Source organism: Gopherus evgoodei, chromosome 13, assembly GCF_007399415.2.
Source record: "Gopherus evgoodei ecotype Sinaloan lineage chromosome 13, rGopEvg1_v1.p, whole genome shotgun sequence".
In the NCBI taxonomy this organism is placed as follows: Eukaryota; Metazoa; Chordata; order Testudines; family Testudinidae; genus Gopherus; species Gopherus evgoodei.
Window position 1 is genome coordinate 31,680,507 of NC_044334.1, and position 237,480 is coordinate 31,917,986.

General features: G+C 46.0%; 1 protein-coding gene and 1 long non-coding RNA gene across 15 annotated transcripts; one reads left to right on the top strand and one right to left on the bottom strand.

Annotated features, from left to right (window-relative positions):
• The first annotated feature begins 22,199 nt into the window (after positions 1-22,199).
• MTMR3 (myotubularin related protein 3) lies at positions 22,200-225,927 on the top strand. Of its 14 annotated transcripts, XM_030582839.1 has the most exons (23): positions 22,222-22,322; positions 85,518-85,599; positions 89,933-90,013; positions 109,624-109,704; positions 114,353-114,442; positions 135,089-135,205; positions 153,481-153,513; positions 159,536-159,618; positions 164,292-164,458; positions 182,611-182,707; positions 185,078-185,191; positions 192,165-192,370; positions 192,589-192,720; positions 202,129-202,240; positions 203,046-203,241; positions 203,600-203,785; positions 205,924-206,094; positions 207,359-207,504; positions 208,263-209,661; positions 214,779-214,889; positions 215,428-215,516; positions 220,393-220,419; positions 223,312-225,927. In XM_030582839.1, the coding sequence occupies exons 4-23, from the start codon at positions 109,702-109,704 to the stop codon at positions 223,481-223,483; spliced, it is 3,651 nt and encodes a 1,216-aa protein (XP_030438699.1). In that variant the 5' UTR covers positions 22,222-22,322; positions 85,518-85,599; positions 89,933-90,013; positions 109,624-109,701; the 3' UTR covers positions 223,484-225,927. The 14 variants fall into 14 exon arrangements, 13 of the variants coding, with proteins under 13 accessions (XP_030438695.1, XP_030438707.1, XP_030438696.1 ...); XM_030582841.1 differs by lacking the exon at positions 89,933-90,013; XM_030582840.1 differs by lacking the exon at positions 85,518-85,599 and having other exon boundaries at positions 22,230-22,322.
• LOC115660921 lies at positions 116,201-132,235 on the bottom strand. The gene is made up of 3 exons (XR_004002980.1): positions 132,139-132,235; positions 120,802-120,807; positions 116,201-116,211 (listed from the first exon to the last, which is right to left on the bottom strand). It is a non-coding gene; the product is annotated as an uncharacterized LOC115660921 (long non-coding RNA).
• Positions 225,928-237,480: the final 11,553 nt, after the last annotated feature.

The following is a 237,480-nucleotide window of genomic DNA, read 5'->3' on the forward strand; positions in this document are numbered from 1 at the left end:
GATGTCTCTCTAGAATGACATGATTAGCTGGGCTTTCAATAGCCAGTAAATCATTAAGGGGCTTGATTTGCTGCCAAGGAAAGTCAATGGGAGGCTTGTGCTTTTTCCTTGTGCACCAGGGTGGTAGCACTTTCCCAGAGCTGTACCACCTCGCTGAATGAAACAAAGTCTCCAGCACCATACTAGCTTCATGAATAATGCTACCTAACTTCAAAGGCTTAACTGCTTCACTCCTGCTGAATATGCCTGGTATGTGAGCAAAACCCATGGCTACAATTGTCCTATTGTACTAAATGCTTCATGATGTTGTGGTGTGTTTTCAGTCCCAGGTTAGAACAACAGCAAAATGTTGCAACAGGGATGTAGGAATGGAGCATCAGCTGCAAAGTAGATAAGATGTTACGTAATATAATAAAAGTAGATTTTTACAAAAAAGGATGGTAAGATTTTTTTTTTTCCTGTGGACGATGACAACGCAGCTTGTAACTTATCCTTCTGAGTCTTTTCCAGTTCACTGGCAATGGGAGGGCTCTGAGTATAGCAATAATTTGTACATGTATAGTGCGTTCCACATGAAGACCTCAAAAGTACTTTGCAAACTTGAGTAAGTTAAACTTCCCAGCCCACATGTAGTGGGAGAGGCAAGTATCACAATATGTAGAGAGAATAAATGAGGCCCAGAAAATATGTGATTTGTCTAAGTTCACACAAAAGTCCATGCCAGAGTAGGGAATACAGCCTAGAACTTCCATGTGATCTTTGTGTGTAAGAGCTTGTGTACATGGGAATGTTATACCAGTGTAAGGTAAGATGTGAATATAAACCAGTTTAGTTATACTGCTATAACCCCTTTTGTTTAATATCAGAGGGCTGCCTTTCCTTTAGCTTTTGTTGGCCAAGAAGGATTTTAAACTAAACCAAATCAAGCCACTCTTACTGTGGAATATCTGGGCATATAGGAGTGGATACTGGTATAACTATATTGGCTTAATTATGCCAGTGTAAGTATTCTGGTGTAACTGGCAAAACTTTTCTCTGTCTACAAGCCCAAAGGCAGAGAGAAACATCCAAAAGTTACTTAGCTTTCAGTTTCAGCTGTGCAGTTCTTTTGGGTGCAAAAAGCACAAGGACAATTCTGGCTGTAGCAGTGATCTGTAAAGATCTGATCCAATGCCCAATCTGAGAAATCATTTAAAAATAAAACTCCTTTCAGTTTGGCAGACAATTGGAATATGACTTTTTCTCCAAAGTCTTTGTATCGTGCAGATCAAAAGCCTGTGGCTGTGCTTAGTACATAGCAGACTTCATTTTCAAAGCACTTTTACAAACAATTAATGAAACCTTCCAACCCTATTGTGAGGGAGGTATTATTAACCCCATTTTATAGATGAATAAATAGGAACAGAGAAGTAAGTGTGGGAGCCATGAAAGTACTTTGGTGCCCAAATCCTGTTTTTAGGCATAACTGTTATGCAGAAAAGTCCCACATGACTGCCGTTTAACCCTGTGGGCTACTAAAGTTACTTTGCACCGAAGTTTTTGCAGTAAAAGTTTCCTAGGTGCCTACATTTCTACCTCTAAGCAACTACACTTGCTGCATCATTCTAGGCACCTGGGTGCTTAGCCCCTGCCTAAGCCCCAGCATGATCCAGGCACCAGGGAACGATAGGTGTTTGGTCACGTAAGTTGCATGGAGGGCCTGATCCAGTAGGTGCACTTGGAGGCCACCTAGCTCCACACAAAGAGCTGGAAAGAGGAGGTCATTCTAGCTCTTTCTCTGTCCCATTCATATTAAATTAAAGTGGAACAGTTTCAATAAGAGATTGAGGGATGCCTCCGATATCAGCATCTTCCATAGCCTAGTGGTGGCAAATCCCTTCAAATCTTTTCTCCCACTCTGGCAGAGGAGGGACTTGAAGTGGTGTCTTCTATAGCCTGAGTGAGTACCCTAACTCCCGGACTAAAGGTTACAAAGGGGGGCTACCTCTTTCCCCCCACTCATGGCTATTTCATGTGGAGTTAAGCAGCTGCTGATGGACACACACACAACTTGGTTGAGTGGCAGAATGCTTCTCTTCTCCAGGTTCATGAGTCACAAGCAGGGCCAGCTTTAGGCCGATTCCTGTGAATCGGGCCCCACAGTGTCCGGAAGGGGGCCCTGCAAGGTAAGGCCCCGGAAGACAACTGCTGCCGAGGAAGGACTCTCCGCTGAAATGCCATGGGAAACAGCGGCAACCAATTGAGCTGCCGCCGAATTGCTGCCGCTATCTTCGGCGGCAGCTCAATCGCTGCTGCTGTCTTTGGTGGCATTTTGGCAGCAGCTCTTTCAAATCAGGCCCCGCAAGTCCTAAAGCGAGGTTCCTCTTTGAAACCTGGATTTAGATGCCCAACTCAGAGAGGGGTGGGACTTTGGGGGTGGGAGAAAGAACTCTGGAGCTCCCAGCCACTATGGGTAGCAGGAGGAACCCCACAGCTCCTCGCCACTGTGGGCGCCAGAGGGCTCTGACCAGCCAGGAGCAACGGGAACTCCACAGCTCCTTGCTGGTGGCTGCTGTTCCTGGCCTCTGGCAGTGAAGGACCCCACAGCCCAGGGCTGTGAGGGAGCGGGAATCTGGAGCTCCCAGCCAGGCACCAGCGGCTCCCCTTTTGTGATGGATCTCTTTGTCACAGGCAGGTCATGGGCAATAAAGAAAAATTCACCCAAGCTGGTGACCTGTCCGTGACTTTTACTAAAAAGATCCGTGAAAAAATCTTAGCCTTAAGTATGACCCGTGTTTATAAAAATTATAAATATGGAAACAATAAACATACAGAATTGCATATTAAATACAATAACAGTGTTTCATTCATGTTACAAAACATGTAGCACACAGTGCTTGGTGGCTAATGCTGTGGCTATCACAGGTTGGTATAGTCATGGTTCTCTTTGTTTTCCCCTGGCATGGAGGGGTAGGGAGCAATGACCTAGGAGTCTTCTATGGATTGGAAAGGCTGCTATGTCCAGAATCTTTGGGCATGTTGCTCAGTAATGTCCCTGATCTGATCCAGATTGAACTTTGGGGTGGTAAACAAGGTCGTTCCAGCAGATTTCATGTGCCTTAGTAAGTGACACGAGGCAAAAGACAGATACAGAGAAGTTAAGTGACATGCCCAAAATCACTCAGCCAGTCAGTGGCAGGGTGAGACTAGAACTGAAAGGTTCTGGCTTCCAGGCCCTAATTCCAGACCACTAGACAATACTACCCATGAGAGTTGAGAAACACACTGACTGCCTTCTACCCTTAAGTAAATTAAGACCCTGAGGTCACTAGACTACTGGTCTCAAATTTGTTTTCCTCAGTGTACAGTGTACACGTTCTGTGTGCCTCCATTGTGTCAGCATAGGAAGGAGAGGATGGTGTATGATTAAATATCTTCATGATTTGTGTTACCACATTAGGAAAAGCTGATAGTTTTATTAGCATTTGTAATGTTTCCATATTCAATATTTAATTATTAACATGCCAACATTTTCTTCCTGGAAAGTGTGGCTAGAGTAAACTCTTGGAAGGTTCAGTCGACTTCCCCTTGAAATAATGTGATAGGTTGTTTGGAAAGCTGCAATCTTAGCAGCACTTCTGTCATGTCCGTTAAATTATGAATTTTAAGACATGAATTATTAATGTTTAATTTTATTTGGCAAACACCACGTACACAAGCAAAAAATAAGTTCAGGCCATCTCAGGCTCGGCTTCCTCCGCTACCGTAACTTAAGAGGGTTGTCATATCTGGAGTCTAGTGAATTAATATGCAGGAATCAAAATGTGGTTAAGATTTTGAAGATTAAGCTAATATCTGGCAACTGCAATATGATTCTTTGCAGCAACTTCTGTTTGTCAGAGCCTGTTCCAGACCCCACTGAAGTCAATGGAATGTCTGCTGTTAACTCTGGGTTTTAGAGGAGGCCCAGAAGGCATGTCCACACTGCAATTAAAAACCGATGTCTGGCCTGTGTTGTTTAACTGCGGTGTAGAAATTTGTGCTCGGGCTGGGCCCAGAATCTAGGACATTGAATGGTGGGAAGGTCCCAGAGCTTGCAAGCTCAAATGTCTACACCACAATTAAACAGCCCTTTAGCCTGAGCCCTGTGAGCCTGAGTCAGTTGGCACGGGCCAGCTGGAGGTGTCCAGTTGCACTGTAGACATACCCTTAGTGTCCATTTTGATTCAATATGCTTTTTTTTCTTATCTGGTCATCTCTGTGTTACGTGTTTGTCTTTTGATGGTGTTATGAATGATGAAGCTTTCCTTCAAAGGCATATGAATATTATAAGTAAATATATAAATGTACGAGTTCTGCTAAATTAATTTAATTTTACAAATGAATAGAATTCAAGCAATTCTACAAAAAGAAACATTTATTTTCTTTGGTTTTTAATGCCTGATAATGTTGAAGCCATAGATCAAATCTAAGACATTATTGCCTATCTAGGGAAAAATCACCTTTCCAGTGATATAAGACAACCCTTAAATCCTGACAGTTCAGGGTGAATCTATGTGCAATCTGGCCCCAGTTTGTCTGTCTGTCTATCTATGATAAAACATTAAAAACAGTTAACGGACTGCTGAGGTCCACAGAAAAATTCCTTTTTAAGGGACTGACCCAAAGCCCGCTGAAGTCATTGGGAACAGTGGAGTTTGGCTCAGACCCTAAGCGGAGAACTTCGAATTATTGAACTTTGGAAAAAAAGGTTTTTATCAAAAGGGATCTTTCTTCTGAGATGATTCATAGGTGGATGGAAATTATTCAGGACTGAATGTAATCATTGAGATTATCAAGATGTCACAAGTCAAAGCCTGGGAAGAGTGCCCTGGTTTCAGTAGCACAGTTAGGTTTTTGACAGATATATACCACTAATCTCCTAGACTCCAACTGAGCATTAGAAACACTCCTGGCTTGGCTGGTGATAAGGCACAAAAGCAGCATTTTCATTCCAAGAAATGTGACAAGGTCCAAGAAGAGGCTTGAAATGTGGACCTTCCCCAGGAATGCAACTACTTGAGGTCAGTCTCTTTCTGTCTCTGGCTTGTCTACATCACAAAGTTGCAGCGCTGGTGAGGGGGTTACAGCGCTGCAACTTAGGAGGTGTACACATCTGCAGGGCATCACCAGCTGCAACTCCCTGTTTGCAGCGCTGGCCGTACTCCCGTTTTGTTTCGGGTGTAGAGGATCCAGCGCTGGTGATCCAGCGCTGGTAATCAAGTGTAGACACTTACCAGCGCTTTTCTTGACCTCCGTGGAATAAGCAGGTATCCCAGCAAACCTGAGGATACCTCTCTGGTAATCAAGCAGGTCTCCTTCCCCGCGGTTTGCTCTCGCGTTCCCCGAACCCCCCTGCAAGCAGGTCTCCTTCCCCGCGGTTTGCTCTCGCGTTCCCCGAACCCCCGTGCAAGCAGGTCTCCTTCCCCGCGGTGTGCTCTCGCGTTCCCCGAACCCCCGTGCAAGCAAATCTCCTTCCCCGCGGTTTGCTCTCGCGTTCCCCAAACCCCCGTGCAAGCAGGTCTCCTTCCCCGCGGTTTGCTCTCGCGTTCCCCGAACCCTCGTGCAAGCAGGTCTCCTTCCCCGCGGTTTGCAGGGGGGTTCGGGGAATGCGAGAGCACACCGCGGGGAAGGAGACCTGCTTGCACGGGGGTTCGGGGAACACTGGAGCAACCCGGGGAAGGAGACCTGCTTCTCCGCGGTTTGCTCTCGCGTTCCCCGAACCCCCCTTGAAGCCGCCCAACAGCGCTGCAGTGTGGCCACATCTAACACCACTCTCTCTCATGCGAGTCACAGTATGATGTTCCCTTTCTTGAAAGGAATTAAGATTTCCAAAGTTTCTGCTCTATCTCAAAGTCCTTCTGAAGCCCCTAAATGACAACACTGGTGCTGTTTAAAAGACAAGCCTCATTTACTGTAGGTTCCCTGAAGAGATCTGCTAAATGTGCTTTTCCTTAACTCACACTATCTTTAGTTGTGGGCCATGTGACCTTCCTCCTTGCATGTAAACAAGGCAACTGTGTACTTGTCATCCCCTCATTTTCAAAGGGAAACAATGGAATGTTTGCAGAACTCTGCTGGACTTGCGCTGGTTATGGCTAGGTCAGAGAACCTAGGGAGTAGGAGACAGTTGTTAGGTATAAACAAACTGAAAATGTAGCATATAAATGAGTAAAACTCAAGAGTTATAAAATGACTAAAGGAAAATTGTAGTGTAATCTCAAAAAAGATTCTAACCCTGACATTAAATTACAAAGTAGTGAGAACTGGTCATCAAATTTTTTAAGCAGATGAAACATAATGATAATAATTATAACAAATCATTGCAACCCAAGGGCTCACAATTTTTAACCTCCGCCCTACTTTTTCCTTTTTGGTCTTTATGTTAATGGGACATTTCTAAATTGTTTATAAAGGGTTAATAGATATTACAAGATGGTACAGTTTTGAGTACAGTAATATGTTATTGATTGTTATAAGCACATTGGTAGAAGGTGGTGTAACTGGGTGCCTGGGTGGGCTACACTAAGGGTATGTCTACACTACGGGATTATTCCGATTTTACAGAAACCGGTTTTGTAAAAGAGATTGTATAAAGTCAAGTGCACGCGGCCACACTAAGGGTATGTCTACACTATGGGATTATTCCGATTTCACATAAACCTGTTTTGTAAAACAGATTGTATAAAGTCGAGTGCACGCAGCCACACTAAGCACATTAATTCGATGGTGTGCGTCCATGTACCAAGGCTGACGTCGATTTCCGGAGCGTTGCACTGTGGGTAGCTATCCCGTAGCTATCCCATAGTTCCAGCAGTCTCCCCCGCCCCTTGGAATTCTGGGTTGAGATCCCAGTGCCTGATGGGGCAAAAAACATTGTCGCAGGTGGTTCTGGGTATAGCCTCACCCCTTCCTCCGTGAAAGCAGCAGACAACCGTTTTTCACCTTTTTTCCTATGTGAACTGTGCAAATGCCATAGCACAGCAAGCATGGACCCTGCTGAGCTCAAAACTGCAATCATGGACGTTGTAAACACCTTGCGCATTCTCATGCAGTCTGTGCTGAACCAGGACCTGCAATACCAGGCAAGGAAGAGGCGGCTACGGCAGAGTGGCGATGAGACATGGACACAGAATTCTCTCAAACCGCGGGCCCCTGCGCTTTGGAGATCCTGCTGGTAATGGGGCAGATTCTAGCCATTGAACGCTGATTTTGGGCCCGGGAAACAAGCACAGACTGGTGGGACCGCATAGTTTTGTAGGTTTGGGACGATTCGCAAAGTGGCTGTGAAACTTTCACATGCATAAGGGCACTTTCATGGAACTTTCTGACTTGCTTTCCCCTGCCCTGAAACACCAGAATACCAAGATGAGAGCAGCCCTCACAGTTGAGAAGCGAGTGGCAATAGCCCTCTGGAAGCTTGGAACGACAGACAGCTACTAGTCAGTCGGGAATCAATTTGGAATGGGAAAATCTACTGTGGGGACTGCTGTGATGCAAGTAGCCAAAGCAATCATTAAGCTGCTGCTACGAAAGGTTGTGACTCTGGGAAACGTGCAGGTCATAGTGGATGGCTTTGCTGCAATGGGATTCCCTAACTGTGGTGGGGTGATAGATGGAACCCATATCCCTATCTTGGCACTGGAGCACCAGGGTACCCAGTAGTAAATCGCAAGGGGTACTTTTCAATGGTGCTGCAAGCACTGGTGGATCACAAGGGACGTTCCACGAACATCCACGTGGGATGGCCAGGAAGGGTTCATGACGCTCACGTCTTCAGGAACACTACTCTGTTTAAATGGCTGCAGCAAGGGAATTTCTTCCCAGACCAGAAAATAACAGTTGGGGATGTTGAAATGCCTGTAGTTATCCTGGGTGACCCAGTCTACCCCTTGATGCCATGGCTCATGAAGCCATACACAGGCAGTCTGGACAGTAGTCCGGAGTTGTTCAACTACAGGCTGAGCGAGTGCAGAATGGTGGTAGAATCTGCATTTGGCCGTTTAAAGGTGCGCTGGCGCACATTACTGACTCGCACAGACCTCAGCCAAACCAATGTCCCCATTGTTATTGCTGCTTGCTGTGTGCTCCACAATCTCTGTGAGAGTAAGGAGGAGACCTTTATGGTGGGGTGGGAGGCTGAGGCATATCACCTGGCCACTGATTACGCACAGCCAGATACCAGGGCGATTAGAAGAGCACACTACGAAGCGGTGCGCATCAGAGAAGCTTTGAAAATGAGATTCATCATGGGCCAGGGTAAGGTGTGACTGTTGTGTTTGTTTCCCCTTGATGAACCCCCAACTTTGATTGACTCATTCCCTGTAAGCAACCCACCCTCCCCCTTCGATTACAGCTGGCCTAAGGAAATAAGGTCACTATCATTTAAAAATCATGTATTCTTCATTAAAAAGTCATTATAAAAAGAGGGAGAGAACTGACAAGGTAGCCCGGGTGTGGCTTGGGAGGAGGATAGGAGGGAAGGAAAAGGCCACTAAAAAAATTTCAAAGTAATGACAGCCTTTTGGTTGGGCTGTCCACGGGGGTGGAGTGGGCGGGTGCACGAAGCCTTCCCCCACGCGTTCTTACACGTCTGGGTGAGGAAGACATGGAACATGGTGAATGGTGAGGGTGGTTACACAGGGGCTGCAGCGGCACTCTGTGACCCTGCTGCTCTTCCTGAAGCTCCACCAGATGTCGGAGGATATCAGTTTGATCACGCAGCAGCCCCAGGGTTGCATCCCGCTACCGCTGATCTTCCTGCCTATACCTCTGATCTTTCTGCCGTCACCTCTCATCTTGAGCGTCTCTCCTCTCCTCACGTTTGTCCCTCCTGTCCTCACAGTCACTGGCATCTTTCCTGTAATTTGATACCACGTCCTTCCACTCATCCAGATGAGCTCTTTCATTGTGGGTCACTTCCATGATTTCCGAGAACATTTCATCTCACATTCTTTTTTTCCGCTGCCTTATTTGAGATAGCCTTCGGGATGGAGTACGGAGGCTTGAAAAATGTGCAGCTGCATGAGGGAGGGAAAAAAGGAAGAGAAGTATTTTAAAAGATACATTTTACAGGACAATGCTTATACTCTTTCACGGTGAACAACACTATTCACCTTACATAGCACATGTGATTTCACTACAAGGTCGCATTTTGCATCTTAATATTGAGTGCCTGCGGCTCTGGTGTTAGAGATCTCACAGACGCAGGTCCGGACAGCAGAATTCAGCTTGCTTGCGGCCATGGTAAGCCATTGTCTTTCGGCTTCTGCAGCCTTCATATACACAGTGCCCTCCTTTCCCAAATACCAAGCAAATCCCGTTCAGTGCTGCTTCTTTCCTGTTAACATGCAGCAGCAGAAACCATCCAATTCTCTGGAATGATCGCTTTACCCCTCCTCCCACCGTGTGGCTGGTATCATGGAAGATCACTTCTAAACACCCCCCTTCCCACCCCCACCTCATGGCTGGTAGCAGGGAAGAACCCTGCTACCTAAACGTGAGAAAGCTCAGTGCCATTCCACCCCCCTCCCCTCCCCTCCCCTCCCCTCCCCTCCTCTCCCCCTGCTTGGTTACCTGCAAGGAAGGATTTCTTTTAAGCAACAGGCAAACAGCCCAGTAGGAATGGCCATCTTTGTCCCCTTAATTAAATTCCTGAATTTCAACCACGTTACAATGAACGATATCACTCTCCTGAGGATAACACAGCGAGATAAAGAAAGGATGTTGCTTGAATGCCAGCAATCACTGGGACCATACACAGCTAGGCTTTGTCATACAATGATACCAGATTACTTGCTACATGCATGGCATGGTCAAGTGTCCTACCATGGTGGACAGAATAAGGCTGCCCTGCCCAGAAACCTTCTGCAAAGGCTTTTGGAGTACCTCCAGGAGAGCTTCATGGAGATGTCCCTGGAGGATTTCCGCTCCATCCCCAGACATGTTAACAGACTTTTCCAATAACTGTACTGGCCGCGAATGCATCCCAAGTCCTCAGGGCAAATCAATCATTAAAAAACGCTTGCTTTTAAACCATGTTTTATATTTACAAAGGTACACTCACCAGAGGTCGCTTCCATGGCTTCATGGTCTGGGCTAGTGGCTTGGGAGGGCTGGGAGATAATTCCGTCTGGGTGAGAAAAAAGCTCCTGGCTGTTGAGGAGAACGGAGTGCTGTGTGCTCTCTGCAAGCTCGTCCTCCTCTTCCTCCTCCTCATCTTCCCCATCCGCAGAATCCTCAGCCATGGCTGAGATTACCACTCCCACCTCGGAATCCACAGACGGGGTGGGGAACTGGTGGTGGACCTCGAGAGAATTGCATGCAGCTCAGCATAGAAGCGGCATGTTTTTGGCCCTGCCCCAGACCTTCCGTTTGCTTCTTTGGTTTTCTGGTAGGCTTGTCTCAGCTCCATAACTCTCACGTGGCACTGTACTGAGTCCCTGGTGTGGCCTTTCTCCATCATAGCCTTGGAAATTTTTTAAAATGTTTTTTCATTTCGTCGTTTGGAAAGGAGTTCTGTTAGCACAGAACCCTCTCCCCATACAGTGATCAGATCCAGTACCTCCTGTGCGGTCCATGCTGGAGCTCTTTTTCGATTTTCAGGAGACTGCATTGTTACCTGTCCTGATGAGCTCTGCATGGTCACCTGTGCTGGTGAGCTCTCCTCGCTGGCCAAACAGGAAATGAAATTCAAAAGTTCGTGGGGCTTTTCCTGTCTACCTGGCCAGTACATCCGAGTTCAGATTGCTTTCCAGAGCGGTCACAGTGGTGCACTGTGGGATACCGCCCAGAGGCCAATACTGTCGATTTGCAGCCACACTAACCCTAATCCGACATGGAAATACTGATTTCAGCGCTACTCCTCTCGTCGGGGAGGAGTAGAGAAACCGGTTTAAAGAGCCCTTTATATCGATATAAAGGGCCTCGTTGTGTGAACGGGTGCAGGGTTAAATCGGTTTAACGTGGCTAAAGTCAGTTTAAACGCGTAGTGTAGACCAGGCCTAAGAATGCCACACTCAGATCAGACAGCAAAAAACAAGGCAGGCAATCTCCCAAAACTGGTGGTTTATTCTGTAATTACAGTCACCAAACTAGTGTCAAAAGAGCTTCTGTACTACCACATCAGTTAAAAAGTAGACACACACAGTCCCCTTTAGGCATTCCAATCCTTAGCTCCTATATAGGCAAAAAGGCCTAATATAGTCAGAGGTTATTGAAAAACAAATTCACCACATGAGAGGTTCATTCATCCCAAAGGATCACACACTTATCCCCAGGTCTGTATGTGTCACAGTTCTTATCCAAATATCACATTGGTATATAGCACTGACCCACCACTTGGTAAGGCAACTCCCATCTTTTCATGTGCTGTGTATTTATACCTGCCTCTGTATTTTCCACTCCATGCATCTGATAAAGTGGGTTTTAGCCCATAAAATCTTATGCCCAAATTAATTTGTTAGTCTCTAAGGTGCCAGGAGGACTCCTCATTGTTTTTGTTGATACAGACTAACACAGCTACCACTATTGAATGGTTACAAGATTATATACCTTGCAAGGTCCTTATATCAGATTTGTAGCAGTGATGGATCAGTCTGCAAGCTTGCAAAAGTCTCTCTGCAATCATCCCAAAAGGTTAGAATCCAAATGCAGTTTAGATATAAAGCCTTATGGAGTCTTTCCATGTGTTTTCCAGGGTATTCCAAATTAATAACTACTTGGAAGATCTCAGTGCCACAGCTTAAGCTTTCCCTATTTAAACGGAATAATAAATAGAGATACACCTATCTCCTAGAACTTGAAGGGACCTTGGGTCAATGAAGTCCAGTCCCCTGCCTTCACTAGCAGGAACATGTACTGATTTTTGCCCCAGATCCCTAAGTGGCCCCATCAAGGACTGAGTTTACAACCTTGGGTTTAGCAGGCCAGTTACACAAAGCACTGAGCTATCCCTCCCAGACTAGAGCTGTAGGATCAGGCCTGAGGTTTCACTTTTACAGGCTGTTAAAGAGTTTTAAGAACAGCCTGTAACTCAGGATTCTCCTTTGTTGAGTGCACACTGACTCCCCACTTTGAAGTTAACATTCAATTTCCTACGAATACACAGGTAATCTAGTTATACTGTAAAACAACAGCCAGGTATTCATTATAATAGAGACAGATAAGATGAAGACAATGTAGATAATAATATTAGTTTCCTGGAGTATCTCACACTTTTTATCTTAAGGTTAACTGTACACAGGCACATACATAATATAAGACAATTAAGACATGAAAATAATTGAGCACGTAAAAGGTCATTTGGTTATATTAGTAAACTTCTAACAGGATACAGGTACACAACCAAACACATTTAGCATCTATCCTTACCTTCTATTACTACAAATTAATGAGTTAATGATTGCTGCTCTAATACATCTCTTTGAAGTCCACATACAAGTTAATTGTCCGGATACAATTGTAATGCCTCTGGTTAAGTTGTTCTGGGTCATACACAGGTTGGCTGATCTGCTACTGTCACAGGTGTTATAGGTGATAACATTTTCATCATTTTGTTATGAGGTATGGGGGTGCATATATGCCTACAGCACTTTGGGATTCTCAAGCAGAAGGTTCTATAGAAGGTCTAAAGAAGTATAATTGAACCTCAGTTTTACAAACTTTAGTCTTATGAATGACAGGTTATATGAACCAACGGGAAAAAATAAATCACATAACAAAACATAACACTTCACAGTGATTTCAAAGACACATAGAAAGTGATACAATGCAACTTATACAGCACGCTGACTGTAATTTTGAGATATTAAATTTTACCAACTTTTTTTTTTGTGACTTCCTTAATCCTCAATTAGTTCATAAAATAGGGTTCTATTGTGTTATTAAAGCAAATAAGTTGGTTTATTTTTCTTATTATTATTACATTAATTTGTCAAATGGTCAGCTGATCTGGGACTCTAGAAGCCCTGGGATCCCCAACTTGGGGCAGTGTGCATGGCAGAGCTGCAGATTCTGGGAGCCAGTCCTAGGACTTACAGGCGCCAAACTCTATGGCAGGGACCCTGGAAATCTTTCAGGTTCTGTCTTGAGTGGAGAGCCTAACAGCCTGGAGAAGCCCCGCTTTAGCCATGGCTCAGCTTCTCTGGACTGGGGAACCTAACAGTTCAGAGAGACCTAAGAGAGACCTGGCTCCAGCTGGGACTCCTCAGGCTGACAGGAACCCTTCCACAGAGGGGAAGACCTGGAACCCCACTAGATTTCCAATTAAACTTGCCTGTGTTTTTGCAAAAGTTTTGTCAAATCTGTAACAAAGTCAGCAAAACATTTTGCTTCAACTAGTTGGAATTTTCTGACATAATTTAATTTAGTCACAGGGTCCTGAAGAGATGAACTGCAGCCACGTGGACCTGTTGGGGTAACAGTATTTCCAACCTCAAATGTTAAAAAATCATGAGTCAGGCTCACCAAAAATCATGAGATAGGCTTTCCAATCATGAGATCACATAAAAATAATAGATTTGGTGTTCTTTTTATTTGTCGTCTACTTTTTGAGTCTTTAGAATGCACTGGGGTCACATTTTGAAGCTTTCTCCACAGCCATGAGGGCTAGAAACTTACTTTTTCTTTAAGAATGAAGGCTTAAATCATCACATACCCATTTGATTCCAGGAGCTGGGGCTTTAGGGAAAACAAAAATGATCATGAGAGTTGACAACACTGGGATAAGCACAGTTGGTGCACAGGATACTGTAACTCAGGTCCCTGTCTACGAGTGGGAGAATCATGGGGATTCCATCCCAGAGAGGGAAGAGAAAGAGGCCCAATACTTGTAGGGGAGCACTCGGAGAGACCAGGGAAGGGGTCAGAGATGCAGTTACCCCTGTAACCATGACACTCATGGCTTTTAATTATGCCTTTATTGATCTGGGTGGCATTTCATAGGGTATGTCTACACAGCCAATGTTAAAGCGCTGCTGTGGCAGCACTGCCACGGCAGCGCTCTAAGATGTCTGTGTAGTCACGGCTCCAACACTGGGAGAGAACTCTCCCAGCACGGTAATAAAACCACCTCCGCAAGGGAAATAGCTATCAGCACTGGGAGCACTGCTCCCAGCACCGTAGCACTCGATCTTAGCCACGAGGCCGTCTACACTGCCACTTTACAGCACTGAAACTTGCATCACTTGCGGGGGTGTTTTCAGGGCTGCCCAGAGGATTCAGGGGGTCTGGGGGCACTGCGGTGGGGGGTCCTTCCACCCCGCCACCGCAGGTCTTCAGGGCACTTTGGTGGTGGGTTCTGGAGCAGAAGGACCCCCCGCCACTGAATTGCTATGGAAGATGCTCCAGGGGCCCGGGGCCCGTGAGAGTTTTCCAGGGCCTTCGGAGTGAGTGAAGGACCCCAGGGCAAATTGCCCCTCTTGCCCCCTCCCCCTGGGCGGCTCTGGGTGTTTTTTCACACCTTCAGCGAAGAAAGTTTCAGCGTTCTAAGTGACAGTGTAGACAAGGCCTAAGGTCGCAGCCTCAACCAAGTCCTCCAGAATAGGTATTTCATTCAAGGATAAACTCAGTGATTTTACCTAGAACAACTCAAGACTTTAAAGCGCTAGTATAAACAGTGCTCCCAGCGCTCAGAGCTAATCCCCTCATGGAGGTGGATTACCAGGAGCGTTGGGAAAGCTCTCTCCCAGTGCTCGCATGGGACCACACTCGCACTTCAAAGCGTTGCCATGGGAGCGTTCCTGCACAGCGAAGTTTCCAGTGTAGCCATGCCCAAATGCATTTAATCTTGTCAACAATTAAGCTAGATAGAGACAATCTGTGCTATCACCTCTCTCCCCCAGTGTCACACTGCCACAGCTGCAGTCAGAAGAGATGCCTTGGCTGGTTCCCCTTCGATATAAAAGAGAGGTGGCAGCTGTAATGCTCTGGAAGACCCTACACTCTCATGTTCATCCTTATAATATGATTGTGTGGTATCCAATGCAAAGTTTGTCATGTTGGGTGTCTTCAGAAGGCTCATGATGCACTGACCATGGTTGTTATAGTGATGTTATAGTAATTGTTACAGTAATACTATAGTTTACAATTTCATTTATATAGTTATGAGGCTGAAAATGTATCCTCATGGCTTAAAGCAAGCCCAGGCAAAAACTCTCCAAAGACAGAGAGGCAGTTCACACCTCATCAGGGCAGGGATGGGACAAACCCACACCAGCCTCACAAGAACAAAGGACGCTGGCCTAGGCAATAACAAAGGAGCTGTTAGACTCTGAGTGAGTCACCCCACTTTCTTTGGTCATCTTGGGATTGCAATGAGGTAATGCTCACCTCACTCTGAAGGGGTGGGGGGACAAAGCCAAGAGGTAAGAAAGGACACGATAAAAGGGAGAGATGTTTGATATGCTCTTCATCTCTTTTCCACCTACATCTACAGACACCACACCAAGCGCCTGACACGCTGATCAAAGGGGAGAGCCTGGCTGAAGAGCAACCAGCCAGCCTGTGGCGAGAAGCATCTAAGTTTGTAAGGATGTTGAAAGTCTTAAAATCAGCTTAGAATGTGTTTTGCCTTTATTTCCTTTGACCAAATCTGACTTGTTATGTTTTGACTTATAACCACTTAAAATCTATCTTTATAGTTAATAAATCTGTTTGTTCATTCTACCTGAAGCAGTGCGTTTGGTTGGAAGCATATCAGAGACTCCCCTTGGGATAACAAGCCTGGTACATATCAATTCTTTGTTAAATTGACAAACTCATATAAGCTTGCAGAGTCCAGAGGGCATAACTGGACACTGCAAGACAGATGTTCCTAGGGTTGTATCTGGGCCTGGAGATATTGGCTAGTGTCATTCGGTTGCACAAACCAAAGAGCAGCTTACATGCCAGAGGCTGTGTGTGAACAGTGGGGGTTCTCACAGCAGAGCTGGGTAAGGCTGGCTCACAGAGTCAAGGACTCGAGTGAACTAGCAGATCAGTGGTCCAGATAACACCAGAGGAGAACATCACAGTGGTGGACAGGGTGATCTCTGCAAAGGCTCTAGCACTTGCTCCCCTCCTTGGTCTGACATAGCCCAAATTTGGTGGTCTTCCAACCACACATCAAAAGATACCTGTTTGATGGGGTTTTTGGAGACAGTTTGAGGTTTCAAGTATCAGAGGGGTAGCGGTGTTAGTCTGGATCTGTAAAAAGCGACAAAGAGTCCTGTGGCACCTTATAGACTAACAGATGTATTGGAGCATAAGCTTTCATGGAACTTATGCTCCAATACTTCTGTTAGTCTATAAAGTGCCACAGGACTCTTTGTAGCTTAGGGTTTTTAATTTTCACTCCATGCATCTGAATAAGTGTTTTTTTTTTACCCACAAAAGCTTATGCCCAAATAAATCTGTTAGTCTTTAAGGTGCCACTGGACTCCTTGTTTATTTTAGTTTAGGGTATGCCTCCCAAAATGATGAAATGGGAGAAGGAATTTTTTAATAGGTGGCCTACTGGCTGAATTCTTGTTTGAGCAATCATTTTCATGCTGTTGGGATTATGTAGTTTTACTAATTATGTGATAGGGTGCCTAAAGTATTTAAATATAAATACTTCCTGGGTAGCCTATGAATGAGACAGCCTTGTCCCAGCAGGTACCTGTCACCTTTCTTCCTCTCTCATCCTCCCTCCCAGCCCTGTTCTCATTTTCACGTTTCTTTGATGCAGCTGACTTATTATCATTCCAAACTCCTTCCCCACTCCCACACAGAGTGATGCATACAGGTATCTCTGCAGCAGAGGATATTATAATTTTCCTTTTCATGCCCTGTCCATTGCTATTTTTTTTAAGTCACTCACTTGGGATTGCAATGAGGTAATGCTCAGGTTTAAGAGGCTGTTTTTTCCACCGGCTACCTGTGTTCCTTTGAAAGTATATGGCTGACTTACAAATAACATTTGCATTCCCCACTCTCTAGACAATGGTTTGTTGTTGGAAGAATCCCTTTAAAGATGCTAATTAACCTCCTTTCCAATCTTTACTATGCCTGAGCAAAGGCCCTAACCTAGAAAACCACTCACTGCATGCCCTGCATCCCAGTTCATAGATTCCAAGGCCAGAAAGGACCATTGTGATTGAGGTTCTCAAACTTCATTGCACTGCATACCCCCTCTGACAACAAAAAATTACTACATGACCTGCAGAAGGGGCGCTGGAGCTTGAGCCCTGTTGCCCCAGGCTGAAGTCCTCAGGCTTTGGCTTTAGCACAGGCGTGTGCAGCACATTTCATTAGGGTGTGCACCCAGGGAATTTTATTATTATTTTTTAAAGGCGAACATCATGAAGGTTGGGGTGTGGGAGGGAGTGCGGGCTGTGGGAGGGGGTGCGGTGTGCAGGAAGGGGCTCAGGGCAAGGGATTGGGGCAGAGGAGAGGTATGGAGTGTATGACGGGGCTCAGGGCAGGGGGTTGGGGTGCAGAAGGGATGCAGAGTGCAGGAGGGAGCTCAGGGCAGGGGGTTAGGGTGCAAGGGGGTACAGGGTGTGGCAGGGGGCTCTGGGCAGGGAGTTGGGGGAAGGGGTGCAGGAGGGGGCTCAGGGCAGGGGGTTGAGGTGTGATGTGCAGGCAGGGGGCTCAGGGCAGGGAGTTGGGGTGCAGAAGGGGTGCAGGGTGCAGGCAGGGGGCTCAGGGCTCAGAGTTGGGGTGCAGGAGGGGTGTGGGGTGCATCAAGGGGTTCAGGGCAGGGAGTTGGGGGGTGCAGGAGGGGGCTCAGGGCAGGGGGTTGGGGTGCAAGATGCAGGCAGGGGGCTCAGGGCAGGGGGTTGGAGTGCAGGAGGAGTGTGGGGTGCAGGCAGGCAGCTTAGGGCAGGGAGTTGGGGTTCAGGAGGGATGCAGCAGAGGGCACAAGACAGGGAGTTGGGGTGCAACAGGGGGCTCAGGACAGGAAGTTGGGGTGCAGGAGGGGTGCAGCAGGGGGCTCAGGGCAGAGAGTTGGGGGGCAGGCAGGCAGCTTAGGGCAGGGTGTTGGGGTTCAGGAGGGATGCAGCCGGGAGCTCAGGGCAGGGAGTTGTGGTGCAGGATGGGTGCAGCAGGGGGTTCAGAGCAGAGAGTTGGGGGGCCTGGTGCAGGAGGGGTTTGGGCTCCAGCCCAGCGCTGATTACCTGCGTCAGTTCGGGGTGGCAGTGGTGTGCTCCCTATCTGCCTGCCCTGGCCCCACACCACACTGCTCACCACATCCCTGTGCGGCCCCTTGGGGCCACGGGGCTCCACGCGCTGGCCTTGCCTTGCCTCCAGGTACCTCCCCCATAGCTCCCATTGGCCACGGTTCCCTGTTCTCAGCCAATGGGAGCTGCGGGGGGCAGTGTCTGGAGCAACTCACGGAGCCCTCTCCTTCCCACCCCCGGGGCCCCAGGCTGCTTCTGACAGCGGCGTGGGGCCTGCGGCACCATGGAGGGGCAAGTCCCACGGGCCGGATCCAAAGCCCTGAGGCACACCCGGCACACCCCGTGCACACGTCTATGGGCTTTAGCCTCTGGCCCCAGCAAGTCTAACACTGGCCCTGGCGACCCCATGAAAAGGGAGTCCCAACCCACAGTTTGAGAACTGCTGTTCTTCTGACCTCCTGTATCACATAGGCTGTAACATTTCTCCAAAATAATTCTTAGAACCAGATCTTTTAGAAAAACATCCAATCTTGTTTTTAAAATTGTCAGTGATGGAGAATCCACCAGGACCCTCGGTAAGTTGTTCCAATGGTTAATTATCATCACGGTTAAAAATTTACATCTTATTTCCTGTCTGAATTTGTCCAGCTTTAACTTCCATCCATTAGCTCTTCTCTGCTACATTAAAGGATCCATAGTGACCCAGATTTTTGGAAAGGGTCTCCTGTCCTTTGCAAACAACTCTCATCTCAGACCTGACAAACTCACTACACCAAACACGTCTTACATGACATTTATCTGTAAAGAGTAATATGTAAGGTATCTACAGAAAGCTCATAATTTGTCAAGATTCATAATCATTGTGATATGTATATATGGGTAGTATTTAAGGAATAATGTATTTATATTGAAAGTAGGCTTAGAGACTGTCTGGGAGTAAAAACTAGTGACCAGGGGATAATGTGTCTCGATGATGGCCCATTCAGGCAGGATTGAATTGTCACCTGGCCCTATTTACCAAGTAATGCAATGCAAGCCTCAGTTTTTAAACCTTTCTCAATCCCCAGATTTTCAATGGAAAACCAGAGACAACTGCAAACAGTTGAAACCCCTTGAAGGTACCAAAGAAGCTTTATAACAAGGTGGGGGTTCACTTTGTCTACGAATAGAAACAAAAATCTGTTTCAGTGTAAGAGAGGAGGGAGAAAGATCCTCTCCATGGAATGAGGTGTTAAAAATTGCATCCTGGTTAAGTACAGTGCTGCAGCGCTTCTGATGAAGACGTTCTATGCTGACAGGAGAGAAGCTCTCCTGCCAACATAGTGTGCACATGTGCACTTATGTCAGAGTAACTTATGTCGCTCAGGGGGGTGGTTTATTCACACCCTTGGGTGACATAAATTGTGTCGACATAGGCTGTAGTGTAGAGATAGCCTAACTGAGCTTTTGGGAGGAAATCTACTTTATTTGTCAGGAAAGGGAATGATTGATAAGTATAGATCCAGGTTTGCATTTGATCATTTTGTTTTGCATTGTAGCCATTTATTTCCATTACTCTCTCTTGTTTCTAGTACTTCTTTCTTAAATAAACCTACTTTTGTTTTATTATAAGTGCTCACAGGTGCTGTGTTATTTACAGAAGTGCTGGTTTAAGGGAAAACTGGTACCTTAGCCTGACTCTGACATCTACACAGAAATCAAACAGTCCCCTAGCCTGAGTCCTGTGAGCCTGAGTCAGCTGATATGGGCCAGCTTTGGGTGTTTAATTGCAGTGTAGATGTACCCTTAGTGTCACCTCATAGATCAGAAAATACTGCATTAAAACCATCTTCTGGAAAGAGTTCTGTGACAGGATACCTTACTTATCTGTAACCTAGTAGCAGCAGATCCTGTGTACACAAATAAATTGGCCAGCATAGCTATTCCAAAATAAGACATTCAGGAGTAGCTATTCTATTCTGGGAATAGAGTGTTCACATGGGGAGCTATTGGAGTAATTTATTCTGGAAGATTTATGCTGGTCAATTTCCCCATGTAGACAAGGCCTGTGATTCTGTTCTGGGAGGCAAGGATTAATAAGCAAAGATCAAAATCAGCTGGAGTCCATTAACCTTCCAGGAGACCAGCCTGGTGGTTATAAAAGGAGGAAGAGCAAATTAATTGCTTGGCTAGTGAATGACTGGAGAGTCAAACAGCTACTGTGATGGGGAAAGAGTCTCTAAAGCAACTGCATCATTTGTTCATTTTAATCCCAGAGGAAAGGGACTCTGGAATTTTGGAGCGTTAATCCTGAAGAAAGGATGAATACAAGTCTTCCCTGCCCCAAGGAAAGGGGGGAGGGTGTTAGGATTTGCTTTGTTTAGTTTGCCTGAACCACTTTCATAGAGGAAAAGTGATTTTGAAATTGCTTGTCTGATCCTGGAAGAGGGAATGTTAGAAGTGTTTCCCACCATCCTAAGAAGAACCTGTTTATTTTAGTTCCAGAGGTTGCCTGGGATTCATTTTGGTTGAAGGACTTTTTGCAAACAGGCTCAGAAGATGACTATATGGTATGTGTGGTATAAGAACCTTTGTTGGGGACTTAATGGCTTGGGGATCAATACTAGCCTCAGTCTGGAGTTTTAACAGAGTGCTAATTCAAATCTGGTTTAATTGTCTGAAGGCCATTATGTTAATTATTTATCATCATCTGTGAAAGGTGGGTCTCAGTTTATATCTTGGATAGGTGTCCATATTACAAAACCACAAACACAAATAACCTTTTGAGAATTCTGTAGAGAAGGAAAGGCTTGGACTAAACTGTGGAAACAGGACCCCTCTTTCTACCTTGGAGGGGTGAGGACTAAATAGGGCAAGTTGAGGGAAGGCCATGCTTTGCAGACCACTGTCTATTGCATAGACAGGCTCCAAAGCTCTTGGTCCAGCACCTTCCACTAGCAAGCAGTTAACTTTGTATTTAGAAATATATAGTTAACTTTATTTTATTTGCATCCATATCTTACAGATTGTTCAGAGGCAAGGATTTTGTTTAATATGTAGGGGAAATTGATAAACTCCCTAGCCTGTTCTCATAAGGGCTATCGCTTATTTGTAAAGCCCATTGTCCTAGGCACTTATACAAACATAAGACACTCTGTCTACCCTGAACCACTTGTGTAAAATAGCAGGCAGCGACCAGAAAGCACTGAGCTAATACTGGTCAGCATGATGAGTAGTAGTTAGCCAACTGGTGTGCTGTAACCATTAGTTATTGAGGAGTTTTTAACTAGTTTGTAATTGTGTGTCCTGTGATGGTGGAAAGTTATGGAGACAGAATGATAGGACTGTTGCTTTATGGAATACGTTAAAGTTTGGAGAAGAGACCACTGACTTGTCTTGCACAATTATAGTGGCTCTTGGTTTCTCCCATTCACAGATGTAACACCTCAAGGATTTGGGGTCACATATAACCAGGACAATAGATGTCACTTGTGATACCATTTGGATGAGGGACTACAGCTATCCCTTTGCATTCAATTCCCTTTGGGGTTGCTGTGTAATTTCTTATGCAGGAAGAATGTCTGTGGCCAACCACAGACCTAGACATTTAAATCTCTCTGGCAGACTGAAATTGCTCTGACAAATGGATCATTGTTTCTCCAAAGCTGGGGCTGTGGATTTAGTTACAGTGATTTTTAAGCTTAGAGAAGGGCTGAAACCCACTCAGGAAGCTTTGCTGGTGCAGGAAGCGGCGGTTCCCAGGCTTCAGGAGTGCAAACGGAAGGCTGTTCCCTGCTCCAGGGGCCTGCCGGGCTATGGGGGAGACTGGCCTTTGTCCCCCGAGGCTGCCTAACACGTGCCTTCCCCTCCGCTCACACAGCTTAAGAATCCCAAAGCTCCAGCTGGGCCTATGGCCCCGGCGAGGCGGGGGGCTCCGGAAGGAGCGCTGCCGGGGCCGGCGGGCAGGGAAGGCAGAGGGAAGCGCGCGGCGAACCAACAGGCACGGGGCCGCGCGCCGCCGCCGCCGGGCCCGCCCCTCTGCCTGGCGCCCGTGCCCGCGCGCTGAGCGGCCGCCATGTTGTTGTGGTGGTGAGGAGGCGGTGGCAGCGGAGAGCGGCCTGGCGACCCCGACCCAGGCAGGAGGCCGTGCCCGGGGCGCTCCGCGCCATGCCCCGCCGCACGGTAAGGAGACACTCGGCTGGGACCGCAGCGCGGCCTCCGCCGCCTGGCGCCCGTCGGGCCCAGGCCCGGCAGGGGAGGGAGCTGCTCGGGCTGTCAGCGGCGGCGGCCGGGAGCTGCAGACCAGGCACGGGGCCGTCCGCGCTCTCGTCCGCCCCCCCCCCCCCGCGGGGACCTAGGCTCCCTCCCTCCTCCCTCTCGGGCCCGGAGCCCGCTGTGCGGGCCAGGCTGCCGCCCGCCCTGGGACGGGCACGCCCCTCCCCACGTCTCAGCTCTGCAAGGGGCTTGGGCTTCCTCTCCGCGCCCCGGGGGGCACGGGGCTGCATCTCCCCTGCCGCTCCCCGCCCCGCCCCGCCCCGGGCGGGGGAGAGATTCTGCCTGGGGCCCCCGAGAGCCCCATGTAAAGGGAGGCTGGCTGCGCTCTCGCGTGGGGTACTGAGGCAGGGGCTGCCCGCCCGCCGGCTACATCCCTTCCTGCAGCAGCGACCCTGGCGTCCATCCGCCGGGGTTCTCAGCACCTGGCTTTCCCCTCGCTCCTGCAAGTTGCTCCATCGTGTGTCTGCGCGTGCGCTGGGGTCATAGGGCTTCTCCTTCCCCCTAGGTGCAGAGGTGGGTGGTGTCCAGGCTTCCTTCCCTCCCTCCCTCCCCTGTGGCAGAGACGCTCCCATGCCTCCTCTACAGCAGTCTCTCTCAACCTTTCCAGAGTACTCTACCTGGAGTCTGATTTGTCTTGCCTACCCCTAAGTTTCACCTCACTGAAAAAACCTACTTGCTTACAAAATCAGACCTAAAAACACAGAAGTGTCACGGCACACTGTTACTGAACATTTGCTTGCTTCCTTATTTAATCATATAATTATAAAATAAATTGAATGCTCATATTGTAGCTACAATTCAGTGTATAGTATAATATAGAGCAGTATAAACACATTATTGTATGAGATTTTAGTTTGTACTGACTTTGCTAGTGTTTTTTTACGCAGCCTGTTGTAAAACTATGCAAATATCTAGATGAGTTGATGTACCCCCAGAAAACCTTTGCATAGCCCCAGGGGTACATGTATCCCTGGCTGAAAACCACTGCTGTAGAGGGAGACTGGCGTGTGCCTCTTTGTGTTGGGCCTGCATTGTCCCCCCTCTACCTTCTTTGCTTCCCCACCATACCAAAGATCCTGGCTCAAGTGGGAGTCGCTCAGGATTTTATTGCTTACTGTGTGTGGAGCCTTGACTGCCTCTCCCACTCCCCTGAACAAAGGTAACTGTCCTCATGTGTCAGGGGAATCTAAGCAGGCACTCCCTGCACTCTGGGGAGCCTGGTTGAGCTGTGGAGTCTGAGCTTCTCTTGTATAAGAGAGCTCTTCTCCCATCCTCTTCCTAGAGGGAGCCAGGGCTTGGCTTCTTCTCTCTCCCCCTCCCCTCCCATACTTTTCCATCAAATGTCCAAGTACACCACATGGTAGATACCACTCCAGTGAGAGGAGAAGTCAGATTCCTCAACCCTTTCCCTTAAGGCAGAGACATCATCTTTGTGTCTATTTGCCACTTAAAAATTAAAAAAAACAACAAAAAAAAACTTCCAGACAAGACACACTTTCCCTTCATTCCTTCCACTCCACCTGTGCAGAAATCCCTCTTTTCCCCTTGTGCATGGATCACAGGTTTACCACACGTGGTAGGGATGCTGGTTTTGGTTCAGAAGCAAGAATGGGGCCCCTGCCTTCCTGAATCAGATCAAGGAGTGTTGATGTGAAGGGCCGTGTGGCACAGCTTGGCTCTGATGGTGTAGATGAGGGAATGTGTAGAAGTGGCTGGGAAAGACTATTAGCAGAGTACAGGAATGTGAGTGCAGAATTATGCTATTTTATGGGGTGCTATTGTGAGGGGCCCCTTGGGGTGGAAAGGGGAGAATGCTTCTAGAATTTGATATGTGGCACAGGATTGTGCCCCACTGATTGTTCCTGAGGCAAGTACTAGATTACTGTGGTTTTTGGAATGGCAGTGTTGTGCTTTCGAGAGAGGTTGGGTTTGAAAGGGAACACTTCAAGATTGAGGGCTTGTCTACATCAGAAAGTTGCAGCGCTGGTGAGGGAGTTACAGCGCTGCAACTTTGAGAGTGTCCACATCTGCAGGGCATCACCAGCGCTGCAACTCCCTGTTTGCAGCGCTGGCCGTACTCCCGTTTTGTCTCGGGTGTAGAGGATCCAGCGCTGGTGATCCAGCGCTGGTAATGCAATGTAGACACTCACCAGCGCTTTTCTTGACCTCCGTGGAAGGAGGAAGCCTCTGGTAATCAAGCTGGTTTCCTTTCCCGGTTTGCTCTCTCGGTCCCGGAGCCAGCCAGCAAACCGCGGGGAAGGAGACCTGCTTGCTCGGGTTCCGGGACCGAGAGAGCAAACCGGGAACGCCGCGGTTTGCTCTCTCGGTCCCGGAGCCAGCCAGCAAACCGCGGGGAAGGAGACCTGCTTGCTCGGGGTTCCGGGACCGAGAGAGCAAACCGGGAACGCCGCGGTTTGCTCTCTCGGTCCCGGAGCCAGCCAGCAAACCGCGGGGAAGGAGACCTGCTTGCTCGGGGTTCCGGGACCGAGAGAGCAAACCGCGGCGAAGCTGGTTTCCTTTCCCGGTTTGCTCTCTCGGTCCCGGAACCCCCCTTGAAGCCGCCCAACAGCGCTGCAGTGTGGCCACATCTAACACCACTTGCAGCGCTGGTTGCTGTAAGTGTGGCCACTCTGCAGCGCTGGCCCTATACAGCTGTACTAATACAGCTGTAACAACCAGCGCTGCAAAATTTTAGATGTAGACATGGCCTGAGTCTTGAGAGGTAACTGTGGCATCTCAGTGGTGAGAGTATCATCTGATCCACATGGATTTTGGGAGAGGCAGTAAGGGAGAGGTTGGCTTCAAATTATAAACATTGGGGCCTCCTGAAGATTATTCTTAGTCCAGGTAATAGAGAAGATGGGGGGTGGGGAGGAAGTCTCTCTAAAATAGCTCATGTCATATATTACAATATGTGTCATGTTGGTTTAGCATTTTAACATAATGCTCTAGTATTTCTGTATGTTTAGGAGTTTCTCTAGGATTTAGCTATGCAGGTCCCCCTTCCTAAATTCTCTAAAGGGATTTAGATCTTGAGCTTGCTTATTGTTCCTGAAAACATAAGCCTGGATATTTTTTTTTCTCTCTCTCAAGTGTTGTATGATCCTACCCTGGAGCTCCATCAGAACTACCCATCTTCATTGTTGCACTGCTTTAAAGATTCAAAGACCAGTGTTTAAGTGGTTTCTCCTTATGCAGGGAATTATGTTGTGCAGACTAGGAATGATGTGTAGTATAACTCATGGATTGTATTTTCTATATGGACAACCAACCTAATCCTCAAATTACTGAGGGACAATCTCCACTCGATTAATATACACCTCTACCCCGATATAACGTGACCCGATATAACATGAATTCGGATATAATGTGCTTGGTGGGGGGCGGCTGCACACTCCAGTGGATCAAAGCAAGTTCAATATGACCTGGTTTCACCTATAACGCGGTAAGATTTTTTTGGCTCCTGAGGACAGCATTATAGCGAGGTTGAGGTGTATTTTGCTTTGCACAAACAAATCTCTGGACAACTTTTCATGAGTCATGTACCTGAGTATTTGGATTCTAACTTCTAAATTGTATTGTTAAATCTGTTCACCTAAATTTGGGTTATTGCTGATTATGTACTCTGTGTAACGTATGATATTTAAAAAACTTTGTGGATAATCTAAGCACTGTATCCAGATGTACAGACACTCTTCTCCCAACCTACATGCTATATAATTTTTGTAAACATTAGCTTTAATATTTTTAAATTTGTTGATGGTGGTTGCAGCTTGAGAGAAGTTGCCCATTTATATGGGTTTGAAAATGGCAGTATCTCATAGCAGAAGATATAGGGGAGAGGTAGCTCCAAGTTGCTGAAAGTAGAGGTAAAATGCCAGATTATCACAGTATCAAAAGATGTCATCCACTTACATGTCATTGAGGGTGGTGGAGAGGCACTTCTCCAAGAGTCTAAGGAGCCTGGAAGGAACAGTTCTGTGTGGTGTTTTGCGAAGGGGGAAGTGAAATGTCATGGTGCTCCTATTGCTGTGTTACCAGAGTTAGAGAAGATCGGTAAGTGCTGTGCCATTTCATGTGGTGATAAACAAGGTATTTTCTGTTACTAGAGGGATGGAAAGGATGGAGCATTTTTAAAAAGTTTTACTGGCTGTATAGGGAAGGATGCAAAGTTGAGGAGGAACTCAAAACTGGTACTATTGTGTTTTCAGAGCAAAATTATGGTTAGGCTTATGGGATCACCTTATTAGGTATGAAGAAGAGACATGACGCCTCTTGCTAATTTAAATTGCAGAACTATATTCCAGTGCATGTAAGTCCAATTGGTACAGTATTGCTGATTATATCAGAAGAGGTGGTATTTTAAGCTAGAGCTAAAGGTTCTTATAAGTCCTTGTAGATATGCACTGATTCCTTCTTAATTTTGTCTGTAGTTAGCTTAGTTAATAGTGTTACTTTGGTTCAGAAACAAACTTTGATTTAAGTATCCATGTTTATATCGCCCAGATGTTCTTTACTATACTTGTGTACACTTATTAAAAACAAGTTATAAAAATTCAGCATTTGAATTTTATTTTGTGCCAAACATTTATACTTTGCTAGCTTCTTTGTTTAGATGGTGTGAAGAGTTGGAGGCTGACAAGTATTTATTTCAGAAAGCAGTTTTTTGTTTGAGAGTCAGCTGTAGCTTTACCCCTTTAGAAAATAGCCTGACCAGTGATCCCCAGAAAACTGTGAATATAACTTTGTATTACTCTGGAAATGGCACTAGGGAGGTATGCATTGCACTGAGGAAATATGCTTCTATCTCTAATTCCCTGTGTAGTGAAATCAAGTACTATTAGTTACTGAGATCTTTAGTGTGATGCCACAAAATTGCTGGTAGGTTGAGGGTAATTGCCAATAGACACAAGGGTGGTTTTGTGCCAAGTTAATTTTTCAAGTGTTCGAATTAGCAGTGAAAGGCTTTTAATGGCAGGTATGGGTCTGAAGGTATCAGAATTCAAGCTTTAACTTCTTTGGGGTGAGGTGGGAAATTTCCTGCTCTTATGCTGGCAAAATATCCCTTCCAAATGCAAACTGAATGTAGAGTGACACTGTGATCTTTCTGAGACTGCAGAAAGCCTCTGCTTGTAGTTCTGGCAAAGAACAGTAAAGCAAGACTAGACTTCTATTCATACTGGTGTGGGTAGCAGCTGGGAAACTGTCAAGAATATATTTTTTTGTGCGCTCCAGCTGCTCAGGAAAGCTATGAGTAGCACAGCCCTTGGCAATGGAGGAAGTGTAGAGTAGCAAAGATTTTTCCTTTTACTGTTGATGGGGGTGTAGGTGTAGAGTAGTGGAGACTCATGTAGCAGTCAGGGAATTTCTGCAAGTAAATAACTCATTTTCCTTTCCAGCTGCTGAGCTAGGGATGTGGAGGCCTTAAAATGTCCCGTGGCCAGCTGAGATGAAAAGCAAAGCCACCTAACTAGTATCCAGGGACAGTAACTTGATTGGAATCCCTCCTCATCCTTCACCTTAGTCTCTGGGAGAAATCTGCACTCTTTTCTTGCCATTTCTCGGCAAGCTGCTTTTGTGCTGGGACCTGGAATCATCATTTTGGAAGCTATGGTGTTGGGGAGAGCAGGGCTAGACCTTAGTTAGCCCTTTTGAGTCTTAATTAGTTTTTGTTGCTCGGTTTCCTTAGTTGGCTCTTTTAGAAGGCTAACATTTCACTGTTCCAAGAACAGAGCTGTTCCTTTCATTTTTATTTCTGTTCTATTAAAAGCATAATTTGTCTGTAACTAAATGTAATCCAGTATACAAAATCTAATGTATAGATGTCACATCAGTTCTGGGAAAAAGGTACTTCAAAATCTGTGACCTACAGAATTTGAGGTTGGCACGCAGGTCTAGCAACAGTGGGTCAGGTTGTTGACTGGAACCATATACATCCTGCTTCAGTGTTCTCTCAAAATTAATATTTATTTGGATAACAATACAATATCTCATTTAATGAGCAATATCTCATTTAAACAAATCCTGTTTTATCAAACATGCACAAGTTAACAAAGTTAGCACAGAACCCGGCTTTGGCACTCTGATAGTCTCTAAAGATTCAGTGAACATGTATATGTACTTTAATGAGACTCAAACTATGCTATCACTAACCTCATATTTATAATAGATAATATAGCATTCAGTTTGTGGATTAATTCAAACTGTTTGACAAGAGATTCTTTGAACATGATTTAGTTTTATAGAACTTCTTGGAAGAGGGTGGGCAGGCAGAACCAGACCACAAATGACTATTAACGAATTGCCTCTGTTTAAAGCTGTACAGTTGAGTTTTTGAATTTAAATTTGATACAGTCTGGGATTGATGAGTATAATAACAGGATACTTCAAACTGAAAAAAGTTGACATGGTGGTTGTCGGAGTTTGTCAAAGTATTAGTCATTAATGGAACTGAGAATAGAGAAATTTGTGTGCAGTATGTGTTTAGGGTTGGCCTTTTTACACAGGAGTAGGGGAGTAAAATATAGAAGGAAAAATATAGTTGTAAAACACTCTGAGTTCAGAGGCAAAGGACGGTACCTCAGACTACTCAACTAATCTTTTATTTACATTGATATGTCCTTAAGTGGTAATGAAACATGCCTCTGAAATCAGAGGGGTAGCCGTGTTAGTCTGGGTCTGTAAAAGCAGCAAAGAGTTCTGTTGCACCTTATAGACTAACAAATGTATTGGAGCATGAGCTTTCATGGGTGAATGCGTGCATCCGACGAAGTGGGTATTCACCCACGAAAGCTCATGTTCCAATATGTTTGTTAGTATATAAGGTGCCACAGAATTCCATGCCTCTGAAAAGAGATTTCACTGTGACACTTTGTACCTCAGGGGAGCACCCTGCACCCCCATGTTCATCCTTATAATATGATTGTATGGTATCCAATGAAAAATTTGTCATGTTGTATGTCTTTGGAGTGCTCCTGAAGCACTGAGCATTGTTACAGTAATGTTATAGGTTGTAATTTCATGTATATAGTTAGAAGGCTGAAAATGTGTCCTTATGGCTTAAAACAAGCGCAGGCAAAAACTCTCCAGGAGCAGAGAGGCAGGTCACACCTCATCAGGGCATGTATGGGACAAAGCCAGCCCAGCTTCACAGGAACAAAGGATGCTGGCCTAGGCAACAACAAAAGGATCTGTTAGGGCTTGGCTACATTGGAGAGTTGCAACGCTAGTGGTGGCTTTACAGCGCTGCAACTCACTCACCGTCCACACTTGCAAGGCACATCCAGTGCTGTATCTCCCTGGCTACAGCGTTGCATATACTCCACCTCAGCCTGGGGAATAACGACTGCAGCGCTGGTGATGCAGTGCTGCTCCGTCCGTGTGGCCACCAAAAGTGCTGTTGTTGGCCTCCAGAGGTATTCGGAGGTATCCTAGAATGCCTGTTCAGCCACTCTGATGCCCTGGCTTCAGGTGACCCCACCTTTTAAATGCCCCGGGAATTTTAAAAATCCCCTTCCTGTTTGCTCAGCCAGGTGTGGAGTGCAATCAGTGAATCTTTCCAGGTGACCATGCCTCCATGCACCAAACGAGCCCCAGGATGGAGTAATGGCGAGTTGCTGGACCTCATCAGTGTTTGCAGGGCGGAAGCTCTGCAGTCCCAGCTGCACTTCAGCTGTAGGAATTACAGTACCTTTGGGCAGGTATCAAAGGCCATGCTGGAAAGGGGCCATGACTGGGATGCGCTGCAGTGCAGGGTTAAAGTGAAGGAGCTGCGGAGTGCCTGTTGCAAAGCCCGCGAGGGAAACAGCCTCTCCAGTGCTGCCCCACCACCTGCCGTTTTTAAAAAGAGCTGGACAAGAAACTTGGGGGGTGACCCCACTGCCAATCCGAGGACCACGATGGACATACGGGGGGGGAGGGGAAAGGAAACCAAGAGTGAGGGTACCGGGGTAGGGGGGAGACACCTCAGAGTCCCTGGAGGCATGCAGCCAGGAGCTCTTCTGAAGCCAGGAGGAAGGTAGCCAGTCGCAGCAGCTGGTACTTGCTGGAGGACAAACAGAGGAGCAGGTTCCTGGTAAGCAGTTTTTATTTTCAGGATGGAAATTTTTCGGGAGAGGAGGGAGGGTTCTGCATACATGCATGCCTAGATGTGGAATAGTGCATTGATGTGGTCTATCACATCGCGGTATTCAGCCTCGGTAATCTCTTCAAAAGTTTCAGCCAGAGCATGGGCAATGCACTTGCGCAAGTTTATTGGGAGATCCACCGTGGTCCTTGTCCTAGTCAGGCTAATGCGTCCGTACTACTTTGCTGTGAGGGGAAGGGGGAGGAGAACCATTGCTGCACACAGGCAAGCTGCATAGGGGTCAGGGCAGAATCAGCATTGCTGTAGAAGACCCTCCTGCTCTTCCCAGGTGACTCGCAGCAGCGAGATATCTTCCAGGATCAACTCCTGTGGAAAATGTTGGGAGAGTGTTCAGTGTAGGTGCCCCCTACAGCTATTTGCTTTCTCTAATGCACAGAAACTCCAGTACAGCCCTGAAGCAATCAGTCCCCTTTACTCACCATTTCGAGGCTCCTGTGGGTTATGTGCACTCTCTTTGGTATGGGAAAATTATGCTATTGTTAGGATGTTACTCCTTCACTGTTTGTTTATCTCAGACAGTTATTTCCAATGCTGCCTCTGTTAAGTGTTGCCTTTTTTGCCTTTCCACAAGCAACCTTGAGTTCTTGGCTGCCCGTGTTATCAACAGCTCAAAGACTCCAAAACCTCTGAAAGAAGCCACGAAAAAAGCAAAGAAGACCTGCTGCAAGCACTTATGGATCACTCTGCCACAGAGATTCAAAACGTGCAGGACTGGAGGGAAAGGGAAAGCAGGATCCGCCAGAGAAATGCAGCAGCCATGAAGAAAAGCACAAAGCAGCTGATGAGAATCCTGGCGCACCAAGTGGACTCTATCCAGACGCTCGTAGCCATGCAGGCAGAGCACTACTGCACCGGCCACCACCCCATCCCAAAGCTCTTCCCCTTGTGCCCCAATGTCAGCTCCAAACCTCCTTCCCCAGCATCCAGGTTCTTACCACCACCAGCTGCCTCTAACACCTGTACGTTCACCAACCAGCCCTGAGAACTACGACCCTTACCCTCTGCGCTCAACCCCCATCACCATGCAGTATAGGCATCCTGAAGTGCAGCAGTCATTGCACAGCACTCTAAACAGGACATATTCAAACCTGTGACTGTAAAATTCCCCACCCCACCTCCCTGCCCTTTTAGGTTCCCAGAATGTTGTGTCTGTGTCAATAAAGTTATTTTCTTTTCAATAAATGAATTCTTGCTTTGTAAACAGTCTTCATTATTGGAGAAAGTCGAAGATACCTTAGCCCAGGAAAGAAACAGGCACTGCAAATCAGCTTAGGAAAAACAGATTCCTATTAATATTGTAACCACTGCACTTCATTCCCGTGCAAGGCACCAAACATTACTGCTGGTTTTCAGCCTCAAATTCCTCCCTCAAGGCATCCCTAATCCTTGAAGCCCTGTGCTGGGCTTCTCTAGTAGCCCTGCTCTCTGGCTGTGCAAATTCAGCCTCCAGGCATTGAACCTCAGAGGTCCATGCCTGACTGAATCTTTCACCCTTTCCTTCACAAATATTATGGAGAGTACAGCATGTGCATATAACCGCAGGGATGCTGCTTTCCCCAAGTCTAGCTTCCCATACAGAGATCGCCAGCACCCCTTTAAATGGCCAAAAGCACACTCCAGTCATTAGGCACCGGCTCAGCCTGTAGTTGAACCAGTCCTTGCTCCTGTCAAGCTTCCCTGTATATGGTTTCATGAGTCAAGGCATTAACGGGTAAGCAGGGTCTCCAAGGATAACAATGGGCATTTCAACGTCCCCTACTGTGATCTTCCCGTCTGGGAAAAAGGTCCCTGCCTGCAGCTTTCTGAACAGGCCAGTGTTCCGAAAGATGCATGCATCATGCACCTTTCCAGGCCAGCCTGTGTTAATGTCAATGAAACGCCCATGGTGATCCACAAGCGCTGGGAGAACCATAGAGAAATACCCCTTCCGATTTATGTATTTGGATGCTAGGTGGGATGGTGCCAGAATAGGAATATGCGTCCCATCTATCACCCCTCCACAGTTAGGGAAGCCTATTTGTGCAAGGCATTGTGGATGGCTTTGCACATTCCCCAGAGTCACGGTTCTTCTTAGCAGGATGCGATTAATGGTCCTGCAAACTTGCATCAACACAATTCCAACGGTCGACTTTCCCACTCCAAACTGGTTCCCAACCGATCGGTAGCTGTCTGGAGTTGCCAGCTTCCAGATGGGGCAATAGCCACCTGCTTCTCTACTGTCAGGGCAGCTCTCAATCTCGTGTCCTTGCGCCGCAGGGTGGGGGCGAGCTCAGCACACAGTCCCATGAAAGTTGCTTTTCTCATCCGAAAGTTCTGCAGCCACTGCTCGTCATCCCAGACTTCCATGACGATGTGATCCCACCACTCAGTGCTTGTTTCCCGAGCCCAAAAGCGGCTTTCCACAGTGCTGAGCATTTAAGTGAATGCCAGAAGCAATTTATTGTCATATGCGTCAGGTGACTCGCTATCAGCGTCAGACTCCTCATCACTTTAGATCTTAAGAAATAGCTCAACTGCCAAACGTGATGTGCTGGTGAGATTCGTCAGTATACTCCTCAGCAGTTCGGGCTCCATTTCGCACAGAAATCACGCTGCACAGAAACCGTTGAGAGAGTCAAGATGGCACCAAACATGGATGGAAAAACAGGGATTGCTGCGATGTGAAGTGATGCATCATGGGGTGTTGGGACAGGAAGCAGAATGACCTGCCCCCTTCCCACAGTGCCAAAATGGGATATGGTGCTCTGTGGATAGCTGCTCGTAATTCACCACTCCCAACACTGCTGCAAATGTGGCCACACTGCAGTGCTGTTAGCTGTCATTGTGGCCACACTCCAGCGCTTTCCCCACACAGCTGTACGAAGACAGCTGTAACTCCCAGTACTGCACACCTGCAAGTGTAGCCAAACCCTTAGTCTCTGAGTGAGTCACCCCTCCTCCCCCTTCCTTTGGTCAGTTTGGGATTGCAATGAGGTAACTAAACTTGTAAGGACACTGAAAGTGTTAAGATCAGCGTTGAATACATTTTGCTTTTATTTCTTTTGACCAAATCTGACTTCTTGTACTTTGACTTAGATTAAGTGATTTGTAGTTAATTTGTTTGTTCTATCTGAAGCTATGTGTTTGGTTGGAAGCATGTCAGAGACTTCCCTTGGGATAACAAGCCTGATACATATCAATTTCTTTGTTAAATTGGCAGACTCATAAGCTTGCAGTGTCCAGCGGGCATAACTGGACACTGCAAAATGGAGGTTCTTAAGGTTGTGTCTGGGATTGGCGATATTGGTTAGTGTCATTCAGTTGCACAATCCAAGCAGTGGCTGGCCAAAAGTGCTCACTCATATAGTTGGGAGCAGCTTACATGCCAGAGGCTGTGCATGAATAGCCCAGGAGATGGGGTTCTCACAGCAGAGCAGGGTAAGGCTGGCTCGCAGAGTCGAGGACTGGAGTGACCTAGCAGATCTTCGGTCCGTATAACACCAGGGGAACATCACAATCACTGAGCAATAAAAAGAAACGTATAGTGTTGTCTTGACTCAAAATCAAATGAAATTGTTATAGGGTAAAATAGACTTCTGGTTTCAATTTCTACTTTAAAATGTAAACATCAATTAAACTGTTTTGTGAGCTTGCTTTTATGATGCCAATTGAAATCTTCACAGGTACCCAAAAATACCTGTAAAATTATAACTAGAAAGCAGTAAGGAAACATGAGGTCAGGGGACCTAGATCTAAAGTAGACTTGCAGGCTCTAGTACAGAAACAATCAGCTGGTAAATTTGGAAGAAAATATCTAATTTGGCTTTCTTGCTTGTACATCATGTCTTGCTGTGGTTTTCAGTGTTCTCTCCCACCTTTTTAAAAAAAAATAATTTCACTGTCATTACTAACTTCTGTAACTCTGCAGACTGCCTTGTGCTATCTTTATCTTTAAAACTGTGTGAGTAGTCATGAACTTCCTTACTGGTGATGCTGGCTTAGTCTTCCTGTTTCTTCTGTGATATTTTCTTCAGATTGTCTTCCGATGTATATGAATAGTGCGATAGTGGCTTGTTGGGGATGTGTATCAAATTCTGTTTAGAGGGTTTAGGAGACTAGTCTCAAAACACAAGCTTTAGTGTAACTTTTTGTCAAGTAAAAGTAGTTCTAGCAGCACTTTGCCTCTAAACTGAAGTAGGAACGGAGATCCATGTTCATATAGTTCTAGATTGTTTTGGACCATCACTGGGGACAGAACTGGAAAATTAGTTTGTATTTTTTGATTTGGGGAACTGGTATGAAGAATTAAGTAAACATCTGAAATTATTCACACGGATGTGTGAATGCTACTTTGAGATCAGAAAATAATCCCCGATTTTGTAGAAGCAGATTCTAGTTTGGGGGCTTACTGTACTTCTGCCCTTGTTCCTCTGTTCTGTTGCCACAACTTTATTGTTGACTAAATGATTAACATATAAGAAATGAAGCTATTCACTGATTTGTCTGAATTCAGTCTTCTCTACTTCTCCTTAAACAAATCCTTAACTTTTTTCATACACATCCATTTTTTGTAGTGGCTTGGACTTTTTATTCATTTAGAAATGAATAAAAATACATAAAGAAACCTGTTTCTAACCTTTCTCTCCAAATGTTTGAGAAACCATTACGCCAGAAATCAGATGTATCTTAGAATTTTAATTAGCCATCCAGTGAATCAGCGTACATATTAACTGCTACAGGAAAATGCTTGTCTCAAAGAAATATCATTAATGAGCTGTGTACAACAGCTTCTGAATTTGTAAGCAGACTATGTACCAGAATACTCATGCTTTGTTGCAGCAAAGTTTTCTTGGTGAAGCTTTGTGAGTAATCTGTACATCATACAGTGCCATCAGCAGGGCTTGAAATTTTTTTACCCAGTACTTACTGGATAGAGGGTACAAACTGTCCTCCTGTTTACAATTTTATTATTTTAAATTGCATACATTCAGATTTTAAGTTCTCATTTCTTGCTGTGGATCATTACCAAAATCCCCCCCCTTTTCTCGCTCCCTGCTGCATAACTTTGTCCATGCTGTCTCTAGCTTTATTTCTATTGAAGTAGCACCTAGGGACCCCAATGACACCAGGGTCCTACTGTGCTAAGCACTTTACAAACGAAAGATTGTCAGATCCTCTGAACATGAACTATCTAAGCTTAAATGCCACTACGAGACTTCTCGCTCCCTCCTCCAGATTTTTTCCATCCCATCAATCTGTATCCTTCCAAAAGCTTCTAGCATCCATTGAGTTAAGTTCAAGTTCCTGGTCTTCCCCTCCAAGGTCCTACATAATGTTGACCATGTGTACGTATGACCTCTTCTCTCCCATATTTTTGCCTTTGCCTCTTGTATTGTACAATCACATTCACCTTGAACAGCGTCTTCTGTTGAAATCCTTCTGCCCTGATCTTGTTTATGACTGTTCCACGTTCTCCCCCTACCTCAGTGCTATCTTTCTCTGTCTCAAAGAATTATTTGAAGACCTTTTCTCCTTTGTAAGGCTTGCATAACTTACACTATAATAGGAAAAAACTGATTTTTCAGTTTATGTATAGATATATTATTTTGGTTTGGGGATTCCAACTATCTTCCAAGCCTATTTGTAACTTAGCTAATAACAGACAGTGTAGCGTTTGGCCCTTTTTGTGGGCTGTGTACCCTGGGAGTGAGAGAGCCTAGTGTCAGACTAATTAATACTCAAGATTCCTTTGTGAATGTAGTGAAAAGCTTGAATCTTTCCGTCTTTTGTACATTGGTGAAGTAATCGCAATTCATAATGGTGAGGGAAAACTAATGAACCCCTGTCTTGAAATAATGGAGAATAATAATAATTAATAACCTAGGCCAGAAGAGATTGATGTAAAAAGGCTAACAAAATCATTTGTCACAATGGAAGGCCTGCTAGGCATCTCTTCTTATCCAGCTGATTCTGAGATGAAACCTGGAGTTGTGTACACGCATTTGGGCATGTTAGAGAGGATATCAAAGTGGAACAGTAACAGAAAAGGGCAATGAGTATAATAGCTGCAGCAACTCTAACTGGGAGGTTGGAAAATCAGATGTATGTTAGTGGCATTAATTTTATACTTAAGTGGGATTGCAACATTTTAGGAAGGAATAAAAATATTCCCTCTTCTGTGTCTATCAAGGAAGATTGGACCCTTGGCCTCTAAATGCTTTTCCTTTCCCCAGTTGGTATTCAACAGCTCCCTCTACCACTGTTTATGATCTTAGTCATAGAAGTGCTTCATGCCAGCCACATAGGGAGGACAGAACTGTCTTGCAGAGAAGTGGGGGGCAGAACTTAAAACTAAAGACTCTGTAATATTGAGTTATGGAGGGGAATGAGGTAAGCAATAGTTTTCTAAGCTATCCTTGTAGAGTGGAAGGGAGGGATGAAGGTCACCATGCAGCACACTGGAGTCCCTCTTATGTGACCCTAGTACCTAAGCTGCGTGAGGCTGTGTCTTAAATTCCTCCTCAGAGTTCCAGGCAGCAGAGAGTTCACGAGCTGAGTAGTGGTAGAGCTCAGCTCCCAGCAAAAACTGTCTGCTGGTTTAGCCTTGTCTGCCCTGCCCTCCAAACTGAGATTCTTTCCTGGGGCTTCTGCACAACTGCACGCAGAGCTCCAAAATGTCACTTTCCTCACAATCATGCACTCACTTAAAAACCACAATAGGAAAAGAGGAGATCAAAACCTTAATGACTGAGGTGTTCATCAAGTGGCTGTTATGAAATTATTCAAAAGGGTAATATGAACAAAACTAAGAGCATGAACTGACAATAGAGTAACAAAGGACAGGGCATGAAGGGAGTTTAAGAGCAGTTTACTTGCACAGAAGGTAATTGTGTATGTGATGGGGCAAAGCCAGATGGCTACAGTAAAGTAGCAAGGAACAGGTATGGTAGCCCCAGGCTAAACAAATCCCTGGTACCATGGTAACCAAATGGCAGTTGCTCCAGGTTAATCAAGACACCTGGGACCAATTAAGATAGCTTCATTGATTGGAACACTTGAAGCCAATCAAGGGCTGGCTGGAACTAGTTAAAAGCCTTCCAGTTAGTCAGTGAGGTGTGCATGTGAGGGGCTGGGAGCAAGAGGCGCGAGGAGCTGAGAATGAGCTGCTGGAGGATTGAGGACACCAGGAGGAAGGTCCTGTGGTGAGGATAAAGAAGGAGGAGGCCATGGGGAAGTAGCCCAGGGAGTTGTAGCTGTCATGCAGCTGTTACAGGAGGCACTATAGACAGCTGCAATCCACAGGGCCCTGGACTGGAACCCGGAGTAGAGGGCAGGCCCGGGTTCCCCCCAGACCTCCCAACTCCTGATCAGACACAGGAGGAATTGACCTGGACTATGGCTTCTACCAGAGGGGAAGGTCTCTGGGCTGTTTCCTGACCCACAGGGTAAATCTGTGAGGCGAGCAAATCCACCAATAAGCGCAGGACCCACCAAGGTAGAGGAGGAACTTTGTCACAACTAGTGTAAGGGGTGGGATTTTGGTGTGCACAGCGTGGTGGAAAGAGGGTGATGTGTGTTTAAAAAAAAAAAAAAAAAAAAAAGCGGGGGAGAGGGTTTTTTTTTTTTTTTTTAACCAGAATGGATGACGTAGTGCGGGCACTGGTACAAGCTACTGTGGCCCAGCAGAAGGCTACCGATGTCCAGGCGGCCACCCAACAGGAAGCAGTGCGGCTGCAGCAAGAGATTATTCACCTGCTGATGGACCAGGCTGCTCAAGACCGATCTATGTTGCGGGAACTGGTAAGCCAGGTAAAGACCCTTACAGAGCTGAACCGTGGCCATGATGGGACGCCACTCATACGGGCCAGCCATTGGCTGCAGAAAATGACGCGGGAGGATGATGTAGAGGCATACCTTCTGGCCTTTGAGAGGACAGCCCTACGGGAGACCTGGCCTCGAGATCAGTGTTCTGGCATCCTTGCCCCATTCCTGTGTGGGGAGGCGCAGAAGGCCTACCATGATCTGCCTGAAGAGGTCGCAGCAGACTACCCCCAGCTGATAGCAGAGTTCTTGGCCAGATCTGGGGTAGTGACCTCAGTGCAGGCCCAGCTGTATCACGAGTGGCGGTAACAGGAAGACAGAACCTCGCGGTCCCAATTGTATGACCTCATCCATCTTGCATGCAAGTAGTCACAAACAGAGTCCCTCCCGGAGTCCGGAAGAGATACTGGAGGTTCTGGTCATTGACTGATACGTGAGGACACTGCTACCAGATCTCCGCAAATGGGTAGGCCAGAACGATCCGTCCACCTATGATGAGATGATCATGCTGGTAGAAAGACGCATGACAGCCAGGGAATTGACCCGACTACCCAAGGAAAGCCCCTTTCGTAGCAAACACCCAACCCCAACCCTGGAAGGTGGGACAGCCAAACCCCTGGGGAGTCCTCGGTGGAGGAAGAGGGGGACTGAAAACCAGCAGAGACCCCAGAAGGAAGGGATTGGCCTGAGTGGGGGGAACCCTGGGATTAAACCCGCTAACCCACATGATAGGGGAATGATTAGAAACAATTATAGATGTTATGCATGTGGGGAGTGGGGACACATAGCAGCACAGTGTCCCAGCACCTAGGAACCTGTGCAATGCAGCTTGGGGGATTGGGAGGTCCTGTGCTCCCTTATCCACCTTGCGGGCATCACATTAGCCCCACATAACTACACCAGGCTGGTGAACATAAATGGAGCAGAGACTACAGCGCTTGTGGACTTGGGGAGTTCTGTCACCTTTATATTGGGTAAACTGGTAAAAAGTAGCCAGCTGCTGCAAGCCAAACGCGTAGCAGTGACGTATGTGCATGGGGCCGTGAGCCATTACCCCACCATCCCAGTGGAGATAGAGGTTCAAGGTAACCCCATTGAGGTGACAGTGGGCGTAGTTCCTAAACTCCCATATCCTGTAGTCATTGGGAGGGACCCAGTTTGCCAGGGTTTAATAATTTATTCCCCCCGGAGAGGCTGGAGGGAGGTGGGGACCCTGTCGGCAACGACTCATCTTTGGGGGAATGTCAACCCCCAGTGTTTCCTGAGTTTTCTCAGGATCTATTCACAGCCCCCTAAAAGGCCCGGAAGACAAAAAAAGAAAGAGAGGCCGCGAAGGCCTTGGGAACCCGGATCCTGACCCAGGGACAGAAGACCACACTAGTAGGTAGGTGGACACGAGCAGCCATCAGAGAAACTACCAACATGGAAGGTGAGCCTGAGGCTGGCCCCAGCCATGATGGTGACAAGCTGTTGGAAGAAGCAGAAGCCGGCCCCTGGGAGCTCAGGCAGGTTAGTGCTGGGAGAGAGACTTTCGGGCAGGACCAGGCAGAGGACCTTAGTTACGATAACGTCAGGAAAGAGGTGGCTGAGATAGATGGGAAGGTCCAGGGTCCAGGACCCTACTTTATAGTGAAGAAAGATCTCCTGTACTGTTTGGTGCAAATGCAGGAGCAGGAGATGCATCAACTTATGGCTTTTTGATTTTTTCGTGGCACCAGATTGAGCCTCGCCCACAGTCACCTGTTTGGAGGACACCTTGGGGTAGAGAAAACCCAGGCCAGGATACTGCGGGGGTTCTTCTGGCCAAGAGTACATAAAGATGTCTGGCGATACTGCACCTCTTGTCCTGAGTGTCAGCTATGTAGCCCTCGCTCACGCTTCCGGGCCCCTTTGATATCTCTTCCAAGAATAGAGGTACCATTTGAACACATAGCCATGGGTCTGATTGGGCCCCTAGAAAAGACAGCTCAGGGCCACCAACATGTGATGGTTGTACTAGACTATGCAACCCAATACCCGGAAGCCATCCCCCTACACAACACAGTTTCCAAGACAATAGCTAAGGAGCTAGTACAGATCTTTTCCCGAGTTGGGCTCCCAAGGAGATACTGACTGAACAAGGGACACCCTTTGTGTCCAAGTTGATGAAAGATCTCTGTTCATTGCTCCATGTACAAGCCCTGCGGCCCTCTGTATCCCACCCACAAACAGACAGCCTTGTGGAAAGTTTCAGTAGGACCCTCAAGGCCATAATCAGGAAAGTGGTGAGCTGGGATGGGAAAGACTGGGATACCCCATTGCCTTACCTCATGTTCGCCATCCGGGAAGTCCCACAAGCCTCCACAGGTTTCTCTCCATTCGAACTACTATATGGGCGCCACCCCCGGGGCATATTGGATATAGCCAGAGAAGCCTGGGAAGAGGAGCCAAATCTCAGAAGGAACATAGTTGAGCATGTACTACAGATGAGGGATCGGATAGCCCGAGTTACACCCATTGTATGGAACACTTGGAGAAAGCACAAGAGACCTAACAAACCCATTGTAACCACCACGCAAAGCTTCGACGGTTCCAACCAGAGAATTGAGTAATGGTCCTGGTGCCCACAGCAGAGAGCAAGCTGTTGGCCCACTGGCAGGGACCCTATGAAGTGAATGAAGCCATGGGAGAGGTAAACTATAAGGTGTGGCAGCCAGGCCACAGGATACTGGAGCAAATTTACCGCATCAATCTTCTAAAATCTTGGCATGATCGAGAGGCATGCTTAGTCACCCAGGAGACCCTTCCCCAGGAGGATAACTTACATGAGCAAGTGAGGATATCACCCGACTTGGCCCCAATCCAAAAGATCGAGGCAGCCGACATGATTTATCGCAACCGAGATGTGTTCTCTACAAAACCAGGGTGGACGACTGAGACCTATCACCATATCTGCACGACCCCTGGAGCCAAGGTAACGCTGAGACCCTACCGAATCCCAGCAGCCAAAAGAGAAGAAATCAAGGTCGAAGTAAAGAAAATGTTAGAATTAGGCATTATTGAAGAATCCTACAGTCAGTGGTGCAGTCTAATTGTTCTAGTGCCTAAAGCTGACGGTACCACGAGATTCTGTATTGACTTTTGCCGACTGAATGAAGTGTCTCAATTTGATGCATACCCCATACCATGCATCGACGAACTGGTTGACTGACTGGGTAGTGCCCGATTCTTGACTACACTGGATCTGACAAAAGGGTTTTGTCAGATTCCCCTAACCAAAGAAGCTAAAGAAAAGACAGCGTTCTCCACCCTGGACGGGCTATTCCAGTACACTGTCCTCCCTTTTGGGCTACATGGGGCCCCAACCACATTCCAGTGCTTCATGGATAAGCTTCTGCGCCCCCATACTAGTTATGCAGCTGCATACCTAGATGTCATCATCCATACACCAGACTGGGGAACCCACCTGGAGAAAGTTGAGGCAGTACTACGCACCTTAAGGCGGGCTGGCCTCACCTCTAATCCTGCTAAATGTGCCATAGGACTAGCAGAGGCTAGGTACCCGGGATATGTTGTAGGAAGGGGTATAGTGAAGCCCCAAATTAATAAGCTAGAGGCTATTCAAAACTGGCCCTGGCCGACCTGAAAGAAGCAGGTCCATGCGTTCCTAGGCATGGTAGGCTACTACCGATTTTTTTTTTTTATTCCCCACTTTGCCAGTAGGGCAAGTCCTCTAACGGACCTGGTGAAAGCCCGAGGTCCAGACATGGTGAAGTAGACCGACGCAGCAGAGGGGACGACCCCATGCTCATAGCCCCGGACTTTTCCAAGAAATTTATTTTACAAACAGATGCTTCTGAGGTGGTATTGGGGGCGGTTCTGTTGCAAATGATTGGAGAAGTGGAACACTCGGTGCTCTACCTAAGCAGAAAGCTGCTCCCAAGAGAACAGAAGTATGCAGTAGTCAAGAGAGAATGCTTTGCTGTCAAATGGGCCATGGAGACACTGCGTTATTACCTCTTAGGCCGGCGATTTACTCTTGTGACAGACCATGCGCCCCTCCAGTGGATGCAGAGAAGTAAGGAAAAGAATGTAAGAGTCACCAGGTGGTTCTTATCCCTCCAACCATTCCAGTTCTGCATATGGCACAGGGCTGGATCCCACCGCGGCAACGCTGATGGTCTATCACGAGCACACTGCCTGGCGTCCCAAGTTGCCCAACCCTATGGTGTTGAGCAGGGGCCGGGATATGTGATGGGGCAAGGCCAGATGGCTACAGTAAAGTAGTGAGGAACAGGTATGTTAGCCCCAGGCTAAACAATTCCTTGGTACCATGGTAACCAAATGGCAGTTGCTCCAGGTTAATCAAGACACCTGGGGCCAATTAAGATCTTTCTAGAAGGTAGTGGAGATAGCTACATTGATTGGGACACCTGAAGCCAATCAAGGGCTGGCTGGAACTAGTTAAAAGCCTTCCAGTTAGTCAGTGAGGTGCACGTGTGAGGAGCTGGGAGCAAGAGGCACAAGGAGCTGAGAGTGAGCCACCGGAGAATTGAGGAGTACAAGCATTATCAGACACCAGGAGGAAGGTCCTGTGGTGAGAATAAAGAAGGTGTTTGGAGGAGGCCATGGGGAAGTAGCCCAGGGAGTTGTAGCTGTCATGCATCTGTTACAGGAGGCACTATAGACAGCTGTGATCCACAGGGCCCTGGACTGGAACCTGGAGTAGAGGGCGGGCCCTTGTTCCCTCCAAACTTCCCAACTCCTGATCAGACACAGGAGGAATTGACCTGGACTGTGTCTTCTACCAGAGGGGAAGGTCTCTGGGCTGTTTCCTGACCCACAGGGTAAATCTGTGAGGCGAGCAAATCCACCAATAAGCGCAGGACCCACCAAGGTAGAGGAGGAACCTTGTCACATGCGGAACAAACTATTCATGATTGCAGTTCCTATTGTGGCCATTAATATATTTAAAAAACAGACAAATATAGGTTCATCTGCACAGTACATAGATGGGCTGATAGTTCCATTTTTATCCTCAGATACTGATATTAAATTAACAGTAACTTTTTTCAGATTTTGGTTTTGGATGCCCAGAGGGAGAAAGCAACTGCCTTCACCAATTGATCCGTTGTCCAAATGACTTAATTTGATGGGTAACAGTTGCTTTTTAGCACTTTAACTTGAGCGTTGAACTGGGGCCCAGTTGTGGCACCCTCCAGCTTTGGTAGCAAAGCCTGTAGAAGACTCCAAGTAGTTGTTTTTTCTCTAGGGTATGCTTGTGGGTGGGGACCAGGAGCCACACTTCCAGCAGTCTTCCTCATGCTCTCAGAAGTGGTTGCTGGAAGGAGAGGCCCATAGCAGCTTGATCACTTCCTTCAATTCCTTGTGGCAGCACTGGATCTAGGAGTGTGTGCCATTGAATTTGAATTGGCAAATATGTTGCTACTCATTGAAACTTATACCAGAAATAGATGTGGGATGCCACATATCTTTGCCAGCCTGGTTATAAAAAAATATTTAGGGCATTTATCTAGTAAAGCATATGATGATTGAAACCTCTGCATCCACATATAGTTAACACTGATTTGTTATAACTAATAACATTAGCTACAGTGTAGTATATCTAGCGCACATGCTGTTCTTTTGAATACTTTCAATGCCATTACATGTTTAATCTGAGAATCTTCAAAATAGCCTATTTAAAGTTTATAAGGAGGACTAGAAGTGACTTTCATGAAAATCCATTGCTCCAAAAGTGGAGACTACTGGGTTCAGCTGCACCCACTGGGTCCCAAAGGCAGCTTTGCTGAAAAGTTCTTCCTTGACCTGTATCAGAAGCAATAGCAGGGTTTCTTGGCTGAGCAATAGAGCTAAAACAGAGCAGGACTGTTATACTACTTGAAACCTTGTCTCTCTAGTACTTAGGGCTTGTCTACATCACAAAGTTGCAGCGCTGGTGAGGGGGTTACAGTGCTGCAACTTAGGAGGTGTACACATCTGCAGGGCATCGCCAGCGCTGCAACTCCCTGTTTGCAGCGCTGGCCGTACTCCCGTTTTGTGTCGGGTGTAGAGGATCTAGCGCTGGTGATCCAGCGCTGGTAATCAAGTGTAGACACTTACCAGCACTTTTCTTGACCTCCGTGGAATAAGCAGGTATCCCAGCATACCTGAGGAAGCCTCTCTGGTAATCAAGCAGGTCTCCTTCCCCGGTTTGCTCTCGCGTTCCCCGAACCGCCGTGCAAGCAGGTCTCCTTCCCTGCGGTTTGCAGGGGGGTTCGGGGAACGCGAGAGCAAACCGCGGGGAAGCTGGTCTCCTTCCCCGGTTTGCTCTCGCGTTCCCCGAACCCCAGTGCAAGCAGGTCTCCTTCCCTGCGGTTTGCTCTCGCGTTCCCCGAACCCCCTAGCAAGCAGGTCTCCTTCCCTGCGGTTTGCAGGGGGGTTCGGGGAATGCGAGAGCAAACCGCGGGGAAGCTGGTCTCCTTCCCCGGTTTGCTCTCGCGTTCCCCAAACCCCCTAGCAAGCAGGTCTCCTTCCCTGCGGTTTGCAGGGGGGTTGGGGGAACGCGAGAGCAAACCGCGGGGAAGCTGGTCTCCTTCCCCGGTTTGCTCTCGCGTTCCCCGAACCCCCGAGCAAGCAGGTCTCCTTCCCTGTGGTTTGCAGGAGGGTTGGGGGAACGCGAGAACAAACCGCGGGGAAGCTGGTCTCCTTCCCTGGTTTGCTCTCGCGTTCCCCGAACCCCCCTTGAAGCCGCCCAACATCGCTGCAGTGTGGCCACATCTAACACCACTTGCAGCGCTGGTTGCTGTAAGTGTGGCCACTCTGCAGCGCTGGCCCTATACAGCTGTACTAATAAAGCTGTAACAACCAGCGCTGCAAAATTGTAGATGTAGACATACCCTTAGACAAGTAATTTAACTCTATTAAACTGGCTGAACCTGTTGTATTTAAAATGTTTTGATTTACATCCCCACCACATGTGAAGGTAAACAATCATGTGCCCTTGTTGGATGTTAAGTGAAGGTATTGATCTGTAGCTGCAGCATTTTTGGCTTTTTTTCATTGTTCCCATGTAAATATTAAACAGCCTTTTTGCATTTCCTTAAGAATGGATGAATCTAACTACGCTATATGAATGAGTATTCCATATAATAATCAGGAAGGCAAACTTTCTGAAATCTGAGCATATAGAGTTTTTGTTTTTCAATTATATGGTGAAATGTGGACCTGTTAGTTGTGAGTCTAAGCAAATAGCATATTTGGGGACAGTTAAAGTACTGAATTTTCTCAGACACCACTGCTGTTCATACTGCTGGTGACAGCAAATTCCAGTCAATAGGTCATTACATTCTGGTTGGATACCCATTATAATTAAATCATCCTCTTTGTCTATATTCAGTGAACCTTCTTTATTAGACTAACTCTCACAGGAAGATAATGTACGTTTTCATTTTGGAGAGAGTCCTAGTGGTGTTTCTTTGGAAGGGGCAAGGTAAACATTTTAATGTCTGTGTTCTGGCCACTGACATTGCTTGTAGGTTTTGGTTTGTCGATTATTGTTTGGGTACATGGTACTGCATTGTAGAGTACAGTAGTTTTTGTGAGAGGGTGTGGTGGTTTTTTGCTTTGGACTGGCATTTTGATTAATCCCTTCGTATTCCAGTGAGAGCATCGTATGATTTGGAGGTGTTTAGTTCACACAGTGCTGCAGAACTTCTCCTTTTCTTCCAGGTTTGATCTACTGTGTTGGAAAAAACTCAAAATCTGGGAATCTTCTGTCATGGAAATATACACATCTGTTGAATTCTTAATAAGTTGCTTTGGGTTTTCCCTCATGTTTGATATCTCTCTGGTTTGTAAAAACCTGCATTTTATACAATTGTTTGTGATACTAACTTTCTTAGCACTGCAGAACTAGTCTCCTCAGTAAAAAACATCTAAACTGAATTTAGAGTGGAAATCTAATTGAAGTCTGGCTCCATTCATGTGTCACAAATTTGTAATTTTTTACTGTTCAAAAAAATTTCCCTTTTCCAGAAAAAGCAGCAGATCTTCCAGGTGAAAGGAACCTTTTTAAAAAAAATGTAGTCAAGACGTGTGATAAATATTATGTTGTCCTCAGTGACACTTTTAAAATCCTATTGCAATGAGTAGGTTTTCACAGATGTAACTGAGTGAAACTTCGTAAACAAGTATGATGCATAACAGAATACAATCCAGCTCTTCTGTTGGCTCTGGAGTTCTAACAGGATAAGGCCATGTAGCGAGCTTACACAGCTGTATGCTGTAAGATCGCTTGTGTAGCCACTCTGTGCTGATGGGGGAGAGGAGAGAGCTCTCCTGTCAATATAATAAAACCACCTCAATGAGCAGCAGTAGCGATGTCAGTGGAAGAAGCTCTCCCACCAACAACGCTGTGCACACTACCACTTATGCTGGTAAAACTTGTGTTGCTCGGGGTATGTGTCTTTTCACACCTCTGGGTGACATAAGTTTTGCCAACATAAGTGGTAGTGTAGACATAGCCTTACTTTGCTTGGAGTACCTTCAATAATGGGCTCCATTCCTAGGACATCTCTGAACACTGAGGCTGCTTTTTTCCTGTTTTCATGTGTGTTTAAAGTGTAATTAGAGTATGACTCTTAAACTGAAGTAAATGCAGATCTTGGTGGGTGACTCCAGTCAGTAACATGCTTTGTACCTTGCTTGCTATGCCAACTGGAGAATCTCTTGCCTTTCCAACCAATGTTTCATTACAGGGCAGTTTGAATTGTTTAGCTTTCAACAACTGCCATTCTGAGTGCCCTCCATTGTTCGCGTTATTGTATGGGTAATTTTTGTATGAGCAGTTGGGAAGGTTTACAATAGAGAACTGTTCTCTGCAGTCCATGCATTGGTCATGAGCTGGGGTTACTTTCTTCCATCCATTCACCCACAACCCCCAAAAAGGCACCATTCCAAAACTCTGAGCTTTGCTTACTCTGTCATAATGGTATTTGTAGTAACAGGCTGATCCTGAAACTCCTGTTAGCCTGGTTAATTATGTTGCTGTCTGTCTTCTCTCTGAGCCTTGCATTAAGGAAATGCCTAAGTTGATATTTTAAACTGAATAAAATTTTTCTATAGACTCCTGAATCTCTCTTTAAATAGTTCATATTCTACAACTAGAAATCTTGTTTTGCTGAAGACTTTTGGCTCTGCTCAACATGTTTATCCTTCTTTTTTCTATATCTTTAATGACGGCATGATTTTCTGACACGGACTCTAGTGTTTTCTGCACTTCGTTTTCAATGTGGGTTTAACCCTCTTTTTGTGTCTCTTGGTTTAATATGTATTATTGTTGAGGTACAGATGGAAATTCATGTATTGGTGGTGTGACAGAGTTCCTCCTACCTTGGTGGATCCTGCACTTATTGGCAGATTTGCTCACCTCAGTGATCTTCCCCACAGTCTGGGTCAAGTCCTCCTGTGTCTGATCAAGAGTTGAGAGGTTTAGGGGGAACCCGGGCCCCTCCACTCCGGGTTCCAGCCCAGGGCCCTGTGGATTGCAGCTGTCTATAGTGCCTCCTGTAACAGCTGCATGACAGCTACAACTCCCTGAGCTCCTTCCCCATGGCCTCCTCCAAATACCTTCTTTATCCTCACCATAGGACCTTCCTCCTGGTGTCTGATAATGCTTGTACTCCTTAGTCCTCCAGCAGCACAGCCTCTCAGTCTCAGCTCCTTGTGCCTCTTGCTCCCAGCTCCTCATATGCACTTCCTCTCCTCTGGCTCCCCCATCCCTAACTCTGAAGTGAGCTCCTTTTTAAACCCAGGTGCTGTGATTAGCCTGCCTTGATGGCTGCAAGTGTTCTAATCAGCCTGTCTGCCTTAACTGGTCTAGCAGGTTCCTGATTACTCTAGTGCAGCCCCTGTTCTGGTCACTCAGGGAACAGAAAACTACTTATCCAGTGGCCAGTATATTTGCCCTCTACCAGACTCCTGTACCCCACTGGCCTGGGTCTGTCACCGTGGGCATAATAGTAGTGTTCTTCCACCAGCTTCTGACACTGCCAAGATGTGGTCTACACACCAATTTTGTGGTGATGCAACTATTTCTATTGGTGGTCTTGTTTTTATATTTATATGTATGTATGGCAATATAACTACAGTCCTTAGTGTGCGGTTATGCTGGTGTAAAGATACCTTAAATCATTATAGTGTGTTCCCCTTTTTTGTACAATAATAGCCATACTGGTATAAAGCACCTTTTAAAATGATATAACTGCATCCACACTGGGAGGATGATTGTGTTGTGCTATACTGGTATAATTAAAATTGTGCAAATTGTGCATCAAGAGACCTAAAATTAGAGTAGTCATGTAGAACAAAGAACAAATTAGTTGCCTGGGACTGAAAATACTAGAAATATGCGAAGTGAAGTAGGTGACAAAATACATCAGCTGCAGAAGTTGATGGGACAGCAAAGAATACATAATTACTGTGTCAGTTCACTTACAACATTCAGATGTCCAAAAATGCTGGTATGTTAGCAGCAAATTTGAACAAAAATCAACTTGTTTTGACATGTAAATGTGTCTAACAGCATTCCAAATGCCTTTTGCTTCACATGCTTATGTGAAAACTGCTCTCATGAGAGGCAGATAAGGAACTAAATAGCCTAGTAGAGTTAAGTCTCTCTTGATTTTGGGCTTCATGGTGTGTTATCTGCTTTTTGGACAACTCATTTGAAGGCATTTGTCCTCTAGTGTCATAGCCTCTAACCACAGTGATTTCGGTGTCTAAACAGCTCTGAATCCAAATGAATACATGTTTCTGAATGAGAGAGGTTTTACTCCCTGGTAATGTCCTTGGCATCATGTGAAACAAAGTCTAAAGGTAAAGATGCATGCTCTTTAGGGATGTATACACTTATATCAGTTGTAAAGTGCAAGTTGACAAACATAGTCATGGAGAAAAGTATTTTCAGATCTTATGAGAGTGCGAGTTTTGCAGAGTTGTGACTACTAACATCTCCTTTTTTAAATAGAAGAGATTGGGATTCATTGCATGGGTTACAGTCTGAATTGCATTGAAACCTCTATAGTAAATGAGTATACTTTAGTATGTACATGTTTGGAGTCATGGTCTGAGGGGCACCCCCCCTCCAAAAAAAAAAAAAAAGCCCGATCACTTACTTTTTTGACAAGTTTGGCTAATGCTGCCATATGAGAACAATGGAAGCATATTTCTCACTTTGTTTCAGGATAGCTTTTTAATAAGTTGTTGGTATATCTTGCAAAACTTAATCTGTGTTCCTCCCTAATTGCTTGGGGTGATACTTGGGATGGGATCACCTGAGAGCTTTCACTCAAAACTGAATAATGGTCTTGCGTCCTTCCTCAGATTGTTGCTGTTCTCATTTAGTACTCAGTCATTGTGAAAAATTTACCTGATGCCTACTAGTCTGAGAACTACATTTACTAGTTATGATTAAGGCTACAATTTAGTCACGGGAATTTTTAGTAAAAGTCATGAACAGGTCACAGGCAGTAAACAGGCCTGTTTACTATCTATGACATACTATATATACCCCTGACTAAATGGGGGAGGTGGCACCCCAGGGGGCTGTTGCTGTGGGGGAAAGTGCAGCTGCTGCTCTGGCTGCGATGGGGATGGCTGCTGGAGCAGCGGCTGCTTGGGTGGTCTCTGGGGCCAGCCGCAAGAGCCACTGCTTGAGTGGTGCTGGGGCCAACAACCCTGGCAGCTGCAGAAGTCACGGAGGTCAGGGAAAGTCATGGCTTCTGAGACCTCCATGACAAGACACGGAGGCCTAGTTATGATGGGAGAGGAAATGAAATAACTTGTTATCAGGCCACCTAAATACACACCACGTGCAGTCTAAAGGAATAAGTTGTGTACTGTTGTGCCCTGTATTTAACTGTAACACATTTCCTAGCTTTCTAATATCTTAAAAATGCTATGCTATTCTAGCCTATCCCAGCAGCTTGTACGTGTGACTTTGCCACTAGATTCATGGTACCCCGTGCTGTTAACAGGTGCTTCCCCAGACCCAACACCTCCTAATAATCACGATAGTCTCCTTCCTTGAGGTAAAGCTATTGGACAAAGCAGAAGTTGAAGCTACAGATAGCGGTCCCAGTCTCAAAACACAATTCAATTCCTACTATAAAAGCAGGCATTCCTTTCAAAACTACCTTCCTTCCACTTTGAGATATCCACTGTAACAGAGAGCAAAGCAACAGATCTAGGGGCATTGGATAGCTACAGTGTAGCCCAGAGGTCCTGGCCAGCGATAGAGCATCCACCGAAATGCCGCTAAATTTTGGTGGCATTTCGGCAGTGATGCCTCTGGATGACGCAGCTTGCTGCCGACAAGTGACGTCATCCAGAGGCGGCAGCTGCATTTCGGCGGATACTCAACCGCCACCACAGTCCTTCGTCTGGCACCTCCATTTTATCCAAATAAATAGCAGTCATGGCTTTGCTGGGCCTTGTGTACCTGAACATGTCAGGATCCCAAAAGTTAAGATGACAGTCCTGAAGTTCACTTGTTTAACTTTCTTCAGGTCTGTCTCAGTCTTTCACGAGGTTGATCAGTTTTCACTCTTGCTTTGGTACACTCAAGAAATTCCTCATGTTTTCCCATGGTCAAAATTACTCCCAGTATGCAGCTCCAGCTTTCAGCCTCATTAAATCAAACAATAAATAAAATTTTAGCTGCTGTATTTGTTGCTCTCAGAGAGGGATCCATGTTCACCCATTATTTAGTGATTTTTTTTCTTAAGATTACTTTTGTGGATACAGATAATCTCAGACTTTTTTCCTATTTCCTCCCCCCCCCCCCCCACTATGGATTCTTGATCAGTTTTCAAGTTATCTTACTTGTTTTCAAATAATTTAGCACCCTAGTTATCAGACATTAGGTTGCATAGGATGCTTATCTTGGGGAGACGTCTCAAGATACTGTCAACAATTCATCAGCTATGCTTCCAACAATGATCCACAGTAAAATCCTAGAATCTCCTTTCCCCAGCTTTTTGGGCTCAGCTCTCCTTCAGACTGTCAACTGCTTCCTGCCCTTAGCTCATGTAACACAAAATAATTTTTGTGGCCAGCTGCCCCATCAAGCCTTTGAAAACCTCACTGTTGTGGATGAAAGTCTGAGGACATATGTCCGTGTAGTCCAGAAACCATTGTCACCCTAGAGAAGACTTCAGGAATCTCAGTTGCTAATGTGCTGAGCAAGGAGATTCTGTGTGCAGAGGTACCACCACACTAATCATGGTGAATACTATGATGGCATTGTGGATCACCAGATATGACTGCCTTATATAAGATAAGAAGCAACTCCTTTTTAGTTGAAGAGAAGCCACTCCTATGGCTGATCAGCCAGCCAGCTCTGGTGGACGAAGAGTGTATGGAGCATTTTTTGATTTATGAAAGCAAGCAAGACTAAGAAATTTTGATATCTAAAATTTGTTCCTGTCCCTCCTTACACAAGAGCTAGGTATATTGGCTCAGCAGTTGACTGAATTCATTTTCTCTTGTCGCATTCTGGGAGGGGGAGGAGGAGGAGGATGGGTGTCTGGGCAAGTTTCTAGCATGAAAGTTCACAAAATCAAGCCCTTTCCAAAACATTAATGTAAACAGAAGATGGTTGCTTGAATGTTTGTTCATGTGGGGCAAAATTTACACTAGTATAAAATGTTCAGATGGAATTGCAATTCAGGCGTAACTAACCAGCTCATGAATAAACTTTTCACTATTTTTCCATCTCCACTTTAGAGGCTGGGCTACGTTTTATATAACAGCCTAGTAAAAACAACCTTGAGTAGAAAAAGAGGTAGTTTGGGACAGTAGTATGCTCATTTATATTATTTTTACTGCACTTGAAACCACTCTTTTGAGGCTTACTTTAGTAAAATATAATGTTTAGATTCTGTCATGCTTATTGAAAATATGCTATCTGAACATTTTGTCTATTTGTCAATGTTAAATGTGAAATGGACAAGCCGTGCTTGCATTTTTTAGTTACTGCTTACACAAATGAAGAGTAAAACTTAATGTCCACAGACCCTATATTAACGGTATAAGTGAATGTTTATTGATGGACAACATGCAGGGACTTTTGTGATTGCATTCACACTCTTACAGTTTGAGGTGAAACCCTGTCCCACAACTAGGAAATGTAACTAAGGATCACCATCTAATATCTGGGCATAATAGGGTACCAAAATAAGGTTACCCTGCCCTATCTGTTCTGTTAAGGGTTCCAAGTCCTATTTATAACAGCTGTGAATCTCTATGCTAATGGTTTCTGTATAAATTATTTTTTATTCTGTTTGAGGCCATTTAGCAGTACTTATAGATTTGGCCTGCTAAGAGAGAAGGCTATCACACTGTTCTCTTGATATCTTGGAAGGGACTTGAGTATGCTTTTTGGCCTCTCTTCAGAAACATGCTACAGAGCATAGGCAATGAATGCTAAGTATTGATAATCCAAACTTGTTTCCTTAAGCAGTGGCGAAAGTCACCAGGCCTAAGAAAATCCGGTCTGAGCCAGTCTTGTGAGACTCTTAACACAGTTTCTTTTTCTTCTGGTGTTTATAGTAACAGTTCTGCTACTGTCAGTCCTATTTTGTAAGAGAGAGCATGCAGTAGAAATGTCACGCCAAGCCACTGCCTTCCTATTGTACTACTCTTTGTGGTTCCTCAGGCCTAGTCTACACTATGCGTTTAAATTGATTTTAGCAGCGTTAAACCGATTTAACGCTGTACCCGTCCACACAATGAGGCCCTTTATATCAATATAAAGGGCTCTTTAAATGGGTTTCTGTACTCCTCCCCAACGAGAGGAGTAGCGCTAAAATCGGTATTACCATATCAGATTAGGGTTAGTGTGGCTGCAAATCGACAGTATTGGCCTCTGGGCGGTATTCCACAGTGCTCCACTGTGACCGCTCTGGACAGCAAACTGAACTCGGATGCAGTGGCCAGGTATACAAGAAAAGTCCTGCAAACTTTTTAATTTCATTTCCTGTTTGTCCAGCATGGAGCTCTGATCAGCACGGGTGGCGATGCAGTCCCAAATCCAAAAAGAGCTCCAGCATGGACTATACGGGAGATACTGGATCTGATCACTGTATGGGGAGACAAATCTGTTCTATCACAGCTCCGTTCCAGAAGACGAAATGCCGAAGCATTTGAAAAAAATCTCCAGGCTATGATACAGAGTCCATAGCACAGTGCTGTGTGACATGCGTAACGGACAGCCAGAGAATCAAATGGATGCTCATGGAGGGAGGGACGGGGTACCGAGGACTCCAGCTATCCCACAGTCCCCGCAGTTTCCGAAAAGTATTTGCATTCTTGGCTGAGCTCCCAATGCCTGTAGGGTCAAACACATTGTCCGGGGTGATTCAGGGTCTGTCTTGTCAGTTTAAACCTCCCCCCCCCCCGTGATAGAAAAGGGGAAAAAATCATTTCTTGACTTTTTTTATGTCAACCTATGTATACTTCATGCTGCTGGACATGGTGCTGCACCAGTAAACGGTAGCATCCTCTGTCCTCCCCTCCCCGGTGGCAGACGGTACAGTGCAGTAGGACTGATAGCTCATGACAGTCCTCATCATGAGCCTGTGAGTGCTCCTGGCTGGCCTCAAGTGAGGCCGGCCGGGGGCCCCTGAGTAAAAATAGGAATGATTCCCAGTACATGGTACAGAACGGCTGGTAACTGTCCTCATCATAGCAACTGGGGGCTGAGCTCCATCAGCCCCCTCCCTTTCATGTGTAAAGAAAAGATTCTGTACTGCCTGGACTATCATAGCAGTAGAATGCTGGGCTCCTCTCCCCCACACTGCTTAATGTCCTGCCTGGACTATCATAGCACCAGGAGGCTGCCTCCCCCTCATTTTATCTCACGAACAAATCAGTGTTTCTTATTCCTGCATTCTTTATTACTTCATCACACAAATGTGGGGGACACTGCCACGGTAGCCCAGGAAGTTTGGGGGAGGAGGGAAGCAATGGGTGGGGTTGTTACAGGGGCACCCCCCATGAATGGCATGCAGCTCATCATTTCTACGGGATCTGACACAGAGCTGCTCTGTGGTTCTCTGGTACACTGGTTCTTTAGTACACTTGCCCCATATTCTAGGCAGGACTGACTCTATTTTTAGATTCCATAAAGAAGGGATTGACTCAGGGAGTCATTCCCATTTTTGTCTTTGTGCCCCGGCTAGCGTCAGTCAGGGGCACCCATGACGGCAGCAGACGGTACAGAACAACAGATAACCGTCTCTGCTATCATGCAAAGGCAAATGAATGCTGCTGTGTAGCGCTGCAGTATCGCTTCTGTCAGCGGCATCCAGTACACATATGGTGACAGTGACAAAAGGCAAAACAGGCTCCATGGTTGCCATGCTATGGCATCTGCCAGGGCAATCCAGGAGAAAAGAGTGCGAAATGATTGTCTGCCGTTGCTTTCCCGGAGGAAGGAATGACTGACGACATTTACCCAGAACACCCGCGACAATGATTTTTGGCCCATCAGGCACTGGGATCTCAACCCAGAATTCCAAGGGGCAGGGGAGACTGCGGGAACTATGGGATAGCTACCCACAGTGCAACGCTCCAGAAATCGACGCTAGCCTCGGACCATGGATGCACACCGCAAAATTAATGTGCTTAGTATGGCCGCGTGCACTCGACTTTATACAATTTGTTTTACAAAACCAGTTTCTGTAAAATCGGAATAATCCTGTAGTGTAGACGTACCCTTAGTCTCTAAGGAGTTTTGCTGTGTTGTCCAGTACAATGCTGTGAAAAGAGATCCTGTCCAGTTTAAGTCTGTCTTATCTATCTTCATTTTTTGTAGGCAACAGTGAAAATGGATTAGTTAGTTCTAAGGTCAGTCAAGATATAATTAAATCCCAGTCTTTTCCTCTTATTGCTATTGGCATAATCATCTTCAAGGTTTTAAAAACCACCAACAAAAAAACCATCTGATGGTAGCCAGAGGTAGACCTGAAAGACGGGATAGGGCAGGTGCACTCAGCTGCACAACAGGATCACTCTACATTCAGTTCACATTTGGAAGGCTTCTTTCATAACCCAAAGAGATGGAAACCTAAACTTAAAAAAACCCAAACCAAAACAAACAAACAAAAAAAACCCCAAGCGAGTCTTAATTCTTAAAATTATAGATCAGAGTTAGAAGGGACCTCAGGAGGTTATCTAGTCCAACTCCCTGCTCAATGGCTCCCCCATGGTTTGGGCTCACAACCCTGGCTTTAGCAGACCAATGTTCAAACCACTGAGCTATCCCTATTCATCTGGGAACTGATAGTTTAGCACCCAGTATGGAATGTTTCCCTCTGACTGCTGGTGAGTGTCTTTTTTTTTTTTTTTTTTTTTTTCCCCCAAACCTAGTTCTTTACATGTGATTTCTTTTTGTTTATATGTAACTTGGATGCTGGCAGGCTTTTTCCAGTAAATATCTTCCACAGAAAAAGCAGCAAAGAGTCCTGTGGCACCTTATAGACTAACAGATGTATTGGAGCATGAGCATTCGTGGGTGAATGCCCACTTTGTCAGATGCATGTGGGTATTCACCCACGAAGGTCATGCTCCAATATGTCTGTTAGTCTATAAGGTGCCACAGGACTCTGCCGCTTTTACAGATCCAGACTGATATGGCTACCCCTCTGATACTTTCCACAGAAAAGGCTGCATCAGAAAAAACATTGCTGTTAATACTCAGCTTCTGTTTGGACTAGCTTTGCAAAAGGTATATCTTCAGAATTGAAACAGATATAAAAGCAAGAATATACGGTAGCTGTAAAACACTTTACAATTTAATATAAAAGAATGTTTAGCAAGAATGTCATAACCCAGTCCGACAAATAGGAAGAGTCAACTTCAAGAACAAAGTATGGTAGACCGAAGCTTCACACCAGGAACAGGAATTGCCTTCTATGAGGAGATAACTGGTTCTGTGGATGAGGGGAAAGCAGTGGATGTGTTATTCCTCGACTTTAGCAAAGCTTTTGATACGGTCTCCCCCAGTATTCTTGCCGGCAAGTTAAAGTAGTATGGGCTCGATGACTGCACTATAAGGTGGATAGAAAGCTGGCTAGATCATCAGGCTCAATGGGTAGTGATCAATGGCTCCATGTCTAGTTGGCAGCCGATATCAAGCGGAGTGCCCCAGGGGTCAGTCTTGGGGCCGGTTTTGTTCAATATCTTAATTAATGATCTGGAGGATGGCATGACCTGCACTCTTCGCAAGTTTGCATATGACACTAAACGGGGAGGAGTGGTAGATACGCTGGAGGGCAGGGATAGGATACAGGGGGACCTAGACAACTTAGAGGATTGGGCCAAAAGAAATTTGATGAGGTTCAACGAGGGCAAGTGCAGAGTCCTGCATTTAGGACGGAAGAATCTCATGCACTGCTAGACTGAGTGGCTAGGCAGCAGTTCTGCAGAAAAGGACCTAGGGATTACAGTGGATAAGAAGCTAGATATGAGTCAACAGTGTGCCCTTGTTGCCAAGGAGGCCAATGGCATTTTGGGCTGTATAAGTAGGGGCATTGCCAGCAGATCGAGGGACGTGATCATTCCCCTCTATTTGACATTGATGAGGCCTCATGTGGAGTTCTGTGTCCATTTTTGGACCCCACACTACAAGAAGGATGTGGACAAACTGGAGAGAGTCCAGCGGAGGGCAACAAAAATGATTAGGGGGCTGGAGCACATGACTTATGAGGAGAGGGTGAGGGAACTGGGCTTATTTAGTCTGCAGAAGAGAAGAATGAGGGGGGATTTGATAGCTGCTTTCAGCTGCCTGAAAGGGGGTTCCAAAGAGGATGGATCTAGACTGTTCTCGGTGGTAGCAGATGAGAGAACAAGGAGTAATGGTCTCAAGTTGCAGTAGGGGAGGTTTAGGTTGGATATTAGGAAAAACTTTTTCATTAAGAGGGAAGGGATAGCTCAGTGGTTTGAGCATTGGCCTGCTAAACACAGCGTTGTGAGTTCAATCCTTGAGGGAGCCACTTAAGGATATATACCAAAAATCTGTTTGGGGACTGGTCCTGCTTTGAGCAGCAGGTTGGACTAGATGACCTTCTGAGGTCTCTTCCATCCCTGATATTCTATTTTTTTTCTATGGTAAAGCACTGGAATGGGTTACCTAGGGAGGTGGTGGGATATCCTTCCTTAGAGGTTTTTAAGGTCAGGCTTGACAAAGCCTTGGCTGGGATGATTTAGTTGGGAATTGGTCCTGCTTTGAGCAGAGGGTTGGACTAGATGACCTCCTGAGGTCCCTTTCAACCCTGGTATTCTATGATTCAACGAACACAAGTTAAGGGAATTCTTTCAGGTAACTTAAGTCCCCCAGATTTAGCTTTTGGAAACAAACTTACAAAACTTAAACTATTTATTTAAAAATAGTGAATTAAATGTTTACATTCTAAACACTGCAGCAGAGTTTTATGTCACATGAGCATCCGAAAGTGAAATTTACTAGTCTTTTCATCCAAGCTCAGGGGGAATACAAAAAATATAAAGAGCATAATCAGCAAAATAAGTTAAAAGTTTAAAGCTTTCAGTTTTAACTGGGAATTGTGAACATCTGTGGCTTAATGGGAACGTTTTGCTTCACACTGTCCTTTTAAATGTTTATCTTTTAAAATACTTTTACAACTCATAATACACACAATAAATTCTGATCAGTTTCTCAAAACCTGTAACTGTTTAAAAAGTTAGCTTTTTTTGCTCTTCTGTTTGTGGATCTCAAAGCACTGCAGCTCTGGTGAGGTAGGTAAGCACTGATACTCTGTCCAAAATCTGTCAGTCTGTGGCAGATCTGGGAATAAGAACCAAATCTCTCAGCTTTAATCGTGATCCATCCTTCCTTCCTTCCTCTTCACTACTTGCATTTTGTTCCTGCTTGCTATTTCACTTTTTTCTCACCCCTCTCAATTTTGTCCATTTATGTTTTTGAGACCTGTTCAGGTATCTATGGTATGGTTTGGTGGTCATTCTTTCTTCAGATGGGTTGATAACTGTGAACAATCCAGGATATTCCTTCAATGTCTCCTAGGGTGGCCAGATGACAAAGATTAAATATTGGGGGGTGGGCAGAGGGAAAAAAAGAATACCGGCAGCGGAGGAAGAGAGAGAGAAGGTGGGGAAAAAAAAAAGCTGCTGAAGTTCCTCTCTTCCCCTGCTGCCGCCAGGCGGCACAGCCCCATCTCCACCCGACTCTATAGTGTCCGCAATAGCTGAGTGCGCCCCGTCCCAGAGCTGCCAAGTCCACGTGCTGCTCACCGCTAGATCCCTGGGGCAACTGGGCTGCTTCCCAGCCACCCTCCTCGCTCGGGCTGGGCCAGGCTGCTCCGTGAGCCATGGGCGCAGTGTAGGAGGCCTAGGCCTGCCTCGCCTTCTATCGGGGGCTCGGGTGGAGGGAGCCACTGCGGGATCTCTGCCTGGCCAGGCTTACCTTCCTGGAGAAGCTGGACTGGAGCAGTTCACAGGGTGAGTGCTGGGGGCCACCCCTTCCCTCCAGGCTTGCGCCACCATACAGCTGCGTGCATGCTTGGGGAAGAGGCGGGGGGATTTGGGGAGGGATCCAATGGGGCAATGAGGGGGTGGGGCTGGGGGTGGGGCCAGGGCAGAGCTTGGGGAGGGAACCAATGGGGGGAGAAGGGGGCGGTGCTGGGGGGGCCAGAGCCCCTCCGGGCTCTGCCTGTGCTGGAGTGGAGGGCAGAATTGCTTGTTTGTCCAGTGTCCTGACCGAACATCAGTCGGAACACTGGATAAACAAGCAAATATTGGGACAGTCCCGATAAAATCGAGACGTCTGGTCATCCTAATGTCTCCAACAAGTTAGACGGACAGAGTGCCACTTCTCATCTTCTCTGCTTAAACATCTGTTTAAATTCCAAGCTGTATTTCTGACTTCAATTTGTTGAGCAGTTTTGCTTCCACCTAGGGTTACCTGTGAAACTTCCTTGTCCAACTGAAAAATAGTGGATTTTTTTTGGTATGAAGTGGGAACAACTGGAAAAAGGTTTTTAAAGGTGAATCACATTTGATTGAACTTTGAATATATTTTTTCAGACATAAAGATACACTCAGTCCAAAATGAAAACCTTGCAATTCTGAAACAAGAGAATACCCATGGTTAGTCTCCCATAAGCAATATAGGCCTACTTATCTTTTCCCCACTTTAGATAAGTATGCATTTTAGCAACTTGCTTGATTTCCCCCCATGGCTATTACAAAATCTTGTCTGGAGTAAACTTTTTTGGAAAAGTGACTTAAGTCACTTTTGAACATGGGACATACTAACCTAAGTTAAGCATGATCCGCACTACAAATTTAGGTCAATGGGAGCTGCCTTATGTGAACCTAATAATGTATGCATCTATACTACCAGGGTCCTTCCGCCAACCTAACTTGCCGTAACGTCAACTTAATTACTCCACCTCCGTGAAAGGTGTAGCACTTAATTCAATGTTGGTGAGTCGACAAGCAGTGTAGACGCAGTGTTGTGTAAGTAATCTAAATTGGCCACCAGGAGGTGTCTCACAATGCTCTGCTGTGACCACTCTGGAGATTTTTTTCAACTCTGTTGCACCATAGCCAGGTACATGGGGAAACAGCCCCTTCCCTATTAAAGCCCAGGGAACTTTTGAATTCCCATATCCTGGTCGATCAGTGTAGAGAGCTTGCTGCCCCGCTTGATCCTGGCAACTCGACACCCCAAATGTGCTCCATTCTAGAGTACACAAGAGATGATGGGCCTTCTTGGCCTGGGGGGATAAGAATCTGTGCAGACACAACTCTGATCCAGCAGAAGAAACGTAGACATCTAAGAAAAGGTTGAGCAGGGCATAGGGGAGAAGGGCTACAGCAGGGACATGCAGTAGGGCTGTGTGAAAATCAAAACACCAGCAAGAGTACCAGAAGACAAGCAAGGCGAGCAGTCAATCTGGTTCTGTACTACAGACCTGCCGCTTCTACAATGAGCTGCATGCAATTCTCAAGAATGAGCCCACCACTATCCCCAAATGCAGCATGGATACATCCCAGGAGTCTGAGTCCCAGGCCGCCTCATGCAACAATGATGAGGACATTCTGGAGGAGGAGGAGAATGGGGGACAGGCAAGCAGTGGATCTATTCTGCCCAAGAGCCAGGAGCTATTTTTAACCCCGCACATCAGCAGGTCGCAGGACAGCGTGGTGACTGAGCATGATTCTGGGGAAGGCACCTCTGATGAGCATGCCATTTCAATTAAACTGTAGGGATTATGTGCATTTATATTTTGTTTAATCTTAATAATAAGTGAAGTGCAGTGGGTATCTGCTTCCCAGTGGCTCCAACTATGCATAGGGTGCCCCCTGGAAAAGGTTGTTTATCTGCACAGGGATGGCCATGGAATCATCCATGGAGATCTCTAGGAAACTTTCATGGAGGTACTCTGCAATCCCTTGTAGAAGGTTTCTGGGGAGGGCTGCCTTTTTTCTTCCACCACGGTAGGACACTTTCCCATGCTACTCCAGTATTAACTCTGCTGGCATCATTGTGTTGCACAGCATAGCGGCATAAAGACCAGATCATATACAGAGGCATGCAGCATCTACTCCCTTGGTGCCTCTGTTACCCTCAGGAGGTCGATATCACATAGGGTCACCTAGGAGAAATGGAGGAAACTTTCATTACAAGTGCTTGTACTGCAAACAATAGAGCATGTGATTCACTGCCCATGGTGAGTTTCAGGACCTGCAGCCACACTTTCCCTAACATGCTGGTGATTTGGTTGGCAGGGATCGGCGTTTACCTCAGATTCTGCAAGTCCAGGGTGACTACTACCAGCAGCATTAATGAGTTAGGGGATGTGCTTCCTGTGTTCTCTTGTGGCCGCAGTCCTCCTGGAGTTGCTCTGACAAAGACAGCAGCTTGGGAGGCTTAATGCTGGTCCCTGGTCTCAAAGCAACATCCATGTTGCTAGGCGGAGGGAGCACTGTCCGCCTGTAGTCCTGACATGGGTTTGCTACAAGTTGCAGCACAAGGTCCGTCGCCCATGTCGCAGGGCCATAGTCACAATGGCTGGAACAGCAAACCTGTTTACTGAATAGCTAGAGATTCTGCAAATGTTCAGTTTGCACTTCAGTGTAATAAGAGGTGTGGTGTGGTTTGATTTATTTATTTATTTTAAATGACTAGCAACCTTGGGCTAGACTTGGCCTTTAGTGCATCCTCCACACTGGTGGATAGGCTTTTGCAGATTAGAAGGTGGAAAAAGAGCACATCTGGTGAATTGTTCAGCGAGATAATGAATGCCTCTGGGACAGCTGAGACAGAGCTCAGAGCCTGGAGGATTTCATTGTCTGAAAACTGGATGTCGAGAGCATCCTAGGAGCAGGAGCATGCCACGCACGATGAGATGCTGTGAATTATGAAGGACCAATCAGACCTATTGAGGCATCTGGCTGAGCTTCAAGAAAAGTAGCTTAAGGCTAGACTCTGTCTGCAGCCCCTGCAGAACTGCTTGCAAGCATCACCCTGTTCCCAATCCCACTCCCCCAAATTTTCTGGGAGGAGCGTTCAGTGTCCCTTTCACTCAGTACTGTGAGAGGATACCGAGAACAAAGGGCGGACATTCAATGATGTTTGATGGTAAAGACAGTAGTACTTTCACAGGCAAGCTGCCTTGGTTTCTCCTCTCCTAATTTTATTACACTCTTTTCCCAAGATTAAATTATTTTCCTGTTTTCAGTTTGTGTGGGTGTGTGTGTGTGTGCGCAATAGAAGTAAATGTTTTGAGAATTAAATGCTCTTTATTCCAATCATGGGACTTAGTGGGAGGTACAGGGAAACTGATGCAATGGAAGAGATGGTATGGGAAGGCAGATCCCCAGTGCACATTACTGTGGTTCATTACTGAAACAGGTTTTCATTTTCTTCCAGAGATGCAGAGCTCCTTGCTGGGCTCTTCTTATTGCCCTGGTATCAGGTTGGCAGCTAATTTTGAGCAGCCAATCTGCCTCTGCACCCCACCCTTGTGGAAGCTTCTCTCCCTTTGCCTCACAGATAGTACGGAATGTGCAGAGATAACAATGGGAATATTGCTTTCACTGAGGTCTAACCTAATAAGAAACTCTGCCAGTGACCCTTTAAACATCCAAAAACATTTTCTATCGCCATTCTGCACTTACTCAGCCTGTTGAACCGCTCCTTACTGCTGTCCAGGTGGCCAATTTACGGCTTCATGAGCCATGGGAGCAAGGGCTATCCTGAGCCTCCCAGGATCACTGCAGGCATTTCAACATCATCAATGGTTATTTTGCGATCTGGAAAGAAAGTCCATGATTGCCGCTTTCTTAACAGATGTGTGGTTCTAAAGATACACATGCACCTTTCCTGGCTATTCCATGGTGATGCTGAAACTCACCCTGTGATCCACCAGCACTTGCAAAAGCATTGAAAAGTATCCCTTATGGTTTGCATACTCTTTTGCCAGATGGTCTGGTGCCAAGATAGGGATATTACATGCCTTCTATCGCCCCAATGCAGTTAGGGAACCCCATTGTGGCAAAACCTTCCACTGTCCTGCATGTTGCCCAAAGTTGCTACCCTTTTAAGCAGAAGTTGATTAATGGTCCTGCATACTTGGATCACAACAGCTCCCACTGTGGATTTACCAACTCTGAATTGATTTTCCACTGACCAGTACCAGTCTGGTGTTGTACGCTTCCACAGAGTGATTTGCCACTTGTTTCTCTACTGTCAGAGCAGCTCTCACTTTAGTGTTGCTGTTCTTCAGGGCTGGAGAAAACTCTGCACAACGTTCCTGGAAAGTGGCCTGCATTCAAAAGTTCTGCAGTCTGGTTTCAGTGTATATATCCTGAAATACATTTTTAGGAAGGATGGATTTTCAAAATCAGTATGAAATTATCAGTGACTGTTCTTTTAGAAAACTTTTAAAATTCTGATCTAGTTGAAAAACCTTGCTTGTCTCCCAAGACAAAACTGTTTCTGAGTATCTGCATACCAAGCTCAATCCTGGAAGTGAATGTTGTGCCTAAATCAAAACCCCCATGACATCCAGAGGTAGCTGTTAGGGGCCTTATTCCTTCGCCTCACTTCCCTGGTCCTTCTCGCATGAACAGAGCAACAATACCCAAAGTCCAAAGGTGCAAACAATTGGATGTTTATTGGGGTGAACTTCCAGCAAGCATGATTCCAGTTTCCTTCCTCAGTGTCCCCCTTCCCAGCTTTGACACCACGGAGTCTTGACTGTGTCCCTGTTTCTGTTCCCATCATCTGTTCCCATTTCCCCCTTTAGCAAAACATTATCCCAATTCCCCCATCCCCAGTCCCTGTTCCCAATTCCCCCCCCCCACTTCCTGATTGACTGCAGACTATATAGTAAAACTTGAATTCTGTTTAGCTATACCATAACCAATTATGTTACTGAAATTTAATTAACCAATCCTAACATATTGTAACATGGTTATTTAACCAATTATATCCCACCACCTTAATTAGTTTACACCCAGCAAAGTTAATTATACAGCAGACAGAAACCGTTACAGAACCAGAGACCATGCAAATAAACATACAAAATAATACAGAAGTGAGGATTTTACAATTACATCTATTCAGACATAAGGGTTTTCCAGCTGTGTCTGTTGATAAGTGAGTCCTTACCAGACAGGATGCTATCAAACTAAGTTTCCTTTTATATCTTCTAGGCTTTTTCCTTTCTCTGGAGGTGATAGATCGGATCATCTTTCTAACAGCCCCAGATTGCCTAATTTCAATATGACTAAACAGGGCTCAGACTGTCACAGTAAGAGAAGGCCATTACAAAGACAGACAGTGATTTCTGATTTTCTTTTATATCTCTATAATTAGCTAAGTGATAAGAATACACCTAAATTCTTAAAGTATAGGCCTTAACAGTAGCTATGAAACAAGATCTAGACATGATTATCCATCAGTAGATGAATGGGTTATATCTCAAATACTCACGTGTTTCCATGCTGCCTGTCTGTTTTTTTCTTGTTTTCTAATTAACCTTTAAAAAAAAAAGAAAACAAACAAAAAAACCCTCTGCTTTCTCAGCTAGGTGGGTCTGAGACACAAGTCAGTAGTTCATGGTGGTATCCTGGTTACTAGTCCTTTGCTGAAAGCATGAGTACTTAGCCTAAAGTAGCTATCAGGTAGCCGCCACAATTGTTTTAACTGTTACTCTGAAAGTCTTTCACCAAAGTGAGATGAACTGAAAAGTCATAATACTACGGTCATGCTTTTTAAAAAAGAAAAAGTTCTTGGTACAATAGTTAGGGTTTTTTTCCTGAAAGTTCACCAGCTGGAAAGGAACAGTATTTCATTCTGCAGGTCCAACAACCTGACAGTGAGAGATGGAACTTGCATGTGGATATTTGTGTCAGTATCATTTTTAAGGGAAAAGTAGCAGTTCATGTATCCAGAATAAATGATCCCATTTGTTCTAAGTTTATTTTTACATAAACCGAATGGTATTACACTGAATAAATACAACATGAAATTTACACATTTAGCCAAAAGACATCACTAGTTAGTGGGAGTCAGATCACCCACCCTCTTGCAAGGACTGGATCAGAGTTTTGCAACAGATACTTCGTATACATAAAACTACCTACAGATTGGGAGGGCAGATTAGAAGAATTCAATTTACTCTGGGATCTCTTCATTGTATTAATAACTATTGTTAAAAGGTAAACCTGACTCTCTCATGACTGACCTGCAACTTTGAAGAAAAACTGGCTAGTTTCATTCTTTTGAACTTAAAGCATTGGAATTTCATACTTAGTGTGCCCGCTGTGGAATTGCTATGTATTAATTTATGAATTCTGATATAATTTTGTGAACATTGTATGTGACCTGGTCAGTGAGGTACAATTACTGTATAACTGTGGTGGATTATTGGAATTTCCTACATGAATGTATTGATCTGTCTTAATTGGGGTCTGTGCGAAGAGGAAGGGAACACAGTAGATCTAGATAAGGACACCCCAGCACACACTTGAAAAACAATGGGGCAAACTGTTAGCTTCAAGGTGCCAGTGTCCATCAAGATGCATGCCTCGTTTGCTGAAGCTGGGAGCCTGGAGATCAAAAGAAAACACTTATAAAGTCCTTCACAGAGCAGAGAGGGTGGCATTTGCCAGAAGCTGTCTAGGGAGATAAGCTGCGAGAGTGAGAGAGAAAGCGAGAGACTCTGCGGAGGGAGTCTAAGGGAGTCTAAAGCAATTGGGCCTTCCTGGATCCAGGGAATGGTAACCCTTAGGGCAGGGGGGTGAGCAAACTTTTTGGCCTGAGGGCTGCATCGGGTTTCTGAAATTGTATGGAGGGCCGGTTAGGGGAGGCTGTCCCTCCCCAAACAGCCAGGCATGGCCTGGCCCCCATGTCCCGCTTCTCGCCCCCGATGACCCCCCTAGGGCTCCTGCCCCATCCACTCCCCCCTGTCCCCTGACTGCCCTGGGACCCCTCTGTTTTACGCCCTCTCACTGCCCCAATCCCTATCCACACCCCCGCCCCCTGACCACCTCCCCAAACTCCCCTCTATCCACACCCCTCCCCCCTGCGCTGCCTGGAGCACCGGTGGCTGGTGGCGCTACAGCCATGCTGCCCGGAGCACTGGGTCAGGCTGCAGCTGTGCTGCCCCTGGAGCTTGCAGTCCTGCTGCCCAGAGCATTGCGCCAGCGGCATAGTGAGCTGAGGCTGCAGGGGAGGGAGCAAGCCTCCCGGGCCAGGAGCTCAAGGGCTGGGCAGGAGCGTTCTATGGGCTGGATGTGGCCTACAGGCCGTAGTTTGCCCACTTCTGCCTTAGGGGAAAGCTAGATATGTTTTATTGTTTTGAGTTCTTTTTCTCTGAACTGTTTTTGTTCTAAACAAATACTGTACTTTAAGGTGGCTGCCTGGTCACTGTATAAACCACTGACAAGAATTTCAGGGTATCAGCTTGTTAGGCGTGCTAAAGAGATTACAGATTAGCAGGACCGGCGCTAGTGTTTTTAGCGCCCTAGGCGCACGGCCATTTCGCCACACCCGCGCTGGTCCGCGGCTCTGGTGCAGCTGCCGCAGACATTCCTGTGGAGGGTCCACTGGTCCGTGGCTCCAGTGGAGCTGCCGCAGCCGTGCCTGCGGGAGGTCCACCGGAGCCGCGGGAGCAGCGGACCATCCGCAGGAATGTCTGTGGCAGCTCCACTGGAGCCGCGGGAGCAGGGGACCCTCCGCAGGCACAACTGTGGCAGGTCCACTGGAGCCACCTGTCGCCCCCCACCGACAAAATGCTGCCCCCCAATAATCCTGGCGCCCTAGGCGATTGCCTAGGCCGCCTAAATGGAAGTGCCAGCCCTGCAGATTAGTACCAGGGTGGGCAGCCACCTTAAAGTACAGCCACAAGTACTCCTGTTCTTTTTGCAGATACAGACTAACACGGCTGTTACTCTGAAAGAAATCCTGCAACTCTTGTTTTGTTTTTGAAATAAAGGAGTGTAATGCTGCATTCAAGTGAACAATAACTTTGTGTGTATGTGTTTGTGAGAGAGGAGGGGAAGTCAATAAGAAAACAAGTTATTTAAAAAAGATTACTTGGTGTTAGGACTACAGTGGGTGCTTTTATAAAATAAAACATTAACATGCTTCAGTGGACTGCTTTGTAAACCCTTTAAGCTTTCATAAATACCAAGTAATTGGGCTACATGCAGAAAAGAGGGTGGTTTGAGATCATTCACATTCCGCCACAAGAGTATAAGATATGCGTGTTAAGATTGGTTTAGTGATTACAGACAGTGTGTGATCTAGTTAGATGAAGATTCCTGTGCCTGCCCCCAGACTCTTCACACTAGCCTATGTGGGTATACAGCCACACCCCTTTTTCGTAGCCATGCAATCTGCTGCTCCCCCATACATCCCCAGTCCAGGCTTTAAGCAGTACGAAGGGCCTTCACCTAGTCTTTTGCACCACAAGTGAATTTTAGGGTATGACCAGACTACCCGCCAGATCAGTGGGTAGCGATCGATCTGTTGGGGATTGATGTATCGTGTCTCGTCTAGAAGCAATATATCGATCCCTGAACATGCTCCCATCGACCCCAAAACTACACCAGAGTGAGCGGCGGAAGCGGAGTTGACGGGGGAGCCATGGCCGTTGATCCCGTGCCGTGAGGACGAGAGCTAAGTCGAAATAAGATATATCGACTTCAGCTACACTATTCCTGTAGCTGAAATTGCGTATCTTACATCGACACCCCCTGCCCCCAGTGTAGACCTGGCCTTAGCTGTGGAGAAATTTAAAATACCTTAATAGTATCTGTATTAAAAAAACTAGTTTTTAATCCAGTAAATGTTTGTCATTGAAATGTAGTATATGATTTAATACCTGTACTGTTCTTGAGACATGTGAGTAATAAGAATGTAGTTTGCCATAGTTGTCCTGGATGTTAATCCTTGTTTATTTTAGAGCTTGTGTATGTGGTGTGGCAATGTGCACTAAAAATTCCGCCCTGTGTTAATGTAGCAATAGACAAGCTGTCATTAAATGACTGTCAAAAATCTTATGTATGTTCATCCCCCTAAAGTGTCATTCATGGTCTTCTTAGAAGCCACTGAATGAAATGCAAGTTAATGAATAACACAGTAGAAATTGTTTCATTATACCCATGATGGAAAAGAGCCATCTAATTCTTGGATGTGATGTCAGACTTGAGAGTCAGCCAATTAGAAACTTACTCATGCTTCCTCTGCTCAAACAGCTGCCACTCTGGTGGCATTCCCAGGGCAAGCTGCTCAGGCTGCCAGAGTTTTAGCACAAAGCTGCTCTGGTGTCAGTTTTAAGAAGAATTAAGAGGAATACACAGAAGTATTGTTCAGAAGCTTGAAGGAAGTTGGCATCAAAGAGAGAAGGGAGCCGTCTGTAGTGCAACAGGGAGGGTTGTATAAGCAGGTCATGTCTGTCAAAGTTTTAACATGGATCAAGCAAGAATAATGCCACTTTTTTCAATTATTAGTTATTCCATCATGATTTTTATAGTGTTAGGAGGCAAAGATAAAAAGCTATCCCCCAAATCCACCCTCAAAATGTCCTATCTTTTTCATAATAGTACGACCTGTCTACAGTCTTTTTTCACCAGTCGTCGAAGATAGACATTTTTATCTCAAATTAGTTTTTAAAAAGGTGAGAAGCTTGAAGTATGCACATCTTTTTCTCAGCAGACTCTGACTTGAAACAGATATTATAGGTGGATTCAGTAACAGTATATATTGTTAAGGCTGGCTGACATTTTCCATTAAAAGACTTTGTTTTCACTTGCTTACAACTTGTCAGAAATTGAGTTGTTCAGGCTGCAATTTTCAAAGTAGGGTGACTGCCTCAGGTGGATTATATAAAAAATAAGGGTTGAACAAATGTGGTCTAGCCATTCTGAGAATGAAGTGAGGAAAAAATGTTACAAAATTGTTACAATTGTGTTGAGACACTCTAGTCTAGTGCCCCTGTGCTTGGGAGCAGAGATTCAGAATTTGGCAGAGAAACACCTTTTGTCATTCCTGAGAAAATCCACCCAAATTTGTCTGAATTGTTAGCCTCTGAAAATTTTCATTTGCATGTGCTCAGTATAAGTTTTAGAGACTAGCAGCAAAACTATCCAAATATTCCCTCTTCACTGAGCATGTTTCACCCCCAAAGAGGTTACTGGACATGCCCCAGCCTGGGCTGAGCAGAACATTTTCTGCAAATGCTCAACCTAGATGAGGGGGTACACTGTACTGCCAGGCACCAGAACTGAGAGCAAGGAGACTGTATCTCCTGTCCTGTCAGTACTTCCTTAGCTAGTGCTCGTGCAATATTTGAGGAGAAGAAGGATGCTGCCTGATTGTCGTGCAGGAGTGGAGAGGGGACAGATTGGTCGTGGGAATAAAGATGGGGACAGGAGCAGAAACAGAACAAATCTGGCTGGAGAAATAGAAGCAAAGGAGGATAGACACAAGGGAGAGGGAGGTAGGAACAGACGGGACATGAAGGGGCGAGAGGGTTTATATAAACACTCTTCTCCAGAATCTGGAATAGAACTCAGGATTTTTGAGTCTCAGTATTCCTCTGCTGTTAGCAAATATTTGTGAAACCCACTGTCAGTGTATGTCTCATCTTCCTTTAGTGGCTGACCCACAAGAAGGATATCAACCTCTTCCTTCTCCTATGGCTTATGTGTTAGTGGCCTGTGGTGTAAATCTGAAGGTTTTTACCATACTGATGACTTGTGTGGGGTCATTGTGGTTCCATATGATATGGTTTTGTTTAAAAAAAAAAAGAAAAGAAAAAAAATAAATTCATTTTTAAAAACTACATTAAAAGAATATTAAAATTGCAAAATCGAGCATTCAAAAATTAGGAATGCCAGAATTGTAGTTGCTCTACAGATTTAATTTCAGCCCTCTTATGTGTTTGCATTGTAATACAGCCATTAATTACATGATTGATTTTCCACAGGACCTTTGCCTTTTTGAGTGCATAGGATGGGTTGTCTTCAGGGATTGAATCCGGGTCATGTAGTGAATGAGACTGTCGTCTGTAGGACCACTGCCGTATTTGTTGTGGAAACAGGAAATTATGAAGTGATGGGGAGAGGGTTGGTCTTGGCTCATGGCTGAAGCATGTGATTGTCATCCTGGAGAACTGGAATCTATCCTTGCCTCTGCCATAAAGTTCCTGTATGATGCTGGCCTAGTCATTTACATAAAAATTTTCCACAGATGACCACTGTGTGTTCCTCATTTTCTGGGTGCCCAGCTAGAGACACCTGAGCATGATTTGCAGAAGTACTGAGCATTCAGATCTCTGGGAGCTGTGCTTTTAACAGTAAAGTGTTGCAAAAATGTTAAGTACTCTGAAAAAGCTAAATAGGTTGATTTGGGCACCCAAAATTAGTGGACAGTTGAGACAATTATTCTCTATATCTTAATTTCCTATCTTTAAAATGGGGATAATACTATCATTTTACCTCACAGAGATGTTGCAAAGATAAATTCATTAACATTTTTGAAGCACAATGGGGCTAAGGTGGTGATTATCTATGAAGCCCATGAGGAAATATCTGTATTCAGTGCAGAGTTTGAATAGTGTGAAGTAATTAAGACATGGGTTCACACATTGAATGATGAAGATAGAAAGAAATAGCTTCCGGTTCAGTTGAGCACTGTGCATCCAGTGCAGTGAGTGAGGCAGGGGTCCTGTGGGAAAAATGGTATGAGATCATTAAATATTTTAGGCATACATACAAGATGGCTGAATTAAAAGTTGTATAGGCAACCTTAATTTCTGGCATTCCTAACTTTTTGAGAGCTTGACTTCATAACTTTAGTATTCTTTAAATTTTTTTTAACGTACATAAAACAGAAATTGAATTAATCTGGAGATGTGTATTATGGTGAGTCGTTTCAGTCTCATTAATATACAGATCTCATAGACTTCTCATGCAGTCAGCTTTGTGCCTCCCTCCATGTATATTTGCTTCTATTGTGATAGTACCCATAACAACACCAATTTGCTGTCCAAAAATGCATCACAAAATCATGTCCACCCAACTCCGGATCCTTTCTTGTGCAGCAGGTTCTACATGTTAGTGTTCAGATTTGTTGAGCCTGCTGTCTATCAGGAAGTGAAATCTGGAAGCAGTGAGTAGGCCTCTGTGTCATATCTTTCCCAGTAGATCTGATATCCTTGGTGCTGAAATGGTAGCTGGAAGAAATGAATACATTGTTTACTAATTGTAATGCTATATTGAGATTGAACATAAAAATTGCTGGTAGCAGAAGTGCTAATCTATGATTTAAACCAGGGGTCTCAAACTCAGTTTACCTTAGGGCCAGTGCCAGTGCTGAAAGCCTCTCAATGGGCCAATAATGTCACTGAAGATGGTGTTCATGCCACCTCCCGGCCCATTTCCCACCCTTTTCCCTTGCTCCCTTGGCCTCATACCACCCCTGCTGACTCTGCCTGGCGACTAGTGACGCTGCCTCCATGGCTGCCTCTCCCCAGCAACTAGTGATTGTATCTTTGTCTCTCGCCCCCAGCCAATGGGAGCTGTAGGGGGCCGTGCATGGCTGCATGGGTCTCTCCTCCGCAGCTCCGCCAGCAGCAGCAGGGATAGAGAACCGCCTGCAGAGAGCCAAGCTGCGCAAGGTTAATGACTCGTGCCAAGTGCAACCCCTGGGAGGGTTCCAGGAGCAGCAGGATGGAGCAACGTTAGGAGGAGGGCCATGTGAATCTCTCCTGCCTGCCCCTCCCCCCCCCCTTCGCCAGCTTCCGTGACGATGAAAGAACTTTTTAGAAAGTTTCTGCGGGCTACAGTGGGGAGGTTCTTGAGCTGCAGATGGCCCACGGGCCAGGACTTTGAGACCCCTGATTTAAACAAATATACTAATGGAGGTTGTGTTTTGAGAGAAAATGACAAGATTGTGGAAAAATGCAGTTGCACAGGTATCACAATTTCAGATCCAGTTGACACAAGTGTACTTCTAGGTGAATGGAAAAGAGATACAGTCCATAATGGAAAAGACAAGCAGTCCATGTGGTATTTTAGGGAGCTAATCTGTTCATTGATTCTAATTTAGTTTACCATCTACTTAGAAGATTTTTCATCCAGGACCATTCTTTGGCATGCTTTAGAACAGCGGTTCTCAGACTGTGGGTTGGGATCCCAGAGTGCGTCTCGAGTCCATTTTAATGGGGTCACCAGGGCCAGGGTTAGACTCACTAGAACCTGGGACTGAACCTGAAGCCTCATTTCTTTAGCCCAGGGCAGTGAGGCTTGGGCTTGGGCTCTACCTGCGCCACCTCCCTGCAGTAAGTAATTGTTGTTGTCAGAGGTTTGAGAACTGGTACTTTAGAATAGATTTGGGTGGTAGATTGTTCCCAGGGCAATACTGTACAAGCATTTTTGGTTTCTGATGTAGATCCAGAAACAAGTGTAATAAATTTATATAGAAAAATGTAAAACCAGGGCTAAGTAATTAAGTAATCCTTTTAGTGTATTATTGGATGTGTGATGATGTTTCTGCAGTGCTGTTTTGCTTATGTATAATAGAATTTTAAGAAACATTGCTTCTGATAATACTATATGTTTCAGAGGGTAGCCGTGTTAGTCTGTGTCAGTACACCCTAATTGAATTGGCCCTGTTAGCACGGACCCACCACTTGGTAAGGCAACTCCCATCTTTTCATGTGCTATATATTTATTCCTGCTTACTGAATTTTCCACTCAATGCATTTGATGAAGTGGGTTATATCCCACGAAAGCTTATGCCCAAATAAATTTGTTAGTCTCTAAGGTGCCACAAGGACTTCCTATTGTTTTTACTGATATACTGTACTTCCTCTGGAACCCGCTGGATTAATTTCACTTAGAGATGGGTCTGCAAGTTCTTATGCCAATCAAAATAAAAGGCTGTTGGAGTATGCAGTCTGAGTTCCTATTCTTATTTATTCTTCATTTGTGTCAATGGAATTTGAAGGATTCCTTGTAAGTCAGATAAGATCCTAACAAGTTACTTAGAAAACCCTAGTTCTGTGTCTTTCTTTTCTGCTTTTTGTCTGTGGATTTACAGGAGAGGAGGTTGATGGTTTTAATAACTGGTTGCTGCAATGTAATCCTACAATCTGCCATAGGCAAAATAATAGAGTCTGGTTTTCAGTTTAAACCAGTTTTCACCAGAAAATATATACCATACACTTGGAAGTAAAGGCAGCCATTTTGTAAATAAAAACCTTTCTCAAAACAGTGCAGGATGCCCTTTTTTAATGTGGAGTGGCCTGTGTCATCTCCTAATGCTGATCTCCTAATGCAGGGGTTTGGCAGCCTTTCAGAAGCAGTGTGCCGAGTCTTCATTTATTCACTCTAATGTAAGGTTTTGTGTGCCAGTAACACATTTTAACGCTTTTAGAAGGTCTCTTTCTATAAGTCTATAATAAACTATTGTTTTATGTAAAGTAAATAAGGTTTTAAAAATGCTTAAGAAACTTCATTTAAAATTAAATTATAATGCAGAGCCCCCCCCCTCCCCCGGACCAGTGGCCAGGACCCGGGCAGTGTGAGTGCCACTGAAAATCAGCTCGCGTGCCGCCTTCGGCACATGTGCCATAGGTTGCCTACCCCTATCTTAATGCAAAGTTGTGGCAATGTCTCACTGTATGATCTTCAAACAGGGACTTTTTGTCCTCATTATTTCATATAAACAGAGTCTGAATTTGGTTTCCAGTGCCATGTCCATATCATTCAATAGCCAGGATGAAATACAACAAGATGTCACATTGCAAATGCATATAAAACATAAGACCAAATGCTGCTGACTGAGGGTCTTATGCTGCCACCAGTGAAGTCAGTAGTTTGCTGTAGTCTTCACCAGCAGCAAACCATTAATTGTATTACCATTTTTTGTCAGTTTTACCCAAAAATGGAATAAAATTGATGAACATTGGTAGGATGGCTGTAAATGTTTAATCTGTAGCTTTAATATATAGAAAATTCTCATTTTGAGTTCTCTTATGATGAAATCCAGAAGCATGATGAGTGCCTGCCAGAAACGAGGTAGAGGCTATGTATTCTGCCCTAAAGAGTGGTCTCTGTTGGACTAGTGAGGGAATTTGATTCCATAGTTGAGGATCTTCCACTTACAAAGCTTTGCCTTGATTCTCAGATTCTTAAATCTAAGCATTTTAAAGTTATCCTAGACTAATTTTAGCTGCCATGATAATACATGGTGGGGTGAAGTGGAGAGGTCATTTCTCAGATAGTTGTGACTTAAATCATAGTTCTGCAGATAAAAAACAGAGCCTTGATTGCACCCTAAGTGAATAAGAATCCACTTATTAAGAATAAGAATCCAGTCTTAGGAGCTGGAGGATTCATGTAATACGCTGTACATAACAAGCAGCCACATTCTGCACTTTAAATTAATGTTTTATGAGAAAAATAAACCTTACTGTTTCTTGATCCATGTTAATCTTTAAAATGTACACAGTCAATTTAAATTTGTATCAGAATTTCTTTGGTTTAATAAAAAAATCCAATAGAAATATTTTCAATTAAAAAAATAGACATATTTTCTTGCAATGTTGGTAACAAACATTGAAGCACTAACAACCTGAGAGTTAAATTCACTGTGAACAATGAAACTGACTTTATTGATTTTCATTGTCCAAAGTGAGTGGCAAAAGTACACAAAGAACATAAATAGGGAAAAGTAAATGGGATTTTAAAAATTTGTTCACTTTTAATTATCTGATGTGTTGCATAGGCAAATAAATTGTTTTACAATATATGATGTTTAAATTGACAGTGCCCCTTTAAAGTGACCTTCAGTATAAGCTTGGCATTTTTGCCAGACGTGCACTATTTTGCTGGTATTCTGTTCCATCTAGCTAATACTGGTTTCCACAGCTTCGTTCTAAAATAATATACACATTAATTAAAATACTACTAGCCACGGGTCAAGAGGCATATGAAGGGTGAATCCCTACCAGTGAGGACCAGAGACTGTCCTCATGAGATGTCGTGGTGGGCGTGTGCTATGTATAGACCACCGGATCAGAAGGATGAGGTGACAAAGCTTTCTTCAGTCAACTAACTGAAGTTTCCAGATCACAGGCTCTGGTTCTAATGAGGGACTTCAGTCACCCTGACATCTGCTGGGAGAGCAATACAGCAGTGCACTGACAATCCAGGAAATTTCTGGAGAGTGTTGGGGACAACTTCCTGGTACAAGTGCTGGAGGAACTGACTAGGGGCCTTGCTCCTCTTGACCTGCTGCTTACAAACAAGGAAGAATTGGTAGAGAAAGTAGAAGTGGGTGGAGACCTAGGCAGCAGTGACCATGAGATGGTTGAGTTCGGGATCCTGACAAAAGGAAGAAAGGAGAGTAGCAAAATACAGGCCCTGGACTTCAGAAAAGCAGACTTTGACTCCCTTGGGGAACTGATGGGCAGGATCCCCTGGGAGGCTAATACAAGGGGGAAAGGAGTCCAGGAGAGCTGGCTGTATTTTAAAAAAGCCTTATTGAGGGTGCAGGAACAAACCATCCTGATGTCCAGAAAGAATAGCAAATATGGCAGGTGACCAGCTTGGCTTAAGAGTGAAATCTTCAGTAAGCTTAAACTCAAAAAGGAAGCTTACAAGAGGTGGAAATTTGGACAGATGACTAAGGAGGAATATAAAAATATTGCTAGAGCTTGCAGGGGTGTAATCAGGAAGGCCAAGGCACAATTGGAGTTGCAGCTAGCAAGGGATGTGAAGAGAAACAAGAAGGATTTCTACAGGTATGTTAGCAACAAGAAGGTCAGGGAAAGTGTGGGACCCTTACTGAATGGAGGAGGCAGATGATGTGGAAAAAGCTGAAGTACTTAATGCTTTTTTTGCCTCGATCTTCACAGACAAAGTCAGCTCCCAGATTGCTGCACTAGGCAACACAGTATGGGTAGGAGGTGACCACCCTCAGCGGTGAAAGAACAGGCTAAGGACTATTTAGAAAAGCTGGACATGCGCAAGTCCATGGGCCTAGATCTAATTCATCCAAGGGTGCTGAGCGAGTTGTCTGATATGATTGCTGAGCCATTGACCATTATCTTTGAAAACTAGTGGCGATCGGGGGAGGTCCCAGATGAATGGAAAAAGGCAAATATAGTGCCCATATTTAAAAAGGGAAGAAATAGAACCCAGGGAAATACAGACTGGTCAGCCTCACTTCAGTCCCCAGCAAAATCCTGGAGCAAGTCCTCATGGAATCAATTTTGAAGCACTTGGAGGAGAGGAAAGTGATCAGGACCAGTCAGCATAGATTCACCAAGGGCAAGACATGCCTGACCAACCTGATTGCCTTCTATGATGAGATAACTGGCTCTATGGATATTGGGAAAATGGTGAATGTGATATATCTTGACTTTAGCAAAGCTTTTGATATGGTCTCCCACAGTATTCTTGCCAGCAAGTTAAAAAAGTATGGATTGGGTGAATGGACTATAAGGTGGATAGAAAGCTGGCTAGATTGTTGGGCTCAACAGGCAATGATCAACAGCTTGATGTCTAGTTGGCAGCCGGTATCAAGCGGGGTACCCAGGGGGTTGGTCCTGGGGCTGGTTTTGTTCAACATCTTCATTAATGATCTGGATGATGGGATGAATTGCACCCTCAGCAATTTTGCAGATGACACAAAGCTGCGGGGAGAGGTAGATACGCTGGAGGATAGGGATAGGGTCCAGAGTGACTTAGACAAATTGGAGGATAGGGCCAAAGGAAATCTGATGAGGTTCAACAAGGAGAAGTGCAAAGTCCTACACTTAAAAAGGAAGAATCCCATGCACCACTACAGGCTGGGGACCGACTCGCTAAGCAGCAGTTCTGCAGAAAAGGACCTGGGGATTACAGTGGACGAGAATCATAGAATATCAGGGTTGGAAGGGACCTCAGGAGATCATCTAGACCAACCCTCTGCCCAAAGCAGGATCAATTCCCAACTAAGAGAAGCTGGATATGAATCAGAAGTGTGCCCTTGTTGCCATGAAGGCCAGCTGCATATTGGGCTGTATTAGTAGGAGCATTGCCAACAGATCGAGGGAAGTGATTATTCCTCTTTATTTGGCACTGGTGAGGGCACACCTGAGTATTGTGTCCAGTTTTGGTCCCCCCACGACAGAAGGGATGTGGACAAATTGGAGAGAATCCACTGGAGGGCAATGAAAATGATTAGGGGGCTGGGGCACATGACTTATGAGGAGAGGCTGAGGGAACTGGGATTATTTACTCTGCAGAAGGGAAGTGTGAGGAGGGATTTGATAGTAGCCTTCAACAACGTGAAAGGGGGGTTCCATAGAGGATGGATCTTGGCTGTTCTTACTGGTGGCAGATGACATCACAAGAAACAGTGGTCTCAAGTTGCAATGGGGGAGGTCTAGGTTGGGCATTAGGAAATACTATTTCACTAGTATTGTGGTGAAGCACTGGAATGAGTTACCTAGGGAGGTGGAATCTGCTTCCTTAGAGGTTTTTAAGGCCCGGCTTGATAAAGCCTTGGCTGGGATGATTTAGTTGGTGTTGGTCTTGCTTTGAGCAGGGGATTGGACTAGATGACCTCCTGAGGTCTCTTCTATGATTCTCTGAGAAGCCACCTCCACAGACTCAGCTGCTGTGGTGAGCAGTGGGATTCTTACCAGAAGGGCTTGTAAAATTTATCAGATACTTACAAACTGAGAGATACAAAATACAAAAATGGGGATGGATGCAGTGCTTCAGTAACAAGATTCAGCATTTGACCCTGTAGTGAATATCCCAGTTACCCTGCCACCATCTACTGGGAAATGGGAAAGGGGCTAGGATTTCTACTGTGATTCTGTCCCTGGACCCTAACTGTGGACTCTTTCATATAACCCCTTGGCTGGTAAACATCATAGATCTAAGTCTTCCCTCCCTCCTCACTTTCCTTTTTTCTGCCAACTCAGGTAGACAAGATGGCATTGGCCACATTCAACTCATATTTGTGAAGTGTTCTTCACAACCCTCAGGGTTAGAAGCTTCATTTTTGTTTTGAATGAAGTGATAAATTCTAAACAAATAGATAACAAGGTATTGGTCGTAGACTTGGAATTTCCATACCAGCCTTTTGCTGGTAGGTGTCTGAAATTTGAGGTCCTCTTTCCACCCAACTCCTCCTGGCTGATGGAATAGAGAATGTATTTTTTTTTCTTAAACTCCCTCCTCCTTCCCACACACTCCAGAGTTTCCTGACGTATAGGGGAGAGGGTCTTCTGCTAGTCTAGCTCTTCATTTTTGAATTGTCCTCAACAGGAAAATACTGAAAAACATGCTGTACCTAAATAGGCTGGCCTGAATATGCATTATATGTCCATTATTGGCCAGCCAACCATATTTACTCAAAGTTATAGCTCCATCAAGGGTAGCATCCTTACCTAGTCAACCCCAATGAAGTGCTAAGGTCATTTATATTAAGAAACCAGAAACATAGAGGTGAATTATTCAACTTCTTTTTGCCTCTATATCAAAAATGGTTTTGACTCATTTTTTTAGTTAAACATATGCAGTTATGTAGGGAAAGTAAAAATGGACAAATGTTTCCTTAGCTATCATTTGCTGGACTTCTGCAATTCATATTTCCTGTAAATTTCATAGTAACGTTTAAGTACACATGTAGCACATTCCCTAAATTCAGAATTGCATGTTAGACTAAATCATGGTTCTTAACCAGTGGGTTGAGACACCAAGGATGACTATGAGTAGATTTCGGGGTGTCACGACCACCCTTCCTTTCTTTATTCCTAGGTGAGAGGGGAGTCCCAAAACATATGGAAGGGAGGGAGGTTCCAGATCTTTTCTGTTGTAACATGAGGGTCACAAAATGGGTAAAGTTGGGACCCACTGGACTTAATGTTCCTCAAAAAGCTAATTTGATTTATTGCATAGGGCTGTAAGAGCACTTGAGAATATTTAATTGATAAATATTACAGTTTATCAAAGTTAAATAATCCAGTTAGCACCTTTTAAAAAAAGTCTCTAAATACGTATTTACTTAGCCCTAATTGCTTAAGTAAATAATGAGTCTTCAAGAATCACTTAAACTGAATCCACATATGTAAATTTGAGTACATAAATAGCATTTTACAAAGGTGTCCTAAACACACTTTTTAAAAGTACCATTGGAAGGTTTGGAAATTTACCTTAATTCCATTCCCACAGAAATGGAACACATACACAAACTGTTTAAATATTAAAGGTTTGATTATTAAGATTTCTGAATCCAGAAAATTTAGATTATACACTGATACTCTGTTCAGTCTAAATTCCTGACTTGGTTAATTTAGCTCAGTTTACAGATGTTTGTATATTGTTATAGGTACAAATGTTTTCCCCTTTCTGCCTACTGTTGTCATTTATAGGGTCCCTTGTATGTTTAAATTGTTGACTGCTGATAACTATTTTGTTTTTTACCTGCAGTACCTACTGAATGTGTATTTTGGTTGAAGAATTCTACATCCAGAATTGTTGTTTAAAAATGATATAGTCAGTTTGTGATGCTTGCATCTGAAAATGTTGTAGTTTTTCCTATTGCAAGTAAACTCTAAGATTACTGTAAATAAAAGAGATGGGAAAGAAAAAAACCCCACTTATTTTTCCTTTTTCAGTTTCCTTCCATTGTGCATTTTGTGTGTAGTAAGTTTAACTAGTGATGGAGCATGCCTTTCTTTCAGCCTGCAAGAGGGAGTGTTTACTAGTGATAGCAGCAGCAGAGTTTAAACTGAAGCTGTAGTGACAAGTAAGCAGCAGGCAGCTTTGTGCACAGAGAGAAAAGAAAACTGGTTAGCCCTAGCACAATTAACCTGAGCTGATGTTGCTCTCAGGTCTGCCTCAAAGATCTTTCAAACACAAGCAGAGGAGCAGAAAAACTCCTGTGTGTGTGTATGTGTGTGTGTATGTGTAACAGGGTTAGAAAATAATCAGGACAATGTTTAAAGAGTGTTATATCAGAAAAGAAAAACAGAAGTTGACAGTGTCTTAATGAAAAACTTTTCCTTGTATGCTTATATATGACAAGGTCACATGCATACATTTCTGTTTAAAGGAGATCAGATACTTCTCGTTAAAAGAAACGTTCCTGCAGGGCATTTAAAAATTGGAGCAGGTCAAGCAACTGATGGTGGGCTCTTGGCCTTTTTATCGTAAGGGTGGATGACACTATGGAACAGGTATTTGGACTGATTTCTAGCAAATAGAATGGTTTAGGGATCGTAATAGAACCAGCCTGTTGCTTGGTTAATTTCCAAAATGCAAAATTTAACTACTAAGTTAATCAGAATGGTAGATGCTCATGTGATTTCACACTTACTGGCTGTTTGTACTAACTTTTTCCCTGTGAAAGTGACTCTTAACTAATGCAAGGGAAGAGAGAATTTTAGTTTTAAAATTTTATTAAAAGAGAATCCAAATTTTTTTTTTTAATTTGTTAGCTTTTGAGTGCTTTTCATCCAGCTTTCTTGTCTGTGTATTGTGATTGTGACTAAAACAGTGTAAATGCACAGTACTGTGTAAATACTTCGTAGTGGCTTTGGCCAGGCCAAGCCTACTTTTTCATCTATGCTTACATACAGTGACAACCTTTTTCTTTCTGTTATGGTCCTTGCTCCAGTCAGATGATGCCTTTGTCATCTCCAAGTTGCATCACTGAAATGTGCTGTTGATGGGACTGGCTATACCTGAAGACAACTTAGAAGATTTTGCTGGTGCAAAAGACAGCTCTGTACTTTCTTAACAGTTCCATGCAGGGAGCAGGAGGTGTATGGATTGTACTGGCATCCTGTTTGTTTCCGAGTGTAATTCAGGATGTTGATTTTGAACTATAAATCCTGCTATGATTTGGGTATTGAGATGCAGATCCTCTGCTGGTATAAGTGGATTTACACCAGCTGAGTATCTGCACCGGGTACCTGAAACACTACCCTTGTTTTATCTTGACATTTTATAGCAGTTGTCATACTCAAACTACCTGTCCCCAGATTTGTACTGCAGAGTGATAGGGCAGGACATTCTCCGTAGTGGACCTTCAATTGTGGAACTTCTTTCACTAAGCAGCACCACAGTCTGATACAGCCAGCTCAGTTTTCAGGTCATGCTCATCTGTTTGTTCAAGCTTGTTCAGAGAAGTGTTGAGAAAGTATTCTTTAATTTGATTTATGGTACAGGTTTTCACAGAAGTCCAATGAGAAAATTAATTAGAAAAATAGTAAGGAAAATACTACACTAGGAAAGTGCAGTAATGAATTTCATTATCCTAAAAAATATTTTTACAATATTTCTTCGCATGTCTGAATATTTAAAGACTAGCTGTATTAGCTCCCACTTTAAAAAGAGATCAGAATATATGCAGCTCATCATAGAGGTAGCATGTCTGGGGCTCTGCCCTGGAGCGGCCATTTGCCTCTCTGGTTTTTTGGTAGGCTTGCCTCAGGTCCTTTGGTTTCATGCGGCACTGCTGCGGGTCCCTGTTATGGCCTCTGTCCTTCATGCCCTTTGAGATTTTTTTCAAATATTCCAGCAGTTCGTCTTTTGGAACGGAGTTCTGATAGCATGGATTCGTCTCCCTATACAGTGATCAGATCCAGTACCTCCCATTCGGTCCATGTTGGAGCTCTTTTGCGATTCTGGGACTGCATGGTCACCTGTGTTGATGAGCTCTGCATGGTCACCTGTGCTGATCAGCTCTCCACATTGGGCAAACAGAAAATGAAATTCAAAAGTTTGCGGGGCTTTTCCTGTCTGCCTGGCCAGTGCATTGGAGTTGAGAGTGCTGTCCAGAGTGGTCACAGTGGAACACTCTGGGATAGCTCCCGGAGGCCAATACTGTCGAATTGCGTCCACACTACCCCAAATTTGACCCAGCAAAGTCGATTTCAGCGCTAATCCCCTTGTCGGGTAGGAGTACCAAAATCAATTTTTAAGAGCCCTTTAAGTCAGCAGAAATTACTGCATTGTGTGGATGGGTGCAGAGTAAAATTGATCTAACGCTGCTAAATTAGACCTAAACTCATAATGTAGACCAGGGCTTTGTCTCTTAATTGTTTCTGTCAGTCCTCCCTGCCCCCTACTGATTGCCAATTGACTTAATTTGCCGCAACTAACCCATCCTGTCCTTTTCCCAAACCCCTTCAGTTCCCTCCAACCTAATCACCATCTGCTTAAAAACATCCCCCAATATATATACCTATACGCTAAGATCAGATCCCCTCTTCTCCTGTCTACAGCTCAGAGCTACCCATGCAGCTCTGAACCTTTTCCTACCTGACATCCCCAGGCTCAGAATGCCAACACAGTGTGAAGGAAGCAGAGAGGGAGAACACAGAATAGAGGACGAGAGAAAAGGAGAAACAACAGAATAGATTAATAAAGAGTAAATTAGACCTCCAGTGCCCAGTGGATCTGCAGTGCGTGTCAGGGAAATTTTATCCCACTTTGTACACAGCTGCTCACATTTACAATACAATATTCTGTTGGCTTCTAAAGTATTGAATGAATGAAAACAACAAGTCAGAAGAGAGGACGTGAAATTTCACAGGGGAAGTGAAAGATTCTTCCATTTTTCTGCCGTAATGGAAGCTTGAAGCTGTTGGAGTGTTTTCCCCGGTGCTGAGGCGGATGCAGGAGAATCCTGGTACACGGGGTCTTAACTCCAAATAGAGATTTTCTCTAATAAAGTATCAAAGAAAAGAGGATTTTAGTGTAATCCCATTTAAGGTTGAAATAATTGTTTAACATATGATTATTTGCAGCAGATTATAAATCTGGAAAAAATATAGATACTTTATAATGAAGGATTCTGCCTTTGCTCTCCCTTTCCATTGCAATGATAAATTTCAAACTGCTTCTGGCTGTTAGATAATATGACAGTAGTGGTCTGGGCCGTGCTTTTATCTGACTCTTCTCTCATTTGAATCTTTGCTTGCTGCCTGAAACTTCAGAATTTTCTACTTTGGCAGTTACTTCTGAGTTCCATTTCTTATGGAGATGTGAGAGGTAATCTCAAATTTCAACCAGAGTGCAAAGATAAATCAAGATAAGCATATTAATCAAATGACATTTTTTAAAATGTGGATTAATGCCCAACCCTAACTAGGGATTGTGGAGAGTGAAGAAAACTATCATATCCCCATTTTCACAGAGTTCTACAGAGAGCCAAATCAGTCACCACTTATGCTCTGAGATTAGCAATGCCTGGATTTAATCTTGAGTAGCTGTTTAGAGAGGCTTCACCAAAACAAAACCTTGTAAAAGTTCTTGAATTTGTAGACATAAAATATATTTTTTTCTTGATGAAGCTGGTCATCTAGGAAATTGTGTAGACAGACAGGAATCCAAGTGAAGTAAAAGGCTCATTAGGTAGCATCTGAGTTACAGAAATTGCCTAAAACTTGAGTTTGGAGGAAGGAAATTCAGTGTGGCTGAATGCTCTTTGTTCATTCTCTGTCACCCCATTTGTTCAAGTGTATATGTCTAGCTACTGGCCCATTCTAAATTCTATATATTCTAAACTGGGAAACCAACTCCCTAACTAATCCAGGGAGGTATATCACAGAGAAGAACAGTGCTGGAATAAAACAGTAACTATTTCCTGGAAAGTCTCCTGCTTTCCCTCCCTATTTATGTGTTTTAGGATTTTCTTTAGATATCAGCCTCAATATATCCAGTTGCAGGAGACACTCTTGGGTATAGGCCTGCAGATTCAAGGGTCTCTTATCTGCTGCTGTGGTTTTCAGCTCAGTCACAAGACCACATGGTGCCCAATTCCACAGTTTTCACCATTCCAATGAATATGTAACCTTCTGATGTTTTGAGAACTTGGAATAAGAAGCTGTGAGGGGAATAGGAGTAAAAGGAAACAAGAGCAGGGGAGAAATAAACAGAAAAGAAGTAAAGTTGAGAGTAAGGAAAACAAAGTGGACAAACAAAGGAGAGAAAGTGACAGGTGTGCCATTATGTGGTCAAAAAATAAAGTGGAGAGGTGTCCATTTACCAAACTGCCAAGGGGTATGTGTGTGAGCCACTCCATTAAAGTATTTAAAAATAAGAACAAAATAAGGAACTTCTTATATGAAACCATATTTACATAACATTAGGTTGCGACATAACATGGCACAATCAAAGCAGAAATGCTATACTTGAGCAAGCAAAAAAAAACCCAAACCCTTTTTAAAAGGTGATTGTCAAAGAAAGAAACAAAATTGTGCATCTTCTTTTCTGCTTCTTCATGATGAAGGCTAAACAAGATTTGGGTGGTTTTTTTTTTCTTTCCAAAAGCTCTTCCCCTCACTTTGTCTTGCCTTGTAAATATTAGGAATGGAAAATCTTGCCTTTCAAGTTTTTGCTGGAAGTTTCTTTGGAGGTTCAGAGAAGTGGATTGGGAGCTTCCCAGGGCATAAATTGACAGGGCAGATGTAGGGTTACCAGATAGAAACTGTGAAAAACGGGACAGGGGAGGGGAGTAATAGGCACTGTGACAAAGTTCCTCCTCTACCTTGGTGGGTCCTGCACTTATTGGCAGATTTGCTCACCTCAGTGATCTTCCCCACAGTCTGGGTCAACTCCTCCTGTGTCTGATCAGGAGTTGGGAGGTTTGGGGGGAACTCAGGCCTGCCCTCTACTCCGGGTTCGAGCCCAGGGCCCTGTGGATTGCAGCTGTCTATAGTGCCTCCTGTAACAGCTGCATGACAGCTACAACTCCCTGGGCTACTTCCTCATGGCCTCCTCCAAACAGCTTCTTTATCCTCACCACAGGACCTTCCTCCTGGTGTCTGATAACGCTTGTACTCCTTAGTCCTCCAGCAGCACAGCCTCTCACTCTCAGCTCCTTGTGCCTCTTGCTCCCAGCTCCTCACACGCACTTCCTCTCCTCTGGCTCCTCCTCATCTGACTGAAGTGAGCTCCTTTTTAAACCCAGGTGCTGTGATTAGCCTGCCTTGATGGCTGCAGGTGTTCTAATCAGCCTGTCTGCCTTAATTGGTTCTAGCAGGTTCCTGATTACTCTAGTGCAGCCCCTGCTCTGGTCACTTAGGGAACAGAAAACTACTCGTCCAGTGACCAGTATATTTGCCCTCTACCAGACTCCTGTATCCCACTGGCCTGGGTCTATCACAGCACCTATATAAGAAAAAAATCCCCCAAAATGGGACTGTCTCTTTCAAAACAGTACATCTGGTCACCCTAGGCAGATGGGTTAAATTTTTAACTAAGATAGCTTTTCTCCCAACAGTTTGCCAGAATTTGAATTAAATAGATGTTAACAAAGGAAAGATTAACTAAAAATACCATCTGTTCATAGTTCACTGCCATGGTATTTGTGATGTCATAACGCTACTATTTCTTCAGTTCTCCATAGAGTCTTCTAGGAAAAACGAGATAAACAAGACCTAAATTCCTAAATGTAATAAACAACTAGAATAAAACAGTTTGGTGGGTGGGTGAGGGTGAGTCTTTTATAACTTCTTTATATATTTGAAAAGAAGAAAAACAAAGAGAGAGACACAAACTTACTTACTTTCCTTTACATGTCATCTTTAACTTCTTAGGACTCAATCCTACAGACTCTTACTCATATGAAGAATCCCACTGAAGCTAAAGACAGTACTTGTTGAAGTTGGACTTCTGCAGGTGAATAAGGTTTTGTACAGTCATGCCCGTTTTTATGCACTTAATTGTGCCTGTGTTTTGCAGATACTATCTCTGAAGTTTTAGACTCATGATAATTAAATTAATCGTATTTTAAGTACGTCATCACCTGACCACAGCGTGTGTGTGGGAAATTAACACATCCCCATTGTTAACATTGTTAAGCCATGTCAGTGCATACCAGTGTTATAGACTAGAGTATCAAATGAGATGTGGCTTTCTTTATGCTACTCAGGTGGGGCAAAAAGGCCAGAATCTGAACACAAATGGCCAGCAGGAAATTCTCTTGGTGGCATGAAGCAGACCCAGATGGCTCCTGTGCCATCAGCCCTCTGTCCCACCGTAGGGGCATATCATAGATATGATCAGCATCAGGGGAGGGTAAGTAGTGGACTTATGCCTATTCTCCACTGCTGTAGTGTCCTTAAAGGTATAACTTAAAGCAGCCATGTAGATGCTCTGACTCTCGTCGGGGTGGGACCAGCACAGACTGGCCTTTGGAATTTGGGAGCTGTAACTAGTTTTCTGGCCCTTTCATCTCTTGGGTCAAATGCAGTCTGTCAGTACACGTCTACCCCAATATAACATGGCCTGATATAACGCAGTAAAGCAGCGCTCCGGGGATGTGGGGCTGCACACTGGCGGATCAAAGCGGTTTCACCTATAATGCAGTAAGATTTTTGGCTCCCAGGGACAGTATTATATCGGGGTAGAGGTGTATTAATTTCAAATGTGACATTATTTAAATTTTATTATGTTAAAAATAAATCACCAGCTGTAAGAATACTGGATAGCCAATCACTCTCCTACATCAGAAACTGAGACTGTTATCCTCTCTGCTGGTTGGTACTTGTAAGATGATAGCTTAATTCAGCGTGGTGTTTCTTGGTATAGCCCAGAGGTGGGCCACATCTGGGCTGCGGGACCCTCTTGCCTGGCCCCTGAGCTCCTGGCCCTGGAGGCTAGCCCCCGGCCCCTCACCCACTGTTCTTCCTCCCCTGCAGCCTCAGCTCACTGCGCTGCTGGTGCAATGCTCTGGATGGCGGGGCTGTGAGCTCCTGGGGTAGTGCAGCTGCAGAACCCGGCCTGACCTGGTGCTCTGTGCTGTGCCGTGGCGTGGCTGGCTCCCACCGGGCGGCATGGCTGCCTGTCCTGGTGCTCTGGGTAGCACGCCTGTAGCACTGCCAGCCACCGGTGTGACGGGTTGGATCACAGAACCCCTCCTAGGAGCTGCCACCCGATGTGCCAAGACTGCTTCTGTTCCTGACTTCCCTGCCAGTTTGGAGCCCCAGCGCCCTGTCCTGCTGAGCCAGACACTCTCGTCTGCTCCAACACAGACCCAGGGTCTGAATTACTTGCCCCAAAGCTGCAGGTGTACCTGAAAGCAGCTCACAGAAGTGTTTCTGTCTTTAACACTCAGATGCCCAACTCCCAGTGGAGTCTAAACCCAAATAAATCAGTTTTCCCCTGTATAGAGTATGACAAAGTTCCTCCTCTACCTTGGTGGGTCCTGCAATTATTGGCAGATTTGCTGACCTCAGTGATCTCCCCCACAGTCTGGATCAGCTCCTCCTGTTTCTGATCAGGAGTTGAGAGGTTTGGGGGGAACCCAGGCCTGCCCTCTACTCCGGGTTCCAGCCCGGGGCCCTATGGATTTGTAGCTGTCTGTAGTGCCTCTTGTAACAGCTGTGTGACAGCTACACCTCCCTGGGCTACTTCCCCATGGCCTCCTCCAAACACCTTCTTTATCCTCACCACCTTCTTCCTGGTGTCTGATAACGCTTGTACTCCTTAGTCCTCCAGCAGCACACCCTCTCAGTCTCAGCTCCTTGTGTCTCTTGCTCCCAGCTCCTCACACGCACTTCCTCTCCTCTGGCTCCTCCCCATCTAACTGGAGAGAGCTCCTTTTAAAACCCAGGTGCCCTGATTAGCCTGCCTTGATTGGCTGCAGGTGTTCTAATCAGCCTGTCTGCCTTAATTGGTTCTAGCAAGTTCCTGACTACTCTAGTGCAGCCCCTGCTCTGGTCACTCAGGGAACAGAAAACTACTCGTCCAGTGACCAGTATATTTGCCTTCTACCAGACTCCTGTACCCCACTGGCCTGGGTCTGTCACAAGAGCTTATACAGGGTAAACTCGTAAATTGTTTGCCCTCTATAACACAGGAAGGGGGGTTGGATGGAGCAGCAGGGGGCAGTCAGGGGACAGGGAACAGGGTGGTGGTGGATGGGGCAGGAGTCCCAGAGGGGCTGTCGGGGCGAGAAGCGCGGGGGAGGGTGTCAGATAGGGGCGGGGACCGGGCCACGCCTGGTTGTTTGGGGAAGCAGAGCCTCCCCTAACCGGCCCTCCATACAATTTCGGAAACCAGATGTAGCCTTCAGGCCAAAAAGTTTCCCCACCCCTGGCATAGCTTGTTGTTTTTTGGCCCAAGTTTCTGACTTAGGAAGTGATAACATTTTAGCTGCTTATCTATGACCAGCAGCTTTACAGAGGAATGCTAATGAATCTGTCCTGAAGTAGTTTCCAAATACTGCCAGAAATAAACTTCTGTAATGTCTTGCTTGTTCTCCATGTCAAACCAAGTTTTGTGCAACTGAGCAACTGTAAAACGGAGCTTTGTGCAGTAAGCTTGGTTTGAGATTAAGATTGAGACTGTAAATTTAAGATTACTTAATAATCAGGCCGTGTTCTTTCTGCTTCATATGTCACTGCTAACCATCATCAATCATAAAGACTCTGGAATTGGAAATTAACCTGCAGTTTTGCTCAATTGTGCAAGGCATAATAAAATACAGTTTCTCTGTATCCTACTTTTTTAGCCTCTTTGTTTTAGTAATTGTGATTATTGTGGCACATTTATACTTTCTTGTATCTATCAAGATAAAACATTGATAGTGCAAATTTTTTTATTGTAGCTGAAAGTTAATGTGAGTCTGTGTTCTTCTCTAAAGTGTATTGTTTTACTGTTTTGAGTACTGTTTTAAAACTCCTTGTGCTTGATAGACTTTGCTCCTATGTTTGTGTTTTTATTTTTCAGTTCTCTCCTCCAAGCACCTCAGACCTAAAATTAGATATCCCTGTTTTTTGTGTATTGGAAGTATTATTTTCTTTTTTTAGTCTTTCCTGTTGTAAAGCGCTAACTAATTTAGACAATGCATATGTAAGAAAATAGAGATTTTTAACTAGAATCTGATTAAGGGGTATATCTCCATTGATAGATGTCACATTAGTAGACTATTACCATTGGTAGAATGGTATTTCTGTTTAATTTAGATTTTCCTGGCTCATATGCCTCTGGCATGCCATTAGGGTGGTTTAAAAGTTATTGTAAAGAACAACACAAGTAGTTTACTGGGTGTGTGGAAGTGGTATTCCATCTGTTTGGTTACTTGCATACTTCTAGAAATGGCTGGTTTCAGACAGGAGTTTTAATTTTGGGGTTCTGGTATTCGATTTAGCATACAGTTTTTTAGCCTCGTGATTTCATTTGTCAGAGTAATCATAAATGTGATGAAAGATGCCTGTGGATCCTAGGTGAAGTCATTGCATAGGAACGAGGCAGATTAGACATTTCACCCCATAGAGGCTGGGCTTTTGCATAGTTGGGGCAAAAATATTTTACATTAATATTTTCAAAGGTATCTGTTTGCATAATTTTAGGTAACTTAAAAAAATTGGGATTAGGAAGAAATTTTTTATGTGGAGATAATTGTCCACTTGGGTTTTTTTACACTCTCTGTAATGCATCTGGTACTAAGGATGGTCAAAGAGAAGATAACAGATTAGATGGCCACTGATCTGATGCAGTACGTCTGCTCCCATTAATGGTTTTGTTTGTTCAATTTGACTTTTTTTGCAGGGGGCGGGGGGAATAAAAAGCCAAATCTATTGCAAGTCTGGTGTAGATACTAGCTTTCTCAAACTCTGTTGCTGAATAATATCTTCTAATACTTCCCTGTTGGGAAGAGGGTTGAAAACCAGTTGCGATACCTTATGGGCAACTTTTCTGACCCATTCCCTTCTAAGAGTCAGACTTTAACTGGAACCCTATGTGCTTCATAAATCTGTATGACCCCTTCAAAGCCTGTTGCTTTCACCAATAGAAGTTGGTCCAGTAAAAGATATTACCTCACCCACCTTCAGGTATACTGAGATGTGGCTAATTATGAGGTCTCATGCCGTAGCCAGCAGTTGTTGACTTTTCGTTTTTAAACTGGGAAGAGTTGTGTGGCAATTGAGTTTAATATCCTGTTTTTGAAAAAAAAGAAATGCTTTTCTGATTGAAGACTTTTAAAGTACAGTCTTTGATTTTGCAGCTCTCAATGTGAGGTGTCAGAAAAGCAACATCTGAAACTTGCTGGGACAAAGAAGACTCATTTGTTACCTATCACTATTTGGTAAGTTTATAGATTTTATCTAGACAAGTTTTGCTGCTGGTTTCCAGAGCTATGATTGATTAGCCTGTTCATGAAGTAAGAGGCAAACTAAGGTCAACACCCTCTCAAAAATACTTTCAAGTCATCTCTACCCTCATGGTGGAGGGTAAAAGATTTATCCTCTACCCAGTGTCAGCTGTCTCACCTGACTCTCAGGCCGTGTCTACACTACCACTTATGTCGGCAAAATGTATGTCGATCATCGGCATGGAAAACTCCCCCATCCCCCTGAGTGACATAAGTTTCGCTGGCATAAGGGGTAGTGTGCACAGCGCTATGTCGGCAGGAGAGATTTTCACTGATACAGCTGTGCCATTGTAAGCTTGCTAGTGTAGACATGACATTAGATAAAAAAAACCCAAACCATCTCCTGGAGTGCTTAATGCCCCCATCTTGCCACCTTTTTTAATCGAAACCTTCCATTTCCTACCTGCAACTTCTACAGTGCACTTAAGGGTTGTTAGAACAAAAATCTGTATCACACTGGACATTTTGGGGGCAGTACAAAATCTATGTTAATACCAAAATAAGGAAATTCAAGTGCTGGGAAAGGAAGGAAGGGAAAGAGTATTAAATACTGGGGTCTCTCTCTCTCTCTCTTTCCCTTTTTCTTTCTCTCCTACTTTACTTTGTTCTCAGCACTAAGCAGATATCTTTACATATCTTTAAATGTGAGATTATAAACTTTACTAGGCATCTTGCTCTTTCAGCCAGGACATGTGGATGGAGAGGGTAACAGGAGAAACATAAACACCTTAGTTCGTCAGAAATTAACAGAAATAGAGTGACAATAGAAAGGATAGCCCCATACTTTGAAAACTTTATAGCAGAACTGGTAAGCCACAGAATGAAGTTTTATTTTTAAGAACAAAGATTACTAGCAACCAGCTGTCTAGGAATACAGATTTGAACTTGAGAGTCAGGTTTTCTTGAACAGTCAGGACCTAAACTGTATTTCAGAATTTTCATTTGATTTGGGGAAAATGTTATTAACCCGCAGTAAACCACTGGAGATTTGCTAGCTGTAGTTAAACCAGATTGGATCTTTTACTCCATTCAGCTACTGATCAGGGAAGATTAACTCCGGTCCTATTTGAGAGGTGGTCTTGAGAATGGATTTCTTTGGATAGTTTGTGCTAATCTCATTTTGTACTGAATTGCCTTGGAATGTGGTATGATGTGTGGATTGACATCAGTGAAATCGAACAAAGCTGTTTGTTAAGAAAAAACTGAAGTTCACAGAAACAAGGTTTCATTTTCAGAGTATTGCTGATAATGTTTGCAGCCAGATCTTTGTCAGCTATTTATTTTACAGTTCAGGATCCTACTTCTAGTCTATAAGAAATATGTTGCTTGTTTCCAGGCATATGACACCTTATTTGAAAACCTGCTCACTCTTTAATTCATCTGAGCTTTAGCAGTGAGAACTGCTAAATCAATTCTGATCATAGTGATTTTCTGATCTTAGTGATTGAACACCGAAATGGGTTTCTGTAGCCCAGATCTGTAAACAAGTTGTGTTCAGATTCTTCAGCCAAGTTTTTTCTGGTGATTCACCTAATGTGAAGGCATTCCCAGAGGGTTTTATGCCCGCATATTTGTTTCCCTCTTTGTCTCTTGGGGACTGTCGCAGGGCAGATGTGCCCCATCTTCTTTTGGGATAGGGTAAGAGTTGTTGCCCCGCAGCTAAGTCTGCGTGATCACTCTGGGTCTCGGGGTAGTGTGACCTAATGACCAAAGTGAATATGGTTGCCCTCTTCTTCCGGGCAGTGTGATCCAATGGCCAAAGTCTTAGATGGTTGCCGTGAGGTGCGGGCTGCGTGGCCTAATGGCCAGAGTCTATATATAAGGCTACAGTTTAGTCATGGGTATTTTTAGTAAAAGTCATGGACAGGTCATGGGCAATAAACAAAAGTTCACAGCCCGTGACCTGTCCATGACTTATACAAGGAATACCTGTGATTAAATCTTGGGCCTGGGTTACCTGGGGCCAGTGGCACCAGCTTCTGGGGATTGTGGACAACAGTTGCTCCAGCCACCCGGGAACCACTGCCGAGGCCAGCCTCCCTACTGGGATAGGGTGGCGTTCTCACTGGAGTCAACATCTCTTTGTGGCCTAGCAGCCAAAGTCAATATGGCTGCCCACTTCAGCAGGGTTGAGTGGCCTAGTGCCCTGTTAGGGGAGTGGGCCACCACTTGGGGGGTGGTGGTGGCTAGGGTAGGGGGATCTGGGCCCTCTCTGCTCCACTGGGTCCAAGCTCAGGGCCATGGCAGCGGGGAATATGACCAAAGCATGCTGACGCCACCTGGCACAATGACTAGTCCCCCTGAGCTACTTCCTACCTTGTCCCTGGTGCAGTGATCCAGATGTTGCCAGGGTCTGTGGGCTCCTCAGCCTGTGCAGCTCTCAGCAACTCTGACACTCTTTGGGCATCCGCCTGGGTTTTGGCACCTCTGGCATCTGCGGCCAGGAGCCTCGGCAGTTTTTGTGTTGTAGCCTGCAATGTGCATCCTCTATTCTCAGCAGTCCACCTGGAATAAGCTGGACAGCTCCCTTTTATGCCTAGTCTCCAGCTGGAGCATGCCCAGCATGGCCACCTTGTCCCAAATGGAGGAGTTAACCCCTGCAGTACCAGTGAGGGGCAGGCATGCTCTGTCACAGGGACCATAGCCAGCTGTTATAAATTAGACCCCAGGCTGCTCTGACGTGCCAGAACTGAGGCAAAAAGTCAGGATGTTTGTCAGTGTCTCTTCTTCTCTTTCCGTGTGCTGCCATGCTAACTGTAGTTTGTGTTGGGAAGGCAGAACCATCCTTTGCTAGTAGCTCCCATAGGATGAGTCAGAACTATCCTGCTCTCTCTGGGACACTCACAGATTGGCAAGAATTAGGCAATGGAACGCCAGACCTACTCTCCTGCAGTGCAGCTGGTGGCCTTCAGGGAAGCTGATGAGCAGCTGCTGCAGGGCAGGAACAACAGTCTCCAGTGCTTTCAACTCACATGCACCAGAGCTGCTGTTGGGGTTATATGGGAAGCAGTGAGAGGCAGTTAAGGAGATAGTGCCATCATCCTCTCCGTAGAGGCTGATTCAAACACTGTAGTTCAAAAATCACAGGACACAGCTCAGTTGCTTTCAAATACATATTTTTCTTCTGAACTTCTTCTGGGTAACAATTTAGAGTTGCGAGGGCCACATGTAGGACACCACTACTGTTGACTACATGATGACTAATTGCCTTCTGAGAAGAGATAACTGGCTCTGTGAATGAGGGGAAAGCACTGGACATGTTATTCCTTGTCTTTAGCAAAGCTTTTGATACCGCCTTCCACAGTATTCTTGCCAGCAAGTTAAAAATGAATGGACTATAAGGTGGATAGAACGCTGGCTAGATCATTGGCCTCAGTGGGTAGTGATCAATGCCTCCATGTCTAGCTGGCAGCCGGTATCAAGCGGAGTGCCCGAAGGGTCGGTCCTGGGGCCGGTTTTGTTCGATATCTTCATTAATGATCTGGAGGATGGTGTGGATTGCACCCTCAGCAAGTTTGCAGATGACACTAAACTGGTAGGAGTGGTAGATACGCCAGAGGGTAGGGATAAGATACAAAATAACCTAGACAAATTGGAGGATTGGGCCAAAAGAAAACTGATGAGGTTCAACAAGGACAAGTGCAGAATCCTGCGCTTAGGATGGAAGAATCCCATGCACTGCTACAGACTGGGGACCGAATGGCTAGGCAGCAGTTCTGCAGAAAAGGACCTAGGGGTTACAGTAGACGAGAAGCTGGATATGAGTCAACAGTGTGCCCTTGTTGCCAAGAAGGCTAATGGGATTTTGGGCTGTATAAATAGGAGCATTGCCAACAGATCGAGGGACGTGATCATTCCCCTCTATTTGAAATTGGCGAGGCCTCATGTGGAGTACTGTGTCCAGTTTTGGGCCCCACACTACATGGATGTGGAAAAATTGGAAAGAGTCCAGCGAAGGGCAACAAAAATGATTAGGGGGCTGGAGCACATGACTTATGAAGAGAGGCTGAGAGAACTGGGATTGTTTAGTCTGCAGAAGAGAAGAGTGAGGTCTGTGGATTTGATAGCTGCTTTCAGCTAACTGAAACGGGGTTCCAAAGAGGATGGATCTTGACTGTTCTCAATAGTAGCAGATGAGAGAACAAGGAGTAATTAATGGTCTCAAGTTGCAGTGAGAGAGGTTTAGGTTGGATATTAGGAAACACTATTTCAGTAGGAGGATGGTGAATCATTGGAATGAGTTACCTAGGGCGGTGGTGGAACCTCCTTCCTTAGAGGTTTTTAAGGTCAGGCTTGACAAAGGCCTGGCTGGGATGATTTAGATGGGAATTTGTCCTGCTTTGAGCAGGGGCTTGGACTAGATCGCCTCCTGAGGTTCCTTCCAAGCCTGATATTCTATTATTCTATACCAAGGCTCAGCAGCCCTCTAGGTGTATAATTTTGAAAAACCATCTTAGATTAGCCAAGAGGATCAGCATCCCTTCCACTTAATGCAACGGTTAAAGGAAATCTCAAAAGAAGAATAAATTCCTTAGCCAGCGACAATTCTTTAAGGGAATAAAACAGGCACACTGTTTTTGAAGTAAATAAATATACAAGATCAGGACAGGACCACTACAGAAATGTTAACCATTCATTAATACATTAACAAATCTACTCTTACAGCCCCTGTGTGAGGAAAGTAAATATTAGCACTGTTTAAGATTTTCAGAGTGCTGAGCATGGGCTGAGCTCTACTCCCATTGAAATATTTGGGGGTTTTACTATTGGCTTTAATGGTAGTAGGGTTAGAGCAGTGCTGAGTGCTTTTGAAAATTCACTCGGAGAGCTTAAGTGCCTGCTCTAGAGGCTTCGGGGTGTAAGGGACTAGGCATGGGTCTGTAGATGTACACTCTTCAGGGCAGGGATCATCTTTGTGTTCTCTGTTTGGACAGTGCCTACGACAATGGGGGCCGGGGTGGCCTTTGAGCAAGTCACTTAGCATGTATGAGCCTCTTTTTCCTCATGTGTAAGATAGAGGTAATGCTGTTTGCCTGTTCCTTAGGATTGTTGGGCTTGGCACTTGCAGGTGTGCAGCGCTGGGAGTTACAGCTGTCTTCGTACAGCTGTGTAGGGAAAGCGCTGGAGTGTGGTCACACTGACAGCTACCAGCGCTGCCGTGTGGCCACATTTGCAGCATTTGCAGCACTGTTGGGAGTGGTGCATTATGGGCAGCTATCCCACAGAGCACCTCGTCCCATTTTGGTGCCGTGGGTTGTGGGAAGGGGGCGGAGGGTGCGGGTCATTCTGCTTCCTATCGCAACGCCCCGTGATGCATTGCTTCACATCCCAGCAATCCCTGTTTTTCCGTCCACGTTTGGCGCCATCTTGACTCTCTCAACGGTTTCTATGCAGCGCGATTTCGGTGGGAAATGGAGCCCGAACTGCTGAGGAATATGCTGATGAGTCTCGCGAGCACATCATGTTTGGCAATTGAGCTATTCCTTAAGATCCAAAGTGATGAGGAGTCCGACGATGATAGCGAGTCGCCTGACGCGTACGACACGAAATTGCTTCTGGCATTCACTGAAATGCTCAGCACCATGAAACGCCGCTTTTGGGCTCGGGAAACAAGCACTCAGTGGTGGGATCACATCGTCATGGAAGTCTGGGATGACGAGCAGTGGCTGCAGAACTTTCGGATGAGAAAAGCCACTTTCATGGGACTGTGTGCTGAGCTCGCCCCCCCCCCCCCTGCGGCGCAAGGACACGAGATTGAGAGCTGCCCTGCCAGTGGAGAAGCGGGTGGCTATTGCAATCTGGAAGCTGGCAACTCCAGACAGCTACCGATCGGTTGGGAACCAGTTTGGAGTGGGAAAGTCGACCGTTTGAATTGTGTTGATGCAAGTTTGCAGGGCCATTAATCGCATCCTGCTAAGAAGAACCGTGACTGTGGGGAACGTGCAGGACATTGTGGATGGCTTTGCACAAATGGGTTTCGCTAACTGTGGAGGGGCGATAGGTGGGCACATATTCCTATTCTGGCACCACCCCACCTAGCATCCGAGTACGTTAATCGGAAGGGGTATTTCTCTATGGTTCTCCAGGTGCTTGTGGATCACCGTGGGCGTTTCATTGACATTAACACAGGCTGGCCTGGAAAGGTGCATGATGCACGCATCTTTCGGAACACTGGCCTGTTCAGGAAGCTGCAGGCAGGGACTTTTTTCCGAGAGCGGAAGATCACAGTCGGGGACGTTGAAATGCCCATTGTGATCCTTGGAGACCCCGCTTACCTGCTAATGCCTTGGCTCATGAAACCGTATACAGGGAAGCTTGACAGGAGCAAGGACTGGTTCAACTACAGGCTGAGCCGGTGCCTAATGACTGTGGAGTGTGCTTTTGGCCGTTTAAAGGGGTGCTGGCGATCTCTGTATGGGAAGTTAGACTTGGGGGAAAGCAGCATCCCTGCGGTTATATCCACATGCTGTACTCTCCATAATATTTGTGAAGGGAAGGGTGAAAGATTCAGTCAGGCATGGACCTCCGAGGTTCAATGCCTGGAGGCTGAATTTGCACAGCCAGGGAGCAGGGCTACTAGAGAGGCCCAGTACAGGGCTTCAAGGATTAGGGATGCCTTGAGGGAGGAATTTGAGGCTGAAAACCAACAGTAATGTTTGGTGCCTTGCACGGGAGTGAAGTACAGTGGTTACAATGTTAGTAGGAATCTGTTTTTCCCAAGCTGATTTGCAGTGCCTGTTTCTTTCCTGGGCTAAGGTATCTTTGACTTTCTGCAATAATAAAGACTGTTTTCAAAGCAAGAATTCATTTATTGAAAAGAAAATAACTTTATTGACAGACACACAACATTTTGGGAACCTAAAAGGGCAGGGAGGTGGGGTGGGAAATTGTACAGTCACAGGTTTGAATATGTCCTGTCTGGAGTGCTGTGCAATGACTGCTGCACTTCAGGATGCCTATACTGCATGGTGATGGGGGTTGAGCGCAGAGGGTAAGGGTCGTAGTTCTCAGGGCTGGTTGGTGAACGTACAGGTGTTGGAGGCAGCTGGTGGTGGTAAGAACCTGGATGCTGGGGAAGGGGGTTTGGAGCTGACATTGGGGCACAAGGGGAAGAGCTTTGGGACGGGGGGAGCCGGCGTGGTAGTGCTCTGCCTGCATGGCTAAGAGCGCCTGGATCGAGTCCCCTTGGTGTGCCAGGATGCTCATCAGCTGCTTTGTGCTTTTCTTCCTGGCCGTTGCATTTCTCTGGCGGATCCTGCTTTCCCTTTCCCTCCAGTCCTGCACGTTTTGATTCTCTGTGGCAGAGTGATCCATAAGTGCTTGCAGCAGGTCGTCTTTGCTTTTTCGCAGCTTCTTCCAGAGGTTTTGGAGTCTTTGAGCTGTTCGTAACTCGGACAGCCGAGAACTCAAGGTTGCTTGTGGAAAGGCAAAAAAGGCAACACTTAACAGAGGCAGAATTGTTTATATCTCAGACAGTTATTCCCACACAGTGAAGGAATGTACAGTCTTCACTTTAGTATAATTTTCCCATACCAAAGAGAGCGCACATAACCCACAGGAGCCTCGAAATAGTGAGTAAGGGGGACTGATTGCTTCAGGGCTGTACTGGGGTTTCTGTGCGTTGGGGAAAGCAAACAGCTGCAGGGGGCATCTACACTGAACACTCTCCCAACATTTTCCACAGGAGTTGATCCTGGAAGATATCTCGCTTCTGCAGGTCACCTGGGAAGGGGGAATGATTGCTTCAGGACTGTACTGGGGTTTCTGTGCATTGGGGAAAGCAAACAGCTGCAGGGGGCACCTACACTGAACACTCTCCCAACATTTTCCACAGGAGTTGATCCTGGAAGATCTCTCGCTGCTGCGAGTCACCTGGGAAGAGCGGGAGGGTCTTCTACAGCAATGCGATTTCCGCCCTGGCCCCTATGCAGCTTGCCTGTGTCCAGCAATGTTCCCCCCACCCCTCGCGGCACAATGGCATGGACGCATTAGCCTGACTGGGACAAGGACCACAGTGGCTCTCCCTATAAACTTGCGCAAGCGCATTGCCCACGCTCTGGCTGAAACTTTTGAAGGGATTACCGAGGCCGATTACCGTGATGTGATTAACCACATCAATGGGCTATTCCACATCTAGGCGTGCCTGCATGCAGCCCTAACCCTCTCCTTTCCTGAAACATTTCCACCCTGAAAATAAAAGCCGCTTACCGGGAACCCGCTCCTCTGCTTGCCCCTCACCAAGTACCGGCTGCTGCGACTGGCTGCCTTCCTCCTGGCTTGAGAAGAGCTCCTGGCTGCATGCCTCCTGGGACTCCAGGATATCTCCCCCCAACCCCAGTACCCTCACTCTCAGTTTCCTCCTCCCCCCCTCCTCTTCATCCCTGCCCCCTCCCCCCGCTCTGAAGTGTCCATCGTGGTCCTCAGATTGGTGGTGGGGTCACCCCCAAGTATCGCATCCAGCTCTTTTTAAAAACTGCAGGTCGTGGGAGCAGCGCCGGAGCGGCAGTTTCCCTTGCGGGCTTTGCAATAGGCCCTCCGCAGCTCCTTCACTTTAACCCTGCACTGCAGTGCGTCCCGATCATGGCTCCTTTCCAGCATGGCCCTTGATATCTGCCCATAGGTATCCTAATTCCTACGGCTGGAGCGCAGCTGGGACTGCACAGCTTCCTCCCCCCAAACACTGATGAGGTCCAGCAACTCACCATTGCTCCATGCTGGGGCTCGTGTGCTGCATGGAGGCATGGTCACCTGGATAGATTCACTGATTGCACTCCACGCCTGGGTGAGCAAACAGAAAGGGGATTTTTAAAATTCCTGGGGCATTTAAAGGGCGGGTCACCTGAGGCCAGGGCAGTAGAGTTTGAACTGATGAGCAGAGTGTTTGACCAGGCATTCTGGGATACCTCCGAATACCTCTGGAGGCCAATAACAGCGCTTTTGGTGGCCACACTGTCGGAGCAGCTCTGCATCACCAGCACTGCAGTCGTTATTCCCCAGGCCGAGATGGAGTATATGCAACGCTGTAGCCAAGGAGATACAGCGCTGTATGTGCCTTGCAAGTGTGGACGGTGAGTGAGTTGCAGCGCTGTAAAGCCACCACCAGCACCGCAACTCTCCAGTGTAGCCAAGGCCGTTGTGAAGTGTAACTAAACAGTGCTCATGTTCTACATAAATGCAAAGTGTTAAGGCCAGTTAGTGGCATGGGGGGAGTACAGTTCGGCTACTGGCCTCTAAAAGATGCATTCTTTCTCAAAATGAGTGTCAACTCTGAGGAGGTTTGTAAACAGGTATCAGGCAGTCACAACCACCCTGTGATTTTCAGATTACAAAATGGAAGAGTGGTCCCAGGTACAGCGTTGAAGGGAGGAAGAGAAGTTGATATGGAGAAGATTGAGAACCACTTTTTCAAGTTTTCAAACTTTTTCCCTGGCGACTCAGCTGAAGAAAATTATTGATGCCCATGACCCAACAGAGCTGGGGATGAGGGGCTTGGGGTGCAGGAAGGGGCTCTGGGTTGGGGAAGGGGGCTCAGGGCTGGGCAGGGGATTGGAGTGTGAGCTTACCTCAGGCGGCTCCTGGTCAGTGGTGGGGCTAAGGCAGGCTGTGCCCTGGAAGCAGCCAGCAGCAGGTCCGGCTCCTAGGCGGAGGCATGCAAGCAGCTCTGTACACACTCTCCTGCAGGCACTGCCCCCACCCAGCTCCCAATGGCCGGGGTCGTTTGAGGACCACTGCTCTAAGGCCATTTCTACACTTAACAAGCTTACAGTGGCATAGCTGTACCAGTGCAGCTGTGCTGCTGTAAGAGCGCATGTGACAAGGTTGGGACTCACCACCACAGTGCCTCCTACTGGTTACCTCTGGGAATTAGCTCAGTCCACTGGAGCACCCTCTCCTGGTGGTGTCCCACACGTTGTCTCACCCTTGGTTTGCGTCTGAGCCCGCGTTGCTCCCCAGCTCGCTGCGTCCTCTTCCTGACCACTGCCCTGCAGCAGTGCCCCTTAGTCCATCCACACCCCCTTCCTGTGGAGTGGGGTGGGGGAACAGCAGTCTCTCTATGCCCCAGCCACCATGTCCAACCACACCCCCAAAGTCTAATCCCTCGTGTCAGGGATCTGGCGTAGTCTGTGATGGCTGCTCCCCATGTCCGATGGCTGGGTGTACTGCAAGGGGGGAAGGAGGGACCCAGGCCCGCCCTCTACTCTGGGTCCCGGCCCAGGGATCCTCTGGCGGCAGCCTCGCTGTCCTCCCTCTCTTCCGTTGTCTGTCCACTTCCCTCGGCCACTTCCCCTATGGCCCCTTGCACCCGCTAGGCCCTTCCCTTCAGGGCCTGCAGCCTGCCAGACTGTGGGCTAGAGCTCCCTTCTGCTCCCTGAGCCTGGCCAGAACTGCGCTGTCTGTGGTGCTAGTCTACCAGCTCTGGAGACTGACCTTCCCCTGTCAATGGCCTGGGACAGACTGACTCTCCTCTCCCTGAGCAGCCTTTTTATAGGGCTGAGCCTGGCCCTGAGATCGGCTATCTGATTGGCCCTGGTTGGATTTGGAGGCCAAGATGGGTGAGCGGCTGTGGAGATGGACAGGACTGCTCTGGTGTCTCTCCCTGCGAGGGAGGGCACTGGTGCTGAACCAGCTAGTCCTGTCCATGCTCTGACACCATCTCAACACCCTGAGCCCTGCCCCAGGGATCCTGGCCAGGCTCCAGAGGATGTCCCTGGAGTTCTTCTGGCTGGGGCTGCACTGGGTCCCTGCAGGAGTTTTGAGTCTTATCCTGGAGGAGGGAGGGCAGGACCTGGTCTGCCTTCGCAGCCAGGTCCATGTCTTCCACCTCCAGGCCCTGCAGAGACTCCTTTACGGTGCGAGTAGTCCGGCGTGGAGTACGTTGGCGCACACCTTCCTCCGCCGCCTCCGAGGGCTCCGATATGACCGGCAGCTGTTTTTTCCCCACCTGAGGGGTCTTCTGCGAGACCTCTCAGAGCTGCTGGTCTTCTGCCAGGACCTCCAGACCTGGAAGCTCTTTTCGGCGACCAGGTCTTTTGTGGCCACCGAGGTGGCGGACCTCCTCGCGGAGCCCCTGCTACTCAACCCCTATCTGTGTGTGCAGATGGCGGAGTCTCCCTTGGTGTGCCGGAGGTTGGTCCTGGCAGAAACCACTAGGGTGGGAGACCTCCTGGACTACGACAGCGGGGAGTGGATGGATCCCCATATGCTCGGTCTGCGCATGGGGCTCTCCACCCTTCCGACCCCCCTGTGCGTACTCCAGGAGATGAAGGCCGCCGTGTCACCCGTTTCTCTTGTCTTCCTGCAACGGACCCTGCGAGAGGGTGCTGTCTGCGCATCCTTCACGCCAGGCCCTCTGGACATTTTTATTCGGCCCCTGTTCTGCGAGCACCCCTGGCCTCCCTGTTCCCACACTTTGAGCCAGCTGCACACCCTGCAGCCAGTCTGGTTCCAAACCACATCTAGAGACCAACTGTACACGTGCTCCACACACTGCATTTCCTCGCCCTTGTGTGTGTCTCTCCACCGGCCCCCAACACCAAATGGCGGGACTATCTTCCGCCTAAAGAGGGTGAGAAGCCCCGGTGGGCTAGCCTTCATTCCACCTTGTCCCACAGCCCGCCAGGGACATCGGTTGGCGGCTCCTTCACGGAGCCATGAGCATGGGCATGTACCTGGCGCGGTTCACACCCATGCCCAAGGCCTTTCCCTTTTGCGGCATGAGGGAGAACCTGGCGCACGCCTATCTTGAATGGGCCAGATTGCAGCCCCTATTCCGGCTCCTTCAGAACCTCTTGTTGCGGTTCTGGCTGCACTTTTCCTCACACCTGGTCCTTTCTGCACACGCCATCCGTGGCCCCACGAAGTTGTGAGACCTCCTGGTCAACCTCCTCTTGGCCCTGGCCAAACTCTTCATCTACACTACCAGGAGGAGTGCACTGCGACCGTGGGGCCTATTTCCTTTCCTCCCTAGTTTCACGCTTCTGGGCAGAGTTCCACTGGGCAGCGTCCGCTGGCTCCCTTGACACCTTTGAGGAGCAGTGGGCGCTGTCCTGGGCAGTCTGCTAGGTGTCTCCATCCGGTATCCTCATTTTGAACCTATGATCTTCACCTCAATCCTTGTTTTTTTAATTTGTTGTCCCCTGTGTTCATTTGGTCCCTGGGTCCAGTGGTCCCTCTTACTAGGCTGGGGGAGGGGCCTTTAGAAGTGGGCAGGCTTGTGCCCACCCACACCCCAGGTTTCCAGTAAGACTACGGTGCTCCTGTAGCTGCATTATATTGACAGGAATCAGAGAATATCAGGGTCGGAAGGGACCTCAGGAGATCATCTAGTCCAACCGCCACTTAAATCATCCAACAGATTTTTGTCCCATATTCCTAAATGGCCCCCTCAAGGATTGAACTCACAACCCTGGGTTTAGCAGGCCACTGAGCTATTTAAGGTCTCCCATTGACATAATAAAACAAGCTCAATGAGTGGTGGTAGGTATGTCCATGGAAGAGCATCTCCCATTGACATAGTGCTGTACACATGAGTGCTTATGCCGGCAAAATTTACGTTGCTCAGGGGTGGTTTTTTTCACACCCCTAAGCAACAAAATGTTGCCGACATAAGTGCCAGTGTAGACATGGCCTAAGTACCTTTCCCAAACCTGAGGAAGAGCTCTGTGTAGCTCAAAAGCTTCTCTCTCTCACTGACACAGTTTGATCCAATAAAAGATATAACTTCACCCACAGGGATGTAATAATGGTAGTTGTTTTGTAGCCTATAGCAGTTGCTAAATTCAGCTAGTATAATTGCTACAGTCAGGCTGTGAGGGAATTTGCTTTTAATAATAGCTGAAGTAATGTCATACTAATCGCTCGCTCTTTATTTTAGGACCATAGTAGTTAAGAGATGAAAAAGAGTTATTAGATCACATTTTTCTTCATATAAATCATTTAATTTGGTAGGGTTTTAAAAATAAATATGTACTACTGATATAGAGTGCAAGAGTACAATTTTGTTACATGGTGTTTCCGAGAATTTTAGACCACATTAGCAAAATGCGTTGTTGATGAAATTTAGCATGCTTTATTCTTTGCTTTCAGTAAAGCTCTTATCTTTCTTATCTACTAGTTGGATTTGAACGCTTTCAGGTGCGGGAGACATAGAAATGTGTAAATCTGACCATTGAATGTTTTTGTTCAACTGTTTATTAGTGATCTGGATGGTGGGATGAATTGCACCCTCAGCAAATTTGCAGATGACACCAAGCTAGGGGGAGAGGTAGATACGCTGGAGTGTAGGGATAGGGTCCAGAGTGACCTAGACAAATTGGAGGATTGGGCCAAAAGAAATCTGATGAGGTTCAACGAGGACAAGTGCAAGTCCTACACTTAGGAAGAAAGAATCCCATGCACTGCTACAGGCTGGGGACCGACTGGCTAAGCCGCAGTTCTGCAGAAAAGGACCTAGGGATTACAGTGGATGAGAAGCTGGATAGGAGTCAGCAGTGTGCCCTCGTTGCCAAGAAGTCCAACGACATATTGGGCTGTATTAGTAGGAGCACTGCCAGCGGATCAAGGGAAGTGATTATTCCCCTCTATTCGACAACACCGGTGAGGCCACACCTGGAGTATTGTGTCCGGTTCTTGGTCAAGGTCCAGACTCCAGAGAAACATTTTCACACCGCAATAACAATAATGATAACAATAAGTGAATAAAAAGATTTTGCAGTCCATTCAAGAGCATCTGGCCATCCAGATTTGTACCCTGGTCTGCTTATTGAATACCTCTGGTGATGCAGAGGTGATTGAACAAGCAAGTCATTATTTAGCTAAGTGGTATTTTAGATTCAGTTGAATAAGATTTTCACTTTTGGATCTTTTATCCTTGATTTTATGTATTTAGTTAATTGTTAGCTACGTAGAGCTATTGGGATAGGCACTTACTAAATAAATAAAAATAAAGAAGTGAAGAAATAAAGGTTTTATCTTCACCTGTACTCCAAAAATGGATCTGTTGTCCAGGACCTGGAAAGATCTTGATAAAGTGGATGCTGCCAAGAAAGGCATAACAAGAACCAGTATCTGGAATGTGAAGACAGACAAATTCAAATAAGAAATAAGGTACAATTTTTTTTTAACAGTGAAGGTAAATGCCATTGGAAACTACCAAGGGAAATGGTGGATTCTCCATCTCTTGATGTCTTCAGATCAACACTGGATGCCTTTCTGAAGAAGATATGCTTTAGCCAAACACAAGTTATTAGGTTCAATACAGGCGTAACTGTGTGAAATTTAAAATCTGTAATATACAAGAGGTCAGACTAGATCGGAGTAGGCAACGTATGGCACGTGTGCCGAAGCAGCACGCAAGCTGATTTTCAGTGGTACTCACACTGCCCGGGTCCTGGCCACCGGTCAGGGGAGCTCTGCATTTTAATTTAATTTTAAATGAAGTTTCTTAAACGTTTTAAAAACCTTATTTACCTTACATACAACAATAGTTTCTTTCTATATTATAGACTTATAGAAAGAGACCTTCTAAAAACGTTAAAATGTATGACCGGCATGCGAAGCCTTGAATTAGAGTGAATAAATGAAGACTTGGCACACTACTTCTGAAAGGTTGCTGACCCCTGGTTTAGTTTATCAGTTTGTTCCAAAACATTCTCTAATGACATCTTAATCTGGGACAGTACCTCAGAATTGTCACCTAAAAAGAATGGAGACCGATGGAAATAATTCATTTAGTTTCTCTGCAATGGCCTTATCGTCCTTGAGTGCTCCTTTAGCATCTTGATTGTCCAGTAGCCCCACTAGTTGTTTAGCAGACTTCCTGCTTCTGATGTACTTAAAATGTATTTTTGCTATTACTTTTTGAATCTTTGGCTAGCTGCTCCTCAAATTCCTTTTTGGCCTTCCTAATTATATTTTTACACTTCACTTGTCAGAGTTTATGCTTCTTTCTATTTTCATCACTAGGATTTAACTTCCACATTTTAAAGGATGCCTTTTTGCCTCTCACTCCTTCTTTTACTTTTTTATTTAGCCATCGTGGCACTTTTTTGATTCTCTCACTATGTTGTTTAATTTGCGGTATACATTTAAGTTGAGCCTCTGTTATGATGTCTTTAAAAAATTTCCATGCAGCTTGCAGGGATTTCACTTTTTGCGCTGTACCTTTTAATTTCTGTTTAACCAACTTCCTCATTTTTGTGTAGTTCCTCGTTCTGAAATTAAATGCTACAGTGTTAGGCTGCTGTGGTGTTTTCCCTGCCACAGGGAAGTTAAATTTAATTATATTATGGTCACTATTACCAAGCGGTCCAGCTATATTCATCTCTTGGACCCGATCCTGCACTCCACTTAGGACTAAATCAATAATTGTCTATCCTCTTGTGGGTTCCAGGACTGGCTGCTCCAAGAAGCAGTCATTTAAGGTGTCAAGAAACTTTATCTCTGCATCCCGTCCTGAGGTGACATGTACCCAGTCAATATGTGGTTAGTTGAAATCCCCCATTATTATTGAGTTTTTTATTTTAATAGCCTCTCTAATCTCCCTGAGCATTTCACAGTCACTATGACCTTCCTGGTCAGGTGGTCAGTAATATATCCCTACTGCTATATTCTTATTCTTAGAGCATGAAATTACTATCCATGGAGATTCTGTGGTACAGTTTGGTTCATTTAAGATTTTTACTTCATTTGATTCTATGTTTTCTTTCACACATAATGCCACTCCTCCACCAGCACGACCTGTTCTGTCTTTCCGGTATATTTTGTACCCTGGTATTACTGTGTCCCATTGATTATCTTCATTCCACCAAGTTTCTGTGATGCCTATTTTATCAATATCCTTATTTAATATGAGGCACTGTAGTTCAGCCATATTATTTAGACTTTTAGCATTGGTATATAAGCACTTTAAAAACATGTCACTTTTCAGCTGTCCGCCATTACCTGATGTAATTGAATGGGACTTTTTTCATTTGACTATTTTTATCAGTTTCTACCTATATTTTATCGTCTTCCATCCTCTTCTCCCTACTAGGACATACAGAATCTCCATTAATAGATCCTCCTCCTAAGGAATGTCTCTGTCCGAACCACATGCTTATCCACACTGGGAGAGGGATAGCTCAGTGGTTTGAGCACTGGCCTGCTAAACCCAGGGTTGTGACCTCAATCCTTGAGGGGGCCATTTAGGAATCTGGGGCAAAAATCTGTCTGGGGATTGATCCCACTTTGAGCAGGGAGTTGGACTAGATAACTTCCTGAGGTCTCTTCCAACCCTGATATTCTTAAAAAAAAAAAAAAAACTTGTTAGCTTTCCTCCAGCCCTTAATTTAGAAACTGCTCTACAACCTTTCTGATTTTAAGTGCCAGCAACAGGGTGGATTTATGATTTAAATCACTAGTCAGGAAGACTCAATTTAATCATGGTTTTCTAGATAAAAGTGCATTCTTGTTGGTTGTTATATCCTTAATACATATTCTTCGAGTGATTACTCATGTGTATTCCACAGTAGATGTGCATGTTCACCACATGCACTGGTGCCGGAAGCTTTCCCCCTAGCAGTACCCGTGGGGAGTGTGCGCCCCTGGAGTTGCACATGCCTGGCACGGTGTAAGGGGAGCTGTGCACTCCCCCGACCCTCAGTTCCTTCTTCTCGCCAGCGAAGGTGCATTGGGACTGCTCTGCTCCAGCTTCGATGTAGCTCGGCCCAGAACTGTTCGTACTTTTAGTATCTGTAGTTAGTTAGCTGTTTAGTCAGTCAGTGAGCCTGGGCTGGGGCATGCCTCAAGCCCCGGGATTTAAGGTGTGCGGTTCTTGTCAGTGTCCTTTGCCAAGTAGTGACCCGCACACAGACTTTGCACTGTTTGGGAGAGACCCACATTAGTGAAAGGTGCAAAATATGCAAATTATTTAGGCCCTGGACCAAAAGGGAAAGAGACATTAGGCTCTGGGCCAGTCTGATGGAGTTGGCCCTGACCCCAACCCCAGGACGCTGCTCTGGGCTGGTACCAGGGACTGCAGTGTCGGTATGCGGTGATCAGCCGTTGCCTTCGACCCTGGAAAAGTCATGGAGCAGGTCCTCAAGGAATCAATTCTGAAGCACTTAGAGGAGAGGAAAGTGATCAGGAACAGTCAGCATGGATTCACCAATGCAAGTCATGCCTGAGTAACCTAATTGGCTTCTATGAGGAGATAACTGGGTCTGCAGATGAGGGGAAAGCAGTGGACATGTTATTCCTTGACTTTAGCAAAGCTTTTGATATGGTCTCCCACAGTATTCTTGCCAGCAAGTTAAAGAAGTATGGGCTGGATGAATGGAGTATAAGGTGGATAGAAAGCTGGCTAGATCATCGGGCTCAGTGGGTAGTGATCAACGGCTCCATGTCTAGTTGGCAGTCGGTATCAAGCGGAGAGTGCCAAGGATTGGTCCTGGGGCCGGTTTTGTTCAATATCTTCATTAATGATCTGGAGGATGGCGTGGACTGCACCCTCAGCGAGTTTGCAGATGACACTAAACTGGGAGGAGTGGTAGATACGCTGAAGGGTAGGGATAGGATACAGAGGAACCTAGACAAATTAGAGGATTGGGCCAAACGAAGTCTGATGAGGTTCAGCAAGGACAAGTGCAGCGTCCTGCACTTAGGACAGAAGAATCCCATGCACTGCTACAGACTAGGGACCGAATGGCTAGGCAGGAGTTCCGCAGAAAAGGACCTAGGGGTTACAGTAGACGAGAAGCTGGATATGAGTCGACAGTGTGCCCTTGTTGCCAAGAAGGCTAATGACATTTTGGGCTGTATAAGTAGGAGCATTGCCAGCAGATCGGGGGACGTGATCATTTCCTTCTATTTGACATTGATGAGGCCTCATGTGGAGTATTGTGTCCAGTTTTGGGCCCCACACTACAAGAAGGATGTGGAAAAATTGGAAAGAGTCCAGTGAAGGGCAACAAAAATGATTAGGGGGCTGGAGCACATGACTTATGAGGAGAGGCTGAGGGAACTGGGATTATTTAGTCTGCAGAAGAGAAGAATGAGGGAGGATTAGCAGATGAAAGAAAAGGGAGTAATGGTCTCAAGTTGCAGTGGGGGGGGTTAGATTGGATATTACAAAAAACTTTTTAACTAGGAGAGTGGTGAATCACCTAGGGAGGTGATGGAATCTCCTTCCTTAGAGCTTTTTAAGGTCAGGCTTGACAAAGGCCTGGCTGGGATGATTTAGTTGGGGATTGGACCTGCTTTGAGCAGTGGATTGAACTAGATGACCTCCTGAGGTCCCTTGCAACCCTGATGTTCTGATTCTATGTTGCAAGGGTCCAGGCTGAGTTTCATGGTGGGGTTGAAATTGTTGAAATCCTGGTGGAATTTGTCAAGGGCCTCCTTCCCATGAGTCCAGATAACGATGATGTCCTCAAGGTAGCGCAAATAGAGTAGGGGCGTTAGGGGACGAGAGCTGAGGAAGTGTTGTTCTAGGTCAGCCATAAAAATGTTGGCATACTGTGGGGCCATGCGGGTACCCATAGCAGTCTTGCTGATGGTGTAGATTGCATTGGCCTCATTAGTACTACTAAAGCGATTTCCTCCCCTTCTTGTCAACTGTTGAGAATAGCCCACTTTCACATTAATTGAATTGACTTGTTAGCACTGACGCCCCACACTTTGTCGGGCTCTCCCACCTTTTCATATGCTGTGTATTTATATCTCCGTACTGTATTTTCCACTCCATGCATCTGATGAAGTGGGTTTTAGCCCACAAAAGCTTATGCACAAACAAATTTGTTAGTCTCTGAGGACTCCTTGTTGTTTTTACTGATATTAATGGGACTATTTAGGTCCAACAGAGGTAGTAGATCTGGATTTTCCTTTGTCTTTGGGCATTTTTGAATACTGCTGTTTTGTTGTGTCCCGCCCCCCAGCCCCCCGGCCAATAAATATTCTGTACAATATACGGTGTGCAGTTAGTGATATTACAATGTCATTGTGTCTGTGGGCTGGTGAATTCAATATGGCTCCTTCATCACCCACAGTGCTGAAACTTCCAAATATAAATGTAAGGGCAGGTGAGCTTCAGCACTGTAGAACACTGCACATATTTTCAATGTATTTTACTTGTATCCTTTTGTGTGATTTGGGAGGAAGATCCATACTATATTTATATAAAAAATAAGAAACAGAGTCTGGGAAGAGTCTGCATCTATAAATGACTTGGGAATGTTATCAGGGCAGCCTGGAAAGCCATATGTTTAATTTAAATGATACAAACAGATTAGTATAATTGTTACGTTCAACTATTCTTCTCCTGACAGTCTGTTCACTGGTGATTATTGAGAATGCATTAAAGCAACCAGGCATGTTTCGTAATGATGTGTGCTTGTAAGGCAAATTAGTTTGTATTGACTTCATCTGTTCATTGATGTATAATTGGGGTTTTCTCCTAGCTAGAGTCTTGGTCTTTAAAATTAGCTTGCATTTAAAATAATTTATTTGTCACCAGAAGATAAAATGAATTTGTCTTCACATTTACACTTTGCCATTTTGTTTTCCAGCTTCTACTGTTACGGAAAGAAGAGCCTCAAAGTGCTGTGAGCAAAGACGAGGATTTCTCCTCCCAGCTTGGGCCTGTCATGGTAAGAACATGGGTTTTGTCAGGACTCACCAAAACAAAGCAGGCTGTAGCACAAGAAGGATGAGAGAGTTGGTACTGTATGATAATAAGAGATACTGTTCTCAGTACCTGACATACATGTCACTCCAGGCTTCTGGTTGAACTGAAAAGATAGTTTTCATTGCCTTTTTATTTATCTTTGAGCAATTTGTGTTTTAATTTTCTGATGATAATCGTCATTATTGCATGTGTACCATCTTCCAGCAGTCAGGCATATAAACTAAGGCAGTATTCTTCCATCCAAGTTCAGATTAATTAGCCATGTACTGTTTATGGCAGTGGTCCTGCCCGCAGGGGCATCTTAATGTGCCTGTGTCCTGGCCCCCGGGAGAGCACCCGCTGAAATGCCGCCGAATTTCAGCAGCATTTCGGCGGGGACACCTCTCAATGATGCCACTTGCCATCGACAAGTGACGTCATCGAGAGGCGTCACTCCCGAATTTTGGCGGGGACACCTCTCGACGGCGCTTGCCGTCGACAAGTGATGTCATCGAGAGGTGTCGCCCTCAGATTTCACCGGGGACGCCTCTCGATGACCCTGCTTGACATCGACAAGTGACGTCATCGAGAGGCATCGCTCCCGAATTTTGGCGGGGACGCCTCTCGATGACGTCGCTTGTCGACGGCAAGCGGCGTCATCGAGAGGCGTCGCCGCCGAAATGCCGCTGAAATTCAGCGGCATTTCGGCATGTGCTCCACTGTTTCATTGGTCCTTCATCTGGCACCTGTCAGACAAAAAGGTTGGGGACCACTGGTTCATGGCATTTAAGTCAGATTTATTGCAAGACTGTTTGAAATTAATTTGCTAGTGCAATTTTTCTGATACACTGTGTAGAGCAAAACTGTTTAAATTGTGCAGGAAAGGTGCAGATTTGTGTAGTATAAGGACTGAGTTAATTTCTGTAAGGCGATCATGGTTCTCTGCCTGCCTATCAGGAAGGGAGACCAAGCCCCCTTGCTGCAATGCTTCTAGAGTGACTCCGTTCAGGGGGAATTAGCCAGCAGTTAATAGGCCCTAGCCTTCAGTCCAGGCTGGGTATCAGTTGGGTCTAGTAGCCCCGACACTCAGTCGGAGTGAGGCTGCACACATATAATGGGTCTGGCCTGTAGTCGAGCCGGGTGGCAGCAAGTCTATAGCGCAGAGCCCTCACTCAGGGTGGGGCAGCAGCCAGGTAAGGGGGCTCAGACAAAGCAGCCCAACAGTCTCAGGGGAGATTAGCTGTCTGAAGGGAGAGCCAGCTAAACCATCAGCGTCCTAGTTCAGGTGGGCATCAGTCCAATGCAGGCGTCCAGGACTAAATGTGGGGCGGCTGCCACCCCTCATGGTAGGGTGGCAGGGGGTAGGGGAACGCAGGCCCACCCACTTCAGTGCATCCCAGTCCAGGGCCCTAACAGTAGCAGAGTGGTCCATTATTGGGTCAGCGGGGAAATCCAGACGCAACATAGAATTATAGAAGATTAATGTTGGAAGAGACCTCAGGAGGTCATCTAGTCCAATTCCCTGCTCAAAGCAGGGCCAACCTCAAATAAATCATCCCTGCCAGGGTTTTGTTAAGCCAGGCCTTAAAAACTTTTAAGGAAGGAGATTCCACCACCTCCCTAGGTAACCCATTCCAGTGCTTCACCACCCTCCTAGTGAAATAGTTTCCTAATATCCAACCTAGACCTCCCCTACTGCAACTAGAGACCATTGCTGTTGCTTCTGTCATTTGCCACCAATGAGAACAGCCTAGCTCCTTCCTCTTTGAACCCCCCTTCAGGTAGTTGAAAGCTGCTATCAAATCCCCCCACACTCTTCTCTTCTGCAGACTAAATAACCCTGGTTCCGTCAGCCTCTCCTCATAAGTCATGTGCCCCAGCCCCCTAATAATTTTCGTTGCCCTCTTCTGGACTCCCTTCAATTTGTCCACATCCCTTCTGTAGCGGGGGGACCAAAACTCTGGATGTGGCCTCACTGGTGCCGAATAGAGGGGAATAATCACTTCCCTCGATCTGCTGGCTGTGCTCCTACTAATACAGCCCAATATACCGTTGACCTTCTTGGCAACAAGGGCACACTGTTGCTAACCAGCTTCTCGTCCACAGTAGTCCCCAGGTCCTTTTCTACAGAACTGCTGCTTAGCGAGTCGATCCCCAGCCTGTAGCAGTGCATTGGATTCTTCTGTCCTAAGTGTTAGGACTCCGCACTTCTCCTTGTTGAACCTCATCAGATTTCTTTTGGCCCTATCCTCCAATTTGTCTAGGTCACTCTGTACACTGTCCCTACCCTCCAGCATATCTACCTCCCATCATCCAGATCATTGATAAAGATGTTGAACAAAACTGGCCCCAGGTCCACCCCCTGGGGCACTCCGCTTGATACTGGCTGCCGACTAGACATGGAGCCATTGATCACTACCCTTTGACCCTGATGATCTAGCCAGCTTTCTGTCCACCTTATAGTCCATTCATCCAATCCATTCTTTTTGAACTTGCTGGCAAGAATACTGTGGGAGACGGTATCAAAAGCTTTGCTAAAGTCAAGGTATATCACATCCACTGCTTTCCCCATAACCACAGAGCCAGTTATCTCATCATAGAAGGCAATCAGGTTGGTCAGGCATGACTTGTCCTTGGTGAATCCATGTTGACTGTTCCTGATCACCTTCCTCTCTTCCAAGTTCTTCAAAATGAATTCATTGAGGACCTGCTCCATGATTTTGCCAAGGACTGAAGCGAGGCTGGCTGGTCTGTAGTTCCCCGGGTTCTCTTTCTTCCTTTTTTTAAATGTAGGAACCATATTTGCCTTTTTCCAATCGTATGGGACCTCCGCTGATCGCCACGAATTTTCAAAGATAATAGCTACTGGCTCTGCAATCACATCAGCCAACTCCCTCAGCACCCTCAGATGCATTAGATCTGGACCCATGGACTTGCACCTGTCCAGCTTTTCTAAGTAGTCCTTAACCTGTTCTTTCACCACTGAGGGCTGCTCACCTCCTCCCCATACTGTATTGCCCCGTGCAGCAGTCTGGAGCTAAGTACTTCAGCTTTTTCCACATCATCTGCCTCCTCCATTCCGTAAGGGTCCCACACTTACCCTGATTACCTTCTTGTTGCTAACATATCTGTAGAAATGCTTCTTGTTAACCTTCACATCCCTTGCTAGCTGCAACTCCAATTGTGCCTTGGTCTTCCTAATTACACCTCTGCATGCCTAAGCAATATTTTCATATGCCTCCCTAGTGATATGTCCAGATTTCCATTTCTTGTAAGCTTCCTTTCTGAGTTTAAGTTCACTGAAGATTGCACTGTTAAGCCAAACTGGTTGCCTGCCATATTTGCTATTCTTTCTGCACTTCGGGATGGTTTGTTCCTGCGCCCTCAATAAGGCTTTTTTAAAATACAGCCAGCTTCTCCTGGACTCCTTTCCCCCTTGTATTAGCCTCCCAGGGGATCCTGCCCATCAGTTCTCTGAGGGAGTCCAAGTCTGCTTTTCTGAAGTCCAGGGCCTGTATTTTGCTACTCTCCTTTTTTCCTTTTGTGAGGATCCTGAACTCAGCCGTCTCATGGTCACTGCTGCCTATGTTTCCACCTACTTCTACTTCCCCTACCAATTCTTTCCTGTTTGTAAGCAGCAGGTCAAAAGAAGCATGGTCCCTAGTTGGTTACTCCAGCACTTGTACCAGGAAGTTGTCCCCAACACTCTCCAAAAACTACCTGGATTGTCTGTGCATTGCTGTATTGCTCTCCCAGCAGATGTCAGGGTGACTGAAGTCTCCCATTAGTACCAGGGTGAGTGATGTGGAAACTTCAGTGAGTTTTCCGAAGAAAGCCTCGTCTACCTCATGCTTCTGATCTGGTGGTCTATAGCACATGCTCACCACGACATCAGCCCTGTTGCTCTCACCCCTAAACTTAACCCAAAGACTCTCAATAGGCTTTTTGAGTTTCAAACACGCTGGCTTGCTTGCAATCAGTAACAGAGCCGAACCCTATTCGGCTTTCCTGGGCTCCTTCCTACGTTCCCAGGTTGAGGGTACCTGGGTCCTGGAGTTGTCATTGATCTTACTGGGATAAATGACGAGGTCTCTGGCACTGTAGCAGCCTCCATCAGGTCCAGGCTCCAGGGGGTACCTGCGGGGGAGAAGAGACGTCCTGCTCCTCTGGCAGCTCTGCCCCAACTGAGCTAGAGGGCCAGTCTGTTATCGTTCCGGTTCCTGTCCCACCCTCTGCTTCCAGTGGGGTGGCTGCTGATATCCCGGTTCTGCACACCAGGGAGTGGTCCTGGTTCTCTCCCCACCTGTCAGGGAGGGAGACCATGCCCCCTTGTTACAGTTTCCTAAAATTGCATTTAAAATTGAAAGGGAAATACTTTGCTTCATGTTTTTGTGTTTAACAATGGAAAGAGGTCCCAAATCTGTGTTTTACATTGCAAAGTTGTGGGCCACTAGTAATGTAAAATTGCAACTATTATGTCACTTCTGTGGGTCACTGGTAGCTGAATTCTCATAATAGTTCATCGTTCCTAAACCTTTCATTGGGGGGAACCCTTCATGCCTTCTGTCAATGGAGAGGTCTGCTGTGAATGGGTAATAGTGTTAAAATTAACTGTAGAGTTTTGTTTCTAGGATGAAGAGACTCAGCACAGCCTTGAATGCATCCAGGCTAATCAGATCTTTCCCAGGAAGCAGCTGATCCGAGAGGATGAGAATCTTCAGGTAGTCACTGGACCACTCTTTGCCTTTACTGCACTGAAAGATGTGTAGATCTGTTATTGTTCAATCTAATCAAGATCACACAGTAGAGCAGCTGAGCTGTTTGAGTTGGCCTCTGGCATAAAAGTTTCACCCAAAGTTCCATACAGTGATAGGGAAGATGATCGTTTAAGAATATAAATCTTTTCTTTTGAAGCATATCACTTTGCCAGGCAGAGAGATCATGCATTGTGATGTCCAAAGGGTTTCCTTAGAGTTCCTCAAAATTATAGCTAGTGCTGACTAAGCTTACACAAGGACTTTTCAATTATTTAGAAATTGCATTTTCTTTTCTTCCACCCAAATCTAGTAAAGGGTTTATTTCTTAATAGGAACTGTTCATGTGAAATGCTGGAATTATTTCTTTATCCATTTTTGTTATTGGTAAGACAAAAAGTCATACAATGTGTAAAGTATATTTTTCAATTCCTAAAAACTCTCAAGTGTTGTAAGGAGTTTTCATTATCAGGCTTTTAAACTGATTTAGTTAAACTGGTGGCAAGCCCCATGTAGACACTCTTATTTATTTCAGTTTAACTTAAACCTATTCCTAATATCTTTACTCTAAACTGATACAAACCATGTGTTCACACAGCCTTTTGCCCTGGCTTAACTAAGTAGATTTTATATTCATAGATTCACAGATTCCAAGGCCAGAAGGGACCATTGTTATCATCTAGTCTGACCTCCTGTATAACAAAGGCCATAGAATGTCCCCAAATTAATTCCTAGAACAGATCTTTTGGGAAAACATCTAAACTTAATTTAAAAATTATTAGTAATGGAAAATCCATCATGACCCTTGGTAATTTGTTCCAGTGGTTAACTACGCTCACCGTTAACATTTTTTGCTTTATTTTCCAGTCTGAATTTGTCTAGCTTCAACTTCCAGTCATTAGATTGTGTTATACTTTTCTCTGCTCGATTGAAAAGCCCATTATTAAATATTTGTTACCTGTACTTGTAGGCTGTAATCAAGTCACCCCTTAACTTTCTCTTTGATAAGCTAAATTGATTGAGCTCCTTGAGTCTGTCACTATAAGGCATGTTTTCTAATCCTTTAATCGTTCTTGTGACTCTTCTCTGAACCCGCTGCAATTTATCAAAATCCTCTGGAATTGTGTCTACCAGAACTGGACACAGTATTCCAGCAGCAGTCACATCGGTGCCAATTATAGAGGTAAAATAACCTCTCTACTCCTACTTGAGATTCCCCCGTTTATGCATCTAAGGATTGCATTAGCTCTTTTGGCGACAATGTCGCACTGGGACTCATGTTCAGGTGACTATCTACTACAACCCCCAAATCACACCTTTAGTTAAATGGGTTTTTTGTTATAAACCCATAAGTATAATTTTCACCAAGGCTAGGTAAAAGGAGCAAGAGCACTTGATTTTACAAGTTTACGGTGAAAAAAGGCAGACGCTTAATTTTTAAAATGAAAGTTTAGAATTTGAAGAATCTCAGGAAGTCCTGAAACCACAGGATTTGTAGTTTTATTTTTCTTACTTCCAATTTTCTGCTGTGCTTGTTAATAAGATCGTTTCTTCTTCAAGTGCTGTCCCTGTGGGTGCTCCGCTCCAGGTGATGGTGCATCCCGGTGCCGTTGATCGGAGATCTTTGGTAGCGGTGCCTGGTCGGGATGCACATGCTCAGCTGCTGTCTCATGGCTGCTTTAGGGTCTGCCTGAGCGTGCGCGTCCCACACACCCCTTAGTTCCTTCTCAACCGTCCTTGGCTGAAGATGGGACTCAGGGCAGTGCTGAACCTCTTCTCTGGTCACTGAAGGAAATAAGTAAAAAGAAATAGAAATAGTTAGATAGAAATATTCCAGTTCTCTCCCTTCCTATAGAATAGTTTGTTAGTTTAAGAAAAAACAACCAACCAAACAAAAAAACTTTTTCTCCCACCTTTGTCTCCTGTTGAGACTCCCCCCAGGTAATAATAGTTTAATGATGCCTGAGTCCCTGGGCTTTAAGAAATGCAGTTTGATGGACACTCACAGTGTATGAAATGCCTCAGCAAGACACATGTCCCTGCTAAGTGTCTCCATTGTACCAGCCTGAAAACCAGGGCTTGTCATGACAGGGACTTGCGGCTAAAAATGCTCCTGATGGAAAAATCTCTGCAGCCGCCCATGGAGAAAGACACTAGTAAACCCTCTCGCTCATTCTCGCCTGCTAGATCGGAGCCGATTAGGAGCGTGGCTTACCCTCTCAAGCAAAGAGGCAGGAAGCCCCAAGGTCTCTGCACAGAGACTTTCAAAAGGGTAAAGGGTCTCCTGCGAGATCTTTACCCTGAGTGCTGACAGCGCCAAAAGCAAGTACCTCCGACCACCACAGCACCTCAGCCATGGATCATGTGGGGCACAAAAGCAGGGACCCGACTTCCCACAGTGGGAAGCTCTCCTCAGCACCGGTCCTGTCAGCGCCGAAGATAGACCCAGTACCAGCAGTGTGTTCCACCCCGATGCCGACAAGAACGTCGGCACCAAGCCTGCCCGTCATCCCCACAGCAGACGCAGACCACCTGCAGGGTGCCAGTAAGCCACCCGTGGCACCCGTGAAAGCTGAATAGAAGTCACTGCGAGCTTCTGCTCACCCTTTGTGCCCTGCAGGACCACAGCCCATGGAGTAGCAACAATTTTTGCATCAAGTTTATATCTCCGTGGCTCCTATGCCTGACTCTCCACTCCTTGACACACAAGGCTCACTGTTTGAACAGCTGCTCTCGCCACCTGACTTGGCTACCCTCACTGACGGCGAGAACGACATGCAGCAGCAGGCAGAGTTCTCCCTGCCCGCTTCTCCTCCTCTACCAGAGCCATATATCTCTCAAGGCATGGCACCTCAAAAGAACCAGCCTCAGTTTCCCTATTTTGTCCCCCCCGTGGGCAGGACCTCACTTTTCACACCCTATGCCTTGGCCTCAGTGGTACCCTTAGTTGGCTTCTGCTGCCACTCCTTGTGGCCCTTCTACCAGCCCGCAAGCCCATTCTGCACGTCTGTCTCTAGCTCCATCTACATCTGGAGCTCCTGAACCCCCTCATGAGCAGGTGGGCTATGAACCCTTCCCTGATTCACTGCCTCCATCAGCTTCAGATGGAGCCCTCACGCCACCACCTTCACAAAATGTGGACGACTTTAAGCAATTCCAGAAACTGTTCAAGAGGGTGGCACTCAGACAGGACATCCCTTTTGGAGGAAGTCCAGGAGACACAACACTCCTCAAAATCCTCCAACCCTCTGTGCTCTCAAGGATTGCGCTACTCATAAACGAAGTCCTCCTAGAACCAGCAGATACTCTTTGGCAGACCCCTGCCTCCATCCCACCAACATGCAAAAAGGCTGAACGTAAATATTATGTTCCTGCTAAAGATATAGATTTCTTATTTTCCTACCCACAACCGAACTGATGCAGTGACACACAGGACAAAACAGCCACAATACCGGCCCACCCCACAAGACAAGGACCTCAAACAGCTTGACCTCCTGGGCTGCAAGGTTTATACCTCCTCCACTTTGCAATTTAGAATTGCAAATTACTCCACCCTCCTCACAACCTATGATTACAACTACAACAAGTGCTTTGATTTTACCTCTCATATCCCAGAGGACAGGAGAGTGGACCCTTGTTGAAGGTAAGTTGCTACAGTGCTACAAGCATCCTTGGACATGGTGGGCACAGCAGCCCACACTACTGCAACTGCGGTGGTGATGCGCAGGTCTTCCTGGCTGTCTGCACCCGCTATCCCCAAAGATCTGCAGGACAAAGTGGAGTACCTTCCCTTTGACAACGAAACTTTTTTCTTAAAAAAACAACAAAGTCCTTCACACTATGAAAGACTCTAGAGTCACTCTGCACCACTGGGCATATACCTGTCCCTCCTCAGGAGACAACAGTATTAAAATTATCAGAGGCCTTGTGCACAGAAATATCACTGGCCCCAGCCCAGGCCGTATGATATTGGGAGGAACCGCAACAGACCTTCTAGGCGCAGACAAAACCATGCGCAACCAGCTATCTTCCACCCATTGGGAAACAAACAGCAATTTTGAAGTGTTGGTTGGGGGTCTGCACAATCACCTCTTGACTCCGCCACCTATTTGGCCACTGTCTCCAAGTTTTCCACCGTGTCTGGCAACAGGTCACACAGGACCGCTGGGTCCTGGAAATAGTTCAGTCAGTTTACTCCATCACTTTCATATCCTGCCTGCTCACCCTTCCCCTTTCCCCATCCCTCTTCAGGGACTCCTCTAACGAGCACCCACTTCACGTAGAGTTGGCTCATCTTCTACAGCTAGGTGCAGTGGAACCTGTACCAATGCAACATCGGGGAAAAGGGTTCTACTCCCACTACTTTCTGATCCAAAAGAAAGGCGGGGATGGAGACCTATACTAGACCTACGCTGAGTGATGAAATTTGTACGTGTACAGAAATTGAAAATGGTTGCATTGGGCACAATATTATCCGTGCTGGAACAAGGGGACTGGTTCACAGCCCTTGACCTACAAGATGCCTGTTTTCACATATCCATTCATCCAGCATACAGATGCTTCCTGCAATTCACACTGGGACACAACCACTTTTTATACAGAGTGCTTCCATTCGGACTCTGCATAGCACCGAGAGTATTCTCCAAGACCTTAGTCATAGTCATGGCCCACCTCCGCAAACATGGGCTTATACTTTCCCCCTACCTAGGCAACTGCCTTGTCAAAGGCACCTCATATGATGAGACATTAAAAGCAATGAGTTTTACCATCACCCTCTTCCATAGTCTAGGCCTGCAAATAAAATTCCAAAAATTCACCTTTATATGCACACAGAAGATCGAGTTCATCGGAGCTTACCTGGACTCAATTAAACCAGAGCCTTGCTCCCACACAACAGATTCCTCGCTATTACACATCTTATATGCATGCTCTCCGTTAGCCCCAGAATACAGGCACAAACCTGCTTACAGCTTCTTGGTCACATGGCAGCCACCACCTTCATGGTCAAATATGCCAGACTGCACATGAGATGTCTTCAGGGGTGGCTCAACTCCAACTACATAGAAACATAGAATAATAGGGTTGATAGGGACCTCGGGAGGTCATTTAGTCCAACCCCCTGCTCAAAACAGGACCAGTTCCCAACTAAATCATCCCAGCCAGGGCTTTGTCAAGCCTGACCTTAAAAACCTCTAAGGAAGGAGATTCCACCACCTCCCTAGGTAACCCATTCCAGTGTTTCACCACCCTCCTAGTGAAGTTTTTCCTAATATCCAACCTAAACCTCCCCCACTGCAACTTGAGACCATTACTCCTTGTTCTGTCATTTGCTACCACTGAGAACAGTCTAGCTCCATCCTCTTTGGAACCCCCATTCAGGTAGTTGAAAGCAGCTATCAAATGCCCCCTCATTCTTCTCTTCTGCAGACTAAACAATCCCAGTTCCCTCAGCCACTCCTCATAAGTCATGTGCTCCAGCCCCCTAATCATTTTTGTTGCCCTCCGCTGGACTCTTTCCAATTTTTCCACATCCTTCTTGTAGTGTGGGGCCCAAAACTGGACACAGTACCCCAGATGAGACCTCACCAATGTCGAATAGAGGGGAATGATCACATCCGTCAATCTGCTGGCAATGCCCCTACTTATACAGCCCAAAATGCCATTAGCCTTCTTGGCAACAAAGGCACACTGTTGACTCATATCCAGCTTCTCGTCCACTGTAACCCCAAGGTCCTTTTCTGCAGAATTGCTTCCTAGCCATTTGGTCCTTAGTCTGTAGCAGTGAATGGGATCCTTCCATCCTAACTGCAGGACTCTGCACTTGTCCTTGTTGAACCTCATCAGGTTTCTTTTGGCCCAGTCCTCTAATTTGTCTAGGTCCATCTGTATCCTATCCCTACCCTCCAGCGTATCTACCACTCCTCCCAGTTTAGTGTCATCTGCAAACTTGCTGAGATTGTAGTCCATGCCATCCTCCAGATCATTAATGAAGATATTGAACAAAACTGGCCCCAGGACTGACCCCTGGTGCACTCCACTTGAAAATGGCTGCCAACTAGACATGGAGCCGTTGATCACTCCCGTTGAGCCCGACGATTTAGCCAGCTTTCTGTCCACCATATAGTCCAATCATCTAGCCCATACTTCTTTAACTTGCTGGCAAGAATACTGTGGGAGACCATATCAAAAGCTTTGCTAAAGTCAAGGAATAACACATCCACTGCTTTCCCCTCATCCACAGACCCAGTTATCTCCTCATAGAAGGCAATTAGATTAGTCAGGCATGACTTGCCCTTGGTGAATCCATGCTGACTGTTCCTGATCACTTTCCTCTCCTCTAAGTGCTTCAGAATGGATTCCTTGAGAACCTGCTCCATGATTTTTCCAGGGACTGAGGTGAGGCTGACTGGCCTGTAGTTCCCCGGATCCTCCTCCTTCCCTTTTTTAAAGATGGGCACTACTTTAGCCTTTCTCCAATCATTTGGGACCTTGCCCGATCGCCATGAGTTTTCAAAGATAATGGCCAATGGCTCTGCAATCACATCTGCCAACTCCTTTAGCACTCTTGGATGCAGTGCATCCAGCCCCATGGACTTGTGCTCGTCCAGCTTTTCTAAATAGTCCTGAATCACTTCTTTCTCCATAGAGGGCTGGTCACCTCCTCCCCATACTGTGCTGCCCAGTGCAGTTGTCTGAGAACTGACCTTGTTCATGAAGACAGAGGCAAAAAAAGCATTGAGTATATGAGCTTTTTCCACATCCTCTGTCACTAGGTTGCCTCCCCCATTCAGTAAGGGGTCCACACTTTGCTTGACCTTCTTGTTGTTAACATAGCTGTAGAAACCCTTGTTGTTACATCCCTTGCTAGCTGCAACTCCAAGTGTGATTTGGCCTTCCTGATTTCACTCCTGCATGCCTGAGCAATATTTTTATACTCCTCCCTGGTCATTTGTCCAATCTTCCACTTCTTGTACGCTTCTTTTTTGTGTTTAAGATCAGCAAGGATTTCACTGTTAAGCCAAGCTGGTCACCTGCCATATTTACTATTCTTTCTACACATTGGGGTGGTTTGTTCCTGCAACCTCAGTAAGGATTCTTTAAAATACAGCCAGCTCTCTTGGACTCCTTTCCCCCTCATGTTATTTTTCTAGGCGATCCTGCCCATCAGTTCCCTGAGGGAGTCAATGTCTGCTTTTCTGAAGTCCAGGGTCCATATTTTGCTGCTGTCCTTTCTTCCTTGTGTCAAGATCCTGAACTTGACCATCTCATGATCACTACCTACCAGGTTCCCATCCACTTTTGCTTCCCCTACTGATTCTTCCTTGTCTGTGAGCAGCAGGTCAAGAAGAGCTCTGCTCCTAGTTGGTTCCTCTAGCACTTGCACCAGGAAATTGTCCCCTACACTTTCCAAATACTTCCTGGGTTGTCTGTGCACTGCTGTATTGCTCTCCCAGCAGATATCGGGGTGATTGAAGTCCCCCATGGGAATCATGGCCTGTGATCTAATAACGTCTGTTAGTTGCCTGAAGAAAGCCTTGTCTACCTCATCCCCCTGGTCTGGTGCTCTGTAGCAGACTCCCACTACGACATCACCCTTATTGCACACACGTCTAAACTTCATCCAGAGACTCAGGTTTTTCTGTACAAACCCAGCAGACACAGCTTCTACATGACGCTAACTCCGCCAGCGAATGTATTGGCTTCCCTACAATGGTGGACATAACCAGAAAACCTGTGCATAGGCATCCCCTTCCATCAACATTCCCTAGTGCTCATGCTCACCACGGATGGTTCCCTGATAGGTTGGAGGAGCACACTTAGGGGAACACACGACACAGAGCTGCTTGTCACTATTAGAGATGCGTCTGCACATAAATCTTCTAGAGCTCAGAGCAGTCAGATACGCCTGCCTTCACTGTCTCCCCATCATAAGGAACAAATGCATTTGGATCCCGATGGACAATATATCATGCATGTTCTATATCAACAGGCAGGAGGGAGCCTGATTGCACTCCCTATGCACAGAAGCCATCTGGTTATGGAATTGATGCATACAACATCACATAAAAATCACCGCTTCCTACCTGCCTGTGTGTCACAACACTACTGCTGACGCACTCAGCAGACACTTCTCCGAGGAACACGAATGGGAATGGCATCCTATGATACTACGACAGCTCTTCTCCCACTGGGGCACCCCATCGATAGACCTGTTTGCCACAACTCAGAACCACAAGTGCCATCTATTTTGCTCCAGAGTGGGACTTGAGACCCCATCCCTAGTAGATGCGTTCCTCATTCTGCAGAACAAATCCGTCATGTACGCTTTTCCGCCAATCCCACTGATACACAGGGTTCTATGCAAGATCAGAGATGACAAGGCAAGGGTCATACTTATTGCCCCAGCTTGGCCCAGACACACATGGTATCCTTACCTGCTGCGCATGTCCATCTGCCCTCCAAGGACTCTCCACAACAGGCCAGATCTGCTCTCCAAGGACAACGGTCGGCTTCTCTGCAGCTCCAGAAACTCCATCTGAGGGCATGGTTCCTTCGTGGTTTCAAACCTACAAATTAGCATGTTCAGTGCAGGTCCAGTATGTCCTCCTACACAGTAGAGGAGACTCCACTCGTAAGACTTACCTGCAAAAGTGGAAATGTTTCTCCATATGTTGCTTCCACAGAAGCTTGACACCCTAGACTGCAACCCTCCCTGACATCTTAAACTACCTTTTAAAACTAAAACAGGATGGGATTTCGCTCAGTTCTATCAGAGTACACCTCGCAGCTCTCGCCCCTTCCATGATCCGCTGGATGGGTATTCATTTTTTGCTCACCCCACCATAAAACGCTTCCTCGCGGGCCTGCAAAATCTCTACCCTGAGATTCACCCACCAGCAGCCTCCTGGAATCTCAGCCTAGTTCTCAGAAGTCTTATGAAACCTCCCTTCGAGCCCCTGGCTACTTCATCCATGCTCCACATGCCTATGAAAGTAGCTTTCTTGGTTGCCATACGTCATCAAGAAGGGTCGGTGAAATAAGTGACCTGATAACTTATCCTCTCTACATGATTTTATCTAAAGACAAAGTTATAATGTCACACCACCCCAAATTCCTCCCCAAGGTGGTGTCCACTTTCCACCTCAACCAGCTAGTACACTTACCTGCATTCCATCCCAAACCTCACAAGACTCCACAGGAAGCAGCATTACATACCCTCGACATCAGATGGGCAGTTGCATTTTATCTAGATAGAACTAAGACATTCCGTAAATCCCCTTGGTTATTTGTGTCCACTACCGAGAGATCAAAGGGTGCTGCTATCTCTAAGCAACAACTCTCCAAGTGGATCTCTGACTGCATCAGATCCTGCTACCGGCCTCAGAATGCTCAGCCACTCGAGGGCGTCAGAACTCACTCTGCTTGGGTGATGTCAACATCCTTTGCATTCCTCCACAACGTACCTATTATTGACGTATGCAAGGCGCCCATGTGGATATCTGACCACACATTCGCCAAACATTATGCTATCACACAGGATACCATGGCAGACACCATAGTAGGCCACACAGTATTGTCTACCATTATCACTGCCACAGCTCTAAAATCCTACCAACCACAGTGGGTACTGCTTCACATTCACCTGGAGTGGTTAGACAGGGAGAGCACTCGAAGAAGAAGAGAAGGTTACTCACCTTGCAGTAACTGAAGTTCTTCGAGATGTGTGTCCCTGTGGGTAATCCACTACTCACCCTCCTCCCCTCTACTTTGGAGTACTATCAGACAACTCTACAGTAGAGAAGGGGTGCGGGACATGTGCGCTCAAACAGACCCTAATGACGCCATGAGACAGCAGCTGAGTGCATGCGTCTCTACCAGACACTGCTACCGAAGATCTCCGATCAATGGCACCGGGATGCACTGTCACCTGGAGTGGAGCACCCACAGGGACACACAGGGACACACATCTTGAAGAGCCTCAGTTACTGCAAGGTGAGTAACCTTCTCTTCTTTTTTGTCGGGGAGAAGGAGGGCGGGGGTTGAAAGAGTTTGCTGTGTGTTTCAATCAGAAAAATGTGTGCCAAATTTGGATATTTTAGTTCATTTATTTTTGTAGTTACTCATAAGCAAATAAATCTAACACTTTTCAGCCTCAAATGTCATTCTACTCTGAAAAGTGACTGTAAAAAAGACATTGGGGTTGTCCCATGTTTACTGTCTTATACACTCATAGACTTTAAAGTCAAAAGGGACCATTATGATCCTCTAGTCTGACCTGCTGCACAACACAGGCCACAGAATCTCACCCACCCACTCCTGTAACAAACCCCTAACCTATGTCTGAGTTATTGAAGTCCTCAAATTGTGGTTTGAGGACTTCAAGGTGCAGAGAAACCTCCAGCATGTGACCCATGCCCCATGCTGCAGAGGAAGGCGAAAAAATCCCAGGGCCTCTGCCAATCTGCCCTGGAGAAAAATTCCTTCCTGACCCCAAATATGGCAATCAGCTAAACCCTGAGCATGTGGGCAAAACTCACTCAAGAAAGAATTATCTGTAGTAATTCAGATCCCACTCCATCTAACGTCCCATTACAGACCACTGGGCATATTTACTGCTAATAATCAAAGATCAATTAATTGCCAAAATTAGGCTATCCCATCATACTGTCTTCTTCATAACCTTATCAAGCTTAGTCTTGAAGCCAGATATGTCTTGTGCCTCCACTGCTCCCCTTGGAAGGCTGTTCCAGAACGTCATTCCTTTGGTGGTTAGAAACCTTTGTCTGATTTCAAGTCTAAACTTCCTGATGGCCAGTTTATATCCATTTGTTCTTGTGTCCACATTGGTAATTATTATTCCTCTCCCTCCCTGGTATTTATCCCTCTGATGTATTTATAGAGAGCAATCATATCTCCCCTCAGCCTTCTTTTGGTTAGGCTAAACAAGCCAAGCTCTTTAAGTGTCCTTTCATAACACAGGTTTTCCATTCCTCAGATCATCCTAGTAGCCCTTCTCTGTACCTGTTTCAGTTTGAATTCATCCTACTTAAACATGGGAGACCAGAACTGCACACAATATTCCAGATGAGGTCTCACCAGTGCCTTTTATAACGGTACTAACATCTCCTTAGCTCTACTGGAAGTACCTCACCTGGTGCATCCCAGGGCCGCATTAGCTTTTTTCATGGCCATATCACATTGGCGACTCATAGTCATCCTGTAATCAATCAATACTCCGAGGTCCTTCTCCACCTCTGTTACTTCCAAGTGATGCGTCCCCCAGTTTATAACAAAAATTCTTGTTGTTAATCCCTAAATACATAATCTTGCACTTTTCACTATTAAATTTCATCCTATTACTATTACTCCAGTTTACAAGGTCATCCAGATCTTGCTGTATGACATCCCAGTCCTTTTCTGTGTTAGCAATACCTCCCAGCTTCGTGTCATTCGCAAACTTTATTAGCACATTCCCACTTTTTGTGCCAAGGTCAGTAATAAAAAGATTGGTTCCCAAACCAATCCCTGACGAACTCCACTAGTAACCTCCTTCCAGCCTGACAGTTCAACTTTCAGTATGACCCATTGTAGTCTCCCCTTTAACCAGTTCCTTATCCACCTTTCAATTTTCATATTGATCCCCATCTTTTCCAATTTAGCTAATAATTCCCCATGTGGAACTGTATCAAATGCCTTACTGAAGTTGAATTAAATTAGATCCACTCATAGAATATCAGAGTTGGAAGGGACTTCAGGAGGTCATCTAGTCCAACCACCTGCTCAAAGCAGGACTAATCCTGAGACAGATTTTTACTCTAGTTCCCTAAATGGCCCCCTCAAGGATTGAACTCACAACCTTGGGTTTAGCAGGCCAATGCTCAAACCACTGCATCTTAATGATTTGGTGAGCATATGTGTGTCATGACCCATGGGGTCTTCAGCCCAGGGCTGCAAAGTTTATGGGAGCAGCCATGTTTCAGCCCTCCATACAGCTGGCAATAGCTTACCTGAGACCCATGAAGCCCAGCCTCAGTGTGAGGCTCTGCCCTTGAGGCTCAATTGGCAGAGTCTCAGAAGGGCTGATTGGCCCAGTGGCCCTACTTAAGCCAGCAGCAGAAACAAGAAGTTGTCTGAACAGCTGGGCTTCACCCTGCTCTGAACTATGTCCTTCCTGCTCCCTTCTCCTGTCTCTGCTCCCCTGACTTGATTTCCTGGCATTCTGACCCAGTATGACTCCTGGCATCTAACTTGTGGTTTCTGACCTTCAGTTTGTCTGCTACCTTTAACCTCCTGGTATCTTGACCTAGTCTGACTCTTGTTCCTGTCTTGTGGGTATGATCTCCAGTTTCTCTCCTGCTTCTGACCTCCCGATATCCTGACCCAGCCGATTCTTGACTACTGTCATGTGACTGCAGACTCTGGTTCTGACTACTAGGTCTGGCTGCCCATGACCTATTTGTAACAATGTATGTTTGTTTTACAAGTAATAAGATTTTCTTCATCAAGAGATTTTCTGTATGTATTCCTTTTCTGGTGCACCTGTTCCCTATGCCCTTAAAAGCAGAATAGTTTTGAATAACAGTGTTCATTCTCATTGCTTTTCCCCACCAAGATACTGGTGACAGACACATCCTCTCTTGAATGGGGAGCGTATCTGGATTCTTTGGTCCCTCAAGAAGTGAATCTCTTCATAAAAGTCCTGGAACTAGGTGAACAGCTCGTAGCATGGATAGCGTTCCTATGCCTACTTTGAGGAATCACCATACAAGTACTGATTGACAATGCTACAGCAGTGTACTTCATCAACAACGAGGAGGGGCATGCTCCTTACCTCTCTGCTAGGAAGCAGTCCTCCTTTGGGACTGGTGCATCAGCCATCAAGTCACACTAGTGTCCTTTCACTGGTGTCCCTCCACCTTCTAGGCCTACAAAACTGCCTAGAAGATCAGCACATTAGATCAGAGGTTCTCAAACTTCACTGAATTGGGACCCTCTTCTGACAACGTTACTACATGACCCAGACCAGGGGGCATGGAGCCTGAGCCCTGCCACCCTAAGTAGCGGGAGAGGGGGCTGCAGCCCAAGTCCCGCCCCCCTGGGTGAGGGTGGAGCTTGGGCTTCAGCCCAGGGTCCCAGCAAGTCTAATGCTGGCCCTGGTGACCGCATTAAAATGGGGTCATGACCCACAGTTTGAGAACCGCTGCATTAGACAAATGATGAATTGTAGACCAGGAACTCCATTCTACAAGACATCTTCTGCAAGTGGAGACACTCAAGGGTAGACCTGTTTTCCACAGACCAAAACAAGAAGTGTCTGATGTTCTGCTCTGGGGTGGGGGAAACAGCTCAGGCTCTCTGTCTGATGCCTTCCTCTTCTCTTGGACACTAGAACTCATGTATGCCTACCCTGCCATTCCATTGATACTGAGGGTTCTGAGGAAACTCTGGCAGGATGCAGCTCTGTTGATAATGACAGACCTGGTCCAGGCAATTTTGGTATGTAGACCTGACGAGCCAGTCAACACAGCCTCTGTTGTGAAATCCAACATGTACCTGGGCTTCAGAGCCTGAGCCTCAACATCTACACAGCTGATTTTAGCGCTGTAGCATGAGCCTGAGTCTGTAGACCTGGACCCAAGTCTTGCTGTCATGGGTTTTAAAATACAGTATAGGCATACCCTTAGTGGCTATAACTTCAGCCAGAAGAATAGGAGCGACCCAGTCCCTCACAGGATCACCATATGGAGTATTCCATAAGGACATGGTGACTGTAAACATCACCCAAGGTTCTTGCCTAAAGTTGTCTCAGATTTTCACCTGAATCAAGTTATCCACCTGTGAGTTTTCTTTCCCATGCCTCATGCTAATCAAAGAGAAGCTAAACTACACCACTTAGTTATTGTCAGGACTCTTCTGACAACAAGATCATTCAGGAATTCTAGCCTGCTTCTGACCTTTGCTGATAGGAGGAAAGGTCAGCTTATATCCACACAAAGACTAAATGGGTTTCGTTCTGTTTTGGAAATTGCTGTATGACAGTGTGTTTGAGTTCATGTACACAGATCAGGGCCTATTCCACCAGAGCTCAAGCAGCTTCTCCAAGAGACATTCTAGTATCTGAGCTGTGTTGAGCAGCTGCCTGGAATTCAGTTCCTATTTTCTTTCACCACTGCTCCTGGGTAGAAAACTCCAGATCTGATATCTTCTTTGACAAACCTGTCTTACAGTTACTGTTTCAGTAGACTGAGTAGCCGTAATGAGGACATGCCTACTTATAAGTCACCAGAACTGGAATTCATTTAGACAATTTCTCAAAGACAAAATAACAGTTCCTTGCTCACATGCATTCTATGACCTGCCCTCCTTCCTTTTACTGTGGATTCCTGGATTCCCTGAGTTCTATTTTAGTGAACAAATTGAAAGGCAGTTGTGGCTGCCCCTTCCTTTATGCTTCCAGAGGGCATTCAGGGTGCAGGCATGGCCTCAATGGACATTGTTCTTGCAAAAGATTCCAGTCTTACCCACATGGGGTACGTGTGCAGCAGAATCATAGGACTGGAAGAGATCTTGAGAGGTCATCTCGTCCAGTCCCCTGCACTCATGGCAGGGCTAAGTGTTATCTAGACCATCCCTGACAGGTATTTGTCTAATGATGGAGATTTTACAATCTCCCTAGGCAATTTATTTCAGTGCTTAACCACCCTGACAGGAAGTTTTTCCTATTGTCCAACCTAAACTGCTCTTGCTGCAATTTAGCCCATTGCTTCTTGTTCTGTCCTCAGAGGTTAAGAAAAACAATTTTTCTCCCTCCTCCTTGTAACGACCTTTTATGAACTTGAAAACTGTTATCATGTCCCCTCTCCGTCTTCTCTTCTCCAGACTAAACAAACCCAGTTTTTTCAATCTTCCCTCATAAGTCATGTTTTTCTAGACCTTTGATAATTTTTGTTGCTCTTTTGTGGACTTTCTCCAACTTGTACACATCTTTCCTGAAAGGTGGCACCCAGAACTGGACACAATACTCCAGTTGAGGCCTAATCAGTACGAAGTAGAGCGGAAGAATTACTTCTCATGTCTTGCTTACAACATTCCTGCTAATGCATACCAGAATGATGTTCGCTTTTTTTGCAACAGTGTTACACTGTTGACTCATATTTAGGATGACGAGATATCAAGTGTGAAAAATTGGGATAGAGGGTTGGGGAATAATAGGAGCCCATATTTAAAAAAAAAAAGCCTCAAATATCAGGATTGACCCCAATTATTATGTCCTTCCAGCATGACTGTGAACCACTGACGATTACTCTCTGGGAATGATTTTCCAACCAGTTATGCACCCACCTTATAGTAGCTCCATCTAGGTTTCATTTCCCTAGTTTGTTTATGAGAAGACCATGCGAGAGAGTATCAAAAGCTTTACTAAAGTCAAGATATAACACGTCTAACACTTCCACCCATCCGCAAGGCTTTTTAGCCTATCAAATCCATGCTAACTGTTATTTATCAAGTTATTATCTGCTAGGTGTTTGCAAATTGATTTCTTAATTATTTGCTCCATTATTTTTCCGGGTAAAGAAGCTAAGCTGACTGGTCTGTAATTCCCCAGGTTGTCCTTATTTCCCTTTTTATAGATTGGCACTATATTTGTGCTTTTCCAGTCTTCTGGAACATCTCCTGTCTTCCACGACATTTCAAAAGATTGTCACTAATGGCTCAGATATCTGCTCAGTCATCTCCCTGAGTATTCTAGGAAGCATTTCATCAGCCCTGGTAACTTGAAGACATCTGACTTGTCTAAGGGTATGTCTATACAACGGGATTGTACCGATTTTATAGAAACTGTTTTTTTAAAACAGATGGTATAAAGTCGAGTGCACGCAGCCACACTAAGCACATTAATTCGGTGGTGTGCGTCCATGTACCGAGGCTGGTGTTGATTTCTGGAGCATTGCACTGTGGGTAGCTATCCCATAGCTATCCCATAGTTCCCGCAGTCTCCCCCGCCCTTGGAATTCTGGGTTGAGATCCCAGTGCCTGATGGAACAAAAAACATTGTCGCGGGTGGAGATCCTGCTGCTGATGGGGCAGGTTCTAGCCACTGAATGCCGATTTTGGGCCTGGGAAACAAGCACAGACTGGTGGGACCGCATAGTTTTGCAGGTTTGGGACGATTCGCAGTGGCTGCGAAACTTTCGCTTGCATAAGGGCACTTTAATGGAACTTTGTGACTTGCTTTCCCCTGCCCTGAAACACCAGAATACCAAGATGAGAGCAGCCCTCACAGTTGAGAAGCGAGTGGCAATAGCCCTCTGGAAGCTTGGAACACCAGACAGCTACTGGTCAGTCGGGAATCAATTTGGAATGGGAAAATCTACTGTGGGGGCTGCTGTGATGCAAGTAGCCAAAGCAATCATTAAGCTGCTACTATGAAAGGTTGTGACTCTGGGAAACGTGCAGGTCATAGTGGATGGCTTTGCTGCAATGGGATTCCCTAACTGTGGTGGGGTGATAGATGGAACCCATATCCCTATCTTGGCACCGGAGCACCAGGGCACCCAGTACGTAAACGGCAAGGGGTGGATCACAAGGGATGTTTCACCAACATCCACGTGGGATGGCCAGGAAGGGTTCATGACGCTCGCGTCTTCAGGAACACTACTCTTTTTAAATGGCTGCAGCAAGGGAATTACTTCCCAGACCAGAAAATAACAGTTGGGGATGTTGAAATGCCTGTAGTTATCCTGGGGGACCCAGCCTATCCCTTGATGCCATGACTCATGAAGCCATACACAGGCAGCCTGGACAGTAGTCCGGAGTTGTTCAACTACAGGCTGAGTAAGTGCAGAATGGTGGTAGAATGTGCATTTGGCCGTTAAAAGGCGCACTGGCGCACATTACTGACTCGCTCAGACCTCAGCCAAACCAATGTCCCCTTTGTTATTGCTGCTTGCTGTGTGCTCCACAATCTCTGTGAGAGTAAGGGGGAGACCTTTATGGCGGGTTGAGAGGCTAAGGCAAATCACCTGGCCGCTGATTATGCGCAGCCAGACACCAGGGCGATTAGAAGAGCACACCAGGAAGCGGTGCGCATCAGAGAAGCTTTGAAAACGAGTTTCATCACGGGCTAGGGTACGGTGTGACTGTTGTGTTCGTTTCCCCTTGATGAACCCCGCCCCCCTTGATAGACTCATTCCCAGTAAGCAACCCACCCTCCCCCTTCAATTACAGCTTGCTTAAGGAAATAAAGTCACTATCATTTAAAAATCATGTATTCTTTATTAAGTCATTATAAAAAGAGGGAGAGAACTGACAAGGTAGCCCTGGTGTGGTTTGGGAGTAGGATAGGAGGGAATGAAAAGGCCACTACAAAAATTTCAAAGTAATGACAGCCTTTTGGTTGGGCTGTCCACAGGGGTGGAGTGGGCGGGTGCACGGAGCCTCCCCCCACGCGTTCTTACGCATCTGGGTGAGGAGGATGTGGAACATGGTGAGGGGTGAGGGTGGTTATACAGGGGCTGCAGCGGCACTCTGTGGTCCTGCTGCTGTTCCTGAAGCTCCACCAGACGCCGGAGCATGTCAGTTTGATCACGCAGCAGCCCCAGAGTTGCATCCCGCCTCCACTGATCTTCCTGCCGCCACCTCTTATCTTGAGTGTCCCTCACGTCCTCACGTTTACTGGCATGTTTCCTGTAATTTGATATCACGTCCTTTCACTCAGTCAGATGAGCTCTTTCATTGTGGGTCACTTCCATGATTTCCGAGAACATTTCGTCTCTCGTCTTTTTTTCTACTGCCTTATCTGAGATAGCCTTCGGGATGGAGTAGGGAGGCTTGAAAAATTTGGAGCTGCATGAGGGAGGGAAAAAGGGAGAGAAGTATTTAAAAAAGATACATTTTACAGAACAATGCTTATACTCTTCACGGTGAACAACACTATTCACCTTACATAGCACATGTGATTTCACTACAAGGTTGCATTTTGCTTCTTAATATTGAGTGCCTGCAGCTCTGGTGTTAGAGATCTCACAGATGCAGGTCCGGACAGCAGAATTCAGCTTGCATGCGGCCATGGTAAGCCATTGTCTTCTGCAGCGTTCATATATCCAGCGCCCTCCTTTACCAAATAGCAAGCAAAGCCCGTTCAGTGCTGCTTCTTTCCTGTTAACATGCAGCAGCAGAAACCACCCCCCCATCCCATTCTCTGGGATGATCATTTTACCCCTCCTCCCACCACGTGACTGGTATCATGGAAGATTACTGCTAAACACCTCCCCCCCCCGCCACGTGGCTGATAGCAGGGAAGATCCCTGCTACCCAAACGCGAAAAAGCTCAGCGCCAATCACACGCTCCCCTTCCCCCTGCTTGGTTACCTGCAAGGAAGGATTTCTTTTAAGCAGCAGGCAAACAGCCCAGCAGGAATGGCCATCTCTGTCCCCTTAATTAAATTCCTGAATTACAACTAGGTTACCATGAACGATATCACTCTCCTGAGGACAACACAACAAGATAAAGAACGGATGTTGCTTGAAAGCCAGCAGTCACTGGGACCATACACAGCTAGGCTTTGTCATGCAATGATACCAGATTACTTGCTACATGCGTGGCGTGGTCAAGTGTCCTACCATGGTGGACGGAATAAGGCTGCCCTGCCCAGAAACCTTCCGCAAAGGCTTTTGGAGTACCTCCAGGAGTGCTTCATGGAGATGTCCCTGGAGGATTTCCGCTCCATCCCCAGACTTGTTAACAGACTTTTCCAGTAACTGTACCCGCCACGAATGCATCCCAAGTCCTCAGGGCAAATTAATCATTAAAAAACACTTGCTTTTAAACCATGTTTTATGTTTACAAAGGTACACTCACCAGAGGTCCCTTCCATGGCTTCATTGTCTGGGCTAGTGGCTTGGGAGGGCTGGGAGGGTAATTCCATCAGGGTGAGGAAAAGCTCCTGGCTGTTGGGGAGAACGGAGTGCTGTGTGCTCTCTGCAAGCTTGTCCTCCTCTTCTTCCTCCTCATCTTCCCCGTCCGCAGAATCTTCAGCCATGGCTGAGATTACCACCCCCATCTCGGAATACATGGACAGGGGTGGGGTAGTGGTGGCGGACCCCTCGAGAACAGCATGCAGCTCAGCGTAGAAGTGGCATGTTTTCAACCCTGTCCCGGACCTTCCTTTTGCTTCTTTGGTTTTCTGGTAGGCTTGTCTGAGCTCCTTAACTTTCACATGGCACTGTACTGAGTCCCTGGAGTGGCCTTTCTGCATCATGGCCTTGGAAATTTTTTCAAATGTTTTTTCATTTCGTCTTTTGGAACGTAGTTCTGTTAGCGCGGAATCCTCTCCCCATACAGCAATCAGATCCAGTACCTCCTGTGCGGTCCATGCTGGAGCTCTTTTTCGATTCTCAGGAGACTGCATTGTTACCTGTGCTGATGAGCTCTCCATGCTTGCCAAACAGGAAATGAAATTCAAAAGTTCGCGGGGCTTTTCCTGTCTACCTGGCCAGTGCATCCAAGCTCAGATGTCTTTCCAGAGTGGTCACAATGGTGCACTGTGGGATACCGTCCAGAGACCAATACCGTCATATTGCGGCCACACTAACCCTAATCCGACATGGCAATACCGATTTCAGTGCTCTTCCCCTCGTCAGGGAAGAGTACAGAAATCGATTTTAAGAGCCCTTTATATTGATATAAAGGGCTTTATTGTGTGGACGGGTGCAGAGTTAAATTGGTTTAACTCTGCTAAATTCGGTATAAATGCGTAGTGTAGACCAGGCTTAAGTAATTTTTAACTTGTTCTTTCCCTATTTTAGCCTTTGATCCTACTTCCTTTTCACTGGCATTCACTGTTAGAAGTGCAATCCATGTGTGGACAATGAACATCTCGAGAACCGTAGTTACTATAGGACAGCTGTTCTTTTTCTAGCTGCCAGTCCTGCAAGTTCAATTTCAGATCTGAGAATCAAGCTGAGTTTTCCTTCTTGGTTATCATCACTAATAATAAAGGTTCTTCAGGACAAATTGCATGCTACATAATCCCATTGTCTGATGGGTTTGTGCCAATGTAATTGATTGGAGCTCAGTAAACAGTGCATTTGCTGGTGTACAAGAAGGAATGAACTATTCCTTTTAGCTATATTAGTTCTGCCTGGTTAACAAGAACAAAACTTTTGTGACCCTACATAAGCTGATAGGACTGTGAATATATACAGGGAGCAGTTTCATTGAGTACTATTTTTATATTGTTTCTTTGCAGAGAAGAATTGCATCTAAAAATGATACATAGTTTTAGTTCTTTCATAACTCAGACATCTCAAGGGATTTTGCTCAAACTTCCAAAAATATTTCACCTTTGGGCTGAGATCAAACATGGACGTTTTGAGCCCCAAAGGAAATCATTATGAGACAATTGTGTACGTTAAAATAAGGCTACAATGGACATCTGCACAAAATCGTAACTCGCTTCACTGCCAGTTGTAACAACCTCAGACATACCATGCAGTGTTTCAGTCTCCCCTTAGGGAGTGTGCATGAACAGCTTGAGTGGACATTTGTAAGCAGATATACATTTGTAGCTCATGTTTTCTAAAGGGCTTCTTTCTCCTTCTCTTCTGAAGGTCCCTTTCCTTGAACTTCATGGTGAGAGCACAGAGTATGTGGGACGAGCAGAGGATGCCATCATTGCACTTTCTAATTACAGACTGCACATCAAATTCAAGGAGTCTGTTGTGAATGTAAGTTTTATTCATACTGCTGCCATGATACAGGCATTCAGAATAAACTCAGATATTGTTCACTCTGCTTATGTGTTATAACCCTTCCACTCCTGTGAATATCTTGTCTATTTAGATGGTTAGCTCTTTGGGGCAGGGGCTGTCTGCTATTCTGTGTTTGCATAATGCCTAGCACAGTGAGCCCCATTTTTGATTGATCTTTAGGCACCATCGTAATAACCATGATTAAAGCTAGAAATCTGTCACGGAGGTAATGGATTCTGTGTTTTTATGAGACCTCCACAACTGTATGCACTGCTACAGGCTGGGGACTGACTGGCTACGCAGCAGTTCTGCAGAAAAGGACCTGAGGAATACAGTAGATGAGAAACTGGATATGAGTCAACCGTGTGCCCTTTTTGCCAAGAAGGCTAACAGCATATTGGGCTGCAGAACTAGAAACATTGCCAGCAGATCGGAGGAAGTCATTATTCCTCTCTATTTGGCACTAGTGAGGCCACGTCTGGAGTATTATGTCCAGTTTTGGGCCCCCCACTACAGAAAAGATGTGGACAAATTGGAGAGAGACCAGCAGAAGGCAACAAAAAGGATTAGGGGGTTGGGGCACATGATTTATGAGGAGAGGATGAGGGAACTGGGCTTATTTAGTCTGCAGAAGAGTGAGGAGGGATTTGATAGCAGCCTTCAACTACCTGAAGCAGGGTTCCAAAGAGGATGGAGCTCGGCTGTTCTCAGTGGTGGCAGATGACAGAACTAGGAGCAATGGTCTCAGGTTGCAGTGGGGGAGGTCTATGTTGGATATTAGGAAAAACTGTTTCACTAGGAGGGTGGTGAAGCACTGGAATGGGTTACCAAGGAAGGTTATGGAAGCTCCATCCTTACAGGTTTTTAAGGCCTGGCTTGACAGAGGCCTGGCTGGGATGATTTAGTTGGTGTTGGCCCTGCTTTGAGCAGGGGGTTGGACTAGATGACCTCCTGAAGTCCCTTCCAACCCTGAGATTCTGTGATTCTATTGAAAATCCTAATAATTCAGCCCCACGTGGCTCTGGGCGGCAGAGGTTGGGCTTGAGCCCTGCGGGGCTTGGGCTTTGGCTTCAGCCCTAGGCAGCAGGGCTCGGACTTCAGTACTGATGTAGTGAATACTGCATTACTGTGTATATTTTCATGATTTATTGTTCTTTGCCCGCATCCTGTCCATGAGTTTTATTAAAAATACCTGTGCCAAAATTTTAACCTTCACCTTGATTAATAATAATATAGAAATTCAGAGTGAAGGGTACAGTGAACCTTCTCTTTAGGTTACCTGAAGGGGATAAAACAGGTTAGGATGGCAAGAGCATTCTCTACAGAGAGCAAATTCATACTTAGTTACTAAAATAAGAAGCCTAATTTTCAGAGGTGCTGAGCACTCAACAGTTTCTGTTGATGTCAGTAAAACTATAGATTCTCAACATCTTTCCAAATGCTATTTAGGAGTCTAACTTTAGACACCCATATTTGAAAATTTTCTCATGTGTGTCCAGGTTTTGACAATATAAAACGCGATTTACATGGCTTTTGTGCAATCTTTTAAGTTACTAAATATAATGCTGACAAATAATCTGTGTAGTCTAACTGGCTAAAATATCAACCATTAATTATATAGAACTACTTGGTACTTTGCACACAGTACAGAAGCATACACATTGCATACTTGTATTAAAATAGAACCAGCAAATTAAATAAAAGTATCAAAATGCTTAATTTACGAACCACCTCCCTAGGCATTTCCTGAAGATTGCCTGGCTGGAGTTAATGTCATTGACTGCTGCGAGCTAATCAGGAAATGCCCATTGTTGGGCTGGTTGTTAAACAGCATAAGCAGTAATGTTGTTATTTTAGTGCTGACAAAAAACAAAGAAATTCAAGCATGAGTTCGACAATTGTCCTCCACTCAGTTAATTGTAGTACATGTCACAAAATAATCTGTGACATCTGCTGTATTTTTTGGATACATAACTTTGGTTCTTGATGGTCTGTTAGCTTTAGTTTATGATGGTATGTCAGTCTTAACTTTGAGTGTTTCTTTAATCAGTTTGTGGCAGAGCCAATAATGTTACTTAATTTTCTTTTTATCATTTACATGAAGCTTTTTACCAATATTCTAAAACTAAAGCTTCATGCAAATATATATTATACTAGGTAGATTATAATAGCTCTAATAATGTACATGTGATTTGTGGATTTTTAAAAATTAATCCAAAGACATAATTATAATTGATCGTGTAAATTTTTTTAGTTCATGAATTGTGGACATGAGAAACTATACTGGTATATTTGTCAGACTAGTGTAACTTCCATCCATGTATTCTGTCCATGTGCTAAAAATAACAGTGTGAGGATTTCGGAGGAAAGAGTCTCTGTTTTTCTGGGTTTAGTGTATTTTTCTCACTCTAAGGGCAAAAATTTGCAATAAGGGTCAGATCTTCAGTTGCAGCTAAGGAGCATGCAAGGCAGAGATGTATGAGTGTACATGTGCACAAAGTTAGTGTAAAGTTTATTTTTTATTTTGGAGCCAATCTTTTAATGTAAATTAGGAGCAACCTTTGGAATGCTCTAAGTTGCTACAGCTGTTAATAACCCACAAGGAGCAGAATGACGGCCAGGGATCAGCAAGACATAGAAAAGCCTCAACTGCACCCCTTTTGCTTCCACCAAGTCACCCTCTTTTTTCTGTGCTGGCAGCAGAAGGGGAGGGGTGACATAGGAGCTACACTGCAGAGGATTTCCTGACACTGAATGACCCTCCTGGGGTCACGTAAGCTAGCTCTGTGGCTAGATTCTATTGGTGGTGATAGAGAATGGTTCACTGCTCCCGAGAATCTAGTCCTGTGGGTATGTCTACACTAGAAATATAAATTGACTGATATTAGTCAGCCTAATTACTACAGTGGTTCATGTCCACACTACCCTCCTTGAGTCGATGGTACGCATCCTCACCAGGGAACGCTTCCACCAACCGAAGAAGGACAGTGTAGGGGGCTGAGATCCAGGTCTCTCAGCTCTGCAGACAGCTGCCTGCTGGGAGCCTGGCTGCCTCACAGAGTCCTGGGATCCCGGCGGGCTTCCCCCCTCCTACCCTGTTCCCTGTCGGAGGTTGGGGAAACTACCCAGGGCTTTCCCCTTCCCCTTTCCACACTCAGAGCTGTGGGAAGGAAACCAGGGTCTTGCCCCCAGGAAGCAAGGTCAAGCTACCCTCATTTCCTTCCCAGCCCACTGCCCCTCAGCCAGGCAGCCTTCTCGAGCTGTGAAATTGACAAGGCTGCCCGACTCCCAGCTGAGAGCATGGTCCATTCTCCCCTGCCTCTCAACCAGGGGCAGAGAGGGATGGGCAAAGCTGCCAGGGCTTCTCGCCCTGATTCCTCGCTGGCAATAGGACTTGGGAAAGCCTCCTGTGGCTCGCTTTGTACCACCCTATTGCCTGCCTCGTGCAGGCATATTCTCAAACCTGTTTCTGTGGAGACTGGCAATCCTGGGGCCTTACAAATAACCCTCCAAATAAATTAAGGATCTCTGGCAGTCCAGGGGGCCTTGGTTCTGACTCCTCCAGATCATTCGATGTTACCAACAGTGATGCCTAAAATACTGCCTGAGGAGGAGGTGGCTCCTCTCTTTTATCAGAAGCATTTGCAGATGGACTAAGAACCTGATTTACCATCGGATGAACATGTGGGCATGGCTTGAGCCTCCTTTCCTCCTGAGGACACCATGCAATTCCATGATTTAGTGGATCATATGGTGTCCACTTTAAATCTACCTGCAGTGCCTGTATAAGAAACTTATCACCCAGTGTTTGATATCATTCGGACTACTTTGAGAAGTAGACTATCCCTACCCATTTTGGATGGGTTGCTACAGCCAGTTAAATCCATGTAGACTATGCCTGCTTCTTGCCAACCTATTTCTAAGTAAGCTGACAAGTTGTATCAGATACCCTCTGAGGGGCTCTCCTACTTTCACACCCACCCTGTCCCTTACTCAGTGGCAAATTATCAAGTAGTCGTGGCCTGTTACCATAAATTCCATTTATGGGAAAAGATGGTATTTTTACAGGACTTGCCTAATGACAGAAGAAGGTTGGGGAATGGTGTCTTAACAGAGGGCCAGGATGTAGCCGAACATGCACTCACAGCTTCTTTGACTCTGCTGCCAGAGCATTGGCGTTTGCTATGACCATCAGGAGGCACTCATGACTCAGTTCCTCCTCCCTACCTATGGACACTAGAATTAAGCCGGAGGATCTTCCTTTTGAAGAGGGAAGCCTTTTCAGTGAAAAGAAAGATGAATTGCTGGGAAAACCAAAGGACACAAGCGTTGGCTCGCTCTCTGGGTTTGATTCCCTCTGCTAGGAGGAAGCCTTCCACTTCTAGTTTCCGATACCAGAGGCAGTCTTACTCCACATTCTTTATCTTATCTCTTGACAAACCAGGATGTCAACAGTACCTGCTGCCTCCCAGGGCAACTGTAAGAAAAAACCTTTCAAATCAAAGTCCAAATCTAAACAAGTCACTTTCTCATCAGCATCACTGCCATGGAATAACAGGCCTAAATTTTGTTGGGATGATCAGGATTTGAGAACCAGCCAGTCAAGACCAATCTGTCCTCCTCTTTGGAGACCGACTGTCCCACTTCATCAATCAATGGAGGCAAATTACATTGGACCAATGGGTTCCAGAGATTGTAGAAAAGGGCTGTGATATACAGTTCAGAAGATTGTCTCCCCCCATCTCCCCTACCTCTTCCTCTTCAGGGACCCCTCTCCTGAGGCAACTCTTATCGCACCAGTAGAAAAATTGCTTCTGATAGGAGCAGTCAAGGAGGTTCCTGAATACAATAACTCCTCACTTAAAGTCATCCTGGTTAATGTTTGTTCGTTGTTAGGTTGCTGATCAGTTAGGGAACATGCTTGTTTAAAGTTGCACAGTGCTCCCTTCTAACATCATTTGGCAGCCACCTGCTTTGTCCATTGCTTGCAGGAAGAGCAGCCTGGTGGAGCTAGCTGGTGGGTGGTTGGAAACAGGGTGGAACTACAGCCCCCCATCAGCTCTTCTTATCGGCTCCCTGCTCCCCTAAGTTCCCTGTGCTGCAACTGCCCAGCAGGCTAGCAGTTGTAGCTGTCCCTCCCCCCACTGCCATGTGCTGCTCCTGCCCTGTGCCTTGGAGCTGCTCCCCAAGACTCCTGACTGCTGTGTGTGGGGAAGGAAGAGGGGGGGTTAATGTCAGGGTGTCCCCCTCCCCCTTGCTCTGGCACCCCGCTTACCCCATCTTCCATAGAGCAAGGGGGACACATGACAGAGGGAGCTGACAGAGGAAGCTTCCAGGCAGCAGCAGCTGCGATCTCAGCTTGATGATCTAATTAACAAGGCAGTGTACTTCTGACCCCACTCTTCATACTTAAAGGGGAAATGCGCATCTCTCTCTCTCTCTCACACACACACACACACACACACACACGGTGTGTGTCTCTGTCTGCCCTCCCTCCTTTCCTGCTGCCTTGTACAGTAGAGTGTGAGAGTTAACCCTTGAGGGCTCAGCAAATTGCAAGTTCATCATTTAGCAGTAAGACATTCCCTGGAAATATCCCACCCTCTGACTCCTCCACCTCAACCAAGCTTCACAATCATCATCACTGTGTACCAGTATTAAATTGTTTGTTCAAAACTTATACTGTGTGTGGGTCCTGTGCTTCTACGCGGTTATTGCTTGCCTCAGTGGCTCACTATGTCCCTCCATGTAGCCCATCTCTCTCTAGGGCCAGGGTTACAGTCTACTGAGCCCTTTTCATCACAGGCCAGCAAGGAGGTTGGTGAGAGAACTCCCACACTCTCTGTTGTCCCTAGGAGTTTATTTCAGAACAGTTTAGCCTCCTGTCCTGACAGGGGCCTGACTTCCCCTCCCAGAAGATGTTCTTGTAGTGGTGGGTTGGTGGGAACTTGGGCCCGCCCTCTACTCTGGGTTTCGGCCCAGGGACCCTAATGGTAGCAGCTGTTGGCTGCCAAGTTTTCACTGCCAGAGATGCTACATTTCCCTGAGCCACTTCCCCACAGCTATCCTGCTTCTCCCTTCTTCACCCTTACCTTAGGGCTCCCTTAACGATGGTTTGAGGGTGTCTTCATTAACCAGCCATTCAGCTGCATTTCCTCTCCCCTGGCTCTCCTCTGCCTGACTGGAGTGATCCATTTTTGTGGTATCAACAGGGCCTTAATTAGAGTCAAGTGGTCACATTAGCTTAATGGCCTCATCTGACTCTTTGCAGGTTAATTAGGGTCAAGTGTTCTCATTAGCCTGGAGCAGCCCCTGCTCTGGTCAGTCAGGGAACAGAAAACTGTTAATCCAGTGACCAGTATATCTGCCTTCTGCTATTCTGCTCTACCCAACTGGCCTGGGTCTCTCTCTCTCTCTCTCTCTCCTCTTTTATCTGATGACAAAAATTTCCCTGGAACCTAACCCCCTCATTTACATTAATTCTTATGGGGAAACTGGATTCGCTTAACATCGTTTTGCTTAAAATCACATTTTTCAGGAACATAACTACGTCAAGTGAGGAGTTACTGTACCTGAGCTGTCAGAGGTTTTAATCCCTGCTATTCTTTGGTGCAGAAAAAGGATTGGAGGGGGGTGGGAGGTTAGGCCAATACTGTATTTAAGGGATTTTAACATATATATTTAGAAATTTTGGTTCTGCATGTTTATCCTGGCCACTATAATCCCTTTGATGTTGATCATGGATTGGTTTGTGACTCTAGATCTAAAGGACATGTATTTTTATATTTCTGTTTGTCAAAATTGTCTGAAGTATCTTCGATTTGTGGTGGCTGGTTGCCAGTTCCAATACAGTGTGCTCCAGTTTGGTCTTTCCATGGCACCCAGAGATTTTACAAAATGTCTGTGGTAGTGACTGATCTGAGGAATCAGGGTATTTTTCTTTACCTCTGATTAGACAAGTGGCTACTAAAGGCTTCTATGTGCAAGGATCTGTTAAAACCAGGGTTGGAAGACAGGATACTGGGCTAGATGGACCATGAAACAAGATGAACTCCCAGACTGCTGCACTGTGCAGCACAGCATGGGGAGGAGATGACCAGCCCTCTGTGAAGAAAGAAGTGATCCAGGAGTATTTAGAAAAGTTGGATGAGCACAAGTCCATGGGGCCGGATGCGCTGCATCCAAGGGTGCTAAAGGAGCTGGTGGATGTTATTGCAGAGCCATTGGCCATTATCTTTGAAAACTCATGGCGATTGGGGGAGGTCCAGGATGACTGGAAAAAGGCTAATATAGTGTCCATATTTAAAAAGGGAAGAAGGAGGATCCAGGGAACTACAGGCCAGTCAGCCTCACTCCAGTCCCTGGAAAAATCATGGAGCAGGTCCTCAAGGAATCAATTCTGAAGCACTTAGAGGAGAGGAAAGTAATCAGGAACAGTCAGCATGGATTCACCAAGGGCAAGTCATGCCTGACTAACCTAATTGCCTTATAGGACAAGATAACTGGCTCTATGGATGAGGGGAAAGCAGTGGACATGTTATTCCTTGACTTTAGCAAAGTTTTTGATAGGGTCTCCCACAATATTCTTGCCAGCAAGTTAAAGAAATATGGGCTGGATGAATGGACTATAAGGAGGAAGAAAGCTGGCTAAATCGTCGGGCTCAGTGGGTAGTGATCAATGACTCCATGTCTAGTTGCACCCATTTTCAAGCGGAGTGCCCCAAGGGTTGGCCCTGGGGCCGGTTTTGTTCAATATCTTCATTAATGATCTGGAGGATGGCATGGACTGCACCTTCAGCAAGTTTGCAGATGACACTAAACTGGGAGGAGTGGTAGATATGCTGGAGGTAGGAATAGGATACAGAGGGATTTAGACAAATTGGAGGATTGGGCCAAAAGAAATCTGATGATGTTCAACAAGGACAAATGCAGAGTCCTGCACTTAGGATGGAAGAATCCCATGCACTGTTACAGAGTAGGGACCGAATGGCTAGGCAGCAGTTCTGCAGAAAAGGACCTAGGGGTTACAGTGGACAAGAAGCCGGATATGAGTCAACAGTGTGCCCTTGTGGCCAAAAAGGATAATGGTATTTTGGGCTGTATAAGTAGGGGCATTTCCAGGAGATCGAGAGACATGCTCATTCCCATCATAGAATCTCAGGGTTGGAAGGGATCTCAGGAGGTCATCTAGTCCAACCTCCTGCTCAAAGCAGGACCAATTCCCAACTAAATCATCCCAGCCAGGGCTTTGTCAAGCCTGACCTTAAAAACCTCTAAAGAAGGAGAGTCCACCACCTCCCTAGGGAACCCATTCCAGTGCTTCACCACCCTCCTCGTGAAAAAGTTTTTCCTAATATCCAGCCTAAACCTCCCCCAGCCAAAGAGGTACTGTGTCCAGTTTTGGGCCCCACACTACAAGAAGAATGTGGAAAAATTGGAAAGAGTCCAGTGGAGGGCAACAAAAATGATTAGGGGGCTGGAGCACATGACTTATGAGGAGAGGCTGAGGGAACTGGGATTGTTTAGTCTGCAGAAAAGAAGGGAGAGAGGCCACACTTCTTTGCTCTCACGCCCCTGGAATAAGTCTTAGGCAAGGGGGAAGTTAGCAGCCTTGGGGCTTGATCCCTTTGGCAAGGTAGAACGGTGATTGGTCCAGGAGTGCCAAGACCTCAGGCAGGGCAGACCAGTGAATAATCCAGTGACACTAGCCCTCAAGCAAAGCAGGGCACCAAACAAAGAGTCTGATGTGCTGGCAGGGGCTGAGCACCCAGCAAACAGTCTGGGGGGCCTCAGGCAGATGGTAGACTCTCACAGGCCTCCAGGGGTGGGGTGGCAGGGGTAGGGGGATGCACCAGATTCCACTGCATCCCAGCCCAGGGCCCTAGCATGCCGGAGGGTTCTGCCATTAGGTCAGATCCCAGTGGGGATCCAGCTGCAACACATTGAACTGGACTCAGGCAGCAGCCCAGCCAGACCGTAGTCAAATATCCCTGGACTACATCCTACCCTTCCTTCTGGGTGTACCTGCATCTCCGGGTTGTCCTCTGGGTTGCCCTGTCATGTCCCTCATGCTCTGGGGAGAGGGGGTATTGGGGAGGGGGACACCGTGACATCAGTCCCTCCCTCCCCCCGCTCTGTACAGCAAGCAGGAGGCTCCTGGGAGCCAGGGGCTCCAAGGCAAAGGGGCAGGAGCAGTACTGCAGTGGCGGGAGGGACACCTGAAGTGCGTGGCACTTGATAGCCTGCTGGGCAGCCGCGCAGCTTAGAGGGATCTTAGATTGTCACTATATTAAAATAAAATGGAGGGTCTCAGTGGTTTATGGGATTGATAATAGGAAGTAGATAAAGGCTTTCACCTCGAGGTCACCAGTTTAATTCTAGCATACACTGGCAGTGTCTAAAAATTATCATCTAACAGCTGTCTTGTGGCATGCAAAATTGGTGGGTGGTCTGATCATTTCCTAGCAAGCTGCTTGCTGGCCTTGTTATAAAATATGTTACCACAGCGAGACATCAATTTAGCAGCTCAGCAGAGAAGCCAAGGACTGAACCCCCTACAAACTAAGAGTTTGTCCCTAAAATTGGCCACTGGATCAGGGCATATGTAAATGCTTGCACTGCCCCTACCTCTCTGTGGATAAATACAGGTTCTTCTTCGAGTGATTGCTCATATCCATTCCAGGTAGGTGTATGCGCTGCGCGTGCACGTCTGCCGGAAACTTTTTACACTAGCAACTCCAGTGGGCCGGCAGGTCGCCCCCTAGAGTGGCGCCAGTATGGCACCAGATATATACCCCTGCCGGCCCGCCCCCTCCTCAGTTCCTTCTTACCGCTGTGTCGGTTGCTGGAACTGTGGAGTGCGACTTGCTGACCTCCACGTCCTTAGCTCTCCTGTTCTTGTTCGTCGTTTTTAGTTGTAAATAGTTCTTAGTTAAGTAGTAGATAGACTGTTAGCATAGTAGTTAGTTAGAATCTTGTAAATAGTTATCTAACATCACTTGCGGGTGGGCCGTTGCCCTCCTCGGCACCCGGCACTGGGCCCATGCCTGGCTCGCCGGGTTTCAAGCAGTGCTCGGCATGCAAGAAGCCGATGCCTACGAGCGATCCCCACGACGCGTGCCTTAAGTGCCTGGGGGAATCGCACATTAGCGACAAGTGCCGCATTTGCAAGGCTTTTAACCCTCGCACTAAGAAGGAGAGAGACCAAAGACTTCGCGCTCTCCTTATGGAAGCGGCTCTGTCTCCAGCACCAGCGACGCAGTCAGCCAGTTCTACTTCGGCACCGGACCGCACCGGCAAGACTCCCCGGCACCGACCATCTCCGGCACCGGGAGCAGACTCACGTCCCTCGGCGTCTGCAACACCATCCAGGCAGGCCCGAGTGGAGCGCCCGGCACCTACCCTAGCCGCGGCACCGCCTACAGGACTGCTGTCGACTCCGGGCCCGGAAGGTCCGTCGAGTCCAGCCCCTCCTAGCTCCCCCTTAAGATCAGGGGTCGAGCTACGGGTACCGTCTACGCCGGAGACCTTTGCCTCAGCTTGGGACTTGATCGCATTGACGGAGCCATCTCAGCCTCAGCCGGCACCCCCGGGACGGGTAACCTCCAGGGGTAAGCCGATGCTTCGAGCGCTGTCTCCCGAGTCCCGGCACCGATCACCCCGGAGGCGTGAACGCTCGCGCTCGGGGCGCTGCTCGGAGTCCTGGCACCGTTCTCCCAGGCGGTACCGGTCGTACTCGCGGCACCGATCGCCATCTGCACGGTCCCGGTCGGGCTCGTCTCACCGCCGGCACCGAGACTCTAGGAGCCGTTCACCTCGGCGTTCGGCTCCCCGGTCGACCTCCCGGCACCGCGCCGGTGGCAGGTCCCGGTCTCCGCTGCCGTCCCGGCACCGCGCTCATCGAAGGTCGCGGTCCCGCTCCCGGCACCGACATCGCTCCCGATCCCGATCTGGATCTCGGCACCGGTCATCACGCCGTTTCCGGTCCCGATCCCGGCACCGATGTGGGTCGCGGCACCGGGCCTCAGCACCGAGGGGAGCGTCGGTCTCGGCACACAGAGCTGCATACCAACCAAGCTCAGCGCCTCCGTGGCCTTCTAGGGAGCCATCGGTCTCTTCCCAGACTGACAGCGCCTATGCCATGGGACAGGACAGACACTCGGCCCTGTTCCAGGACCCTCCACCACAAGAGCGAGGGCCTCAACAGTTGGGGTTTTGGACCCCATGCGCGTATTCCCAAGCCCAGGGTCCGCAACACGTTACCCCCCGCCCTATGGGGGAACGCAGACCACCGTAGGCGACGGTATCTAGACCCCCTCACTCCCCGGAAGCAGACGGCAGGTCCAGTCACCGGGACCCAGAGCTCCCTCCAGAAACGGAGGTGCAGCCCCACACGGAACCCCCCGTGGACACTTTGTTGCCGGGGGTTTCCTCGTCCTCTTCTCCGGATGAGGCAGTGGCGGATACCTCGTCCTCCAGTCCTCCCCCACTGGATCTTAGGGCACATCAAGACCTCCTCCGCCGGGTGGCACAGAACCTGGACTTGCAAGCGGAGGAGGTGTCTGAAATTGAGGACCCGGTGGTGAGCATCCTTTCCGCCGATGCGCCCACCAGAGTGGCCCTGCCTTTTATAAAGACAATCCAGGCCAATGCCACTAACATCTGGCAGTCACCGGCCTCCATCCCTCCGACCGCTCGAGGGGTGGAACGAAAGTACATGGCCCCCTCGAAGGGCTATGAATACTTATATGTTCACCCGACACCCTGCTCGTTGGTGGTCCAGTCGGTGAACGACAGGGAGTGCCACGGACAAGAGGCCTCAGCGCCCAAGTCGAAGGAGGCAAGACGAATGGACCTCCTGGGCCGCAAAGTCTATTCGGCGGGGGCGCTACAGCTCCGGGTCTCAAACCAGCAGGCCCTCCTCAGCCGCTACTCCTTCAACTCGTGGGTAGCGGCGGGGAAGTTCGCGAAGCTCTTGCCCCAGGATGCACGCCAGAAATTTTCCACCATCCTGGACGAGGGCAAGAAAGTAGCAAGAACATCGCTACAGGCCTCCCTTGATGCTGCCGACTTGGCCGCTCGGACCCTAGCCTCGGGGCTCACGATGCGCCGAATTTCTTGGCTGCAGGTCTCTGGCCTTCCACCGGAGCTCCAACATACAATCCAGGACCTCTCCTTTGAAGGCCAGGGCCTATTTTCGGATAAAACAGACCCTAGACTAAAAGACCTCAAGGACAACAGGGTCATAATACGGTCGCTGGGCATGCATACGCCGGCGACACAGCGCAGGCCATTCCGGCAGCAGAACCAGCAGCAGCAGCGGCGGCCGTACCCTCAGTTCCGCCCGCGGCAGGACCTCTCTAGGCGCCGAGGCAGGAACAACCGCCGCAGGCAGTCTGGTGGTCAAACGGGGCAGAACCAAGGCTCCGCCAAGGCCCTTCCAGGGCCTAAGCCTTCATTTTGAAGGTGCGCCCGAGGGCGCAGTACCAGTTTCCCCTCCGGATCCCTCCCCGCAGTTTTCCAACCGCCTTTCTTTTTTCCTCCCGGCGTGGACCCGAATAACGTCGGACCGTTGGGTCTTGCGTACGGTGCAGGCCGGTTATCGCCTCCAGTTTTCTTCGCCCCCACCCTCCCACCCACCATCCCCGTCCCTCTTCAGGGACCCCTCTCACGAGCAATTTTTCCGTCAGGAGGTGCACGCACTCCTTGTCAAGGGAGCCATAGAGGCGGTTCCGCAAAACGAGAAGGGCAAGGGGTTTTATTCCCGTTACTTTCTAATCCCCAAGTCCAAGGGCGGCCTCAGGCCCATCCTCGACCTGCGGGAACTCAACAAGTATATCGTGAAGTTGAAGTTCCGCATGGTATCCCTTGGAACCATCATCCCATCCCTGGATCCCGGAGACTGGTACGCCACCCTTGATATGCAGGACGCTTACTTTCACATCTCCATTACGCCCCCAACACAAGCGTTTCCTCCGCTTTGTGGTCGACCGCCAACATTATCAATTTGCGGTCCTTCCGTTTGGCCTCTCTACGGTCCCGAGGGTGTTTACAAAATGCATGGCAGTCGTCGTCGCACACCTTCGACGTTGCCGCATTCACGTCTTCCCCTACCTGGACGACTGGCTGATCCGAGGCACATCAGAGCTGCAGGTCCGCAACCATGTCGACAGGATCAGCACCCTCTTTGCGGCCTTGGGCCTCGTCATCAATGTGGACAAGTCTACTCTGCTCCCCATGCAGCGGATAGAGTTCATCGGGGCCATTCTGGACTCTACCCTGGCCAGGGCCTTGCTACCCTTGCCCAGGTTCCAGTAGTTGTCGGCCATCATTCTACGTTTGCAGGCAGCCCCGCTGACCTCTCTACGAATATGTCTGGCCCTTCTAGGCCACATGGCAGCCTGTACGTTCGTAACGGCATATGCCCGACTCCGCACGAGGCCTCTTCAATCATGGCTCATTGCGCAGTATCGGCCGGCCAGACATTCGTTGGACACAGTCGTCACCATTCCTCAGCGGGTGCTGGACTCTCTTCACTGGTGGCTGGACCAGTCCGTAGTCTGTGCGGGGCTCCCGTTCCATCCGCCCCAACCCTCGGCATCCCTGACCACAGACGCCTCAGATCTGGGCTGGGGGGCACACTGCGGCACCCAGAGAACTCAGGGCTTGTGGACACCTCAAGAGATCAACCTCCATATCAACATACGAGAGTTGAGAGCGGTCCGCCTTGCTTGTCAAGCGTTTGTCCATCTCCTTCAAGATCGTTGTGTCGCGGTGTTCACCGACAACATGACGACCATGTTTTACATCAACAAGCAGGGTGGCACCAGGTCCTCTCCCCTGTGTCTCAAGGCCATGCGTCTCTGGGAGTTCTGCATAGCCCATTCGGTTCACCTTTCCGCCTCCTATCTCCCGGGAGTGCGGAACACTCTAGCGGATTGGCTGAGCAGATCCTTCCGTTCGCACGCGTGGTCCCTCCATCCGGACGTCGCCCTCTCACTCTTCCAGAGGTGGGGTCGTCCCCGGATGGACCTCTTCGCGTCCAGGCAGAACAGGAAGTGTCGAGCATTCTGCTCCTTCCAGGGTCGGGAACCAGGGTCTCTAGCAGATGCATTCCTGATCCCATGGACAGCCCACCTGTGTTACGCATTCCCTCCCGTTCCGCTGATGCACAGGGTTCTCCTCAAGGTGCGCAGAGATAGAGCCCGAGTGATTCTCATAGCTCCAGCATGGGCCAGACAGCATTGGTACCCCATGTTGCTGGACCTCTCAGTGGCCAATCCGGTTACCCTACCCCTTCATTGGGACCTGATCACTCAGGACCACGGCAGGCTCTGTCACCCGGACCTTCCATCTCTACACCTTACGGCATGGCTCCTGCGTGGTTGACAGGCTCCAAGTTGCGCTGTTCTACCCCGGTTCGAGAGGTTCTCATGGGCAGTAGAAAGCCTTCCACCAGGGCTACTTACTCAGCTAAGTGGAGACGTTTCTCCTGCTGGTGTTCAGAAAAAGCCCTTCGCCCTATGGAGACTCCCGTCACCACTATTTTAGACTACATCTGGTCCCTCAAGACCCAGGGTCTGGCGTTGTCCATCTCCGCGTTTCATCCTGGAATGGACGGATGTTCTGTCTTCTCCCACCCTATAGTGGTGAGATTCCTGAAGGGACTGGAGCGGCTCTATCCACAAATCCGCCCTCCGGCCCCTTCATGGGACCTCAACCTGGTCCTATCTCGGCTCATGGGCCCTCCATTCGAGCCATTAGCTACTTGCTCCCTGCTCTACCTCTCGTGGAAGACCGCCTTCCTAGTGTCAGAGCTGAGGGCCCTCACAGTGGACCCACCGTATACCGTCTTCCATAAAGACAAGGTACAGCTGAGGCCTCACCCTGCCTTTCTTCCCAAGGTGGTCTCAGCTTTCCATGTTAACCAAGAGATTTTCCTCCCAGTCTTTTTCCCAAAGCCCCATTCGTCCCGCAGGGAGCAACAGCTCCACTCACTAGATGTCCGTTGGGCGCTAGCATTTTATCTGGACAGGACCAAACCCTTCCACAAGTCCCCCCAGTTATTTGTGGCGGTAGCAGACCGGGTCAAGGGGCTGCCGATTTCCTCCCAGAGGCTATCTTCCTGGGTTACCTCCTGCATCAGGACCTGCTACGACCTGGCCCACGTTCCGATGGGCCGTGTGACTGCTCACTCCACCAGAGCACAGGCGTCATCGCTGGCTTTCCTTGCCCGCGTGCCAATCCAAGAGATTTGTAGGGCAGCGACCTGGTCATCAGTCCACACATTCGCTTCCCATTACGCCCTGGTTCAGCAGTCAGATGATGCGGCCTTTGGCTCTGCAGTACTCCAGGCCGCGACCTCTCACTCCGACCCCACCGCCTAGGTAAGGCTTGGGAATCACCTACCTGGAATGGATATGAGCAATCACTCGAAGAAGAAAAGACGGTTACTCACCTTTGTAACTGTTGTTCTTCGAGATGTGTTGCTCATATCCATTCCAGACCCGCCCTCCTTCCCCACTGTCAGAGTAGCCGGCAAGAAGGAACTGAGGAGCGGGCGGGCCGGCAGGGGTATATATCTGGTGCCATACTGGCGCCACTCTAGGGGGCGACCTGCCGGCCCACTGGAGTTGCTAGGGTAAAAAGTTTCCGGCAGACGTGCACGTATACCTACCTGGAATGGATATGAGCAACACATCTCGAAGAACAACAGTTACAAAGGTGAGTAACCATCTTATTTCATTTGCAAAGACTGTCAGTTTCACATTTTTCATGAATGCCACTACACAGTTGGCTGTCATGTGGGTTCCAAAAGCTTTGGTGGCATGATAAGATCACAAATGATGGATATAGACTGAATATTCAGTCAGACCGAGTTGAGAGTGATCCAGGTGGTGCTTGATACAATGAGACTATGCTGTTTTGGAATTTTCCTTGATGATGATGATGATGATGATGATCAGCACTGAAAGTTTGTGTTTAAACCAAAACCTCACTGTTTATGATCAGAAATGAGTTTCTAGAAAATTATGTTGGTATGTCCATATTTATTGTGCCTCAGTGACTTTCCTATCTGGTCGGTTCAGTTTATAAGTTACAACAGTTTACTGCCAGTCAAAATTGCCGACTCCACCTGATTCCTCAAGTGATGTTAGCTCTGCTTTATATATCATCATTAATCATAAGAATTCGGATGACATTTATGTTGATGATGTAAGAGAGAGACTAGAATGCTTATTCTTCTGCAACAGAATTTGATCTTCTCTGCTAACCTAGTGCTCTAGGTAGAGAGGACTTAACATGGAGGATAGAAGATAAATGCAGTGATTAGGCACCATTTTTAGTGTCATAGTTTGGGACAGTAAGCACTTCAGCTGTATCTGCACAAATGGTGCATCTATAATTTGAAAGTGTGCTGTGTACTGTTGACCCTACTTATCGCCATTCTTTCCCATTGTTTTTTTAAATCAGAATTGCTCTTTAAAGAAGAACTGGTTAACCATAGGAAGGGGCTTTTCATAACTTGGAGCTTTACTAATTTTGTAAGCTTTATTTTAATTTTGAGCATATCATACTGTCAGAGGGTGGCTGGTCCCTTAAGGCCCCAATCCTACCGGTGACAAGCTTTACTCATTTCCTCAGGATGTAGGTCATGTAACTAGTGGGTCAGGAGACCCAATCAGACCTGCAGTAGATAAGGAAGAGGCTGGGAGAGCAAAGGAGCTACAGGTGGCTGTTGGCAGATGGAGAAATATTCCTGCCATGGGGGAAGACACCAGCTCAGTATGTAACAGGGAGTGCACCTACCCTGTAGTACCACCTGTTGGCCAAGTGTGGCTCTGCAGCACTCTGCCTCTGTTTCCCCTTTACTCAGGCTCCTCAATAACTCTGCAAAGGCTTGTATCCATTCAATCCCCCTTTTCGGGGTGTCAGGTTTATTAACATAAAATAAACACAAAAATAAAGTCTTTTCTGCCCCAGTCTCAGAGAGGGTCTGTCTTTTTAAAGTTCCCTTTTTTCACCCTAGTCCCATGCTGGGTACAACCCTTCCTTCTAGAAGGTCTACCTTCTTTCTCTCCAAGCCCTTCTTAGCTGTCATTTGACACTGTCTGTCTTCTCCACAGGCCTCCTTCCTCAGCAGTGTCTCTCCTGCTGACTCAGTGCCCGGCAGCAGCCTTATTACTCCCTGCAGCATCTACAAGCATCTACCAACACCCACACACAGCCCCTTCTCTCCCCAGCCTCTTCTTTATTTACCACAGGCCTGTTTGGGTCCTCTAACCCACAAGACCTGAGGCTGAAAAGGATCCTAATGGGAGCGGGAAAGAATCCGCTGATTGTCCTCCATGTGGGAACGAATGATACGACTAGATTCTCGCTGGAATGTATCAAGGGAGACTATGCCAGACTGGGGAAGATGCTTAAGGAAATTGAGGCTCAGGTGATCTTCAGTGGGATTCTGCCGGTTCCTAGAGAAGGGCGACAAAGGTGTGACAAGATTATGGCGATCAACAGATGGCTCAGGCAGTGGTGCTATAAGGAGGGCTTTGGGATGTACGGCCACTGGGAAGCATTCATGGACAGAGGACTGTTCTCTAGGGATGGACTTCACCTGAGTAAGGAGGGAAATAGACTTCTAGGATTGAGGCTGGCACAACTTATTAAGAGAGCTTTAAACTAGGAATTTGGGATTTGTTACAGGAGTAGGTGGGTGAGATTCTGTGGCCTGCATTGTGCAGGAGGTCAGACTAGATGATCATAATGGTCCCTTCTGACCTTAAAGTCTATGAGGTGGACTGAGGCCCATCTCCCTTTAAGGGGCCACCACCTTGTGACTCATACATTCCAATTTGTGTAAGACTTCATATCCTAAATTAGATGTTGGTACTCTGAATGAGATAACAACCTTCCCACCTCACTAAAGAAAAGTACTTTTGTGTATGAGACAGGACCTCCTACAAAAGTACCTGCTTGTAGCATGTTATGTTGGATGCAGTATTCTCAAATGGAATGAATTCCCAGAGCCTGATTCCACAGCTGCTGCATGTAAGCAACTCCTACTGAAGGAAGTGCAAGTTGTTCCCATGCAGCAGCTGAAGAAGTGGCCTTCCAGCGAATGCCATGTGTGCACCAATTCTTGGACTTTTGCAAGGGGCAACTGTCTGGAGAAGATGGAATCCAGTTAAAAATACCCAAACCCAGTCTTCGGCTTTTATCTTAATCTTGGTTTTTTGTTTACAATTCAATAGACTGTCTGTCAATCTGATGCTTGTGAAATCTCAGTAAGTAGCACAATGCTTCTAGATCACTTTCTGCATCTATGCTTTGACCAGAAAAAAATTGCATTGATGATGCTCACCTTGCAATAGAGCAGAGAAAGGCAGTATGCATGAGTCCTTTCACTGGATAAATTGATAGATCAGCATAGGAATAGGAACATGGCGTTTGAAGTGGAAAAAGAAAAGGCCCAGCAGACCACATGTAAACTGATGAAACTATGACTGTCAAATGTGTTGACTTATATTCATGCAAGGGATCATTAGTAAATTCAACAATGGTACTTTGAGTGCACATCAAAACTTGAATTCCCAGGCTGCTAACTCTTGATTTAATTTTTTTTAAGGAAAGCCTGAAACTATTACTCCTGAGGGCATTCTGTGCCAAAAAATTAAAAATCCTGCTGCAAAAAAATAAAAATTCTGCACATAATATTTTAAAATTCTGCAAATGTAATTTGTCAAATAAATGTGGAGGCTCCAGCATGGTATTGGGGAGCACAGGCCACTGACTGCGCAGAGGTGAGAGATCACTGTGCAGCTTCTCCTCCCTCCTACCCCCAAGGACACGGACTCAGTGGTGAGGACCCAATCCAAGGACCACGCCTACCCCAGAAACATCCCAGCACCCTGCCTCTCCATGTCAGGTGCACCAGTATGGGCAGGCAGGTTCAGCAAGGCAGAATCCAAGTGTGGAGAGACTTAGTGGGGGGGATCCATATGTGGGTTGAGATGGTTCTGTGGGGGCAGGATCCACATGTGAGTTGAGAAGATTCTGTATGGGGCAGTCTGGGTGTGGAGGGGATCTGGATGCACAGGGGCTTGCTGGGGGATTTTGTGTGCAGTGGTAATGGGACTTTGTAGGGAGGTCTAGGTTAATGAGTTTGGGGCTCAGTGAGGGGACATGGGGGGTCCAGATGCTGGAGGAGTGGGGCTCTGTGGGGTGGGGATCCAGCTGTGGGTGGCTCATCAGTGTTGTCCAGGTGCAGAGGGAGTGGGGCTCATTGGGGGGGGGGGTTTCTGGGTGTAGGGGAGTGAGGCTCAGTTGGAGGGTCTGGGCATGAGGGGATCTGGATGCACAGGGGTTGGGCAGATGGGGGAGCAGCTCCCTGTTCAGGGATCCCACACTCTGCAGCTGAGGAGCAATGGGCGCAGGAAGCGGGGTAGTGTGAAGGAGGGAGTTTGCAGAGCTTCCTGCAGCTGGGGGAGAAATCTAGGGATGGGTCTGACCTGGCCCTGGATGCTGTGCAGGGGAAGGGGAAGTCCCGTCCTCCCCAGTCCACATTACCAGCTGAGGCCAGCACTGGATAGGAACCACCCGCCTCCTGCCCCACAGTGATTTACCTCTCTGACGGGCACCCGAAACATACTGTTGAGGAGAGTCACATGACCGCTCTTGTGGCTTCCCTGTCAGAAAGTAGTAGGACAAGAAGTAATGGGCTTAATCTGCAGCAGGGGAGATTTAGGTTAGATATTAAGAACTTTCTACCTGTAAGGATAGTTAAACACTGGAATATGCTTCCCAGGGAGCTTGTAGAATCCCCATGCCTGGCAGTTTTTGAGCCCAGGTTTGGTGAACATCTATCAGATTTAGGTTTACTAGGTCCTGCCCTGGCACAGAGGGCTGGACTTAATGGCGTATCAAGGTCCCTTTCAGCCCTACATTTCAATGATTCTATGAAGTAATAGTGGCTGAGTGGGAATTATTTTGTAGTTAATTATTTCATGAATCTCAGTTGGATCAGTTGGTGTTTTCAGAATTTCTCCATCGTATTCATGTATTCCTATTTTTTTTCCCCAGACATAATGTTGCCATTAAGCCACAGTCAGCTTCAGGAATTCAGAAATTCAGGAGAAACTTTATTTAATTTTGATAATGTTTTCCAGAGTTCTAAAGTGTTGATAATGTTTGAAGGGAGATAATGAACTATAGCAGAGACAGTTGAGAAACTAAGATACTGCAAGAGCATGATGCTGCAATACCCTCTATACTGTGACATTGTTGGACTTTGATAGCAATGCATGGCTGTTTTTTAAAAAGTTGCTTCTCTGCTGCTATATTTAGATAGAGACTATTGTGTGTTGTACTGGCTGCAAATATAACTTATGGCTCTTTGAAGAGTAGATTAACTGCACTGACTGAGTCTGATTTGCAGTGTGCTTCAGCATGAAAAAAAAGAGAGCTTGATAGAAATGAAAGGTCATCTGTGAGAAAGGATGGGAGAGTAAGGAAAGATAATTTGGCAGGCAAGAGTTTTATAGGGCAAGTAATAAAGGATGGGAAGAAGGGCTGAAGAGGAAATGAAGGTGGACAAAGACTAGAGGATGGATTGTACGGAAAGATAAGGAAATGAAATTGATATGAAGGGTTGCCTGGAAGAAAGGATGACAAATTGCTTAGAAAGAAATGTGGAAAGCTGAGTTACTAAATAAGGCTTGTCAAAAGGGAAGAGATTTGTTACTGGAGAAAAGGTGGATTGGAAGGGAGTAGAACAGATGGATGATTTTGAAAGAAAGGCAAGAAATAGTGTAGAGTAGGTCTTGGAGACTAAGGAAGGAGGAGTAATAATGAGCAGTCAGGATCTGGAGGGTAGGAAGAGGAACCAGGAAGCAATGTAAGGGGCATAGGGTATTCAGTGAGGAAGGGTTATAGACTCATAGACTCATAGGTCAGAAGGGACCAATCTGATCATCTAGTCTGACCTCCTGCACAAGGCAGGCCACAGAACCCCACCCATCCAATTTTATAACAACCCCTATCCCAGGACCGAGTTATTGAAATCCTCAAAATTGGTTTGAAGACCTCAAGCTGCAGAGAAACCACCAGCAAGCGACCCGTGCCTCACGCTGCAGGGGAAGGCGAAAAACCTCCAGGGCCACTGCCAATCCGCCCTGGAGGAAAATTCCTTCCCGACCCCAAATATGGTGATCAGCTAAACCCTGAGCATGTGGGCAAGACTCACCAGCCAGCACCCAAGAAGGAATTCTCTGCAGTAACTCAGTTCCCATTCCATCCAACATCTCCCCGCAGACCATTGAGCAGACCTATCTGGTGGTAATCCAAGATCAATTGCCCAAATTAATGATTCTATCATAACATCCCCTCCATATACTTATCAAGCTTTGTCTTAAAGCCAGGAAAGTCTTTTGCCCCCACTACTTCCCTCGGAAGGCTGTTCCAGAACTTCACTCCCCTAATGGTTAGAAACCTTCGTCTAATTTCAAGTCTAAATTTCCTAATATCCAGTTTATACCCATCTGTCCTCGTGCCTACATTAGTACTAAACTTAAATAATTCCTCTCCCTCCCTAACGTTAACCCCCCTGATATATTTATATAGAGCAAGCATATCCCCCCCGCAGCCTTCTTTTGGCCAGGCTAAACAAGCCAAGCTCTTTGAGTCTCCTTTCATAAGGCAGTTTTTCCATTCCTCGGATCATCCTTGTAGCCCGTCTCTGAACCTGTTCCAGTTTGAATTCATCCTTCTTGAACATGGGACACCAGAACTGCACACAGTATTCCAAATGGGGTCTCACCAACGCCTTGTATAACGGTACTAACACCTCCTTATCCTTGCAGGAAATACCCCGCCTGATGCATCCCAAAATCGCATTTGCTTTTTTAACAGCCGTATCACATTGGTGACTCATAGTCATCCTGCTATCAACCAGTACCCCAAGGTCCTTCTCCTCCTCCGTCGCTTCCAACTGATGCGCCCCCAACGTATATCCAAAATTCTTATTATTAATTCCTAAATGCATAACCTTGCACTTTTCACTATTGTATTTCATCCTATTTCTATTACTCCAGTTTACAAGGTGGTTCAGATCTTCCTGAATAGTATCCCTGTCCTTCTCCGTGTTAGCAATACCCCCCAGCTTTGTGTCATCCGCAAACTTTATTAGCACATTCCCGCTCTTTGTGCCAAGGTCAGTAATGAAAAGGTTAAATAAGATCGGTCCCAAAACCGATCCTTGAGGGACTCCACTAGTGACCTCCTTCCAGCCTGACAATTTACCTTTCAATACGACCCTCTGGAGTCTCCCCTTTAACCAGTTCCTTATCCACCTTACAACTTTCATATTCATTCCCATCTTTTCCAATTTGACTAACAGTTCCCCATGCGGAACCGTGTCGAACGCCTTACTGAAATCTAGATAAATTATATCTACCGCATTTCCTTTATCTAAGTAATCCGTCATCTTCTCAAAGAAGGAGATCAGATTGGTTTGACACGATCTACCTTTACTAAATCCGTGTTGCAATTCGTCCCAATTACCATTGGCCTCTATGTCCTTAACTACTTTCTCCCTTAAAATTTTTTCCAAGACCTTGCATACTACAGACGTCAAGCTAACAGGCCTATAATTACCCGGATCACTTTTATTCCCTTTCTTAAAAATAGGAACTACATTAGCAATCATACGGCACAACCCCCGAGTTTATCGATTGCTTAAAAATTCTCGCTAACGGGCTCGCAATTTTACGCGCCAGTTCCTTTAATATCCTTGGATGGAGATTGTCCGGGCCCTCCGACTTCGTCCCATTGAGCTGTTCAAGTACGGCCTCTACCTCAGTTGCGGTAATATCCACTTCCATATCCACATTCCTGTTTATCATCCCTCCATCATCGCAAGGTTCCTCACTAGTCTTATTAAAAACTGAAGCAAAGTACTTGTTTAGATGTTGGGCCATGCCTAGGTTATCCTTAACCTCCATTCCATCCTCAGTGTATAGCGGCCCCACTTCTTCTTTCTTTGTTTTCTTCTTATTTATGTGGCTGTAGAACCTTTTACTATTGGTTTTGATTCCCTTTGCAAGGTCCAGTTCAATGCGGCTTTTAGCCTTCCTCACTTTATCCCTACATGTTCTGACCTCCCCAAGGTAGCTTTCCTTACTGATCCTGCCTTTCTTCCACTCCCTGTAAGATTTCTGCTTTTGTCTAATCCCCTCTCTGAGTTGCTTGCTCATCCAGTTTGGCCTACAACTCCTGCCCATGGTTTTTTTCCCCTTTCTCGGGATGCAGGCTTCCGACAGTCTCCGCAGCTGCGACTTAAAGTAATTCCAGGCCTCCTCCGCATTTAAATCCACTAATTCCTCCGTCCAATCCACTTCCCTAACTAATTTCCTTAACTCTTTAAAATTAAGAGTTTGTGTAAGATTAGGTTTGGAAGGAGAGTGGTGAAGGAAGGGATGAACAGATACAGAGATGGTCAAATTGTCTGAAAAGGGGAAATCACTTGGATTGTAAACACTCTTTTGGAACCTAGATTGTAATCTCTTATTTGTTTATAAAACGCCATGCAGATTCATGGTGGTTTACAAATAATTCTATCTGGTTAAAAAGGGAGGACTTAGAAAAACTGCTCCAATTTAGAACGAAACAGGGTTTTCCCATCAAATATCCCCATCTCTTCATTTATTATATGTAAACTTCATGATAATCCTTCTGACTTGCATGCTAAAGTCAATGGGAGAATGATTGGCAGAGATTTATTATTTTAAAAGCAACCATGGCAGCAACATAAAACATTTGTCTGTCTATGGTACTTTTATAGTCCCCCTAGCTTTGTTATCTGAGTGACTCAGTCTTTTATGTATTTATCCTTATACCATCCATAGGGTAGAGAGATGCTATTCTCCCCATTTTACTGGTGGGGAGCTGAATCACTGAGACTAAGTGACTTTCCCAGGGTTACACAGGAAGCCCGTGGCAGGGCAGGGAGTCTCCTGAGCCCCAGACTAGCACCCATGCCTTCATATATACTCCCTATCCTTTAGTCTTCACCATGATATAACATGTGGTCTCAGCTAGTGTCATGTGGTCTTATATGGTTTCTCAGCTGAGAAAGAATGGAGTAAGGAACTATCTCATATACAGCAATACACTGCATCAGAACTATTGATTTAGTTATATTTATAGCTCTCTTTCTCCAAAAAGCCCTCTAATAAGTGGCTATGGGACATGCTGGGAAACTGCAGTGTCAGTGCGTTTTGGAATAAGGTCATTTAATCTTTTTAATTACAGGTTCCATTACAGCTTATAGAAAGTGTTGAATGCCGAGATATATTTCAACTTCATTTGACTTGCAAAGACTGCAAAGTTATCAGGTATGTACAAACTACTTTGCAGGTGGAAGGGTTGCTTCATCCAGGAAAGTATGAAATCTAAGCAAGATAGCCTTTGCGCTTCCTCATATTATGGATGGCTGCAGCATTTTAGGAGAAATTCCCTGAGGGCTTCCCCCCCCCCTTTTGTGCACATGCTTTCTCCAAAAGATTCCTTCTGTTCTTGCTGTGTACTGTAGCTGAACATTTTAGGAAGGAGGATGGTGGTTATTGGGTCTGCACTCTTATAGTACAATATATTTTTTAGTATCAGAGGGGTAGCCGTGTTAGTCTGGATCTGTAAAAGCAGCAAAGAATCCTGTGGCACCTTATAGACTAACAGACGTTTTGGAGCATGAGCTTTCGTGGGTGAATACCCACTTCTTCAGATGCATCTGAAGACGTGGGTATTCAACCACGAAAGCTCATGCTCCAAAACGTCTGTTAGTCTATAAGGTGCCACAGGATTCTTTGCTGCTTTTACATTTTTTAGAAACCTTTACTATGCTGGAAATTGATCAGCGAAATAACTTTGGTCGTAGAGATGTTCTAACCCTATGGAGCAATACCTTTTTTAAGATTATTTTGAAATTAATTTCAGTTTCATGTGGTTTTCCCCAGTGTAACAATGGTCTCAGCAAGATACAAACTAGACACAAGTCAATAAATCATACAGCTTCTTAGACAAAAACATTAGATCCTAAACTGGCTATTTGGGACTTGAGACTGCCGCACCTTTGTGCTGCTGTGCAAGGATGAGGGAAGGAGTAAGGACTGCTCCCCTTGTGTAGGCCATGTGAGAGTTAGTCACTCCAGCACTTGTGGAGATATGGGGGAGAATGGGGAAGAGAGGGTATAGGGATGAGGCAAATCCATGGCTTCACCCCCCTTCCCTCTCTCTCTCTCTCTCACACACACACACACACACACACACACACACAGGTCAGTGGAGCAAAATTGAGCTATATAATTGAAAAAGAGGTAATAAATTACTCTCACCACCACCGCCAGTGTAGCCAGGGAGCCCCAGAGACTTTGTGCTTCTCTGAGGTCTATTTCCCAGGCTTCAATAGGATAAATTAATATTGGCTTCTAAGCATTAATTAACGACAAAAGAACCTATATTTCAATTACACATTTGCTAGCAGTACTTTTTGTACAGTGGAATAGCACCAGCCCCCACATGTTGGACTCAGAAAATGTAACATGCCAACTGCTTCCTGGGCTATAGCATTGTGATGAGGACTGTTTTGATTCTGTAGGTCATAGCTGGTTGTTCAGCTTGAGTTATATATTCAACTTTCTCTTTAACCTGTAGCCCTTAATGTTTTCAGATTTAGCTTTTCTCTCTAGAGCGCATGTATTTGACTTTTCTCTCAATAGTAGAGTCAATACTAGCTATTTAGCCTGCATTAGGAAAATTAGTTTCACTCTCCCTACAAAATTCTCTTCAGAAACCATAGTTCCAAAAATGATAACTGGCTATATTTTCTTTCCTTGGACTGTTTTTGGAAAGGCTTCGAAACAAAGTTCTGAAATATGCTTTCATGCACTGAGCCAGTAGAAGGCAGTGTGCTCTGGACCTGATGTACCAACTGCATGCAAGGTTGAAAAAGGGAAGGGTTTAAAACATGCAAACTATAGTTTTCATGGGAAAAATACAGTCTTTTCACTTGTAATTATAATGTTGAAATGAAACTAGTGATGGGGTGATTAGTACCAATTTTATATGAATGTCTCTACAGAGTGCAGGACTTAGAATCTGCAGTGTCAAGACCTTAATTAATTTAGGGGACACAACTGCTGTCTTTAGCCATCAGTGCAACTGGAGTATTATCTGGATGTCATTCAGGTAAAATTGGTACTAATCACCCCACCACTAGTTTCATTTAAACATTATAATTACAAATGAAAAGACTGTTTTTCCCATGAAAAATATAGTTTGCATGTTTTAACCGTAAGAGTAAATTTTATTTATGTATTCTGGGGCCACCTGTTTATAACTGTAAACTCCTTAATAAATTTGTATACATTTGGGCAAACCCTTACTTCACCATGTTTGTTCTGAGTCTTATTCCACAGTGGACAGGTACCAATTTGGAAATGCTAAGCTACTGTTGTAATTATGGAATATTATTTTGCGAACTAGTGGCTCTTGGGGTCAAGATACTCTAATTAGTCTTCCATTGCTGTTTCTTTCTTGCTGTAATGTGAAAACAAAGCTCAAATGAAAGAAGCATTGTTTATACTTGCGCTCTGGTAAAATATTAGTAAGAGAAGAAACAGTTTAGCATTTAAGGGAGGAGGAGAGAGGTGTAGGACTACAGACACAGTGACTTGTCCACTTTGGTTTGAAGTAAGTGCATTGTTCAAATGGAATACAGTATTTACTCTGTGTTTTTGTTTGTAGGGATACACATTAATATATTGCAATTTATGTTAATGTATTTCTGTTTCGACTCCCTTTTGAGGCCCTGATTCAGCAAGATACTCAAAGTAAGGAATGTGTTTAAAGTATGTGAGTAGGCTCATTGAAGTTAATGGGACTACTCCTGAGTTTAGACATGTGCATAAGTACCTTAATGAATCAGGGCCCGAGCAACTAGGACAAGATAATATTGGTTTATTTAATAATTCCAAAATTATGCTTTTTAGACATCTGGCCCTACCAAATTCACAGCCATGAATAACATGTCACGGACCGTGAAATCTGGTCTTGTGTGCTTTTACCCGATACAAGGGGTCTGCAACCTTTCAGAAGTGGTGTGCTGAGTCATCATGTATTCACTCTAATTTAAGGTTTTGCATGCCAGTAATACATTTTAATGTTTTTAGAAGGTCTCTTTCTATAAGTCTATAATTGTGACAAAGTTCCTCCTCTTCCTTGATAGGTCCTGCGCTTATTGGCAGATTTGCTCACCTCAGTGATCTTCCCCACAGTCTAGATCAACTCCTCCTGTGTCTGATCAGAAGCTGGGAGGTTTGGGGGGAACCCAGGCCCATCCTCTACTCCGGGTTCCAGCCCAGGGCCCTGTGGATTGCAGCTGTCTATAGTGCCTCCTTTAACAGCTGCATGACAGCTACAGCTCCCTGGGCTACTTCCCCAAGACCTCCTCCAAACACCTTCTTTATCCTCACCACAGGACCTTCCTCCTGGTGTCTGATAACGCTTGTACTCCTTAGTCCTCCAGCAGCACAGCCTCTCAGTCTCAGCTCCTTGTGCCTCTTACTCCCAGCTCCTCACACACACTTCCTCTCCTCTGGCTCCTCCTCATCTGACTGAAGTGAGCTCCTTTTTAAACCCAGGTGCCCTGATTAGCCTGCCTTGATTGGCTGCAGGTGTTCCAATTAAGGCAGACAGGCTGATTAGTTCTAGCAGGTTCCTGATTACTCTAGTGCAGCCCCTGCTCTGGTCACTCAGGGAACAGAAAACTACTCATCCAGTGACCAGTATATTTTCCCTCTACCAGACTCCTGTATCCCACTGGCCTGGGTCTGTCACATAATATATAACTAAACTATTGTTGTAGTAAAATAAAAAAGGTTTTTAAAATGTTTAAGAAGCTTAATTTAAAATTAAATTAAAATGCAGAGCCCCCTGGACTGGTGGGCAGGAGCTGGGCAGTGTGAGTGCCACTGAAAATCAGCTCGCGTGTCACCTTTGGCACACGTGCCATAGGTTGCCTACCCCGCCCTATACTATACAGATTTCATGGGGGAGACCAGCATTTCTCAAATTGGGGGTCCTGACCCAAAAGGGAGTTGCAGGGGGTTCGCAAGGTTATTTTAGGGGGGTTGCGGTATTGCCACCCTTACTTTTGCACTGCCTTCTGGGCTGGGAAGTCAGAGAGCGGCAGCTGTTGGCTGGGCGCCCAGCTCTGAAGGCAATGCTCCGCCAGCAGCGGTGCAGAAGTAAGGCTGGCAATGCCATACCATGCCACCCTTACTTCTGTGCTGCTGCCTTCAGGGGTGGGCAGCCAGAGAGTGGCAGCTGCTGGCTGAAGGCCCAGCTTTGCAGGTAGCAATGCAGAAGTAAGGGTGGCAATACCATACCATGCCATGCTTACTTCTGCGCTGCTGCTGAAGGCAGCGCCACTAGCAACAGCAGCGCAGAAGTAAGGGTGGCAATACCACAACCCCCCCTCCACCTCGAAGCACTCCCCCCACCGCCCACAACTCCTTTTTGGGTCGGCCCCTACAATTACAACACTCTGAAATTTCAGAAATCATGAAATTTGCTATTTTTAAATCCTGTGACCATGAAATTGAACAAAATGGACTATGAATTTGGTAGGGCTCTATTTATACATATAGTTTAATTTGACTTCATGTTTGATATATCTTTCAGTATGATGTTAGCAAGAATCACAGACCATTTTCTTTACAATGATGATGAATTTTTCCCTGGTTATTGTCCCTGTGGAAATTCAGAGAGCCAAAGCGTAGGCAAATACAAAAGAAATATGCTTATGGGGGAAGGACAACTCCCTGGGATAATTACATTACTATCTGAATAATTATTTTTACTATCCATTACAGTTTACACAATAGCATCTGAAATAGAAAGAACAGTTTAGTCTCATCTCTGGTTTGCACAGAGGTTAATCACTCATCACATTTTATGACTTAATATCTCTGCATGAAAATTAATAAATGTATGTTTGTTTCTGGGACAGGTGTCAGTTCTCTACCTTTGAGCAATGTCAAGAGTGGCTTAAGCGACTGAACAATGCCATTCGCCCTCCTTCGAAGATAGAGGACCTTTTTTCGTTTGCATACCATGCTTGGTGTATGGAGGTGTATGCCAGTGAAAAAGAACAGCATGGAGATTTGTGCCGGCCAGGTATGCAGAAACACTTTGCCTATCCCAAGAGATGCTTTGGCCTTTAGCTGCCTGTCTGCTACCCCTTTATCTTGTGATTCCTGGAATGCAGAATTTGTGAGCTTGCAAAAAAGTGTATTGACACAGTGTGAATTCTGTGCTAATGTTACCCTTTACTTGAATACTCAGTTTTAAACAACTTCATATGAATTGTCTAACTGAAGTACTGTATTAACTTTGTGCTCTTATAACGTGACCCTTCACCAGTCCAACATTGGTATTATCATGTGTCAGACTTCCATGTGTGCAAACTCTTAACATTTGTGCTCACCAAGGCTTTAAAGATCGCACGTGCGTGCATGTGTGTGTGTGTTAGAGTTAACCAAGCAGAGCTGGTATATGGGAGTTTGTGAATTATCCTTTTGCCCCTTGAGATCCAGGTTTGAATCCTCACTCATGTCCCAATTAGAATTGAGTTTAATTTTGTTCTGGTTCCCATTTGTACCCACTAAAAACTCACAGAATTTAACACAGTTAAATGTAAATGGCAATTTCTGTTCAACTGGGGTCCAGGATATTGCCAATCAAGTTTAATATAAATTGGCACTGTAACGTAGAAAAAGCCTGCATAACTTTCTCCCATTTTCTTTCTTCAACCAGCACTGTTAGCACTTTATTTTCATGAATGCTGCACTCACCTATAGATTCAAATAGAGAAATAGCTAAATAACGAAAGAAAAATAGAGACCTCTCTTTCTTCCAAGCTGAATATCCCAGAGTAGAAACAGTGGTTCTTCTTCAAGTAGTGTCCCTATAGGTTCTCCACTGTAGGTTTGCTTGTGTCCCTGCACTGCAGATCAGGGCTGCGGATCAGAGAACTTCCATAGCAATGTCCCTTAGGCCCATGCATGCACTGTCTCCCTTCCTAACAAGCCTCGAGGCTAGTCAGTGCACTCATCCTCTTTCTCAGAGATCTCCCTATCCATTAACAAGGTCTTTCTGGTCCCGCCAAGGACCATCAAGCAGACCCCAGCACTCATGGTACCTATTTGCAAACGGGTGGACAAAAAATATTATGTCCCAGCGTGGGAGACTGAGTTCCTCATCTCCCACCTTCCACCCAACTCCATTGTGGTGGACGCTATTAATTCCCGTGGATGTCAGTGCCCGATGAGGTCCACTCCCTATAACAGAGACTGGAAATGTTAGGACCTTTTCGGAAAGAAGGTGTACTCCTCAGCCATGTTCAGTTTCGAATCACCAACTACCAAGCCCTGATGGTGAAATATGTTAATCTAAATTATTCTAAGCCGATTTTACTGAGCAGCTGCCTGAGTCACATCACAACCAGTTTAAGGCCATTATTCAGGAAGGACAGTTAATAGCAAAAACAACGCTACAATTTGCCCTCGATGCAGCCGACACAAGGGCCACGTCCATCTCCATGGCTGTTGTGATGTGACCTGTGTCATGTCTCCATCTCTTGGGCTTCCTGAGGGAGGTACAGTCAACTGTCAAAGACCTTCCCTTTGGAGATGCTAAACTCTTCGCAGAAAATGTTGCTGCCTTTCTTTACACCCTGAAGGATTCTTAAGCCACTCTTCATTTGCTGGACCATCTACACACACTAGGACAAAAGAGGAAGTTTAGTCCACAGCCCTAGCACAAATCACACATTTCCCAATATCCAGCTCAATGCTGGTACCAGCTGCAGAGGAAAAAGAATACATTTTCAAGGTGTAAACTTTCTGGCCCTCAATGTTCCTTGTCCCAGGTGTCTACGTCCAATCTCCAGTTTCGATGTGTTGGTCAAGGCATCGATAGACTCCCCACAACTGCTGTAGCCAACCACCCCTGTCCACCATTTGGCCACCGGTTGGCAGCATTCTGCAGCACCTGGGAATGTATAACATCGGGACAATGGATCCTAGAGATCGTTCACAATGGGTACTCTATCCATTTTACTTCTCTGCCCCCTCCACAAAATCATTCTCTGTATCTCTTCAGGGACCTGTCTCACGAGAGTTTACTATGACATAGTCTCATCCAGTTAGGAGCCATAGAACCAGTACCTCTACATCTACAGGGAAAGGGGTTCTGCTCTTGCTATTTCTTAGACCTCAGAGCTCTCAACAAGTTTGTCAAAGCTCAGAAATTCAAGATGATCACTCTAAGGATTATTCCCACATTGGAACAGGGAGACTGGTTTTCAGCCCTCGGCCTTCAGGATGCCTACTTTCATATTTCAGTCCTACTGACTCACAGATGATTTCTGAGATTCACTCTAGGATAAGACCATTACTAGTACAGGGTACTCTTGGGTTATTATTGGCCCCAAGAGTATTTTCCATTATTCTCTCAGCATTGGCCGCACTCTTATGCTCCCAGGGGATCATGTTTTACCCTCCTTGAAGCCTGATCTCACCAAGAGGCTCACTGAGTCACCAAAGCTGCAATGCACTTGTTTACAGACCTGGGCTTACAGATCAATGCCCAGAAATCAATCCTCATTCCAGTGCAACACCTGGAATTCATAGGGGCTGACGTCAGCTCATTACAGGTCAGAGTTCTCCTTATCTCAACACAGATTTCTCTCCCTGGCCACACCCATAGAGACTGTTTAAAATAGCCTGCAAATACTAGCCAGAGACTGTTTCCAACTCTTGGGGCATATGGCAGCAGGCACAGGAATAATACCACATGCCAGGCTTCACATGTTATGCCTCCAGATGTGGTTCAGCTCAGTTTGCAGACCAAACAGGAGCAGACTAAACCAGAGTTCCCCAAACTGTGGGGCGTGCCCCCCTAGGGGGATGCAGAGGAATGTTTGGAGCATGCAGTGGGGCCTGGACCAGTCCCTATGGGTTGTGAGCAGTGAGCGGCACCCAGTTCCTGCCCCACCTCAAGCTCTGCTCCATCCCGGTTCCGAGCCCTGGGCCTGGCCCCATCCCAAGCCTTGGCCCCGGCCACAGCTCCACTCCCAGCTGCGGGCCTGGCTTTAGCTCTGCTCCCAGCCCTGACCCTGCCCCAGCCTCAGCCCCAGGCCGCTGCTTTGTTCCCAGTCCCAACCCACTTCGGCTCCCAAACCTACCCCCAGTAGCAGCCCCTGCCTCGGCCATTTTATCCTGTCCACTTCCCTGCCCCAGCCCAGCTCGGGGGGTGGGAGTGGGGTGTGCAGACAGGAGTAAGGGGGAGTCTTGACCCTGAAAAGTTTGGGGGCCACTGGACTAGACAAACCCCATCACTACCTGTCAAAAACTATTTGGGCTGGTGGAAAGACCCAGCAAAGGGATTTCCTTCTCGCAAAACCCTGCATTGTTGCTTTCCACCCCTGATGCATTGCTCAGTGGATGAGGTGCACATCTAAACAACCTCATGACACAAGGCAAGTGGTTACCCACAGAGATATCTCTTTACATCAACCTCCTCGAGCTAAGGGCGGTCAGGAATGTCTGTGCCCACTTCCTCCCGTTGATCAAAGGATCGTACACAAGAGTCCTAACAGACTATGTAGCCTGTATATATGTCATTAATTGACACAAAGGAGCCAGGGTGCCTTCCTTCTGTGCGGAGGCAGTGAGACTATGGAACTGGTGTATTGCCCACGATGTCACATTGTCAGCAGCTTACCTCCCAGGCACACAAAACTTGATAGCAGACAGTTTCAATTGCATTTTCCCACACAATCACAAGTGGGAGCTAGACCCAGTAGCACCTCACGATCTATTCAGGCGATGGGGGATGCCAACCACAGATCTGCTTGCCATTTACCTGAGCAAGAAATGTCCACACTACAACTCCACAGTAGGGATAGGACAACACTCCCTGGGCCATGCTCTCCTCCTGCGCTGGGATGCGGATCTTCTCTGTGACTTTCCTCTCTTTTCCCTACTGTTGAAAGTCCTGCTGAAAATAAAGAGAGATGGGGACATATCATATTGACTGCTTCCGCTTGGAGGAGACAGACTTCGTACTCTTACCTGTCACAGCTCGCTACGTGCCACTTACCTGCAAAAATGGTCCAGGTTTTGGATTTGGTATACTTCCCACAAATCTCTGTGATATCTTTGACTTTTCCACATATGCACTGACCCTAAAAAATCCTAGAATATTAGGGTTGAAAGAGACCTCAGGAGGTCATCTAGTCCAATCCCCTGCTCAAAACAGGACCAGTTCCCAACTAAATCATCCCAGCCAAGGCTTTGTCAAGCCTGACCTTAAAAATCTCTAAGGAAGGGGATTCTGCCACCTCCCTAGGTAACCTATTCCAGTGCTTCACCACCCTCCTAGTGAAATAGTGTTTCTTAATATCCAGCCTAGACCTCCCGCACTGCAACTTGAGACCATTACTCCTTGTTCTGTCGTCTGCCTCCACTGAGAACAGCCAAGCTCCATCCTCTTTGGACCCCCCCTTCAGGTAGTTGAAGACTGCTCTCAAATCTCCCCTCACTTTTCTCTTCTGCAGACTAAATAAGCCCAGTTCCCTCAGCCTCTCCTCGTAAGTCATGTGCCCCAGTTCCCTAATCATTTTTGTTGCCCTCCCCTGGACTCTCTCCAATTTGTCCACATCCGTTCTGTAGTGGGAGGACCAAAACTGGACTCAGTACTCCAGGTGTGTCCTCACCAGTGCTGAATAGAGGGGAATAATCACTCCCCTTGATCTGATGGTAATGCACCTACTGATACAGCCCAATATACTGTTGGCCTTCTTGGCAACAAGGGCACATTGCTGACTCATATCCAGCTTCTCGTCCACTGTAACCCCTAGGTCCTTTTCTGCAGAACTGCTGCCTAGCCATTCGGGCCCTAGTCTGTAGCAATGCATGAGATTCTTCTGTCCTAAGTGCAGGACTCTGCTCTTGTCCTTGTTGAACCTCATCAGATTTCTTTTGACCCAATCCTCCAATTTGTTTAGGTCACTCTGGATCTTATCCCTACCCTCCAGCATATCTACCTCTCCCTCCCAGCTTAGTGTCATCTGCAAAATTGCTGAGGGTGCAATTCATCCCATCATCCAGATCATTAATATAGATGTGGAACAAAACCAGGCCCAGGACCGACCCCTGGGGCACTCCACTTGATACTGGCTGCCAACTAGACATCGAGCCGTTGATCGCTACCCATTGAGCCCAACAATCTAGCTTTCTATCCACCTTATGGTCCATTCATTCAATCCATGCTTTTTTAATTTGCTGGCAAGAATACTGTGGGAGACAGTATCAGAAGCTTTGCTAAATTCAAGATGTATCATATCCACTGGTTTCCCCATATCCACAGAGCCAATTGTCTCATCATAGAAAGCAATCAGGTTGGTCAGGCATGACTTGCCCTTGGTGAATCCATGTTGACTGTCCCTGATCACCTTCCTCTCCTCCAAGTGCTTCAAAATGGATTCCTTGAGGACCTGCGCAATGATTTTGCCACGGACTGAAGTGAGGCTGACCAGTCTGTAGTTCCCCAGGTTCTCTTGATTCCCTTTTTTAAATATGGGCACTGTATTTGCCTTTTTCCAATTGTTCGGGACTCTTAGAGTCTACCTGACAGCTATGACAGCTATAACATCCTTACACCAGCCAGTAGAGGGATAATAAGTGCTGTTCCACCAGACCAATAAAAGATTCCTCAAGGGTATAGTAAACCTCTTCCTGCAACCTCGACTTTCTGCTCCCACGTGGGACCTGAACCTGGTATTGAAAGCACTGATTAGGCCTCCCTTCGAACCCATGGTCACCTGTTCATTTACATACCTCTGAGTGAAAGGAGCCTTCCTGGTAGTGCTTATCTTGGCGAGGAGAATAGGAGAAATATCAGTTCTAATGACATGTCCTGTCTACAGGGTATTCTTTTGGTACAAGGTTACGCTCAGACCACACTCGAAATTCACTCCCAAGATAACCTCCCCATTTCACTTGAATCATTTGATTCACCTTTCAACTTTTACCCCAAGCCTCACCGAGACATCAGGGAGGCTATACTCCACACTCTAGAGGTCAGGAGAGCCCTAGCCTTCTACCTGGATGTGATGAAGGTTTTCAGGAAGTTCCCATGACTTTTCTTCTCCATTGTGGAAAGATGCAAGGGCTCAGCAATATCAGCCCAAAGACTGTCCAAGTGTGTCTCGAAGTGCATCAGACAATGTTATCAAGTTCACAATATAATCCCTCCAGATACTCTTCATACACACTCCACAAGGTTGATGTTCTCATCAGTTGCTTTGTTCAAAAATGTCCCTATCTGAGAGATCTGTAGAGTGGTGACATGGTCATCAGTCCACGCCTTCGCAGAACAGTATGTGATCCCTGGGAACTTTGCCTCTGATACCATCTTCAGCTCCCCAGTGTTGTCATCTGTAACTGACCCAAATCTGGAGTCCAAGCCCTCCAGTGGGGTTATGGCTCAGGAGTCACCTACAGTGAGGTATCCATAGGGACACTACTCAAAGAAGTTACTCAGCATGTGTAGTAATGATTGTTCCTCGAGATGTGTGTCCCTATGGGTGCTTCACAACCTATCTTCCTCCCCATCTTCAGTGTTCTTGTGTATGACCCTGCGGTAGAGAAGGAACTGAGGGGGTTAGCATGCATGTCCTGACTAGCCTCATGGTGGGGCATGAGAGCAGGCTGTGCATGTTGAGGCCTAACAGACACTGCTGCTGAAGTTCTCTGTTGCAAGCACACCTACAGTGTAGCACCCATAGGGACACGCATCTCGAAGAACCATTGTTACTGCACAAGGTGAGTAACTTCTTATTCTGCTAAATATTCTTTATCCAGGGTCATGATCTTTTCTGATCAATAATTGGAAACTGAAATAATAGAAAGTAATAGAAATGAAGACACAAAAGTAGTAGTATTTATAGAATTATAAAATCGTAGGACTGGAAGGGACTTGGAGAGGTCTTCTAGTCCAGTTCCCTGCACTCAAGGCAGGACTAAGTATTTTCTAGACCATCCCTGACAGATGTTAGTCTGTCCTGCTTTTAAAAATTTCAAATGATGGAGATTTTGCAACCTCCTTAGGCTATTTATTCCAGTGTGCTAATGTCCAATCTAAACCACCCTTGCTGCAATTTAAGCCCATTGCTTCGTGTCCTATCCTCAGAGGTTAGAGAGAATAATTTTTCTCCATCCTCCTTGTAACAACCTTTTATGTACTTGAAAACTGTTATCATGTCCCTTCTCAGTCTTCTCTTCTTCAGACTAAACAAACCCAATTTTTTCTATCTTCCTTCATAGGTCATATTTTCTAGATCTTTAAACATTTTTGTTGCTCTTTTGTGGACTTTCTCTAATTTGTCCACATCTTCTCTGAAATGTGGCATCCAGAACTGGACGCAGTATTTCAGTTGAGGCCTAATCAGTGTGGAGTAGAGCAGAATTATTACTACTTGTGTCTTGCTTATAACACTCCTGCTAATACATCCCAGAATGATAAGAAGATAAGAACGGCCATACTGGGTCAGACCAAAGGTCCATCCAGCCCAGTATCCTGTCTACTGACAGTGGCCAATGTCAGGTGCCCCAGAGAGAGTGAACCTAACAGGTAATGATGTTTGCTTTTTTTACAACAGTGTTATACTGTTAACTCATATTTATCTTGTGATCCACTATGACCCCAGGTCCCTTTTTGCAATGCTCCTTCTTAGGCAGTCATTTCTCATTTTATATATTGCAACTGATAGTTCCTTCTTTGTGTTTGTCCTTAATGAATTTCAGCCCATTTACTTCAGACCATTTCGCCAGTTTGTCCATAACATTTCAAATTTTAATCCCATCCTCCAAAGCACTTGCAGCCCTCCCAGCTTGGTATTATCTGCAAACTGTATAAGTGTATGCCCTATTCTCTATGTCATTATCTAAATCATGGATGAAGATATTAAACAGAACCAGACCCAGAACTAATCACTGTTGGATCCCACTTGATAGGCCCTTCCAGCTTGATTATGAACCACTGAAGATTTCTCTCTGGGAATGGTTTTCCAATTAGTTATGCACCAACCGTATAGTAGCCCCATCTAGGTTGCATTTCTCTAGTTTGTTTATGAGAAGGTCATACGAAACAGTATCACAAGGCTTACTGAAGTCAAGATATACCACATCTACCACTTCCCCCCTGTCCACAAGGCTTGTTACCCTGTCAAAAAAAGCTATTAGGTTGGTTTGACATGATTTGTTTTTGACAAATTCATGCTGACTGTTACCTATCACCTTATTATCTTCAAGGTGTCTGCAAATTGATTGCTTAATTATTTGCTCCATGATCTTTCCGGGTATTGAATTTCCCTAGTAGTTCTGTTCCCCGAGCAAGCATGGGTGCAGTCTACCATTAATTTAGAGTATAGCACAGCATTTACTCCTTGATTAATTTTTACTGGTCAAAACTACTTCTCCGAAAGTGTAACCTATCCATCGGAGATCACTGAATCCTATTAATTTTCTCATTTTATCCTTTGTGACAATTTTCTCTTCCCCTGGGTTTCACTTGTTACTGGTTATGGTTGTTTTTGTACTTTAAGAGTTGAATTATAGCTAGAGTGGATTAGTGGCAGACACGTACTAAGTTGGGAGTATAATGGTGGAAATTGCTTCAATACTTTATAATAATAGGAGATATACCAATCTCCTAGAACTGGAAGGGACCTTGACAGGTCATCAGGTCCAGCCCTCTACCTTCACTAGCAGGACCAGTTTTTGCCCCAGATCCCTAAGTGGCCCCCTCAAGGATTGAGCTCACAACCCTGGGTTTAGCAGGCCAATGCTCAAACCACTGAGCTATCCTTCCCTGTTTTATTTTATTTATTTATTTTTTTTATGGAGGTGCCCCAAGGTTTGGCATAATTGGTGTAAGAATGCGAAATTGCACTGAAATGTGTCCAAGTACCAGAAAACAGAAATAAAAGAAATAATAGAAAGTAGAATTCTAAAACATATTAATGCATGGAGCATTAGAATAGATTATGGCTCAAGATCAACTATAAAAATCTGAAGGGCACAGACCCATGAAATACTTGTCTTAATTGTCCCAGTCACAGGAAATATAATCTCAGTTGAGAACCAGGCATCTCAGAAAGAGTATCCTCCCATTCAGAATACAGGGAGTCCCATAGCTTGGAGCTGCATCTGAGCAGAGGAAATCACTGGATACCTTCTGACTAAAAACTAATTCTTTTGCATTATAAGGAAAAATAAGTAACTCCATGTATAGTAGTAGATACAAAATTTTCACTTCTCCACTGTCTGGGATGCTCCATTAGTTACTAAGAGGTTGTCTTCTTCTCACTCCATATCTCACACAGGTAGGAAAACAATTGTAGGCACACTAAGAAAAGTATCCACACTAGCAGGAAAGGTTTTGACACTGTCCAAACTGATGCAGCAGAAGAAAGTTGTTCTTTCCCACAAGGATCTTAAGTTTTTAAGCTAGATGGCTTCAGTCATATTTCCTATTGGCAACAGCTTGGCTATATATTTTCCACAGGTAACAGTGTTTTATGTAAGTGGTGACTGAAATATTGCTCACTATTTGAAGCGTCACCAGATCATAACCACAGACTTCGTCAGTTAAGAAAGATGAATAGCTCATATGAAACATAAAAGCATATTGAAACCAGGAAAACAATTAATGGAAATCTTCAGATCAGTGGTCTATCTAGCCCAGTACCCTGTCTTCTACCAGTGGCCAATACCAGCTGCTTCAGAAGGAGTGAACAGAACAGGTAATCATCAAATGATCCATCCTCTGTCACCCATTCCCAGCTTCTGGCAAACCGAGGCTAGGGACAATTCAGAGCATGGTTTTACACCCCTGCCTATCCTGGCTAATAGGCAGTGATGGACCTGTCCTCCATGAACTTAATCTAATTCTTTGTTGAACCCTGTTATAGTCTTGGCCTTCACAACATTCTCTGGCAAAGAGTTCCAGAAGTTGATTGTGCGTTGTGTGAAGAAATACTTCCTTTTGTTTGTTTTAACCTGCTGCCTATTAATTTCATTTGGTGATCCCACCTAGTTCTTATGTTATGAGAGAGAGTAAATAACACTTCCTTATATACTTTCTCCACACCGGTCATGATTTTCTAGACCTCTTATCATATCCCCCCTTAGTCGTCTCTTTTCCAAACTGAAAAGTCCCTGTCTTATTAATATCTCCTCATATGGAAGCCCTTCCATACCCCCAATAATTTTTGTTGCCCTTTTCTGTACCTTTTCCAGTTCAAATGTATCTTTTTGTGAGATGGGGCATGCGGTATTCAAGATGTGGATGTAACATGGGTTTATATGTAAGCAATATGATATTTTCTGTCTTAGTTATCTATCCTTTTCTTAATGATTCCCAACATTCTGTTAGCTTTTTTGACTGCCCGTGAGTGGACGTTTTCAGAGAACTATCCACAGTGACTCCAAGATCTCTTTCTTGAGTGGTAACAGCTAATTTAGACCCCATCATTTTATATGCATTATTGGGATTATGTTTTCCTATGTGCATTACTTTGCATTTATCAACATTGAATGTCATCTGCCATTTTGTTGCCCAGTCACCCAGTTTAGTGAGATCCTTTTGTAGCTCTTCGCAGTCTGCGTGGGACTTAACTTTCTTGTGTAGTTTTATATCATCTGCAGATTTTGCCACCTCCCTGTTTTACTCCTTTTTCCAGATCATTTATGAATATGTTGAACAGTACTGGTCTCAGAACAGACCCCTGAGGGACACCACTATTTATCTCTCTCCATTTTGAAAATTGTCTCTTTATTCCTACCCTTTGTTTCGTATCGTTTAACCAGTTACTGATCCATGAGAGGACCTTCCCTCGTATCCCCAGGACAGCTTACTTTGCTTATGAGTCTTTGGTGAGGGACCTTGTCAAAGACTTTTGGAAAATCTAAGTACATTATATCCCCTTGTCCACATGCATGTTGACCCCCTCAAAGAATTCTAGTACATCGGTGAGGCATGATTTCCCTTTACAAATACCATGTTGATTCTTCCCCAACAAATCGTGTTCATCTATGTGTCTGATAATTCTGGTTTTTTTTTAAAGCCAATTTGAAGTCAGGCTTATAGGCCTGTAATTGCCGGGGAGCCCTTTTTAAAAATTGGCATCACATTAGTTATCCTCCAGTCATCTGGTACAGAAGCTGATTTAAATGATAGGTTACAGACTACACTTAGTAGTACTGCAATTTCACATTTGAGTTCCTTCCGAACTCTTGGGTGAATACCGTCTGGTCCTGGTGACTTATTACTGTTTAGTTTATCAATTTGTTCCTAAAGCTCCTCTAATGACACCTCAGTTTGGGACAGTTCCTCAGATTTGTCACCTAAAAAGAATGGCTCAGGTTTGGGAATCTCCCTCACATACTCAGCCATGAAGACCGATGCAAAGAATTCATTAAATTTCTGTGAATGGCCATATCTTCCTGGGGTGCTCCTTTAGCATCTCAATCATCCAGTGGCCCCACTGGTTGTTTAGCAGGCTTTCAGTTTCAGATGTACTTGACAACTTTTTGTTGTTACTTTTTGAATCTTTGGCTAGCTGAATTCTTTTTTGGCCTTCCTAATTATATTTTTACACTTCATTTGTTAGAGTTTATGCTCCTTTCAATGTTCCTCAATAGGATTTAACTTCTACTTTTTAAAGGATGCTTTTTTGCCTCTCACTGCTTCTTTTACGTTTTTGTTCAGCCATGGTAGCACTTTTTTGGTCCTCTTACTGTATTTTTTACTTTGGTGTATACATTTAAGTTGAGCCTCTATTATGGTGTCTTAAAAAAATTTCCATGCAGCTTGCAGGGATTTCACTTTTGGTGCTGTACCATTTAATTTTTGTTTAACCAGCTTCCTCATTTTTGTGTAGTTCCCCTTTCTGAAATTAAATGCTACAGTGTTGGGCTGCTGTGGTGTTTTCCCTGCCACAGGGATGTTAAATTTTATTGTTATGGTCACTATTACCAAGCTATATTCACCTCTTGGACCAGATCCTGTGCTCCACTTAGAAGTAAATCAAGCATTGCCTCTCCTCTTGTGCATTCCAGGACTTCCAAGAAGCAGTAATTTAAGATGTCAAGTACTGTAACTTTATCTCTGCATCCCGTCCTGAGGTAACATGTACCCAGTCAATATGTGGTTAGTTGAAATCCCCCATTATCATTGAGTTTTTTATTTTTATAGTTTCTCTAATCTCCCTGAGCATTTCATAGTCACTATCACCATACAGGTCAGGTGGTTGGTAGTCTATCCCTACTGCTATATTCTTATTATTCAGGCATGAAATTACTACCCATAGAGATTCTGTGGTACAGTTTGGTTCATTTAGTATTTTTATTTCGTTTGATTCTATGCTTTCTTTCACATATGGTGCCACTCCTCCACCAATATGTTCTGTTTTTGCTTCCGATATATTTTGTACCCTGGTATTACTGTGTCCTATTGATTATCCTCATTCCATCAAGTTTCTGTGATGCCTTTTATATCAATATCCTCATTTAGTACAAGGTACTCAAATTCACCCAACTTAGTATTTAGACATCTAAGATTTGTATACAAGCACTTAAAAATATTGTCACTTTTTAGCTGTCTGCCATTATGTGATGTAATTGAATGGGACTCTCTTTCATTTGGCTGTTTCTTGTCGGATCCTACCTGTATTTTGTCATCTTCCATCCTCTCCTCTTTGGATACAGAGAATCTCCATTAATGGATCGTCCCCTAAGGAATGTTTCATTAATAAAAAATACATCATTAATAAATCAGGGACTGATAGTTTCCTGATATGGTGACAACTGACATTTATGTGGCACCTTTTGTTTGAGATCCCAAACAATTCAACAAACTGTACAAGATAATATATATATGTCAGGATCTCTTGAGCCATTACTGAAATGCAGTCACCTCTGAGGCTGTATTTAAATAACACAGCAATATGGTAGGCACTTACTGTGTGACCAACAAAATGAACATTCACCCCAGGAGAAGGATGGAATATTTAACAGTATTGCATTGCAAACAATTTGTAATTAACAGTAGTCAACATTTCAAGTAGCTGTGTGAAGTAGAGTTTGCATCAGGTTCTATAGATGGGACTTACATCACAGTATAATATATGAGCTGTTTTCAGGATAGGCATTGCCAGGGGAGATTTGTCATATGACAGTGCAGAAGGCTGAGGAACTTTATGGCCAGACCTTATCCAATACAGGGAAGGTGGGATGTTTATAGAACACTAACTTGAAAATCATTTTCCTCATCCTATTTCTAGTATTATTGTGGGTTAGAACTGATCATCTTTCACCAAAAGTGAGAAGGAAGTAGTATTACAAATAGCCTACAAATTCTGTAGTATAAGGTCTGGTCTATACAGTTTAGTTGCTGGTGTGATTTTAAACTGATTTTTGTTAAACCAATGCTAAATCCTGTGTGGACACTCTTATTTTTATTTAAACCAGGCTATATTAATTTATCTTAACCCAATTTCTCAGAATCACGAAGAAGGAGATCTTTAGGAAGGTACAGATTATCTGGATCTTTCACCACATCAACACTTTCAGAGAAACAGACAACAAAAAATTTTAAGACTAAAGATTTCATTTAAGAGGGAGAATAGAGAATCAGCAATTATATATCACACTGGCAAGTTGAAAACAACAAGAAAGAATCAACCAAAATAAAATGTTTCCATTCTCCGATCGTGGCTCCTGCCACAAGAATTACTGTAGTTTTATTAGCAGCAAAGAATCCTGTGGCACCTTATAGACTAACAGACGTTTTGGAGCATGAGCTTTCGTGGGTGAATACCCACTTCCTCAGATGCATGCATCTGAGGAAGTGGGTATTCACCCACGAAAGCTCATGCTCCAAAACGTCTGTTAGTCTATAAGGTGCCACAGGATTCTTTGCTGCTTTTACAGATCCAGACTAACACGGCTACCCCTCTGATACTTGTAGTTTTATTGGTTGCTCTAAAGGACAATTACCAGTCTGCATCTTGGGCCTGTGGCAGAACTTTTAAAATACTGATGGGTGCATCTAGCTAAAAAATTCTCATTTGTTATCCAGTCAGTCCTGCATGTGAAAACTTTGATGGCCACTTTCTCAAAGCAGCTGATAATTACGTCTGCCTTTTGTAGGGGAGGAATAGCTCAGCAGTTTGAGCATTGACCTGCTAAACCCAGGGTTGTGAGTTCAATCCTTGAGGAGGCCACTTTGGGATCTGGGGCAAAAATCAGTATTTGGTCCTGCTAATGAAGGCAGGGGGTTGGACTTGATGACCTTTCAAGATCCCTTCCAGTTCTAGCAGATAGGTGTATTTCCAGTTATTAGAGTGTGCCACATATTGAGTGTTGTAATCACTGCTCCAAAGAAGAAAGTGTTGTTAAAGTTAAGGGATGAATATGATGGAGACTGCTAGCTGGTTTGATTTCATTTACTAGTTCTCCACCTGCTGGGTTAGAAAAGGTCAAAATTGTAATGTCTGGAATAATATAAGAAATCTGCAGCACCACAGGGTTGCTGGGCTTTACTTTATATGTCAGAATTGATCCTGCTCTGCTATCTGTAATGTTAATAAGGACTTTATAACATTTATTTTCTTCACATGAAATGCAACAAACTCAGAGCATTAGTGCAAATAAAGTTCTATTGAAAGTGATGCTGGAGTCTACCGGACTTCTGCTGTTGTCCCACGTTTAGTGAAACTTCTGCACTTGCCACCGATTCAAAAGACTTTCATCATATACCTGAGCTTACACCTTGTCTGTACAATGCTGTCTTCTCAGGCTGAAACAAGGAATCGAATTGTCAATTTGGGTGAATTACACCTAGTGAAGGAATTGTGAGGAGGGCAATAAGTTAAGTTGTTTCAGGGGCTAAGGGTCCATCTGGGAAGATGAGAATAACTGTCATGGTGTTATACTTTGATCATGCTCCATTTCCTCTGACTGAGCTGTGAAGGGGAATGTGGAGTAGAGCCATTGTGCCTGCTCTGAATCACTCAGGGAAGCCCCTGATGGGATAGATTGCTGGGAGTTGGATTTGTTTGGCTTATGATGCCTGTTATGCTAGTGTAGTAGCATGAAGGAGCTGAATCACAAAGGACAATTAGGCCCAAAGTCTTTACCTTTATGCTCTTGGAAGATCAATATTCTCTAGCTATTGGAGGGCCTTTCTAAGACTTTACCTCTCCAAGGTGGAACCTAGGTAAAGTTTCCTTTTCCTTGATTTGGAAATGAGAGGGATTCTCAGTAGCCTTCGCTTAGAGTGATGCTTGTGTGTTGTCCACCTTTCAGAACAGTCCTAGGCTTGCAGAGCTTAATGTAGTCACAGTAGGCTAGATATCATCAGTCTTCTCCCAAAACCAGTACTTTTCTTTTTGGGGTAGGGGGTGGGAGAGTGCGGGGGGAGGAGATATCCTAAAAAAAATTTTTTTTAAATAACTGCTTGTTAGTTATATGTTGATTTTTTCTTTTAGTTATGACAGTAGGTATCGCCATAAGTCCTCCAGTTGAAGATCAGTTGTAGCTAATTATACACTTCCACTGTTTGTCTTTAGAAAAGAGGCTTAGAGGAAAATTAGGTGAATTTGCTGAATGTTAGTATTAATGAAAATGTAGTGAAAGGTGGACATACATTTTGCATCTGCTTCCTCCAGTACATCTCTTTGATGGCCTTTGTGTCCTTGTTATTCAAGGGCCTGATCCCTGAAGTAGGTGGAAAAACTCCCATGGATTTCAGAAGCTTTGGATCAGTCCTCTACTACTATAGCTTTCTTGATCAGAGTCTGTGTGATGGCAAGCTTTGCAGTGTTGACAAATGATCAGTAGGGACTAGACTGAGCACACGAAACTTGTTTCAATTTTGTGACCTAAAAAAGAGAAATTGCCTTATCAAAAGACCTTTGGTTCCTCTAATCATATATGCTGCCCCAGTTCTGGCTTATAGCTAATGTTTCAGAGAGAGTCAATAAGGTGCCATTATACACCCAGCTGATTTTGTAATACTGTAGTACAGGGAGAAATTTTCTTCCTGTTCCTGTCTGATATTTAGTTTATAACTTGACACATAAAATAGATATTATGGTTTTTTTAATCATAGTGTCAAGTATCAGAGGGGTAGCCGTGTTAGTCTGGATCTGTAAAAGCAGCAAAGAATCCTGTGGCACCTTATAGACTAACAGACGTTTTGGAGCATGAGCTTTCGTGGGTGAATACCCACTTCTTCAGATGCATGTGGTGGAAACCTGCCCCTGGATATTTCCACCACATGCATCTGAAGAAGTGGGTATTCACCCACGAAAGCTCATGCTCCAAAACGTCTGTTAGTCTATAAGGTGCCATAGGATTCTTTGCTGCTTTTAATCATAGTGTAACTGTAGATGTTATGCTTTGGTTGTCTTATACTTTTTTTATTCTAACTAAGCTATTTGCCATTATATTTTTAATTTTATCTACAAGTATTTACCAAGAAGATATAAAAACATAGGTTTTTAGAAGTATGTAACATTAACTTTCATTTTTACAGGTATATAACTATTTTTTCAAGTATTAATGTTTTCTGAATTGTGTAAAACTTGTAATATGTATGGCACTTAATTTTCAATTGATTTTCTCCTCTGTTAATAGATATGTTGTCCCATGATGTAGTGATACAATAATTTAAAGCGTTTGATCATTAATAGACTTTTAGATTTGTTCTGTCTAGTGATGGTCAGGCATTTATTCTATTTAATATATTTTGTAGACCTAGAAGTCTGGAAACACTCTACGAATCATCATCATCTGCACCTTGTATGAAAGGGAAGGGGACTTGTTTATGTACTGTTACCTTTTATCTATATAGACGTTTCTGGCTCTCAGATTCACTTTTTTATTGTCTTGAATTTTTTTCAACTGTATTGAGATACTTTTTCAAAAGATGTTATACAAAAATAAATTGTGAACATTCCAGTTGCCATAATGTATTGATTTAGGAATTTGTTTGGGCCTCATTACAGTAATATCTAAGAATCATAGAATATCAGGGTTGGAAGGGACCTCAGGAAGTCATCTAGTCCAACCTCCTGCTCAAAGCATGACCAGTCCTCAACTAAATTATCCCAGCCAGAATCTGACAATTGTTAATGAATTTTAACCTCAGAACACCACTGTGAGGAAGGAATAAGAAACTGAGGCTCAGGGTAAATTAAGTGACTTGTCCCAAGTTCATACAGGAATGACTGAATTGGGAATTGAGCCAAGGTCTCTTGAGTCACAGGCTAATGCCCTATTGCCTTATCCATTAGACTGGGGTTCTCAAACTTCATTGCACTGTGACCCCCTTCTGACAACAAAAATAACTACATGACCACAGGAGGGGGAACTGAAGCTTGAGCCCACCTGAGCCCCGCAGTCCCGGATGAGGGGCCAAAGCCCGGGTCTCACCATCCTAGGTGGACAGGCCAAAGCCGAAGCCCAAGAGGCTTCAGCCTTGGGTGTCGGGCCTGTAACTTGAGTCTCGCCACCTAGGGCTGAAAACCCTGGGCTTTGACTTCAGCCCCAGGTGGTGGAGCTTTTGCTTCGGCTTTGAGCCTCAGCAAGTCTAACGCCAGCCCTGGCAACCCCATTAAAACAGAGTCATGACCCACTTTGAGCTCCTGACCCACAGTTTGAGAACTGCTGCATTAGACCATCTGTTCCTTCCATCTGGGAATCAGGCAGACCAAGTTTAGTTTATTTCTCATTGATACAAAACTCTCCTGAGCTCTGGAAAGGAGACATTAATAGAGCATGTCCCTCTGTGGTAGATGGTATTCTGGACTTCATTAGAGCATACTCCTCTAAATTATACTTGTTTTTCCTGATGGGTTTGAATCTGGTCTGCTATCTGCGCTGCAGTTTGGTGTTTCCTGTATGAATCTACGGGGACTTAGACTCGATACTGTTTTAAAAAAAAAATAGTTATTCTTTACTGTGTGGAGAGTCAATTATTAAGTGTCATCAAGGGAAACAGTTGTGCTCTTGCTTGCTTGATATGAATTTTTCCAAGTAGGAGTTAAAAATGTATACAGGTGTCTTGCAGCACAGTGCCTGTTACTTTCCTGTTTCCTGAAGAGGTGCAGTGGTGTCTTTCTCAACCTGTTTTGGAAAATAGGAACCTTTCCTTGTGTTTCTGATTTATTTCCTCTGTCTGCCTTTCGTATCCAGGGGAGCATGTAACTTCGAGGTTTAAAAATGAAGTTGAACGGATGGGTTTTGATATGAACAATGCCTGGAGGATATCCAATATCAATGAGAAATACAAGTAAGTTGTATGGATCTATGTAGACTGTTGCTTCACAGCCAAGTGCCCTGTCAAAACACCAATCCTCATGTAGCAGATCACTCTAACTTCTTAAAATTCAGAAGTTCTACAATGAAAGATAATCTGCAAAAAGGGAAAAATAAGCTTATGCCCTTTGTTGATTTATGTATTTATAAAGAATGCCTTCAAGTGGCTACCAAGTATATATATATTTTAAATTAGAGATATCAGGTCTTGATTTTCTGTTCTTCTTGCTGGAAGACTCCTTGGAGGACAGGAGAACTAGAGGGACTATAACATTACAAGAGAGTGAAACCAGACCAAATGAGAAGGGAATTGATTCTTATTCAGACTACTTAAAATATTTTGCTTTTGTTAGCAACTGTTTTCCTCAGACATCTGACAAAGATGGGGAAGAAAAATTCTTTGTGGAAGATTCAAAACCCAGGCTTTTGAACTGAGACCTGAGAAAGTTCCGACTCCAGTTCTCTAGTTTCATAGGAGTCCTCCAACAAAATTAGGGAGACTAAACTAGATATTCTTGACATGTGTAAGGTTTAAAAAAAAAAAAAAAAAAAAAAAAAAGAGGCCTTTTTTATTTATACTTCATAAAGAAGCACAATGAGGAAAAACCGTGATTTTTTTTCCCCTTTGGCATTTTTAGAGTCTGAGGAGTCAATTCAGGAAAGCAGTCCTGTTCAGGAAAGCACTTATACATGTATTTAAGTGCTTTTCTGAATAGAGAGAGACTTAGGCACATGTTTACATGTTGCCCTGAATTGGGGGAAAATGCATGACTTATTTTTTGTAACTACTTCCACTTCTGTTATTGGAAGAAAATATTTTCAGTTCCTTGCAATTTATCTCAAGCTGTGGAAGACATTCTTTATGGGCTCACAATTTTTCTCCTAGAAATCTGCTTAAATTTGGGTGAGAAATGAAACACAATTTTCAAACATTAAAGTAAGGGTTCCCACGTGTTGTCTGTGTAGAGCTGGCAGCTGGCTCATCATGCTGTTTCTCCTTATCTCCTTCTGCTTCCACAGTTGTACAGGCTTTTTGTTACAGAGAAGAGTTAGGCAGCATGTAAAAGCAGCTAGAGACAAAGATGTTCCATCATTCCAGGATTCTGTTTGGTTAGAATTAGAATCTTGCTGTTATGATTCATTCTTGGAAGTTTCTTTCAACCATTGGTCAGCTTGGAGGGGGTAGGGTGAGGAGTGTTGGTATTCTTTTATACCAGGGGTAGGCAGCTGATTTTCAGTGGCACTCACACTGCCCAGGTCCTGGCCACTGATCCTGGGGGCTCTGCATTTTAATTTAATTTTAAATGAAGTTTCTTAAACCTTTTAAAAACCTTTTTTACTTTACATACAACAATAGTTTAGTTATATATTATAGACTTATAGAGACTTTTTAAAAGCATTAAAATGTATTACTGGCATGCGAAACCTTAAATTAGAATGAATAAATGAAGACTCGGCACACCACTTCTGAAAGGTTGCCAACCCCTGCCTTATACTCACTGAGATTCAGTGAGAATCCAAGCATAGTAGATTGAGCTGATCTTCAAAATATGAGTATCCTTTTTTTTGTTTGCAAGTTTGGGTTAGTGGTTAAGTAGTTACCAAAGTTGACATTTATATAAACATCAATTGGTCTAATAATTAACATACTGTAGCAATGAATGGGAACTGTTCACACTTCTCCAAGCTAATCTTAGACATTTTGTGTAATTCCAGCACACATCACTCTTTTCACTAAATTCTAGAGCACAAGATGGCAGCCTACAGGGAAAAGTACATTTCACCAGACCACCACAAATCAATGCAATCCATTTCTTACCTTCTGAAAGGGATTGATAGGTTGATGCATTGGTCCAGTTTTACACATATATCCTCTGCTGACCAACTCTGCGAGACCACAATGACTTCATTCCTAGTGGCTTTGTGATATGAGCTTATAGAAGGGAGTGGAATTACTATCTCTTTGGTATTGAAAGATGAGGAATTTCTCTTCTGTGTTTTGGTGCATTCCTGGCAGCTGGAGTTAAATAACCATTGGGTTATAATTTTCCTAAGGAAACGCTGGGTCAGATCCTCAGATGGTGAAAGCAGCACTGCTCCATTGATATAAATGGAGGTATGCAGACTTACAACTGCTAAGGTTCTGGTCCATTGTATTCTTTAATGTCTAATGAAGGGGATTGTAGCTGAATATATGACTGATCAAGAGCTCACAAAATAGTATGGGTTGTGAAATGAACGGCACTTAGATTGCTTGTATTGTCTTTTATTTTGTATTGTCAGTAGGTTATGTATCTGCTATTTGTCTGCTACATTTAACCCTTTACTTCCTCTTTCCATTCAGGCTCTGTGGTAGCTACCCACAGGAGCTCATAGTTCCCGCCTGGATCACGGACAAGGAGCTTGAGAGTGTGGCAAGCTTTCGGTCCTGGAAGCGTATTCCGGCTGTAGTGTACAGGTGAGACTCCAAGCCAGGAGCATCCACTGTCACCAAACTGAGGACTGGGGCTTTTCAGCAAATAACACCTTAGCTTACTTGGAACTGGGAATCTCAGCTAGTAATGAAACATGCTCAGGGTGTTAATGTGCCAGGGCTCAAAATGAGTGCAAGTAACTACAATGAAGGTAATGAACATTCAATAGATTCTGTAAATTGTAGGAAACACCAGAGCTACAGCAGTGCCTGGTGTCCCTAGTTTCTTAGTATGCATAATCAGAGGGGTGGTGTGGGCATGTATGAGAAGCTTTGCTGTATTTTTATTCCTTGTTACTCTGTAACTCTTCCAGCTATGAATTGCTAATACCTTCACCTCTCAACATTTGTTGTTGCAGAACTCTTACATCAGACTTCAGCGTGTAACTCACCTTGTCAGTTTTCGATTTTTCCCACCTCCTTTTGGTTTTTACACCTCCATACAATAATGGCGACACACAAGGGTTCTGGAAAGACATTAAGTGCTTGTATTGACTGACATTTTAGGCTATTTGTCTCTGGTATATTGATGATAACTTTGTAAATACTGTATGTTTTTTCCTTGTCAGTCTTCCTAGGGCTTATGCAGCATCTAATTTGAGCAGTTGATTGTGTTTGATTAGATATGTTACAGTCCTCTAAATCTCTGTAATGCTCCCTGTGTGGGGAGGAGTGGTAGATATGCTGGAGGGTAAGGATAGGAATAGTGGTAGATATGCTGGAGGGTAAGGATATGATACAGAGCAATCCCATGCCCTGCTACAGACTAGGGACCGAGTAGTTAGGCAGCAGTTCTGCAGAAAAGGACCTAGGGATTACAGTGGATGAGAAGCTGGATATGAGTCAACAGTGTGCCCTTGTTGCCAAGAAGGTTAACGGCATTTTGGGCTGCATAATTAGGGGCACTGCCAGCAGATTGAGAGATGTGATTGTTCCCCTCTATTTGGCATTGATGAGGCCCCATCTGGAGTACTGTGTCCAGTTTTGGGCCTCACTCTAGAACAAGGGTGTGGAAAAATTGGAAAAAGTCCAACAGAGGGCAACAAAAATGATTAAGAGACTGGAGCACATAACTTATGAGGAGAGGCTGAGGGAACTGGGATTGTTTCTTTTGCAGAAGAGAAGAATGACGGGGAATTGCTTTCAGCTACCTGAAAGGGGGTTCCAAAGAGGATGGATCTAGGCTGTTCTCAGTGGTAGCAGATGAGAGAACAAGGAGCAATGGTCTCAAGTTGCAGTGGGGGAGGTTTAGGTTGGATATTAGGAAAAACTTTTTCACTAGGAGGGTGGTGAAGCCCTGGAATGGGTTACCTAGGGAGGTGGTGGAATTTCCTTTCTTAGAGGTTTTTAAGGTCAGGCTTGACAAAGCCCTGGCTGGGATGATTTAGTTGGGGATTGATCCTGCTTTGAGCAGGGGGTTGGACTAGATGACCTCCTGACATCCCTTTCAGCCCTAATATTCTATGATCATTAATAAAGATGTTGAACAAAACCAGCCCCAGCACCAACCCCTGATGCTGCTAATTAGACATCAAGTCCTTGATCACTACCCATTGAGCCCAACAATCTAGCCAGCTTTCTATCCACCCTATAGTCCATTTATCCAGTGCATACTTTTGTAACTTGCTGGCAAGAATACTGTGGGAGATGGTATCAAAAGCTTTGCTGAAGTCAAGATATATCACATCCACCGCTTTTCCCATATCCACAGAGCCAGTTGTCTCATCACAGAAGGCAATCAGGTTGGTAAGGCATGACTTGCCCTTGGTGAATCCATGCTGACTGTTTCTGATTATCTTCCTCTCCTCCAAGTGCTTCAAAATGGATTCCTTGAGGATCTGCTCCATGATTTTTCCAGGGACAGAGTTGAGGCTGACTGGCCTGTAGTTCCCCGGATTCTCCTTCTTCCCTTATTTAAAGATGGACAATATATTTGCCTTTTGCCAGTCATCCGGGACTTCCCCCGTTCCCCATGAGTTTTCAAAGATAATGGCCAATGGCTCTGCAATCACATCCGCCAACTCCTTTAGCACCCTCGAATGCAGCGCATCCGGCCCCATGGACTTGTGCTTGTTCAGCTTTTCTAAATAGTCCCAAACCACTTTTTTCTCCACAGAGGGCTGGTTACCTCTTCCCCATGCTGTGCTGCCCAGTGCAGCAGTCTGGGAGCTGACCTTGTCTGTGAAAACTGAGGCAAAAAAAACATTGAGTACTTCAGCTTTTTCCTCATCATCTGTCACTAGGCTGCCTCCTTCATTTAGTAAAAGTCCCACACTTTCCCTGACCACCACCTTGTTGCTAACATACCTATAGAAACCCTTCTTGTTACCCTTCACATCTCTTGCTAGGTGCAACTCCAATTGTGCTTCCTGATTACACCCTCACATGCTTGAGCATTATTTTTATACTCCACCCTAGTCATCTGTCCAAGTTTCCACTTCTTGTAAGCTTCCTTTTGTGTTTAAGCTCACCAAAGATTTGTCCCCTACACTTTCTGAAAACTTCCTGGATTGTCTGTGCACCGCTGTATTGCTCTCCCAGCAGATATCAGAGTGATTAAAGTCCCCCATGAGAACCAGGCCCTGCGATCTAGTAACTTCTGCTAGTTGCCGGAAGAAAGCCTCATCCAACTCATCCCCCTGGTCTGGTGTTCTATAGCAGACTCCCACCACGACATCACCCTTATTGCTCACACTTCTAAACTTAATCCTGCGACTCTCAGGTTTTTCTGCAGTTTCAAACCGGAGCTCTGAGCAGTCACACAGCTCTCTTGCATACAGTGCAACTCCCTCACCTTTTCTGCCCTGCCTGTTCTTCCTGAACAGTTTATATCCATCCATGACAGTATTCCAACTCTTAACTACAGCGTTAAGTGAGGAGTTACTGTATATCAGTAAAACAGCATGCTTAACAGATACCTATGTATATTGTCGCTAGGGAAACTTAAAGTTAAACATTTTATTTTAATCACAGAAAAACCCGGATTTTTATGGTTTTTTATTAGAGAATTTGGGGTGTTTTTTATCACATAAAACTAGGATTCCTGATTATAATGGAAACGTATTTTCTCCCTGCATGTGGGTGGTACCTGTTGTAAATCTGGCTCCATTCCAATGGTCTCTCCTTTGCTTCTAGTAATAGTTGCTGTTTTTTCTTTTCAGTATATGAATGTTATTTGAACTAATTACAGAAAGTGCTGTCAAAATATAATTTGAAAGTGCAGTGTGCCTCCACTTCTCCCAGAGCATATTACAATCTTAGGATATGGCGAATGTGAAGCCTAAACAGGTTGTCAGAGTTTCTTTAAACATTTAGCATTAAGCAGCCTGTGCCAGCTACTGGTTTGGTCTAGTAGGGATACTACAGTGTTTGTTATCTGTAACAACCAGTTGACACAAATTTAATAACCCTGGGAACACATTTTAAACAAGTCCATTTAATCTGCCTGAACATGTCTCAAGGTGTGTAGTTAGACATCCATGGCCGGCCTAGTCCAGCTGACTCGGGCTCACAGGGCTTGGGCTAAGGGGCTGTTTTATTGCTGCAGCCTGAGCTCTGGGACCCTCCCACCTTGCAGTGCCCTAGAACCTGGGCTCCAGCCTGAGCCCAAGTGTCTACACCACAATTAAACAGCCCGGAATCGAAGCCCCGTGAGCCTGAGTCATCTGGCACAGCCCAGCTGCAAATTTTTAATTGCAAAGTGGACATACCCTAAGAAAGTTGAGGTCTAGGCCAGGAGTTCTCACAACAAATTTTTTTGGTGACCGCACTGACAATTTTTTCCTAAAACGCTTAATTAATTTTAGAAAAAAACAAACATGCACAGAGTCACATCCACATCATTGTAACGTGTATTTGTTGGGTTTTTGGCAGACTCAGTAACAAAAATAATGCTGCCTCCCTCTTCGGCCTCCCACCCCCCATGCAGGGCTTAGTGGGTCCTGGGGCTTGCTGTGAAAAGTGATATTTGTATATTTGTTAATATCACAGCACATTTAGTAGCTACCTGGGAGGCCAAGGAAAGTGATAAATGATATTAACAAACGTACAAGTATCACTTTTCACAGATAGCTAGTAAGTCTGCTGTGAGAAGTGATACCTGCATGTTTGCTAATATCACTTTTCTCAGCAAGCCCAGGGACCCACTAAGCCCTGGATGGTGGGGGCCAAAGAGGTTAGGCAGCAGGGGCCAGATGCAATAGTGGGATGGGTGTGGGGTAGGGGGGCCCCAGGTCAATGGGGGCATGTGGATGCAGAGCTGCAAAGGCAGCAGGAGCCCAGGGCAATGGAGCGAGGAGTGAATATGAGGCCAGGAAAGCAGCAGAGTCCTGGGAGAGGGGTGGATACAAGGCCATGGGAGGCAGCGGGGTCCAGGGGCAATGGGGGTGGATGATGAGCCCTGCTGTTGCGTGGCCAGAGCCAGGGCCTGTTGTCTGCTACCTTGCAGCCAGGGTCAGGGCTCAGTGCCCATGGCCAGAACCCAGAACTGGGGACAGGAACTGCATGGCAGAACCCAGGAATCGGAGCCTGCTGCCTTTGATGGATGGAAGTGAGAGTTTGTATCCCACTGGCAGCAATAGGATGCACCAGCACTTAGAAAATAACAAAAAGGCAAATGTCATTATATTTAAAAAAACAAAACACTTTTGAATTTTTTGTTTGTACAGGCAATGGAAGCGGTTCTCCAGAAGCTTGTTTTAAAAACATGTTTGTGGTGGTCAGATGCCTTCCCTTTATATCACAATCTTCGCTTTATTTGTAATAAAATTGAAAATTAGTTGAGACTTTAAAGTAAACTGTTGTTCATATATACAAAGATTATATAGACTTTGAGAAATTCTATTGTAAATAAACAAAACGAATTTTACTATGAGTTTGTCATTGCCCAATAAGGACCAGATAAACAGCTACTTTCAATCACTCCTTTCTTCAGTGATCTCACTGTCACATGACATCCTGTACTGATAGTGTCACCCCTTCCCTGACTTTCTAGTCCTCTGCACCATTATGAATATACAGAGCTTTTATACTATCAGAGGGGTAGCGGTGTTAGTCTGGATCTGTAAAAAGCAACAGAGAGTCCTGTGGCACCTTATAGACTAACAGACGTATTAGAGCATGAGCTTTTGCATGCGTCTGACGAAGTGGGTATTCACTCACAAAAACTTACGCTCCAATACATCTGTTAGTCTATAAGGTGCTACAGGAGTCTTTCTTGCTTTTTACAGAACTTTTATAGTTTGTCACTTGCATTTTTGAGGCAATAGAAATATCCCAATAACAAAGAGTATTTTATTCTTTAAAGTCTGCCTGATTTGACATCTGTAGCAAATTTTACTGCTGAGGTGCTTTTTTACTTACAAACTAAATCTTGCGCACATCTAGTTCTAGGATCCTGCTAACCCTTACTCACACATGCAGTCCTTACTCATGCATATACATCCACTTAGGTCAATGGAACTGCTTGAGTGAGTAAGGACTAATCACATGAGTGCAGGTGTTCAGACTGAGGCTCTTAATTTTCCATCATGACACTTTTTTTTTTTTGACTGATCTGTCCTCATGAAGCACGTGAGAAGTTTAGTTGCAACACAACAGTGCATACAGGGAAATCTTGTTTCTGCAGCACCATCACCAGCCTGGTACCAGAAGCCCCCAGATTCAGGAAATGTCTGTGTTACTTTTTGAACAACTCTTGTCATGTTGTGATCAGTGTTGAGAGGCTACGAAGGAAAACCCATCCACCTGCTGTCTGTTAGAGAAATGGTAGTATGCGTCATAAACGAATCTTGAGAAAGAGAAGTAGTCCTGTGAGAGACAGGGCAGGGAAGAATATAAGACAGAAAATTCTCTTAGTGCTTTTATAGTCTCCAATCTAGTTTCTCTTATAATTACTTAGAAGCATTTCTCTTCACTTACAGGAATGTGGAGGGTATATCTATACTGCAGTAAAACACCTGCAGCTAGCCAGTGTCAGCTGACCTGGGAGACTGAGTCAGCTCACCTGGGCCAGCCACAGGTGTTCTAATGTAATGTAGACATACCCTTAGTCAATATTTTCAAACATGGCACATATAACAAGCCTCAGAAAGAGCCAAGCTATAGATATTTAACATCCCTTGTGAAAAGATGGGAAATGAGCTATTTTCCTTTTGCCAGTGCAGTAATACTTGCAATACAGAACCATTGCAGAATCTGTATGTCTTTACAAGAACACCCAGGGCACAATGAGAGCTCATTGGCACTGTCCATTGACACTGTCCATGCACAGAAATAAGTCTTCAAGTTATGCTTAGGAATAATCATACAGCAGACACACCAAGGTCTACAGGTTCTTCTTATCAGAGGCATCATACTCCCTTCAGACCTAATAATTGGTGTGTGAAAGCCCTCCAAAACTAAATCTTGGACATCATCCCCCTTCTGAGGTCTGGAGTTTGTCTACACTGCAATTAAAAACCTGTGGCTGGCCTGTGCTAGCTGACTCGGGTCCATGGGGCTCTGGCTGCAGGGCTGTTTGATTGCAGTTTAGACGTCTGGGCTTGGAATGGTCTCAGTGCTCAGGCTGAAGCCTGAGCCTGAACATCTATACTGCAGTGAAACAGTCGTGTAGTCAGAGCCCTGTGAGTCTGAGTCAGCTGTCACAGGCTAGCTGCTGGTGTCTAACTGCACCCTGGGCACCAAAAGTGACTTATATTTGAATGTCATATTTAATCTTTTCATGTTACAGCAATTGACTCAACTATCGTACAAGCTTGAAACACATTCCGATGGAGCATCCTTGGATTATATATAAATCTGTAGGATATATGTGCCTCTAGAACACTGATATGATGTAAAACTCTGCAGCGAGCTAGTTAATTCCCAATGTTCTATGTGGTTTAGTTTCTGCTGATTCTTTTATTTAGGATGCTAATGTAATGGGTACAGTTAGCTGTTCTTACTCTTTCCTGCATAGGCACCAGTGTAATGGGGCAGTAATTTCCCGTTGTGGACAGCCCGAGGTCAGCTGGTGGGGCTGGAGAAATGCAGATGATGAACACCTTGTCCAGTCAGTGGCCAAAGCATGTGCCTCAGACTCTAGGTCAAAAAGCGGCAAATTAATGAATGGAAACTATTCCAGAGACTTCTCCAATGGAGGGGACCTCTCTGATGTGGAATTTGGTGAGTTCATCAGCTCATTCATTTCTAAAATGGCTAGAGCTTTGTATGGGAGTGTGATCTTCTGTGTATAGTATAAGATATATGGGAGTGACTGCATGTTTACAGAGTGTGTAGGAGTCCTCTGTGCACAGTGCATGCACATTGTGGTTCCTGTATGACTTTGTTGCAGATAATGTCAAAAGTATTTGTTTAATTGGTTGCCCTTTTTCTTTCCATAGATTCCTCAATTTCTAATGCTTCAGGAGCAGAAAGTTTGGCCATCCAGCCTCAGAAGCTTTTGATCTTGGATGCACGTTCTTATGCAGCTGCTGTGGCTAACAGAGCCAAAGGTGGAGGCTGTGAGTGCCCAGGTAAATAGTGTTTGCTCTCATGTCAGTTTATATATCAGCTTGACAAAGCTCTGGCTGGGATGATTTAGTTGGGGATTGATCCTGCTTTGAGCAGGTAGTTGGACTAGATGACCTCCTGAGGTTCCTTCCAACCCTGATATTCTATGATTATATGAAGTTAGTCAAAAGGACAGATACACATTTAAAGGGACATGGGGCTTGTCTACAGCAAGGGGTTTTGCACCAGGAAGTGTAGTTTCGACAGTGTTGCAAGCCTTTAGAGTCACATGGATCCAAGTCAAAACTTTTTACACTGGTGTAATGCATTGAATGAAAGTTTATATCAATATAGCTATCATGGACCATGAAAATCCAGTGTAGTCAGCCTGTACTTACTTGAAAGGGACAGAGTTAGTTGCCAGTTGATGCTGTGCTTCAAAGCGCAAGACTGAATTAGTAACAATATATAATTAACATTGAACTATGTGCAGTATGTTGAATAGTCTTCCTTCACTGAATCAAATATTTAAACTTACATGCAATATGAAAACACACTAAAGAGTAATGTATAGATTAACTATAAAAATACAAGAGAAAACCCAAAACAAAACTCAATAAACCATAGTGGGTAATAGTGTTGCAGGATTGTTATATGTGGGGAAACTTTTTTGCAGAAACACAGCACTCTTTTAATATTTCTGGAACAGCTCCCATATACAAATGTAAGTAAAATACTTATATCCTGCATTTGTGAAGTTTACCAAGGATTATTGCATTCCGTGTTCTTTGTTACCATTTGTGAATTGTGGGTAATATGAGCAGGAGTTTTTTTGATGACCATTAGTAGATGGGAATACATCCTGGTTAAATTCCATCATTGGAGAATATGGAAGAATACCGGATAGGAAAATTACAGGTAAGAAAGGCAAAGCTATTTCAGTAATATCTGAGGTGGCCCTCTGAGATCTTTGACCAGAATAGCTGCACTTTGGGGCATAGCTGCCAGTGGTGAGAGAGGGAGCTTAAATGTCCATATAGCTTCCAAAAAGTATAAAGGAACTCATGATTAATGGAATGAAATGTCTAAATGGAAAGCACAATGCAGTACAGTAACTTATCTTGAGTTTCAGGATGAGGATACTTGAACAGTTTTAGGAAATTTCCAGACAGGTATGTTAGCTTAATTAAATTTGATACCCAAATATTGGTCAAATTTTTAATAAAATACAGTTAATCCAACAGTACTCTCTGGAGACGAAGTCAGAATATTAAGTGTAACAGCCTTTGTAAGGAGCAGTTTGTTGGCCTTTCACAGACCATATGCTTCATCTTCAAATATTGATGACTTTTAAAAAACAGTTTGGATAATGTCTTCATGGCTCAGAAAGGGCCACAATATCCCTGGCTTTAGCATGGTGATTAGAGGTGGTAGAGGAAAGGTACCTTCTTCCCAGCTCTATGCAAAGGGTAGAGATTGTGCGCTCCATGCACTCATAGGATGCAATCCTTCCTAAAGAGGTCCCTGAAGAAGAGAGGCCCTCCGCACTGCCTTTGGAGCTGACAAGGCATGGCAGGGATGGCACATTCCAGAAAATTTTTCATCCTGTGCACTCTCCTGCACATCAGGGATTTTGGTGGGGAGCGGAAGATGGTGCCCCCTGGAACTCCATTTGGGGCAGTACTGCCTCACACCGTTCCCAATGTAGATCACTGGCTAAATGGCACAATCTGGTTCTAAAGTTTAGCCTGAAAGATCTGGGATGTGCATACAATATTATTTACGTTCGGATCAGCAATTAACCCTGTTGAATTTTGTGGATCTCTCTCCTCAGTTTGTAGCAGAGTAAAAGAGTATAAAGTCAAAGACTTGCATGCAATATTTACTGGCTTGCAAATTGCGCCAGGCTGTGTGGGCTAAAGGGTAGATCTCCAGGAGCTATAGGATCCAATTTATGTGGTCTATAGATGCAAGCGCAAAGTTGGAGGCATCTGTTAAAGTCTTCTATGTGTGTGTCAGATGTGCCTGTGATCCAGGAAGAAGACCATACTAATAGGCCACACCTGACAGAACTGCAGCCTGAAATTATTTAAAGTCCATTCCCTCAGGACATAGAGTGTGTTTCATATGAGGCAGTTTATTTAATCTGCTAATCAACTGGTCAGATGCATAGTACAGAAGTAAGATAAACTTAGGGATGGTCGTCTAAAGGGCACAATCCTGAAACATGCAAGCCTGAGCACTTCCTGTGAGTAGGGGGCCCTATCTGCACTGATCCTGCCAACCCATCTAGGGTGAGTAGTTTGAGTATAGACTACAGGTTTGTCCAGAGGAAGGCTTCTTAGGACTTGCACAAATAGTCCCTTCCATTCTCTGTCTACTGCAGCCTTGAGTATTTCTCATCTGAGTGACACTTGTCACTTCCACAGAGTAGATGGGGTGAGGTAAGTAACCTCTTTGGTCTTCCCAAGAGGTAAGGGGAAGTAAATCATCTTTAATTTTAAGGTTTAAGGACAATCATGAATTGAGAGTCATTTTCAGATTGCTCAGTCTTTTTAGAGCATTGTATAACTTCTAGCAGTGTAATACCACTACCCCTATGGGGAGCTGTCTGTGCACTGCTTCCTGTGGTATGAAATGGAACACTAAAAAAACACAATAGTAAAAAAACTCAACAACCTTTTGCTAATAGATGTCTCTCCAGACCTAAACACCGCTACTGTCCTGGCCCTGGCCCTGGCTCTGGCCCTCTGCTTAATAGCCATTGCCACACATACACCAAATTGTGTGCTAGTTCTGTTATGGTGTAAGTTAGTTTGGAAGCCAGTTCTGTAGAGGTGAAAAGATATTGCATTAACCTGTTGTTTCACCCAACAGCAGACAGCAAGGAAGAGTCATAAATCTGCACAGTGACTTAGATCTCCATCATAAATTCAGTAGAGAAACAAGCACAAGCATAAAGTATTTTCTTTATATTGTCACAATAGTTACCAGTACTTTCAGTTCTTCTTCGAGTGATTGCTCATATCTATTCCAGTTAGATGTGTGCACGCCGCGTGCACGTTCGTCGGAGAAACTTTTACCCTAGCAACCCTGGCGGGTCGGCTGGGCACCCCCTGGAGTGGCGCTGCTGTGGCGCCCAATATATACCCCAGCCAACCCGGCCACCCTTCAGTTCCTTCTTACCACCCGTGTCGGTCGTTGGAACTGTGGAGCGCGGCTTCGCTGACCTCCACACTCCCTAGCAGCTCATTTTCTCCTTATCGTTGTTATACCGTAGTTGTAGTTAATTTTTGTATATATATATATAGTTATACAGTCAGTTAGTTAGTTAGTGTTAATAGTGTAGTAGTTAGTTATCGTTTGAGGGGATCGGGGATCACCCGCTTCTCCAGAGCCGGAGCTCATGCCCGGCTCATCGGGTTTCAAACAGTGCTCGGCTTGTCACAAGCCTATGCCGGTTGGAGACCCCCATGACTCCTGCTTAAAGTGCCTCGGGGAGTCACACTTATCGGCTAAGTGCTCAATTTGCAAGTCTTTCAAGCCGAGAACCAAGAAGGAGCGGGACATTAGGTTAAGACAGCTCCTTATGGAAGCGGCCCTGACACCTCCGCCCTCGGCACCGAGCACAAGCCAGCCGGTAAGCAAGGGCACCGCCACGGCACCGAGCGCTGCCACCAAGGACTCACGGCACCGGCCCCTGCCGGTGCCGAAACCAGCTCCGAGCCGCTCCCTCTCCCCGAGGTCAAAGACGGCGAAGGCGCAAATCATCCCGCCAACATCCGCCTCGCAGCCAGAGCCTGCACCAAAGCCGGACCGCATGGCACCGATACCTGCCGCGGCACTGACTAAGCCAGCACCGTTGACTCCGACCCCACAAGGGCCGTCAAGTCCGGCACCTGGCGGCTCCCCGGTGCCCACCATGGTAGAGCCTGCTTCACCGTCTACCCCGGAGACGTTTGCCGCAGCGAGGGATCTGATTGCGATCACCGATGCGCCACCGCCCTTACCCCCAGCACCGCCGGTGCGGGTACTGCATTCAATGGGCAAGCCGACCCTGACCAGACCAGCTTCGGTCAGCGTAGCAGACTGGCACCGCTCCAGATCACGGTCCTGCGGACGCTCTACATCGAGACGTCGTTCACACTCTCGACGGCGATCTCGGTTTCGGCACCGGTCAGACTCACGGCACCGGCATTCACCTAGGCACCGTTCAGGCTCCCAGCACCGACCTTCATCTCGGTATCGGTCACGCTCCGGGCACCGATCAGGCTCCCGGCACCGGTCGACAGCTCGAGCGTCAACCCGGTACTCACGGTACCGCTCCAGCTCACGGCACCATGGCGGGCACTGCACCTCCAGGAGCAGGTCGAGACAGAGAGACTCGAGATCTCGGTCGACCTCCCGGCACCGAGCCAGTCGCAGGTCCCGGTCTCGCTCTCGGCACCGTCACCAGTGCCGGCACCGATCACCACAACCCAGAGGTGTAAGGTCTGTCGGAACTTCGGCTCCAACTTTTGCTGCTCCTCCATGGCCGTCCAGAGGCACGTCGGCATCCTCCCAGGCGGGTAGCTACTACGACCGGGACCAGGATCCCGAAGTACCGCTGGGAGTGTTCCAGGACCCCCGCCTGCAGGACGTGGGATCCCAACAATGGGTTTTTGGACAACCTGGGCATACCATCAGACCCAGGGTGGCCCCCTGCCCCAGACCCATTCTGCCACCTCAGAACATCGGGTACCAGAGGCCACTGTTTCCCGCCCCCCTGCGGTTGAGTCGGAAAAACAACTGCCACCAGACTCCCTGGGTCAACTGGAGCAAGAACCGGTCCAGGAGCAGGAGACCAACCAGGATGCCCTCATTCCCGGAGTATCCTCCTCCTCCTCCTCGCCAGATGAGGCCGTGGCCGGGTCTTCAACTTCAGGGCCCCCACCGATAGACCTCAGGGCCCACCAGGACCTCCTACGCAGAGTGGCCCTTAACATCAACCTACCTGTGGAGGAGGTCCCAGAGGTTGAGGACCCAGTAGTGAGCATCCTCTCTGCGGACGCTCTTACCCGAGTAGCCCTCCCGTTCATTAAGACTATCCAGTCCACCGCCGATAACCTTTGGCAATCTCCAGCCTCCATTCCACCGACAGCTAAGGGAATGGAAAGAAAGTACATGGTACCCTCTCGGGGGTACGAGTACTTGTACGTCCACCCTCCTCCCTCCTCCCTAGTTGTCCAATCTGTCAACGACAGGGAACGACATGGCCAGCAGGCACCGGCCCCCAAATCCAAAGAGGCTAGGCGGATGGACCTCATGGGTCGCACGGTGTACTCAGCTGGGGCCTTGCAACTCCGTGTGGCCAACCAACAGGCCCTATTGAGCCGATATAACTACAATATATGGGCGGAGGTGGGTAAGTTCTCCGAGCTACTACCCCAGGACTTACGCCCAGAATTCAATGCATTCCTGGAGGAGGGTAAGAAGGTGGCCAGGACCTCTCTACAGGCCTCCCTCGACACGGCCGACTCAGCAGCCAGAACCTTGGCCTCGGGAATCACCATGAGGCGCATTTCCTGGCTTCAGACCTCCACTCTACCCCCAGAACTGCAATATACCGTCCAGGTCTTACCCTTTGACGGGAAGGGTTTGTTCTCGGGCAAAACGGATTCCAAACTGCAAAACCTGAAGGACAATCGAGTCATCATACGCTCGCTGGGGATGCATACACCTTCCACCCAGCGTAGACCCTTCAGACCCCAAGCACACCGCCCATACTTCCCACCCCGCCAGAGGCAGGACTTCAGTAGACGGCGTGGCCGGGGGGGCCGCAGGTGCCAGTCCAGCTCCCAGGGAGGCCAAAACCAAGGCCCCTCCAAGGCACCACCGGGCCCCAAGTCCGGCTTTTGAAGGTGCGCCCGGGGACGGCGTACCAGCCTCAAGACAGGATCCTTCCCCTACCTTCTCCAACCGCCTCTCCCACTTCTTCCCGGTGTGGTCCCAGTTAACATCAGAGTGTTGGGTGCTGCGCACGGTGAAGCAAGGATACCACCTACAATTTGCTTCCTCACCCCCTTCCCACCCCCCTTCCCGGTCCCTCTTCAGGGACCCCTCTCACGAGCAAACCCTCCTGCAGGAGGTCCGATCTCTCCTCGCAGCAGGAGCTATAGAGGAGGTACCTCTAGACGAGAGAGGAAAAGGGTTTTACTCCCACTATTTTCTGATTCCCAAGTCCAAGGGAGGTCTCAGACCCATCCTAGACCTGCGGGGCCTCAACAAATGGATGCTCAAGTTGAAGTTTCGCATGATCTTCCTGGGAACGATTATCCCCTCACTGGATCCTGGAGACTGGTATGCCGCCCTCGACATGAAGGACGCGTACTTCCATATTGCCGTCTTTCCACCGCACAGGAAGTACCTTCGCTTCACGGTCAGACATCAGCACTTCCAATTCGCAGTCCTACCCTTCGGCCTCTCCACGGCCCCGAGGGTGTTTACCAAGTGCATGGCCGTCGTGGCCGCCCACCTCCGTCGGCGGCAAATTCACGTGTTTCCGTACCTCGACGACTGGCTCCTAAAGGGGTCCTCCCAGTCGCAGGTGCGGCAGCATGTCGAGGTGGTTACGGACCTCTTCTCCCAGTTAGGCCTGCTTCTCAATGCCGAGAAATCCACCCTGGTCCCCATGCAGAGGTTGGACTTCATAGGCGCGACCCTGGACTCTACTCAAGCCAGGCCTTCCTTACCTCAGCCCCACTTCCAGACTATCGTCTCGATCATACGGAGCTTGCAGGCCTCCACAATCACCTCAGCTCGCACCTGTCTCGCACTATTGGGGCTTATGGCCGCATGTACTTATGTGACAAAGTATGCCAGGCTCCGAATGAGACCCTTCCAAACGTGGCTTCATTTGGTATTCCACCCGGGCAAGGACCACCTAGACATATTGGTGACAGTCCCCTCCGGCCCCCTCTGCTCCCTCGACTGGTGGCTGACCCCATCCCTAGTATGCATGGGGATGCCGTTTCACCCACGGCCACCGTCGATGACTCTAACAACCGATGCATCATCCCTGGGTTGGGGGGCCCACCTAGGGCACCTACGTACCCAGGGCCTCTGGTCGTCCCAAGAGTTGTCACTCCACATAAATGTCCGGGAGTTGAGGGCAGTCCGCCTCGCCTGCCAGGCGTTCCAACAACATCTGCACGGCAGTTGTGTTTCCGTATTCACGGACAACACAACAGCCATGTACTACATCAACAAACGGGGGAACCCGCTCGTCTCCCCTATGTCAGGAAGCCATTCAACTCTGGGACTTCTGCATAGCCCAATCAATAGATCTCGTGACATCCTTCCTCCCAGGGGTCAGGAAGGCACTGGCGGACAGACTCAGCCGATCCTTCCTATGCCACAAATGGTCGATCAGACCGGATGTTATCCATTCCCTCTTCCAGAAGTGGGGATTTCCCCGCATAGACCTATTTGCGACCAGGTCCAACAGGAAGTGCCAGGAGTTTTGCTCCTTTTGAGGTCTCTCTCCCGGGTCGAACACGGATGCATTCCTCCTGCCGTGGTCCCACCACCTATTGTATGCCTTCCCTCCGTTTCCTCTGGTGCACAAAGTCCTGTTGAAATTCCGCAGGGACAAAGCGCGTTTAATACTGATCGCACCTGCGTGGCCCAGACAACATTGGTTCACCACTTTGCTGGATCTGTCTGTGGACCCTCCAATCCCCCTCCCTCTCCACCCAGACCTGATCACACAGGATCACGGCAGGCTCCGTCACCCGGACCTACGAGCCCTCCACCTCACGGCGTGGCTCCTGCATGGCTGAACGCGGCGGAGTTGAGCTGCTCCGCACCGGTCCAGCATATCCTCCTTAACAGCAGGAAGCCTTCCACCCGCTCAACGTACACGCTCAAGTGGAAGCACTTCTCTTGCTGGTGTGCTACTCAGGATGTGACCCCTTCGGAGGCTCCGATTCCCACGATCCTAGACTACCTCTGGTACCTTAAGCAGCAGGGCCTAGCGACATCCTCCTTGAAGGTGCACTTAGCGGCCATATCCACTTTCCGACCAGGAGAAGGTGGCCGCTCCGTATTCTCCCACCCCTTAGTCGCTAGATTCGTTAAAGGCCTGGAACATCTCTACCCCCCCCGTACGCCGCCCTGCTCCTACCTGGGACCTTAACTTGGTCCTAAACAGGCTCACGCTTCCACCATTTGAGCCACTGGCGACTTGCTCGCTCCTGTACCTGTCATGGAAGACAGCCTTCCTGGTGGCCAGTACATCGGCCAGGCGGGTCTCCGAGCTGAGAGCTCTCACAGTGGACCCGCCCTACACCGTTTTCCATAAAGACAAGGTACATCTGCGACCCCACCCGGCGTTCCTCCCTAAGGTTGTGTCTGCCTTCCATACCAACCAGGACATCTTCCTCCCAGTCTTCTTCCCGAAGCCCCACTCTTCTCGGAGGGAACAGCAGCTACACTCCTTAGATGTACGCAGAGCACTCGCTTTCTACATTGAGCAAACAAAGCCGTTCCGAAAGTCTCCTCAACTGTTTGTGGCGGTCACAGAACGGATGAGGGGTCTACCAATCTCTTCTCAGAGAATTTCCTCCTGGGTGACTGCATGCATTCGCGCATGCTACTATATAGCTCGTGTCCCCTCTGGCCACCTCATGGCACATTCCATGAGAGCTCAGGCGTCGTCGGCAGCCTTCCTGACGCACGTGCCTATCCAGGAGATATGCCGTGCAGCGACCTGGTCATCGGTCCACACATTCACCGCACACTATGCACTGGTCCAACAATCAAGGGATGATGCGGCCTTTGGCGTAGCAGTTCTAAATACCGCCACATCTCACTCCGACCCCACCGCCTAGGTAAGGCTTGGGAATCACCTAACTGGAATGCATATGAGCAATCACTTGAAGAAGAAAAGACGGTTACTCACCTTTGTAACTGTTGTTCTTCGAGATGTGTTGCTCATATCCATTCCAAACCCACCCTCCTTCCCCACTGTTGGAGTAGCCGGCAAGAAGGAACTGAAGGGTGGCCGGGTCGGCTGGGGTATATATTGGGCGCCATAGCGGCGCCACTCCAGGGGGCGCCCAGCCACCCGCCAGCGTTGCTAGGGTAAAGGTTTCTCCGATGAACGTGCACGCGGCGCGCGCACATCTAACTGGAATGGATATGAGCAACACATCTCGAAGAACAACAGTTACAAAGGTGAGTAACCGTCTTTTTTTCCACCATGTGTTGTAATGTCTGGAATACCAGCTGAAGTCCAAGCACAAATTTTTGTCTACGGGAGATTGTGCTAAACAGCACTGTTTCATCAGTCCACAACTGCAGCAGTTTGTTTTTTATAGAAAAGCTTTTTTTTTAACTTAATATTCATGTTGTTTTTAATTCCTCCTCTTGTTTTTTATAATTTTCTACAGAGTATTATCCAAATTGTGAAGTGGTGTTCATGGGGATGGCAAACATCCATTCTATCCGGAAGAGCTTTCAGTCGCTGCGCTTGCTCTGCACACAGATGCCAGACCCAGGAAAGTAAGTGGGCATTTGAGGTTTTTTTCTTTCTTAAATTATATTTTTGTGTCTAACCCTCATTCTTCCCCTGATATTTTCTAGACTGAATTAAGCAGGTGTTTGTTCTTCCACAGCCTTCTCTTTGTAAACATGCTACAGCTTAATATAGCTTGAGCCAAAGGAAGTTACTGACTCATTAATTCTAAAATGGAGATAGCAAATGAGACGGGGATCAAAATTGGATCCTTTGCTTTAATATTAGCATATATTACTGCCAGGTGGGCTTGGTTAGTCTCACCTGTGCATCCTGCAATATTTCAGCTTTCCCCTGATTTTGTAAAACTGCTATTGTAACATGCAGTCTAACCCCAGAAGCCTGTAGCAGTCTGACTTGCCTTTGAAAGGCACTAGTGTTGCTCCATGAACTTACCACATTCCTAATATCCTCACCCTGGAGACCCAGCCTATCATTTCCATAGTATAACTGACCTCCAGTGACAATAACTGAGGGGTCTTCTGACTGTGAACATTCCCCAGAATACTGAAGCATTTCAACCCTCTTTCCTCTAGCAGTTTCTCCTGGTTCTTCATTTGCTGCCATGAGCCTTTCACATTCACTAAGTAGACTGTCTGTATTTCCTGCAAACTTGTGAGAGCATTAACAAGATAATTTAAGTGAAAAAATAGATTCAAGGAAAGCACTCATTGTTTAGTACTATAATGGGAGTTTAATTATGATCACTCTGATGTTTTTTTTTTAATTCAAAGATCTCAGCTGGGAAACATTAAAAAGAGCATAAACTATCCTCCCTTGGTTTTTCTGTAGTTGGTTATCAGCACTGGAAAGTACCAAATGGCTGCAGCACTTGTCTGTGCTTCTGAAATCTGCACTATTGGTAGTGCATGCAGTAGATAGAGACCAGCGACCAGTCTTGGTGCACTGCTCGGATGGCTGGGACCGAACCCCACAGATAGTGGCACTGTCCAAACTGCTGCTTGATCCATATTACAGGACTATAGAGGTTTGTAAACCATCCATTTATGCATGGGAGGATGGCTGAGTTTGGGTTTCTTTGCAGATTAATAGGGAAGGCTACTGAATGATTGAACTCAGCTTTCTTCATCTGAAAATGTACTAATGTTATCACCAGTCTTGCTGAATCTGATGGATGCTATTGAATGATATGGTGGGTTAATTGTGAACGGAATTAAATAGAAGAAAAGTAGGTTGAAAGAAATCATGATTAATTCTGAAAAGAAACCAGGTATATTAAGCATGAATACTTCCCATGAGAAGTCTCAGACTGTGTCCTGGAAAATTGTAACATTTGGACTGACAAAAAAATCTGGAGACCTTCAACTGCATTTTCTTTCCTGCAGGGTTTCCAGGTGCTAGTGGAGATGGAATGGCTGGATTTTGGCCACAAGTTTGCAGATCGCTGTGGCCATGGTGAGAATTCGGATGACCTAAATGAGCGCTGCCCAGTATTTTTACAGTGGTTGGACTGCGTCCATCAGCTCCAGAGGCAGTTCCCTTGCTCTTTCGAGTTTAACGAAGCATTCCTTGTGAGTTGTGGCTTGAGAGATTACTGTTTTATTGAATACTTCTAAACCAGTAGACAGAGCTAACACACTGAATAGCCCTGAGGGGTTTCCGATTCTCCCATCTACCTTATATCACAGTGCAGCCTGATAAACAGATGTGACAACTGTTGAGCCTTGTCTCGCAGACAAAATCACTTGTCTTCATGGAATCTGCAATCAGTTCTCTCTGAAAGCAGGGATGGGGCCTTCTAGGACTTCCTTTAAACTTTAAAGAAAGAAAGAAATCATGTCCTGGATTCAAATATCCACAGAATAGGGACAGCACAGGTAATGACAATGCAAACTTCCCCAGCACTTCTCCGCTACACTATTTCATCCTGACCTGGAGAGTATGTCTCTAAGAGCAAGAAGGAGTTTCCATTCTCTTTCTCTGCTAAAACTGCCTAGAACGTGTGGCTTTTCTGATATTGACAACTGTCCTCTGAGAAGTTTGGCTAAGACTATTGAAGTCACATCTCAGGGCCACCAAGCCAGTCACACCGTTAATGTCAGTCACTGACTACATGGATGAATTTGAACTGACAACCTAGAGGAGAAAGTTTCTATAATGCTTCACCAATTCCCTGAGTAATTCCATCTTCTGGTCTTTTTAGAGCTGAAGGCCCTAATTCAGCAAAGCAGTTAAGCATGTGTTTAACTTTTAACATGAGTAGTTCTGTTGAAGTCAATTGGATTATTAACATGCTTAAAGATAAGTACATTCTCCAGGGCTTTGCTGGATTGAGGCTATAGTGTGCAGTGAGCTACAATCTAGATTGGATGAGCTTCCTGTGTTTCCATTTGTGCCACAAGACAGAAGATGGCGTGGACTGCACTCTCAGCAAGTTTGCGGATGACACTAAACTGGGAGGAGTGGTAGATACGCTGGAGGGTAGGGATAGGATCCAGAGGGACCTAGACAAATTAGAGGACTGGGCCAAAAGAAACCTGAGGAGGTTCAACAAGGACAAGTGCAGAGTCCTGCACTTAGGACGGAAGAATCCCATTCACTGTTACAGACTAGGGACTGAATGGCTAGGAAGCAGTTCTGCAGAAAAGGACCTAGGAGTTATGGTGGACGAGAAGCTGGATATGAGTCAACAGTGTGCCCTTGTTGCCAAGAAGGCTAATGGCATTTTGGGCTGTATAAGTAGGGGCATTGGCAGCAGATCGAGGGACGTGATCATTCCCTTCTATTCGACATCGGTGAGGCCTCATCTGGAGTACTGTGTCCAGTTTTGGGCCCCACACTACAAGAAGGATGTGGAAAAATTGGAAAGAGGGGGCTGGAGTACACGACTTATGAGGAGAGGCTGAGGGAACTGGGATTGTTTAGTCTGCAGAAGAGAAGAATGAGGGGGGATTTGATAGCTGCTTTCAACTACCTGAAAGGGGGTTCCAAAGAGGATGGATCTAGACTGTTCTCAGTGGTACCAGAAGACAGACCAAGGAGTAACGGTCTCAAGTTGCAGTGGGGGAGGTTCAGGTTGGATATTAGGAAAAACTTTTTCACTAGGAGGGGGGTGAAGCACTGGAATGGGTTACCTAGGGAGGTGGTGGAATCTCCTTCCTTAGAGGCTTTTAAGGTCAGGCTTGGCGAAGGCCTGGCTGGGATGATTTAGTTGGGGATTGGTCCTGTTTTGAGCAGGGGGTTGGACTAGATGACCTCCTGAGAGGTCCCTTCCAACCCTGATATTCTATGATTACCTATTATCGCCAGCTCAGTGCTTTTTCACTTTATTGATGCTATGTGACAACTGTGTCAAAAATTCCCTTCTCTACCATATTCTCCAGAGCCCTGGTTTCAGTACGTAAGTTTTAGACACAGCATGTAAATAAACATGCAATCTGTATGTTCTGTTTCCTCTTAACATTTTATATAGCTCAAATATGATGGTGCATAATGGAGAGGAGCCCATTGTGCTGCTATGTTCTTGTCATTAGCTTTCTAAGAAGGCATGCAAAAAATGTTAAATAGATTTATATGGCATCCTACACAAAGCCTTACATAGACAGCCTCACATGAATAGTAGATTAATTGCCTCTTAAGCATGAAAGTTACATCTTTCACATACACCATGTGTGCTGCCATATGACTCTATCTGTATTGGTCTGTACAGGTCAAATTGGTGCAGCACACCTACTCTTGCCTCTTTGGTACATTCCTGTGCAACAATGCGAAGGAGAGAGGAGAAAAACATACTCAGGAAAGGACATGTTCTGTCTGGTCTCTGCTGCGAGCAGCAAACAAAGCCTTCAAAAACCTGCTTTACTCCTCCCAGTCAGAAACTGTATGTATCATTCATTCCCCATCACCTGTGGGAGAGTCCCTTTAGGGATTCTGCATTACAACTGTGGGAGTCAGGGAAAGTGACTATCCCAAAAATATCCACCTCAAGGAAGCATCCCAGTTATTCCTGTGGGTGATGATTTGACTTCGCCTATTCCATGAATGTACTGCCTAAAGATAACTGTGGAACTCCTTGCCAGAGGATGTTGTGAAAGCCAAGACTATAACAGTGTTCAAAAAAGAACTAGATAAGTTCATGGAGGATAGGTCCATCAATGGCTATTAGCCAGGATGGGCAGGGATGGTGTCACTAGCCTCTGTTTGCCAGAAGCTGGGAATGGGCAACAGGGGAAAGATCACTTGATGATTACCTGCTCTGTTCATTCCCTCTGGGGCACCTGGCATTGGCAACTGTCAGAAGACAGGATACTGGGCTGGATGGACCTTTGGTCTGACCCAGTGTGGCTATTCTTATGGATATTCCCCCGTGTACCCAGTGGATAGTTACCATTTGAGTGCCATAGCAAGGTTTTATGTTTGAATAGCCTTAGCTTAACCTCTGCTATGCCATGCACTCCCACACCACCAAAGCCATCTTACTGAAGCATTTACATTACAGTGTCTTCAGCAGACCACTGGGACATACCAAATGCAGCCATAGAGAGCATCTCTATGTCAGATATATGCTGTATTCCCTGTAATAAAATATTTTGTGTGCTTGACAAGGTATGGTTACCAACAGGAGATCTCTGTCACGTTACACTGGGGGGATAAAAGAGTTGTGTCATAAGATATCTTAAACTTTTGTCAAAAACTGGAATAACAAAAAATGTTATGGAAGTTTTTGCACATATCTAATTTCATCACCTTCACTTTTTCAGTTAGTTCTCCCATAGTAATTAACTCTCACAAGGGACTTGGGGGAGAGAGGCATAGTCGTCTTTATGTATATTTGATAGAATAATATGTTAGGCATTCAGATATTATAGTGATGGGCATGCTATAAGAACCTGTAGAGAACTGTTAAAATGTCACCGTGTTTATGGAAATAAAGATTTTTCTAAGTTATTTAAACCCTTCCCCTCCCAAAATCTCCATATCTGAAGGAAAGGATAACAACTTGATAGCTAGGAGTAAATTATTAAAAATGCTATTGTAGAACCTCTGGACTGTGAACCTGAGCTGTAAAATTAGAGTAGCAAAATTCCTGGAGAGAGACAGGTTAATGTTCCTAAACATGAACATGCCACATTTTCTCTTTCTAGGTGCTGTATCCAGTGTGTCATGTGCGTAATTTAATGCTCTGGAGTGCTGTTTACCTACCATGTTCTTCCCCCTCCACCCCTGCTGATGACACCTGTGCCCCTTACCCAGTTCCAGGCTCCAGCCCTGAAGATCAGTCTCTGGGCAGGTGAGCCTAGAGCCCAGAAATCCCATCCTGTAAAGTAAGATCAACAGAGAATGTTGTGAGATTTAGGGAGAGGAGCACTTGCTGTGGGAAGGAGGTATGGGACTGTTTAAATGACTAACAAAAAGCCCTGTGTGGTCATTTCAATTTTGAAAGTATTCAGCTTCCTGGATTGTTTTGTAACAAACACATTAGAGCAGAAAATAGGTTTGAAATAAATTAACAGATAAAACACAGTTCAGTATACGGAGTATGCCCAAATAACATCCCAGGTACTGTCCCCAGTTGCAGAATTTATTCTGCTTTGGTGTACTGCCTCTGTATTGTGGAGGCCAGAAAACATGGGATATAGCATCTTCAGGGCTGCCTTGCGTTCATTGTACACACTGCTTTTTTTCTTGTATTAAATTCATGTAAGTACTGCTTACCTTGTCTTTAGAGAAGCCTTTTCCAATAAGATGATTCTGGGTGCATGCTAGTTGGAAATGGAGCTTTGGTGTGGAGGGATGATTCTGGGAATGCTGAAGATTAGCTGAAGAAATTTTCTTGATGGAGAGAGAAGGCCAGATGGGATGGTGCTGGAGCAGCTTTGACCCATAAATGATCAGACTGAACTGTTAGATAATACTGTAGTGCACTGCAGAACTCCACAGTAGTGAGTGACTGGTTGTGATTTCAAAATGGGGAAGCTCATTAATAATAACCTGTGTAATTAAATATTTTTAAAAGTAACTTTTGATTCTGATTTTGTACCTCTGTAGGCTACCAAAGACGAGATCGTTTGACAATCTGACAACGGCCTGCGACAGCAACGTGCCTACAACTAACCGACGTAGTAGTGATCCCAGCCTCAATGAAAAGTGGCAAGAGCACCGTAGGTCCCTGGAGCCGAGCAGCCTTGGCAACCCAGGGGATGATCCATTTGATGGGGACAGCCTGAGCAAACAAGGCAGGGCTCTTGTTGGAGCAGAGCTTTCAGTTGCAGCTGGCGTGGCAGAGGGACAGATGGAGAACATTTTGCAGGAGGCCACCAAAGAGGATGTTGGTCTGGAGGAGCTCTTGAGGGGTACCCTGGAGACAACAGGCAAAGAGGATGAGGAGGAGCTTATCCTGGATAAGGAGAACAGAACTGAAAATCTTGATGAGTATGTTGATGGCCTCTATGAAAAGACTGAGATGGATACAGATACTTCAATAAACAATCCAGTGTCCAATCTACATCCAGTTTCACAAGGTTCTTCTGAGCTTAAAAGACAACAGGAGGAGCCTATGGATCTCAGTAACAGTATCCAGAAGTTACTTCAGGTGAAAGGACTACAAACTATTCCCTTGGAGAGTACTGTAAATAGTGACATTCAGAAGAATGTGGAGGAAGGTGTTAGTAGACTTCATATAGAAGCAGAGAGCCCTCCATTGCCCATCACAATCCAACATGAGGCAAAAACATCCAACATGGAAAGTTCTACCGAAACCTTAACAGAGAATGGAGCAAAGCAAGAGCTGATTCAGAAAGGCCCTTGCCACTTACCTCATCTGATGGACAACAGTGCTGAAGAACTTTCTCAAACAACTGAAAGCAGACCTGAGGGGGGAAATATGATAGAGCTACACAGACTGGGAACAAAAGTAAACAGGACTTCTAACAGCAGCAACACACACAGCTCAGTGCCTTCCCCTTGTGCCTTGCCTTTAGCTGAAGATAAAGATGAGATTGTGTGTAATGGGGAGCTGGAGACTGAGAACAAGGTGACAGAGAAACCTGCAGGGTTTAGTATTACCCCGAAATACCCTGCAGCAAATGGACACTGTGTGAATGGAGAGGATGATAGGATCAAAGCCTCTCTGAGCCGGCAGGTCTCTATAGCTAGTTGTAGTTCTGCCCAGTTTCACTTGAGGAACTTGCACCATAAGTGGGTGCATGACCATTCTGGGAGGCAACAGACAGTTAGCAGCCCAGACCAACCCACCAGGAACCACTTGGATGATGATGGGATGCCAGTCTACACTGATGTTATCCAGCAGCGCCTGCGTCAGATTGAAACTGGGCATCAGCAGGAAGTGGAGATATTGAAGAAGCAAGTGCAGGAGTTGAGGAGCCGGTTGGAGAGCCAGTACCTGAATAGCTCACTACGTTTCAATGGCGATTATGGGGACGAAGTGGTAAGTGCAACGGTAATTCAGCCACTGCTGACAATAGTGGATTGGTTAATCACATTTCTGGAGGCCACAGTTCTAAGTCAGCAGTTTGGTAAGAAGTATTGTTGTTTGGTTAGACAGTGAATTTTGGTTATGGTAATATTTTTTTTAACATCTCAGTCATGCCATGAGTGCAGGGGACTGGACTAAATGACCTCCCGAGGTCCCTTCCAGTCCTGTGAGTCTGTGCTGAAAAGGGCATGCAGTTTTCACTTTCAGGTGCAATCTCTTTATCATGAAAGTGCAACCTACAAATGCAGAATTTTTTTTTCCACATAACTGCACTCAAAATCAAAACAAAGTAAAACTTTAGAACCTACAAATCCCCTCAGTCCTACTTGTTCAGTCAATCACTAAGACAGACAAGTTTGTTTACATTTTCAGGAAATAATGCTGCCCACTTGTTATTAACAATGTCACCTGAGAGTGAGAACAGGCATTCACATAACTATTCATATGCCCTTTCATGCTTTGACTCGTAGATTATCTTTATAACAGTGGAAATATTTGTAATAAAAAATAATAATATAAAGTGAGCTTTGTATTCTGTTATAATTGAAATTAATGTATTTAAAAATGTAGAAAAACATCCACAAATATTTATAATAAATTTAAATTGGTATTCTATTGTTTAACAGTGCGATTAAAACTGTGATTAATCGCTACTATTTTTTTTAATCTTGTGATTATTTTTTTTAATTGTTTGACTGTCCTAATTTACACACACCTTTGGTGTGCTGTGGAATGGGACTAATCACGGTGTCTTTACATAGTTTTTGCTGTGCTCATAAAATGGTTTAGAGAACTTTTTAAACATTTACATACAATTTATTGGGCAAGATCTATAGGACTGGCTGGGATGATTTAATTGGGGTTGGTCCTGCTTTGAGCAGGGGAGATGGACTAGATTACCTCTGGAGGTCTCTTCCAACCCTAATTGTTGATGATTCTATGACTGGCCGTTTGGTCCTTGGCATAATTCACAGGGAGGTGGGTGCAAAGGTGGTTGTTCTGGGAGCTGGGATCCACTGAGGCACAGGGATGTGGGCCATGTCCCCTTCCCTCAAAGATGTGGCCTACACTAGGCTCAGTAATGGTGACGACTTAGAATTGTTATGCTGCCTCTGCCACCCAGGGATTTCCCTTAGAAAAGGGGAGTCTTCAAGTGCTAGTAAACAGGGCCGGCTTTAGGCTGATTCACCCGATTCCCCAGAATCAGACCCCGCGCCTTAGGCACCTTTTTAATTTTTTTCTACTCACCCCGGGGGCAGTCAGCTCCACTGGGGTCTATGGCGGCCCTGCTCCGCTGGCCGGAGCTCCGGCTGGAATGCAGCAAGCCCCTTGGCCCCGCTCCCCCGGCCGGAGCTCCGCAAGCCCCATAGCCCCGCTCCCCCGGCCGGAGCTCTGCAAGCCCCGTGGCCCCACTCCCCCGGCCGGAGCTCCGGCTGGAGTGCAGCAAGCCCCTTGGCCCCGCTACCCCGGCCGGAGCTCCACAAGCCCCATAGCCCCGCTCCCCCGGCCGGAGCTCTGCAAGCCCCGTGGCCCCACTCCCCCGGCTGGAGCTCCAACTGGAGTGCAGCAAGCCCCTTGGCCCCGCTACCCCGGCCGGAGCTCCGGCTGGAGTGCAGCAAGCCCCGCGGCCCCGCTCCCCCGGCCGAAGTGCTGCAAGCCCTGCAGCCCCGCCCCCCCAGCCGGAGCTCCGGCTGGAGTGCAGCAGTCCCACGGCCCCGTGACCCCAGTCGGAGCGCCGCAAGCCCCGTGGCCCCGCTACCCCGGCCGGAGCTCCGGCTGGAGTGCAGCAAGCCCAGTGGCCCCGCTCCCCTGGCCGAAGCGCTGCAAGTCCCGCGGCCCCGCCCCCCCAGCCGGAGCTCCAGCTAGAGTGCAACAGTCCCACGGCCCCGTGACCCCGGTCGGAGCGCCGCAAACCCCGTGGCCCCACACTCCTGGCTGGTGCTCTGGCCGAAGCGTGGGGACCCCGTGACCCTGGCCAGAGCGCAGCAAGCCCCGCGGCCCCACTCTCCTGGCTGGCAATCTGAAGTGCTGCCGAAGACTGGGTGCGCCATCCGGTGAGTACAAGCCCCTCCCCTCCAGGAATTGGGCCCTGTACTTGCTAAAGCCGGCCCTGCCGGTAAAGCCAGCTTTACCAGCATTAAAGCTTCTCAAAGCAGCTAGAGTAGGACCTGAATCTTGAGCATAGTTTGAGTGTAGTATGTTTGCTACAGCTGGACTACATCATCTATGTAGTTGTTGCAATATTATGGATACTATAAAAAGATTACAAATTGTGTAGTATCCACAAGTTTGTAATTGTAAATATATAATCTGTAGGTAAAGCAAATACATTGGGCACCTGTGGGTGTGGTGAATTTTTAATTAAATTCTCTTCAGTCCTCCTCCCCTTACCTATTTTTGCCTGCTCCTCCTGTTTAAATTAAACTGCAGTAACAAAACTTCAAAAAAGAAGCCAATGCGCCTGCCTCACTCTGCTTCTTGGTGGTAGCATAGCTTCAAAAACCAAACGGCAGGGCCACTGGAACTTTGAAGCCCCACTACCACAAAGCAGCTATGTTTGTGGCTTCTTTTTTCAGAGGCCTCTCAGTTAGTTTAGAGAAGAGCTAGAGAGAGGGAAATGGAAAACAACAGAGAAGGAATGGGGGGCGGAGGGATGGAAAGGATGAAGATGGTAGGGTATGCGTAAGGGAATACTCAGATTATAAACTCCTTGGAGCAGGGACCATGTCTTTCTGTGTTTCAGAACAGCACATAGTACATTGGGACACTGATCCTGAATGAGGTCTCTGAGCACTACCACAGTACAAATTACAATAATAATGAAAACTTCACTCTCTATACACACATGTAGTGTGTCAAGTATCAGAGGGGTAGCCGTGTTAGTCTGTATCCACAAAAACAATGAGGCGTCTGGTGGCACCTTAAAGACAGATTTATGTGGGCATAAGCTTTCGTGGGTAAAAAAGCCCCACTTCTAGGAGCCACCAGACTCCTCATTGTTTTACATGTAGTGTGTATATTTTGTACAACTACAGAATTATAAAAGATTTACATTTACAATATTTACAGGTTTTACTCCTGGGGGGAATTCTGTGCAAAAAATTAAAAATTCTGTGCACAATATTTTAAAATGCTATATAATTTATTTGTCAAAATAACATTATATAATCACACCAGTTTCAATTATTTTGAATTTCTGTCAGCAACTGTCTCTGTAGCAATACAGACAACAAAAATTCCCCCAGGACTAGAGAGTTAAAGAAAAGCCTATGTCAACCCAGTTCCTGCTTTTTTGCCCCCTCCAGCCAGGGGCCCAGACACCTGCAGCCCCTTCCCTCCCCAAAGCCCAGCCACAGGGTGCCTCCACAGCCCAGACACCTACATCCTCTGCCCCTCAGAGCCCAGGCACCGGTCATTCCCCAGCCCAGACATTTACACCCTCTATTCTGAGCCCAGACATTGCACCCCTACCCTCCAGAGCTCAGCTGCAGGGCACCCTCAGCCCAGACACCTGCAACCCCTACTCCTCCAAAGCAGTGCATTCCCCAGCCCAGACTTATGCACCCCCTACCCTCAAAGGCCAGCTGAGGGTTGCCCCACATCCAATACATTCACACCCCTGGAGCCCAGGGATCCAGAGAAAGAAACACCCTGATGCTGGGTCCTGGGCTTGTATGGAGTTCCCTGTAGTGCACGCCACATCCTTCTTTCAGGACATGTCAGGGACTGCAGCTGCCAGGAATCCTCCAGCTCCCCCTTCCCCTAGCCGCGTCTTCTATTTGCAAGCTGGGGAGCTGGGCTCTACTGGGTCCAGTGGCCCCTAGTGGTGGCCAGCAGCTCTGCAGAACCATTTCTGTCAGGGGGGAAAAGGAAATTCTGTGCAGAACATTAATTCTGCACAAATTCTGCATTGCACAGTGGCGCGGAATTCCCCCAGGAGTGATGTTTATAAGCATCCTTTGGAAGTGGCAAAAGGGTCTAGCTGACAGAGGGGCTGGATAGTCCCATGCACATTCATTGGGAAAGACTTGCATGAACTTCTTGGGCCACTGAGCTTGCAGCTAATATAATAATTGCTAAATGCTGATTTTGGGACTGCAAGGTCTGCTGAGCATCATTCAAAATGATCTGTCATTAGCTGGAGCTTGGGTTCCTGGCAGAAATGTGACCCATTGGCTTAATTCAAAGTATTCTTGTTGAGATAAGGGCTTTCACAATGTGTAATGTATGGGCAGATTGAAATGGATTTTCAAAATCACTTAGGTGCCTATCTACATCTTTAGGTGCCTACATACCTTTACAAACCTGGGTCCTAGTTTCTACCTTCTATTTCTGCCCAGTCTTGATAGGTATATTCTCTAAGCTAGCATCAGAGGTACCAGCTCTCCAGCACTGAAAGGTGGAGAACAAAAGTTCTTGAATCTCTCATGTCTGGAAGAGTTGTTGTGTATGTCCTTTGACCAAAGTCAGTTGAAATAAAGTTCTACCTGGCAAGGACGCATCAATCCAAAGACTTACTTGTGGAAGTGGACTCTAATCCTTACCTCTCCATGTTTGATTTTAAATTGCATCTTCCCAAGGGAACTATCAGAAACAGCAAGGCATACATATTATAAATATTGTTTTTAAAAGTGAAAGAACTTTGGAAAGGAGACAGGGCTCCAAAATTGGATTGACAGGATACAGCTGTGAAATTTGTGAGGTGCCCACTGTTAATCATTTGACATGTGTATGGAATCTTACACATACACTGCAACAGGTAGATTTTAACCCCATGTCTGGCATTAAAGGGTTAACAGTTTCATTCTGTCCAGTTGCAGTACACCATTACACAAGCAAACTGCCTCACTTGTTGCACATTAAGTCCCATCCCAGATAGAACTCTTGTCTATACTGGCACAACCTAAATTACAGGTATGTAAGTATATCTGACCTGAGCCCCTCCAGTCCACGCATATCTTTTCCTAGCAGGAAGTGCACAGATTCCCCCTTCCCAACTGTTTACTTCTGGTTTGTGTGGAAGTGGGAGTATGTGCAGGTTCTGTTCAGCTGTGTTTGTTTGCCAACAGACTTCAATACCCGACTCGGAAAGCAATCTGGATCAGAACTGCTTGTCTCGCTGCAGCACAGAGATTTTCTCTGAAGCCAGCTGGGAGCAGGTGGATAAACAGGACACAGAGGTACAGACTAAATCCCTGTCTGTGATATTCCTCCCTCTTTTCGTCTGTTAGGAAATGATCTTCATAACATGGTTATACTACAGCCCCATGGTCACACACCAGTTCTTGTAAACTATCCCTCTTGCCCTCACTTATCTCTAACACTTCAAATATCTGTGCAGAGGAGCCCTCTGCTGTCAGGTGTCTATGAACAATTTTTGAGAAACCATGGAAAGACAATAGCTGAAGGAACCCTGGACTAACACGTTCCCTGTAAACCTGTTTGGCTTGGGTACCTTTGAAGTATAGAAAGAAATCAGTGAGCTATATATTAAGACTTCTTCTCTGCGTGGCTGGAGGGAATTTGGTGGATCACTTTCCGAGGAGAAGATTTCTGTCTTCTCTTTCTTTCAGTATTGGCAGGATTGAATCTGTCTAATTTAAGTAGCGGGGGCACATCCGTGTCTCTGCTCTTCAAGGGCTTTATACGCTCAGGCCAGACTGATTTTTCAAGGGCTGTCTCCTTGACAAATTTGTCTTTGTGTTCTGTGTTTCACAGGTGACACGATGGCTTCCAGACCACCTAGCTGCACACTGCTATGGCTGTGACAGTACATTCTGGCTTGCCAGCAGGAAGCACCACTGCAGGTAACCTGTTCATAGAGAGGTGAAAGGGAAAGCAGCTGAACAGCGAGGCTGTGCTGAGCTGAACTGCCAATTCTATTTCTCTTAAATTAGACCAGACTAGGAAGGATGTCTGGAGAAGAGAAATTCTAGAGTAGGAAGACCATATGCGCTGCTGAAGCAAGGAATCCAGCCTTCTTTGGGAAAACAAGGCTCTTTTTGTTCTTGGGTCCCAATTTATTTGCAGTGTCTATTTCAAAGGCCAAACCTGCTATCAGCTCCATGCCCGTTCAAACAGAGTCAGCCTTCCTTTTCCTTTAGATTGGGATTCAGAGACAGGCTGCCCTTTAAGTAAATGTAAATGTTATAAAATATTGTCTAAACCTTTTCCCATTCAGTACAACCAACATAGGAATCACATCTTTTTCAGTCACTGTCTGGGAATTGTCTCTTTTTCCTCTGCCCTGACTCTCTTTCTCCCCCCCCACCTCCCCGCCAAATTGCTTGTGTACAGGATTCTGAAATGGATGCCTGCCTGAAGTACAATCTAATTGGCTCATTGGGTTAGCCTGAGCCAAACCTATTGCTGATAGGGGGCCATGCTAGATAGCACCAGGTGGCACTGGCCTATTGATTATGTAACATCCTGGCTTGGGACAGAGAATCCCAGGTTCTTCTTCAAGTGATGGCCCCTATTGTATTCCACTGAGGGTTATGTGCATGCACCTGAAGCCAGAGCTTTTCAAAGTAATATCGCTTGTTGGTCCACATATGTGCCCTTGCACCACCTTGTGGTTTCACACAAGGTGATAAAGGGTGGGGCTGCATCTCCTGTGCCCTCTCACTGCTGCATGGTCCAAGTCAGAGCTTCTGCTGTCCTCTTGTCCCGGATGATGCATTTTTTCAAACTTTTTAGAAAAACTGTTTTTACTCTTGTTCATAGTTAAGATTTTATTGGTTTTTGATAGTAATTTTTGCCGCATCAGTGGTTTTCCCACCAACAATCCCCACCCCACCTCCCTTTCAGCACCCGGGTCTGGTAATATATTATTCTGAAGATGTTAAGTCTGCGCTTCCTGCCCTCGCTCATTTTCCATCAGCGACAAGCACCAACACTGTTTATGCTGTTTGGGGGAAGCCTGCACTGGGTCCAGGTTCAGTATCTGCCTCTACACAAGAAGGCCGAGCTCGCCAGCTCAAAAATCACCTCATGGAGGTCGCTATGGGGCCATAATCAGATCCTGGCTGGGGAACCCCCCCCATACATGAGCCTGAACAATCTGCCGTCCGTACCAGTGCTATGGCCCCGGCGCCAGAGCCTAGCCATGAGCCATGAACTTTGGACGATACACAAAGCGATACACTTGTTCTTATCAACTCTCCATTATTGTCACATCTTCATCATGTTGGACAACACCACCACATATACTGCATAAACAAACAAGAGGGCATGAGATCTCCAGCGCTGGGTACGAAAGTGGTATGCCTATGGAAATGGTGCATTGCACATCATATCCTTTTGTCGGCAGCCTACCTGCCTGGTACCCAGAATGTGATTGCCGATGCTCTCAGCAGGAGCTTTGTAACCAACCGTGAATGGGAGTTACACGACATGGGAGTCACGGACATCTTTGGTTGCTGGGGGACTCTGATCAGGGACCTCTTTGCATCCCACACCAACACCAAGTGCACTCATTATTGCTTAAGATGGGGACTTGGTGCCTGTTCACAGAGCGATGCTCCAGTCATTGATTGTTAAGACTAGATGAACTGTGCCTTTCCCCCCAACCACTCTTACCGCATGTCACCCACAAACTCTGGTGGGAGAGAGCAACAGTCATTCTGATTGCTCTGTTCTGATCCTGCCATCTTCTCTGCATGTAAAAACTCCCTCCACTCCTGCTCCAGACATTTCTGGAACTGCTAACACCACACAACAGCAGACTCAGGCACCCGATCCATGGATGCTTCACCTGACAACTTGGTTTTTGGATGGAGACGTCCGTTAGCACAAGAGTGCTTTTTACCAGTACAAGACATCCTCTCCAGTAGCCGGAAGGACTTTATTAGATGCTCCTATCAGGCTAAATGAGCGTGTTTCACGTCCTGGGTACAACAACAAAGCCTCACCTCCGAAGCTGTGGGCATCCCGCTGCTCTTAGACTATTTCCTCTGTCTGAAGACCTCGGGGCTTGCTCTCAATTCCATCAGGGTGCACACAGTGGCCATTAGCGTTTTCCACCCTGTGGTGGAGGGGCATTAAATTTTTACCCATCCCTTCATGGCCAGATTCTGGAAGGGCCTTATACATAAATACCTGCCCATTCTGCCTATCACCCTCAGTGGGACCTCAGACTAGTCCTTATCTCCTTAATGAACTCTCCCTTTGAACCTCTGGCCTCCTGTCCCCTTTCTCTCTTCTCTGTGAAGCGTGCTTTCCTCATTGCCATTATCTCAGCGAGGAGGACTGACGAACTGTGGGCCATGATGGGAAAACCCTTTCACCACATTCCATACATACAAGGTTTCAGTGAAACTACAGCCCAGATTTCTTCCAAAAGTGGTTTCCCATTTCCACCTCAACCAACCCATCCATTTACCTACCTTTTCCCCAAACCAAACTGCTCTCCTGAGGAATGGCAACTCCATTACCTTGATGTAGATAGGACCCTGGCCTTTTACCTACAAAGGATGAAGCCATTTCAAAAGTTGCCCAGGCTATTTGTTTCCATAGTGAAGAGAATTAAGGGACAGGCCATCTCCACTCAGAGAATCTCCAGGTAGGTCTCAGGATGTATTATATGCTGCTACCAATTGTTGGGATGATCTCCACCTGAGGGATATGCGTCCATTCCATGAGACTGCAAGCATCAACTACAGCCACACTCCGTGCCGTGCCCTTTGCACACATAGGTAAGGCAGCCACGTAGAGTTTGGTGTACACCTTTTCCTCTCACTATACTCCAGTATATGATTCCACAATGGACGCCTCATTTGGCATTTCACAGAATCACAGAATATCAGGGTTGGAAGGGACTTCAGGAGGTCATCTAGTCCAACCCCCTGCTCAAAGCAAGGCCAACACCAACTTTGTCAAGCCGGGCCTTAAAAACCTCTAAGGATGGAGCTTCCATAACCTTCCTAGGGAACCCATTCCAGTGCTTCACCATCCTCCTAGTGAAACAGTTTTTCCTAATATCCAACAAAGACCTCCCCTACTGCAACTTGAGACCATCTGCCACCACTGAGAACAGTCTAGATCCATCCTCTTTGGAACCCTGCTTCAGGTAGTTGAAGGCTGCTATCAAATCCCTCCTCACTCTTCTGCAGACTAAATAAGCCCAGTTCCCTCACCCTCTCCTCATAAGTCATGTGACCCAGCCCCCTAATCCTTTTAGTTGCCTTCCATTGGACTCTCTCCAGTTTGTCCACATCTTTTCTGTAGCGGGGGGCCCAAAGCTGGACGTAATACTTCAGATGTGGCCTCACCAGTGCCATTTGGTGCAGTGGTCTTCCATTCCACGGTTCTGTCATCTTCCTCGCTCCTGCCTCCTATATAGGTACTGCTTGTTAATCACCCTCAGTGGAATACAATAGGAACTGTCACTCAAAGAAGAAGGGGAGGTTACTTATCTATAACTGGAGGTTCTTTGAGATGTGTGATCCCTATCTGTATTCCAGTCCCACCCTCCTCCTCCTCTGTGGGGATCTGGTATGTCTGCAGTAGAGAAGGAACTGGAGACACAGTCGGTCTGCCCTACCCTTTATCACCTCAGGTGAAACTCCAGGGTGGCACAAGGGCGCATGAGCAGACCAATGAGTAATACTACTTTGAAAAGCTCCACCTCTGGGCGCATGGTGCATGTGCATAACCCTCAGTGGAATACAGTTAGGGACCACATATCTTGAAGAACCTCCAGTTACAGGTAAGTAACCCCCTCTTTATAAATCATATTTTCATGCTCCAGGGAATGAAGGTATATCCCTATATTACTGAATCCCGTTGTTGGATATCTGAGCAGACAAGATGATCAGAGAAGGTAGCACTTAAACAGAGGGTGATTATCTGGTTTTGATGCTGTATTGCCCTTTGAAGCAGAAATGAGTTAAAGCTTCTGCTGTGCTTTGTGTCCATTTTTATATTTTGTTCCATTTTGTCCTTTTGAGAAGATAAACAAACCCAGTAAAGAATGACCAGAATAAGTTGAGCAGTTTTGATGTTCCCAAGATTCCTCATCTATATATATGAGATTTACAGCTTCAGATGAAAAGTATAAATGCTAGGTATTAAAATTACATACATCTGACATATTTGGTGAGAATTGAGCTCTGCTGTTTTCCTCTGTCCTTTCTCTAGTGGGTTTGCTTATTTTAGTTGTCCACTGCAATGCGTTTCCCATTTAGCACTGACACCTTGCTTCCTCTGTCTCCCTGGAATCGCGTTGCCATTTAGTCTACAACTTTCCAGGCCCAGGCTCTAGAGGTCTCCTGTTTGGTGTGTGCACACTGGACATGCCTAAGGACCCTGGGAATTATAATCACTTCGGTGATTCAGGTTTTATTGCAAATTGCCATTTAGTTCCTGCATTGCATGCCATTCTTAGTGTTTCCAACCTAGTTGGAACCGGCCATCCATATTGGTTGAGATGGCTTTCAAGGGACTAGTAAGAAATAAGTGACCTACAACAAGAAGATCAAAAGTTTTCATATCTTAATGTTTCATTAATCCCGCTGCACAGGGTGGACCTGCTCATCCTGTCCCTGTGAGGGCGATAATGAGGTTGAAAACCACATGTTTTATACTCTTGAGCAAGTTAAAAAGAAACGTCAGTGTCCCTTGTTGGCACCATTTGTGTCTTTTACTAGTTTCCCCTCTGAGCTCTTTCTCCCCTCCCTGCAGGGACACTGAACGTGTTGATCAAACCTGGTGAGCATTTGCAACAGCCTCTGTCTGTTGTCTATCTGCATTTCTTTGATAACTTCTCCAAACTAACTTTATTTCTCCCTCCCCTCATCTTTGTTCTTCACATGTCCAAAAAACATCAGAAATGTATCCTGGGTGGCTAGTACAGCTGTCAGGTGTTTAGTTTCCTAAGACTCTGATCAAGCAGCTCTTTCCACAGAAAGGCATTTAGGACTCAGCTTTTTGTTATGTAATCCACCTCACAGTTCAAACTAACCCCCACTTCAGTGAGTCATTTGCTTGAGAAACAAGAAACAAATTCACACCGAATATAAGGCATACATTTTTAACAGTGTGAGTAATTAACCCTTGGAACAACTTACCAAGGGTCGTGGTGGATTCTCCATTGACAATTTTCAAATCAAGATTGGATGTTTAAACCAAGATTGGATCTGCTCTAGGCATTATTTTGGGGAAGTTCTACAAGGGGTTATTCAGAGGCTCAGACTAGATGATCATAATAATTCGCACTGGCCTTGGAATCTGTGAATGCTTCACTTCTAATTGCAGGGAGCAACCTACGAATGTAGTTGTTACCAGCTTATTTTGAACCCTTTTCCTTTATGTCTGAGTATTTTGTGAAGTGTGAAGGATATAGGAGAGTTCTGGTGTGGCTGGGCCATTTTATCAGTAGTAAAATACCTTGGGGGAAGCAAGTAAGTGGAGCCTGGTGGAGAAAGGGTAAGGGTAGATGTTTATTACTTGGCGAGAGAAGGTGGGAGCGATAGCAGAATGTTGGGAAAGCAAAGGTCAGGTCACCTCTCAGAGGAGGAATATGACATTTTCCATTGAGCCTCTGGTGTCTGTTAAAGAGGCAAGATAGATGAGATTGAATGAACCTCTAGCAGAGTACAAGGCACACAGCGTGACAGGTTCTACTGGCCCTTCAGGAGTTAGGGGGAGAACCCTAAGAGAAAACAGATCAGGTGTGTGAGACAAGCTGCTGATCTAAACAGATGTAAAAAAATGTTTTGCTGCTTTTCTCCAGAAAACCATTTTGTTCTATTCTGTCAACAGTAAATTTCTGCTGGATAATCATCCTTTCTGAAACAGAGCTCTAGAATATCTGAACTGCTTTCCTGCCGGGCTTCTCGGTATTGCATTGCATTAAACTGTTTTCACTCCTGCAGTTTTTTCTAATAGCAGTTTCTAATGGAGTCCATACGAAGACTTCAAAAACCACTGTACGAGTCTAGCCAAAGTGAGTTTCCTAGTGCTAAGGTTAGAGCTTTATAACCAGAAGCTGCTGTGCAGAGCTGGGAAAATTAGCCCATTGAGATGAGAAATGGGATTTCCCTTTGCTGTCTGTCACTCCACCAGTTACTAGCATCAGGAAATCTTGTCTCCTGGCATTGAAAGATTAATCAAGGCTGCTAGACACATTCAGACTTTTCTGCCCATCAGTCTCTAGGCAGCAGGAAATCAAGATCTGCCCCTATAAGCCTACTGGCACAAAATCCTAACACCAAAGAGTTAATGAGAAAAACATAAGCCAAGCAGATAAACTCTGGAAGCGTCTGTGTAAAATTTGAAAACTTCAGCTCCCTGAAGTACAGTGCTAACGCCTTAAAAATGCCTGCCTAGTTTTGGAGGGCAGAGGTGTGAACTATAGTGCTCATCAGCTTAGAATGATCAGAGCCAGGATTTGAGCAGGTGGGGCTGGGGATGAAGAATTTAATCATTTTCAAGATTCCAAATGTATCCATGACTCCCGTGAGGTGCATGAGCCAGCATGCCTCCGCTGACTGACACTTGACCGGAATGTGTGTAAGACTGCTTGCTCTGCTGCATTGCTGTTGTCACTTTCTAAGCATGGGACACATGGCTGCTTATCCCATGGCTTTGCATGGTTCTGGTTGATTTTCACATTTTCTGTGTGCAGAAGTATGATGCCGCTATGGTTCCACTGAACTACAACCATAACAGCACAGACCTTTATTAGATCTTGGAGGTAGTGGGTAGACTACATTTGTTAAAGTTTTATCGTATTTTATCTGGCCTATATTTAAATCTTCCAAAGCGTATACATGTAAGAAACAAGAAAAAAGGCTTAGTTACCCCTTTGTCGTCTCACTTACCAGAAAGGAATCCCGTAGTGTTTAGAGGGTTATGGGGACATGGAGCCTGTCACCTTTAGGTCACTGTTTCAAATATGGACAAGATTAGTAGTAAACAGAAGCTTCACTATCCAACAGCTCTTTGGCCTACTTCCACTGCGTTGGGGGTCCCCATCCAGTTCCTAGTGCACCCCACAATTGAATATGAAGATAACATTTTCAAAGTCACGTGACTTAGGCTATATCTACACTAGCACTTACTGCAGTTATATCGCCCAGGGATGTGGAAAAGCCCCACCCCCAGGCCGTGCAAGTTACACCGACCTAAGCACCAGTGTAGACAGCGCTGTTGGTGGGTTACATTAGGGAGCTTACAGCGGTGCAAGCTGCATCAGTGCAGCTCTGCCACTGTAAACTCTAGTGCAACTGTAGCCTTAGCCGCCTGAGTCCCACTGAAAATGGGACATAGCTGCCTACGTCACTTGGGGTAAAATTTCAAAAGCACCTAAGTCTTAGTAGAGGCCAGTGATTGAATCGCAAATGGGAGACTCAATCTCTTACCTGCTTTAGAAGTGGTCCCATCAATAGTGAAACACAGAGGTGTGGTTAGAAGGAGAAGCTTGCCTTGTCTCTGCCTCTGCTCTGTTGTCTAGAGAATAACTGCAGTCTGGCCCCTTTCACTAGCACCTAGTTCACCTGCAGAGGCATACTGTGATATTAAAACTTGTCTCACTAAATCAAATGGCTTCTAATTGTTTTTTCTTCCATTTCTCTCCTCTCTTTCTGTTCTTGATCCAAGGAATTGTGGGAATGTGTTTTGCTCCAGTTGTTGTAATCAGAAGGTGCCAGTTCCTAGTCAACAGCTCTTTGAACCCAGCAGAGTCTGCAAATCTTGCTACAGCAGCTTGCATCCCAGTAGTTCCAGCCTTGACCTTGAACTGGATAAACCCATCGCTGCCTCTTCAAATTGAAGCTCCAGCCTAGAAGGAAGGGTAAAAAAGACCGTGCTGACTCTTCTCCTAAACAGACACACTTGGTGGACAGAGGCTGTTACGACTGAAGAAGCCGTGCACTTTGGAGTTTGGGCATGGATCACTGCTCAGAGGGACAGAACTCTAGGACGTACCACTGGATTGTGGAATTCTTCTTTTCCAGCTATTCCCCCCTTTCCTTTTTATCCTGTTGGGGTGTGTGTGTGTGTGTGTATGTATATATATATATATGTACGTATGTATGTATGTATGGGTTTTTTTGGTTTTTCTGGAAGACTGGGGAAGTGGGAAAGGGGCTGGGCCCAGGACCAGGTCTCCCTCATGCTTCTAGCTGCACCACCATTGAACTGTGCTGCAGACAGACTTATCAATTTTATGGAGGAAAGGAGAGGAGGGGAATCAGTCCAGAGACAGCGTGTGGAGTGTGAATACCTGTAGTGTCAGTGCTAGTGCTTTCAGTCACTCCTGTTACTTCCAAACAAGAAACTGCTGTTTGGGAAACTTTTGCTGCTAGAAAAAATGAGAATCTCTTTCCCAAGAGAGGACTCTCCCCCTGTTCTTAGAGTGGGTTTAGTTAGCCTCACTGCATGAAAGGGGAATCAGTCACAGATTACCATACTCAGCAGCTCTGTATTTACATATGTAATCCACAGCTTTTATTGCCGTTAGCCAAGCCGGCTGTGGCTTTGAGTGGAAACATCTGGACATCTTTGGTTAATGAAAGTGTGTGCTTGTTTAAGGGAAGTGAAAGGGAAGGCCATTGAATGGCTTCCTGTTCAGGACTGGTTTTTCACTGGTGCTTCTATGTAAGGTTCTGTAAATGTAACTCATCATAAAGAAAACGGTGTTGGGGAAATTAGGAGACCTTTAAACTACTACCCTTGTCACATTTTTTTAGAATAGTTCATCCAAAATGCAGAGCTGGTTCATTGATCGGGCACTCACTGTGGTGCATTCAAACATAGACTGAATGTCATACTGATGATCAGACTCACACTTTAATGAGAGATCTCAAAGCAACTATAGAATGGCTGTGATATCTTGCTGAGTAAAATTTTACTGGCCTGAGGCTGCCAGTCAGTGAAAATAAGTACACTGATGCTTGTCATGTCTGTGGAACATTTCCTCCTTTTCATTCCGTGATCTGTATACTCTAGACATGGTAATCCTGGTCAAGCATCTAATCAAGAACCATAACAAATCATGGATTTCCCCCCTCGTTTGAAAGCAACTTTTAAAACCACCTCATTAAATTGTGAGTCTTTTGAATATCTGTTTCTTAATGAGAACATTTGGTACTCTTACACACCCTTTTCCTTTTGATACAGTATGCTTAATGCAGTTTGGAGAAGGAAGAAAAGTACATTATAATGTATAATATATTGTCTAGGCTAAGCTGTGACAGCTTCTACTTCTGACATGCTCAAGTAGAACAAATTCCCTTGGAATGTGTAAAAGTTTCTGAGTACAAAGATGCAAGGATTTATAATGGGTCTTGGGCTGGAGGGGTACTTGCTTTCAGTAGAACATCAGAATGACACCGCCTAGAGTGAATTTCATAAAGAAAGAAGCATCTCCAAATAGCTGGTAGAACCTTAGGGGAAAGACATGTCAAAGTATTTTATTTTTGATGTCTGAACTTTTCACACTGCTTGTGAAAGGTGCATACACTGCTGTAGTGTAAGCTGAAGATTTACAAGATGAAAATGAATGTTCCAAGATGCTGGTTTAGCATCGGAGCCCATGTGCTTAGAGGGCAGGATGTCTGGTGAAAATGCTCTTTGGGCTCCTCCCTGGTACATGTTTTGAAACACTTGGAAATCATCAGCAGGGGAAAAGCAAAGAAAAATCTAGGGTCTCCAATTCGAGTTTTATCGAAAATGAATTATTCCTGGGAAAATGCAGTAAAAATCCTGACTAGAACTGCTACAGTGGTTATAGTTCCTGGTACAGCTGAAAAGGTTGGAATATAAACCAGGGTAATATACAGCTCCTATCTCTCTGGCTTTTCCTTTGAGGCTAGTGATTAGAAGCTTGACCTCAGTGGACATGGTGTAGTTCTACACACTAACATTGTGTGGTTCTGTGGTGCAGAGTCAGGAATAAATCAGATTCTGCAGTTCCTAATGACAGATGCCAAGAGGTTATGATACGGGTTTTTTGGGTATGTGATATATAGTGTGAATAAATGCTTGCAGCTCTTAGTCTTTTATGATCAATGAAGCACTTTTTTATTAATATTATTTTTCTTTGTATGTAAAGGGGGAACCGATCTCTCTCCATAGCTGTATATATAACCCTTCTCTCCTAAGGAGGAGTAAAGTGCTCCTATATTTTTCATTTTTGTCAAAGCAAGAAGTAAATACTTTAGAATTGTTAAATATATAAATAAAGGTGAATAAAGTTTAGAGTTTTGCATGGGAGCATTTGCTAATACACTTCCTAATTTATTTGTCTTGCTATCCTTCGTAGGTGAAATATTTGAGGTTCAACTGAAACACCAAGAAACCTTTCATAACGGAGCTTGTCATAAGCTTCCTCTTGCTTTCTTTTCCACTGAGAGTCTTTGCAAGGAGCACACTGGTGCTCTTAAATGTAGAAGAAAAACATTAAACTTAGTTTTTCTGATATGAAAACGTATGGAGTATCAAGTATTGCTCCATAACAATCAATACAGTTTTCCCTTGGGCAGGAGTACTGGGTGTTAAGAGAGTTAAAACTACCTTGGTACCTCAGAATTCTCTTATCCTGAATGGACCATCAGATTTCAGAGTTTCAGCCAATGATTTTATTTCCACAACCACATCAGTGTAGAATGGACTAGGTCACCACAGTCTTCACATCCGGTTTCAGTGGGGTTTGGAAACAGGAGATCTGTGCATTTCTACCCTCTGCAGCAGCTATGGTGTAACATTTACCATTTGACAATGTTGGTGGGGAAGTTAAAGCTCAGTTCTTACTTGCAACCTTTCTCCTTATTCTCAATGTTGATGGTGCAGCTGTGGCTCTTTGGGAACAAACCACACGGACTCAAGTTTAACGCTGAAAACTCTTAATCTCTCCCAAAGGTGGAGAACACATCTGCTAGTTCTGCAAATCTAACCTACTTAGGGGCCTGAGTAATGTTCCTCCATTAGGGCAGCTAGTTCATTTCAGCACCCTAGGCTTACGTACATACCTGGTCACTTTCCATCACACAAACATATATTCCTTTTGTTATTATTTTTGTCTTCCGTATTTTAAGTCAGAGAAGGGATTATTTTATTGAACTCTCTGGGAGACTGAAGTATTCTCTGAGCATCTCTTGGTTATTTAGGGACAGCCCTATTCTAGTCACACAGGTTTGGTGCACAGTTGTTTTATAAGCTTTTCTTACTGCCTTTTCTTGGAAAATCAAATAATACTGCAGATTCAGGACACAGCAGTGATCAAAACCATTGGCTGTACCTCACAGCTTCAAGAACAAAATAAAAAAGCCCATATAATATTGTGCACTATTATGGGTGCGAGTTTGTCACAGACGTAATAGATTCTGTGACCTCCGTGACTTCTGCAGCGGCCAGTGCACCTGGCTCAGGGGCAGCCTAGGCAACCCCTGCTCCAGTCACACCGGCCACTGCTGGGGAAATCGCAGGCCACCATTTCTCCCCTCCCCCGAACCCAGCAGAGTTTGGGGGGGGGGCGGGGCAGCGCTTCTTCGAGTGATTGCTCATGTGTATTCCACAATAGGTGTGTATGCTCACCATGTGCACCAGTGCCGGAAGTTTTTCCCCTAGCAGTACCTGTAGGGGAGCGCCCCTAGTGACACCTAGGCCTGGTCCACACTACACAGTTAAATCGATTTAAACAGCGTTAAATCGATTTAACTCTGTACCCGTCCACACTACAAGGCACTTTAAATCGATTTTAAGGGCTCTTAAAATCGATTTCTGTACTCCCCAACGAGAGGAGTAACCCTAAAATCGATATTACTATATCGATTTAGGGTTAGTGTGGACGGAAATCGAAGTTATTGGTCTCATTCCTTTAATGTAGCTACCCAGAGTGCACCGCTCTGGAAATCAATGATAGACTAGGACCATGGACGCACACCACCGAATCAATGTGCCCTAGTGTGGACGTGTAAAATCGATTTTATAAAACCAGTTTTAATAATTTCGATTTTATTCAGCAGTGTAGATGTGGCCCTAGCGTGGCGCCTCCATGGCGCAGTATAAGGGGTGCTGCGTGCTCCCCCCACCCTCAGTTCCCTCTTGCCGCCAGTGAAGGTGCTTCGGAACTGCCCTGCTCCAGCTTTGCTGCAGCTCGTCCCCAGAACTCTTGCTCGTTCAGTGTAGTAGTACCTGTAGTTAAGTAGTTGATTAGTGCGCCCGGGCCAGGGCATGACCCAGGCCTTGGGTTTTAAGTCGTGTGACACTTGTAGGTGACCAGTGCCAGTGAGTGACTGTTTACGCAGTTTGGGTGAAACCCATCTCAGCGATCACTGTAAGATTTGCAAGTCGTTCAAGCCTCGGACCAAGAGAAAAAGAGACATTCGGCTCCGGGCCATCCTGATGGACTTGGCATTGACCCTGCTTCCAGCACACCGCTCCGAGTCGGCACTGGGTACCACACTGTCGGTGCACAGGGACACCCCCCAGCGCCATTTACCAGTCAGCACCACTCCCTGTCCACTGGGCACGCCAAGAAAGCTAAGAAGAGGCCTTCACCACGGCACCTTAGCAAGACTGGGGGAGGGGAGAGGCTAGACCTATGTTGGGTAGTCCTCGGTCCCCATCGGCCTCTAGGCCTCTGACTCAAGTCAAGCAGAGTAGCCCTGCCCATTTGGAGCAGGCTTCCCCCGATGTCCGGATGCCCTCCACACCAGAGGCTCTGCAAGCAGCCTGGGACATTATGTCCATGTCAGTACCAGGAGCACCGCCAATGTTGGCCCTGCGGTCCAGAAGCAAGCTGCCTCTGGGATCTCCGCAGTTGCCCCCAACTTGGTACCAGTCACAGTTGAAGGAATGTTCCCGATGCCATTTGCCACTCAGCAACTGTCCCATGCATAGTCCACACAGGTCACTGTTAACCCCCACCAAGTTGTCTGGCTGGGTTCCTACTGACAAGAGACTCCAGGCACTGCTCCGCCTCGAGGAGTGGACACCAACGGGACTGAGGCAGATGACGCCGAAGGTCCTCGTCTCCGAGGGTCTATTGTAGCCAGTTGCAACACGAACATTGATGCTGTTTGCGTTCGCTGCCTCGCTCCAGGATCCCACCATGGCACCGCTCCCGCTACCCTGGGCATTGATCGCCAGCCCCTTGCCATCGCGGATCTGCTCGACGGAGCTGATCGCGTAGCAGCTGCTACCAGCAGTACCATTCCTCCATGTCAGGATCAGGGTCTTGTGGTTGGCACCACTCCTGGCACTGCCACTCCTCCTGGTCCAGGGACAGCGGCAGGTCACAGGTCAGCCGGCCTCCCTTCATAGTCGTCCATCAATGGGACGGGCCAGCCATGCCGAACAGCCTGCTTCTTCGGTGCCACAGGAGGTGCAGTGGCACCGGGCCTTGTGGCCGGCACAATGGTACCAGTGGGTACCATGGCCCCGACACAGCCCCCAATGGGAGCTCACTCGGTGGCCAGAGCCTTGGAACGGCTGTCGGCCTCCCTCTCCCAGCCTCCGAGGAAGGAGTCGGTGGGACGAACCTCTTTGGCGTCATGCGTCATGCGTCATGCGCTATGTGGTGGATCCTCCGGTGCCAGAGAACACGCAAAGCGCTGCTCCCGCCTCCTCGCCCTCCCCTGATGAGGCGATTATGGCCCCTCTGTCCTGCAAGAGGACTCTAAAGCCCACCAGGAACTACTGAAAAGGGTGTCAAGTATCAGAGGGGTAGCCGTGTTAGTCTGGATCTGTAAAAGCAGCAAAGAGTCCTGTGGCACCTTATAGACTAACAGACATGTTGGAGCATGAGCTTTCGTGGGTGAATACCCACTTTGTCGGATGCATGAAAGGGGTGGCATCAAACCTCAACCTTCAGGCAGAGGAGGTGGAGGGGCCCTCGGAATCCCTCTTTAATGTCCTGTCCGCCTCGGCACCGAGCAGGGTGGCCTTTCCACTCCACAAAGCGGCCGCAAAAATTTCAAATGCCTGTGGCAAACCCCAGCCTCATTGCCCCCCATCTCTAAGAGAGTAGAACACAAGTCTTTTGTGCCGGCCAAGGGACATGAATGCCTGTACAAGTGAAGTCAGTCAACCATGGGGAGCGGCAGGGCCAACCAGCCCCTACTCTGAAAAATAAAGACTCAAGGAGGTTGGATTCATTTGGGAGAAAAAATTATTCATCCTTGAGCTTCCAGTTATGGGTGGTGAGCCATCAAGCTCTCCAGGGCCGGTATGAGTTCAATCTGTGGGGCCTAAGTTCGAAGACTCCCCTCCAGGAGTGTCACAGGAAGGAGTTCAAAGCTCTGGTTGAGGAGGGTGCAGGGGCTGCTAAGGCAACCCTGCAGACAGCATCAGATGTGGAGGACATGGCTGTGCGGTCCGTGGCCTTCACAGTGTCCATGAGAAGGGCATCGTGGCTCCATCTATCTGGGCTATCCGGTGAGGAGCAGACTCCTTGCAGGAGCTTCTGTTTGATGGCAAGGTTCTGTTTGCGGAATAGACAAACATAAAACTGCATGGCCTGAAAGACTCCCGACTCTTGACCTTTATGTTCCGGCTCTGGCTAAACCTAAATTTAAGCCATAACAGGCTCCCGCCCAGGCCACCCACTCTAAATACGAACCCCCTTATAAAAAGTTGCGGGACTGTAAAAATGTCTGCAGAGGCAATCCCGATCTGCCCCCTAGCCTGGGTCCTCCAAGGGCAAACAGGCAGGGAAATGGTAGTTTTGATGGGCTGCCCGGGGGCGACTTCCCAGTTCACATCAGAGTCCACCTGCAATAAAGCTTCCCTTCTCCAACTGGTTGTGTGCTTATCTCCTGGAGTGGTTGCGGCTGACGCTGGACCGATGGGTCCTCAACACCATCTCCTGAGGCTATACACTCTAGTTTACCTCTATCCCGCCCAACCGCCCTCCACCCTCGTCCCTCCTGGGGGACCCCTCTCACGAGGCCCCGCTCGAGGAGGAGGTGGGGCGGCTCCTTGATCTAGGAGCGGTCGAAGTGGTGCCCGTGGAGTTCAAGCAAGAGGGGTACTTCTCTCACCAAAGGGGGGCTCAGGCCCATCCTGGACCTGCGAGGCCTGAATCAGCACATGGTAAAGCTCAAGTTCCACATGGTCTCTCAGGCCTCCATCTTCCCCTCCCTGGATCCCTCGACCTGCAGAACGCATGTTTCCACATCCATATATTCGAGGGGCACAGACACTTCCTCCGTTTCATGGTTGGGCAGGAGCACTACCAATTCACGGTCCTCCCATTTGGCCTGTCCACTGCCCCCAGGGTATTTACAAAGTGTATGTTGATGGTAGCAGCCTACCTCAGGCATCGGAGGGTCCAGATCTTCCCCTATCTGGACAACTGGCTGGTCAAGGGCAGCTCCCGGTCGCAGGTGCAGGATCACGTGGTGCTCTTCCTGTCCATATGCGCCACTCTGGGCCTGTTGGTGAACGACACCAAGTCCACATTAGTCCCGGTACAGCGCATAGAGTTTATCAGGGCAGTCCTGGACGCCACATCAGCCAGAGCCTCCCTCCCACCAGACAGGTTCGAGACCCTGAAAGGGCTCATCAACACAGTCACAAAGTTTCCAGTGACATCAGCCAGAGCGTGTCTCCAGCTATTGGGTCACTTGTCGGCTTGCACATATGTGGTCTGCCATGCCAGACTCAGGATGGGGCCCCTCCAGCTCTGGTTGGCCTCGATGTTCTGCTGTGCCAGGGACAGGATGGACAAGGTCCTCACTGTGCCCAAGCCCGTGATTGCCTCCTTACAATTGTGGTCCTCTCCAGCAGGGGCGGCTCTATGTTTTTTGCCGCCCCAAGCACAGCAGTCAGGCGACCTTCGGCAGCGTGCCTTCGGGCAGTCCGCTGGTCATGTGGATTCAGCGGCATTTCTGCGGGTGATCTGCCGGTCCCGTGCCTTCGGTATACCCACCGTCGAATTGAAGCTGAAGCCGTGGGACCAGCAGACCTCTTGCAGGCATGCCGCTGCCGAAGGCGGCCTGACTGCCACCCTCATGGCAACCGATACTCCACCCCCCGCCACTTGCCACCCCAGGAATGTGTTTGCTGTGCTGGTGCCTGGAGCCAGCCCTGCTTCCCAGGGAACATGCTCCGTGGGGTTCCGTTCAGAGGCAGGTCCCCGTCGATGGAACTGGTGTCCAGCCCATCAGGCCTGGGGTGGGGAGCCCATGCGGGAGATGTTCAGACGAAAGGTCTGTGGTCTGCACAGGACCTGGACCTCCACATAAATGTCAAGGAGCTCAGGAACTCTGGCTGGCGGGCATGGCCTTCCACTCACACCCGGAGGGGCAGGGTGGTCAAGGTTTTCAGGGACAACACGGCCTCGATGTTTTACGTCAACAGGCAAGGCAGGACCCTCTCCTCTGCTTGAAAGCCCTCAAGCTGTGGGACTTCTGTATAGCCCACAACCTTTGCCTACATGCCTACCATCTACCGGGCACCCGGAACTCATAGACGGATCAGTTGAGCAGAGACTTCTCTCAGCACGAGTGGTCTCATCAGCCAGAGGTGTTGCACAGACTTTTCCAGGATTGGGGAACTCCCCAGGTGGACATGTTCGCAACTTGGCTGACCTATCGATGACCCTGGTTCTGCTCGGGGGGGGAGGAAGGGGGCTGGGATGGGGTGCTATCTCTGATGCCTTCCTCCTATCCTGGTCAGGCCAGTTTGTTTATGCCTTCCCCCTGTTCCCACTGATCAGCAAGGTCCTGGAAAAGATAAAGATGGACAGAGCCCGGGTCCTACTGATTGCTCCAGCGTTGCCCAGACCCTGGCTCTGGCCACGCAACAGTGGGGCTCATCATCCACCCCATTGGCCCTGGCCCCCACTGCCTCCCATGGCCTTGTATCCATCCCCCTCTCTCAGGACCCTGCTGCTTTCCTGGCCTCGCATTCACTCCCTGCTCCAGTGCCTTGGGCTCCTGCTGCCTCTGCAGCTCTGCATTCAGCCCCCCACACACATTGCCCTGGGGCCCCCCTAACCTACACCCATCCCACCATTGCATCTGGCCCCTGCTGCCTAACCTCTTCGGCCCCCACCATCCAGGGCTTAGTGGGTCCTGGGGCTTGCTGAGAAAAGTGATATTAGCAAACATGCAAGGTTCACTTCTCACAGCAGACTTATTAGCTATCTGTGAAAAGTGATACTTGTACGTTTGTTAATATTACTTATTATTTCCCATGGCCTCCCAGGTAGCTACTAAATGTGCTGTGATATTAACAAATATACAAATATCACCTTTCACAGCAAGCCCCAGGACCCGCTAAGCCCTGCATGGGGGGAGTGGGCCGAAGGGGGAGGCAGCATTATTTTTGTTATTAAGTCTGCCAAAAACCCGACAAATACACGTTACAATGATGTGGATGTGACTCTGTGCATGTTTGTTTTTTTTCCCTAAAATTAATTGAGAGTTGGTGGCCAAGGTCAGTAAGGACAACACAAAGAACAGAGCAATGGGAAGGCATGGGTGTGGCACTGTGAATGAAAACAGAGAAAGGCTTGTTAATTTCTGTAATACGAATGACCTAGTCATCGCGGAACCCTATTTCAACATAGTGAAATTCACAAGCTGACGTGGTGTTCTCCAAATGATAGAGATAGGAAGCAGATTGACCATATGATCAACGTCAAATGGCGACACTCACTGACAGATGTGAAAGCGAGAAGGGGTGCAGGAGTTGGCAGCGACCACCACCTTGTGACAGCCTCCATCAAGCTAAAACTGACAAGAGTGGGTCCACCAAACAAGGGACATAGGCGTTATGATATTGACAAGCTAACGTCCCTTGAAATGCAGAAGCCTTCGTTCTGCAGTTAACAAGTTTCAAGCACTTGCACATCTTGATGAGGAGAAGGGGAATGCAGATGAGGAGATCAAGAAGAAGTGGGACAAAGTAACAGTAATTTGTAAACAGAGCAATGAAGCCTGTCTAGGCTACAGGCAGAAGAGAAGGAAGGGGTGATTACACCCAGCACATGGAACGCCATAGAAACCAGACGAGCCCTGAAGAAAAAAGTTTGACACAAAATCCCAGAAACTAAAGGACAGATACTATGAGCAGTAGAGCAAGGCACACGGGGGGGGGGGGGCTCAAACGCCTTGTGAGAGCGACAAACGGCATTATGTTGATACTCTGGCAACACAAGCAGAGGATGCAGCTGCTCGTGGTGAACAAGGAACCGTCCACAAAATGACGCGGCTTATCAGTGGCAGACACGAACAAACACTCTCATCGGGAACGAACAAGGACACCTACTAACAACCAAAAAAGAACAAGAAATGCGCTGGACAAAGAACTGCTGAAGAGGGAGCCAACTAAAGGGGAAGCAAACATCCAGGAGTTGGAAGAAGATCTTGGTATCAGCACAGACCCCCCAGCTAAGGAAGAGATCGTTCAAGCCGTCAAATCCTTAACAAATGGGAAAACTCCTGGCAAGGAAAACTTGAATGCAGAATTGTTCAAGGTAAATCCTAAATTAGCAGCATCTATCCTGGCCCCTCTATTTACAGCAGTCTGGGAAAGGGGAAAAGTGCCAGATGAGTGGACCATTGGGGTTATAGTGAAGATACGAAAGAAAGGAACTCTCAGTGATTGTGAAAACTGGTGTGATATCACACTTTTATCTGTGCCAAGCAAAGTACCGTGTAAAATCATAGTCCAGCGTATCTCAGAGGCAGTTGATAGTGTTCTCAGAAAAGAACAAGCTGGTTTTCGGAAAGGACGTGGATGCACAGACCAGATCTTCGCTCTATGAAACATAATACAACATTGCTTAGAATGGCAACGGCAACTTTACATAAATTTCATAGATTTTGAGAAGGCTTTTGATAGCATTCACCGGACTAGCCTATGGCGCATTCTGCGGGCATATGGAATTCCTTTCTGTATCAACGTCATCAAAAGCTTCTATTTCAACTTTACATTCAGTCTTGATCACAGTGAGCTCAGTTTTGAAGTCAAAACAGGAGTACGTCAGGGGTGTGTCATGTCTGCAATCCTCTGCAACATTGCCATCGACTGGGTAATGCAGCGTACAACAGAAGACATGCCAAGAGGCATTAAATGGACACTCTTCTCGTCCCTTGAAGACCTGGACTTCGCAGATGATATTGCTCTCCTGTCACATACCCAACACCATATACAAGAAAAAACACCTCGACTCACTGCATTCAGCCAGCAAATTGGACTGAAAATCAACCATAATATGACAGATCTCATGACCTTTAATATTGCCTCACCATCACCAGTACAGATAGAGGATTATATTCTCACCGATGTAGAAACGTTCCCATACTTGGGCAGCACCATCAGCCAGGACAGTGGAACAAGCCGGGACATCTGGAACAAAATCAGTAAAGCCAGAAACACCTTCAGGAGCTTAAATACAGTCTGAAAATCATCAAAATACAACACCAAAACCAAAATCAAGATTGATCAGAGCTGCATACTTTCAACATTACTTTATAGTGCAGAATGCTGGGGAATGAGAAAGTATGACATGTCCAAACTGTCTTCATTCCATACAAACTGCCTCAGAAAAATCCTCCATATCTTTTGTCCCAGAATAATCTCAAACCAAGGTCTACTGACTCTGTGCAGCCAACAGGATCTGAGCACCATCATTGCCAGGAGACGGATCGGTCATGTGCTTTGGATGGAAATTGATTCCATCACCAGAGTGGCAACAAGATGGACACCTGCAGGCAAGCGAAAACGAGAACGCCTGAAAACAACATGGTGAAGAGCTGTGGAAGTCGAGCTGAAAAACCTGGGGCACAGCTGTGGAACCATTGAAAGACTTGCCAGAAACAGACAGGAGTGTAGGAGCTTTGCCGCTGCCCTAAATGCCAGAGGCGTAATAGGATCATGATGATGATGATGATGTACAGGAAGTGCTGCAACCACTGCTGTATGAAATTCAGTTTCTGGAGTGTGTTTGGTTCACATTCAGGATCCAGAGCAAGATTTAGATTGTCTCTGATGTTATAACCCTGAATCTCAACATTTGTCTGGCTAACTGTACAGTGTACAAACAGTAGGGACGGGTGAAGAATGATCTCCATCCATCATTTTATGCTCACAGTACGGGCTCTGGGGCTGAGAGGTTTGAACATTGGCCTGCTAAACCCAGGGTTGTGAGCTCAATCCTTGAGGAGGCCACTTAGGGACATGGGGCAAAATCAGCACTTGGTCCTGCTAGTGAAGGCAGGGGGCTGGACTCAATGACCCTTCAAGGTCCCTTCCAGTTCTAGGAGACTGGTATATCTCCAATCATTGAGTGGGGGAGGGATAGCTCAGTGGTTTGAGCATTGGCTTGCTAAACCTAGGGTTGTGAGTTCAATCCTTGAGGAGGGAACTGGGGAAAAAATCTGGTGATTGGTCCTGCTTTGAGCAGGGGGTTGGACTAGATGACCTCTTGAGGTCCCTTCCAACCCTATTATTCTAACTTCTGCACCCTAATCTGGGTCTATGCTGGTTGTGATATGTACATATCTCTTCATCCTTGTAACCAATACCTGTAATCCCTCATAACTCAAGCCTGACCCCAGATATACAGTACCTTCCCTCTTAACTTGTGTAATTTAATTTTAAACAAACTTTAATAAAAAATTTAAATCTATTCAGCCAAAGGCAGATAGCAAGCAGAGAAAAGGGTAATAAATGTCTGTCTTACCTAAAGTTATTCTTTTTTCTTAGCCCAGACACCCCTACTCCTGGCCTGGGAGAGAGACAGACAGCCCCTGCAGCATTCTCTTTGTGTCTCACTGCTCCCCATCCCTCTTCCTCTCTAGGCCAAGGTTCTTAAATGTTTATGGTCCTTTCTGAGATCTAGGCTGTGGCCTTGGCAAAACAACTGTATGAACTTGCTGGTGCCCAGAAAAGATCTTCCCAATAAATAACCTAACCTGTATTATCTTAACTCCCTTGAAGGTGTTTACCCCAGATGTCTGGATCTCCACCATTCTTTCATTTTCTGTTGGCTGTTTGTAACAACCCCTTTCATTTGACTGTGTAGTCAGATAGAATGATATCAAGCAGATAAACTGCAGTACATATATTCATACAAAATAATACAGCTCTCTCCCTTGCTTTCCAAAGTAACGATACCAACTGTCTGCCTTGATGATGTTTTATTGATTTTTTAACCTAAAACTGGAAACTCTGTCCTGTGTCCTGCAGTACCATTAAGGCACATATGAAAAGGAAATGAATGAGCTCTATGGAGGACAAAGATTATTTTCCTTTACCAGCAGGAAGCAACTATCTCATTCTGGGAGCCTGGCGCAAGATTCATATTGAAGTGACTTGTCTCATCTCACAGTAGCTTTTGTAGAGTAGCTTCCTTGAACTCGACTGATGGGAGGGATAGCTCAGTGGTTTGAGCATTGGCCTGCGCTAAACCCAGGGTTGCGAGTTCAGTTCTAGAGGGGGGGAACTTATGGATCTGGGGCAAAAATCGGTACTTGGTCCTGCTAGTGAAGGCAGCGGGCTGGACACAATGACCTTTCAGGGTCCCAGCTCAGTGAGACAGGGCTATCTCCATACATCGTATTAAAATGTTGGTGCACTTCTGAGGCTCTGAATGCCTCAGCAACAAGTGATCCTCACAGAAGACATGAAGCCTTCCTGGCTACAGAGATTTGTGCCTTGGCCTGCTAAACCCATGGTTGTGAGCTCAATCCTTGAGGGGACCATTTAGGGAACTGGGGTAAAAATCTGTCTGGGGATTGGTCCTGCTGTGAGCAGAGGGTTGGACTAGATACCTCCTGAGGTCCCTTCCAACCATGATAGTCTATGATGTCA

Excerpts from the sequence above, each read along its gene's own strand:
- MTMR3 (XM_030582835.1), top strand. Across the intron at positions 159,619-164,291 it reads AAAGACTGCAAAGTTATCAG|GTGTCAGTTCTCTACCTTTG; the intron begins GTATGTACAAAC and ends TTTCTGGGACAG. Across the intron at positions 209,662-214,778 it reads GCGATTATGGGGACGAAGTG|ACTTCAATACCCGACTCGGA; the intron begins GTAAGTGCAACG and ends GTTTGCCAACAG.